The 286,948-nt window shown below is 40.0% G+C and overlaps 14 protein-coding genes, 1 long non-coding RNA gene and 1 other non-coding gene across 29 annotated transcripts in view; 9 read left to right on the top strand and 7 right to left on the bottom strand.

Annotated features, from left to right (window-relative positions):
- LOC148421057 (receptor-type tyrosine-protein phosphatase delta-like) overlaps positions 1-132,445 on the top strand; it is a 183,574-nt gene extending 51,129 nt beyond the window's left edge. The window contains exons 4-43 of one of the 3 annotated variants that reach the window (XM_088420391.1): positions 8,363-8,441; positions 11,367-11,411; positions 62,299-62,448; positions 74,878-75,023; positions 77,325-77,466; positions 84,375-84,563; positions 87,648-87,665; positions 89,154-89,264; positions 90,958-91,227; positions 92,063-92,172; positions 92,462-92,659; positions 93,583-93,708; positions 93,798-93,945; positions 94,028-94,173; positions 94,366-94,510; positions 95,975-96,277; positions 97,215-97,408; positions 97,508-97,534; positions 99,066-99,183; positions 99,300-99,887; positions 100,233-100,327; positions 101,098-101,354; positions 102,230-102,323; positions 104,411-104,635; positions 104,718-104,878; positions 105,473-105,484; positions 106,388-106,500; positions 107,719-107,816; positions 111,804-111,927; positions 115,420-115,595; positions 117,460-117,483; positions 118,952-119,071; positions 120,391-120,545; positions 122,763-123,048; positions 126,471-126,649; positions 126,722-126,848; positions 127,744-127,869; positions 127,957-128,111; positions 128,928-129,063; positions 129,143-132,445. In XM_088420391.1, coding sequence (XP_088276517.1) covers positions 62,364-62,448; positions 74,878-75,023; positions 77,325-77,466; positions 84,375-84,563; positions 87,648-87,665; positions 89,154-89,264; positions 90,958-91,227; positions 92,063-92,172; positions 92,462-92,659; positions 93,583-93,708; positions 93,798-93,945; positions 94,028-94,173; positions 94,366-94,510; positions 95,975-96,277; positions 97,215-97,408; positions 97,508-97,534; positions 99,066-99,183; positions 99,300-99,887; positions 100,233-100,327; positions 101,098-101,354; positions 102,230-102,323; positions 104,411-104,635; positions 104,718-104,878; positions 105,473-105,484; positions 106,388-106,500; positions 107,719-107,816; positions 111,804-111,927; positions 115,420-115,595; positions 117,460-117,483; positions 118,952-119,071; positions 120,391-120,545; positions 122,763-123,048; positions 126,471-126,649; positions 126,722-126,848; positions 127,744-127,869; positions 127,957-128,111; positions 128,928-129,063; positions 129,143-129,211 — 5,796 coding nt within the window. In that variant the 5' untranslated portion in view covers positions 8,363-8,441; positions 11,367-11,411; positions 62,299-62,363 and the 3' untranslated portion in view covers positions 129,212-132,445. The remainder of the gene's footprint in view (positions 1-8,362; positions 8,442-11,366; positions 11,412-62,298; positions 62,449-74,877; positions 75,024-77,324; positions 77,467-84,374; positions 84,564-87,647; positions 87,666-89,153; positions 89,265-90,957; positions 91,228-92,062; positions 92,173-92,461; positions 92,660-93,582; positions 93,709-93,797; positions 93,946-94,027; positions 94,174-94,365; positions 94,511-95,974; positions 96,278-97,214; positions 97,409-97,507; positions 97,535-99,065; positions 99,184-99,299; positions 99,888-100,232; positions 100,328-101,097; positions 101,355-102,229; positions 102,324-104,410; positions 104,636-104,717; positions 104,879-105,472; positions 105,485-106,387; positions 106,501-107,718; positions 107,817-111,803; positions 111,928-115,419; positions 115,596-117,459; positions 117,484-118,951; positions 119,072-120,390; positions 120,546-122,762; positions 123,049-126,470; positions 126,650-126,721; positions 126,849-127,743; positions 127,870-127,956; positions 128,112-128,927; positions 129,064-129,142) is intronic. The other 2 variants (XM_088420392.1, XM_088420393.1) reach the window with 2 other exon arrangements.
- Positions 42,442-42,560, top strand: LOC148421058 (5S ribosomal RNA). The gene has a single exon (XR_015866290.1). It is a non-coding gene; the product is annotated as a 5S ribosomal RNA (ribosomal RNA).
- A 3,300-nt stretch (positions 132,446-135,745) lies between the features above and the next one.
- On the bottom strand, positions 135,746-162,205 carry kdm4c (lysine (K)-specific demethylase 4C). Of its 3 annotated transcripts, none has more exons than XM_088419478.1 (22): positions 162,108-162,205; positions 159,242-159,408; positions 158,966-159,141; positions 157,739-157,853; positions 156,892-157,085; positions 155,836-155,885; positions 155,431-155,534; positions 155,063-155,200; positions 154,715-154,908; positions 154,367-154,593; positions 152,214-154,189; positions 152,015-152,126; positions 150,929-151,119; positions 149,279-149,522; positions 145,768-145,844; positions 145,391-145,446; positions 145,157-145,265; positions 141,061-141,255; positions 140,432-140,602; positions 139,421-139,540; positions 138,676-138,768; positions 135,746-136,639 (listed from the first exon to the last, which is right to left on the bottom strand). In XM_088419478.1, exons 2-22 carry the CDS (start codon positions 159,383-159,385, stop codon positions 136,472-136,474), a joined length of 4,854 nt encoding a protein of 1,617 aa, XP_088275604.1. In that variant the 5' UTR covers positions 159,386-159,408; positions 162,108-162,205; the 3' UTR covers positions 135,746-136,471. The 3 variants fall into 3 exon arrangements, with proteins under 3 accessions (XP_088275604.1, XP_088275607.1, XP_088275606.1); XM_088419481.1 differs by having other exon boundaries at positions 138,691-138,768; XM_088419480.1 differs by having other exon boundaries at positions 152,223-154,189.
- A 2,584-nt stretch (positions 162,206-164,789) lies between these two features.
- On the top strand, positions 164,790-181,478 carry ecpas (Ecm29 proteasome adaptor and scaffold). Its single transcript, XM_088419230.1, has 49 exons — positions 164,790-164,816; positions 165,869-165,999; positions 166,558-166,674; positions 166,756-166,874; positions 169,015-169,164; positions 169,465-169,645; positions 169,728-169,867; positions 169,991-170,069; positions 170,143-170,262; positions 170,365-170,450; positions 170,529-170,604; positions 170,691-170,740; positions 170,808-170,874; positions 170,958-171,080; positions 171,475-171,578; positions 171,675-171,798; positions 171,887-171,967; positions 172,052-172,268; positions 172,569-172,660; positions 172,734-172,868; positions 172,946-173,102; positions 173,170-173,342; positions 173,438-173,539; positions 173,681-173,804; positions 174,037-174,182; positions 174,320-174,374; positions 174,488-174,602; positions 174,696-174,764; positions 174,874-174,991; positions 175,214-175,381; positions 175,466-175,545; positions 175,782-175,887; positions 176,020-176,067; positions 176,151-176,269; positions 176,345-176,495; positions 176,603-176,668; positions 176,964-177,053; positions 177,672-177,738; positions 177,813-177,904; positions 177,988-178,054; positions 178,117-178,314; positions 178,709-178,920; positions 179,013-179,056; positions 179,238-179,430; positions 179,515-179,662; positions 179,769-179,874; positions 180,475-180,563; positions 180,647-180,718; positions 180,832-181,478. Exons 1-49 carry the CDS (start codon positions 164,795-164,797, stop codon positions 180,969-180,971), a joined length of 5,529 nt encoding a protein of 1,842 aa, XP_088275356.1. The 5' UTR covers positions 164,790-164,794; the 3' UTR covers positions 180,972-181,478.
- Positions 181,479-182,436: 958 nt separating this feature from the next.
- Positions 182,437-190,885, bottom strand: smc2 (structural maintenance of chromosomes 2). Of its 2 annotated transcripts, XM_088419231.1 has the most exons (25): positions 190,613-190,885; positions 190,376-190,525; positions 189,850-189,972; positions 189,718-189,756; positions 189,538-189,648; positions 189,410-189,454; positions 188,838-189,071; positions 188,155-188,304; positions 187,803-188,036; positions 187,524-187,683; positions 187,333-187,450; positions 186,730-186,868; positions 186,530-186,649; positions 186,243-186,447; positions 185,508-185,643; positions 185,302-185,426; positions 185,027-185,220; positions 184,793-184,936; positions 184,572-184,646; positions 184,276-184,395; positions 183,998-184,198; positions 183,677-183,793; positions 183,117-183,277; positions 182,898-183,045; positions 182,437-182,810 (listed from the first exon to the last, which is right to left on the bottom strand). In XM_088419231.1, the coding sequence occupies exons 1-25, from the start codon at positions 190,778-190,780 to the stop codon at positions 182,625-182,627; spliced, it is 3,603 nt and encodes a 1,200-aa protein (XP_088275357.1). In that variant the 5' UTR covers positions 190,781-190,885; the 3' UTR covers positions 182,437-182,624. The 2 variants fall into 2 exon arrangements, with proteins under 2 accessions (XP_088275357.1, XP_088275358.1); XM_088419232.1 differs by lacking the exons at positions 190,376-190,525; positions 190,613-190,885 and adding an exon at positions 190,138-190,212.
- A 999-nt stretch (positions 190,886-191,884) lies between these two features.
- Positions 191,885-197,392, bottom strand: exoc1l (exocyst complex component 1 like). The gene is made up of 3 exons (XM_088419234.1): positions 193,745-197,392; positions 193,175-193,356; positions 191,885-192,481 (listed from the first exon to the last, which is right to left on the bottom strand). Exons 1-3 carry the CDS (start codon positions 194,052-194,054, stop codon positions 192,212-192,214), a joined length of 762 nt encoding a protein of 253 aa, XP_088275360.1. The 5' UTR covers positions 194,055-197,392; the 3' UTR covers positions 191,885-192,211.
- Positions 197,393-200,498: 3,106 nt separating this feature from the next.
- clockb (clock circadian regulator b) lies at positions 200,499-220,552 on the top strand. 5 transcript variants are annotated; one of them, XM_088418610.1, is made up of 24 exons: positions 200,499-200,638; positions 202,451-202,545; positions 202,941-203,074; positions 204,691-204,779; positions 207,794-207,853; positions 207,958-208,106; positions 209,060-209,151; positions 209,274-209,363; positions 209,573-209,693; positions 210,401-210,514; positions 210,625-210,743; positions 210,848-210,930; positions 211,055-211,161; positions 211,263-211,410; positions 211,551-211,626; positions 211,779-211,917; positions 212,243-212,340; positions 212,452-212,667; positions 212,816-212,974; positions 214,901-215,092; positions 215,828-216,021; positions 216,112-216,241; positions 216,335-216,472; positions 216,683-220,552. In XM_088418610.1, exons 4-24 carry the CDS (start codon positions 204,763-204,765, stop codon positions 216,956-216,958), a joined length of 2,718 nt encoding a protein of 905 aa, XP_088274736.1. In that variant the 5' UTR covers positions 200,499-200,638; positions 202,451-202,545; positions 202,941-203,074; positions 204,691-204,762; the 3' UTR covers positions 216,959-220,552. The 5 variants fall into 5 exon arrangements, with proteins under 5 accessions (XP_088274736.1, XP_088274737.1, XP_088274739.1 ...); XM_088418611.1 differs by lacking the exon at positions 200,499-200,638 and adding an exon at positions 200,768-200,822; XM_088418613.1 differs by lacking the exon at positions 200,499-200,638 and adding an exon at positions 200,893-201,764 and having other exon boundaries at positions 214,916-215,092.
- A 71-nt stretch (positions 220,553-220,623) lies between these two features.
- On the bottom strand, positions 220,624-239,050 carry kitb (KIT proto-oncogene, receptor tyrosine kinase b). The gene is made up of 21 exons (XM_088418608.1): positions 238,862-239,050; positions 235,100-235,375; positions 234,734-235,018; positions 232,913-233,052; positions 232,190-232,358; positions 230,455-230,644; positions 230,259-230,374; positions 230,068-230,182; positions 228,832-229,019; positions 228,380-228,486; positions 226,851-226,977; positions 226,668-226,772; positions 226,482-226,592; positions 225,805-225,943; positions 225,656-225,723; positions 225,479-225,570; positions 225,222-225,344; positions 224,039-224,150; positions 223,861-223,960; positions 223,523-223,628; positions 220,624-223,349 (listed from the first exon to the last, which is right to left on the bottom strand). Exons 1-21 carry the CDS (start codon positions 238,929-238,931, stop codon positions 223,206-223,208), a joined length of 2,883 nt encoding a protein of 960 aa, XP_088274734.1. The 5' UTR covers positions 238,932-239,050; the 3' UTR covers positions 220,624-223,205.
- Positions 236,065-237,851, top strand: LOC148421051 (uncharacterized). Its single transcript, XR_015866058.1, has 3 exons — positions 236,065-236,677; positions 236,788-236,948; positions 237,385-237,851. It is a non-coding gene; the product is annotated as an uncharacterized LOC148421051 (long non-coding RNA).
- Positions 239,051-245,011: 5,961 nt separating the features above from the next.
- On the top strand, positions 245,012-250,791 carry fip1l1b (FIP1 like 1b (S. cerevisiae)). Of its 2 annotated transcripts, none has more exons than XM_088418474.1 (15): positions 245,012-245,260; positions 245,615-245,666; positions 245,985-246,051; positions 246,130-246,248; positions 246,365-246,429; positions 246,542-246,652; positions 246,959-247,089; positions 247,186-247,316; positions 247,751-247,850; positions 247,949-248,105; positions 248,220-248,301; positions 248,484-248,536; positions 248,623-248,824; positions 249,939-250,085; positions 250,270-250,791. In XM_088418474.1, the coding sequence occupies exons 1-15, from the start codon at positions 245,182-245,184 to the stop codon at positions 250,409-250,411; spliced, it is 1,638 nt and encodes a 545-aa protein (XP_088274600.1). In that variant the 5' UTR covers positions 245,012-245,181; the 3' UTR covers positions 250,412-250,791. The 2 variants fall into 2 exon arrangements, with proteins under 2 accessions (XP_088274600.1, XP_088274599.1); XM_088418473.1 differs by having other exon boundaries at positions 250,267-250,791.
- Positions 250,792-252,299: 1,508 nt separating this feature from the next.
- On the top strand, positions 252,300-255,223 carry LOC148421048 (uncharacterized). The gene is made up of 6 exons (XM_088419760.1): positions 252,300-252,497; positions 253,345-253,487; positions 253,569-253,630; positions 253,715-253,828; positions 254,788-254,886; positions 254,969-255,223. Exons 1-6 carry the CDS (start codon positions 252,384-252,386, stop codon positions 255,091-255,093), a joined length of 657 nt encoding a protein of 218 aa, XP_088275886.1. The 5' UTR covers positions 252,300-252,383; the 3' UTR covers positions 255,094-255,223.
- Positions 255,224-258,484: 3,261 nt separating this feature from the next.
- On the bottom strand, positions 258,485-265,425 carry LOC148421047 (cysteine-rich hydrophobic domain-containing protein 2). The gene is made up of 6 exons (XM_088420090.1): positions 265,066-265,425; positions 263,211-263,265; positions 262,989-263,144; positions 262,846-262,902; positions 261,814-261,873; positions 258,485-261,298 (listed from the first exon to the last, which is right to left on the bottom strand). Exons 1-6 carry the CDS (start codon positions 265,197-265,199, stop codon positions 261,248-261,250), a joined length of 513 nt encoding a protein of 170 aa, XP_088276216.1. The 5' UTR covers positions 265,200-265,425; the 3' UTR covers positions 258,485-261,247.
- Positions 265,426-266,274: 849 nt separating this feature from the next.
- rhbdd2 (rhomboid domain containing 2) lies at positions 266,275-267,706 on the top strand. The gene has a single exon (XM_088419550.1). The coding sequence runs from the start codon at positions 266,498-266,500 to the stop codon at positions 267,446-267,448; it is 951 nt and encodes a 316-aa protein (XP_088275676.1). The 5' UTR covers positions 266,275-266,497; the 3' UTR covers positions 267,449-267,706.
- Positions 267,707-268,021: 315 nt separating this feature from the next.
- On the bottom strand, positions 268,022-270,286 carry LOC148421045 (OCIA domain-containing protein 1-like). Of its 3 annotated transcripts, none has more exons than XM_088419551.1 (8): positions 270,119-270,286; positions 269,876-269,954; positions 269,332-269,385; positions 269,187-269,234; positions 268,925-269,054; positions 268,676-268,830; positions 268,198-268,359; positions 268,022-268,137 (listed from the first exon to the last, which is right to left on the bottom strand). In XM_088419551.1, the coding sequence occupies exons 1-8, from the start codon at positions 270,170-270,172 to the stop codon at positions 268,100-268,102; spliced, it is 720 nt and encodes a 239-aa protein (XP_088275677.1). In that variant the 5' UTR covers positions 270,173-270,286; the 3' UTR covers positions 268,022-268,099. The 3 variants fall into 3 exon arrangements, with proteins under 3 accessions (XP_088275677.1, XP_088275679.1, XP_088275680.1); XM_088419553.1 differs by having other exon boundaries at positions 268,201-268,359; XM_088419554.1 differs by having other exon boundaries at positions 268,928-269,054.
- A 1,399-nt stretch (positions 270,287-271,685) lies between these two features.
- LOC148421044 (sodium-dependent phosphate transport protein 2B-like) lies at positions 271,686-278,862 on the top strand. Its single transcript, XM_088419391.1, has 13 exons — positions 271,686-271,880; positions 272,708-272,744; positions 272,827-272,937; positions 273,522-273,650; positions 273,727-273,870; positions 273,956-274,067; positions 274,924-275,116; positions 276,408-276,503; positions 276,851-276,971; positions 277,049-277,216; positions 277,312-277,428; positions 277,831-277,955; positions 278,042-278,862. The coding sequence occupies exons 1-13, from the start codon at positions 271,857-271,859 to the stop codon at positions 278,573-278,575; spliced, it is 1,911 nt and encodes a 636-aa protein (XP_088275517.1). The 5' UTR covers positions 271,686-271,856; the 3' UTR covers positions 278,576-278,862.
- A 2,244-nt stretch (positions 278,863-281,106) lies between these two features.
- Positions 281,107-286,657, bottom strand: bglapl (bone gamma-carboxyglutamate (gla) protein, like). Of its 2 annotated transcripts, none has more exons than XM_088419714.1 (5): positions 286,545-286,657; positions 283,323-283,505; positions 282,988-283,245; positions 281,767-281,869; positions 281,107-281,656 (listed from the first exon to the last, which is right to left on the bottom strand). In XM_088419714.1, the coding sequence occupies exons 2-5, from the start codon at positions 283,438-283,440 to the stop codon at positions 281,554-281,556; spliced, it is 582 nt and encodes a 193-aa protein (XP_088275840.1). In that variant the 5' UTR covers positions 283,441-283,505; positions 286,545-286,657; the 3' UTR covers positions 281,107-281,553. The 2 variants fall into 2 exon arrangements, with proteins under 2 accessions (XP_088275840.1, XP_088275842.1); XM_088419716.1 differs by having other exon boundaries at positions 283,323-283,444; positions 286,545-286,638.
- Between the last annotated feature and the right edge of the window lie 291 nt (positions 286,658-286,948).

Below are 286,948 nucleotides of genomic sequence, written 5' to 3'. Positions count from 1 at the left end.
CACTATTGGCGGAGTGTATGTATGCATGTACAGTATGTTTACATGTATGCACGCATGTTTGTATAGTTTGGATAGATAGATGATTTCTTGTTAGGGGCAATTTAAAAGAAAAAAGTAATTGCCTGTATGAATTTTAGATCTTATTCTTTTTTTTTTTTTTTTTTAATTTAAACATTTCTCTCCGAGTTTTGACCCGAAATGTTTTGTGTGTCCAAGTCATGTAATGTAAACTTGAATATCTGCCCCAACAGTTGGATTTTCTCAATCCTGTCTTCTTGCAATTTTTGCTCCAGTTCGCTTTTAATGTGTACTGTATGCATTTAGATTTTGTGTATAGTTTTTTTAAAGTAAGGTTTTCTATTTAAATAAGGGAGCTCATCATAAATGCCTCTAATCTAGTCCAGTCTGTGTGTGACACTTTAAAAATAAGTATGACTCCTTTGGCGTGGAAATACACGGATACTACAGTATACTGAGAAGAGAATTTCAACTAGTTAAAAGTTAAATCCTCCTCAAAAGGTGTTGGTGTTTAAGAGGCGGCAATTTGTCAAAAGTCATTCTTGATTAACCTGTCGACCACGTTGGCTTGTCATCTAAACATAGCCCTTCGCCAAATCCTTCAAACTGGCAATTTTATTTTTTTTCAGAGACCAACAGGCGCTGATAAAAATATAACCTTCTTCTAGTTGGTAATTATCCTGCATCAAAAGTGATCGGTTGCATTATTCATCAGCATTTCTCAGAGTGATCAAAGGTGCTTTTAAACCACATCAAAGTCTCCGTATTTACTTGGAGCATCTTTTGTGTTGTGTCCATTAAAAAATTTAATAAGGCGACGACAACATTAACCGTAGTGATTACAAACACCAAAATATGTGCCCCCATTTCTGTTTAATCTAGCCCAAATCTTACCAAATCGTATCAAAACAGGATGATAGACATCTCAATTACTTGAGTGGCCGCAGCTCAGTACACACATGCAACATATCGTTGTATTGGAATATGGATATTACAATCCAAGCCTTGAATTTTTTTGTTTGTGGATCAGTTGTGCTCATTAGTGATTTCATTTGAGGAGCAATTTTTTTGCAGGTTAATCCCAGGGTCATGAAGCAAGGGTTTTATTCAATATAAAAATATGCCAGTATAACAATGAAAACATTTGTTGTCTTTTTTTTTGTTCTTTTTTTTTACATATAATCAACAGTGTTTGTGTATTTAATTCAAATTGTGAGAATTTTATTTCATTGATTCTAGAAACACAATGAAGAAAAAACAGTGTTGCCATCATCGGACCTGAGCAACAAAACTCACAAAATCAGAACTCAAATTAAAAAAATAGCCAATTTGTTACTAGATATGTGCCAGATTGTGAATAAAAATGTGGATTGTGGATTGTGTTCACCCATTTAATGTGATTTAGTTTTTTTTCGTCATCACTAGACAGTTTCTCAACATTGGGCATGTAAGATGTGTTTGTCATTTGACAACTTCACATGACACAGCAAACATGCAGGCAATCCTTCCTTTGCTTTTTTGTAATGTGTCATGTGACCATTGTGGTCTGTCAGTCTGTGATACAGTATTCAAAATAAAGGATCTAAACGTAAATACAAACTAAAATTAATTAAATTAGTTAGGTTTTTATATGAATTGAAAGAAATAGTCAAATCGCAAACAATACTTTGTTTGTTGTGTTTGCCTTCAAACACAGTGACCACCAATTTTTCTTGTTCTTACCTCAAATTTTAGAAATGTATGAATAAATTTGCCATTGCAATTTTCAGTTATTATTTTTGCAACAAATTTGAAATGGGCCTTTTTCATAAAATACACACTAACCCGACACGTGTCCGCCCTTCAATAATAAATGCTTTTGTACACTACTCCAAAAACAAAAGTGAAAATTATTTTTTTTAACGACACCGTGTGAAATTATCATGGCTGGCAGTGATATACAGTATCATCATCCCTATCAAAAACATCATCATGTACAGCTCCACCGAGGCACAATCGCCTCCCCTCAAATAAAAGCCATACTTTTGATAAACCCCTGGTTCTCTCCGCAGTTGATTAAATGAGAAAAGGGAAATTTAATTATTCCTTCCGCAATGGCAGCATGAAATGATTCGAGTTAAAAAGTAGAAGGACATTGACGGTTATGTCATCAACTCAATCTAATTTTTCGGCCTTTGAAATGAAAGTTCATTTGCGCTGTTGTAATTTCCATGATGACATTTGCTGCCACCATTGCAGACTGACCCCCGCCAGACTCCTCACCCACTTGAGTCCAAGTAATCCTAAGGACTAATAGTTTGGGAGAAATTGAATATAAAAATCTTGACCAGTCATTTTTGCCCGTTTTAATTAAATTTATGTATTTTCTCAACTGGCGGAGAATTTAGGGCATCTGCATCAACGATAGGGGAAAGGAAGAAGAGAGAGGAAATGGGTCACTTTGGCGCAGGGACTGCGAGCCTTCATTAGGAAACCATTTGCAGTCATTCAGGGCTTCTTCTGATTCTGCTTAGTATTCCTGCGCCGGTGGAATTCCAATATCAGTCTTACATTTGCAACATCATCTTAAGTAAAGAAAAAAAGGGTGGAGAAGTGCAGATCTCACACAATAACACCTGGGTGACATTTTTGCTACTTTTTTCTATTAATTCTGCTCAAATTAAACCTCCCCTGGCATGGTGTGAGAAATGTCAGGTTTCTGATCAAGCCAACTCTCTGCAAATTAGCCGGACAATGAGAGAACAGTGGTGGTGGTAAAATTTGATGCAACGTTTACAAAAGAAATCAATTTGCCATACTGTAATTTTGCAATAAAGCAACAGTGACAAAGCGAAGCTCTGGCACTTTCCTCCCTATTTTGTTTGCACTCTTTATCTGTCCTCCACAGTGTCATTCCATTACACTTGTTCATTATTCTTACAACGCGTCTGGATTCTAGACACTTGCTTTAATGTAGCTCTTTCGTTTCTTTGGCCTCGAGTGTCGAATACGTCCTAAAAAGTAGGACACCGCCAAGTAATATGTTGCCATACCAAATGATGATTCACAATTGTCACCATATATCTATGACTCCAGGGCCACCCTAAGCCTGTCTGCTCAGTCATTGTCATCTCATTGGAATTCAAAAATATTATGCAAAGGAATAACATGATTTCCCTCAATGGATTTTTGTGCATTTTATGTAAGCTATCATTAAGATGCCAATATTAAATGGGCATAATTTGTGATGTCACTTTTTGTACAATATCTGACTAAGGCTGAATGAAGAAGTTGAATGAAAGGTTCATTTTAAAAACATCTGAGTGTATTACCAATCTTTTAGTTCATTATGTTATATCTTGGGTATTTTACTTTTAGGTTTAGAAAATTCCAAAAAATGAATTTGTTGGCACATGCAAACAGACATACATTCACAATCACATTTACATTTTGGACATTTAGTCTTTAATGCACCCAACAAGGCTATAGGTCTCCTTTGAACACCTACCTGATAAATTATGTTGTTAACCAGTCAACCATGCCGCAACGTTAAATGTTTGATTATTTATAAATAAAAATGTTTATTTTGTTTTCTTTTTTTTCTGTTTTTTTTTCTTTAATGCTCATATCGTTAATCCTGTGATTTGTAGGTCTGCAATTTTTAGAAGGTTTATCAGATTAACATTCTGTTAAAGTGTCTTTTTTTTTGTCTTTCCGGTAATCTCATGTTAAATCTGTAAATGTGTGCATTCTCAAAGTTTTTGTCCATCAGGCTTCTTGTGCTTGAGTTGTTGTGCGTTGCAAAACAAAATTCAATCACACCCTGGAGATAGTATATGTAACTATTGGAAAAGACAAAAAAGGAAAAAAAAATACCCTGGCAGCACCTTTGATAAAAATAGAGTGAAATGCATTTTTTTGTAAAGCAGGAGCTTGCTTACCAAAGAAGCAGCTCAAGTTTACCTTACCACATAAATGCAAAGCACCAAGCTGTGACTGAAGGCACAGCTATTGATAGCAACAAAGACGATAATTTAGGGAATCATAGCTACGCTCTCTGCCAAACTAAATTTGAGGTCAACCCACATTTGAGCAAATCTACAATGGACAGGACAGATAATGGTTTCTTTTGTTAATAATGTTTTCTATTTACTTGGCAATTGACAAAAGAAAAGAGCACCATTCCTCCTGATGGTTGAAAGTACAGATTGCAGCCAGCACTTGGGACTAGTTCAAACTAAAGCAGAAGGTAAATGGTCACAGCAGCATCTGTGGAAGTCTGTTAAAGCAGATAAATAACTGAAACAGCTTTTCTGTTGTTGTATATCAATGATTTGATTCAACACAATAACAGGATGTATCTAAAAAGAAAAAAAAAATCTCTTTTTCAATTTCAGTGAAAAAGTATTGCTTTAAGACTACAATGCCAATGAGGTTTTTGCAACCTCTGCATAGGGTCCTCTTGGTAGATTTTTCTTCTTGGTAGGCTATACCTCCGACATGCTAATATTGCTTCCATATCAAAGGCGCAACTCTAAACGTGCCGCTGGAAGGCAGAGAGCACTCAATGGGGCCCCTACCAGCAGGCTTGTTGTTAGTACATTGGCAGCGCAACAAAATAAAGCCAATTAATCAGTTTCCCTTTTGTAGGTCTACAGGGGTCTACAAACTCCATTGTGTGTGAAACTACACAAAAATATATTGACATACACTTCTTCAAACCTTTAATTAGTAAACATTTTGTCTTTAATAAAGAATGATTTGCAATGTCACAATTTTTTGAATGTAATTTTTACTGAAAAGCACATGGCAGACATGTTTCCTTTCAATATCATCAAAAAATCATCTGTGGTATTGACATTTGGTCAAGTGGTGATTCGCAGTTATGTAGCCATGAAATAACTGAAATGTCTATTAAATGTGTTGAGCTGTATAAAGGCTGACTGCGACACAATATCTTGAAGGTAATAGACCCTCCAAGATTTTATAATCCCTTTCAGGACATTAATCATCCTCCAGTTATGATTTCAACATATGTTTGTTGACCAATGTTTTTAACTCTTGTAAGGCATTTTGAGTTGCATTTGTTTGTATACATTGTAAATTATTGACTGAAGAGATGACAAATGAGAGAAAAAATGTCCTCTTGCAGCTGTACCTTCTAAAATGGTCTCCTTTTCAAAATGATCAACTACACATTTCAATTGTAAAAAGAAAGTATTAACACTAAAATGTTAAATTAACAAACGTAGTGATGCATATGTTCAGCTCCTAGTCATCCTTGCTCCAATTTCTAAGTGGTCTCAGCTTTGTCCTTGTGTTTTATGCCATTACAGCATTTTGACTTCCAACCAACAAATTGCTCCTGAGACAACATATAGCTAGCATGAGCAGCTAGCAGTGACTCTGAAATACCTTACAGTCATAACTCTTGGACAACTGACAACTCAGATATATGACCGAAGTTTCTCATTGCTATGTTATGAAGTCATCCATCCATCCATGTTGTATACCGCTGATCTGTTCAGCGCCATGGGAAGCTGAAGCATATCCCAGTTGACACTCTTTCGATTGCTTGCCAGTCAATCACAGGACACATATAGCAAGAAACGCATTCACACTTAGTCACTGAGTGAAAACCAAACCCATGCCACCTGCATGAGAATGAAGCCATTGAATCATTTCGCAACTTGGAGGCCAAGTAATTCAGACCCGATTAATAAAATAATCTGTCATCGGTTAACATTATGGACCTAATAATCTAAGGGCCTATACCATTCAAAAAAAAAAAAAAAACAATCTGTTGACCCCTCGTAATTGCACAATTTGTCCTGTACATAAAGGAATGGTCCCTTCTAGAATAGTGCCACCCACCAAAAATTCAGTTTACTAAGCCTGCTTGAAAAGACAGCACATCTGCTGCCCTGTTTACCCACTTTCCTTGATGTTGGGGCCAGTTGACTGAACCCTAAGAAGAATGTTTCACACATGCTGAGTGACTGAAGATCTGCTGATTTGACCTGATTAAGGTTACATCTCAAAACTGTTTTCTAGGACAGCAAAATTGGCTAATCAAATGAAATGTTTTATATATTTTAATATAATAATATTTCATGAGGGAATTCCAGCAGCAAATCAAAGCTAAAGCAAACATAATAAATAATTATTTTGGCACACAAAACCAATTTAAACACTTTTTTTTTTTGCATTTAAAAACTAAACCATCATGCTAAACCATCATGTTTTTTTTTTTTTTTTTACCCAAAAAATAACTTATTTGAAGTCACCATGGTCATGACAAAGATGCCGTTCTTGGTTCTTGGTATTACAAGCGGGTGCACCAAGTATTAAATTATTTTGAACAGTTATTTTAAGGTCAATTCACAGCATATTCCTGCTTTAAAGTATTTCACCTCATATCACTGGTAAATCCAGCAATTCAAAGGGGAGTCACAGGTTCTTTTGATGGGGATTGGGCAGGCTGAGCAAGGGCTTAAATGACTACATATTATATTGCTTTAAACTGATATTAGGCTTCCACCGTGAGAGAAACGGGAAACTACAAAAACACAACTTATTTCACAGCTTGTGTAAACTATAAATGGCTGCTTGGACACAAGCTTCTTAAATGATCTCGTTTCTTTTCTTCCTAACAAGGCTGCTGATGTCTTAATTACCACTGCTGGTGCAGCACAGGTCTGACTAACAAGGTAGTTTTCTACCCAGGGACTGGTAAAAGCACATGGGGACAAAAAATAAAACAATGTACCATTTCCAAAGTCGAACTTATCTGTCATGTGTTAGTCATATTAAAGTTGTTATTGTAGCTGGTAGAACAAAACTTCATGAGTATATAAAATAAAGTAATATGCATAAACCATTCATAATTTCTATCTATCTATCTATCTATCTATCTATCTATCTATCTATCTATCTATCTATCTATCTATCTATCTATCTATCTATCTATCTATCTATCTATCTATCTTGTATGTCCTATACCATATATACAGTATGTACTGCTTAAGTTAATAAATGTAATGCACTGTTTAAGTTAATAAATGTAAAAAATGGCATCATATTGGTATTCTAAAATAATCTTCATCTTTTTGACCCCTGAACATAGGGAGTTTTTATGTCAGAAATGCTGTGTACCGATGGCAAATGCCTTAGCACTCATTTGTGGAGCAGTCACTGGGGATCTTTACATCATGTAGTTATATATGCTGCCATCATCATTTGCCCTTATTTAGTAAGTCGGTCACAACCAGAAGTGCAGCGATGGTGTAACAGCACAGACTAGTGGTAGATATGTGTGATGGTACCTTGCTCTTAGTTGAAACATGATTTGTGCTGACTGAAGTTGCTTGGCTTTATAATGTCATGACTGAAAGTGAAGCTGAAGGTATATGTCACATGACAACGTGCTTGTTTGGGAAAACGTGCAGAACAGCACAGTTCTGGGCTTCTGGGTACAAATCTCATTTCCAGCCTTTTTGTGTTGAGGCTGAATGTTCAACCTCGTCTTGTGTGGGTTTCCTTCAGGTCCTTCGGTTTTCTCTCGGGCACTTTACCAAAAAGCTGACATCTTAGAATTTCAGTGGGAATAGTTGATCTACACGTGGCCTCCAAGGTGAACGCGGCTTCCTTCCAAACTCCAGCACACTGTGCCCTTAATGAGGCCAGGCATAGATTATGTATGATTTTTAGGCATTTAAGACATTTAAGACCACTGAACAACAAAAATGTTCCTCGGCTTGATTCCCTGACAGCTTCAGCCTTGTGTGTTTTAAGAGACAAATGACACCAGGAGGGCCATTTTAATTGCAAACTACCAGAGGGTTCTCATTCGAGTGTGCAATCGCACAGAGCTTCTCGCTGCTTACGTCGCACACACTTCCGTGTCAGTATTCACATGTGTGTCCTAATGCTACCCCTTTGATCTGTCAGAATGTGCGCTTATCATACAGAGGTGCTGAATGCTTTTCCCACACTGATTTTCCTGGCCACACACACGCACACACACATATGCACAGCACATTTGGCTGCCAAGAAGAGGCTAGCCTTTTAAAAGCCTTAAAAGCCCCCCAGTGTGGATGTGGGAGCCAAAGCTGGACTGGCCGTTTGACCCATGTGCTTTCAGAAGCCGGCTGCAGCAGTTTAACTCAGGATTCCACGATCCAAACGCTGTGCAAAAACACACCACGCACGTGCACGGGCACACATAAACAAACACACATGCTATGTGCGCCCCAAAGGGAACTTAGCCCAAAGCCAGGGTTGATTTTAGGAGCGCTGAATTTTGAAGGGCGAAGGCTCTTTCCTAATCTCCTCATCCCTTTCCCACTCTCCCTCTGTGTTGCAGGAGAATTCTGGGGAGATTTCTGACTCTTTCAATCCTCAAAGATGAAGCAGCAGCACTGGGGACCTGCTCACTGAGGCGGGTAAGAGCTCACTGCTTCGATGACCTCCAAATGCAAACGTTTTCACATGAAGCCCTCGAAAGAATCATTGGTTGCTAGAAGTTTTGTATGTTTTCCTTTTTGCAATTTATACCTAAAGAGAGGATCTTGGTCATGGGAATGCGAATTGTGGTGCGCAATTACAGAATTTTAACATCTTAAACAATTTTAAAGTATGAGAGTACGCTAGTATTTATCTTATTATAATATTATCATATTACGATACCTGCCAACCATGCAAGCGAAAACAAGATGTCTGCCGTAGTACTAAGAATCACCTGTGAGAGGTAGTATGGTACCACAGGGAAGATTTTCAGAAAATATAATGCATCAAGAGAAGGAGAGGAAGAAGTCGAAGCTCGGCTTACTTTTAGCTCATAGGTCATTTCTCAGCTACATTGGCGTCACTATCCCAATGCATGCAGGTATCAGTCCTGATTTTTTTAACATGTAAGCCATACATCCATTATCCCAGCCGTCTCCAGGCAGTAGGCGGGGGACACCCTGGATTGGTTTCTAGCCAATCGCAGGGCACACAGAGAAAAACAACCATTCACACTCACACGAAGGACAATTTGGCGTATCCAATTCACCTATCATTCATGTTTTTAAAATCTGGGAAATTGGTGTAAGGACGGCCCAGTGAAATCACACTTCCTGTGTGAAGTTTGCATGTTCTCCTCGAGCCTTCGTGGGTTCTCTCCCCAGGCATTCCGGCTTCCTCCCATACTCCAAAAGCATGCATAGCAGGTGTATCGGACACTCTAAACCCTCCTTAGCTGTGATTGGGTGCATGTATGGTTGTTCGTCTCTGTGTGCCCTGTGATTGGCTGGCAACCAGTTTAAGGTGTACCCTCTCTACTGCCCATAGACAGCTGGGATAGGCAGCAGCAAGCCTGCAACCCCAGTGAGGAAAAGCGGCTCTAGAAAATGGATGTAAAATGTGTGTGATCTGCAGAGATTCATGTTTACTATCTTGTTCATTGTTGTGAGCCGTCACTAATGTGATCACTTAGATAAATATAATAACAAGGGGTGTCAAATTAACAAAATGCTATCAGTTCATTGCAGTCACATTTAAAGCGTTTTTATCACGTTGATCTAATTTTTAGTCTTTATGCTTTCTGGGTGATGATAGTTAGATCCATTTTTATGCATCAGGGTTCTTGTGCTTGAGTTGTTAGGGAGTGGAAAACAAAAGTCCACGGTCTGATTGACTTTTGTCTTTGGGGGACACCGACAAGAAGTACAAGAAGAGATGGATGGGTTTTTGATTGTCTGCCCCATCTGTTTTCCACACCATGGAGTAAATAAAAAAAAAAAATCACAATCATTCAGGGACATTCTTTAATTGGGCCTTTTCATATTGACATTGTGGGGGATGGGGGTTCATAAATACAGCCATCTTGCTGGTAAGTGTGTAACCTGCCTATGTGACTCCTGAGGGACAACGATATAAAAGTTTAACCAACATCCTCCACATAGTGGACAGACTTGCAAAAGAAGCAGACAAGACAGCGCGGTGATCCTTGTCTCTTTTTAAAAGGCCGCCTCTTATACATTATTGACTCTCGAGCTCCCGAACGCATCGCTGAGCTTTTTCACTCATGTCGACATTTGCATGGCGTCACCATTCTAAATATAAAGCATGTGCTCACCCCTTTCTGCCCTGTTAAAAGATGCAGCAGAGACTTTTCAGTGCCATTTTCATCTTACGTTTGAGCCTGAAAACTGCCCTTATCTCAGTCTTTGAGAAAAGCCTTCTCTGGGACCTCCATAAAATACAAACGGGATGGGGATGAAGACACGTTATTTCCAGGATAGCTTTGAAATCACACTGTAGCTTCATGTATTGAATCATATAGGAACGAAGTCAGGTTAATCACAGGTGTACTATTCAATCTGGTCTACAGGTGGCAGCGCAGCAGCATACCCAAAGGGGATCTTTCTCTTTTTGAGCTTTTCCCCAAGCGTGGAGCCAGTTTTTAGTCACCGGAAGCTTGTTTTCATTATTATTATTATTATTATTATTATTATTATTATTATTATTATTATTATTATTATTATTATTATTATTATTATCATTATTATTATTATTATTATTATTATTATTATTATTATTATTATCATTATTATTATTATTATTATTATTATTACAAAACGTGCATATTAAGTCTTTCCACAGCCTTATCTCTGCTTTGGCAACAAGCAACAAACTGATCATTAGAACATTTGTATAATCACTGTTAGCGTTTATTCATATTAAAATGAAGTCAGGTTAATGCAGTATATTTTCCATATCTTAAAATTGTCGCTACATCATTTAGGTTATATTGATAGAAAACATTCTATGTTTATACAGTACTCTTCTTCATTCAAAGCCTAAAAAATATTTTTAAAAGGTATTACTTTAAAGAGGGAATCAATCCAAAAGTTATACAGTATTTACATTATGTTCTCTCTGACTTCACTACTCTATTCAGCTTGTGAATGAATGTCACATGACGAAAGTCAGAAAACAGGTACTGTAAGTCATGATTGCCATTACTGTACTTGAGAAACTGTGTCATTTTTAATCGTCTGCAAGTGGCACAATGCCCACCTCATGAACTGAATGCTGAAGTTGATACAATGAACATTTAAATATTGTTTGAAGAACCAACTATCTAATTTGGGTCTTTTGCCGAAAAATTTGCAATAGCCCTTCTGTTGAGAAATTGATTGGCCCAATTTGGCATCCAGAGCATCTGCAAGCCTCACTTCATTTGTCTTCATCAAATAGACATGTTTATCAGGCAAGTGCCTCCTCCTGGGCGAGAAGAGAAACTATTGGCTCCAAAGTGAAAGCTTCTGTTTGATTGATCAAGTTTGTAGAAAGTTTATACTCTTCTCTTGTACTTGTTTCAGCTCCCACTTCAAAACATCCTGATCAATGATGAACCATGACTAAAGGTAATTTAATGCATCATTCTGGTAACGTGTGCATGCATGAGTGTGCTTGTGTGTGTTTGGGGGTGTGCGTGTTTATGCTGCCAGGTAGAGTATACAGTAGATGTTGGTGCGCTTTCTGCTGTTGATTTTATTACTAAGTTGTAAATGGCAGTCAGGATCAGTGTGTGAGGTTGCTATAGTAACAGTGCATATTAGTGCTGCTGGGAGGAGGTCTGAGTGGGAAATGAGGGATGCACAAGGTGAGGAGAGGGGGTGGAATTGGAAATTAAATGCCTCCAGCCATCGTGTGCATGTGTGTGTGAACTGGTGCATATATGTGATTGCGAAATTTCATACACACATACATACCTACATACATATGTTGAGGCTGCAAAAAAGCAACACAGTGTAGGTTGTGAATAACCTGCAAGTCTGCCTCACAGACCAACAAGTGACATCAGGAGTGGGTTGTGTTTGCAATCATTTCCATTGCCACATTAAAGGAGATGTTAGGCACATAAGATGAGACGTTGAACGTTCGAGTAAGGCCATTTTATTGCCAGTGGTAGTCATTGCAGTTATTGTGAAATACTACATCGACGATTGTTGATGAAAACTGTTTTTGAGGAGCAATAAAAACACATCGGTTTTGGTTGTTCGGTTAATAGATGGGGGTTCGTTGGTTTACATGTGTGCCTCACAGTTGAAGGACTCGAACTGTACCTTGCTTCGAACTTCCTGTGTGGAGTTTGCATGTTCTCCCCAAGCCCGCGTGAGACTTCTCTGGGCACTCAGTCTTCATCCCACACTCCAAAACCATGTGTGCCAGGTGTATTGGACACACTAAATTGCCCTTAGGTGTGATTGGGTGCATGAATAGCATGTGTGCCGTTGCAAATGGCTGGCAATCAGTTCAGGGTGTCCCCCGCCTACTGCCCAAAATCAGCTGAATTAGACACCACCAGGCCTGTCATCCTTGTTGAGATAAACGGCTGCAGAAAATGGATGGATGAATGGACGTTTAATAGATAGCAGGACTGTATAAAAACTAGCAACACAATGTGGGCAGAAGACAAGACTGCGTTGGAAGGCAATTTTAATAACGTCGTTTTCCTTGTTTAACCCTCTAGTTTTGTTAGGGGTGAAACTGAACCATTGGCAGGTTAAAGTCAATGTTGAATATAGATTTAAGTACTGCTGCTTGGCTTTTTGTATTTATTTTATTTGTATGCATTTTGTTACGATGCTTTTTGCTTCTTTTTTTTCAACTTTTGTGCTAGCTTTTGTGCTATTTGTATGAATACTGTTGATGTTCTTTTGGAGGAAAACAGGAATCATAAGGTCTGTCATCAGAATTGGACACACACACAACCTCAAAAAAGTATAAGTAGGAGCTCTTGGATAATTACAAAATGCCCGCCTCATGAGCTGATTGTCGATACATTCAATATTGTTTGTAAGAACCACATTTCATAATTACAAATGACCCTGGGTCAAACTAACCCAGAATGTCATTACAATTCCAGGGGGAAAAAAACCCCAAAACATAATACACAAGTAGAAAATAAAGTTTTCTTTTCTTTTCTTACTTCGCGAAAGTGTTTCCTATCAAAGGTTTCTTTGACACTTTTGGAAAAAAAGGTAATATTTACCGAGACATTATTGATGTATTGTGAAATTAACATAAATCACTGCTTAAAACAAAACACGATATTTTGGATTATACACATTTCGGACACTTTCGAGTGACCAGGAGGTTTTTTCTGTTGTTTTTTTTTTAAATGAATAATGAACCTATCCTAATTAAAAAATAGTTGCAGTTATTGGGTATCACTGAATATGTGCGTTTTGGTGTGGTTCAGTAATATTATATGAATACGAATACAGTACTGTACGGGGCAAAGATTTGCAGACACCATCTCATATAATTTCTTAAAGTAAAATGAGCTCGTGCTTTTCTTTAGTTGGTTGATTGGTTTTTGCCATATTGATGTTAACAGTTGTCCATAATATGTATTTTTACAGTTGTTTAATGTCGCTGTCAGCTGTGTAAACCTGATTTCTGCAAAACACAACCGATAGTCCCAACCCCATTGATAAAACAAGAAATTAGACTAAATGACCCCAATGAGGCAAAGAGCACCGTGATAACAAACATCAAGAGAACACCATGAGTGTGCAAAACAGCAATAGGAGCAAAGGGTGGCTAGTTTGAAGAAACTAGAATTTAAAATATTTCAGTCGTTCCACCTTTTTTCACCTTGAGTGAGAATCATATTATAAATATAAATAGAATAGAATAGAATAGAATATCTTTTTTGTCATTGTAAAGCGTGTATAAAACAAAATTGGGAGTGTTGCTCTGATTGTTGGATATTAAATAATTATGAACAAAATACAAAATCAATATTGTAGAATAAAAATCATAGCTTCACAGTCATAGTCAAGAAAATGAAGAAAACACATTGAATGAAAACACACTGAGTGTGTCCAAACTTTTGGCCTGCACTGTATATATGAATACTTAATGCGTTTAAGGTCAGCAGATTCAAAAGGGACAAAATTGTCTCTAGCCTATGTGGCCTTAGCTAAACCACCCCATTAGCACAAAAGCACAGGTCATGATTGCTAAAGGAAACATTTCTAGGAAACACAAATAGGAAATGTTCACTTTCCAAGTTCTCCAGAAGAAGTTATGTAACACACCAACTGCGGTGAAACTAAAGTCCCACTGTTCACTACACTAGTTCAACTAAATGAAGGCAATGTTGAAATCCTTTCAGTGCTATTTGTACAGTGCTGAAGTTATCTTAAAGGCATTTTTTGCTATCGCTTCCTCTTTTTAATAATACACAATGCTGAGGGGGAAGATGCTGATCACGTTTTTGCTATGACATTTTGCATTTCCATCAGAGAAAATGGCGTTTTCATTTTCAGTGTTTGAGATTCTTGTGACGATTTGGGTGACCATAACACAATGCCGTCAAGGCACAGCAATGTGACACATTTTGGGTTTTTTTTATTGTGCACATGATGTTTGCACATGATGCTGAACAATTATCAAATCCTCAATCAAATATAAAGGAGTTAACTTGTCACGACATAATCTGCTTGGAAGTTACCACTGTTACCACGACCGCATATTTGTCCATTCTTTTTTCAAATTAAAACGTATGTATTTTGTATGCGTTGTATCATTAGCATAAAATTCAAAGTGAGTTCTTCCTTTGCTAATTGGAAAATTAGATGACAAAAGAAGCATTGGATTTTCCATGTTTATTTGTATGTGAAAAGTTAAAAGGTTGGTGGCATTTCAACTTCCTCAGCATGTCAGTGTGCACCAAATAAACATGAATTCGGACTAGGACTCGTTTCACATCACATTTTCGAAAGCGAACAATGATGATTGTTCCATCACCAAATAACTGTAATGAAAGCCGGTATTCTTGAACACAAATGAACTGTCATTCAAAAACCAATTGGGACGCCCAGCTGGCCCTTGATTCTGAGTTTAGCAATTTCATGTGTTTACATGAGAGCCAAAATTTTCAGAACAAACAGTGCAGCGACACAGCTTATTCTGATCCTTGTAATGTAAAGCACAAAAGCGACATTTGAACGAGTTTGAATCATTTTCAGGGCTTTAGGCCATCTTAGCTGTGCCAAACACTCAAATAATATTTATTTGGTTGCTTCGGGCTCAGGGTGACCGAGCTTCTTTTAGTTTTATTTATTTATTTATTTTTGATTACTGTGTGTATGGATTTGTATGGATTTTGCTGGACACGGCATCAGTTTGCATGACGCCTGATTTGAGCCTGAAAAACTGCATGTGCACACACTGGGCACTTGCTCAATCTAGTCATTAAACAAATGGCCAAAATGATGTAATTTTTTGATCATGTTCAATTTAGACATGCCTTCATTGCCTTTATGCAGACCAAGGCATGAAATTTTATCACTCATGCTGATGCTGAGGTATTCAATAAAGCAAATCTGAATTATTTATTCAGATGTCAAAACCAGGAGATGTGCTTTTTAAATCTTTAATTCCTCAAACACAGAAGTTAAAAACAACAACAACCTGCCAGGACTATTTTTGGAGGGGAGGGCGATAAAGCGGCCTGACATGAACTTTTCATTTTAGATGACATTTTAAAGAAGCCTTGAGTCTTTGCAGCATATGCCCAGCCAGGCAACCAAACTCACTTACACACGATTTGTCTCCCGTGTTTGCACAATTTGAAGCCTACTGCACATTGCGGGACTTGGCTTCACACAGGGATTACACCGAGACGATTCTTCAAAAGAGAATTTAGCGTTGGCCAGTCGTGCTTAATCTGGCCGTGTGGAATGGGACCTCTGTATTGTGGAGCCTTGGGCCAGATATGACAGAGAACAAAGAGTAGGCAGATTAGTGGGCACGAGGAAGAGGTCGGCGCCTGACAGGCCGTCTCTTGGCAGCTCCTCCCAAATCTCTCCACTCTCCCTAATGAAGGCTGAGTGAGACATTATCCCCCTAGTGTCTTTTTGACTTTCTCTTTGGCGCGATCTGTCCGTTTGCCTTCCTGTGAGGTGAGCGTGTGGCCGAGAGGAGAGGAAGTGTGTGTGTGTGTGTGTGTGTGTGCGGGTCTTATTGCTTCATTAGCCCGCAGATTTCTGGGTCACTCGCAGCCTTTTTTCCCACTGTCTCTCATGCGGTAATTACCCTCACTTGAGTCACACCATATAATTAGGATGGCCCCACACCCGCTCGGTAGGGCCCACACACACAGAAACACACAAACGCACAAATGTTGGTTTTAGTAAGCTGCACAATTCTAATGAGATTATGTTGGATGAGGGTCCTGCTCACAATTAATCATGAATCATCACTTGCATTACTTCAATTTTTCTTCGAATTAATTATATTTTTCAGTCAGGGTTTGTGCTAGGCCTCTCAGTTTTTTGTTTTTTTTTTCAAACCAATTCTTACATGTTCCAGCGTGTATATGGCCCAATGCACAAGCAAGATCCATAAATGCATGCTTGGATGGTTTTCGTGTGAAAGAACCTGAGAGCCCTGACCTTAACCCAGCAAACACCTCTGAACACTGTGAGCTAACAACAGTGATTGGTGACACAGTCTTTTGAGTGAATAAACTAAATGCCCTGGTGTGGTCCATGCAGCACCCATGTTTTAGATTGAAAAGTATATTGTAGTATATTGTGTCTCATTTTTATCTTGGGCCACATTGTAGTTATAGTTTCTGTCAGAGGGCTGGTATGACTGTGAAGTCAAATACATTCTAAAGGTCTTCGTTAACACACTCACCTAGAATTTTTTTTTTCTACCCAAATTTTTAAAAGGTGAGGATAACTTGCAAGTTTGGTATTTTAGAAACTGAAACTTGAAGTCAAATCCCGGATGTGGCCCCCAGGCCTTAAGTTTGTAGATGGTAGCCAACAGCTGTAGGCTATTTGAGTGTGTCCTAGCCTACGTTATATTGAGCCAGATGTTAATCCATCAAATGAAAGAAATTCAATTCAATTCAAAATCAAATAACTTTGAAATATATCAACCTACATATTAGATCTAGGGCTGGTAAAAAAAAAAAAAAAAAGTCAACCAAGTCCAGTCATTCCACTGACTGATAGTCAAGCCATATGCTCCAAGAACCCAAATGGTTGAGGTCATTTGTGTGCTTAAGACACTTACAGAAGTTGGACAAGTAGTTAGGAATTTATTAATCTCATAGCTACTAACAGGCAACTCCACTATAAGTTTACTCATAGAATATTATTGAATCATTGCAAGTGACTATGAGGGCATACCTGTGTAATGTATATATGTATCACAATATACTGTATATGTATGAACTAAGTTAGTGTTTGTTGACCTTAAATGCAATCACTAGTGTGCTAATGGTAATTGTGATTGCTAACCGATTGGCATTGACATTTTTTTAAAATACTAATTAATTAGTTGTAATATGCACTCACAAAAACAGACAAATAATGAATAATGAGTTAAAGTCCACTCACTTCAAACTAAACCTCAGTTTTATATATATATATATATATATATATATATATATATATATATATATATATATATAGAAAAAAAAAAATATATATATATATATATATATATATATATATATATATATATATATATATATATATATATATATATATATATATATATATATATATTGTAGCGAGGCGAAGAAACCACACGTTGCTGTGCTAGTGGAGATCTTTACTCTTCAGTGGCAGTGCTGACCCGCATGCTGGCAGGCACAGTGGCTTCCGAGGGACGGCCGGTCACGGCTGCGTCCCAGTCTGTGCCTGGGCATGAACCTGCTGCGGCACCAACACCAGCTGACCCGCTCCGATGTATACTCGGACCATACCTGCGGGCATGGTGAATCGGAGGGGCGGCTGAATGATGGTGGCTGGAGGCCTACTGCTGAGGCCGGACGGACATCGGTAGTAGATGAGGCCGCCCGGCTGGAAGATCCCGGTCGACGGCCAGGGACTCCGAAGTTGGACTGCACAGCCGTTCTCACCAGCGCCCGTACCAGCCTGTTGCTGGCTGGCTCGATCCCTGGTGCGCCAAGGGACTGGGCGACGGGTGAGAGGACCCTCGTCGGGGTGTTGGCTGGCTGACGTGGTACCAGCTTGCTGCATTACCTGACGTATAGTAGGCTGGTGGAGGAATGTCACAATGTGGGACGTCTGCGGTGATTCCTCGCTGAAACATTCTGACGTCCGGGGTCACCCATGTGGCGAGACTACATCTCCAACAGCCTGACGAAACTTTCTAACGTCTGGGATAATAATATGGCAAGATGACCCATCCGGGGTCACCCATTCTAACGTCCGGGGTCACCAATGTAGCGAAGCGAAGAAACCACACGTTGCTGTGCTAGTGGAGATCTTTACTCTTCGCATGCCATCACAAAACTGATACAACAAAGTCCAAAACAGCAAAGACAAAGCCAACAGGTTCAAAGCATCAAAGGATCATAGCGACATGCCTACTGGGTGAGAGACATGGTCCTAGTGTCCGCCACAATATATATATATATATATTTTTTTTTTTTTTTTTGGGGGGGGGGGTGGCTCGATTACTTGATTATCTGATATAATCGACAGGTCAGTGGGCTTTAAAAAAAATCGAATGTGACACCTCTAATCAAACCATCAGGACTGAATAACAGTACTGAGATTCCACTTCATAGTGACCGAATTTAGATCTCACTGATAACCAAAATTTTACGTGCACCAATCATCTCCATGGACTCCAGCGAGTGTGTTATGCTTCTGCCATTTAGAGTGCACACCATTGGTTTGGAAACAAGTCGGCTGTGTTCACTCCCACGGCAATGCAAATGCCCCGTTCTAATGACGCTTATTCACAAATGCACCAAAAAAGAAAAGAAAAATACACTCATGGTTTGAGCTGGACTTGTGCTAAGGCTGAAAATAGATAGGTAAACAAGGACACAAGAAATGAATAAAAATCATTGGACAAAAATCATGGGACCGAATGAATAAAACACAGTAATGGACCACAGCAAATCTTATGATCTCTCAATGCAAGTGGGTGAGGGTCATAATATTCCCCAGTATCCATTTTTTTCCATCCATCCATTTTTTTAGCACATGTCCTCGTTAGGGTCATGAGTGAGCTGGAACCTATCCCAGCTGAGTTTGACCATGAAGCTTGGGTATACCTTGTGGTTGCCAAAAAGTCACAGAGAAAGGTTGGTGGGGTTCGGTGGGATCCTCTTTCTATCGGTCTTCTCTTTTATTGTTCTTCCGCGCACAGACAGAGGGCTGAAATCGCTTGCCAGGTTTTTACAGGTGTTCCACTGCTAGTTACTGCCAAAATAGGCACACTACCTCACTAATAAAATGAACAAAGTGGGTTTTGACTTAGGCTGTCCTATAAGACACTACATAAATCTACAGTTGGCCATAAAAAAAAGCCAGTGTACAAATTCTCACTTGTCATCCATTCTCCAGATGATAAATAATAAATTATTTCCCACAGTGGTACATAAAAACAGATTTGTTTTGTTTTTTTTTTGCTTCATCATTTATCCGTCCAAAACCTTTCAATTTCTTCTGGAATTCTCCTTCTTCCTCTGACTGAGCATTTAATATCTACTATTATGTGTCTACTAACTATTGATAGCACCAGGCCATTGTGTTGAAGGGTATCTATGGTATTACATGTATGTAGAAGGGACGTTGTGGGAAAGAGGCCCACTGGAAGCTTAAATAGCCCCCCCTCCACATACACACACACACACACGCTACACACATACACACACACACAAACAGGGGCGATGGATTAGGGTGAGGATTACGGAAGCATCCCATAGCTGTAAATCAGGCCGAGACAGATCAGTGTCATTCTTCATAAACATAAAAACTGGACAAGTATTATGAATGTACATAAGTCAGGATGGATTTGCATGTCTTGATGACATAATGACATTTAAAATGGAAAGAGGAAAGAAAAATGTTTCTTGTAAATATGGTATAAGAAAAATCTATTACTGTGTTAAATGTGTTCACCAATTTAATTGCTGAACATTTGATGACCTGCCTCTTGTTGAGGCTGATGTTATAGTGCATTACCAGTCAAAGGTTTCTCCACACTATGGCAAGCTATTGAATGAGAAATAGTGTGGAAACCGCAGAGCATATATAATGTCAGTACTGTATATAAATCCACACTGTACTTGGATGCGTCAGTGTTTGGCTTGTAGTTGCATTTTTACACCTGTGGACATCCATAGTGTTAGTCCGGGATGGCCAAACATTTTACATTGAGGGCCAGATTTAGGAATGGTGAAAATGTGAGGGCCTATCATTTCTTTACATTCACACTTGTTAATCTAAACTTTTTTTGAGCAAACCAGTGTTTACATATTTGTCCTTGTTATGTTAAGTAAAAGATTCCTAAACTTGTCGTTGAGTTCTGATATGTGACATATAACAAGCAACGTAACATCCACTGAAATGTTACATTCACAAAACATTTACAAACAGGTATTAGGTATATTGATCACCGGTGAGATCACCAGTTCAGAAATGAACGATCACCGCCATAATATGTTCTCTGAGGTTTACAATTCAATAACGGGGAAATATGTCAACTGGGCTTTAGCGTAAGCTAAAATTTCACTCTAACTTTACAATGTTCGGTCATGTGGATAAAAACTGACGGATATCGAACAAGAAGTTATGTCAAAAATCAACATTTTTTGCCAAGCGGTATAGTATAAAGAATTGTTTGCGTGCTCAGTCTTGTTCTGTGTTCTGGACGTTTTTCGTTAGATCTCTGCTGAAATGTTAATAAGGATGTTTCAGCCTTGCTGCGGTTTGTTGTCATAGACTTGTGTTGTTATTCACAATGTGGCGCTTTCAATCAGGCTGACATTTTGCAGTATATGAGATCCTTTGTGTGCTTTTGACCACCGTGGTGCGTTGCAGTCTCTTTGATATGGTGTTTGAGAATCCAGCCGCATAGCACTCAGTCATATCCTGCTCATCCATGATGGAACACCAGTCATTCGCTGACTGAGTTCCTCAGTCTGTGGTGAGCTCCGCTTCGGCTTGGCTGCATCTCGCATGTCTCGGGCCACCAGACATCTGTCATCAGCACGCAACTCACTGGAGGTCTGCGGCTCCCCATGAGGTCGTCTTTTCTACCACTGTCAAATACAATCAGTCTCTTCATGTCCTTTTTATTTTTATTTTTTTAAATTCACCCTACGCGTTTCTTCCTGGACTCCTACAACTCATCGACATATTTCCTCCTCTTCTTTCAGCGCGTTGTAATACATAGCCAGCAATTTGCCAATCACGGCCACAAAATCACCCACGTATACACATATACACACATACACGAGGCATACAGGCCACAAGAGTTGCTGTGGTGTATAATAACACATAATTGGCTATTGTGGGTTGGCAGCGGAAACCAATCACAGTCGCTGCCACTTTGCGGGGACTTGTGTGAATATGTCTGCACGCATGCAAAATACCCATTTTGAAGAATTAGCCGATCCGAAGTGCACTTGGCTTTTCGGTTTACATCCCCGTCATGGTTCCTTTTAAGTCAAAATAAGATACGCATGCGCTGTAAGCATTAGAATGGAGGTTTGTATCATGCGGCGTGACCAAATGCAGCTGTGCACTTCTTCACTAATATGGTCACTGCTCAGCTTGTCACTCATCACCGTTTTGGAGGGAGTCAGCAGCCCTGGGTAATGGGCTGTCGTTTTGCCAGGGAACTTGATGACACCAATTCCTCCCAACTTTCAATTGAACGCTGTCCTTTTAGAGGGATGGAGGCTTCATGCAAAACTTAAGCCGCGGTGTCTGAATTTAGAGAAAAAATACAGTTCAACCTTGAAGATTTAGCAACAATTTTTCCACATGCTGGTACAATTTCTTTGGATTTTGGAAACAATTTTGTCCTATAAAGATCATTGGGGCAACATTCATGAATAAAAGAACGACTCTTTTCGGTGGGATCTGCAGTAACGTATCTCACCCTAACGATTTGCAGTCATTCGAAATGACTTGCGATTTTCCTTCTACATATTAGCAGCACTAGAAATGCTAAGCTAACTTTAGCAAGGTAAACACGGGTCCCTCTCAGCTGCCTCAGGTTGGTCCCTTCACGTTCCTTGTGTTTGCTCATCTGCAAAAAAGAGATGGTCTTATTTCCAGAGGTGGATACTCAACTATAGTTTCCGGCTTCAGCAATCATTCTGAAGCCCCAGGAGCACGTCTGCACAAGGCGACGGGAGCCAGGGCCAAAATTGCCTGCTGACATTGGCCCATAGAAATGACAAAACATTGGCACTGCTTTAGATGCTGCAACAATGAAACAGTAAAGCAGACTGTATAGTGCCCTCATACTGTAGCTGTTGCTGGTTAATGGCTATTAGTGGACCCATGGGAGACTGATACTTGTCTAAATGATATCTATAAAACAACTTGCAACCCATATTGAAAATGCAATGGCAGAATCAGTGATCTTCCTAGTGTGGCCGCAATTTGCAGGCTTGTTAATAGTTATTTTTCATTTAACTGTATATCTATTATTTGATAGAAGGTATACATGTTTATACATCCTGATTTTTGTTTTTGTTAGTTTTGAATAAAGGATCTACGCACACTTGCTTCAGTTGTACAATGTATTCTATTCTTAGAAATCGTCTGGTTCTTTGTTTTGTTACCACAGAAAGGAAAATGTAGAACATGTGTTGAGCTCAGTCAACACATGTTCTAAACTGACATCTTGTCCCAAGCCTCTGATGATTGCCGGTCAAATTCTGAGGTTTTGTTCTTTTCTCCAAACTATTTGAATTCCAAATTGAATAGCATCACTTTCCTCACACTGTTATTAGCTGAGTTTTTGGGGCAGGGACCATAAATGAAACCCCTCTTGTGGAAATAATGTGCCCAAAAGTGTGGAAATCGTTATAGCAGTAGCATGTTGAGTGTGGTCATCATCCAAGGATCACTGCAGGTGTAACTGGAGTAAAGTTCAGTTCTGCTCTAAGCTAATGTTTTATTTGTTCTATAAATTCCTGTGAAATGCCAGCTACAGTCATGTATCAAATGAGGAATGATTCATTTTCTACTCATGCTTGTTGTTTTTATACTTTTCTTCATCTTTTGCCAACTTTGACATGGCAGGTCCCTCACTTCTTTTTCGTCACATTTTCCTCCTTCTGACTCTGCATTTTCATTCTTCTCCAACACACACATGGACAGACTTGCCTTTGTTCATACAGTGTGAGTGTGAGTGTGTGCGTGCCTACAGTCTGCAAATGTGGTCTTTTTTCAATAGCGAATAGGTGCTACTGTGAATATGCAAACATCAGCATGCATATATTTCTACTTTGTAACAAGCTCAATCTGCCCGAATGTAATTTTCTCCATCTGAAAAAAAAAAAAAAAAAAAACAGGCTGGATTCTCATAATTCTGTGGTCCCCTCATGGTTTTTAATAAAAGCCTATTCCCTCTTTTCCCCCCTCTCCGTCTCTCTCATTTTCAGTCCTTTGTCACAAATAAATACAAATGCATACATATACACAAACAAACATACACACACACCTGGGCCATACCTTCCTGCCTTGTGTAGCTCTGACACAATGGATCTATCTCTTGGACATGATTAAAGTGCGTATCACAGCTCATCCCTGACAGTTGCTTTGCAGTGCTGCTTTACATTCTGCGGTGGTTACAACACCATCCAGCCCAGCCGAGCGCGTTTCATATTGTGTTTACAAAAAGAAAATCACTCAAACAATGAAGATTACAACACTTTTATAAGATAAAATGACAGGCTTGAGTGCCGGCTTTGGTGAATTGATCAATTTGTGTTTTCAAAGGATCACAATTATACTTTTTCTCTGCAGCTAATCCAGTGCAAGTTTGAGTGTGGTACGCAGATGTTTACAACCAGAGTCAAAAGTGGTCTCTATTAATGGCACAATAGGGACGTCACATAAGGAAGGCTTTGTGTGCTGCAAAGCAGAACCTTAACAAATACGTAATTGTGTTGTTGTCTCGTTTATTTTGGTTTTATGAGCCATATTGTTAGGACAAATATGTCTGAGGGCCTTACTAAGAAGAAAACAACATGAGTAAATTTGTATTTTGTATTTAAAAAAAAAGTAATATGCAAAGCTATCCCTATTTTAAGATGAGAAATGATGAAGATTATGACAAGTGACATCAAGGAAATTGCATTTTTTATGGGGTTTGTTCAATCATCAACCTGAAGTCCATTCAAGTAATATATACTGTACGTAACTATATTTCCTGACAAAAATTTGAATGCGGAAGGTCTCTGCTGAGAGACAGCTGCTGCTGCACTTGTCAAGATTTGCGGTGGAAGTTTGGCATTCACTTGTCAAAGCTTCAATTTACTCATATAATAGAATGACTTCTCCAATAATTTGAATTTATTCTTGTAAATGTAGAACTTCATTTCCCTAACGTCACATCTTCATGAATTTACAACTTTGGTTACATAACTTCCCCACTTTGTTGCCCTTAGTTACAAATGCTTCTTCCGTCACAGATGCGTTACTGTTTTCAATTATGACTTCAACAGAAATCTTGCAGGTTTAAAGTGTACAAGAAAGTGTACAGTGAATGGATGTTCTTGGACGTAGTTCTGAAGTTTTTTATGGAGGGTGGAGCGTCCAGATTTTGGCAGCGCTATTACTCATTAACCGTCAGCGGTCCAGACGAGTTGTGACTCTGCAAATGGAAGGCGCTGCGGCTGTAGCTATGATACTGACATTAATTCAAATGGCAGGGCTTTAATGGCCATTCCACTCTGCGCCTTCCTCGTAAGTCACAAGCTGAACTTTCAAGGTGACACAACAAACCAGGCCTTCCTGTCTTTTATAAACATTTTGTTAATCTTCTTGTCGTTGTTTGAGTGCCCTTGCAGTTTGTGCTTATTAAAACAATCCAGGATTTTATTTTGTGTTGCCACAAAGTAGCATAGGTGCGGACATGCACTGTAGGAAATATGACTACTAGAGAAGCTCTCAAGGTACGGTGACAATACGTCGAGGTTTAACCGGGATAATCTTGGTTTTGAGCTGTTTTTTTTGTCCAATCATCAAGCCAATTATTAGGGCCACGTGTCAAGTTGAAGCTCATTGTGTGATAGCAAGTGTGTGATTCAGTCTTTAACAGACGTTGATTAAGTGAGCTAGCTTAGTGTGTTGACTAGAAATGTCAGGAAAATGCAGTTCATGCATGACTGCAACCGCTGACAGCTGATAAATGAGTTGGTTGATGGTATGTGTGGTGTGCCTTGAGGGAGTGTGTAAAGCTAGTTTGTGTGTGTATGTGTGTGTCTTTGAGGTTCCATTTGTTACAAGCAGCTGCAGAGCGGGCAAAACCTTTGAATACTGAACCAGTACGTTGATAAATATTCATCAGGAATATCCTTGATTATGTGATGGAGAGCTGCTCAGAAGAGTAGATTTGTGTTTTCACAGTCAGGTGTGTGAATTGACTGACGTGATGTCTGATGAAAAGGCACAGTTAGTATTTAGTAGAGGTCTATATGATAAACATGGCAATGCCTCACCGTGCCTGTGGTGCATTGTGGGGGCTCTTGCAAGGAGGCCCATCAAATATAGTGCCATGCCCTATTTCATCCACTGAAGTTATCTTGATAGCCAGACCCTTATCTCTAATGTGCTGAGTTATTATCTTTTCACTGCGGCTAAGTGTGTGCATGCTTGTGCGTGATTGAAATTGTGCACATCTCTGTGTATCTTTGAACATTTTACAGTTGTATTATGCATTATAAGTAAAAAAAAAATACTCATTTTGAGTTTGAAATATAATTAAGGATTACCAATATATTCATGTGTGCGGTCCTTGAGTGGCCCTTGTGAACCGCTGTGAAAATTCCTAGTTGTCCACCAGGGGGCACTGTAGAGTTGCAAAGGTCTAGTATCCTTAGATTCCATATCTTCATGATTCGTTGATAGGGTTATTCGTTGCCTTCCAGGAGGTGGGCCCAAATTGTTATAGCCCTGCCGGAATCAGTAATGGTCCTGCATATCGCTAATGTTGAGCCAATACCTCCTATCTCACAATGTTGTCAATTGAACATGTTTTCAAAAATCTATACTATTATTTATTATTAGGTTTCGTCATCATTTCAGTAAAGAGTTTTGTTTTGTTTTTCCCATTCAGGTCCCTAGTATTTTTGGATTCCAATTCTTAAAAAAAAAAAAAAAAAAAAAAAACATGTTTGCCAGACAATTGCAGCGCACACAAGGACAAACAACCATTCAAAAACCCAGTCACACCTAAGGACAACTTATAGTGTCCAATACACCATCCATGAATGTTTTTGGAAAGTGGGAGTAATCCATAGAGAACCCACACAGGCATGGGGAGAACATGCAGACTCCACACGGGAGGGCCGGAACCAGCTGGAATTGAAATCGGCACCCTCAACTGTAAGGCGGACGTGATAACCACAGTTCCACCGTCCCGCCTGCCGCATTAGACATACTGGACGAATTCCAAGTTGGGACCCAGATCTGCACCAATTCTTATAGCTAGTCGAGGCGTCTCACAAAGTGACATCGTTCCTGGAGAGCAGGCAGCGGGGCTGACTGAGAAAAGCGGATGGAAGACATGATGAGTCACCATGCGACTGTTTCGTAGCTTCAGTAGCACACACTCTTCACTTTCACGTGGCAATCTACATTTTAAAACCTTGAAGAAGCGGACAAATTGAATCAACAATACTTCTGATTCATGAGGTCCTCCTTGCCAGTAGATGCTGCTAGAGTACAGCATTACTGGTGAATCATCTGGGTCAGAAAGAAAGGTTTTCTGTGACAATTTTAGTCAAAAAGGTCAATTCAGTTTGATACATCTAAAGTACAAGAGGTATCAGTACTTTGTATTGGTGATTACTCAAAGGCGAATTATTGTGCTGGTACCCTAACCTTGGTCTAAAAAAAAAAATCCCAAAGCTGAGTTTACTTTTTAGAAAAGGTTACAACTTAATTGTTACTTTCTTCAAAGTGTTTTCTTTTTACGCTGCTCCAATGCATTGTCCTTCTGCACAAACTGCTGCGTCTGCACCCCAGCTAAACTTGTTAGAGGGCAGCCCAAAATGTGTTAAAATATATAATCAACTCTTTGCTCATCACACTTTGTGTTTAGATGATATAAGCTAATGTAAGCCTCTTTTTAGATGACATGATGGACAGCTACAGTTGGGATGCATAAATGGACACCCAGCATTCCCCATGTCATGCCTGAGTTAGTCTCTGCATGTCAGCCACTTTAGGGAGGCATATGCGTTATAATCACAAATTCAGTCAAATGTATTTGATGTGCTTTGGTCAAAAATACCAAGGATCATGAATTTGCTAACTCTTTCAGTTCTCTATTTAGAGCTATCGAACTTTTGCTAATTGGACCCTTATTGAACCTTCAAACACCCCCAATGAAATGCTGTAACAGCCTTCTTAAAGTCAACCAAAGCATCAATGGTCTTTTCACTCATTTAGATGTCCATATGGCGATTTGGGGCGCATTTTAGCATAATAAAGCATAATAAAGCAGCTCACAAAAAAATTACTTGGTTGTGTGATGTCACATCTGATCATGAGGCAGTCATATCAAAAAGCCAGATAGTTCTAATCGAGCAAATTAGTCACTTTTTCATTATATGTCCCCTTTAAGGATAACATATGCCTCCCTCAAACATATGCCTCCATTTTTCCACCACGTTAGGGAATAAAAGGTTTGGAAGTGTATCTGTATCTCAGTTAATAGATATAATTCATTCTGAGACATTAATAGGGTTGAGCCCTTGAACTCTTAATAACCAAAACAGCGCATAAACAGTCTGAGATTAATTAAAGCACAGAGATTTACCATGTGTAGTTTGTCGAGACTTGCAAAGAAAAAAAACTGAGTTCAAAAACATAAAGGCATTTGCAGTTCAGTGCTCGCTATTTACAGAAATGCAGTGATATGAAATATGGTTTTCTTAGTCGCCATGGATGCAATGACTTTGTGATAATTTTTCATTTTCCAACCTTAAATGTTTACCAACATTGTAACCCACTTTGTGGACTTTTTGCATGCACAGTACTGTATTTTGTCTTTTTTTTGCCCACGGTTATTGTAATTTCCATTGCAGCTTATTGCTTCTATTCAAAAAGTGCTGATAACACCTTCACTTACAGTGGGTTTACTGTCTTTTTTCTCCATTGTGTGAGGACTTGCAAGACTGACCATGAGTGTGCGTGTGTGTTTGTGCGTGTGTGAGCCTGTGTGTGCGGTCCAGCCCGAGGTTGCGTTATCTTGTATCCACTGAGCTGAAGAGTTTCTGCAACAAAAGCGCATTTATGCTCCTCCATCTCATTTACATCGCTCTAATGGGAATCTGCTGCACCACTGATTATATTTGGTGTTCAAGGTCAGCACACCCAGATTAGTCAGTGTGTGTATGTGTGTTAGTGTGTGCATGGCATTCATGTGTGTCACTTTAGATGTCGTCTTGTGCAGAAACATTGTTTTGTTTAAAATTCCAGCTCCCATTTATCCCTTATGCAAACAGTCCTGTTCAGGCGCTCACAAAATGTGGTGGCTTCAGAAGTTTGTGGTCTCAATGTTGCTCACCCCAACTGTTGTTAGTTATCCTCAATGCCCTGAAAATGATGTGCTGTCATTCCCTGTATCACTCATTTGATAAAACTACCCACAAAGCTGCACTGCCAGGATAACAGATCTTTGAAGTGAGCTCTTTGGCATACAGATGAATACTGTACATACAAGTGACTGATGCATCAGATTTCAACACGCGTTTCTTGTTTGACTAATCAACGCATATATGCAAAGCCAAGTCATGACATCAAATTACAAATTCTCTTTTAAATGCTCAGAGCAGCTAAGAGGGTCTGATGGGGTGAACTTCGCATTAGTGGTTTTGCAACATGGCCATAAAAATGAACGTTTTTCAGTGGATTGCCGGGTCGAGTTATGTGTTTGTGTTTTTAGCCACACAATAGGCTGCGAATGCTCCAAAAAGAAGAATACTAGGAAAGAATACTAGGAAAGCATAGGGCAGTTGTTGCAAAACTCACCAAAAAAAAAAAAAAAAGAACTAGAGGGGTAGAAACATGGTGATCAGCTCTGAGCTATTTTTTCCAAACTCAAGTGCAGGCGCACAAACATGCACAGAGCTGCTTGAGAGAATTGCTACTTGTAACCAAGGATTTTTGCATACCTCCAATCTTAATATTGTGGTTTATAAATATATTGAACAGAGCGACCCTGGCAGAACGTTAGAGAGCGGGACACTGCAATCGACCTAACCTGGATGAAAGAATATGTCTATGTTATACGTTTTAGTTTTAGCTTCGTTATGTGTATTTTTGTTTTTGTGCACCACTTTTTTTTTTTGCCTTTTTTAAGCTCACGATGGCACCTATAGCCACGTGCTTTTTATTCATGACATGCGATCGACATTCATTGTGACTGACAATGGCCAAGTAATTTGACGAATTATCAATTTGTTCCCCCCTGTTAACAAAACACACAACGTTTCGATACTATTTTTTTAACCACTACATGGGCCAATATTTAGCTATGTGGCCCAATACATTGCATCGAATTTAGTTACGATATCTACGTCTATGCTCAGTGCTCTTGAACAAGTTTGAGTCAGTTTGCGCACTTAGAGAATCACTTGTCACTAAACAAAAGAAGCACTAATAAGCGCGTGTCGTGACTTCCTTACTGACTATTTACACCCTGAGGAGAAGAAAAATAAACAATTAGGGCTAAAAATTCTCTTTTACAAACAATGAAATTAGTTCCAAGACTGGCCTAGAAACAAAATCATTTGTGGGTCCCATGAAGCAATCTGGAAAATAACAGAGCAAAATCATCAATGATTGATTTTGTCTCTGGCTGTATTTATGTAAATACAACAGATAGGGCAGCTCCCACTTTCCACTCTGTTGTACCCTGTATACCAGGGTCATGACATCACAGATGGGCTCAGTAATCCATTCCTTGATCATTAAAAATAGTGTCTATTGCATACAACCTACCTGATCATATCTTCAAGGAATTGAAGTGTTATAGTGTCCTAAATAATTGCTTAATAATTTATTCTCAACTAGTTTGCATGCTAAAGAAAGATAAGACTTCAGGAACTACCTACATTCACATAGAATATCTCCTCGCAATATTCATTGCAACTGATGTGGAAACATGAGTTCAGAACATTCTGAAAGAAGAAGATCCTTGCATCCTATTAAAATAAATAACATTTCAAATAATTGTTGATTGACAAATTTCAGATGTTTTATTTTAATATTATTTTCTAATTATTTGGCAATTGACAAATGAAAACAGCACCATTACCCCTGATGTTGAAAACTAAACATTGTACTTGGTACTAGTTTCAAATACAACAGAACGTAATTGGTTATTACTCCATCTAACAAAGTCTGTTTGAAAAAAAAGGCTATATTTCAAGGTTAAGGAGTTTTCTCTGATATTCTTTGGTTAGATTGAAAAGAGATGACGAATTTTGATAAATTAATCAATGCTTTAAATCTTTTGACAGCATTAAATTTGATATCCTATTTTCTGGGTTTAGTCCTGGGACATTCACAAGCTGAGTTTAATTGGTCGTAAATTGAGCCCTAAGCACATATTTTCAGTCAACAAGTGACATTTTTAAGGTATTCATTGTATATAAAAGTTAATTGTCTAATCAATTAATCAAAAAAAAAAACTATTAACTTTTAACTGCTGAAAATGGCTAAATAAGTTTAGAATCCCTTTACTAGCTTATTACCTTTCCTCATTGTTGGAACCTTTTTGTGTTGTCAAACAAATTGGAACAAATTGGAACTTATACAAATAAACATTAGCATATGCTATATATATATATATATATATATATATATATATATATATATATATATATATATATATATATATATATATATATATATATATATATATATATATATATATATATATATATATATATATATATATATATATATATACAGTATATAGCAAGGGTTTGGAAATGAATAAATTCATAGGACCCGCTATGTTGAGAAAGTAACAGTGACAAAGGAAGGCTGGTGGAGAGTCTCTGTGGCTTCCGACAGAACACACACATACACACACACACACACACACACACACACACACACACACAAAGAAGTGGACGGTACACAACATCTACATGCAGCATCTTCACTTCAGCAAACCGTCAATACGGCATCTGCCTTTCCTGAGTTGTGTTCACACTGGGCAGGAAATTATTGGAGCGAGAGAGAGCATGATTGAGCGCGAGACTGAGGAAGAGAGAGAGAGGGAGTGAGTGGGAGGAGAGAGTCAGCTTGGGAGGGAGGGAAAAGACGCGCGGGCTGGATCATTCGGGCAGAGCGGCTGCAGCCACGGTGGATGTTAACACAAGACCGGAGACGGACGGAGAGCTTCAGTCTGCTCAACGCTGACTTTTCCATTGACACATATCCACAGGCAAGATGCTGCTATGGTGAGTCCCTTTTTATGCGTAGAATTGTTTCGTATCAACTTCTGCCAAAAACCGGCTCAACGTAACGGCACGCATCCAATCAGTGGCGCGTCCCAGTCCTCTGATGACTGACACCTCAGCTTTTCTCTTCAGGTTGTTTTGCAACAGTCAGAATCCTTGTGACTGATGTGTTAATTCCTCTCACGGGAATTGGCGTTCGGCCGTGTAGGATCGCTCTTCCACCATCAGTAGTTGCGTGTTGAAGGATGAAGATGTTGACATCAACAGTAGCGCACAGTCAAAATGTTATTTTGCACTCGTGTCCAATTGACTGTCATGCTGCATGTCCTGTTGTTCCAGTACGACTCTACAAATAGGCTTTTACAGCCTAATGGTTCTGATGACTGATGAATGCTTGTTTTTTGGTTGGTGCCCGTCTTCTTACTCAGGGGGCTTTTCCGAGATCTCCTAGCTCTTGATCTTCAGACTATTTTGGAGTTATGCGAATTCAATAACAACGTAAACGAATGTGTGCAAATTTGCATGAACAATTTAGGCTCAGGAAGATACAGTGGATTACTGGGGAGTATTTTCCTCCACCGACCTCTTTCCAATCAAATTATAACACCATGATTACAGTTGATGAGGCACATCGTGCACATATTATCTGATTTCATGATTCGGTCTCACCTAGCAGGTGGAGTTTGCTCTCAAGGCAATTCATGGCGTCTACATTTGTATTATTTACATTATATGGCCGCCCTTGCCAACATCATCACTGAGTGGCTGTAATGTGCTATAGTGGGTTGTGTGGATGTGTATTCAACGGTCGTCAGCAGTCTCGCTTCAACATTATGGCGGCATTACAGGCCTCGCTCGCTGGCAATCAGTCATGCAAGTACTTTTGCAGCAATTAGGCTCAAGTATGTGAGGCAGATGTGAGTGAGAGCTTACATTACACAGCGCATATACTATACAGGTGTATACTGTTCGTAATGTATGTATATACAGCAGAAAGAGAGTGATGAATGTTCTAGCGTGTTTATGCAAATGATTTTACAACTAATGGATTTCCTGTATAATGAAACACACATTTGGGTGGTGTCGTACGGAATCCTAAATCGCATTAAGTGTAACCCTACAGTACATTCAGGCATGTTGGTTATTTGGCATTTCCATGGCAAACCTGAACTAGTCATATCCTTCTAAACAGGGTTTCCAAATATTGGATGTACAGTTTCAGCAGACACAAACATTGTAAAACGACTATTCACAATAATGCACAAATTATTTCTTCTTGTGCTTTGGTTTATGTTTGTTGTCATACATTCGTGTATCTGGTTTGTTAGTTAAGTTGGGACAATTTTACGGCGACTCACAATAATGTAAGGTTCAAGAATGTGTCTTCGGATTATATAAAAGGGGTTTTAAATAGAGATGGACCCACCAGACAAAGATGCCTCTCAGACAAAGGAATCTGAGCAGTGATTTACAAACTTCAAAAATGAATGTAAGGGTCCCTTGGGGCAAAAACACAAATTAATGTATGCAGTTTCTCTAATAGCATCAGAGTTATCCTCATGCAGCTTCAATTTGTGGAACAATAAATTGTCATTTGAAGTGCTCCTTGGTTTGGCAAACCAGATAGTTTGTAAAAGTGTTACTCTCCCTTAGATGGACATGTCTCTTTAAGCAAGGAGACTACAACTTGTTTTACGAGGCCTGCTAGCGACTCCCAGGTCAAGAGGTGCTTTGTCATATGTCGATCTGGGACAAGTTCTTGCTTTACCCCAGCTGATCTTTCGCTGAGCTACTGCCCCGCGCATGTGTGTGTATGCGCGTGCACACATGTGCGTGCCAATGCAGCTGTTCCTCCTTTCGGAGAGATTAGGTTTCACAAGATGTGATGGATGCCAGTGTCTACAGACCCAGCTGTGTGTGTGTGTAGGTGTGTGTATATAAGTGTGTCAGCGCTTTTTTACATATTTTAGTGCAGGGATGCATGATGCGATGCTTCCACATGTGTGCGTATATGTATCGTAAGTGTTGTGTCATTTCACCAAGTTCTGTGTCAATTTAGGGGAGGTGACATTGAGGTCACTTGTGTTATGAGTCGCCATGGTAATTATAGTGACAGTCACTTCGGTTCTCACAAGCCAGACCAGCAGTCTAAACTAGGGAACACACAAAGCGGGCCAGCAAGCTGTTGCCTGAAACAAACAAAGATGTGCGCCAAGAAAGGATATGATAAACTTTGAGGTAGAGTGGGACTCAATTAAGCATTGCACAGAAACATAATGTTATTTATAAAGCCTTCTAATATTATATTGAGTTAATTAACATTACATCATACAACAAACAATCAACAAACAATGAAATACCAAAGGCGTTGCGTTTAAATTAGGGACAGTTGCAATAGCTAATCCGGTCACAAGGTGGCCATCTAGAAGCCTCATGTTGAAATGTGATTGGATTGGATACTCAATTTATTTTTATTTTTCATTTTTAATATGTTTTTGATTCATATTCAATAAATGGTAAAGATATAAAATGATGTTCTTATATCAAACTGCAATTCATAATTTAGCATACAATTTTGTTAAAACTTGCCAGCTCTTGGTGGACATCATAAAAGTTCATGGACAAATAATTTTAAATTATTATGACTTATTCTAAGTTTTGGCACATTAAATGATAAGTTTTAATTGCTGATGCGGATTTATTGACTTTCAAATGCTCCGGAAATATCCTGTGTAGCCCAGTAATGCCTATGTGTGCTTCTGAGGGGTATTTATTCGAGTCGGACATCATTGAAGGCGTAAGTTTGATACGCATGGCCCGCCATGTTGCCCAAGGGCACCCACTTGGTATTTTGTCGTTGCCGGCATCAAATGAGCACTTTTTAAAGGCTCTCCTGGACTATAAGTAAGTTCATGTTTGGCAAGATTATACCAACTTTTAAAAATGTCAGGTCCACAGAATAAAAAAAGACAAGCACAAAGGAGACAAGGAAATGGAAGAGATTGCTTTTAGCCTCTGGCAACTTGGTTGTCGCTACAACACTAGTCAGAAAGCAGACGTCCCTCCAATAACTATTTACTTGGATTTGCTACTGTGATATTTACAAACTTTCAAATAAAGGGTTCCACTGGACCATAGAAAAACTCAAGTAAGTCTTCAAAGAACAATAAAATGCACATTTATTTTGGGACTGCTCGGTGCCAAAGGCCATCATAAGAGGATTAAATCACAAAGACGTTGATGGCCGCCAAGTCAAGTGAACAGCATTAAATATTCTGTCTGTTCAAACATTGCGCTCAATGCTGCATGACAGTCTTATCAGTGGATCTATAGGCTAAAGCAGACTGTGTCAGCAATTTTCCAGACATCATAGACGTTGTACCCTGAAGGGAGAGCGATGATTAAGAATTAAATTAATAATATTCAATAGCAGGGCCTGTCTTCACAAGTCATTTAGTAGGATTTTATACAAGAGTGCATATTGTCAGTAACTTGAATAAGCTTTCTTTTGTTTGTTTTTAAATGACATTTTTCCATTGTCTAGCGCAGTACTTGATTGCTCGACTTACCAGATTTTTCATCGAGGCACTTCCGAGCAAACTTGGCAATTTACGGCCTGGGGGCCAGATCTGGCCCACCGCATAATTTCTTGTGGCCCGTGAACGGGAAAAATATTGGATCCAGAACACCCCTAACAAACATTTTTGCTATTATGCTATTGTATTCCTCTGGTGCCTAGCAGAAGCTTCCTTTTTTCAGCAGACTCTAAAAATGGCAAGTTCGTTCAAACATCAGCATTGCTTTGTGAAAGGGAGCAAACGATTTTCAACACTTTACATTGGTCAATAATTGGCAAAATTACCTCACTTATAGTGCAGCACTTTGAAGATGCAATTCACCAAAATGTGACTTATGAGGGTTTGGCCTGAGGGGTTTATACATTGATTTGTTTAAAGTCATAATGGCCATCCGAGAGAAACCATGACTACAATGTGAGTTTGACACACCTGGTTTATGGTAAGGGAACATGAGAATTGAGCTGAAGCAGACCAGTAATTCTACATTTCCGTTTGAGTGATGCTATTGTTTTTTTTTTTAATATAAGTTTCTACCTTACAAATGTATCACCTGTACAAACATCGATTTTAAGGCATGTAGTTTCATTGTTGTAATTTGCAGTGCAGCCTACTGGGTGTTTTTAAAAATAGTTTCTCCGCTGCATATTGCCTAACAAGCTTATCAAAAATGGGTCAGAATTTCATGCTTCCAATCTCCTTATGTTGAGCAGTCATACCTAAAGAGTTGTCCGGTGAGCGTTGTCGAAAGGGAGCAAGAAGTGATGTAGAAGTCCTGCAGCTGTGCCACCACTAAGCCCCCCTCCGGAGCAGATTACAGCATACAGTGGCAAAGGATGGATGAGAAGCAGAAGAAAAAGAAGTTGGAGCGGAGGGAAAATAAGACTTTGTGGTCTGGCGGCGAGTTTGCTATGTAAAACCATGATGCGTGCCGGAGGGATTGAGGCTGGAGCAGTGCAGCGTGGATGAGCAGGAGACAGCGCAGTGATGATAATTAAGGCCGCGGACGAACGTTAAAGTGGACTCAAAAGGCATATCGAGGTGGGAAAGTGTTAATCTTTGCAGAAAGGCACAACGTGTTTGGCTCAGATTATGTGTGCCAGAGTGAGTTTAAGCAGTAGGCTTGGAAAATGGAATTGTTGTGGCTGTGCCTGGATTGCTCTGATTGGGCTGGCTCGTAAGAGAATCCGCCATTAAAGAAAAAAAAAAAAAACACTGAATCTCTCCTTCCATAATTTCTGTCTGATCTTCATACCGTTTCCATTCATTTTCTGGGAGAGAGCCAGCTATGCAGAGCAGCCACATGAAGCACATGTAATAATAATAATGAATATAAAAATGTGGTGGCAGCATGTCTTTACTGTGCAACAGTCATTTAAAGTCAAACAGCTGAAAATACCTGCCTGCCTCAAAACAATATTTGTGCATCTGGAAGCAGCATTTTCAAAAAGTAAATAGTCAACCAGAACAGTGCCATGTATTTTAATACTAAAATAATGATTCTAGGTCAAAGCTATTAAGTAATCTGTTGAATCTTTTCACCAAAAATGCTGAATCAGATTGTTAAAAAATATATTGCCAGACACTTCTTCAACAACAAGATATTTCAAAATGAATGTAAATTGTTTATGGTTCAAATGAGACTTTTCGGGTCTATAACAGGTCATAGTAATCATTGTTTTCCAAAATAAATATTTAGAAAAACACAAAGATATTAGATCTGCTTACAGAACTAATTAAAATCCCTTGTCTGAAACTCACCGTTCACTACTGGTTAATTGTACACGAAGATTGATTATTTTTCGAGTACAATATGTTTTTTTTTCTATCTACAATAAATCCGTTAACTCAAATATAATGAAAGAAATTATGAAGCAAAAACTCACATTTTAATCAACTGTTTTTTAGGGAAACAAAACTAAATTAATGCAATCATTAATGGACAGGACTGTTAATAATGTTTAAATCTTGTGGACCATAGGTGTCCCACAGGCCATCGTTTGTTGTAGACATTAGTTACAAATATAACATGTTTCATTTGTTGCTTGCTCCTTACTATGTGTCCGTTTTCACTGCCTCAACAAAAAGAAAAACCTCTTTACCTTTAACATGGCTACAGATAGCACAGCTGGCACAAAACTACGTGCAGATTTTTCTTAACCATTCTCCATGTCAAACTGTACTTGGAGGGAAAAAAAAAGGCAACGGCTGGAGTGATATGACGGGCAGATGAAGGGGATGCCGAGACACATCGGAAGCCGCCCTCCCTTCCCTTCTGGCTGTCTGGTAAATCGATAGTATCGCTGCGCCTCCTGTGCTCCTAGCTGCTCGACTTCCTATCAAGGAGCAGCACAGCTGGATCCTGGCAACTTGCGGCCTACTTGCCTGCCAAATCCTCCTTAAGGCTGTATCTCAAAATAACCTCCTTAAAACGGAGTTAAACTTTGCTTTTTTTCACCTCCGCTCAGGAGATAACTGTTTTGGTGTGAAATTCTCAGTTTTCTTTTTTTTTTTTGTAAGTTTCCTTATTAGTTTTCTGTGATGCACCGGACAAGAGTAAAACCGCAATTTCCAATATTTGACTGGGCTCAAACGCTTTCCCATTAACAGGAGGATAAGTTTGCAGATTTACATTCTTTACGGTTCACTTAATTAAACTCATGCACGAACCAACATTACTAGGCAATATCAATCACATTGGATTAAAGTTCCACTAAAGACAAGCCCCACTCCTGACCCATCCCCCTCCCCCCGAAACAAATAATCGCCAGCAGCTATGCACATTCCCTTCACAAATCAATGAAGAGTGAATAGTAATCGCTGGATGTCAATTGTCATCCCTCTCCTTCACACCACACTCACGGAGGCAATTTTTTTCCCAGTCTGTGCCTGACCCCACGCTTAGCAAATTTTCTGGGGGAAATCCTTGAATAATATACAGCAAGCTGAATTACCTGTAGCTTGTTTTTAGAGTGCAGCGAGACTCGAATAGTGATAATATATTATCTCATTTCTATTAAGTCATTCCTTGCCATTGACGTATCCAAACGTCAAAGAACTATTTTTGCTGGGCTGGAACTTTTGGAAGTTTTTACTCCCAAATGCTGAAGATCCAACTGGGGGAAAATGGCCACATCCCAAAGCTTTTTCATATGAGTCGAATATGACAGAATTTGTCAGTGACCATTTCACCGCGGACCTCACCTCGAATTCGAAGTCAACTGGGATTGGCTTCAGTTTAACTCGCGGCCCTTGTGAGGTAGGCGCTTTTGAAGATGGAAGGATATGAAAGACTGTTATCTTGTATCAATCAGCGATGGAAAAGCAGAACTGACGTTTTTATGGAGGGTTCATGGATGGCTACTCCAGGCTACGGCCAGGAATTTTCCAGTCCATTATATGAGCGGAGAGTGTTTGCTCTGCGTCCTCAGCGGGAGCCTGCCTCCGCCGTGGCGGAGCTTCAGCCCTCGCCTCCTCTTGCACAAACTCCCCATTCACACCCGAAGGCCTCAAAATGGCTGCCACCAATCCTCCTCCTCCAAGTTTAATTAATCTGCGTGTTTAGGATTAGCGGCCCCGGTTAGAAATTTGTAATTATTGACTTTGATTGTGTATTTTATTTGTTTTTCACCAACGCAATCAGGATAAGACTGATGAGCTTCCACATTTCTTTTGTCCTGCTCTTTATCCTTCGTCCTGTTGTCATTCGCTTGCTTTCGCCCTCTCTTTGGGGGACCGAGAGTTTGGCCGCGCAAATCCCATTTCCTCTTGTTCGTGTTCAGGAATTATGTGCTGCCCCTTCATTCCCCTCAGAGTCCCTAAGGCACCTGGGATTAAATGTGTGTGTCAGTCTGTGCCCGTGTGCGCATGAGTGTGTGTATGTCTGCCATTTCCCTCATCATTCACCGTGAGTCAGGATTGTGTGAGGGCTTTTTCTGTGTAACAATCATGGTAAAGACAGACCTTAGATGAGGTTTAAAGGTTTACAGAATGCTAAGTATTGCTGTGCCATGTGGGCTGTGCAAGATTGTGTGTGTCTGCATGTGTGTGTGCACGTTTGTGCGCGCGTGTGTGGGGGGGGTGCATGTGTGCATACGTGTGTGTGTGTGTCTTTGTGTAGCCCCCATGTGGATGAATAATCTCTTTACAAGCACCAAACATTTCAAATTGCTAAACGTGCTCTGACCTCGCAAGAGAGAATGCCACAGGCTTGAATTCAAACCTGACCTGAAATGTCCTGCAGGATCTTTGGGATTTTGTGTGTTTAGTGTGGATGCTGCCAGGTTCGATGAGCGTAATAGAAGAATGTGTTGTTAGAATTTTCACTGGCTATGTTTACATGGACAGCAATTGCCCCTAAAGCAGGCTTTATGAGGTTGAACTACAAGCTACAAAGAAAGTTAAAAGCATTCCATAAGAAGTTGTGCTTAATCTTAGCGATTCTATTATGTTTTGTTGCAACACCAAACAATATCCAAGTGCAGTTAACAGACAGTTGAGACTGCTGAAAAAAATGCATTCCCCCCAACAGGATTGGGAAAAAAGTAGACCAAGTCAGGTAAATCAACTTTAAAAATAGGTCAGTGCAACGCAGTGACAGAGATAGAACTGCCCTTATATTGTATTTAAGGCATTTATTTATTTATTTATTTATTTATTTATTTATTTATTTATCTATTTAATTACTTATGTGTTTATTGTGATAACTTTACACACCATTTGCACAGCTGCAATTGTTTAGGACTACAGCAAATTATACCCCTGTAACATGTAAAGTCTTTATACTTACAGCATGTCATGTCTTTGTTTTTTCATCGTTGCGATTTACTGAATTACTAGTGTTGCTAATACAGTATGACCGTCCCAAAAACCTTGTGTCGTTTATATACTTTGAAAATTATGTTATATATGACCTAAATTATGGTCCTTACAAATGCTGATTATATGAGACGGTTTCTATGTTAGTGTCTTTTTTAGAGTAGTGCTCTAATGTTTGACTATTAAGATGAGCTGACAACCCGTCAGTAGGGAAATGTGGAATTGCAGGAAATGAAGACAAAAACTAGACACCTATTGCATTATGATACCATATCTGTTCTCTCCTCCATTCTTTGCACACTCTCTAATGTATCCCAAAGCCCTCGACTCAGCAACCACTCCATTCGTGGACAGCCCTCAGACACAGGAAGTGCCTCAGCAGGTCTCCCGATATTAAATTTGAACCGTCATTTAATACACTGCCACCCCCCTCCTTGGTCAAAGGATCAGCATCGCTTTTCAGTGCACATCCTCAGAATGTCTCCACTAAAGCGACGAGACATCTCACAAACTGCCGGCCTCCCCCGTGCCTCCCACAAGAAGCTCCTTTAATAGATTATTGAAAATAACAAGGTTGTGTCCTAGAGTTACAGACTCCGTCTCGGCTTGGACGTCAATAAACTGTGGAGGATTTTGTGTCTTCAAATAGGTAATGGTTGTGTCTTGTCAATGGTGTAAATCGTGACCCCCTTGACAACAACACACAAGTGAGTGTCGAACAAACAAAAAAGAAAAAGGCCCAAAACAAACTCCTCTACGTCAGCTCTTTTGGTGTTTCCCTAAAATTGGAAAAAGCTCAATTAAAATATTGCTTTCATGTGAAGCAGTTTGGAGCACCAAGAGAGTTTATTAAGCTGCTCCTCGTCATCAAATGGCTTCATTATATAAATATAATTGGCCTTGAGTTGTTGCTTCGCTGCTTCGATTCAGGTTCACAATGAACTGCTTGCGTCTAATGCTGTGCGTGTGCGCTCCCATCAACTACATCTGTAGTGTGTCTGTTTTTTTGGACAGGCACAATAAGGTATCTATCGTCAACGCCAAGTTAAGGGCACTAAAACGCAGGATTATAACCTAATCTGACATTTCTTGGCTGATATGATGATTCGCCGATTAGAAACCAGTCTGCCACGCCAGCAGCATATGTGTGTGTCTCTGTGACAACAAGTGACACGATGTACGATAATGCGTTTGTTTGTGTAATTGTGTGTGTGTTAGCGGCGGTGGTGGGGATTTATTTTGCAGGCGAGCTTAACGTATGCTGCCTGCTCGACTACATAAAAGAGAACAATCATCCGAATGAGAATTGCAAAGCCGCATATTTCAAACTGTCAACCGCTGTATTGGCATCCACACACACACACACACACACACACACACACACACACCATCACTCACGCACGCATAGGCACAGCATGGCAGTTTGTGATAAGCCCGCTCACTCCAGACGGGCCGCGCATGTCCACAGAAGCCACCACACAAGCAGCGCGTGTTCGCTTCACAAATTTCTGCGCATGTTCTGGAGTGTGCTGATACGTTCGCTTTGGTGTTGGTTTGCGTTGTGTTGTGTTGTCGCTCACTGCAGGCAGTGTGCATGCGCTCTTTAGCCTTTTCTCTTTGGCGCTGGGCAGCAGCCAGCAAAATGGTGGCACTCATTGTGGCCGCCATTGATTTGCTCCAGCAGGTCTCTGGGATGGAGTCTGCATGTGTGTGCGAGGCTTCGTGAATGCTCCCTTGTTTAAATCCTTGCAGAAACATGACTTGTTCATATGAAAAACTAAAACTAAAATACCATCATCCACTGATGAATATAACAATATAACAGTGAACAACAATAGTCGTCCAGTCTTACGAAACTTTTTTTTTGCAGCAGCAGCAGTAACAATTCTAGTGCTGTCAAGAGGTCAAAACTTAAGATGAATTACTTAATCTAATGAATCTCTTTTATCTCACCTAATCATTTCTGAGAAAACAAAAACTCTCAACCATTTTTTTTTTTTTTTTACCAGATCAAAAGATTGCTTTACACTAACAAAGTAAATTCAGTCATTTATTTTCTTTAACAGATTAACATATGCAGTAATAACAATTTACCTTCAAATTTTATGTTGGAATGAAACATTTTCCAACCTGCCCATCGCAGACTTGCTCAACCGTTCGAGTTTAGTTTGGCAGAGAGCGTTGTTATGATTCGCTACATTCGCGTTTCTGTTGCTTTTGTTAGCTGTGGAGGTATTTGCAGTTGGGTGCTTTGCAGTTATGTGGTTGGCTAAATTTGAGCTGCTCTACCTTGATCAGAGGTGCCTTTCTTTAAAGTTGAAGTTATCCTTCATCGTACAGGTCTTTTACATGCTCCTCCCCCGCAAGTAAAAATGAATAGGAACATTTACATAGGAACATTAGAAACGTGTGCTAATTCCCTCAAGTAAAAATGAAAAGCAAAATTAAAAACGTTGGTTCAAAATGTACGCCGTTGAAATTTCTTCCCCCTTCAAGCTTGGTGAAGCAGTTATAAAAAATTACGTACGGATTTTCGCCGTCGCTTACGGCCATACTACCCTGAGAACGCCCGATCTCGTCCGATCTCGGAAGCTAAGCAGGGTCGGGCCTGGTTAGTACTTGGATGGGAGACCGCCTGGGAATACCAGGTGCTGTAAGCATTTTGCTGTTTCCCACGGGCAGGTCTTGAGTTTTGGACGCGCCTCTCAGGTAAAAATGAATAGGAAAATTAAAAAGATTGGTTCAAAATATATGTTGCTGAAATTTCTGCGCCTGTTTCAAGCCTGGCGAAGCAGGTATAAAAAGTCAGCTAAGCAGGGTCGGGCCTGGTTAGTACATCTACAGTTTCACATCTACAGTTTCACATCTTCCTTTTGCCCTGCCACCCACAACTATGACAGCCAATAACTGTGCACTTCAGGGTATGATTGCCATTTTCCATCCTCAAAGAACGCAAGCGCAAGCACAATGCAAAAAAATAAATAAATAATAGCAGTCAGCAACCCGGAAGCATAATAGATTTGAAGTTTGATTTAAAAAAAGTGACTGAAATGATTGTAATTAACTGGTGGATGTTGCTGGTTGATACAAATTCCATAAATGTGATTATTAATCAGAGTCACCTTGTTTAGACTACAGGGAGCGCATAGACAATATTATTTTAAAGAAAATGTTTGACTTAAGTTCTTCTTTCCTAGTAGAGTACCTTATAAGGTAAGCTAGTGTTTCTCTTTTCAAGTAATGCTGTTCAGGACACCATATTTGCCATTTCCTACATTCCCAAAATATCCCATGTATTTTTCAAGCACGCTTTCAACGAAAGTACCATTCACTTTTCTTCCGATGCTCCCCACCATTAATTACCTGTGGCTTCTCTTCAAGTAGATGTAGAGGAGATAGCTGCCAGGCATGTTGCGTCACAACGTGATATTTGCTTCTATTCTGTAACGGCCACTTATAAAAGTGCAGTATCACATGGGTACAAACAAATACAGGAGTACAGTATGGTGAAAAATGGGTCAATATTGTATCCCATATTTCTAAACATTCTATGAGTTTATTCAATTCGACACCCAAAAATGGAATACAGTGAATTCATCATAACGTATATGTACCTTGCATGATTCATTTTTCCATAACCGCCTTTTGTTTCCCTACTTTAATGCTTAAGACGAGCTTTGAAAAACAAACAAAAGGAGCGCTAGCATTGAACTATAAATAATGCAGAGTCGCAGATTGGGGTCAAATGCTTTGGATTCCACAACGCATACCCGACGATGGGAGAGCATGCACACATATTATCGGCTGTTTTCTTTTCCATATCAGCAATATGCGTTCCCCAGTGAGCAATCAGCAAGATGAAGCATACGCCAAGCTCTCGTGTATACAGTTTCATGTGCACGCGAGCCTTTCATCAGTGGGTGTTTCCTGCCTCCTTTTTCCTCACTGACAACGCAGTCAGAGTGTTTTTTGGAAATTATTTAGGTCCTCTGGAGAACCCATTGTGTAGGCAGCCCCTCAACCCCACAACCACCGCCCCCGCCTTTCGTAACCGAGACAAGGACAAGTCGGCCTTTTTTCCACGGCGCAGCTCCGATTCGTCTTCATGCTTTAACCTGGTGCCGCCGTGTGATAGATTAGTTTTGTTGCTGTGATGTATTGGCCTATCAGCTTTTTGAAGAAGTGACAGATTGCATCATTAGCTACGTTTATGATGTATGCTTCCCGTTGTACATGTTTACATGCAAATGTCTGCTAACTTGCGCACGCTTTGTCTTTTCTTTCCATAATTCGGCTAAGTCTGGCACAATTACACATTTGTCACACACATTTGAGGGATTTTTTTTTCTTCCACAAAAAGTCACCCACAAATGTATTGTTAGAAAGTAAATGGTCCTTTTCAGTTCCCAGAATGCATTGTGTGCTGCACTGGTTTTAATTAATGAAGTTATAAAGGACATATGTGAATGTGTTCTCAGTAGCTTCATACTAAACACATTTATGTCTGATTCATATTGCAGTATGATTTATCTTATCATTTTTTAAACAAATGGTGACTTTAGGTTGCATGTAAAATAGTGGCATCCAGGACAATGCCATTCACAACCTGCCTTGCTTACCTAAGCATCGCTTGGAACTATTGTTTTTTTTTTTAAATGGAAGATTTAACCCACAAAAAAATGTCAGACGTATATTTTACCCTCATGCAGTATTTTGACCATTTTTGACCAGTTTTATTCATCATTCTCACAGTATTTTAGCCAAGGTATGGCACACTCCTGGTTGTGTGATCTGTAATTGGCCATGCATTTTTGAACCCACCTGCGTGAAATTTCAACTCCCTGGTATCTTTTTTTTAATGCTTTCCCTTTGAGATCAAATGATTCAACAAAATACCACACAAAGGTTAAGGGTACAAGGGCTATTCTGGTATTGATTTATGTGTAATAAATAATGAGACTTGTTTGCGTACAACTGTCCGAGATGAACGTAGAAAAAATACAGGCTGATCATTTTGGCTGTTGTTTAAAGGGCCATGCTAAAGCTGTTTAAGCGTGCCAGATAACAAGATGACATCTATGCACCCATGCAAAACTGTCACCTCATTTTCAGACATTGTCTTTAATAGGTAGCCTATGCTGTAGGAGTGTGAAGTGTGGCATGGAACGTAATGCTTTCAAAGGCAAATGGCAATGCTAACACTACATGCTCTTCAAACAACCTTCTTCTACTAAAATACAAAACATTACTATGAAGGATTTCCTGCTCGCAAATTACCAGGGAATCCCTTAAATTCTTTTAATGTCTGACACTGAGACAATCTTACAAGGATATAAAAGATCTGTGCTTCCATAATACAGTTTTGTGTTAGGGGAAAAAGAAATCATGATTGAATTAAAATCACATAAGACCACAAGATGAAATAACTGGGCTACATATAGAAGAATATCATTCCCTCATATCCATTCCAAATCCACTCAAAAAAAATAAAAAATCAAAGTTGGATTGTGGTTATTTCATTACCGCATGTTGTGGTACAGAAGTGGAAGTGCATTTTGCTAATCCTGAGAGCGATCTATTTGATGCAATAGTAGTGTATGATTTTTTTTTTTCAATATATGTAATTTTTCTGTAACATATTTATCTGTCTCTGTCTGCCAGTCTACTAATCTTGTGCGTGTAATCGATCGAAATTATGGCTGGTCTTGCTTTAAGAGGCTTTGATTTTCGATGCTGGTGCCTCGATGTACTTACTATCAAGCAAAGGTATCAAATTCAGACATCCGTACATCTCTATCTGTCTCAGAGCAAATGCAATTACATAAGAAGTGTTCCAACCCTATAGGATGCGGCATCAATACACGAAGCTGTTATTGTTAACCCTAACCCTGAAATCAAATGCAAAAATGATGCAGTCACAACCTGTGCAGTGTTGTCAGCCTAAGGGCATTTTCCATGACCCCCGAGCTCTCGAAATCCCCCGCATCCCCACAGCGTTATGATTGATGATGTAATTACTGACATCAGCAACACATGAAAACGAGAGCTTGTTTTGATAGACGGCCACTCATCACTATCCATCACGCTGGTTCCTCCCTGTGCTCGGATCGAGTAGTCAAAAGCATCTCCTTCCATATGTTTGTGGGTACCTCACAACACATATTAATGTGTGTGTGTGAATGGGAGCGAAATCCCCACCGTACACGCACTCTTTGCAAAGCCTCTTTGGTATTCTCTTCACGGTCGGTGAACTTGTCTACTGTAAGACAATTTCTGCATTGCTGTCAAACGGCATTATAAAATATGGAGTCATACAAGATTCTTCTCCTCTGAGGACCACAGATCAAACCCAGGCACGTACACACAGCACCGTATTTATGCTCAGTGAGAGGTGCAGATGTACATATGGCTTATTAGTGTATGCACCAATCGTGCACTAATCTGCCTCTTTAGCTTGCCTAAAGGGAGTTTCCTTCATCTTGCAGTTTGCTGGCACACACATGATGTTTGACTTTATGTTAAGTTGTGACACACCTTTGAAAATGCGGTACAATCCCACAAATTCAAATTCAAAAGTTACACCAGCAAAAATTCTGCACACTTACAGGGGCAGTTACTCCATGCCTCACATCTTTTTTTATTTTTTGGGTGGGGTATTTTCCCTAAGGTTGAAGGTACAGTATCCCTAGAAATTTGAAAAAAAAATCCTGCATATGTTGTCAAGCACGTTCCATGTCAATGATGATGCTGTGGCTCCTAAATAACTGACTAAAGGCAATTCTGGGCAATTATACAACCGAAGAAAATCATTTCCAGGAAGCCATAGCAACAAAACACACACAAGGCAAATCAATAAAATGCATCGTACACATGAATCCGACTATCGGACCAATATAGTTTGAGTAACAAAACCAATCTTACAAAGGACAAATGTTCTGTATGTTTAAGACCAATACTGGTTCTCATCTATATACATTGAGGTCAAAATTTTTATCAAAACGTATTAAAAGAAAATACTCATTTTATCCTATCCATGGCCTTTGATATGCTTGAATCACAACATCATTGATGAATTCAATAAACATGTCACTGTTCCATTTCTATAGAACAACTTTTTAAAACGAAGTCTTTTTTGAATAATATTATGTTCTAATAATAGTACTCATTTAAACAAAGCATTCTGGTTAATTTGTAGAAAACTAATCAAGCAGAAAAATGCGTTTGTTTTTATACATCTCAGAAGGGAGCCATTTTGCCACTTGCTGTTGACTGAAAACTAGTGTGATCCTGACAGGTTAAGCTCAGTTTATATTCGTCAAAGTATGGAAACTCAAATAAATTGGTTTGTTAAAGTTCCTGGTCATTTAGCAGGAAGTACAGCCAACAGAAGCTTTTTAAACATGGTAATGTCACGCCCTCTACATAAAACACACGCACATATGCACCTTCAAGACCCACAATCTTCAGTTCCATCAAACGGATTCCTTAATGACATCACTGGTGGCCCCAGCAGAAGCAAATCGAGAAAGGGCGGAGTCTCCGGCGCGCTTGCTCCAGTGTCTGATTTGATTGACCCTGACAACCAAGGGCCATTTGGGAGCCGTGTAACCACAGCAACTCCTATCACAACATTCTGGGCGGTTTTTTCAACGGGACCGGTCAAAGCCGGTGTTCTTTGCATTCATTTTTAATAGCCAGTGTACTTAGTCCCTCTTCCTTAGGCAGTCTCCCCGCGGCCTCATCTCAAAGAAGAATAGGCAGGCGCTCTTTGTGGAAAAAGCCCCCATTACATATTTATTGTCCATAGTCTTAATTATTGAGCTAGAAGGGATGTGGGTTCTCACTCACTCTTCCTTTCTATCCCACTGTACTTAAAAGCTGTGGCATTCCATGTCCATATAAAGGAACTGCCAGCGGAAAATGTGATGTTTAGCGTGTGCTCAACTCAAGAGGCTCATGTTATGGAAAGTTTCACACGACTCAAACATTCCAGCCAAAACCAGAAGATTTTGCCGATGTAACAAGTCCTAAATACTTTTTCCTGCTGCGCACTTGCTTTACAGGTAACGTTCATTTGGAAAGGCCCGCTTGTATGATAACGTGATGTTACCATATACAAACACTTTTCCATGTTCTTGCTCAAATTGTCGCCTCTAAGCATTTTCTAACTGTACAGACAAACTTTTAAATTAGACATCTATCTACTGTATCCATTTTCTATATGGCTTATTCTTATTTGAGTTGCGGGTGCGGCTTATCCCAGCTGAGTTTGGGCAAGAGGCAGGAAGCCAATCTCCAAAACCGTTTTAGTTTAATAAAATGTCTTTGCCTTACTTAAGAGTGGCACGTTGGCAGATTGGTGTGGAATTTGGAGTTTGCATGTTTTCCCTGTGCCTAAGAGGGTTTTCTTCAGGTACGTACGAGTTTTCAAAAACATGCTTGGTAGGTATTTTAGCCACTCTCCCTTGTTCTTAGGTGTGTTCGTGAGTATAAATGGTTGCTCGTCTTTGGGTGCCCTGCAATTGGCTGAAATCCAGTTCGGGTTGTACCCCGCCTACTGCAAGGAAACAGCTGGTATAGGTTCAGGCCTGCCTGTGACCCTTGTGAGGATAAGTGGCGATGGATGGATGGATGGATGGATGGATGGATGGATGGATGGATAATGGATCGCGAAGGTCAAGGATTACAGCCCTGTTAACCGGCACATTTTTTTAGTGTAAACAAATTACAATCATCTACTTTTGTACATGCCTGAAACTTGGACTCAGAGCATTCGTGTTTCAGGTATAATAACAGAGTGCGAAACCTTTTGAAATCTGTTAGCAGATCTCCACTGCGTTTCCCTGCATATTATTTTGAATCTTTCTTGTGTACTCTGGTCGTGGGGCTGGCCAAAATCAATGGTGGGGAAAAAGGTTATGTAACCCCATCCTTCTCTTTCAGTCGTTATAACATGTCATTGGAGAAGATTGATCAAGAAGCGTATTTTTGGACTGAATTGTCCATCGCCTCTCCGATGACCTTCATGTGGATGGGTGAGTGTTACTAATACGTTGTATTGGTTAGCTCACATTCTTTATTTTTCAATGGACTTGTCGGATCCACTGCGCCTGTATGTCGGGGTGTTTGGAGTGAGTCTTGTTTTTCATCCAGATGTGTAAACATTCCTCTGGCTTTTCTGAGTTTGCATCAGAGAAAAGCTGCATTGCGTTTGGCTCACACCACATGAAACGCCTTTAAAGTGGGCGCGGAGCGAGTGCGGCTCCGTTTTCTGACACAGTCGAACTTCATGGAGTCGCCTTTGACAATAGCGGCGCTTTCTTAACTTGTGGTGTGGCTTGGAATTCAATGAATGCAGGAAGGAAAATAGGGGATGGTGGGGGGTCTCACATCTTCCTCTGGTGAGGCTCCTTCAGTCACTGGGATGTGGATGATGTCATTTGGGGTATTTTCGATGAATGAGCGGAAGGGGCCAAGTGAGTCAGTTTCTGTAGGAAGGTATAGACTCGATGGGTTATAAAGGAAGCGGCATGTGGATAAAAGGTTCAGTTATTGAAGGGTTAGTCCGCTTCTGGACACCGGCAAATCCATATTTTATTTGATGCAGGAGCCGCTCAAGGCCTGTAAATTATTACTGCTGTATTCCACCTGCTTGTGGAGGTCAGCCAGCCATCTTGATCGCGGGGCCTGTGTGTGTGCGTGATCGCACGTTTGTGGACGTGCCGCTGGCCCATAGAGCCAGGCCGGAGCAGTGGCACATGCTCATCCATCCATGCTGTAGCTCCATCCGACCCTCCATCCATCCATGTAATAAAACACATTACATAGGTGACTGCTTCAGATGGGCCATTTTCCTCCCAGCACGAAATGCTCGCCACTGTATGCAGCTGCGGGCCAGAGGGAACGTGTCGCACCGCCATGAGACGCACACATGCATGCACTCGGAACTCACGTGTGCAAAATTTGATTACATTTGTCTTGTGTGTACGTAGCCCTACGTATGCAATTACAAGTATTAATTTCATTCTCATATTACACTTATGGATTATGCCCTGTCTAATACCTTGACCCGCCAACAAAATCAATATGTTAGACAATGATCTGTTTCATGTGATTATTTTCACAACAATGGTCACAATGCCCCATCTAGTTTTGATTAATGTAACCAGTTGCATCATTTTTGCATGATTTCGCATTACTGAAATACTGTGCAATAATCAATCATTTTGGTATCCTGGCTCATAAAATAATGCACCTATAGAACAACGTTCCAAGACACACACAAGGGACCTTAGACTCTCATTCTTCTGCTGGAAAATTGCATCACTAATGACAATTAAATGTGTAAATTAAAAATAACAAAATAAAGCCATAAAATGTTGTGCAAATGAGTCACTGTAAAGCAATTTAGCAATAAGTTGCTTCATGTTCCAATTATTTATTTATTTATTTTTAATGTACTGTTACAGTCACAGCATTGCATAACATAAAATTGCATTTTATCATACCTGCAGATAACCTGTTAAAATTTTAAGTACCCCCTAAGGTGCTGTCACATACCCTAGCGGTACTCATACGCCAAATTAAGAACCGCTGAACAAGGGCATTGGGTGAGCATCTTAAAATGCGGGCCACGCCACAGTTTTTCATCAATGCGACCAGGGGGGCCACATAGGACCATACACTTCCTAACCGGATGTATGAAAACTATGCATTTTAAATATAGAAAAGTACCTGCAAGGAAATAAGTATTGCTTAAGATTTATTTTACATAATATAGTTCACAATGTTTTGATATAACATAAACCATCCTAATACAGCAACAAATTTGCCAAATAGTAATAGTGGTTTTTATTATTATTAAGCCTACTAATGTTATAGTAATGGACAGAGAAAGATGTGGTGAAGGCACCTTACAAAGCTATGCCTGCCTTCCAGTGGTTATATTACAAGGTAAAACTACACTTGACACTGGCTTGCTAGCATTTTGCCAGCTGAACACCTATTCGTTTAGATTATACATTAAACATTGTCTGTCACGGATATGTTCAGTCTCTGGGTGTACTTTGGCAGAGAGCTTTGCTACAGTATGGCTCTTTGTTGTTATCGTGAGATGTAGACAAAGGTGCAGCTGGGTGCTTTGCATTTAAGCGGTAGGGTAAACCTAAGCTCCTTCGGTGGTAAGCAAGCTCCTTGTAAAGAAAGCATATTAGGCTACCTTTATCAAAGGGCCATGTTTTAAAGTAAATGTACCAATTCTTTCTACCGACCACGCTCACATACTTTTCCGTTTTTACGTCTTCCTTCTGCCTCTGAGCTTGCCCTCCCACCTACAACAGTAGCCTATCATAATACAGAATGACAGCCAATCAATCCACTTCAGGTTGGGATCGACCTTTGTTTCCCAACACCCAACGACTCAAGCACAAGAAGCCTGATGCGTGGAAACCGATCTAATCAGCATACAGAAAGTATAAAGTTGGATTTTATAAATTAACTGTAATTATTTAATTGAATCTTAATCTGACACCCCTATTTTTTTTTTGTCCCATGTTTTTTTTTCACCCCATATTTCTTCAACGTTTTTTGTGGAAAACATTTCATGAATCTGTATCAGCATTAAAAAAATGGTTTGTAAAAAGGAATCAACAAAAAACTTGTTTTGTTTTGCTTTTTGTTTTAATATATCAAAGGGCCATTCAGTGTGGTTGCAGGCCACCTGTTGCTTATCCCTGACCTAGGCAAGCTGACACTTCCTCCCATAAAAAAAAAGTTCATTTAATAGGCCCACTTTCCATGGAACTTGTCGTTTCTCCAATAATAACCACTCACTTTAATGCCACAGATTAAAATCCAATTAAAACGTAATAAAAAATGAAGTAGCTAAGAGCATTTAACATGCAGTCCTTCTCATGTGCTTTGTTTTGCCTACATTGCTCTAAAATATAAAAACATCAAATTGCCAGACACAATGTGCTAATGCAAACAGTACAGTAGGTAACTGGTGTTGACATAAATCCTAGTTGCAGGCTGTAATGATTGACAAGTAGGGAGAACGATGACGACGCATTGGCATAAACAAATGACTAGTAATGTGAAATGACTGACAACACGTTCAAAAGATCTGCTAATGACTGTAGAGTCTTTACTGTCAAGAAACATGAGGAATTTCAAGCTGAAAAAAAACATATAAAGACAGTGTGCAGCACATCACTTAGCATATTACAGCTGTGCTGCTAATGTTTCAAAGGATAACATGTCTTAAGTTTAGCTCCCTGCAAGTCAACTGTTATCATTCGTCCTTGGAAAAGTACTTACTTCTGTTGCCTTTGCAGTTTTGAGCTATTTGCATTAAATAGCATACAGCTGTGCCAAAGTTTGACATAAGCAAATACTTTTCCACAACGCCTCCCTTCTTTGTCTTATGTCTCTGTCATTTCCTCTCACTGCACCCTTCATCACATTTTTTTTCTGTTTTAGCCTCTTTGCCCCTGCGCCGGTGCTCGTCCATCATCGCTCCCTCACTTCCTCTGTCCGTGTTTCGCTCTGTCATTTATGAGGCTCACACTAATGCTCAATTAGCCTTCAATGAGGTCTCCACTGAAAGCTGGGTAAATAGGTAATTACATGTTGTCGTCTCCCCACCTCCTGCTAATCCACTCAACTTTACCTCCCTCGGCCACTCTTTCTCTCTCTCTCTCTCTCTCTCTCTCTCTCCCTCCCCCCCCCCACATCGCGTTCCTTTCTACCAGAGATGACCCAGTGGAGACCCAGCGTGGGCCTGTTAGTCACAGCTGGCTTAAATCTTCGATTGGCCACTTTCGCCATTCTGCTTAGTGGGCACTTCTGCCTTTCTTCGCTCGCTGCACTTGAGACGCAACAGTGGGGACACTTTATCATTAGAATGGGAAAATTGGAGGCTCCAGCGGGCTAAATGCTGATGTAATGCACAGCCGCTAATAGAGATGGATCAATTGCGTTCTAAACGCCTGGGATACTTTGTCACAACACACCAGACATTTGTCAATCGACAATCGTCCAAAGGCGGCATTTCCTATTGTATCGTTTAGTGTAACTCCTTTTCCTCTTGGTTTGTCTACTTCATCATCAGGGACAACCCAATCAACATCACCCATCTGTTATGGAAGCCACCAGTGACAGGCACTAATATGCAAATGGTGGAAGGCAGCGCACAGAATGACAGTCATTTCACTGTTTGTGTGCGCCTTTAGTGATGGAAATGTATCAAGCGCAAGGGGGAAAGGAGGAAGGCTGGAAATGGTTGAAAAGAACAAGGAGAGGGGAAGACGGATGCAGAGGAAGTGATAAGTTGAGTAATACCAGACAGCCTGAATCCTCCTCTCAATCAATCACATTTTCCCTTCCTCTCCTCTCATTTTGTCCTATTGATTTCTTGTTTTCGCCACTGTGCTGAAAGCAAGGCTCAAATGACTTCTGTAAGTTTTCAAGGCCTTCGTCTCCCAGGGAAAACTGCCATTTGCTCCTTTCAGAAAAATAGCTGCAGCATGTTGCATTTTCTATTTCAATTCAATCTTGCGAGGAGAGAACTTGAGGCAAAGGGGAAGGTTTATGAGTCAGAGCTCTGTCATGATAATGTACTTGATTTTCATTATAGTGGCATGGTGGAAAAAGTTTTCCTTAATTTCGCACCAACCAACCTTCTTGGGGCTTAACGTTTCCTTTTCAAATTGTGTACTGCATTGATTTAGATTTCATATGAAGTAAAAAAAAATAAAAATTGAGTAAAATGTCGAGTTAAATTTTAAAAGTGGTGAAGACCTAAAAGGAATTTGTGCATGAGGCAGATTCATATTTTGAGCATGGAAAATATGGAAGAGCACACTATGCACAAATTGAAGTTAAAAGTTGTGATGCGTAACCCTGGCTCTGGGTTGCGTTGTACCACCTTTTGTCCCGACTACGGGCTATTCTAATAAGTCCACATTATCATTGTTATATTAAGAAGCAAAGAAGAGTGAAAGATATAACAGAAGTAATGGAAATGGAACTCTTAGTGAAAAACAGTTTCAAAGTTAAAGAAAACACTGTGTGTGCTATATTAATCAGTTTGTATACACTCCTACCTTAACACGCGAAATGATGCAATTTCTCGTTTTTAGCAGGCGAAATAACATGCTGTGCCCAGTTCAACTTCCACATCTGCTTTCATGTGCAATCAAATTTGTGCTCTTTTTTGCACACGCAAACCCAGAATAAATCAAATCCTAAGTGAGGTAATGACGCTCTCCTACGGCACTATTACAAGCTAACTAAAGTTCATTTTTTGAAGGTCACAGTGCTATTTAGTACTGCTTTAAAGTGGTTTTGTACACCTCAGATGTCAAGTGAACCCGGCAAAATCAGAATGTAATCACTACTGTTGTTTTTTTTTTTTTTTTTTTGCTGGGACTGGCTGTGATGAGAGAGAATGCATTATCATACATTATGGATTGGGTGTTCGATGCCGTGGCAGTCAAAACAAACACTTTCCTGACAACCCCTTTATAAACCCGTTGAATCATGATATATATACATGAATATACTGCACGCAGTAACTAGAAATGGCAGTTCAATTCTCATCAGTAACTAAGTAACGTTTGAAATGATGATGATTTAATGATGATCTACTAACTGTACACTTCCAGGAGACCTACGTATTGGTCTGACCATACTCTTGAGACAGCGATTTTATAAAGAAAGCCCATTTGACCAACCGGTTAGGCATTCTATTTCTATTTGCCATTTCAACTCACCTGAGGGTACGAGAGCAATGCAGTGGTGCTTGCTGCGGGTGCAAAGCGAAGGTAAGTCGCCCCTGCATGGAGGCAATTAAAAGCTGTCACAGGGTGATGTAATCAGCTGACATCCCCACTGACTTTGACATTGGCTTGTGTGCTTCCAAAGATCAATGCCTTGCTCTTGACTCGCTCACGGACCGCTCCAAGTCTATTTGCGTGTCAGAAGAGATGACAGGTTATCAGCAATCAGCATGCACCGTGAGTACACGCATATGTACCATCTGTCGGTGGCATCTTCTTGTGGAGCTTGTACTATATTGAATGATCATATGTAATTCCAAATTTGACACACTCGAGCAGTGGTTCTCAAATGGGGGTTCTAGTACCCCTGGGGGTACTTGGCGGAACATCACGGGGTCCTCGAGATTTTAAATAAGACAAACAAAAAACATGCAAAAATCCTTTAAAAATAATAACTGAATTCATTCATTTTTTCAGGAAAATATAAGTTCATAAAATAATTTTTATGTTCAGTCGGTTATTCGATTTCATTATTGTAAAATCTCAGATTCGGCCCCATACTAGAATGGTTTGACCCAACTTGTCATGTGCCACCTCTTGTTACCTGTCAAATTCATGATTTATATTTGTGAACACATCTTTCCTATTGTCCTAAAGAGGACACTTTAAGTCAAATAGTTGTCTGTGGACATGTATTTATTTATGGTTATTACTTTTTGAGAACAGTTCTGATACTTTATATTATTGATTTTTTTGTGGAAATAGATTTCTTATGATTATTTTTTTGCTGACCAACACAAAGTTTGAGAGGGTCTCAACTGTGGCATGTATTAAGTTTTTTGTGTGTTTGTTTTTTAACCCAGAAATGCTTTGCACTGGTTCAGGGGTACTTGACTGAAAGGATATTTGACAAGGTACGCTCTGTGAAATACTGAAAAAAGGTTGAGAACCACTGCACTATAGCACCGTTTTTATTAATCAGCATTTTTGCTTGTTAGGTTGTAAATTGAGATGTGAAATGTATCAGTGGATTGAATAAAATAGTAACTTTTATTACTCACAAAATATCAATTCCTTAAGATGTTAGTATTTTATTTAAAACTCAATCTCAAATAAAGTGAATGAAATGCATGCAAATAGTAATATGACACAGGACCTTGGTGAAATTTTCAAAAGTCATCCTGTTTTACTCTAATTTGAACGAGCTTTTCTGACAGGATTTAAAATAACACAAAATCATTCCTCCGTTTCTTTGCAATCCTTCATCCAATTTTCTAAATTCTTGCTGCTTTGTCTTAGGGTTTCCAACCAGTCTTTGAATGTTGACATACTCTATTTTCATTTTCAAGAAATTCTGTCACATTATCCCCCATTTCCTTTGTGATGAGCCACGTCGCTCCTGACTGAAAAGCCACAAAACAAAGCCAAAATTTCCAAAAGTATTCCCAACACATCACAACCTGACACTATATACAGATTGACTTGATCACATAAGACAAGCCTAAGGAGGTTGCTCGTATTTGTGGGCAGAAATGTATTTCCATGCCCTATCTTGACTAACGAGGCAAACAATGAGGAGTAAATGTCAAAAGGATTCGAAAAAAAAAAAAAAAGACTCTCCAGGACATCAATCACAATGCACGTTTCATTTCAATGGAAGATCGGCCCCAAATACTTCCTGTTTCCTGTTGTGATGCAACAAATCCAAATTGTCACCACATTGACATTTCTGTCAGTGAGCCACTGTTCCAACATCGTGAATAGCATAAGTTAATAAGTGTGTCTAATTGCATTCGCTGTCTCAGCTTAGCAATAGCAAATCAAATTATGATGCTGAGTGTTGTTTTTCCATGCCGCGCGCTTTGCTTTAAGCTATGCTTTTCAGGATCAGCCTTTTGTCTGCGTCTCTATCTTTGTCAGTCTCCGTTGCAGCTGCACGGTGCCGTCGCTTCCCGAGCCGAGTCCCTCCCTATTTCCAATTATCCACCAACGCGGTCTTTTTCTTCATCCTACTCTTTTAGGTTTCTTTTAAATTTGCTTTTAATTGCACTTACGTCATTGTAATCTTACACCTACAGTCTAAACGGAAAACGGAACGTCATGTGCCCCGGTTTGGTGCATATGAAGTTTATCTCGTTTGTTCTTTCCGGGTGAACACGACAAGCAATTTTCTTTTAATATTTATTAATTGAGCAATAAAATCACTGTCAGGAGGTCAACGTGAACATTACATACAGTACGTAGCACAGTTGTACAATCTTGGTAGAATTTGGTGCTTTACAATACTATAGATTTATCGCTAATGGGAATATCCCAAAAAGGGCCATCAGAGATTGAAACCAAGGTTCGATTTGCAAATGACAACACATTAATACAGTCAGCTATAATAGTATAGTTGAAGGGGTCGACAGAGGTAGATCAGCAGGGACACCATTGCTACACATGCACATGCTTCAAATCTACTGCGGCGTAATAGGCTGCCGCAGACTCGATTTATCAAACAATGCCATTGTTTTTCATATTTTTAAGGACTGGGTGATACACAACTGATCGCTAGCATTGTATAACAAAAAATAAATAGTATGATAATACAAAATGCAAATGTATTTTTAAAAAAATAGGTCTGTTCCGATAGTGGTGGGACACAGCCCCAATGGCCCTCCTGTGATAACTGGACTGGAGTTTGATATATGGCAAACTTAGGAACACTTAGGAAACAAAAGCACATTTTTAACAAAGTGTTTTCAATCACGTTTCCATTGGTTGCTTATCTGCACATTCTACAGCGCCATCAGAACAGACAAGGCTGACGATCTCATCATCGGACAGCTGTGATAATTAGCCATCAGCGTCACATGCAAGAATCAAAGGAATTTCATTTTACATTTTCCCAAACTTTTTCCATGAAATGTACGTCACTTGTTTTACTTTATAAACTGTATTCGCTCATCTATTCTCCCATTTCTCCTCTCAGCATGTGTTTAGCTGTCATTGAGCCAGTCTTTGTTCTGTCACAAGTCATCGCACGGATAAGTGTGACTGATGGCTGCAGGCTGGGCCAGACAGACAGTGTACTATATAATTGAGCGATAGAGACTAATGTAAGCCAGTGGCTGAGCATGACTGCGATCCACAAGCTCAGAAGCAGCGGGAGGCTTTCTGTTCGGCCCTCAATAATGAACAACAACCACACACGCTACCATCTGGCCGCTACCTGGGCTGATTTTCTGATTTTTCCTCTTTTTTTCTGACTTCTTTCAATCTCGCATTGCCTTTTTGCGTGCCCGTTTGCCTTTTCATGTCGACTCTGCTCGCTTTGTGTCACTCCCTCTCTTTCCATTTGTCTCTCGCTCTCTGTTATCTCAAGCTCTTTAATTAACGTGACACGCTGTGAAGTGAGATACTAAATAATGCAGACTTTTCCAGTGACATTAAATCAGCCGGCATGATTAGTGGCCACACACACACAAACACGAAGATGCTGGTCTTTTGTAATGCCTGCTTTCATTTTGTAGAAGATAATGGGAGCTGTAATTAGACGAAAATATACATCGAAAAGATAGTGTCTAATCAAAATAAATAAAAATAATAAATCAAAGAACCCTTTCGTTTAGTCCGCGGAATTGATTTTGAAACTTCTGAGGTAGTTTTGGAAACTTGTGAACAACACATTTTCAACTAACTTGTTCTCAATAGTAGCATTATTCGATTATTCGATTGAATTATAGATTTATCACCGCCACAGATGGTTTACCCTTTACCCTGCAACAAAATTTGCCTATGCAAATAAATTAACAATAAGTTAACAAAATTAGCATTAGCGCACTAGCCACTACCATTAAAGTGAACAAACATTTTCTAGTTTACTCACAGTTTTAGATGATGCTTCAACAATATTCAATGAAAAAACTTGAGGGTGGGGCTGCCTTTTAGGCCATTAACTTCCAGTTCGTCTTCTTCTGCATCGTCTTCTTTTTCTTTTCATATTGGCCATGTTTCATGCTTTTGACTTCCCTCTAATGTTGAAAATCCAAACAACTAAAATTGCAACTGAGCCTTAGACATTGTTTGTCGTGACAGGTTATATTATCAGATAATGCAGCCAATAATAATAGTTCTTTTTGGGAAGGTTTTTACTTTATTTTTGGGAAGCTCCATGTGCTTTTTTTTTTTTTTTTTTTTTTAAGAAAGCCTGCTAACTACTAAATCAGTGTTTTTAAGCACCAAAACAGCATCATCCATTCTGCCTCTAGTTGGTGCACCAAGACAAGTAATGTATGTCGTATGCCGATGGTCTTAGTGTACAGCTGTGCCTTTTCCACTTGGCAACAATCTGGCAATATTCTTGTCACTCTTTTTTCTTGAATTCGAAATCAAACAACAACAAATTTGATTCGAATAAATTCGTCACAGTCCTCTTTGTTGAAGATCCAGCCTTGTATTTTAGAAACAAAACACAGTATATATTCACAATGCCTCTATATAGTGTTATTATTTGGAAGGTTCACCTTGCATGGATGTTCTGGAATAGTGAAGTTATCAATCCATCGGCAGACAAGCCAAGGGCTTGCTCTGTTACGGCTAAGAATGAAACATGCATGTCTGTGACTGCGCACTATCACAAATCTGCTGTAGTAGTGTAGTAGTAGTACAATCCAGGATGACTCAATCTGTGTAGGTGGGGATCTAGGTTATCCCAAAGCAATTGTTTCAGAGCAAACCTAATGGAAAATCCAGTGTGGGTTTAGTAGTTTGTTGTTTAGGCTTGCAGGGGGAGCTTGAGAGATTTAGACTCCTGCTCTGATCTCTTCCCTGCCCACTTGTCTCGCTCTTTTTTTTTTTTTTTAATCAGAAAGCTTGTAGAGGAGGGATGAGAGAATTCAGAGCGCTGTTGCTGTTTCTGTGGCTAAAGATGATGCCCTGTTTTGGAGACATATTCCTACAAGTATGAGAAACTCAAGTGAGTTCAGATTGTGATGCATTTAGGTGAGCCATAAGAGGCAATACAAATGACACTCATCTGCCTACGAACATATTTACACTGTTACAGTTCAGGGAAAACAACGACTGGGAATAAAAAGAAAAAAAAACTCATGCATACAGAAGTACTATCTTATACATTGCTGAGGGGAGAAATGCACAAACATGCATATATCAAAAAAAAAATTCCTCACTCACTCTGACTCTCACTTCTAGGCTGTCGTGTTTTGGAAAGGAACACTCATCCATCATGTCGTATTGTGTCATGTGATTTGAGCCGTGAGTTTTGTGACACTCAATACGTCGCCCGTCTTGACTGATGCCAGACAGTCGCGGGCGTCTTTGCTGATAGCGGGCAGACAGACGCTCAGGCTGACTGACTGAGGGATGATGAGTTTGGAAGCATCGCATGGATGCCTTTGGAGGGGAAGTCACGTCAACAATTTTCTTGACAGTACTATGCACTGCCCCGCTCGTCTGAACACAGCATTCTGATTAATATTGCTGTTTTGAAATATGATTTAAGCAGCAAAATTCACCTGTTTTAATCCTTCTCAGTCGATAAGTTGACTTATTCAGTGATATTGGCAGCTATTTATGTCCAGCTCTGTCAAAATTTATATTTGACTTATATAGCTGCCGATGAATGAATTCATGTTGCATTTGTGGAGATTCAATGTAGCAGTGAAATCCGCCCATTTTTGTCCATCTCTCTTGTTCATCTTTTTGCCATTTGCCGTTGACTGAAAAATGGCATTGCAGTTGCAGAGGGCTCAGGTAACAACCAATCATGGCTCAGCTGGTGAACATCACATGACCAAAATCAGAAAACAGCTGAGCAGTGTCAAGGGGTGGCTTGGGTGTGGAGATTTTTAATCCAATTGCAGGGAAGCTTAGGGGCAGGAAGTAAGTGCAGGAATCCATATTCAATTAACAAAACGGAAGGCAAAAACAGGACGTTGTAAAAACAGCACAACAGAACCACAGAGACAAAAGACAAGCAGGAAGGTACACGACAATGATCCGACAGACTCAAAGTAGGGAACTAAATATATGACAAACTAATTAGACAACAAGGAACACCTGAACAAGAGACACTTGGTAAAGAGATCTGATTAGATACACTAGGGCTGTCATAACCTATATTATTCAATGCCAGCCCGGGAAAAATTGATCTTTGACAATTGTAACCCTCAATGGCAGTGAATGATTAAGTCCCAAAGCCGTGTAGGCAACTACTGTAAAGCAATTCGGTGAATTGAAATAAGCGCACTACCGAGCTCCTACTGCTTTCCTGGGACTATGGGTGAGCCAAAAAAAAAAAAAAATAAAAAACTTTACCTAGGAAGACAAATGACATCCTGTCACACGGTGATGTTGTTTTGCCAAGGCCGACTTATTATGTATGACGTTCATGGTGCATTCAAACACAGTCACGCATTTCAATCTCTTGCAGAAAAAAAACCCAATGCATTCCACACTAATGACTGCTTTATATATATATATATATATATATATATATATATATATATATATATATATATATATATATATATATATATATATATATATATATATATATATATAATATATATATATATATAATATAATATATAAATATAATATAAATCCATAAAAGCCCATAAAATATTTAGAAAAAATGATGGGGGTGAATTGCAAATTCATACCTTTACCTTATCAAATAAATAGGCTCCTGACTTCAATTTTAGTGATTGTTATATCAATGAATAAATTCAAGAATAAACGTCTTTTTTACATATAATATTTATCACCAAAAAAATGGAGCATATTAAAACTAGCCCTCTTTGAACATGTTAAAACAATGACTAATATTCAGACCCATAATACAGTATGTGGTTTTATTTCATTTTCGTCAATCTTTTACCGACCTGTGCAGGACGCTGCTTGTGACGATACAGTCCATTCCACAAGTCGATTGGCTGCTGTCAGGCGATGCGCAAAAACAATTTTTTAAATTCTTTTCTTTATTTTCATATATTTTATTGATTGCCCCATTTTTGGTTTTCGATTACAGCTAAACATTTTCATCCGAGACATCTCTTAAATTGTCAAGAAAATTTTGTTTGTGATGTAGAAAATGAAGTCACAGGAACATGGAATAAGGACTCGTGTGATGAAAAGGATGATTGATTACAAAATGGGTCCTGCCTAGAATACAAGGAACAATGTGTGCAGCGTAATCTGTCTCCTTGTCATCATGCCTTCCCACTCCGTATCCTCTGTTCCCTTCTGATCAGTCACATTATTTTGACGAAAATGTGGTTTGTTGCGCTGCTTGTGAATCTGGTAAACCTGCCACAGACAAACTATTTACTAGCAGGCAAGCTGGATGAAGCAGAATCCTGGCTGTTGGTTAAAGTTCAGCGGCCGGTTTGCAAACACACTCGCACACACTGGATTGCACACACCTCAGGCAAAGTAAGGTCCTGATAAAGTGAGAAGAGGAAGGCATCTGCCTGACTGGAGTGTGAGGCCTAGGGGGAAATCACACATTCAAAAGTGTGTGCATGTGCGTGTGTGCGTTGCCTGTCAAAATTTGGGCTTTGGAAAACAATCCTAATGAGTGCGTTCTCTCCATTGTGTCTCTTCCATGCAGGTTGTGAGGACTTGTCTCCATCGTCCTGTTGTACAGTGAGGCAGTGAGCTCACGGAGGATACAGCATGCATGTGTCGACCTATCCCGCAATGCACTCTGCCAGTCCGGGTCTGCTCCTCCTCAGTTTCCTCTTCCTCGCCGATGCTGACTGTGAGTGCTCCTCTCACATTCGTTACACATCCCTAGCCTGTCACATTCAGATGTATGAATCTGGCTTGAATGAACACATTTTCTTTTGAAATTGCATCTGCGCTGCTCAAGTCTGTGTTTATCTGTATGTGTTGGCAAGCAGGCTTGATGCGAGGCCAGCTGTTTTTGTCCATCCCGGTATTACTTGGCATAGACAGTCAGACCGCATATGTCAGATCAGCTCGTTTTGCCACTGCTTGTGTGATTGCGTTGATACTGTGCGTCTGTGAGAGATCCGTGACTGTGGCAAACACGCCTGCTCGTGTACAACTAACATGTTGTTTTTTTAACTCAAGCAACACAGTTATTAGTTCCATGCATGTTTCCATGTACAAGTATTAAGATGTCATGTTGAAAAACAACCTCACATAACCAGGTTTTCATTTCTGAGTATAAAGATTATCCTCAGGTTTGAAGAATCTACAAAAATAGTTGTAATTTTTCATACATTACTGAGCATGGAGCTGAGCATTTTAATATACCCAAAAAGCATTTCATCAAACACCTTCTCTAAAAGATCGATTTGTTTTTCTCAAATCCTTACGAAAATGAGCCAATAAAATTGTTCAGATACTTTCAAAATAGAAAAACTGTTTTGGACAAACATGGACAATATACATAATGTTAAACTACATAGTGCAAGGTTGAAAATCACCCAATTCAGTAGAAAAATCCAATTACTTTTTCAGTCTTTCATGAGCGTTTCTGATTAAATTTCAGTTAAACAGCTGCATAGCTTAGATGTTTCTCTTCCCCCCATTCCGTACATATTTTTTTCAAATGATTGACTGCGTTTTAAAGTTCCCTGAAATTAGAGCTCCTATATTCTGTGAAGAACAAATGCTTCAAAAGGAAAGCAACTGGAATAGGAGATGCACTGCTTGAAAACATGTATTGCCTACAAGCGACACTTTGATAGACACGATGTCAGCATGTCAGGCTGAAGATTAGCTGTGAGGATTTCGTAACATTAGCGATGAAATGGATTGACTGATTTGGGTTGAGACCTCGAACGAAGGATATGAAAGGAAGCGGTAAGGGGGGCTTGTAATAAAAAAAAGAAGTGAGGTGGGCTTTGGAAATATGTAGAAGACAGTGAAGGAACAGAGAAATGGACCAGTGAACATCTGGTAGCCATCCTGACATCAGAAATAATGGTGCCTATAGTAAAGCTACAGCTTCTGTTGGTGTAATTATCCCTTGGGATAATAGTTATTGCTAAGTACATGCATGTTCTGTTATGTTACAAGGAAATACTGCCTCACTCAAAGCTTTGGATCCAGCAAATCATCAACAGGCACTGATACACTAGCACAAAGAGTAGAGCTGCAATTAATAATTGAATAATGACAAATAATTGCTATCAAATTATGTAATCAGTAAGCATTTTTGAGAATTGATTCATTATTTTGGGACCTGAATTCCTTTAAAATACTCCAAATCTTTAAGGTTTCAACCTTTTACCAGGAAATATTCTCAATTTTCTATAGTCCTCTATGTATGCTGACTTGTGTTGAATCAAAATAATAGTAGTTTGAAATATTGTCCTGTTTTGGAATAAAGGGATGGAAATAAAAACGTTTTTTTCTTCGATTGATTAATTAATAGACAGAATATCATTATGCTAAATAGTTATTAATATAATCATATTTGAGGCCCTGAATACCTTGTAATTGTTAGAGTAGTTGTATTTTGAAGGAAGTAGAACAGGGCCCCACCAGATGAACAGGAGGTGTGGTAGTGGAAACATTTATTTTATTTTTCAAAGTCAAAGTCAATTTTAAATTTTTGTAGACCTGGACGATTTCCTCAATTATTTTCAGTTTTTTTGGTACAGACAATTTAAAATAATAAAATCAAAAAATAATGATGCCATTATTTTTTAAACCGTCCGTCTTTGTTTGGCCCTCATGAGTTACCGTAACCTCTGCATTCTTCTTGTTTACTTCACACTTATGCCAAACACAAAGCTAGGCAAACATGACTACGGCAAAATAAAGCGAACCGTTGTTTTAAATCATCAGTGGTATGGATGTCATTTTGGGTTTTTGCTGACAGACGTGGAACAATTACCTCTGCAACATTCGTTCACGTCAAACTCATTTCTGCAACTACTTGGGGTCCTTATTTCTCTTCACAGTAACCCCCCGTCCTCCTCCTCCTCTCTCATTCGCCATGACATTCTTTACTGACTTCTTGTCACATCCTCATAATGTGGTGAGATAGGAAGGACAGAGGGTTGGTAGTTCCTCCCATCTCTTTAATCTCGCTGTATGCGACGTGCGATGCCTCCTTCAATATCAACAGTGGGGGCTCCGAGTCTGTGTTGAAAGTTGAGGCATCGTCTGTCACTGCCGGGATACTTGTGTAGACAGGTTTTTGAAATGTTAAACGTTCCCTGACAAAATCGCCAAAGTCATGTGAAATGAATGGAAAACAATATGTAGCTCGCGTTTGCAAGTGTCTTCTCATGCTGGGTACACATGCTGCACGAATACACGCTCATGGACTAAGGGTATTAAGATGCAATCAGATGGAAGTGCATCCCGTGGAAACGTAGCATGACACTGCACCATATGTACCAATACGTGGCTTTTTTTTTTTTTTTCATCTTTAGACATTTCCTGATTTTACTTTCAGTCTTCCACTTCCCACCATTTTGGATTTCTCAGCATTTGCCGGCGCGTGTATGCAAATGTCATCTATCTGGTGGATTAAGAGTAATGCCCTGATCCTGTCGCAAACTAGGCCACTGCACCATGTATGCGGCGAGATGCCCTTTGTGAGAAACGCCATTGCTCCGTCTGTCATTCAGGCAAATGGATACAATGGACGCACATTGTTATTTCTTCTTTTCCTATTTTGCGTCAGAAACAATTTGTGACACTTTCAATACCTTTGCTGGAACCATGACAGAAAAAAGCATCAAACAATGTTCCCTTTCGAGTAATTGCAAAATATTGCTTTAGTAAGCGCTGTCAAACACGAATGCACGAATGAGGGTGTAAAGCGGTTCCCAAGTGCCCATCTACAGCGGATACGTTGTTCAAGTTCCTTTTCATCTCTTACTTTTCTCTCCTACATCTACATGCTATGTAGATTGTATGTCTCTTGCTGCACTGAATTTAAATAGTCACTATAGTTGGCTTAGCGTGGACTGTGTTCCCTCCCACAATGGCGCGAACGCTCACTCCCATCTGCGCTACTCTAGGAAAATATCAAAAGAGAGACCTATGGCCACGTTTTGCCCTAGACTTTTGCTAGCCAACAAAATAGTGACTGTAGTGGATTGATTGACCGGTGGACATTCAAATAGACTGCCAGAACTCAATGACTTGGTGTTTGACCGGGAGCTGAAAGGTTTCGCGGTCAGTTGTCCACAGTGACTGAACCATTACCTGCCAAAGCTGAGGAGCCCTGGAGCGAAGCAGCAAATAATAGCTGCTTTGACAGGAGCCTTCTGAGGTGGCCTGTGACTTTGTGACACTGTTATCCCTAGAGCATTTTGTTCAGTGGGCTGATTTATAACACAAAATGTCTTTGTATTTTTGAGATGTAGAAGTCCGTAGGTAGAATTTGGGCTTGTCGTGACTGTAATAACATTTATGAACTACAGTGGAGCTTCTAAATTTGAATACAGTACACACAAACAGTTTTTTCCACTATGGAGGCTCAAACTGTTGTCATCATTTTTTTAGACAACATAACACATCATAGTCTTCTGTTTGATTGGAAGGGGCTACATTGACATGTCAGTCAGTCACATTGCTCTCTGTGCATGTTGTCTTGTTTAATGACTTACTATACAGTATGACTGAGTTTCTTCAAGTATTTTTGGAGTACGTACGTGGACACGTCTAGTTCTTCCAGTAGAAAAGAGAGAGAGAGAGAGATTAAATCGCAATAAGTATCTTGTTACGCGTGAGCGTCCTTGTTGGCTGATAGATGAAGACGATCAGGGTCACAAAGATCATAGGGTCCCGCCATCAGGGATTAGATGAAGGGTGTCAAACACATGCCCGTGTTTGAGTCAGGTTTCTGTGATTGATGTATATTTCACGTGTCACACAAATGCTTGTCGTATTTCATATACATAGATAATACCATATAATGTAATGAATATTGTATATGTAATGAATACTATGCCAAACCAAGTTTGGAGTTTTCAACATTTTAATCACAATATGGATGCCTTCTATTGCAGTATTTCGAGTAGAAAATACACACAAAGAACTTCTGAACCTAAATGTAGCCTTTATTATTAGCAGAGAGAAAATTGGCAGTCTGAGCAAAGACAAAACCAGCCCACGTTGAAAATATAAATTTTTCAAACAGGTTTCAGCAAGATTGCTGTGTCTGCTAGCAGCTAGCATGAGTGTGCGTCGGGGCATGAGTAACAGGAACTGACTGATGCTACTTTACGTTTGTCTTAGCAGGTGCACCATTCTGTGAAGAGTCCTGCTTAGCGTTAGCCTAGCTTAGTCGGGAGCCTGTGTGTGAGTAATGCGCTCTGACCACATACCGCTCTCTTTTCTCTTTATGGGAAAGCAATAGTGACCCAGTAAAGTTGTGTACCCAGCAGGGCACCCCATGTGTTTTTAATGAAAACCCATTTGATTAATTCCTCCCCTTGCGCATCTAAGAAATTAACCCTGATTAATTTAGCGCTAGCCAGACCCAGGGACAATTACAGTGGACAAATAGCGTGCTAATTGGATGCACATTGCTACCAGCAACAGCAGGATTGTGTCATTTCCAGTATTGTTAGAGTGATTATTGTTATATCAACTGGAAGTTGTACAAACTTGCATGGAAAGACACAAGTCCACAGGGAATTGATACTACTAATGTTTAAATTAAGTATTCTAGACACAGCTGAAATTCGCTGTCCGACAATCTTTTTAATCTGAAACATATTCAAGTTTATTGCAATTTTCTTAGCAGTTACTTGTATATAAACTCATTTTTACTGCGTAAACAGCCTATTTTGGCAAACGTTATTAAACGCATTTGAGCAGTGCTCAGGGATAATAGTTGTTCATTCCGTGTTTAATGGCTCCAGCCATCCAATTACATTTCTAGGACGAACGCGAGCAGCTGATAATTTGCTCTTAATGTGTCGACTTGATGTTAATATGTTATGCTTCTGGCTAGCCTCCCGCCCACTCTTGAGGCCCACTATCATGGTCATGGCTGGAGCTCCACATTTGGCCTCGTTCCTCAACTTGTCTGACAAGCCTGACTCACTTTTCATTTGCGGAGTCATCCGCAAACCGCCCACCACCACATGCAGCATAGTGCAGCGGGATCTTCCCTGGCAAGGCTTGTAAATGACTCATTACATGCTTAACGTTCAACGAGAACCCACACACATACAAACATGGGGTGCAGGCACAGATGCTTGGCAAGTTTCACTTGCATCTAAAGCAGCCTTTTCAGATGGAATCAAAACATCCAATCCTGAGGCGTAGCAAGTCCCAAATGCTATTTAAATTCCACTTAAAGGGGAAACAACAAGGATCTTGTCCAAAAGCCTGATATCGACCTGATCAGGAACTTCAATAACCAATTACCCTCCTCATCCTCTAAAGAAGGATCCAGTATACCACCTGTGAGCACTAACACAGAGCACACATTCTGGATTTTTTATAAACAGCAATTACAATTTTAACCGACTGTCTTCTGGGAAACGAAATTCGAGACCTTAAGGTGGTTGTTTTTTTTAGAAATTCCAAAACGGGTATCTACGTCTAAAATATGTATACAATTATTTTTGTCAATAACTCAAAACTAATCTTCCCAGCATAAGTTCATCAGGCAGCTTGGGTTGATTTAACGTTTCTGGGGTCATTGACCACCAGGTTGCCCCCAAAGGTTACATGAGTAGCCCACAGGCCTGTTCTGCAAATAGCTTACAAGTGATAGAACATTGGTGATTTTCTATGAATTTTACAAACAATTATTCATGTATTATATATACTGTACATTACATATTACACTTGATTTACACATTTACTACAGCTGTTTCTTGCTTATTATGGACAAGCAACCACACCGCTCTGGGAGCAAATGAATATTCCCTAGTGAGGGTAGCCTAGGCTAGGCTAGCTTAGCATTTAGCAGACCTTTCATAAAGATTCTAGGCAAGCCAATTAGGAGGAAATATCAAGATAGGCAGTGCGAGTAGACTCAGTCTTGTAATTTATTATAATGTCTGATTGATAGGTCTTTAGTTGTGTTGTGGGTTACATGGATGGCTATTTGTATCTGGTGTGGGATTTATTCCCTCTGACCGAAAATCAGACCAGTATGCCCTTCGACCTAGGTCAGTTGGAGTCGGTTAGAATTCTAATTACCAAGCGGTAGCCCTGGCCCTTCATCTATCAGAGTTCTTTATCCATCTGTCAGTTGATCCATGTTGCGCTTCTTATCCATGTCTGGGTCATGGGTGCAGCAATCTATTGAGGGATTCTCCAAGGGAACTGCGGCCACCTTCTCCAGTTCCTCAGAGAGGACACTGCGACATTTTCAAGTCATCCAAAGCAGATAGTCCTACCAAGGGACCACAAGGGTCAATTAAGCATAAGTGGCAAACACCTTCAACAAACTCCTGTAGAGCCTGCTATAGTTGCCTCATAAGTGTGTATGAATGTATAAGTGTGTATGAATGTATTCTATTCTACGGCAACAATTAAATCCACTTTGTACCAAACCCCACTAACAGACGTGTTCCGAGCATCAACAAACCCTGTAGTTTGAACATTTCCATGCGAGGCTGAGAAATAATACATTTCCTCTGATCCTGTTCCTTCTACTTACAGTTATCATCATTTCCATCCTTACCTTTGGTTTTGTTTTTAACACTATGTTAAATCCCTGTTGTTGTATATCATCCACTGCAGGGTTTTTTCCCCTCCATCTGCAACTCTCAACTCACGACCCTTTAGGTCAAGAAAGTGTTTTCCAGCACAGTATCTTTGCACACATTGCTCTTAGCTTAAATGAATCTTGTTCTTGGTATTTTTGGAATCCCTATGCTGCGGAACCTTTATCGTCCTCACGCAGTGTGCAGGTTATCTCAGGAAGAGTTTATCCAAATGTTATATTTGTCACAGTTTACTGAATTAAACAAGAGAAAAATAGCTACAAGGGAGACACAACCACACCAGATAGTACTCAGCTTTAAAGCAGTAGCTTGCTACTTATTATGAGGGAGAAATTGAATATATATCCTCCTTGTTAATTGGCAATTAAGCATCGTTACCACCCTGTAGGTGATACTCCCATCAGAGATTTACATTTGTTTTAATTTGAGTTGTTTTTTTTTAACATATAGCACTTTAGAACTCAATCTTTTATTAAAAGTTGAACAAAAAGTCTAGTTTACTTCTGTATTCAATTTTTGCAGATATAGATAAATCTTTATATCCATCTATCCATTCATTCCAGCTACTTCTCCTCGCTCTCATTAGCACAGCACCTGTGAAACACAGTCTCTCCAGCGTGCGCTGGGTTCCCAGCAGCCTCTATAAAGGAAAATGTTTTTTTTTTTTTCCCAACAATCTAGTTTAACAATTAAATGTTAAGTGCCTGGTTGTAATCAATGGACTACGGTGCTTCAGTATTACACCAGGTAGTGCAAAATGGTCCCAGACCTTTATATAAAACAACTACTAACATCCATGAATGAATTCTTTCCCTGGCTACGCTATCAAAAAACAGACATCATAACCTTCTTACTGCACACTCTCAATCAAATAAATTCCCCTATCCATCCATGCATCACTTATCTTGGCCTCCTATTCTCATGAGGGTTTGCTAGAGCCTATCCCAGCTGTATTCGGGCAGTAGGAAGGGTACACTCTGAACTGGTTGCTAGCCAATCGTATGGCACACATACACCAACAACCAACTCACCAACACACCTAAGAACCATTTAAAGTCTCAAATATACCTAGCCTGCATGTTTTTGGAATGTGGAAGGAAAAGAGAGTACCGAGAGGAAATTTACACAGGCACAGGGAAAACACACACTCCACATAGGAGGGGCGGAGCCAGAAGCGAGCCCAAAACGTCCACATGTGAGTCGGACGTACTGTCACAGTAAATTCACCCAGATCTACACGAGTTTTTTCTTCCTCACATATTGATAATTGATTATCCCTATCCACATTTCTAATATCTTCAACCTATTATCCCTCCATTGTTTTTCAAAGGGGAGCAGACCAAGGCAAGAAACTAGATACAGTAAAACACTATTGTTTTTGAAAAATATAAATCTTATCAAACAAAATTACAAGGCTGCGTCAGTCATTTCTGGAGTGATCTAAACTTATTCAGTACACAATAAACCTTTTGAAAATAATGCCTCTTCAAGTGTCTTACCAATGCAGTTTAATGGTTTGCTACAATAATGCAGAGAATTTCTGCGCTCATTGTAATCATTGGATGATTGTTAGGATGGAAAAATAGATTCAACACTTGACTGTTCTCTATGCTTGAGCTAACATGGCACAGGTGCCTTTCAATGTGACCTTCAACTAAATACCTCAAACATCTTGCCTTGGATTTTAAGTCAAAATCAGCGGGGTTCATCATTGGTCAGGGATTGTGGTTAATGTCCACACATCGCCCAATACGCAGGGATGTGTGCTCAACTTTTTTGCCACTTTTTTGTCCAAGTTGGATTCTGAAACATCACGCTCTTCGTGGTGAGCCTTTGCACTCACCGAGTGTCACACTATGAAGTGCGTCAAGCAACACCTGCGTGACCAAATTGGTACAGAACACATGTTGAGGCAATTAGCACACACACAAAGGCACACACACAAACACTTTTGTCGTAACATAAATTTATTTGACATTAAAGCACAGTATCAGTGCAAGTTGAATTAATTTTTTTCATTTATTGCTGAGATTATTAGTGTCAAGAAAAATGTACTTCTTTTGCTCATTCTTAGCAAAAAAAAAAAAGTTCCGGTTTTACTAAATCTAGAGTAAAATTGTTTTTGTGTAATCGAGATATCCGCCATGGATATTGCGATATGAACGTTTTGCCCGATTGCCCATCCCTAACCCCTAGGTACTAGTAAACAACATTTTCATTTCCTCAAACACTGTAAAAAGTTTCATCATTATACTAAATTCTTGTATTTGGCTGCAAACTCAGTATTAAGAGTAAAAGACAAATTTCTACCTTGGGATCAAGCTTTATAACACTTCTTTACTTTAAAAAAAAGTTGTGCAGGGAGCTGACTTTGTAATCCTCGCCATCTGCTGTGTAGATCAGACCCCACTATATGCCGACCTCTATGTAGGCCATCCTCCCTCCAGCCAACCATTGGGCACACACAACTACGCACATGTGCTAACACACACACATACACACATACACACATGAAGTGGGGAAGATTGGCACCGTCTAATTCCATCTAAATCTCTGACTGCGGTACCACTCAGTAATTTCCCCCACATTTCCATCTTGGGTCATACCGAAGATAGATTCTCACTGCGAAACTTCAAACTGCTTCTTTCAAGTTTTGACTTGTCAGGCCAACTACTCTTTTGACATCAATGAAATATTAAAGCTTCGGTCCTTCCACGTAAACTGTAAATTCCATCACTTGCAAGGAGACATGATTGCGATAGAATGATTGAAAAAGATAGTAACCGAATGTACCGGGACATTAACATTGGAGTTAACAAAAAGTGCGGTTAAGGGAAGTAAAAGTGGAAGGGTGAATTGAGACAACAGAAGAGCATACGGTTACACATCCCCTCCCCTCATTAAGTCAGTCAGTGTGACAGGAGGACTTACATAACACCCCAGAGATGGAGGGAGGAGATGAAGAAAGAGAAACGAGGAGGAGGATGAAAGAGGTAGCAGCTGCAGAATAGGGAAGACATGATAGAGTGACGAAGACTCGGGTGTGCTCTCTTCGAAAAGCAACCTTTGAGGGGAGAGCTAGAGTATTTGAATAAAGAGGAGTGGAATCTGGGGGTCAAAAAAAAAACACGAAAGATCTGTCGTTCCTTTTAGTGTGCCGCGACTGGCTTTACACTTTTCATTTGTTTTGTGGGGGAGAGATTAGCAAGAGGATTAAGAGGGCGACTCTAGCGCTCCTCATCCTTTCTCTTCTCTCTCGTTGGCATCCTCTCAGATGGGAGCATGCACATTTGCTCACTCGCTCATGCATCCCGAGAAATTAATGCACAGTTGCGCGCAGGCAGCTCGGGGCTGCTGCTGAACATTTTTTTTCGCCACACAGTCAATCTGTTGTATCAATTCAGATGAGTAGGTAAATTTTGAATCAGAAATGGATTTGGCAGTTTCCTCAAGCCCAGCGTGATGTCCTCATGGCGCTTGTATAATGACAGACAAATTATCAGGAATTATTTTATACTGAAATAAGCAAACACACACACACACACACACACACACACACATATATATATATATATATATATATATATATATATATATATATGTGTGTGTGTGTGTGTGTGTGTGTGTGCTTTTTTACAAAGTTCTCCTTTAGCAAACTCTTTTTTGCGTGTTCACTTTAACAGAACTAAAAAGCTGCTGGTGGGTGTGTTGCAGGTGCTGTACAAAGACAACAATTGTGGTGGAAAATTTGTAACTACTTTGCCCTTTGTGTAAAGAGCTCTGATGGTTTTCACGATGGAGCATCACAAGGAAATGAAATAGGCTTCACTCTTGCCCGTGTGCCTTATCAGCCTTAATTAGAGGAATTTATTGCTTTATAAATCAAGCAATTCTTGTTTTGCCGAAGACAATTGATATGTAGCATCTATTGGACAACTGTTAAAATTCATATCATGGCATGAACCAATCAGCTATTTAAAGAAAAATGAGTAGCTATCATTAATTTAAGAAATATAAATGAGAATTATTATTATAATTATTAATGGGTGTCCAAAAGTTTGGCCTGTACTCTATGTGATTGGCATGACACCTTCTTGTGACTAGTCATAGTCAACCTTTACATCATTTAGAATTTTTAAGATTAAATGTAGCCATAGTTTTTGTTAGTGTTTTTTGAAAGTTCCCACTACTTCCTCTCATTCTAATGTCTTTTAGACTCACTCAAAGTCCCCAAATCAGAGAAAACATTTCATCTCAGGTTTGATCAGCTATGCTAAATTCATCAATTAGTTTGCACAATGACGAACATCACCTTTGCAGCAAAGTTGCAAGTTTGGCAAACACATCATTGTTACACCCAGTGACCAGATCATCTTCAACATCTGTTGGCATAAGCATGTAACTTGCAGTGAATGTTTCCCATTGAGAAAATCAAGCCTATAGCGTTCCATAAATGTTTTGCCTTCTGGAAGAACCTGTTTACCATATTTGAGTAAATTCAGAAATGAAAAATAGCACAATAGATAAAAGTTCAACGGTTGACTCGGAACCAGGTGATGTGCCCTTTTCCCACTCGCTTCCCATGTAGTATCTAGAACCTCTCAACCTTGATTCGCCTCTCCATCTGTCTCACCCATCTTGGCCTTCATCTCGGCCATTCTCCCGTCCTGTCCTCCCCACACTTCCCAACACTTTCCGCCAAGCTTAGCCACTCTGCCTCCTTCTTTTTAAACAGCAAAAAGCAATTCCTCTCCCTTTGTCAGGGCAGTTGGCACTAAGCCCTTAAGTAGGGATTTTCTGGTTTGGCGGGAATGCCATTAGGCAAGCGGCCGATGACGTGCCGTGACTGACGTGCCGAATCTTTTTGATGTCGTGATGTCACAATCCCGCCGAGGCAGTGGTTATGATATTGTTGGCGTCCCTAGAATGAGGGGGCTTTAGTGGTCATGTCAGAAGTAAGTCTTTATAAATCCTTTATGGCACAGAAATATTAAGCTTCTTTGGTGGTTCAGGGGCAGAGAGAGAAACATGGCGGAACGTGAACACGGAAAAATAAATAAGATACTGACACACAGCCACCCGCTAATACTATACACACACCTTTCCTTAGCAAGAAACACTTTTTAAGAATAGCCAATTTGCAACTGCTTATTTCATTTTTCAAACTCATAAGATCTTTGAAATCTGAAGGAGTGGAAGTGACTGAATCATTGCATGCTCTGATTTAAAAGACCTTTGCTTCTTTTTATTAGCCCAGTCACTCAAACATAAGTGGCATAACTGCAGGACATTGGAGTATCCGTATTTCTGGTGCCTAAGTATATTTTAAAAATACAATAATCCAATCAATGATGTACAATATGCAGAAATGCGTAATATGAGCGTAGAAATGCATATGTGATCTGCTTGTCCTTTAATAGGCACATAAATGTCCATTAAAATTGCCCGTTAATTCTCACAGAACACACACTCATCTTGACTTTTTAATGTTTCTTTTCACACAGCCCCTCCACGGTTTACTCGAACTCCAGAAGACCAAACAGGCATCCAAGGCGGAGTGGCATCGTTTGTTTGCCAGGCTGCTGGCGAACCACAGCCCAAAATTGTGTGGAACAAGAAAGGCAAAAAAGTCAGCAACCAGAGATTTGAGGTATGAGCCCACTGCCCTAATTATCGATAATTTACTTATTTCTGTCATTGCATCCGATGAGAACAAAGCTTTTCAGGTTTTTCATGAGAAACAGATCAAAAACAAGTCTCTCGATGAACATGGTTGATTTTTTTTTTTTTTTAAATGCATGTTTCATTCAAAAAAAATGCATGTACAATAAATCTTGTCAGTTCAGGAAGTTTTCCCTTATTAGAAGAAATTTACATAGGCCATGATACACCAACAAGCCTCATAAAATATAAGTACAGTATATGTGTTTGTCTCCCCCCGAAATTAATACTGTTGTGTTTAGCAGCAACCCATACAATTGAATTTTACAATAGGCCCCTTGGAAGAGTTTTGAAATTCAGTCGTTAACACTTATTCATCTTAATGAGAAAGCCTTACTGATGGCCTTACACTGTGTCCTTATACAGTATGTACCCTCTTTGGACACGTCGTTTAAAGTAACCTGCGCTATAATATTGAGATTCTGAGCTATGACAAGCACTGAATCAAATTCCTAAGTGGTCCCTTGCTACTTTGTGCCTCATCTTTGGTGCTTTGTGGGTTTTTTTTTTTTCCCCCAAAAAAAACCTATTGTGGAGAGACACGTGGTTTCCTGCATGCCAAACAGACGAGTTGACTGAAATGTAACACATGCCATAGGCACTTCTCCGACATCTACCTTGAGTGGAGCCTTTAGCTGGCCAAACATGCCACAGAAGCAGAGTTTACACTCAAAATTCCAATGTATTCCAAAAGCAGTTTATTTCTTTTGTCCTTTTACTCCTCCCTCTCCTTCTGCCGAGCATTCGAGTTCTGACTCGCTCGTGTGAGCATCATGAACAAGACTGTTCAGGCAATCTGTAAATCAGCTCATGGGCATTCCTACAAGAGACATGATTGGCTCCCAGTGCAAAATTGACCAATGAAGGCAGGAGTCAATCACATGTCTTGTAGGAGTAGCCGTGAGATAATTGACTGCCCAGTCTTGTTTATGAAGTTCACACGAGTGAGTAAGAAACCAAACGTGCGACAGAAGGAGAGGAAGGAGAAGGAGGATGAAAGAAAGAGTTGGAAAGATATTACTTAGTGTTCTTTTGTAATAAATAGGAATTTATAGTATAAACGCTGCTTCCTTGTTATTATGTTTTGTCAGCTATGGAGTACACTCTAGGTCGACGTCCAAGGTCCTTCAACCCTTCGTGTTCCCCATTACGGCCAAGGGATGGAAACGGGAAGGGATAACAGTACATTTACTGTATACATATATATATATATACATATATATATATATATATATATATATATATATATATATATATATATATATATATATATATATATATATATATATATATATATATATATATATTAACATGTGCAACCAACAATTTTGTATACTTTAATTTGAAAAAAAAAAAAATCTCAGCCTTGTGGCCAGCTTGTATAAAAATACTGTTCTATTTTTTGTGCTTGGTAAAATATGCTACATACAGTATGTGGGATTTTTCAGAGGATAGATTAAGGATTTATTTCCTCTAAAATGCCTCTACAAGTCAATCTCAGAAGGAGACACTGAACCTTCCCCTCTGAGTGTCACTCAGAGGTCAAGGCGCTTTTGAACCATGATACGTTTATTTTCCTCCCTAGTGTCTTCTTATTTTTGATTAAACCACAGAGGTTGTCTTTTTAATCCAGAATAGCTAACAGCCCTGTCCTTTGAGGGTTGCTATGGGAATTTTTGATTCATTGGATTTCAGTCTGCAGAAGCCTTATGAGAATTCAAAATCTTGATCCCTTAAATTGCATGTACCATGGTCAAGGGCATTTTAATCCAAGAAGTCGAGTCCACCAAATGGTTTTACAGATCCCTTACACATTGCATGAAAATGACATCAGTGATTTCTGATCACTTTTCATCATAACGAGCGGGTTAGGGTTAAGTTTAAGTTTATTTTAGGGGACTCATCGGTGGAAGCCATCCGGGATATAACCCTGAATAGAGTAGTGATGACTCCTTTACTTATTGGCTTATTCATTGGCTTTATCCTTTTCATATTGGATTCTAATGAAAAACAGGCATAAAACTATATCAAGGTAATGACTAGCAACTCTTTCTGAAATAGAATATCTTATCAAATATCAACAAATGGGGCTGCATAGAACCTATTACTGTAAAGAACATTTTTGGGTTGACTTTCCCTTTAAATAACTTGTTTATTTAAATTCGTATTACTTTGATAACAAATTATTCTTTTTGGTGAAACCCTAAAGAGTATTTCTTCTTTTACACAGGTAATTGAATTTGACGACGGGTCTGGCTCTGTCCTGAGAATCCAACCTCTGAGAACTCCCAGAGATGAGGCTATTTACGAATGCCACGCCTCCAACTCGGCAGGCGAGCTCACTGCCTCCACCAGACTGAGTGTGCTACGAGGTCAGTGGCGTCACATGCACAAATAAGATTGTTTTGCATCCATTTGCTTAGCATAATTTTCCAAATCTGAAGGCTCAAATCTGAGTCAGAAAGCTCACATGAAATCACAACGTTACATTTTATTTTCTATTTTACCTTTGTGTCTGATCAAGTATTACTGGATATTGGATATGATTTAACATACTGTCACCACTGATTATTTCTTAGAATCAATTATTCCATCGATTAAACAAACGATAACCAAAAAATAACCGATAATTGAGCCGATCACAGGTCGGAGACAATATGCTTTCATATTGCACTGTATATAGAGTATTAACAAAAACATTTACAGTACATCATTCTTATAAAATAAATCATATTTGCCATGATTTAACAATCTTTGTCATGCCCAAAACTAGCAGAAATGCATAGGTAAAAACATTAATGACCTCTTCAAGACAATTACCAATTTTCTTGTTTATTTAGTATTGTTTGGGGTTAGGATTACCCATGTTTTGGGGAATGTGAGAGGTAACCCGAGTACCAGGGAAAACCCACGCAGGCACGAGGAGAACATGCAAACTCCGCACAGGAAGGCTGAAGACTGTGAAGCTGAAGTACTAACAACTCTGGCGTCATGCCGCGTGACAACTACACAACAAACAAGCATTCGCATCTTACAGTCCATAAATTACGCTAAAAGACAATCGGTCAGTTTACATGAAGAAATACAGTATCGTTAAAATCATTAAATTGTTAAATATGGTTGAGAGGCTGAGCATAGACTTCGTTTTTTTCATTCGTCAACATACTGGTTCTCAAGAAAATTCTCACAAAAATCTACCCATACAGGCCATTTGTGGTTCTGAATGATTTCTCCATAGGCATAATGCTACCATTGTCTGGACCTTACTCACAGTCCCAAGTATAGTGAGTTATACTTTTCATTTCCATTCTTATAGACTGTAAATTAGAAATATTAATGCTGACAAAGCTGAAAGGTCGGAAGCGGGGTCTCTTTAGAAGTCAATAAGTGTAAAGGCTGTGTCCGCTGCACAACATGCTTTTGTTAGTGTTAGCAGCAGTCCATTAATGCAGATGGTGATGTTAGTGTTAGTGGAGTCCATTAGGAGAACATTATGCACCGGTAGTCGGAGGCTCAAGAGTGTCTTAGCGAGTGAAGCCGCTCAAGTGTGGATAATCACACCGGCTGCCTTTATAGTCCACGCTCGTGGAGGAAAGGACAAGCGGCCTATTGTTTTGATCCTCTCATTTCACTCTTGTCTTTCTGAAGCACTGTACACAGAGTCTACGTGTCATTTTTTCTTATCAGAAATGCTCTTACCTTTCCTCTTTCTCACACTCAACTCTCGCGCCACATGCTCTTCCGCACAACGTCTAAATTATTCACATCAGATGGCTCTTTGCACATTCTGCGCTCTTCATCCTCATTGCATGTTGTGTGTGTGTATGTGTGTGTGTGTGTGTGTGACCTTGGTTTTTGCTACGTGGTGGGGACCAAATCCCGGATTTTACTGTGGGGACCTCTTGCACTTGTTGAGACCATTTAGGTTGACCCCAAAGGTTCAGGCCTCTTTTGGTGAGGCTTTCAGAATATAGGTTTGAATAGGATATTGATTGGAGTTAGAGTAAGAGTTAGGGTTAGGTAATCTGTTCTGATGGGAAGGTTAAGGGTGAGGAAATGCATCATCTCAATGGGATGACCCCACTATGATAGCAAATAAATATGTGTGTGTGGGTGTGTGCATGTTCAATGGCGCTTACACATCTGTCTCTCTTGACGGGAACTTATCCCATCCTCTTCTACAGTCTACATCAAGAGCATGTCGTCCCTGCAAATGAACATATAGAGACGGTCCCAAACACACGTTCATCCCGAGTGTGAGATTGTTATTCTCCATTTTAAGATTAGTTTCTTTTGTCTCTACTGAGGTGTCACTGTTTTGTTTCTGTTGTTGATTTGGAAACACAGTTTCTGCTAATAAAACTCGATAGGCTGTTAGTTCAAAACTTTAGTTAAAAGCACTCTCACACACAAGTACACGCACACATGTATAAACACGCGTGTCAGTCGTATGTCCCCACCCTGCCTCCGTCCAGCGACGGAGTGCCTGACAGGAGGGATGTGATGCTAAGGTCAGCCGGTTTAATTACTGAGGATTACAACCAGTCCAATTGAAATCTTGGAATTCTGGAAAAGCTGTGATTGGCAAAGGTTGAATTAATGTTGGACAGAATTCACTCACTTTAGACGGAATAGAATAGAATAGAATAGAATAGAATAGAATAGAATAGAATGCCCAACTTATAATATGTTATGTTATGTAATGTTACAAAAAAACAAAATCATAAAAAAATCGTACATCTATTTTAATGTTTGCTCTTATTTATATTACTGAAATTCCATTTAAAAGGCATTCCTTAACACCTAAGTGCTCACCAGCCAAGTGCATTATGTAAGAATTTAATGAATAAGGAACTCATAAAAAAGCTTCACAATTATGTATATCCTCATAACTGAGGCGGACGTATTAACCACTCTTCCATTCTGCCATAACAAACAAAAAAGAGGGTCACTTCAGGCAAGTCAAGGCTGTGGTCAAACTATATAACTGCCAAGTATAATTGGGATTTATTTATTCATCATCCAAGGTTTCTATTCACAGAAGTGTTCCATCTCTGAAATATGATATCGTACTCTAATGAAAACATTTGAAGACTCTCACTCCGACTCGACTGTCATCGATATGATGGTATGGAGAGGCTAGTCAAAATGAAAGAAATACAATTGCAGGTTTAATGTAACAGATATGTCCTAAGGTCTGAGGTTGTAAAGTGTTTTTATTTTTTTTCCTGTCTAGTAAATTATCATATTGACCTTAGTTTAATGTATTAAATATTCAGTAGTCTTGCACTCTCTCCTAAGCTCTTTCAATCCTCTGGGTAGACTAAAATGTCAGGCAAATTCAACATTGTGAAGAATTTGCAGCTGTAAGTTGTCAAACCAATTGCGATGCAATATGATAATCACACTTTTATTTTATTGTGTCAACCCCCCTGCTGGTAAGCGTGTCATGAGTAGTTGAGGCAGTCAGAAGAACGTATTGCACTTGGGCCTTCTGATGCTTTTGTTCCCAGAAAGGCAGTCCTTCACTTTTACAGATGAGAAATCTAGTGAGCAAATGCGCGCACATTTCATTTTGGATCTCCCATAAAGCAGATGCAGCAGTTTGCGAGGCACTTCCCATGACTGTGAGACTGCCTTTGTCTATGAGCTGTGAAATTATCTGGACTGAGCTCAGTGGAAACACTCAAGTGGGAGCACATCCAAATGAAACAGTGGGAGGCTCCGTCAACACGGGAGCGTTGGGTTACTCGTCTGTTCTGACCTCAAGAAGCTGCAGCGTTACCCCGAAAACACTTTGGTGTTGCTTTACACTTGTCCTGATGGTGGATGACAAATAGCTTGTGTTATACATGTGCTAATGTCCTCACTCTTCCTTTTCTAGGGCTTTTTTTTTTCAAGCAAAACAAAAACGACCGTTTCTAGGAGACACCGTGTTTATCGAGAAGCGAAATCTTTGCTTTTTGGTGTGCTGGGTAAATAGTGGTGAGGAGTGCCTGGAAATGACGACTCTCTGCCTAAATAGGGATAGCCAGATGAGAGAGTGTTTCAAATTGTAACCTTTATTTGCAGTGACATTTCACAAGACATTGTGAAAGGATTTACCGGATGAATTATTACCACAAAAAAATCTTTGACTCCCAGGCTGTCAGGCAAACTACTTATGCTTTATATCTTAAAGCAACAGTGGTGTCAAAGTCCTGTGTTCTGACAAATTTCGCCAGACTCATTGTTTTGTTCCATTTTCCAGCAGGCCGTGTCCTGATGTGCCATTTGTCTTCTTTTTTTTTTTTTTTTTTACCCCAGTCAGCATATATTACAAACATTTCTTACCCATCGCCCCCTGTAACATAAATGTAATAAAATTTGAACCAACATCTTTTACTGGCCTCTGATATTAAAACTGTTGCGTGTGTGTAATATTAGACAATCATACATTAATGTGCATCCACTATCTTAACAGCCCTCCAAAGCAAAGCAAAACTTCAATGAGTTTTAGTGTCACACCCCTGTTGGTATAATTTCTATAGGTTTTGAATGGAATGTCTAATATAAAAACAAAGTACATTATTCATTCTGAAGAATGTACTTTATATTCTTCGTACATTCAATTGTAACACCTGTCTATCTGTCATTACCAGAAAAGACAGAAATTTACTGCCATTACTGCCTACTGTTGAGAAATAAAACTGTAATGGGTGTAACATTTTTAAAACCTGGTATTTTTCTGTTTAAAATGAGGTCAAGCATTGAAAACACTTTATAATGTCACGCCTGTTGACAATCAAATTAATGAAGCATTTTTTTTGTCCAAACAAGTGTGTCTTTAAACACCTCTAGCTGTGTGCGACAACGCATAATTGTGACAGGGAGCAGCTTTTTTTTAATCATGCATCCACACCATTCAGCACAATGTCCCACCCCAGGTAGATGAAATAGAATGCATTATCGCTGCCGATGAGAGGCTTTCTTTGAAGTAAGTGTTTGCATAATGAAAGCGGGGTGAATCACGATTGTAATGCCGCATTCACTCCCTTGTGCGCTTGCTTCATGTCTGTCTGTTTTATCCTACAAAGTACTTTTTTTTTGGTCCTGTGTTCCTTCCCTGGCCGCGCTATTCAATTTCTTCTTCTTTTTTTTTTGTGTAAATGCAGCTGTTTTCTATCCACCCGCCCACTGGCACGTGCTGGCCATCATCCGAACACCTCATCTTGTTGGGTTTATGATGTCCATGTTTCCATTTGTTGGTGTTATGATTGATTGAAACTGGAGCTGTTAAAAGGCCACACACATATGCGCCTTCAAAGCTACTGTCTCACGACACGCTGGCTACAGTTCGATGGTTTAGTACCAAAATTAGCATCTCCTTGGCGAGGTTCAGTGCTAGGATTTCCCGTTAATGAGGCTCGGTGTGGTTGAAAGGGAGCACAAGGGATACAGTTTTTTTTTTCTTTTTAAATGGTGCAGGGGGCGGGGGGGGGGGGGGGGGGGGGGTAAAAGATCAAACAAATGCACAGAACAGCAGTCTCTTTCCTCGTGTTTTTTTTTTTTTTTCGTGAATGACTCATCAGTCTGTTGATTTATTGTAACCCACCAGGGAATATATTAGACACATGATGATCCAGACACATTTTTGTGGAACATAGGTAATTGGGGGTTTTTTGTTTGTTTTTTTTAATCGTGGTAAAATTGTGTAAGTAATCATACATGAGATGTCATTATGGGCCAAAAATATATCCCTTTTGTCAATTTTTGAAGTTGTTTTTTTTTCGACGGATAGATTAAAAGTTAATTTTATTAAAATTAATAAATTTAACAAATTAAATTAATTTGAAATTTGAAATTAAAAAATAACAAATTAAATTAATTTGTTAAGATTAAAAGTTAAGTTTATTTAAGATAACCTTATTTTCGCAATCTGATGTATTTTCTAGCAACTTTAATGATACGTCTAAAGCATCACAAACAATCAAAGATGGCGAGTAAATTGTTTTCATCTACAACTATTTCTAGTTTTTAAAAGGCACCCTAAAAAAAGTATACAATAGTTGGCTCAAAATTAAGCCTTAACTATACTCAATAAGTATACTCTGTATGTTTTTGATAAATCTAACCTATTTTTTTAAAAAGATTTATGATCATGACTAATAATTACTCAGAAAAGTTGATTCATCATTCATGAATGATGTATGAACAGTTGACTCAAAAGTCTGAGGAGTCAGTCAAGCATCATAAAAAAAAATAATAATAAAACACACACAAAATCCAAAGGCAAAAAAATAAAAAGTTAATGCAATAATCAATGGGATGATTTTTGCTCAACCGTGCATTATGTGGCGTGCTTGAGGTGGCACTGAATTACTCTGATTTGCTTGCTATAAAACATTTTTCACAATTACCGGTAGGTGTGCATCTGTGCAAATGTGTTTGTTTGATGGAAATACTATCCAAAAGTAATGTAATCTCTGTATGCAACATCATACGCTATTGTGTGTTTACATAAGGAATGATGCAACAGGCAAAAACTCTCCCCATCTCCGTTATGGAGGTTTTTTTATTTGTGTAACAAAGTTGTTTTAAGATGTTACGTCTGTTGTACTATTATAAAACACTACTATATACTATGAACACAAAACCCATCTTAGCTTTACCGCCACACAGTTTGAATGCCATTTATGTGTGTTGTCACTTACAAAAGACATTGTGGTCAATGTTCGCAAATTAGCATCAAACCAAATCCATTAAATAGCTTGAAAAGGACTTGTTATGTGCGCTCTGCCTCCGCATGTTAGACACAAGTTAGCGGACCAAGAATTGTTGCATAGCACAAATCGATCTTAACACTCCAATAAGGGATGTAATGTCCCATCCAAGCAGAAACCAGAGAAACTACTGCTCGCCAAAGCTTTCTTGGTAGGTAGCTTATGTGATGGTGATTTTTCAACAGGCAGTGGAGGAATACTATTTTTGTCTGTTTAGAGTGGAAGCGGTTTGGTTCAAATTCACGACAAAAGGATTTAAGAGAATACCTCATTGAGTTTCGGTAATTGCAAGCGCAATCATGACAATGTGATGTCATCATATAAGAACAGTCCCCACACAAGACTGAAATTTCCCAGAGGATGAAACCATAATATCGCCATCCACATTTGATCCTGCTTTATCCTACGTGTGATGCAATGCTTTTTAATCCTAATACATGATGGTGCTCCGCGGGTTTATATAAACAGGTAAAAACAAGGCGCACCTCCGTTGTGACACTTGTCTGTAATCCTTGCAGAGGACCAGCTGCCTTCGGGGTTCCCCACCATCGATATGGGTCCCCAGCTGAAAGTGGTGGAACGCTCTCGGACCGCCACCATGCTCTGCGCGGCCAGCGGGAACCCCGACCCTGAAATTACTTGGTTCAAGGATTTCCTGCCAGTCAACACATCCAATAACAATGGACGAATCAAGCAGCTGCGCTCAGGTAAACAAGTACTTCGCCCTGTAGCTCTTTAAATCCCTCATTTAGTTCCACCTGAAGAGCTTCGATATTCCCCAGTCCTTTTTATATTTCTGTTTGCCTTTTGTGAACCTTGCCTCGATTGCTGTTCCACACACTTCCTGGCGTTGTTCCTGGCCGTGTTCTTCTGTTGTCCCTCTCTGCTGCTGCTGCTGCTGCTGCTTTGAGTTGCCTTGGATGGTTGCCAACCCCTGTGAACTATTCTTGGACTTTGAAAGTGAAAACTCCCAATTTTTTCTGCTTTGCTCCAAACACTCTGAGGCCTTCCTGTGCAAATCACCATCACAGCAGGGTTTAAGACTAAAGTAACAGTAAGTTTGTCAGGACAATTTTTTTCTTTTGACAAACTTCAAAATATAAACCCCAGGTGATGGTGGCGTGTTTTAAGGGAATTGCCTCTTCAAAGCAATCTCACTGCTGTGACTAATCAATTGGATAAAATGATGTTCTTTGTCCTTTCTTTCTTAGAAAATTAGAGTGAAATCATTGTGACAATCTGTGGAATACAAAAGCAAAACTGGACTCACAATTTCGTCTCATTGTATGTTTTTTTTTTGTATAGCCACAGTAGTGTGTAAATCCCCAATAGGTCTTCTCAATCCCTTCTTGCTTACGTACTTCCAGGAATCAACTCTGGACACGAAACCCCCTCTTGTAACTGGTCTCCCAATCGTTTGCTTTTTTGTGGATTAAATAGCCCCTCTTGCTTCTATACCTGCTTGTTTAACTCGCTGGCTCAACCCAAAGTCCTTGCTTATCGTCCCCCGATACCACTTATTTTTAAAAATGGAAACATTTAAAACGTAAGTAATTGTAACGCTACATCTGGAATGTAAAAATTCTGACTGATATCTTCTGTAATTCGTTCATAAATAAGGGTAATGTTTCATGTCATAGATACACAATATACTTTTCTATTTGACATTTTGGGGGTGGAGATTCCTGTGTTTGTCAAGGTGTGTCATCAATGGACCAATTGTAATGCCATGTCTATGCTGTTTCTTTTCTCTTTGTATCTTTTTAACCACAGAGTCCTTTGGTAAGTGCTTTTGTGCCGAGGTCCACACCCTCACTGTCCACTCTTCTTTATACCTTTCACTAATGTTGCTGCTCTTCCTACTGCTGCTCACCTTTACAACACTGAGGAGTTATTAAAACGCATGGCATGCACTTTACTAACTGCTACAATGGACACAGTTAACCATACAGACGCTATCCTGCGATATTTTGATTTCAAATGAAAAGCAGAATACATGTAGTGATACACATAGATACACATAAATGCAAATTCATCGTTATGACATTCCACATAATTCAGTCACTTGGGCTAGACCTACACCATCACCTGTGCACCTGCAGCCTTTCCACACCTAGGGAATTATACAAACTCTCTCCTCACACTTTGCCAATTTACTTTTTCCACTCCTTCACTTATTTAATTATTCCTTCCCTCACTCACTCTGTCATTCACTCACCTACTTACTTTCTCCCTGCTCCACCTTATAGAGTTACCGGTCAATAAGCCATCAACTCTAGATGTCTGTTAGGTAGGCCTTGAGCGGAGCCACTGTAAGAAAATCAATGAGTACTCGATTTCAGACTTCTAGACAGTGACTGTACAGTGTAGCCTCTATAAAGCTAAACTTGTTACCACCGGTTTTCAATACCCAACAAAAAATCCTGTACTGACATCTTTTTCACAGAATTCCTTATGTTTAAACTGCCCAGGCATACTGCACATATGATCCTTACTTCTCTTGTGGCTTTTATAGCTGCCATTGCTTTTAGAATTCGCTGCTTGAAGAGCTCCGAACCACGTTTCCGACATTAAGCGAATGGTCGTATTCGCTAGTTTTTGAAATAATGCCGTCATCCTATTCTCTCAAATTAGTGCACTGCGCTGAAAAACTGCAACTAGTAGACTTGATGAGATGAAAATGCCGTCTTGCCATAGGTAACCAAATTTTCTAAATTAAAAACTGACCCATTATTTTTGATAAAAATCAAAAATGAAATACTTTCATACAAGGAACATGTTGTCGATCTGGTGACCAGCGAATGTGTTATCACCTTAGTCAAATTTGTATCTGACGAAAACTTGAGTTTTGTCATGAGGCTGTTCTGATTTTGTTTTGGGGTTTGTTCCCACTTATTCCCTACAATGTGCTCACAGACTAGTCATTGCACTTTGGTGCCTCGGAAGAGTATTTCGAGATATATTTGAGATTTCCTACTGTGTGACTGGTCATTCAAAGCACCACGGGATGCCCACCACACGCGAAGCAGTACAGTTCTGCTTATCCATGCGGCTATCAATCGTTGAATGCAAGCGTGTTTGTTTTGCAAAACCTTTATAAAGCTGAAAATCAATTTGCACAATATGAAAGGGTATAGTCATAGCTACTAGCAGCAACCGACTTGGTGTTGTTATATGGTGTTAAGTGATTCGTTTTCTAACTTAATTTAACACAAAATATCAATCAAGTGACAAATTTAATCGGTTATTATGAAATCATTAATTAATTGATATCCAAAATTTTCCCCAAAGTCCTTACACTTGTGGCAAAGTCCTTACAAAGTGGCATTCTGGTCGACACGGTCGCATTCTGATCCCATGGAGCTTCAGCTTGTAACGACAGCTGAAGTTTCAGCTTTTTATAAAATTCTTCAATGTCAGAACCTCTTATGGTCACTCCAGATAAATACTAGCTCCATGGTATATCGCCTGCCTAATAGTGTTAAGGTTTCGGCGGTTGGAACGCAAACGGGCAGATCTTCTCAGATTCGGATCCACATGGGGGACACTCAGTAACCCATCTCCTTATAGCGCTGCCACTCTGTCTTTCTACAAGCTGTCTCTTTAAGCTTATTCTGTCCGGTTGAAATTTTCCGGCTCTTTCTTTGTTTTTGGCTCTAATTTGGTTCTTCTTTCCAAGTTACTCCCTCAGTTCTGTCAGTATCCCTCCCTTGCCCCTTTCCCCTTTCTGTGGCACTAACATTTTCTTCTTCTTCTCCCTCTCTAATCTCGTGCATTCATTGCCCACTCAGGTGGCACGCCCATACGAGGTAAGACTGCTGGGAGGAGCAACGTGACACAGTGGCCTGATTCCATTCCAATCCTCTGCCGCCCCTTGCCCCAATGTAGGAAGCAGCTCAGGATGAGTGAATCTGCGTTGCCGTCGTGGCAACCAACCACTCATCCGGCTGCTTCGCATCTGCAGTGGGAAGAGGAGCAAGAGGGGGGGGGGGGGATTGGAATTGAGCGAACAATTCATTACACTATGACTTTTAATCAACTTCCCGCTTCTCGTCTTTTCATTATCTGCTCATCTGTTCATTTTACCATGTCAGCACCACACTCGTTTACATAATTCCATTGCTTCCTTCATCATCATATCGTGATCCCTCTATTGTGCCCATCACTTTAATATCACTTAGCTTCTAACATTGACCTTACCTTCAATTGAAAGCATGGTGTGTTTTTATGTTCCGTAGTTTAGGGTGACAATATCACATTTTCGTATTTTTTTTTTTGATGACCTGATTTCTTTCTCCTTTTTGGGGGGAGTGGTTTTGACCTAAACTTGAACCAACCCCCTTTCTCTCTACCTGGTCTATATTTACCCAGTCAACGGTCCCAGTTTTGTTTTCCCTCCCAGCTGTTATTCGCTCAACTCAAAATGTCCAGATGGTGAAGACACACTTTTCGACATTAGTGTGCTTGCGTATACACACACACGCATCCATACATACATGCGAATACACATTTGTTTCATCATGAGATTTTGTCCTCCCCCAACCATTGCTTTCTCTCTTCTCTCTCATTACTGATAAAAAGCCCCAAACAACCACTTTTTTGATAAAGTTTTTATGGGCGCTTTTTTGCCTTCCAACACCATCTAAAAAACCTTCTGGTTGACTTTTTTGACAGTTTTTCTATTTTCAGGGAGTGAGAAAGCATCGGCCCCCTTCCAAAGGCTTTGCGTATGTCGTTTAATTTTTATTTTAATCTGTTGGCCTTGACAAAGGTCACTTGATTCATTTACCACTTTTATTGGGTGTGCATTTAATGACATCACACTCCTGATCCCAATGGTGGATCTGATAAAGTCAGGGTTGTATAATTTGCCATGGCAATGGTTTTGACCAGTGATGTAACTGCAACTCATTTTTCAGACAATTTTCAAAAGGCTATTTGTGACTGGATTTCTCAACATGTTGACTGCTTGGTTTATTTATTTCTCTCTTGCATGAAGAACCATATTCCCTTTTAAGGACCTTTTGTTTTCCTTTGGTTTCTAAATCAGGATGCTGACCTTTGTTTTGAGGAGATTTTTGCTGACAATGACAGAAATGTGTCCCCATTGAACGGGCTCTTTTTTAGCCCTCTTCTTCACCGAGTTCACTTTTTGCTGATATTCAAACTCATTTGTCCTTTATGCTAATAATTTTTTTGTGTCTGATTACAATGCTTTTGCGACCGTTCATTCAGTGTTTTTTTCTTTTTGTCCTCCTCTCTGTATATATTTTTTATCTCCTCATTCCTGCATCCAGGTGCACTGCAGATTGAAATGAGCGAAGAGTCTGACCAGGGCAAGTATGAGTGTGTTGCCACCAATAGCGATGGAACTCGCTATTCCACACCGGCCAACCTCTATGTCCGAGGTAAGAGGAGAACTTGAAGGCCACTGCGACCAAACCATAAATCACATATGCAAATGTGTGTAAAATTGTAATCAAGCGCCAAAAATGTCATTGCTCTTTCGAGTTTACAAATGATGATTGAAGCAATGCTTGCTTGAAGCAGAGTTACTGACACATCCAGAACTTTACTGTTTCTGGTCTTGATTTTTGTAAATATCCTGAATGAGTTATATGCAATACATAGGCTTTTTTCTACTTCATGAACAGTTTTTGAACAGTTTTGCCAATCGATTGTCTGCACCAGAGGTGCCCAATCTCTTTTTTTTGTTTTTTTTTTCTGCATGCTGGGGGTGGGGGGTGGTCTTCGGCCTGCGAACGGGTTGGAAGCACAGAGCGTTATCGGCATTAGCAATACTAATGGATGGATGTAATCCATGTAATGGATTCTTCAACCCGACTACTGTAACTGTGTTTAATTGCTTTGAGCATTAAAAATATTAATGTAAAAATCTACTCAAATGATACATTTCTCTGTATATTTTTATACCCAATGGCATATCATTTAAGGTATTTCCGTTTCAAGCCATAAAAGCAAGGGTTCCAAAACAAGAGACGTCTTTCCATAGTTAACGCAGGGCTGAGTGTTTGTACTGACGCTGTTAATCTCTCTGCCATCCCTTCTTAGCCTTTAGACCTCCAAGAGAAAACAAATCATCGTCTGGTTAGGACTTTTTCTGTCTCAAGCCAAAATCTGACAGGCGCCTTACCTCTCCGGGCACTTTAAGAGCACGCGTTCTCACACATGCCCGACCGATGTTATGAATTTTGAAGACGATTTTAATCCGGAGGCTTTTTTGCTCTGTTGCTACCCCAACCAACACAGAAAAAAAGGGCAACCTTTAAACAGCCTGATTGTTGTTCGCCCCGGGGAACTAGAACACACACAACTGGATGTACAGTTTTTAAACACATGAATGTCATAGACTAACAGATGTATACATTTACACAAACAATGCAGTGGTGTGTGTCAATACTTGCAGCGTTCAAAAATATTCAAAGGAGTCTTTGACAGGCTTTTTTTTCCTGCTTTTTCTTTGGAGCTTCCCCTCTTGTCTGTTGCCACGCTCCTCTGTCTAACGTGTTTTCTCTTCCTGTCTCTTCTCTGATATCGGCCATTTTCCTCTCTTTACCCGCCTGCTCCTCTTCCTTTCGCCGCCCCCGTTCTGCCCTAACTCCCTCGACAGAGCTCCGAGAAGGTTGGTACTGTGAAGGCATAGTGTGACTCTATTGAATCTCCGTATTGAGTGTTTCTTTTGGTCGATTAAGAAACCATCTGTGTTGGTGTTTTCTGCCTGGTTCATGTGCTGTGCAGTTTTGTTTTATTTTTTCTGAGTGCATGTGCGTTTCGTTCTACTTTGTTTTGTGGGTATCATTTATATTTTCATGCATAAAATATTTATTTCCTGGTGCGAACACCATAAATAAAACATTTCCATCTCACATGCGCCCATGTGGTGACTTACCTTCCTGTTGGAATGTTTGCTGTCTTTTCTGATTGCCGCGAAACTTCATTTGAAAGCACGTGGCACCCTGAAAACGCATGCACGGGTCCCTATTGTGATCTGCGGTGCTGCACTTTACTCAACAACACACTCATAAATGTCTAATGGTGCTTCCTTTTCTGCCTTTCTGCTTCTATCGCTCCACGGTCCAGTGCGCCGCGTCCCCCCTCGATTCTCTATTCCTCCAGCGGACAGCGAGATCATGCCAGGGGGCAACGTCAACATCACCTGCGTGGCAGTGGGCTCACCCATGCCCTATGTAAAGTGGATGTTGGGAGCGGAAGACCTGACTCCAGAGGATGATATGCCCATCGGCCGTAATGTCTTGGAGTTGACGGATGTGCGTCAATCTAATAATTACACTTGTGTTGCCATGTCAACACTCGGTGTTATCGAGGCCGTGGCACAGATTATTGTGAAAGGTGAGTATCACGCGGGGAAAGAGAGAAAACTACTGGGCGGAGAGACTTGAAGCAAGTAAGAATTGAGGAAAGGGCTTGACCTTGTACCCTATAAGTCTTTCATTCCTTTTGTAATATACTGGGCACTCTGAACCTTTCCATCGAAAACACAACAAAAATAGTCAAAGCCTTAAGTAAAGTAAATTCTTCATAAGAAATAAAGGAATGGCATTTAAAAAGAGATTGTGCAATTAGTCATAAAAGTGTCTAAACTTGTTTTGGTGAGCATTTTATAGGGCTTCAGCCCAGTTAGGTAAATTTAGCTAGAGCCGATCACTCTCAACGGAAGAGCTGTGTGATTCCCCCTAGCCCGCTGGTTTTTAAACTTTTTACAAGTACCCCCTCAAAAATACTTGGCTCGTCAACTACTGCCGTCAAGAATCCAAATCTATAATCCAATAGCAAAGTATGCCGAAATGTTGTGCAGCGTGAACAATAATTTAATCTAATGAAATGGAAAACTGCACCTAAAGATTCAAATGATATGTAGCACACATAGAAATTAAGTATGATGATAACATCGTGCACAGTGTGTACAATAATCTAAGTATGAAATGAAAAACTGACCCTAAAGATTCAAATGATATGTAGCACACATGGGAATTAGGTTAGCTGTGAATCTTCTGTGTTCAAAAGTACATGAATAAATACAATACAATAGAACTGTCTTTAACAATGGTAGTCAACTAGATTTTAAAAACAGTTTAGTCTTGTTTTGGAATGAAGTATTATATTTCAATGAAGTTTGTAAAAGTGTTATAAGTTCTTAAAATGGAACAAACTGCCATGCCTTCAGCTCTCCCAAAGGCCCCTGGTACCCCCGTGGTGACTGAAAGGACTGCAACAAGCATCACTCTCACCTGGGATTCTGGCAACCCTGAACCTGTCTCTTATTATATCATACAAGTAAGTGACAGTTATACAAACACACCGACGTGTGCAAGTTGTTACTGCATCGATTGACTCTAGCAATGTCAAATATGTAGCTGCGTGAAAATGAAACAGAATAACATTAGTTGACGCTATAAAAAAGGCTTCCAGTTTCCCCTGCCGGCATTTATTTGTGTAATGTTGTGTGACCAAACGCTCCGTCCGCAGATCATCCTTCATCTTGTGTCATAAATCATGGAGTGTGTTGGTTTAATGCCGGCGTGTTATTGTGTCTTATATCTTGATGCACTCTCTCTTGCTGCAGCATCGTTCTAAAGGCTCTGAGGACCCCTATAAAGAGATTGATGGCATCGCCACCACTCGCTACAGTGTGGGTGGCCTGAGCCCTTACTCCCATTATGACTTCCGTGTGGCAGCTGTTAACACCATAGGCCAGGGTCCCTCCAGCGACGCGGTCGAGGCTCGCACAGCAGAGCAGGCGCCCTCCTCACCTCCCCGACAAGTAAGGGAAACGCCTCCAACTTTCAAAGTGACTTGTCAGGCATCATAAATCGAATGTAACTGAGTATCAATGTTATATTTTCAATCTTGGCCTTAACGTCGGAATGTGGTATTTAAATCTGTGGTAGTCAAAAGTATGATTTTCTGACAAAGGATACTTTGTATTCATAGTAATCTATTTGCTTCTGAGATGTTATTGTGAACAGATCTTTTTTCTCCTATATCTTTTCTGTGTGTATGGCAGTCCTTCAGATCTTGACACGGGCCAAAAATTCTGCTCCTTATTTCGATTATGGTAAAAGAATAGCTGTCATGGTTGTCATTTATGTTTAAAATAAGATGAACTTTTTGCTGAAATCTGGTTGTGATTCTTTTGTTTTACTACCAACAACTGGTGGAACCCCAGTGGGATAGTTTTTCATGTTCTTCAACCATAGTCGTTGAAGGCCCGATGGCACTACTTTTTTTTCTTTTTAAGCCTTTGATTTTCAACATGATTGCTCCATTGTTTTTTCGTCACTGCAGCTGTGGCGATTAATTGAAGTCATTGCTCACATGACAAAGCAAAAACTCACTCCCAAAATAAGAAACTTTCTCCAGTCAGGGCTCTCCTAATCATTGTATTTAAAGGGATAATTTACTCATTGAGCCATTTTAAGTAATAAACAGTTCATTTTTCATCTGCATTTAATTTGATAACTTGTTTCATGTACAATTGATAGCTTTAATCACACATTTTGCCATTTGCTGTCGACTGAAACTGTAACCACCAATCACGGCTCAGCGTGAACACATCACAAAATATTCACTTTTGACCTCTGAAAATAACTAATTAAGTAATGTATCCTCTTGAACTTAGACAACCTTTAATTTGTGGTCATATAGTCTACTCTCGCTCTTAAGTGATGGCTATTCGGCTGACAGGTCAGAGGTCGCATGCTGAGCACCACAACGGCCATCATCCACTGGGACGAACCAGAGGAACCAAATGGGCAGGTAGTGGGCTACAGGGTGTACTACACCTCGGACAGCACGCTGCCAGTCAACCAGGTATTTATTAATAGCCTGTGAGCGGAGAGTTGTCCTTTCTGTGTCAATGTTTGTGCTCATCCATCGCCTTGTGCTTGGACTCTACGCAGTGGGAGAAGCAGATGGTGCGGAGTGCCAACTTTATCACCATTCAGAGCTTGACTCCCAATAAGACTTATTATATCCGCGTGTTGGCTTTCACCTCTGTTGGAGACGGTCCTCTTTCCCAGGATCTGCAAATTATTGCCAAGACTGGCGGTAAGGCATCAGAATATAGCACATACTGACTTACAAATACTAGGAAATGCGTTTATAATGACCTTGTTTTCCAACGCCTCAGTCCCATCCCAGCCTTCCGAGTTCAAAGGAGAGGCCAAATCTGAGACGAGTATCCTGTTGTCTTGGATAGCGCCACCGCAGGGCGGCCCTGACAACCAGATCACAGGATATGAACTGGTTTATAGGCGGGCGGACGACACAGAGGAGGTGAGCATTGTAGAGGACAAGCTTTGCTCTTTGTTTGTTGACCAGACAATAACTGGACACAATCAAACATCCATTCATTTTCACACAGTGTTTTATCTGTGCCTATTAAAAGAATTTGTATCATAGCTATTACCATTTAGAAAGTCTTGAGCGATGAGTCTCAGTGTTCCTATGTTTTCATGTTCACTTTAGAAGAAAGTGAGCTTTGAGCCAACAACCTCCTACCTGTTGAAAAACCTCAAGCCTTTCTCAGCCTACACTTTCCAACTGGCTGCCCGTAGCAAACATGGCATTGGTGCATATACCAACGAGATTTCCATTGATACACCTCAGACGCGTAAGTGAACTGCATTTTCTAGTGTGTGAATGGAGTGTGTGAAAAGGCTTTATTTGGACAATGCAAAAATAGTGGATATTTGATGGCACTCACTTGAGTGCAACCACCAAGGTCAAACAATGTCTCATTGTGAATACCTATCTCCTATCTGTACCTAAATTCTGTCATTGAAATAAATTAATAGGTCATGAAACTGCTCAAACATTTTATTGTTCCATGCCCCTAAACCAGTGGTGTCCAAACTATGGCTTTCTGGGTGTCCATAAAGTTTTTAAGTGGTCCGTGGCATATGTCAGTTAAAAAAGGCATTTGCTGCTAGTGAAATTGTTTTATATATTGTACAGCTTTTTTCTAAATATGCAAAGCTGCAAATGAACTATTTACAAGCAAACATTTTTCTACGTAACATTGTAGTATTTTTTTCTTTTTTACATGCAAAAATCTCTCTGCTCCAAGACATGATCATATCATCATAATCATGTTAAGATAGACCACTCGTCTATTGGTTCTGAGATTGGTGTAGAGGCAGATAATTTCCTGTGGTTTAAGGGTCTTTGACTACCCCAAAATCTTGTAAAATACTAAACTATTTGACCTTAAGAACATTGTTCAATCAGTACTTAAAAAACAGTAATTCATGAACAATATGAATAACACTGATTTGAATTCGATTTTGTGCTTGATACATTCAAGTGAGAACTTGTCTATTTGGACCTTGCAGCTTGAGCTTTGTGATGCCGATGTGGCTCTTGGAGGAAAAATTTTGGACACACCTGCACTGAACATAACGTTTAAGGGAGGCATGCGTGTTGATTACGTTGTCTCAACTTGTGCATAAGCATTTTTAGTTTGCATTGTTACAAGTAGGCCAACCTAAATTCGGACTTACATTGACCTCAGTTTTGATATTTTCACTAATGTCAATTGTGAATTCCAAAACCTGGCATTGATTCCTTATTGGCTTAAGTTGGTAAAAGTCCTTCCTATTGCTGGATATCAACGCGAGGTCTGTAAGAGTAAAAGTATGGGTGTACAAGGTGAGTGTTTGTAGCTGGAGATGTGATCTCCATCATGGATCAAGGGCTCAGACTTGAGTAAGACAAGTAAGTTCCAGGCAGGTATGTGTGTGTGTTCTAAGCTCTAGTCAGTCTAGTTTGTGTTCCGTCTCTTTGAAGTCATTCACTCTCTATTCATCAGTCAAACAGAAGTCGACACCCATCATTCAGTATCTTTGTTCAGTCATTTTGCTTTCTAGTCAGAGGGCCATTTTTCTTGATAGCTTCTGTTCTCCAGTTTTTTGTTTTCATTTTATGTTTCTTTGTCTTCTGTTCTCTGTCTTGTGTCCGCTCCATTCCATCCCCATTCCTCCACCTCACCCCGATAACAACTTACACACCACCACCACCACCAACTCACACTTACCCAATACAATTCCAACTCTGCCTCCTCAAACTGGCCAACCAGTTCCTTCAGCACCTCCCCAGGACATAACATGCACCAGCCCCACTTCTACCAGCATCCTGGTAAGTTGGGCACCACCACCTGTGGAGTTTCAGAATGGCGTCATTACGGGATACGCCATCCAGTATGCCACTACCGGGGTCAACAAAACATCTAAAAGGATCGATGGAATTCCTACGGAAGGTTCTCCGTATCTCTTGGAAAACCTAGAGAAATGGACCGAGTATGGAATAACCGTGCGGGCGCTGACGGAAGCCGGAGACGGACCTGAGAGTTTACAGCTGATTATTCGCACCGATGAAGATGGTATGTTTTCTTTGGATGTTCTGCCCTGCCGCAATGGCTACCGCTACCCCACTAATACGACTAATGGCCTCCACGCACTTGTGACTAACTCATTGGACAATGCGTTTAATTGTGAACATGATTGAAAACCTTCCCCTTTAACCAACCACCCAAACTGGAAAAACCCTCTTCCCTTGCGAACTGCTTTCCCTCCATCTGCAGCAACCTGTTTTTCCATGCTGATTTTTTTTTTTTAATCAACTTTTCCACTGCTCTCATTTTTACTGCTTTTTGCCCTTTTCCTCTCAAATCCTAGTGTTGGGATTTCCCTTTCTTGGAATAACAAATACTCCTCAATAACTTTGGCTGAACCTTAGCCTTTCCTCACTCCTAATTGCCCTGCCAAATCCCGAACACTTCGGCAGCTGTTTCGAATGTGTTTTAACCACGTTTCATCAGTGTTTTCCTCATTTTGTCATATTTGCAGCAATATTTTGACTATTCCTACTTAATGGGTGATACTCCCAGCGTTCCTACAATAACACTGACTCCAGTTTTATGGGGGGAGAAGTGTAGTTCTTGGCAGCACAAGAGAGGTTTTTTTTTCTTGATAACAGTATTTTCTCTTTGACTGTCTGCCACTGTTTATCTGCCCATGGCGACAAATCCCTTTCTATCTGCCATTCTTATCTTTCTCTACATTTGCTTCTTATCCGCCACTGCTTTTTCCTCCATGTTTTTCCTCGAGCACCCACATGTTTTTCTTTTTTTTTTTTAAACTATTCCAACCTTTTTTCCTACTGAAAATGTAGACTTTTTGGATGGCTGCATTTTTACATCAGTTTTTGTGTATTTTTCTGCCCCCAATCTATTTTTAATGAAAAAAAATACTTCCGCGCTGACGTTTAAGTGCCCATCATCAGTGACCCTTGACCTCTATCCCAAAATGCATTTATAGTTCCAAGTGGTCCTCCTCGAGGGGTGGACGCAGAGACAGTGAACGCCTCAGCCATTAGGGTGAAATGGCGAGCGCCAGCTCCTGAGCTGCAGCACGGTCAAATCCGGGGCTACCAAGTCCACTACGTGAGGATGAATTACGGCGAACCTCAGGGTCAGCCCTCCATCAAGGACATCCTTATAGAGGACTCACAGGTAACACCGCCAGTTGAAATTCTATGAAATTCCATTCACAATGTTATTCACCTTGAAATAATATTTACATTTTTCTGTCCTTTTTTTGTCCATGCTTAGTGGGAACATGACCAGTCAGCTCAATATGTGAGTAAATATTGTTTTAACATTGTTAAATAATCAGAGGAATAAAAAATGAGCTGTAAATCTGTCATGAGAATGTAGTTTTAAATGTCCTCCAATTATTGCAGGGCATTATGTGTTATAGTTCTTGGAGGTGTCTTTGGATGGATGAATGCAGAGATGACCAAAAACAATATACACTCCCCTAAAAAAGTATTGGAACAATGAATCTCATTATGAGACATAAGTGTAACATGTTAATTTCCTCTGGGGTCAGACTCACACAAAATCTTATGCTTGCTGACATGTTGAAGGGCATTCAAATTGATTTCTACCTTTTGCTTTTCCATAAAACACATCAGAGTGCAACAAATTAAACATTCATTTTTAGCAAAATGGTAAATAGAGATTCTGCAGTGTGGAATGTCTTTTTACTAATTCGGGTAATTGGAGTGTAAAATCTACACTATAGGGCATCCAAAGAGCTTCATGGAGCCTCATATTCACTTATTTGAAGAAATTATTTATTGAAACAGTGTATACATCTGAAAAAATGTTTGCTGGTTTTGTTTAAAATGGCTTACTCTTAACCACTGGGAACCAGGCCAACGGTAAAAAACAGACTGGGGGGTGTTATATTCTTTTGGTCCTGTATTAAATCCATCCATATTGTGTCAAACCAGCCTCTTATAGCTAACGCTAAACCAGCTGGGAGGTTTGTCTTTCTGGTCCAACATCCAAGTTGGCAAACTCTCTGTTCTTCCCTATAACTTTGTGTGAGGCGAACAGCAAAGTAACAAAAAAGGTGGTGCTATACTGCCGAGATTCAATAACGTACTGCTTACCAATCAGTCTGATGCTCATTTGTTGGTTAACACACACCTCTGAGCTCTCGCTTGGTTGTCCTGCTTGCCTTTAAACAATGCATGTGCAATTCCCACATACTGAGTCGCCATTCAGTGTGTGCAACAATATGTCATTATTTTTTCTTATTCCAATTAGAAAACTTGTCAATTTCATTTTTTACAGCCACCTCATATCTCAATTCTAACCGTGCACTGCTCTAATTTCCATGAAAGGAATAGTTATACTTATTTTTGAACAGAAGATCGCAAGCTTTTGTTTGGACCCACCAATTTTCATCCAATCAAAAAATATTTCAACATATGACTATGTCCTGATATAGCCTACTACGTTGCTTACCCAAACAGTAAATAGTCAAGTCAAATTTATTTATATAGCCTTTAATCACAAAAGCATCTCTAAGGGATTCACAAATACGACTGTCTTATTGATGTGTATCAGATCCAGATGTGCTATAAATATCTGGAACTTAAAGCTGAACTGTTAATCACTCGGACTGGTAATCTTTTAATGCCCAAGTCCAAATGAGTAGCGAGATGAACAATCAAAGCGCAAAGTATACACTTGGAAAATTTAACAGTATGAAGAGTTCACCCACTGTATGATCTTTAGTTTTGGACATTGTAGCATTTATTTGAAGTAGCCAACATTGCAAAACGTTGGCGCTGACAGAGCACTTACTGTCTTGTAGGAGGCACTTCTTGGAGACTTGACTGCAGACACTTCCTACTCCATTTCAGTAGGAGCTTACACTGCCAAGGGAGATGGCGCCCGCAGCAAACCTGTTGGCGTCTGCACTGCTCTGCCGCGTAAGTTATGGAAATACAATAATTCATTAATGCCATATGCATGCTCAACTACGATTGCTGAATTGTGGGAGGGGACTAGACGGCTCACCCTCTTTTCTCCTCGTTCCTTTTTGTAGTGCCTGAAAAGCCCAAGTTAATGGTTAGCGCGACTGACTCTGGCACCGCTCTGCTTCAGTGGTACCCACCGCCAAATCCCCCAACACCTCTCCTGGGATACCGCCTCACCTTCGGACGTGTTGATGTCCTTCCCTTCACCGTGGTGGAGTTCCCCACCAAGGAGAACCGCTACACAGCTCAGGACATCCACAAAGGGGCCAACTATGTGTTCAGACTGTCTGCTCGTAACAAAATGGGTTATGGAGAAGAGGCAGTTAAAGAAGTGACCACGCCTGAAGGCACCCCAACCGGATATCCCGAAAATATCATCTCAGAGGAGATTTCTGCCAACTCTCTACGCTTGACGTGGAAATCAGTTCCACTCATCGAGCAAAATGGAAAAATTGTCAAGTACTCAGTGCTGTACAAGGATATAAACAGTCGGGGCAATTCCTCCGAAGTTGTGGTGCCCACTCCAGGCTCGAGTGTTTTGTTGGAGGGTCTGAGTGCCGATACTGTGTATGATGTCAGGGTGTGCGCGTTCACAACTGTTGGGCCTGGTCCATACAGCCCCAGTGCCCAGTTTAGGACGCAGCGGCTAGACGAAGGTAGGATTCACACTCAGTCCCTTATAACTCACCTTCATCCTTCAGAAGGGCAGACAAAATTTCCCACTTAGCACCCCAACATGTACATAATCACACATACATCTGATTACATTCTAAGTGTCCTTTTTCATTGTCTTGTCACTGTACTCTTAGACAAAACATCCTTTTCCCAAAGCAAGGTAAGATTCTTGGGTCTGTCCAGTCAATCTGATTGAATGCTGACTCAAGCAAATATGAGAAGATGGCTTGTACTAAAGACTAATACACAGGTTCACCTTTCATCCGGGGCTGAAGCAAAAAAAGAGTTGTTCAAGTTAATATCTTTTTATGTGTCTTTTCCCTTAGTTTTTGCCACCAACTTCAGAGTGAAGGCCGCCATGAAGAATTCTGTTCTGTTGTCCTGGGAGGTCCGTGACAAGAATCCTACCCAGCCTTTCACTGTAAGTTTTAAGGGTGTGTCCAGTAATGATTATTCGATCTTGACACATGAGGTGTGACATAAATTCAAGGATGGTTCATTTTTTTACACACACAGATACATCTTCCATTCTAGTGATTGATGTGTCCATGAATCAAAGCAAGCAAAATATTAATCAAAATAAATAAGAGAGTAGCAGTTGTTGTCAACATGCTGTTTTGTAGAAAAAAGGCACTTTTCTTACAATCAAAACTTAATAAATGTATAAGAAATGACACTTTAAGGTCGCCATTTGCCATTGTGTCCTGTATATTTCTGCGCATTCCTTGCACGGCTATAGGTAGCAGCAGAAATCACTGTTAATAAAATAATTTGAACCGATAATTGTTTTGAATTGGAAATCGATTCTGAATTGGATTTTAGGCCGATAAATCAGAAACCAAACAAATCGTGGCAGATTTTCACCACTAGTAACCAGAGCGAGCATCGGAACCTAGACCAGACTCAGTCTCAATCTGACTGACCCGGAAAGAAACCAGAGGACATCTTGAGAACTGAGAGTCCTGACAAGGTCTCACTTAGAACCTAGATCTAAAACAGATACATCAAAGAACAAACCAGTCACAGCCAGTTACAACAGTAAATACAGGATTCAAACGACAAAGCCGATAAATACCTAAAATGTTCAAAGGTAGCAAATACATGAACTGTAGCAACTAATATCATAACAATGCTATGTTGTCAGTTCGGCCTGCTGTTTAAGCATAAATCAAACGCCTGCTTCATTTTCAGATCCTGTATGGAAAGGGCCAGTCGGTGGAGGTGGACGGGAAGCAGACTCAGAAGCTGATCACTGGTTTGCAGCCCGACACCTTGTACTCCTTCTTGCTTACCAACCGGGCCAACAGCGCCGGGGGCCTGCAGCACCGCGTCACCGCCACAACTGCTCCCGACATCCTGAAAAGCAAGCCCATCGTGCTGGGAAAGACCAACGCTGATGGCATGGTGACTGTACAACTGCCATCTGTGCAGACGACGGCTAAAGTCAAGTAAGGATGACCCACTCAAGAGGCATGAACGTGCTATAATACAACAGAGATACTCCAGTTACGTTATAATAGATTCAACGTCTCCATTGGCCCTTTGAGCTAATTCCGTCATTCCCCTTTGCATCCTGTCTTACATTTATTAGCCAAACAGGAGGGATTTCTCTCTTCGAGCTGGCGGCCTTGCAATTCTTCCAACTCCCACAGCAGACAGGGCAAAAGCACAAAGCTCGTAATCTCTTTCAAACCCAGAATAAATACAGAGAACCAGTGCACTCCTTAGAACTCCGCTGTAAATCTCTGCATGAGTCATTCCAATGCAACACACACTGGTTGTAGTTTCTCTCCACCATGTCACTATTTTGCTCTCATTACACACATTCTGTTTCGATCAAAGATGTAGACCCAACCCGTAATCAGCTGCATGTTTCATTTCATTTCTAAAATACATCATCAGCAATTCCACTCTGAGAGCATATCTTGCTCGTCTTACTGCTGCAAATTCAACATTTCACCACATTTGATGTAATGCCAGTTAGGTTATTAAGTGGGAGCAGCAAGCGGCGAAGTGAGTCATGCACTGGGGACACATTTATCATTTTAGTGTGAGTGCCCTCATGGCTTGGCAGAAGCTATCGGTGCTCCAACTGGAAAAAAAAAAAAATGCACTTTTAGTTTCGTTCCCTACATGGCTCTTATCACATGGACACTCCTTTGGCTACACCTGCATAGCAAATCCATTACAAGGGCAAGATGGTACTTATACATAAAATAAATAAATAAGGGTCCTTTTTCACTCACACTGTTTCTAACTAAACAATTTTTTTAGAAACACCACATCTAATTCAGAGTCTGTTCATTTTAACTCTGTTTTTCAGGGGTTATTACTTGGTGGTGGTGCCACTGAAAAAACAACGAGGGGGGAAGTTCTTGAATCCTTGGGAGGATCCAGACCAGATGAACTTAGATGAGGTAGAATCACTCTAAGGTTTATACCAAATTACAAGTCATTGGGAATTGAAAAAGGTTGGATGTCAACTTTTCGCTTCTATTTAGCTTTTCAAAGATGCTGCCTTTTTCATTTGGAATGATATCTCAACTCAAGGGCAACACATCTAAAGTATTTTGCTCAAAATCATCTTTACAATTAATTCCTGTGGTAACACAGTAGCTACAACATCCTTCCAAAAACACTCACTATGCTTCAAACTTTCCAAGAGCTTTGAGTCACAGGGTTAAGGTTATTTACTGTACAGTTGATAGAGAGAGCACATGCTCGTTCTGTCAACTAAAATAAAATAGACCTCAAAATAGCAGTGTCTTTAGTAACGTTATATCAAATTTCACCACAATTAACGTAAAATTTGAAAAAAAAAAAAAATTAAAAAGAAAAAAAAGAATGAAGCCTAAACCTGACACAAATTAAAGTTATTGACAAGGCCCTGGCCGAAATCCAATTTAGAAAGATGGCTGTGTACAAGAGATGCCCTTTTCATCCCTGCAGCACTAGTGCAAGGAAGAGTCGCCAAGTAATTGCAAAAACAAAATGTCACATCAGGAAGGTTCATCCCCAAAAGAGTGAATATTTCAATTAAAGAACTCATTTAATAAAGTTTAGTTTAGACGTATACAAACCAGTGCGTCGTTACTAACAATTTTCTAGTTTGCCTGATGATGATTTATTTACCTTATTTACGATGTGCTCTGAAGAGACCATTGATAGTTTGCTGATGATTTGTGGGCTGCTAAACCGTTTGTATTGAGAAAATAATGGTTTACAAGGGGCAGCGCGGTTCGCTATTGGGTCCTGGTGATACTCCTTAAAGAGACCATTGATACTTAGATAATGGTTTGTAGGATCCTGGAGAGTTTATATTTAAGAAATTATGGTTTACATGGTGCATTGCAGTAGTCAGAGCACATTGTAGTTGTCAGAGTAGTCAGCCTTAGTGTGTGGAGCTATATTGCTTTCCCTGTGGGTGTTATCCAACTTCACCGTTAGTGTATAATTAAAGACTCTAAGACTGTATTTTCAATAGGGTGAATGTGAATGTGTGCCCTAATTAAATAACCCCATGGTTATATCTGTATAAATACAGGGGTGTACATATCTTTTCAAAAAGTATTCTTTCAAAAGTTTCAGAAGTTACGGCTATAGTTTACACAGTTTGCTCAGGACTCAGTTTCATCAGTTAAAGGAATTTATAGGTAAATTCTCCTTTACTGTAAAGTGGCAACATATACGATCGCCTTCATACATTCACAAGTATGAGACGCAGCCTCGACGGCCAGTCCAAGCCGCCTCAGTAAACAAATAGGAAGACATGAGACGTGCATGTTTAGGTGCATGAAGGGAGACAAGGAAACTATTACAGCGAGATTGCGTTGTTCCTGCAAATTGCGTCACCACCTAGCAAGAGGGCAATTGGCTATTTCTCCTCGACTAGCTTGTTTGTTAGCAATAAGTTGCGCTACGTTCACATGCTCTTTTCATGCGTACCTGCATACCAGTTATGTGTACCTGTATATATATTATACAGTATATTGTGTGTGTGTGTGTGTATGTGTGTATATATATATATATATATATATATATATATATATATATATATATATATATATATATATATATATATATATATATATACACATAGTGCATTTTCACAAAGAAAGTAGTCGAAAGTTAATGAATTTGGAATTTTTATAAAATATAATCTCCTTGAGTATGCCACTTTTGTTTCCCAGCAGCAAAAGGTTCAAAGTGTAATTGAAAATTGAAACATTCAAAAAGCTGAAATGTGTTAATATTTGAGCTACCTCTATTTATTATACATCATTTTTAAAGGGAATTAAATAAGCCGGGTTTTGTGAAAACACATTTATATACAGTGTTTCTCTGCAGCACCTCAAATGCTAATGTCTCATCTCAATTTACTCACAAATACGTATTCTGTTCACACTTTGTAAATGATTGTTTGTCATCAGTTCTGTATATACAGCTTTAAATGTTTCAACATGTCAAAACGTACACATTGTTCTGTGTTGTTCTTCCACATCAGTTGCTGAGAGAGATTAATCGAACCAGCGTGAGCCGGGCCCTCCGTATTCGCAGACAAGCAGGGCAATCAGATCCCAGAGCATACGTCAGCGCAAACTTTAAAAGCCTCCCCCCGGAGTTCACGCTCGGTGACGGGCAAAACTACGGCGACTTCCGCAACCGTCCACTGCAGAATGGCCAGGAATATGTGTTCTTCGTGCTCGCCTTGCTTGACCTTTCAGAGAATGTACGTTCTAAGCGCGACCCTCAACGTTCATTCACAGATTTTAGATTTTTACAATCATATACAATCACACGCTCTTCCACAGACCATGTTCTCCACTAGCCCGTATTCTGATCCCGTGACATCATCTGGTGTGGACCCACAACCCATCGTTGATGAGGAAGAGGGACTCTTATGGGTTGTCGGTCCCGTGTTGGCCGTTATCTTCATCGTGTGCATTGTCATCGCCATCCTTCTCTTCAAAAGGTAAGCACAGCATGCTATGTACTTCATCTGAAAAAGTGATAGACTGAGTCGATCCATTCTAAGGTAGATTTGACATCTGCACAGCTTTCAATAACTTTGTTCCATGTCAGAGTTAGTTCTGAAATCAAATCTGATCTTTCAATCTGCTTCTGGGTTTACTAACAGTGAGGGAGACTTTGTCTCGCCAATTAAACGGGAGCTCGATATGTTTATCCAACATTATCACTGTTTATGATCATTATCAGGCCTCCCGGCTCAAGCTTCGCTAATGCACATGAATAATTGCTGCAGCAGATGTGGTACAGGAAAATGAATATCCGTGATGCTGATGAGCTAAAGTTCAGGACGATCACCGGACATTAGCGAGCACCTTGAGGCTGAGCTGCGCCGTGTCAAGTGATGTTTTGAATATACATGCAACCATCTGAGATGCTTTTATAATGCAATGATAGGATGATGGATTCAGATTGCAGCCTCTTGTTATTTTAATAATAAATAATTAGAAAGAGGAAGTACAGTAATCGAAACCAATGATAACGTTGTCCATCTTTATCTATTCCTTTTATGTGTGCCGCTTCTCCCGTCGGGGTTCAGCAAACCTGACAGGTAACGCAACCTCAAAGATTTTGTGTATTTGTCTTTTAAATCCATTAAACACTCATTTCTATTAAACACCATTCTATACAGAGTCAATCAAATTTGAATATGTCAATCGAGTAAATCAAAATTGCAGTTCAGTTGAAAGTGTAGCCTGCCTGCAGCTATCATTTTGACAGTCCAGTCTTTCCAAAATAATAGTTTACCTCATTTTTTTTATTTGAGTGAATGAATATGAAACTTCTAATATAAATGTTTGATAACAAGTTGACAAGTAATGCAAGTAATTGTTTTTTGTATTTTTTGACACACTGCTAGTCTCTCAGCATTCACACAACAGCCGTTCGAACAACACCAAATGCTGGGCGATAATATTGATATATCATATATATCGCGATATGAAATGACGCAATACGCGTTTTGCAATATGACCTTCACTTCCAATATATCGGTTTTCAAACGCCTTATTTTCGTAACATTTTGGGGTTTTTTTTTAAACCGTCCTCTCTGGAGTGGCTTTCGTATCACGATTTTTGTCATATTATGAATCGTGTTTTACATGTAAATTATTCCAAGCGCTTCAAAAACATCACATTAAATGTTACAATACATTACCTTTCGAGTGAGGCGATGTGGCGGCAGAGGAGGACAAACAACACAGAAACACACAGGTTTGTTAATATGTATGCCAGAGATTTTTTTTTGTTTTTTTTTTTATAAACATTGCCCAATATATCGGTATACGTATCGCAATACACTTTTAAGACCCAATAATCAGCACTAAACAACACTATGACAGTTGAGTTCAGTATTGACATGCATTATACTACTTTAAATGATACTTTTTTTGTTTTTATCCAGTGCAAAAGTGACTCAAGGTCGCGTGTAAAACTTGTCTGATGTTATTCCCAGGAAACGAGCCGAGGCCGAGGGCAGGAAGGGCAGTTTCCCCTGCAGCAAAGCCATGTCGTCTCACCATCCCACTGACCCGGTGGAGCTGCGTAGAATTAATTTCCAGACTCCAGGTAGGCATTTCTGTGCAGACTCTTCTTTCAGTGGAGTTTTTGTCACCATATTTTGGTTTTCTGTAACTATGCTATTGTTTCCTTTTCAGCCTACCGTGTTTCAGTGTACCGTGGTTATCAGCGTTTGTCAAGTTAGTTGGTTTCATAGTCCACCATAGATTTGCTGTCATCGTTTTCCTCCTCACCAGTTCATTTCTGTCATTCTTTTGAGCTTTCTGTGCTCCTTATAGAGGTCATGCTAACTAACGTTCATCCCACATAGGATGAAGCAGCTTGAATTGACAACTTATCATCAATAAGCTTTTTTTGTACAGTGGCACTTCTAAATTTGAATGCACTTTTTTTCAAGCACACTGGTTGGCCGTTGTATTGTTTATTTTTAGAAACAATAAACAAAACAAAAAATCTAGGATCTAGAATGAACTCTAGACTGTACGTAGTCAAAACTTTGGACATGATCATTAAGAAGGACCAATTGTAATGCTATTTAAACTATTTGTCAACCTTCTCTGTTTGCAGCCATTCCAGCTCGCAATTAGCCAGCTATTGTGTAAAATAGACCCCGATTAAAATGTAATACAGAAAAATATTAACAATTGAATCCCCCAAATCCTGAAAACACTAAAAGCAAAGAGGATAGGGCACGACCCCTCCCCCCTTCAACGAAATGCTGTACATACAAAATAAATAAATAACATACAAAGTATTGGAAATGAAGTGAAAGGGGTTCTATGTTGAATGGACAACCACAATCAGACAGTTTCAATCAAAACTGATGGCGATTACATGTACATGAAACATACTTGCTTGGTGCTCTTCCTGAAAGAAGCAATTATAGTGTTCGACATAAGGGGCAATCAAATTTAGAGGTTCTACTGTATTTTCTTAAAAATGTTTTTTTTTCCCCCCACATTGTTAAATTTTTAACTGTCTGCGCCAGAGCCTTTTTTTAATCTCCACCAGCCGTGTTGCATCGACTTAAAGGACATGTTTTTGTGCCTCAGTAACTTTCCAAACACGCACATTGTTCTTTCTTTCTGCTTTGGAGAGAGAATGGTCACTTAACAAAGAAACTTTCATTCGCTTTCCCCGTCGTGACTGTGGTCACACAAAAAAAAAGCGAGGATCTTAACTCTCAACATTTTCCTTTCCAAAAACAAGTGGAGTTGTACATGTTCCAAAACGGCTTTTTTTTTTTTCTGTCCTTGTACTCGGCAGGCATGGCAAGTCACCCACCCATCCCCATCTCTGAGCTGGCAGATAACATTGAGCGCCTCAAAGCAAACGACAATCTCAAGTTCTCACAAGAGTACGAGGTAGGAATGTCAATCGTTTACCCCTGTGAAGCAATAAGTTGACAAGCGTGTCTGGTCCACATTCATGTTAAATTGGGACCAAGAGTTCTTGCCCACTTTTAACTTTGGATGCAATCCTCTCAGACCTTTCTCACTTTCTTGTATGTACTATGCGGACAAATTGAGCAGTGCGGGAGCAGCATTAGCCCAGGCTGTAGGCAATTTATTTTCTCTGTCATGTCAAGTGTCGATGTATCAATGTAAACATAGCTACCAGCTGTGAAAAATAAAAAAGTACAAAACGACATAGAAGTTACTACATTATGCCCATGAGGTTCAGTAGAAAAGCTAGATCTGATCCTCTTTATTCCTATGCCTCAACTGTGAGACAGTGCGCAAACAAGTGGACGTGTAGCTGGAAAGATGAGTTCATTCAAACCCAGCACTCCTTACGACAGTCTTACTACAGCTAATCTGTGGAGTTTTGCTCATCTGAGCTGGAGGGTAAGATGTAGTGGAAAAAAGTTGATGTGCCAGAAAAAAGAAAAAAAACTGACTGCAATTTTGGAACCTGCCTGCCAATTTTTGTTTAATTCAGCACAAAAATCTATCTTGGAACAAAATGTGTGTGTGTGTGTGTGTGTGCGTGTTTTTATTATTAGTAGTATTATACTGTTACCCAATTATAGTAGTTATCAGCCCTAAATCTCACCTTACCATTACGTAACGTTCCATTTAGGGAGGATCCCTTCTATGTTGTCAACGCGTAAAGCAAGTATAATAGAGGATGCTTGACTGAGTTTTCTGTGAATGACCTCTGACCTCACTTGTCTTCTTCTGGTTGAACGCACATGGAGCAAAATACTGTAGCAAGTATTCCCAGAAGAGTGGGAAATGTAAGTGGGGAAAGCAGGTTTTGTAATGGCTAGATGTCCCTTTACTTTTGTCCCTGTAGCATACAGTATATTGATCAAAGCGATGCAAGATTAAGCACATTTCCCATTCTGCTGCCGTGCTCTTATCCACGCTGCCCAAAGATGGAAATTGAAAATGCAAGGCTCAAGGAAAGTTTGCTTACAGCCAGATTGTTATCCGGTCCACTGGTGCAGAAACAAGAGCGGCAGATAGAAATATAAAGGCACTGCAGCCTCACCCCTAGACGCATCGAGCCAGTCAGTATGTGCTCGGCTGAAGTTTTTCATGCGCCGCAGTCGATGTCCGTCACTAAGAGGCCTCCCCGAAAAACTGGCAGTTTAGCAAATAGAGCTAGCCTCACAATTAGCTCCGCGGAGAGATATTAGCCCAGGTTTTTGGATCAAGGCTGGATTGAGTGATGGAGCCATGAGCCTCTAATTGGCTCCCGCACGAGAGCGGGCAATGGTGTGTGGCGGTCGTATAGAGGGAAGACAAGAGCACATTGTAGAAAAAAGCAGCTTGAGGATGTTGAAAACGCTTTGGGAGAGGGCACGGAGAAGGATGGACGGGCCGGCGGAGGAAGCAGCCGTGCGGTTTGAACCTCCTGGCTTTCTCCGCATGACTGTGCGCTTTGTTCGCCAGCGAGCCCCTAACGAGCGAGCGGGAGAGATGGATGGCCGCGGCATTGAGGGGGAGAACAGAAATGATTGCGGTCAAATAATCAGACACACATGATATTGGGCAGAGCAACGGGATCAGTCTGAAACACACATGCACCAGCGCACAGTACCACCCCTGTCCATTTTCCCCCAACCGAACCATAATTATGTGTCGTATAATATTCACAATTGCTAAATTGCGCTGGCTCTCTCGTCCTCATTTTTCTCCATTGACAGCTCCATAATGACCTCATGTCTGCCTCTCCCTGCTTGCAGAAGATGCTTCCACTGTAATTACCCTCCAGGAACTTAATGTGTTGGTCTAACACAACTATCCTCTCATTTTTTTGGAGCGTGTATCACGTTTCTTTCCTCCTTCTTTTTTCTGTTGACAGTGGAAAGTCCCTGCATCGTTTCTGTTCTTTTCCTTGAAATTCAAGAACCCGTTTGGCCGGCGTTTCTTTTAGCGTTGGCTTTGATGGCCAGTTGTGGATTGCAATTGGACAAAATGAAACTGTACTGAGTTCTGTGATTGAATATGCAGGCTCCCCACCTGTCGCTTAAAGTCAGCCGGGATAAGCTCTTCTTCACCTATAACTCTCAGAACAACGAGAGCAGTAAACGGATGGATAAAAAGTGTGATGCACTATGTTAATTAAACCATCATAAAACACAAACTCACCAGCCATTGAGGTATTCCCATTCTGTCATGCTCCTCATTATTTGTGTTTTTATTCATTGACTTGATTTTTAATTAGCTTTATCAGAGAGGCGGGATATAAAAGTTATCATCTTGATTTATTTTAATTGTTATTGGTGGTGGTGTTGTGCTTATTTTATTATGTCAGTAAATATGCAATGCAGGCATACCAATGTTTTTAAATCATTGCATTTCTGTTCATCGCATCATTAAAGAAACCATTAATTAATTCAATCCCAAACACATAAATGAAGTTTTTTTAAAAGTCCGGATGTTCAATCCAAGACACTTACTTGCATTTTGAAAATGAGGTAAATGAGGGGCTAAAATGGCTGGTATAAATGAATTCATAACTGAAGTAATCAATTGACTCTTTTGGGATTGAATGAGTTATTCTCAACACGTTCTCACAATTTTGAAAATTGGTCAAAAAATTGTCAAAATACCACTCATGTGTGGACTGATTAAAACATTTTTCAAGGACTTTGAAATTTACTCAACATATTCTTTAGCAAATTGTGAAAGGAAGTTTCAGCCCAATGGCAGCGACATGCTAATGAATTGCAAAAAATATTAAAGAAATACTTCAGAAAGTATCAAAAATATACTGTGCCTGGCACTGGTGAAATTGTGTCTCATAAGCAACGTGACAAGATTTTCCAAATATGTCAGTCTGTCAAATTGTTGAGTCTGGTTAGACTGGCCTCTTCAAATCAAGTACGTACATATAACAGGAATTTTCTAATTCTAATTATTTGTCTGGAGTAATTGATGTAGAGTTTATGTTTTTGTGTTTAAAAAAATGCCATTTTGTAGTGTATTTTTATGTTTATAAAAAAATCTGGTCAAAAACTTGAAATTATATAACGGTTTAACTTGTTGAGTTTCAGTTAAAAATATTCGTCAAGGGTTTCTCCAAGTGGAAGCGTCAAACTTACAATATTTTGAATGCCTCATGCACTAAATGCTTGACTTAAATAGTACCAAGGCAACTTTTTTTATGATAAGAGCAGTGTGGGTCATAAAAGCAGTATGTCAAGTCATCAATTGTTTGTTTTCTTGAATTTATGTGTTCTGGATAGTTTTAGAAGTACTAGTTCTGTTATTAAAAAAAAAAAAAATCCACAAAGATGTAAGGAACGTCATGTTGCTAACTTAATAATATATGTTTGTATTATTCTGTTTCTTGCTATGGTGTATGATTGCATTGAATCCTATAGGTAATCCTAAGATACTATTCAGCTATATACGGTAACCATTTACAACAATTTTCTTGACTTTGTAAAGCTATATATTATTTTTTAATAAAACTTCTATCAAATTGTGACTGGTGAGTGTGTGAAGCATAGTGAGCAGAAGGTCCACTTTAAACCAACAGTTTGTTAGCCATGATCAATCTGGTGCTAATGGACAAGCAATACATTTCATTTAAGAACATCTTTAAGGCAGAAGCATGAAACGTTCCCATTCTTACTTCTCTACATGCTGTTCCAGATGTCATTTCAACGTTTTCCTTCAAATCACAGCACCCAAACATCCATGCTGCGGTGATTTGTCAGACTAGTGCAGCTGCCAAACCATATGCAGGAAGAACCATTTCAAAACAATCTTTCATTTTGAGTCAAAACACTGCCAAGTGCCAACGCGCCTGTGAACATCATCCAACCCAAGCACGAGTCCCCGTGTTTATTCCCTGACTCTTGACGGTAACTTTTGTCTTCTTGTGCCTTGCAGTCCATTGACCCCGGTCAGCAGTTCACGTGGGAAAACTCCAACTTGGAGGTCAACAAACCAAAGAACCGCTATGCTAACGTCATTGCCTACGACCACTCCAGAGTGATACTTTCTGGCATTGAGGGTAAGACATGTTGCCAGCGTGTTTGTGTGTGGGTGTTTGCTTGCACGGGTTTGCTCTTGTTTAAGTAGAAAGGAGGAAAAAAATGTCATGTTTAGTTTAGGTTCAGACCTCAAACAGAACTAATATTGTCATTTATTTACACCCTCTTTATGATGTAATTTCACGGTGTTGCGGGGTGGGGGAATAAATCCTCTCCTTAATGTGTCAAGAGACTCATTCAGCCACCTCAGGTGTAATAGACCTTAGGCAGAGAAACTGGCATCACCAATATTGAGAGAGGGAAGTAGTGGGAAGCCGGGCCCAAACAGATGAGCCTTATCTGGGCAAAGCATGCGTGAGGAGCCCCCCCCCCCCCACCCCAACCATCACTGTCTCTACCTATGTTTGTGTGTATTTCTGTGCACATTACTATATGCACAGTACTAGGGCTGCAACATTCGTTGATTTACCGCCATGATGTTGATGATCAAAATCATCAATAGTTACTGCAGTAGTTGAACAGGAATGTATGTATTTATATATGTCTTTATTGGCGGTTATTCCCACTTCTCCCGTGGCATCTGCCTTGTCCGTGATGCACATGTGCAGGAGTAGTAATCCAGGTCATTTATGATGATAAAAGAGGCATTGTGGATTATGCAGCCTTATGGCTAAATGTGTTAGCGACAAATATGATACAATGATGCAAAAAGGAAGCATGCTGTGACTTATATATGTATATATGTTGTGTCACAAGACCAGGCTTATGTCATGAAGGAGTTGTCATCAAAATATGAATTTTCAACATGTGTCCATTTTGGGATTTCTCATTTTTAAACTCACTATAAAATTCAATATCATGCAAATAAATGTATTCAGGGGGACACCCGACCCAATTGCAGGGCACACAGGGGCAAACAACCTTTCACGTACCAAATCACACCTGCATGCCTGTTTTTGGAGTCTGTGAGGAAGCCAGAGTGCCCGGAGAGAACCCACATGGGCTCGGGGAGAACATGCACACTCCACACAGGAAGGCCCGAGCCCTTAACTCTGAGGCAAACCTGCTAACCATTCAACCACCAAGCCGCCCTGTTATATATCATTTTAAAGCAAATTAAGCAAGGAGTTCTAATATATGAATATCTCAATAACATATCATTATGGTAGGTTAGATGGGTTTGGATAGGTAGTGATAGTCACAAACCCAAACACGCACACAGATTTATCTTCTGTCTTTGTGTGAGGGCTATCCCATTGGCATAATATTATTCCTAGCCCCCAATCTAAACCTTAAGCATCTCAACTGATTGCCAAACCTTACCCTTACCCTAACCCCAACCAAAATCGATTTCAAACCTAAACTTTAAAACTGAGTCTTGACCCTCAAAAATATGTCTGTTCAAGTGGGGCCCAACAAAATTCCCCTACAAGGACAAGTGGTTCACACAAAGAAGTAAACATACGGAATATGTAGTAAAGCAAACACATACTGTACATAGACACGTCCTTGTGATTTAAATATTATTTTACCGAAGTTGTGCACACCAGTATGTGTCTGTGTGAGAGGGTGCGTGTTTTAAATTGGGTGTGTATGTGTATGCGAGCAACACAACGCATCCGTTCTCAGGGCGAGCTCTTGTTGTAGCAAGCAAAGCTGATATTTAAGCTGCGTTTTACAGACTTTTGGTAAATATTGACTAGCATTTCCGCTATTTGAAGCATCCTCATTCTAAAGAAGCAAATAGTGCTCAATCTTCTGCTATTATGGTCATCAAATGCTGCGTGGGCCTAATTGGTAGCTTTGCATGTGAAATCACAACAGCACATTCTTCCTCTCAAGATCCTTATTACCGTCGACAAATCAATTGGGGCAACAAGAGGGAGCCTCAGGGGACGTCAACGACGAGGAATTGCATGAAAAACGAGTCAACGTTTTGAGTGACACAACACTACCAATACACTTCCACATAACGCAAAAACTCAGTACCAGTATGTTTTGAAGATTCCTGTCATATTTGTTGCATCACATTTTGCTGGGACCATCCTAATTTGTTTAATTAAAATGTGTTTGAGGTTTTTTTTTTCAAATTCATTTATCTCATTAAATAATTGGTTAAAGGGATACATTATTCAGCCAGTTTCATCTGTAAAAAGTTCAGTTTGAAAACTCCATATTTCATGTACAAGTAATGCCTTTAAAAACATATTTTGCCATTTGCTGTCAATTGAAAACTGCACCGCTCAGCTAACAAACAATCATGGCTCACCTGTTTGGTCGTGTGATGTTTGCAAGCTGGGTTGTGACTGGTCGCTACGGAAGCCTTGATCAAGGAATGTCATTTTCAATCAAAGCAAGGGGCAAACTTATTTTTATAGGTATTAATTTCCATGAAAATAAATTTGCTATCAAATTAATTATCGACACAATATTAACTTTTTTACTCCTGAAAATGTATAAATTAATGTATTAATTAAATTAGTTAAGTATCCTTTCAAATGACCTTATGTAAATAAAATGAAAAGGTTTAATTGAAATGCTAAATTTTATAATTATTGATTTGATTTGACAATTATTCAAATGATTATGTGTCAATTCAAAGTCATTATGATTAATCCATGATTAAAACAATCATTGTTGCATACTTAAAGAAAGTACCGTACATACATATTTTTTATAAACCTAACCTGGTTTATAACCTGGGGCATGACTCCTCAATAGTAATGTACCAATAATCCACATCAAGGGAATGTGCCATGGAGGAATGCTGATCATTCATTTTACGGATTTTCAGAGAAGTCAAAAACTGTGCTAAAATACACCGGCTAAACTTGATTTACCTTCATTAATCAGTCGTCTGCATGTTGCCAGTTAATGTAAATGCCATCAAAAGGCATAAAAAAGGAGTTTTACATGCCCCACTTTGGCATAATCAGGTCACCGCTAACTGCGTGTTTGTGTGTTTTTTTGTGTGTGTATTTTTGTGTACGTTTGTTTGTGTGAGTTGTGACTCAGTGATTTTAGGGATTATGGTATTAGGCCCCAGATGAGCAGGACTGATCCGAAATCAAACACACACAGATGGCCCCTCACACCACATACACACACCCGTGTACACACATTCGCACTGGTGCACAGGCACACACACATAAACAATCCCTTCCAGGACACAAGCAGTGTCAGCCTCGTCTTACACACCAACGGCCTCGCGGTCATATTGCCATTCAAAGCCACACACCAGTGTATTCTCAGATTAGACGCGTGATCGTCTTAGCATGTACACTACTGTATTATAAAACAAGACGACTAAACAATCCAACATTATCCATGCCCTTCATTTTTGGAACATGAACTATGTTTTCATGCTGTTTTGACCGGATAAAAATATATATACAGTAGATTGATTTGCAGGAAATGGGAATAACAAACAAATTCATCTGTAAAGAAAATTGCTTTCAAATTGTCACCGCGGTCACAATGTCCCTCTGTTGTCACGCACCCTTTATGCACAGGTGTCCCAGGGAGCGACTACATCAACGCTAACTATATCGATGGGTACCGGCGTCAAAACGCCTACATTGCCACTCAGGGTTCCCTTCCGGAGACCTTCGGGGACTTCTGGAGGATGGTGTGGGAGCAGCATACAGCCAACATTATCATGATGACCAAGCTGGAGGAGAAGTCAAGGGTAAGACATGGCGGATGCAATTGCAAAGACAGACCAGGCTGGCCGACGGGAGGGATAGAATTGAAAAGCATGAAAGATTTCGGCCGCAAGGGGAAACTATTACGTATTGCCAAAGATAATATTATACCAGCGGAAGAAAACTTTGACTGGCTTCGGTTGCCTTAATATGACTTTACCAGTGAACCTCTCAATAGGGCTTTTTTTATTTTTTTATTATATTGCTGTAGGATTTGCACGAATAAATAGATTTCCTTTAATTCAATAACAAAAATCTCATTTAAAACTATAGTGCAGTACAAGGTTAAAACAATACAAATCAACATTATCAAATAAGGATTTGATTGGTAACTATATGAAAGATTATTCTTTATTTTAATTTCCACTTTATTTTTTTCTCAAATCGTGGTATATGAGCTAAAGAGGGCGTGCCCAAATTTTTCTGCTCCCAGCAGCCCGCCTCCCGCAACCTCCAGAGGTGGCGAGTGTGAACAAAAATAAAAATCCCAGAATTTTCTTTTAGTAATATAACAGTTTATTAAACGTCATGAATGAAAATACACATTTGGACTGTGTCACTCACATGTTCGGATTTGTCCAACTGCAGTAAGACTTGCAGTACACATGGGTAAAGTAAAATGTAAAATGACCCAGGCAGGATAGACACATTTACTGGGTAGTAACTATTTTTAGCATGCCGGTCCACAAGTGCAATGAGACTTGCGGAGAATGTGCTTCCTGTCAAGCCACTGTATTTTCGCCAAAGAGCCAAACGTTGTGAGAAAGCCAGCAACAACGTGAAATCAAGTAATCATTGAAACAAATGGCCTTGGAACACCTTTATTTGAAGTTCCTCCCGGAAGCAAGGTCGTGACAGCAGCCCACTACTTGATCATCTTTACCTCTCAGTAGTGAGCAGCATTCGATGTAAATTCGGACAGACAGGAAGATGTGTCCATTCATTCGCTGACATGAGGCATTCAGTGGTATTATTTTTTGCTTATTATTGATCCATCGCAAGTGTTGTAAATGACTTGCTCTCTTCGTCGATGTGATGCTAAGAGTTGAACAAACTAGCCAATTTTGGATCTGCAGTAAAGCGATGGTTACGGAGAGACAAGAATCCCACCCAACGCCAGCAATATATGCATGAACTTGGATTCTCATTGCACGACCTCTTTTGGATAGCAATGTTGGCAAGCCATCCGCTTGTATCAGCAACCAAAGCTTTTCGTGGTTTTATCTCCTTCGTTTGGCAGCAATTTGTAAGGAAATATCACGGAACATTTAAATGTTTACATGTTTAAAATTAGAACCAGATTCTTCAGTAACAATGCCTAAAAACATATTATTCCAGTCAAATTCACAACGGGCTGTTGGAACAATTCTACATACATTCATTCTTAAATGGACGTAATGAGGAGGTAGGTTCGTAAATCAGCATACTGGGGATTGTTAAAATCAGACTGAAGAGCCAGGATGTTTTACTGTGAGAAGTAAGGAAATTCCATTAAGGACAAAATAGAAAGACTCTCTGTGATGCTCTTGCTTACCAAAGAATGAAAGTCTAATAGTAATGGTGCGAGGTTACAGGCATATCAAATTGGGTAATGAATTAGAAAATGTTCGGCTTCAAGGCATTCATGTTGGTCATGTGAGTGTTGTGAAGGAATAAAAATGAACAAGATGCATTAAGAGTAAAAGAAATTAAAAGAAAAAAAATGGTCCTACTATATGTGTTTTGTAGCAAAATAATCCTCTCCTCTCATCCGTGCTTCTTGTCCTATTATTAACCTGTGCATTGTGTTCAAGCTGTTTCCTTTCCAACCTTCTCCAACTGTCTCTGTTGTATCTCTTTGACCCTCAGATGCCCTCTTATTTCTTCTCTAAGGCAAGATCTTGCTTTCTCTCCTTTGCTAATCCCTTTTTCAAATGCACCCTCTGCTCACATGCTTTTCTCCTTACCCTGCCCTCTCTATTCGCTGCCTTTTTTGCCGTTTTGCCTTGTGCAATAGCCAAATGTGATGAGTTGAACTATTTTCAAAGCACCACAAGGCACCCGCAGTCAAAGAGGTCCGACTTGGGTTTCTTGTTACTGCTGAAGTTCACAAACAGTGCATATTAGTGTCTACACTTGCATGATCACACCTACAAATGTGCTTCCTGTCTAGCTGCGGTTCACTAAAGTGTGTAGCATTAAATTTCATACCGCCAGGCCTTAAAAGGACAAGTTTATAGCATGGTTAAGAAAGAACGTCTGTGGCATATTTTCTGTAAAGAACATCAGCTGTCTCATAAAGATGATGAATTTGCGTCTTCTGAATATTTGCTTGGCACTTTAGTGTTTCCAATGTTTACTATAAACCTGCCTTTCTCCAGTGGGCTTGGAGACATGCCGAGGGTAATGATTTAACCACATTTAACAGCCATCTACATTACACCATTGTGTGTTTATGCATTACAAAGACCGATTATCACAGATGGGATCCGTGGGATTCTTCCGCACGGTTTTGTTGGTGGCCTACACAGCAGAGTATGGGATTCACATGAGACATGTGCTACTCTGCATGTATGTTGAGTGCTTAAGTGTGGTTTTCAACTCCCCCACGCACTTCCGACCATTCTTGTCCTGATAATGTCTGAAGGTCTGGTGGGAACACGGTGGAAAAGCTGTAATTACAGTCCGAACGTCCGCGGCCAAAATGCTTAATCCCGAGTCTGGAGCAGAGGAATGCAGTGCGAGCTGAGCCGAGCTCCGTTCAGTCTTTGATGTGAGGACCGGAGGGATCAGCGAGCAGCGTTTGCTTTGGCCTGATTCTGCCAAGGCTCTCGTAGGCCCCTCCCGCCCCATCGGGATGCCTCCCTCTCTTGTGGTCTCTGAGGCTGAGCTGAAGAACTACAAAAGTATGGCGGTGTGACGCGGGGGTATTTCAAGGTGTTTTGGGTGGCAAGGCATGCCATGTTCTCTGGCGCGTTAGGGCCGCTTCCACTCAAGTAATACTCACTCAACTTTTCCAGCTCCGTGGTGGATCCCTGTGAGCGCTTGCCAGATATATGGAAGCTTCCCGGTGCACAGTTTTAGGGTATCAAACGCCACTTGCGCAGGATCACACACATTCTTAAAAGCTATCACTTTTCACACACACTAAAACCTCTTTCACACATTGGGTTGCCTCAGTAAGCACGGTTTTGTTCCAACACTTATATTTGAATTTTGCAAAGTCTCACTGATCTGTTTTAATCCCCCAATCCTTTTCTTTTTTTCTTTTTTTTAACCCTGTACACACTATACTCATGCACTTCTTTCTCATAGAACAAGCACTTGGTATCTTATGACATTTTTTTGTCTTGGTTTTTAGGTGAAGTGCGACCAATATTGGCCAACCAGAGGTACAGAGACCTACGGCCTCATCCAGGTCACTCTACTGGACACAGTAGAGTTAGCAACCTACTCTGTCAGGACTTTCGCGCTTTACAAGGTAATGTGACAAGTGCATTCAACCGCGATGCGGTTTACCAGTGCGTATTGATCCCTTCAAATATTTATGCAGCTTGTGTATTGATGCGCACTTGCTGCCATGGACGGTACCTACAAGTGCACACATGTGTTGTTGATTACATCAATCACTCAACAAGAGCATTTTTTTTTCTTGTCTGTCAGAAAATCAGGCAACTGTGGCTTTTTCTGTTTTTTAAATGATCCTCATGATCAACACCGTAAACTCCACCTAACAGATTCTCAGCCATTGATGGCTATAGACATCAGAGGCCCATTATGACAGGGCCGCCAGTGAATGAGTTATTTTAGGTACTGTAGTAGGCCATTGATTTTTACAGGAGATGGAGACAAAGGCCTGCCACGAATAGCAAACGCAAATTCAACTTTGCAGCGCTTTTAACAATGTTATAATACTTTCTCGCAAAAAACACCCCCTAAGTGGCGTTTTCTTCCACTGATGCATCTCTGAGTGTTCCTGCTCATTTCTGCGTGCTCAGTACCAGCCCCTCCCAATCAGAGAAATCGACAGGGTCCTCATTTTGTTACGTCACTCATTGGGTACGGCCCCCTTGCCGCTCATGCAGACTAAACACATGCCCGCATCCTTGGAGCTGTCTACAATGCACGGGGACATGGTCATGAAAAGTGCATGGCAGGCACATGGTGAGAGATGGGGTTTGAGGGAGCCGGGCACCTTTATTCAGGGTTCATGGTCTAAAATGAATGACCAGTACAATAGTGGACTTTATTGGGACATGGCTTTACATTGGCTCACGAGTTGAACTTGATTTTAAGGGTGGTCCACATTGCAAACATGCCAAGATATGTGTTTAATTCATCACCATAAATACCACCACCAGCATCAATGTCGTAGTTTAATTTGAGTCAATCCCAAATACAGCCTCCAGCTGCTGTTAGTACACACTGTGCCATCAAGCATGTATTAATCACCCAATGCTTCATTTACTTAAAAACGGAATGACAAAATATGGGACTGCTGACCCACTTAAGACAGGTCACTCAACAGTTGCACACTGTGTACCTTCTGATGGAGTCAGAGGACCATTCATTTTTTGTAGTTTTTCAGTTTTTCATGTTAAACCATATAAATGTTATATGTATTTGAATGAATGTTATTCAAACACAGATTTGTGGAAAAAATTGGTCTATTTTGAGTTATGCAGTTATGAAGACACACCCCTAAAGTAGGGGTTACAAATGAAGGGAAAAAAAACTCATAGGAATACTGTACTTTTATTGCCTAACCTATCCAAACCTTTTGGATTTGTATGTTTCCAGAGTGGTTCCAATGAGAAGCGTGAGGTTCGTCACTTCCAATTCACAGCCTGGCCAGACCACGGGGTACCAGAGCACCCCACTCCGTTCTTGGCCTTCCTACGAAGGGTCAAAGCCTGCAACCCTGCAGATGCGGGGCCCATGATCGTTCACTGCAGGCGAGTGATACTACGAGCCGTTTTCAGTTCTACTTGAACGTATTTCACACTGTAATTCGCAACATCTAACAAGGCTCTATGACCAAAATTACACGGGGGTGTTTGTCTGGATTCATCTAAAAACGGAACACAAAGGAGACTCATTAAATTGGCAGTCAGAGTGTATAATTAACCATGGTGGGGGTGGTTTTTCATTCCACAGCCTCGTTTTATAAATTCAGTCAAATCCAACTGTGAGCACTAATGGTTCTTGAACCAAACCACAATTGGATCTGCTGTTGCGTAAAACCTTTGCGTTCCTCCCTCTGTAACCTCCTCCTTCTCAAAACTGCCCGTATGCTGACCTTATTTTGCATAAGTAGCATTTACTGCTGACCACTAGAGCTGGTATGGGTTCATAAGTTTATATTCAAATACTGTCAGTTCAGGAGGAGGAAGAATTCTTGGAAGACTTGTCATTACCGAGAGCTGAAAGGAGGCTGTTATTTGCAATAACCAGAAAGGGAAGACGATAGAAGGTTGCTGAGGGAATATGGGCCAGAGGCTCCCGAGAGGAAGAATTAGTGCGGTGAGATGCAGAAAGGAAAAAGGGGGGGATTGAGACAATGATTGAGACGAAGAGTTAGCGAGGGACTGGGAGTTAAATGATGAGATATGAGCAGAAGGAGAGTAGGGAGCGAGGGGGAATGGATGAGGTCAAACTGTGGACACAGAGAATGGAAGTGGTGAATTAAAGAAAAGGAAAGGCGCAGGGAAAACGCCGGCTGATGGCTGTGTGTGTGAAAGGTAGTTAGAAGGAAAATGAAGGAGGGCGGTCAATGCGGGGGGGGGGGGGGGGGGGGGGGGGGTGAAAAGGTTGCTGGAAGAGAAGCTCCTCTTAATCTTTGCTCATAGTAAGATGGAGTATCTAAAAGGATTAGCAGGCAAATTTAATTATCTTGCCAAGCCTCCGTCATAATGTGCCTTAACGTATCAAGCAGCCTGGGAATCAAACAATGGGCCAAAATCTCATTCCACCGCAGTCAATCTCACAGCCTAATATTCATTCTGCCATTTAAAGAGGTTTTCATTCCCTGACGGGAACCTGCTTGCGAAAGATGTTTTGCCAATTTGCTACCAGCGCAGCAGAAATTAGTAGCAATTTAAAGTGGTTCTGGTTTAGGCTGAGTGTAGATAAAAAAAAAAAAAAACTATGTCCAGTATTCTTAATGCCAGTGCTGACTCATCGCTGATGCCACTTTTTCTGCACAAATGTTGATAGTTTGCATGGTTTGACACTTCATCTATGAACCTTTGCTGTGCAATATATTATTATATACAGTCCTGCTATTTTCACACCGTAAGTTATTTCAGGCTCCTTTAACTATGAGCAGGTGTAGAATCACTCTCCTTGTGCAGATTTCCCCAGATGCAGGCAAGCATGCAACAATCCAGACATTTTAAAGGGAACCTTTACTGCAAGACTATAACTGACTACAGTGCACATTTAGCAATAGGGGACCGTTAGCCAAAGTTGTATTTGTGGAATTAGGAGCGAGGATCTTCCGTCTTCCAATCAGATTGTGAGTTTTGGTCCTATGATTTAATTTAGAATTTTAGATTGAAAACAATGTTTGATTCAAAATGGTTTGATTAAGAACAACTTATAATTACGTGGTAGCTGACAGGAAGTGGATGTTTGATTTTTTTTTTTTTTATTAAATCAAATATGGGACATTTTGAATTTATTGTAAAACATAGTAAAAAGAGAATTTTGATTCTTCTTTTGAACTGATTTTTTGCACTCCTCATACCTCTTAGCAATAATAATACTCTGCAACATATTTACTCGGGATACTATTAGCCCTGGGCAGGCCCAGTTGTAGGCATTGTTGTGAATTGCCACTGAGCTGTTACAATATACGATACGTGGGACAACTACTCCAGCCTGCGCATTAGTTTCTCCCAGTGGATTCATTTTGAAATCAGCAAATATAGTGCTATTACTTCAGCCTGCAGTTCCGGCATGAAATCAGCAAGTATAGTGCATCTGCAACACTTAAATCTGACTCCTACCATGCCAAATAAATGTTTGCAAGCAATATACGTCAAGTCATGTCATGTAGTTCAAAGTGCAATTCAAGTTGAGTCTCATAAATGCAAAAGGTCATATCCTGGTAGAATTTAGAGTTTAAAATGAAAGCTATATGGTATTAATGTCACCATTTACCCATTCAGTGCTGGCGTGGGCCGCACCGGATGCTTCATTGTGATCGACGCCATGGCAGAACGGATCAAGCACGAGAAGACCGTAGACATATACGGCCACGTCACGCTAATGCGCTCCCAGAGGAACTACATGGTCCAGACAGAGGACCAGTATATCTTCATCTACGACGCGTTGCTGGAGGCCGTGACCTGTGGGAACACGGAAGTCCCCGCCCGGAACCTGTATTCATACATTCAGAGGCTAACGCAGATTGAACCTGGCGACAATGTTACTGGCATGGAGCTGGAGTTCAAGGTGAGCAATGCCAACAATACAGTCAGTTTATTTTGTTTATTTTCACACTCAAGGCATTTGAAAAGATGCAGGGTGTTCTCTGGTTTAGTTTGGCAAAGAGCTTTGCTATGGCTTGCTACAGTAGCGTCTTTATTGCTATTGTGGGCTGCGGCTGCAAGTCGCATCTAAAATTTATGTGGTAGGCTAAACTTCAGTTGCTTCTCTGGTAAACAAACTCTTACAAAGAATGCATATCGCGCTTAAAGGTGTGACAGCCAATCAACGTCCACTTCAAGGTGTTTTCGACCAATGCATAGAAGGTATGCAGGAAGTATTAGATTCGACATTAAAAATGAACGTGATTAAAAATAACAAAGCTTTACACGTGATCACAATTAATCCGTTAATATGACACCCCTAAAATCATCACATTTGTTGTATGCAGAGTAAAATTGATGGACCATTATACAACTTTGCTTGCTCCCTGTGGGCACAGTTTCATATTCTATGATTTCAAGTTGAACTTACGTTTAATAGATCATAACTCAATAGGCGCTTAAACAATTAAAGAAGACACACACAGACAGGAGGTTAATGATCCCTGAACTTTACATCCAAGCCTAATTGAGAAATTGCAACATGAAATAAATGATGAAAGACATCAATTGACTTCAACGAAAAGAACGAGTCCTTTGTCCTTGGAATTGTTTGTCACCAAATTAGCCACTGCTCATACTGGGGCTGGAAAATCTTAAGTGGGGAAACCTCTTCGCAAGGACAATCTGTCTGCACAAGCATGGATTTTCTGATTTTGACGGTCTCTGACAACATCTTTTCCGAGGCAGTTTCAGGGTCTTTTAGTTCAGCCAGCACCCCCTCATAGAGTTTTCATATAGTTCAGATGGTTAAAAATTGAAGAGAAATGTGGGATTTCGTCTTTTGATTCAAAGAAAAAGACCATTTTCACCGACTTTTAGGAGGCGAGTATGAATGGCCAACATGAAAAAAGTTAATGTTGTCCCAGAAGTTGAGTTCTGAGTAAAAGGTCACATTTTCATACACTCAAATAAAGCCTGTTTCAACGCTCTCCTCTGCTGATGCCCCAGAATTCCTTTCCTGGCGGCAGCAGTCTCCAAAGAATGACAATGAACTCTGCGCCCCCCGAGCTGTCTTTCCAGTCTTGTATTGATGGAAAACACGTGGCTGGGTTGCTTCATTCATCAGATTCCGTCTCGGTGTTACTGGGCACCGTGGAATAACACATGGAAATACACTTTCGCTCACCAAAGTTGTAAATCTGACATGAGCCGCGTGAATCTCTACGTTCGCAATCTGTTCCAGCAGTTAACACGGCTGATATAAGGCAACTGAAATAAATTACCTAATTAAGATCTTGTTATCACTAAAAAATGATCATTACACAAGTTAGTTTGAGTTACGGTTGAGCTTCAAATGATCAAGTGATTATTCTCTAACTTAGAGTTCCTAACTACATTTTACTTTCATTGAGTGTTTTGGGGAAAGTATTTTCACAAAAACACACAATACCTTCTAACCTTTCATTTACTTACCATAATTTCTCAAGAATAACACACCCTTTCTTATTATACCCCAGCAAAATTGCCCTTCAAAAGCTAATTATCCTGTGTACTCAAGCATTATCTGCTCAAGTCTCGGATAGGCTCCAAGTGTCTCCAAGGTAGACGGGGTGTTGTACTCAAAAAGACCAGCTTTGGAAAAACACGCTTTTACACAAAACCTGACATTGAACAAGACACGTTTGTTTTCATTTACGCCGTTTCATTGATCCTGGACCTTACCTGCAAATCCATTCACGAGTCCGTCATGACACTTGATAAGCAGTGAAAATGATGTAATTTTTTTGTCTCACAGTTTGATGTTTACATCAAAGACATATCAGATCAAAGGGAAAGCATTGAAAGAAGACATTGAGAGCTGAAATTTCACTCAGATGCTCAGCAGTTCTACATGGCATGACCACATGTCTAACTACCAGGATGGTGCCATCTCTTGACTGAAATTCTGTCCTATCATTCTGGAGAAATTACAACCAAAATATTCCATGCATGACCTTAGTTTTGTGTGATTTTAGAGATTTTTCCAAAAGTACAAAGCAAAGGCCTCATAGATTCAATTTTAGTAGTGTTCCACTAAAGTATTAAGCAGCCTCATTTCACATGAAGATTATTTTTCCTTCTGGTTGCCAAGCGGGCATGATTTTATCCGGACATGCTCAAAATAATTACATGTTTTAAAGACGTACAATGGTCCGTTTGTCCCGGATTGTCTTGATAAGACCATCTTGATTGTTGACGATCAAAACCAGACGAAAGAATACCAAAATAAACGGCATCTAAACTTGTGGTTTTTTTCAAGGGGATTTTCCTGCTTTGTTCAGTTTTAAAGAAAATAAAGTACGTTTGTTTCTCCCACAGCATTCCCGTAGCTACCAATATTGGAAGCTTATTTTGTGAGACCATATTGTTACCAAGCGAGGGGTATTGTTTCATTCCCCTTGGAGTCTGTGGTTTCCCGCCGCCCGGTCGCTGTTGTTCTCTCTCGTTTCGAGATGTCGTGTATTGGTCAAGTGTGAGAAAGTACGATTGTGTGTTTGTGTGTCTGTATTCTGGCGCTACGGGATCAGTTGAGGATCACGCATGTACAGTGAGACAACATGGGGCCTTGTGGTTTCCTGCCCCTAACTTTGCTGTTTCTCTCATTTGTCTTTCATATGCGCCTCCTCCCATTCCCTTTCAATGCCCTCATCCCATAATATTCTCTTGTTTATTCACTTGTTTGACTGTATACCCTGAGGCTGGCCAGTAAATAGGATTTTTCTCATTTCACTTGTGCACTGCACCATAAAACTTGCATGGAAAGACATTTCGCTGAGGCTCTGTCTGGGCTGCTTTTCTGTCTTTCATTGTTTTCCTTCCAGTCTTATCATGTTTTGTTTGCACTGGGACTAATGATCACATTTTGTTGGAACGCCGTAATATCAGGCTTTACTAATAGCATTCCCGCAAGATGTGCCTCGTAGCGATCACAGTACTTCGAGTTACAATGCATTGTAACCTTGTGGGGACCGTGTGTTGCTGTTCCACTTTGCGCAAGCTATTAAGTGCTCCTTTGATTTCCCTGTCAAGTCAGCGCAAAAGCTGTGTTCGGATGGTCAGCATATATGATTCCGATCCGATCCCTCCTCAAATCCAATTTTTAGGGCTGCCCTTCACGTGGGCAGCTCGCTTTAGTAACAACGTTGAAAAGGGGGCATCGTCTTGCAAATGTAGCGTTTGATGTCATATGATTGCGACCATGGTAACAACAACTCGGGGAGCGTTTGAAAAAAATTCACTCCGACTGCCAAAGTGCATTACGCTCCCATCCTGCATCTCATCTATGCCCTCTCTTTTGTGCGAAAGCGTCTGGCCAGTGCTAAGGCCCACACGTCTCGCTTCGTCAGTGCCAACCTGCCATGCAACAAGTTCAAGAACAGGCTCGTCAACATCATGCCCTACGAGACCACGCGTGTGCCGCTGCAGCCAATCAGAGGAGTGGAGGGCTCCGACTACATCAACGCCAGCTTTATTGATGGGTACAGGTCAGTCACACCTCCACTTGTTCCTGGGTGCCTTAGGCCTGTCCTTGTTTGTAAAGCCAGGTGTGATTTCAGGCAGCAGAAGGCCTACATAGCCACACAAGGCCCGTTGGCGGAGACCACGGAGGACTACTGGAGGATGCTATGGGAGCACAACTCCACCATCGTTGTCATGCTCACCAAACTGAGGGAGATGGGACGGGTAAGGATGCTGCCGTGTTTTTTTTAATCATTTTATTAAATACTTGTTTGTTTTTTTTGTTTTTTTTTTCAATAATAATCGAGAAAATGTTTTCTGTTGAATTTCTTTTCTATTTAATCATTAATTTGCATGTATTTTTGCAATGACTGCTAAATACATTACAAATTAGTACATTGTAATTAATTTCACCTTTTTTTTTAATTGTTTAAATATTATTTTACATACAAGCTCTGTCGGGTACAACTCCAAATGTCCGAATTTGGGGGGGGGGGGTTAAGAAATTTGATAAATGTCACTGACTAAAAGTATTGAACTGTGGAAACACAGGTACAGGTACTTTTGGTCAGTGAGTGCCCATGCCAGTTGTTGATTTTTAAACTTAATGTAGCGTGTAGTTTCATTGTTTTTTTTCTGGTAATGTTCCTTCAACAGTAACATGTGCAGAAGTTGCAATTAATCAATATACAATCCAACATGTTTCTTTTGGTGTAGACTTCTTTTTTTTAACATTTCAGACATCAGCTGCTAGTATTCATTTTTTAATCAAATACTGTTCTAAAATAGATCTTTAAAGATTCAAGAGTTTTATTGTCAGTAATACCACACAATGAAATTCGTATTCTGTTAATTTCCTTAAATGTTTCCGTCAAGTGAGATGCATACACTCGCTTTGAGCGGAGATGGTGTGCAATGTGAGGACACAAATCCGTAGGTAACTTTTGTTTGTGATTCTTCAAAAAGTGGGCCCAGCTGACTATTTGATTTGTTATCAAGAAGTTTAATACAGAGTGGAACTGGAACTGTCGATCAAACAGCAAGCAAAAAAGTAGATCCCTCCAGGGGCATAGCGAATCAAGAATAAGTGATGCAGCATTTTGTCTTTTGTTCCATGTAGGAAAAATGTCACCAGTATTGGCCCGCGGAGCGCTCAGCTCGGTACCAGTACTTTGTGGTGGATCCCATGGCCGAGTACAACATGCCTCAATATATCCTCAGAGAATTCAAAGTCACAGACGCCAGAGTAAGTCATGCAGTCTCAAGCACATGTGTGTGATGGAGTGTTTAAAGGTCTGAAAGAAATAAGAGAAAGACGCTTTCTTTCCACCAGGATGGCCAATCACGGACGGTTCGGCAATTCCAGTTCACTGATTGGCCAGAACAAGGAGTGCCAAAGTCGGGAGAGGGATTCATTGATTTCATTGGCCAAGTGCATAAAACTAAAGAACAGTTTGGCCAGGATGGACCAATTACTGTGCACTGCAGGTAAAATAAAATAAAAAAAAGTCTGGTTGGGTACCTCTACATTGGTGTACAGGTGGTGCCTGCTAATATTTCCTACTTAGAGCATTTTGTTGAGAATATTGAGTTGTCTAAGTTATCTTTCCATTAGTTGGTAGTTGCCTACTATAACAGTCACATAAAAAGACATCCAAGGACGTTTTTTTTTTTTATTATTGAAACACCTCATGACATTGTATTCATACATTCCATATAGATTAAATAAAACTTAAAGATTTGAAATTTGAAATTAAAATGAAGAAAACTATAACATTTGCAGCAGAGTTTATAAGATTCTCCAGAATGTTCTCAACTCTCACCAAAGCAAACATATGGCTGGATGCTATACAATTGCTGTAAAATCACCAAAACGTCCAACCATTCCACATTTTAACTGTCAAGCTGTCTCTGCTACACAACACAGTTTTGAACTATGAACTGTCCCATTTCCTTATAATTTCAGTACATTTACTTTGTACATTAACATTAAAAAGACCTTCTAATTAATTGGTCAAGAATTTCACACTATTATGTAATTCTTTATAGTGCTCACCTGTGAACTCAAAAGTCATTCAAGCATATTCCACATCATAAAGCTGACTCAGAAAACATGTACGCAAAGCTATTTTGCCTACTTCCAAGAGTCCAAATTATAAAACATTCTGTTTTGATTCGTTTGTTAGTGTTTACCGAATAATTCCAACCTCAGACTTGAGTGTTTGTGTAAAATTCAGGAAATATTTACATTGAAATAAAAAAAAAAAAACTGCATTACTGGAGCGCATACGGGTCTCTCATCAGTGCTGGAGTGGGGCGGACAGGCGTGTTTATCACGCTGAGCATCGTGCTGGAGAGGATGCGGTACGAGGGCGTGGTGGACATTTTCCAGACAGTCAAGATGCTGCGCACGCAGAGGCCTGCCACCGTTCAAACCGAGGTCAGCCCTCAACCACATCGCCTTTTCTTTTCCTCTACCTTTTTTAGCACTTCTCACCAGCGTATTCTGCCTCCTTCAGGACCAGTACCAGTTCTGCTACCGCGCCAGTCTGGAGTACCTCGGAAGCTTTGATCACTATGCAACATAAATGTGTCGCAGCACGTCCCACCTGATCCACTCGGATGTGGATGAACGCGCTAGGCGGTGACGTGTCTGTGAAGTGAGCGCCACCAACATGCAGAGTGAAAGGGGGGGAGGGGGGGAGTCCTGCGTACCCACAAAGAGCACCTCAAACTGAGCCATAGCAACCTGCTTGACAAGGGGGTCTCCACCCGCCCTTTGACCCAAACACGCCCATTGGTCAGTCTGAGGGAGCAACTGGCTCCAATACTTGATCAGAATATACGTTGTCTTTGTTTCATTTCAGTCCGCGCGATTTTTGGAGCACCTAGGTTGCTTTACATTGTTGGAGTGTGGAACTGTTCACCTCATCCACCGCCAGTGTAGCATCACCAATCTTGATTGATAGAGTGTCACAGGACGTTTGATTTTTCTATCTATAGACAAAACTCGAAGGCATCCATCATATGGATGTCTCGTGGACGGACACAAAGTGGGACTTTGGCGCACCGGAGAATTGCCAACAGGAGACTGGAAACTCACCAAGCGCACAGTATTAAGGATACACAGACCCGCCATGGACACCAGGAAGTATTTATCCTCTTTTTTTGTTGTTGTTATTTTTAAGGAAACAGACTTCTTGTTTCCGATAAATGAAGAAGACATTTCAGTCGCATAGTAATACAAAAAAGCACCAGTTCCACTTGATTTGTCACCGTTTGAGACAAAAGAATTGTGAGAGGTGTAAAAAGCACCGCCGCCACAAACAAAATATCAACTTGGCTCATTTTGAAAAACAAGCGGGCTCTCTTATACAGTCACAGTCAGCCATTTTTTCTTAAACTTTGTTTCTTGTGCTTTTTTTATGTTATCGAATATTTCTATTGAAAGAAATGCAATCAGAAGTAGCTGGGGTTTGCAGTTTCTCATAAAAGTTCCAATAACTGTTCTATAATCACTTTTATTTGCATGAGCAAATCAATGAAGTCTTTGCCTGCCAATTGCTTGATGAATTAGGGTCCGGGGTAAAGGTTACATTTCAGGAGCACAGCATCCGGTTCGGTTCGGGTTTGGAGCTCTGGATATTTGATGGTCAGGGATAGGATTCTCGATTCGGCTTTAGTAGTCAGGTTAGGTTTAGGGAACGAGGTTGAGGATAGGCTGCTAGTAGCTGGCGACCAGTCCACAGTCAAGTGGACTGGATAAACTCCAGCTCACCCGCAAGCCTGACGAGGATAAAAGGCAGTGGAAAATGGGTGGGTGCTTTGGTTCCGGTTTGGGTTGGGTGGGCAAAGTGTGCAGTCCCGTGAAGATTCTCCAAATCAAGATACAATGTGGACTGAAAATTGAAAGTGTGTGCACTGTGTGTTTTTTATGGGTGGGTTGGGGTGGGGGGTGGTATGAATATCTATTTAAAATTTCACCTAGATTTTAGAACGAGAATTGTGGAAATGTGTCCAGACGACATTCTCACCGGAATGCTCACCACTGACTCGCGTGTCTGTCTGATTCCGTGTGCAATAAGTAGATGTATTATATATATTTTTATGTCCACTTATTTACTGCAGTCACATGCCATGATGATGATGATGATAATGAAGATAAATCCTAACGATGGTGCATCTTGTCCCAGACACCGGGATATCGAACGTTAAATCCCTCGTATCACGCCGCCACTCCTAGTAGACAAAGTTGTCGTCACGGTAACCAGGAAACTAACAAATGATTGCAACTCCCAATGAATAGTTTATCTTTAGATTTCTAGTGCCTTATATTACACGCCTATTTTGATAAAGTTAAGTTTAAGGGTTCTTGTGTATTTTTCGTATGCGCACTTATGGATGTTTGTGTTTGTGTGTGTGTACTGTATGTGTGTTGGGGTGCATGTGTGTGTGTGAGAGAGAACGTGTATAATTTTATGTTCCACTATGTAAAATTTGCTGGTGTATTCCGTTGTTTTTCTATGGTAGGCTGCCTCATCATAGTCCTCACTTTAAAAGGAATGCAGTCATATCGCTTTGAAGGAGAACAAATGAGCACAACCAAGACTTAACAAATGTTTATTTCAAAAGTATGAGCTACCATTTCAGTGATTCCTTTGGTGAGAAAAATCTCTGCAGCGATCCAAAAGAAGACTTTCTATTACTATATTTCCTCAAATAGTGGCCTTCGCTCTCATTCATTGCAGGCTGCGCCACACCCCAAATAGACCGCTTCGTATTTGTCCTTGAGTCAGGTCGTTTGTATCTCAAGGCACTCCTGGAGAAAATTGGCATAATTGACGTTCATCTGTGGGAAAATATTTGAAATGAACAATGTTGCTTGAAAAGCGTCATGCACCTGCAAGTGAGTAAATAAACATTTGGCCGCTATATGAGAAAATTAAAGTAGAAGAGGTGTTTTTTATTGTCAAATTAAAAAGGAAAAAAAAGCTAGATGATGACATTAGTGCATACAAGAGTAAATGCCACAGCCAACAGCGTTCCTTCCCTTTCCCATGATGGCATCGTTTCGGTGCCCCCGGTGTTGTTTTTGTATGCATGGTACCACTTTGGAGATGCCCCGTTGGTCGCACCTGTAATGGGAAGACTTGCACTTTCTTGTACTATGCACTAATTCCTCTTATCTCTGTTAGCCCCCCCCCCCCCGCCCCGCCCCTAAAAAATAGAGTTTTACTTGAACTAGCTCAACATGGACCCTTGTAATGCTCACTAAGTTGTGTATATGTAAATAACACCAAACACAGAGATTAATTGAAATTCTTAAATAATTCAGATGGAGAGTAAGTGAACTATATCAGATATACAGAGTGATATGAACAAAAGATTGCACCAGAAATCACTGTTTATGGCACAGAAATTTGTGCAATACATCACCTTGTGGCTTTGTTGCACCACAAACGAGTTTCACGATAAAAATGTTCTATTTTAACCCCCCCAATGTATCATGTAGATGGATAAAACTGGAGTTTATAAATTGTGTAAAAATGAAAACAATGGCGTGTTGCTTGGATCAGTCCTATCAAACTGGTCGGTCGGTATATGTAAATGTTTGTTTGTCTTGTTTTGCATTTTATGCTCCGGGTCAATAAGTGCTTTTTATTTTCTTACATTGGTTCTCGGAGTGTCGGAGTGTGTGCAAACCTGGGAACGAAAAAAAAAAAAAAGAAATACTCACAGGTCTGTATGGATTTCTGTTCTTTGTCGACACAAGTTTCATTTGTTACAAATAAACTCAAGTGAAATAAAAGACACCAAACCTGTTTTCTGGCTCTGTTCCTGTGTTTGGGGGTGGGGGGGGGGGGGCACATATAAGGGTGTCTTTCTCATGTATGTAACCCAATTCCAATGAAATTGGGATGTTGTGTTAAATATGAAAAATAAACCAAATGCAAGGATTTGGATTTGGAAATAACATTCAATAAATATTTGATTGAATTCACTAAATAGACAACATATTTTATGTTTTCAGCAAATGTCATGGCTGCAACATGTTTAAAAAAAAAAGTGGGGATGGGGTTGCATGTACCACTGTGTTACATCACTGTTCCTTTTAGCAACATTCAATAAAAATGTGGGAACTGATGACTATTTGCTAAAGTTTTATAGGTGGAATTCTTTACCGCTTCAACAGTCTGTTGTATCTGTTGTTGTATTTTGTGCTTTATATCGTCATACGCTACACATTTTCAATGGGTGACAGTTCTGGGCTGCTAGTATGCCAATGTAGTACTTGTTTGCTTTTACTACGAAGCCATGCACTTGTAACATGTGCCATTGCCTTGCTGCAGTGGTGGGCCCTTAGGGCCAGCAAGGGCTTCTCTGCTGGCCTAATATAAGGTGATATCATTATCCTAATTATAATAAAAGTCAATTTAATTTGAAGTGTATTATTCCAAAATATATATATAATTCTCCATATTCTGTTCTTTTTGTGTCATATCGCTCATATATCGCCGTTTCGCTCATTCCAGTGTAGTAGTTTTGGTTAGAGTTTTTAGCCAATCAGAATTCAGCTGACTTGTGTCACCAAGCTGTATGAAATCTGCCTGAGGACTTCACAATCAACAGTGCGGGCATCCGTGCACTAAAAGTGAACGGGCACATAGAGTTAATAGACATTTGCCAATAAGATCACGAGTCGGAGACAGTAAGGCCAGCTAGAAAGCCTCACGTTGAACATGACATGAACACGCCCAGTGATTGGATGGATTGGATGGGAGGCAGTGTTATGCAAAATAACCAAGATTCATGGTGTATCTTGGTTGATCTGGATTAATGGTGTAGCCTACTGTACACCAGAGCTAGACCAAGGAACCTTTAGCAGATAAATCAAATATATCTACTCGCTTTTTTAACCCACATTGGCTGAAGGAGGAAAAAACGTCAACCAAGTCATTGAAGTATTCTTGAAGAAAGAAAGAAAGAAAGAAGAATGGATGTTGTGTTGAAATAAGTGTTTTGATGAGTACAAGCATTTTTTTTTCATTTTTATTATGTTTTTGTGATTTTATTTCATTCATATTAATTTAAAGGATATCACGCATCACGTGTAGCGTTAAGTTTTAATTGCTGATTCTGCTTTATTGATATTTAAATGCTCTGGAAAATAGCCTGTTTTGTACACAATTAAGTTGATGCAATGCCCCATAATGCATACGTGTGCTTCTGTACTGTATATGATTTCTCGGGCCGTGGTGTCATAAATGATGGTATCATGAGATTATGAGGAGTATTTATTTGAGTAGGACATCACTGAAGGCCTAAGTGTGAAATGCATGGACGGCCACTGTCTTGCTGAAATAAGCAGAGTCATCCATGAAAAAGACATAGCTTGGATGGTGCCATTTGTTACTCCAAAACCTGTTAGTATGTTTCAGCATGAATGTTACCTTCACAGATGTGTAAATGAGCCATATCATTAGCATTAAAACAGCTCTATTCCAGTTCAAATGCTGAGGATTTTCAGCCTTGCATCCATAACAGTTCAAGATGATTTTTATCTTCTTTTTTGGGCAAAAGGACACAACGTCCAAAGTGAAATGTGGACTTGTCAGACCAGAGAACACTTTTCCACTTTGCATTTGTCCACCAGATGAGCTCAGGCTCAAAAGGTCAGCAATGTTTCTGGGTGTTCTTGACGAATGGCTCAGATGATGGTCATTTGCTACAAAAAATTGTCTATCATTTCCAACATTAAGTACCTTTATTGTCTTCAATTGAATATTGATTGAATATGATTTGCAAATTGCTCTAGTCTGTTTTTCCCCTTTAAGTCTTCATGGCAACCGAATCTCATCTACAGTAAAAACCCATGTAAAATAAAGGAAGAACCTGACCCAATTGATATTGGAACACAAGTTGCACATTTAGACATCTACTATAGTGGTACTCGCACTTAAAAAAATTTATGAGAGAAGTGAACTGCCGCCACGTGCACCTAATTAAGGCGAGTGTATCACTGCTCCATCGTTGATTACTCAATGTTCAGTCTCATTTAGGATGAGAACTTTTGTAAAAATCCTGGAACAAAATGAGGTGCCTTAACGGGAGTCTTTTGTGAGCTTTTTAACTGATCCCAGGGAAGAACCAAGAACTAACAGTTTGTCAGGAGTGCCTTGTTGGGGCCTTTCATTGCATGCAATTGAACACCTGGGGGTTTGCTTATCCTGTCTTAAGACTTTTCAGTTGATTGCAATTCCTAGAGAATGGAGGGAAACTACCCTTAGGATAGGAGCATTATTATCAGACTTCGTAGAGCTGATAATTGAATACGGGATTCCTGACAACTATCTCCATTGTGATTCCCCTAAGCTTTAACATAAGTTCTTTGACGGCTCACTGCTGCCTTGACTACTCAGTCTTTATCTAGAACAGTTTCCCAACCTTAATTGAGATGTCTTTTTTCGTGAGAAATCCCACACCACACCACCAATCAAAAATGTCACAAAAACATAGTATGTACTAGAAGAATCATTCTCAACCTACTCAGAGATGCTTCTAGAATCCTGCAGCATTTCGGATTCTAACACAAGTCAGCTTTTCAAGATTTTAGGTGTCTATCTATGCAACAAAAGTAAATATTGTGACCGTTGATATTGCTGGTGGCAATAATGAATGCTTAAAGAGTCTTCTGTGGCAATTGTGATGCCCAAGTGACCCAATAACGTTCCTATTTTTTTTTCTCAGCACATTCGTATTTTCTCTGCAAATGTGCAAGGCAGTGTTCTGCTTCACTGGCTTCTGTGTAAAAGAGGTGGACAAATGCCGATCCTCTGTTATGGCACCAGTAAGATTATCTTGAGGAATGTCAGCATTAAAAAAGTGGACGCATTGTGATTAGCCTGCTATTCAGTAACTTTGTGCAGCTATGTGTGTCCGTCACTGCAGCAGCATACAATCAGTGAAAGCAAATTACTGTGGTAGCCTGATTTGCATATCTACCGAGTCATATTGTTGCTTAATGTGTGGCTTTAGATAATTCAATCTTGTTATGGTACACTTTTAAGGGTGAATTTGCTGTATGGTCCAGTCCAAGTTAAAAAAAAAAAATTAAAGGCATATTCTTTGGCAATTAAAAAAACATTTTATTTTGCTTTCCTTACAGCAGTTAGCAATAATTCAACTATAGCAAGCACAAAAATAAATACAAATTTAAATAATTTCAACAGAGTTTCATTCAACAGAGTAGCATTTCACGTTTAATCGGGCGCACACAGGCATTGCTTCCTGTCTGATGAAAACAGTCACCATTTTCCTAATTCATATTCTCAATGTGCATGTATTTTTGTCAAGATTAAATTGGAACTGAAACATTAAGTGACTAGAATGAGGAGAGAGGAAGCCATGGTGGTGCAGCTAAGCGACAGTGTTCAACATGCGGGAGGGAGACGGTGACAAAGAAAATACTACGAGCAAGGTGCAGAAATGCTCAAAATCAAAATCCAGAAATATTAGACCTACCATGGGCAAGCTGTTTAGCAAAATCACTTTACATTTCTAATGTAAAAAGAAAAACTTTTGACAAATGTAAAGTCACAGTTTGCTTTTTTTCTCCCTGACGGATGTGAAAGCACAAAAAAGTGACATCCTCTCGTCACAATGCTCCTCCAACAATCGTCGATGTAGAATTTACAAATGCATTTAAAACGCTTTCTGTTCCCCTTCGTTGATCAGAGGGAAATGTGGGAAATATTTAACAGTCCAAAAATATAGAATCTCAAGCACACGCGCACACCTATGCAATGACTGCGACCTTAGTGCATTCCTGTGTCTCTGTCAGACCTCCATCACTTCTCTTTCCCTTTATGATGCTCCCATGTGCTTTTGGCAGTGGCGCGGAGGTCTGGCAGGGCCACGAAGTCCTTCTGGAAGCGAGAATTGGGAGTTCGCTGACGTTTCCTCTCCCCTTGCGTGGTGAAGAAGGCGTCCTGGAAACGCATGCTGGAGGCTGTGGACTGGCAGTGGAAGATAAGGAAGGGACGCTTTAATTAACCTGTCATGTCTTCAGACAAAAAAAGAAAAAAAAATACAGTGGAACCTCTGAGGTCAAACACATTCCTCAACTGCGAGAAACCATTTTCCCAATGGGAATAACATAAATGAAACATACGATTCATTTTTATGAACGGGCACTAGGTGTCTTAACATGGCTGTCTCATGCAAGCGAGCTCTTATCTTGCCTCATCAACAATCGTATGCCGGCTGTTGTTACTATGACGACCGGTGGCGGAGCTATGGGATGACACGAAGCAAAACCCGTATTCATAGTAGTCCTTGTTTTGAAACAAGGGTTGTATTAGGAACACAAACTGTATTGTAAGTCCAAAGAAAATAAAATCCAGAAATAATCGGATTGTGTTATGCGATATTGTGATTTTGATTTGAAGCAAAAGCAAACAAGACATTAGCCTGCATTTGAATAAACACCCAGATTTATTATACACAAAAATGTTTTTTTTATGTTTGGCTTACGCTACAATAATGGCAAATGCAACTAATATGAAAGTAGGGCTGAGAAAAAGACGACCGAGTCAAATAAGTCAACTTCAAAAATAAGTCTCGATTATTGGATGGAATGACTAAAAACATTTGATAGCAATAGCCCTATATGAAAAATAGTTTACTTATATTAGGAGGGTTAACTTCTAAACACTTAAAGATAATGACGACTTCACAAAATTCAACCAAACAAGTGTGTCATAAAAATAATTTTGTGCCTAACCTGATGACTAGAACTCAAACAAATCTTTGCCACTTCAATTGTTCGTATTTCGCGAAACAATGATATGTAAACATGAGGACCCCAAGCACTTCTTAACTCTTTTAGTCCTAAGCATTATCTGAAAAAGCAACCCCCTAGAGTACCAGCCCATTTTGAGCAGTTTGACGCATCTTTCAAAGCCGACAGAATATTTTATTGTAAGATTTTGTAGACATTGGTGGTACCATATGAAAGGTTGGATTCCATTCTTTAGCTAGGAAAAAAAAAAAAAAGATTCTACCTTATTCCGTACTTTAGTAATCACTGTTTGAAAGGTCATTGGAGTGACACCAAATTATTTTGGACAAAAGGAGAAAAATCCTTGCACATATACACTTTGACACAAATATTTTTTTGGGTGCATCTGAAACATCTCAACTAGGCACGGGTCGATAACCGTGATGGAAAATATATCGCGAAATATATCGAAAGTCATGGTGATTTTAACAGTCTAAATCTGACAAAACCGTTGTGTTTGGGTTTTTTGTTTTTTTCCGAGCCCTTCCGCATCATCTACCTTAACGGGCAATTTGCAGCATGCAGTGGGAGCCTCCTCTCGATGTGACTGTTAGAATAATTGTATATGGGTTATCCCATATTTATTATGCAATCACTTAGTATGTTTGTTATGCAATCACTTAGTATGTTTGTTATGTGATCAGTATGTTGGTAGAAAAAAAAAACTACTGACCAACAAAAATGAAGCACAGGTGTTTTTTCCCTTTAAATTACTGCTTTGAACACTGCAGTCAACTACATAGCAGTGTTGATTTGAATTGATTAATTTTTCAGCTCTAGTCTCAATTGTTACTTCAAGGTGCCGCAACATGATATTTAAATAATTTTCACGGTGTAGTATGTGCCTATAAATGATATTTGGCACATCGGGAATTGAATTTCTTATTTTACATGAGTTTTATGGAACCAATATTTCTAACCAGGAAATATAACGGCTCTTTTACAGAGACCACATCCCAAAACATGCATCCATCCATTTGCACGGGTGGGGCCAGTGTGAGAGTCCAGAATAAGCAAGGAATGCTTAGAAATGCATCAATATAGTAAAATAATACTTTGGGAGTGTTTAGGGTGAAAAATCAACATTGGAACGTGGTTAAGTTCCAAATAGTTGACTTTTCAGAAAAAGGCCTCTTTAAGAAGTTTACCCCCAATAACGACTTCTAATGACAGCATTCTGAGTCCATAGTCCCACAGTAGAAATATACTTACAAGTCGACGCTTCACCTTTTTAGGCAGGTCTTCGTTTAAGGTATACACGTCGTCCCTTTTTGCCAGCACCTGAGAACCATCCTCGAACTCCACCTGACACGCGCGCATGCACACACACACACACACACACACACACACACACACACACACACACACACACACACACACACACACACGCACACACACACACACACACACACACACACACACAGATAAAAGCAGTGGTCTCAGTGATGAATAAGTGAGAGGCAATAAAGAAAAATGAGAAACTACATGGCATGGAAAAGATGTCCTTAAACTAACTTCTTTAAACGAATCTCAACTTATGCGAGCGAGTGCGTCACGGATGCATTAGTGCATAACTAACATTTGACGCCCAGCTGGACTAAATAAAGCTTTAAGTGGGGGGCCGCATGACTCGGAGCCTGGTTAATATTTCAGCAAGTTTGAATAATGCACGTCGTCACATCCTTCTCATCCTCGGCTCTCTCCGCAATCAGCGCTCACTAGCGCCGCGGCTTTAGCGCTTTCATTTCTAGCTGTGATGTCTGCTGTCTTTGCTCTCCCACCAGCTATTCTCTCACACGGACCTGAACATGTCGGCGGAGTCACGATGGCTCCGGTGTCGAGGGAGTTCAACTACTTCGCGGCCACTCCCTCGACTCCATTCGAGACACAAGTTTCGCATTTGCAGGGAAAGTAAGGGAAGGTAAGTGTGTTAGTGGGTCACTTGTTTGCATCATACCTGGCACATGTAGGACACGTTGGATCCCAAATATTTGGCACTGTAGAAGAGTCCGTCAGGCCATTTCACTTGAACGACTTCTCCGACATCAGGAGGGCCCAAGTTGACACAATCTCTGCTCTAAAAATATAAAAGCAAGAGAGTCGGTCTCCACAAATACACGCTATAATTTGCAGGAATAGTTTTCACTTTATGTTTGACTGAAAATGGCTCATCAGTGAAATACTGTCTTAGATGGCGTAAGAGAGTTCCAACCATGACTGTCTGAGGCCTCAGAATCTTAAAGGTTGGATTCATAGTGCAGTTCCAATTTAATGACAAATTTTGTCTATGTTCATGTACAATTCAGTTTCTCAGTTTATGTGCTGATGCTTTAATTGCACCTAACTTGACATGCATCAACACCAACACATCAGCAAAGAGAACAAACTGAGCGTGTTGGTGAAGAGAAGCATGGTGAGCAGACACTTGTGCTAATTTAAAACGTTTAAAAATAAAAAGTTTAGGTCAGAAAATGGCTGGCAGTGAATGCGTTAACGGCGTTAATTGTATTTTTACATTTATTTAACTGAGAATGTTCACAAGTTTTTTGAGAAATTGTTCTCAGAGTTACAATATGGCTTTATATCAGTGACTGCTTTACCCTGGAACAGATTTATTGTATTTGACCATTCCCTAATTATGAACAAATTGGGCATCAACCTGCATCCAAAATAAGATTCAAACTCAGAAGTTCCCCTGTATGTGTAGAAAGCAATTTTGGGTTAGCCCCTGGTTACATGCCCTAAACAAGCTAAATGTGACTTGATATATTTTGGCAATTGTCCCACTACTTCATTTATGTAGTAATCATAGTTCTGAGGTCCCGGGTTCACTTTCTGCTCTGGCATTCTTGTGTGGAGTGAGGATAAGCGGCTAAGAAAATGGATGGATTGATGGATATTATCTGATGTACTTTCTAGTATGAGAAGGCAATCCTTCCACTGTGGACTTAATTAAACACATTCTTACCACTATGTCCTCAGGGTAGGTATCATTGGAAAAGGAGCCATCATCAAACATGACCTCATAGAACATCTGGGAGGTGATCTGTGTGACCTTGGAGCTGTAGTAGCGCAGGTTTTTGTGCTTGGAGATCACCGTTTGGCCCAGTGAGATGGACGCTTGGGACGCCCGCTGTTTCTATTTAAAAAAAACAAAGACAAAAAAGAAAGCAGAAAGAAACAAATAGTGAATAAACTTGACAATTATAGTATCTTGAAAAGTTATGTACATCGGCTACTCTGCAACTCATTTGCATTCAAGCAGTCAATACTGGTTTCATTCACATTTTCGGAAACCAAAAAGGTGCGAGAAAACAAAATGACTGCATCATTGTAAATATTCTTCCGAACTTTAAAGCTGACCAATTCCGAATGTTCTTACTTTTTATTCTCTTTAAATGGATGAGTGTCCCAATACTTTAATCTATTTAATGCTAATGTAGCACATCTGACTACTGTGGACAAAGGACAAATGGACAAGTGTTCTAATACTTTAGTCCATTTATGTTAATGCAAGCTCATCAGACCACTGTATTAGGCTTGCGTTGCTACACCCGAACTAAATAAGGGTCAGGAAACAGCTGTTCTTTAACTTACAGCCGAGGAGCTCCGCGACTGGTGTCTATGGCAGGTGATTGACACCACATAAGGCCAATCGTCAGGCTCCATGACGACCCCGGCGGCATGGCCACAGGTCACATGAAAAGATGTGGGACACCGGCCACATGAGCACTGGATGCACGCACCTGCCTGCCGCTTCCCCGCGCAGCGCTTTCGACAATAGATGCACTTCTGTGAACACACACACATCACAGCATGCTTTTAACACCAGACAGACACAGACTAGCTCATTCTGTCTTGAAAAGAAAGCATTAGGCCAGCCAATTAGAAAATTCCTACCTCAGTATTAAACTTACAGTAATGTGCTCATCTAAGGGCACCTGAGAATTTTTAACTTAATTCAGTCAGATTCATTTTTACTGAGCTGGTAGTGAATGAATAAATGACATTCTTGATTGCAGAAGTAGCAATGATGCAGGCTGCAAAACGGCAAAATTTATATATTTTTTTTAAATCTCCTGTTGGTCTACAACCTCTGTAAGAGGTTACATTTAATTGATTAATTGGACAGTGGTTTCGGCAAAAGAATGTTTGTGATTTACAAAAACACTAAAGCAAAGCATCTTCTCAGTGTTATCTTGAACTCTGTCATTGTGTCCTTGTGCTGCACCTAAGCATCATCAATAGTGTGGTTTTTGGATTGGGCCAAATGCCCAATGCATTTCATTTGAGAGTGCTTGAGAATGAGTAAAAGAAAAAACAAATCAAAAGACAATAAAGTGAGTCAGCTTGTGGTCGTGCCTTGACTTACTAACGTCATTTTCAAACCACAGTGTACATAAACAAATGGATGAGAGGAGTCAAACGTCAATGGTGTCCACACAAATGTCTTGTTCCAGCGTTACAATTGAAGGAAAGCCCCAAATAAGAGCAATCAGATGACATCATCTGAGCTTACCACAACCATCCGGCAGAGCAGTGTTTATGCACACAACCACTACTACCGTGCATACGTGCACAAGCACACTTGCGCATATTGGTCATTTTTAAACAGTCCATCAAGTTCAAATCTGTCACAATGGTAGTTTCCCCTATCCTCATGTCATCTGCCCTCCCACTAAGGGGGAAAAAATGACGACATTCTGCCATTATAGCCCAGATGGCTGCCTCGGTTAGCATGCATCCCTTCTCAGTATATTTCCTTCACAACCAACCACACGTTAAGCTGTAGTTGCTGTGTTTCGAGGTGCAGTTTGACATGTCTAGCAATGTTATTTACTTGTTAATTCATTTCTAAGAAACCCTTATATAAATAGCCATTAAAGCTACCCTATATAGGTTACGATGAAGTCAGTGGAGTTGATAAGCCAAATGGGAATTAGCTGGCTCGCAGATATGTAAATGTGGCTTCTGTAATGATGCATCACATCACTTTATCAAATTTGTGTGGCTATGTGACGAGTATGTATGTTCTGCAAGCCAGTAGTAAGGACATTGAAACACGAGGGCCTCCTTTCAGTACAACAGCTCCCTACCACATTTCAAAAACATTAATTGAATATGAGAGTGGAAGCCTGTGCGTAGGGTCTAGGTAATAGCTGAGCTGATTTTTGCCTCTTTTTTTTCTCCAAAGTGAGCATTCATTACCCCCCCCAATTGAGAAAATTATCAGAATTTGCCATAAAAAGTATCTGCATTGTTGGGCCCTAATGTCAGCATCTCCTCTGCAATTGGCTCAAACCCCACCTTATGCTCAAAGTCAGCTGAGAGAGTCTCCAGCTTCCTTGCAAACAGCACTAAATAATTGCATGGATAAAAGGATTCATTTGTTACAGGGTCACACCATCACTACAACAACAACCTGAATCAACTGCAGGGCCAATGTTTAAATAGCTTACACTATAACTTAAAAGCAATAAATCAATTCTGACTTTTTTACCCCCAAAAGTTCCTAAGATGCTAAAGTGTGTGTTCACTCCAACAATTGTACATGCACTGTTAACAATTTAGATAAAAGTGGTGATGACCGCTATGTTTAAAAGAGGTGTTTATGCTAAAGTTACTCAGATGATTCAATCTTAGAATATTTGGAGAGCACGGCAAGCACAAAATAAAGTTTGAAGTGATGGAACTGTTAGTGGACAAGCGAAATAATATTAAGTTGCACAAAAGAAATCCTGATTGAATTGCTGATTTACATTAACCAATCTCAAGTGTGTCCATTTAAAGTAATCTCTCCTTTTTGTAAAGGTTGCCCAAAAGATTATGTGAATTCTTTAAGTAAAAAGTTCACCTTTATGTGTTTTTCTAATAAATGTGGTCTCCTTTGCTTTGCGCATCTATTTCTGAACAGAAGGATGTCCGCTGCGTGCTTGCTTGATGACTAACTTGGCCTACATTTCCCGAGGCCTTTTCCCACACCTCCTCCATTATGGACGGCTGTGTGCTGATGTGCTGAAGTGCTGGCCAGAACGTCTTGTCTACCTATTGAAGCCAGCATGACAAGATCGCGATTGGCAGAAAAGCAATGACGTGTCTGTCACAGGCCTGATTTGTCTACGTGTAGATGCGTATCGGTGTGAAGTTATTGTTGGAAAACAATGTGCATGAGACCTCAAAGTGGTGTGAGAACATTAACATTGTCTTTTGTTTGAGCATTCACATAGGAGCCTAACCCACTTTGCGCAATCCCTGTGCCATCTCTGGGGTGTATTCGGGTGGTTGTGTTGAGCCATGCGTTAAGAACATTCCCACAGTAAATTATGGATGTGTGCGAGTGCGCTCCTGTTAGTGTGTGTTGTGTTACAGTAAATTATGAATGTGGTGGGGCGCTACAGGGGCAACGGGTCCAGTGCTGGCCTCAAAACACATGGCTTATGGAGGATTTAGAATGGACAAACTGAACAAAGGTTTAACATCGTTTCATTAAATTTAGAGAAATTGTGGATATGCGGTGACAGGGCTTTAAAAGAAGACCTTTGTGCTGATGTTACACAAGCTTCTAGTGGCATTTGTGGTAAAAACAGGACACTAGCATTTCCAAAGTGTACCCATGGTGCCAATGCTGTTTTGCAAATTCAGATAATTACAGAAAAAGCCGGCTTAGTCACTTATTAGCTGTCATTGCCCAGGGTGATGCAAGACCACCAACGAGTTTGTCTTTACACAAGTATTGGCTCTAACATTAGAGTTCCTTTGTTGTTGTTGCTGTTTTCATTGTATCACGGTCTAACCGCTGTACTGTACAGTATTAGAGGAAATTAAGAAGATTTTTTTTCTTCTCGCATGAATTATGTTGTTGCGTTGTTACTGTTCTCTGTGTCTGCATTAGTGATACTAGTTTCTTGTACTGTGAATGGTGTTTTGGGCACACATTTCCTAGAAAGATCAGAAAATGGTTAATTTGCTAATTTCCTTCAAAAAAAGGTCTGATCAAGAAAATGTGTTAGTATATTTACAGAATAAAAACAGTCCTAATTTGTGAGCAATGCTATATTTTCAGGTCTTTTACCCAAAAACGAAAGAACTGTCATGTACAGTAATACACTCTACTTGTGCGCAGAACAGGCCTAATTGATTGTTACCTTATGTGAGCCAATTATATGTTGCGCACTAAATTAACGCATGTGTTTTTATGTGAACAAAAGTGCAGCCTACCCTTCTTTTTGTTTCTTTTTTGATATACAATTGTCTTTAAAACCTTAAACCAATCTTTATATTTGATAATACTTTCTTTTGAGACTCTAATCTAATCTAAAATGGGTAGGCAGGGTTCACCTTGGTTATCTATTTGAACTGAGGAAGGACCTCACCGCTACTTTTCTCTGTGTTGAGCTATCATGCCGCCTGGAGCACAGGGCTAACTATGGTGGCAACATGTCAAGTCTGCTGAGACACACTGCGGCTCTCTCATTAAGCAAACACACACACGCACACACACACTTACGGACATTTGCACTAACTCAACCTCTGCTCGCACCCACCAGTGGTTAATTATCTCGCTTTGATTGCGGGCATGTTCGTCTCACGTCGTTAATTGGAGCTGTGAACACTTCATTAATTAGACCGAGCCTGTCCTTAAGGACCTGGGGAATTCCAGCGCTTGGTCTGTGTATGCAAGTGAGCTTCTCACCAGTTTGTAGCGCTGCACGGGGATCCTACTCATGTCAATGGGACCCCGCTTGGCTTCGTTGCTGAACCTCGCCTCTGGCAGTGCCACTGCACACATAATGTGGGCCCATCTACACACAACACACACAAATTAATACACCAGAGTGATTAAGACACCTGAGCACTTATTGTGTCCATGCTGTGGGAATCACAGACGGGTTTTCTGAGCTAATCGCTGAACCAAAGCTCGTCTCACTTGTCATTTTGGGTTCGCTTCAGTGCCCCGCCTCGGAGGTTACACAAACAGCATTCCTGAGGAAACATTAAGAGGAAGGAGAAAGCAAAAGAAGGTTTTAACTAGGCTGCTTTCATGTGTGGCTCTGAGTCTGGTTCATGGAAAATCATTTCATACTGAAAAGGATTCACTTTAAAAAGGTTTTAAGGAGCTTCTTCAGCTCCTATCAGAAAGGTGCAGTCGCAGTGATTTAAGGCTTACTTTGTCAGGTATCACGCAGAGTAAACAACTTCCAACATTTTGGTGAAAAGAAAGGTGAGCAATATGACAAAGGGTTTAGAAATCTCTATTAAAACACAGAAAAAAACATAAGTAGTAAAAGGGTTAAATACACTTACTGCTGTGAAGATGCCCTCCACACAGCGATCGCAGCACCACTGGTCGCTGGCATCATCTGCTGTAACACCATAGCAACCTAAACGAAGTTGGAATTATTAAAACCTAATTTCCAAAATACACAAACCATGTGATATTTGCAGAGTCAATATTCCTCTGAAAGGTTTTTCAGCTATTAATATGTAATTTCAGGGGCTTTTCCGTAAGGCTCCCCTCAATTTGCTGTTAAGGACAAACAATGTCATACCCCAAAAAAATGAATATACAGTAACTCTCACAGATGCCTAAATTCACACAAATGCTTTTAAAACATCCGCAGGAATAACTCCAGATAATCTGCCTTTGTAATTCTCTTATGGCCCTTTTCTTTAGTCAACATTTGCACCTTCTTATGCTCAAGACTGTCTTTTCAGTTGTTAGGTAGAAAGTGAGTGTGTGTGTGCCCGTGACTTACAGTAATTCCCAGACATTGACAGAATAAAACATGACTGTGTTTCCTGTGAATGATGGTATTGCTGAATGTAAAAAAACAAAAAAACAAAAAAAAACACATTTCTCATTAATTTGTTGATAAATTGTGACATTAAAATGAGAAATTTAGCATGTGAAAAAATTTAGATAACTTTTTTTTCTGGTGTGGAAGCAATACATTTCCAACTTTTTTTTGGTCTCTTATCTGCCTATTGTACTAACACGGAGCTCATCATGTTAGGACTGTATTGTCCTGTCTTTTTCTGTATTTGGTACATGCAGCATCCACTTCAACCTGTTGAGCCTGGAAGGGGGCTCCTCCCACCTGTGGTTCCTTCTAATGGTTTCTGATTTTCCCCAAATTGGGGTTTTTGCGTTTTTACTTCCCCTTCTGGGAGCTTTGAGCAGGGGATGCTGTTGTGCATCTAGAACTAAAAAATGTCTCTGTATGACTTCTTTTTTGCAAAAGAAGTCTCAGTATGACCTCTTTTCACCTGTGAAGCTCTTTAAGACTTCGGTGATTCAGGGCTATACAATTTGATTTGAGAATAATTGCATATAGGTTATCCCATATTTGTGATGCATGTATGATGCAATTAGTTAGTATGCAATGTGATCAGTATGTTGGTAGATTGGGATGAATGTTATTCTGTTACTGTTTGTTGTGAAGAAGAGGAATTGACGCATCTCAATCAGCTGCAAGGAAGAGACAGGCCCGTGACCAACATTGGTCTCGTGACCCGACCAGTCCTGCATCCTGTTCCTGACGAAGAAGATAACAGCATGGACTCTGAACTGCATTTCTCATCATAATAAACCAATTGTTTACATTGTAGCCAAATGTCTCCCCCAATCCTTCAAGGCAGCAATGACTTTCTTACCTAGGGACCTCTTGAACGAATAAAAAGAGAGGGTGCGGAGAGGCTGTTTCAGAGCCAAGTAGAAGTGATATATTGTGCGGTCCTTCTCCATTCTCCTCACGCATAAGATAGAAAAAAATGCCTTTTCTCCTTTTTCTGTGTATAGTTTCTCACAAATGTCTCATGGGTGAACCTGCCAGACTGAGACAGCAAGGCCTTTTGGAACAGGTAAAACTCTCTTGTTAAAACTCAGCCTCTAAAACGGTTCATTTATAAGCACAATTACTGGTTAAATGGTAGGCAAGGCATACTTGAAAGTTACTAGAAACACTGTTTTGTACTTTGAAAGACCTGTATCACAGTATTTTAATGTTTTCACAGTTAAATCTATGCATTAAATTATTAAATCTTATCTTCGCCACGATCACTATTGAATTCCTTATGAAATTTTTTGGACACGACATTTCTAAGCATATTTTATAAAGAAATGGAGGAAAAAATATGAAAATGTTGCCACTCATACCATGTAATTTTATGGAAAAATATTGTACACAGATTTATATATATTTTTTAGGTTATTATAAAAATGTGTCCATATTGAACAGCACTATGGAGAGGAATGGATTCACAGAATTTCATTTGTTTCTTTTAGGCACATTTGTTTAAAACTAATTGAGAGTTAACTTGTGTCCCAGAGTGGATAGTGTTGTAAAACACGAAATAAAGAGGTTCGATTGTGACAGAATCTTTGTGGCTAGACACAGAAAAACCTCAAATGTATGCAAACAGCAAAAATAGGAGGGGAAAAAAACCCCTGAACCACGTGGCACCCTTGTTCATTATCTAATATATTTGTGACTAAATATCAAAGCTATTTGCGTGACAAGACCATACACCCCTATGTATCCCTCCAAACCCAAAACTCCTCGCCGCAAGAGCATGTGGGACAATATGCTTCCATTCAACAACAGTTTGGCCTTTGTAACACATACGGCATGGCTGACTGACACAGCAAAAACAAACAAAATGAAAGCAGCCACTTAGTGTGAATGTTGTTTTCTTTACTTTTGATCTATGTTCTTGGTTAGACATAGTAGAACAAATGTGTCATGAAACTAAATAAGTGTTGGTGGTTTAGCTGAAAAAAATATTTTGAATAAAAAGTTTAAAAAGTGATTCAATTCAAAGAAAGTAGCTTCTTAAAATTCAACCACCAGAGAGGGTTTGGACATTCAAACTATGGGGGAGGCTTTTTATTTGTTATAAACAATGTTTGTCTATGACTGTACGCCTCTGTTCTTTTGATTGGCTATCCATCAACAAACCACGAATAACGTGTATTCTCACCTCTCTTTCCTTAACAGAGCTCAAATAACATGAGAGAGCGGAAGATGCTTCAACCCCTTCCTACCGATGGTCTTGGAACCAAACTTGTGGTTTTGTCATCAGTATCAAATGATACGGTAGGTAGTCCCACACTCCAACTATCCGCATGTGGAGCAACTTAACATGTGTAGAATACACAGTGTGTTAGTGGTTAGCTGCACACATGCACACAACATACTGTAAGTAACACCTACACCGTGTAAGATAAAACAAGAAGGGATCAACACTGGTGGCACGGCAGGGATTGAAAGAGACTTAAGGATGAGATATGTCATTTTTGAGGTAAGGGGGATTCGAGGCCGAGGACGAACATTTAGGGGTCTTAAAGGTATGTGTGTGTGAGTGCGCTGACCGGTTTAAGATTTGGGAAGAATGTGTGTGGATTTGTGCAAGAATTGGATGGCAGTTAAAGTGCGTGAATGAAGGATTTGAATAATGTACCGTGCCTTCAGTCTATGTTTTCGGGTATAGAGAGACTCTCCCACAGTGCTTGTGAAGGCTTCTGAATCTGACTTGGAGCTTTGGGCAGCAAGAATGGGAGGTGCAGAAAGAGGATGCGCCCTCGTTCCGTAGACTAGGGAAATAATATACTTTTAATCCTCAGAGCGGGGGTGGAATTTTGAGAAGAAATGATTCAGAGCTTAAACCCACTGACCCTCTAAGAAGCACATGATGGAGAAAACAAATAACAATGTATCGTGGGGAGTAGGTGGCGAACACACAAAGAAATCACAACTGTACTTGGAGCAACTATGTCTACTTGTGACTTTACTTTGCTGAATAGGAGGATACATACTTGCATGTACTTGAAGACTGCATCCTTGGCAGGAGAGCAGAGGGGAGGTGCCATCATCCTGCAGGAGAGGATTGGTGGGTGTTGGGGGGCAGTTTTGCTCACGGAAAGAAAAGCAGATTTCTGGAATCAGGGGCTTGGATTTCTTCGGACCCCGGTAAAATTGCTCATAACCCTCCTTAGAAGACAAAGACTCTGATGTGTCCTCTGCTGTTTTGGGGATACTATCCTCTGCTTTGTCTTCCCCCTAGGAGATTAAATCATTTTGTGACATTTTTCAGAGCAGTGGCTAATACAATAGTTCCACTCAATCATTACAATAGAATATTATTTTAGCAGGTGGCAAATAATGGGAATTATTTTTCAATGAGACAATTATAACCTCACAGCAATGTGATTTTCGTCACTGGTGTGATGATGCAAAATATGATTCAAGCAGTTGTGGCTTGTTATTTGGAAACATCATATAGCGTTCATTCTACACCATAAGAATGACAACAACAACAAAAAAAACACATTTGATAGGCATGAATGATCTTGACAAGTGATCTAATTAAGGCCCGTGTTTGTGCCCCAGTGAGGTAGCTATAATTTCATTGATGACATCTATTGCCATTAAAATTCCAAGACAGACCATTCATCCTTATCCATTTATACAATTTTAAAATTCATAATTCACAATTTTATCCATCCATACAATTATGTAATAATACTGGTAAAAAATGTAACATTGAAGTAATATAAAATTCACAATAAAACATTAAATTCATAAAGCACTATCCATTTAGCTAAAATATCAAAGTGTTGCAAAGCATATGAAAAATCTGGTCAAACACCAATATTGGGAGGGTTCCCTTTCAGCTCCGGCCTTCCAATGTGTATTCATGTTCTCCCTGTGCCCGTGTGGGTTTTCTCCGGGCACTCCCGTTTCCTCCCACATTCCAAAAGCATACAGGGTAGGAAAACTTGGACATTCTAAATTGTCCTTGGGTGTGTCTGTGCGTGCGAATGGTTGTCTTTGGGTGCTCTCCGATTGGCTAGGATCCACACCCGCCTGCTGCCCAGAAACAGCTGAGATAGACTCCAGCTCACCTGGCTTGGATAATAGATGTATATTTAAATGCACTTGTACAACTTATTACCTGCCTTTTCTCCAATAAATGCCTGGTAGTCTATGAGGTAATAAACCCCTCAGAGTCATTGAGAAACACTTTACTCGAGTACGTGGTATGACAATTCATGCTGAATTTTTTGATATGTTTGAGTCAATGAGCAAACTTTTTATTTTGGCCTTTGAAGTAGTATTAAAACAGTTTTATATGGCTACAATTAGCTGTGGGTTGATAATCACTGCGTAAGCCATTATCGAAAAAATATTTAAAAAGGTTTCAAATCAATTGAATCTATTGAATCCAACTTTTTTGGAATAAATCCCCTCTGAGTAGGGTTTTGGGGGGCAAACCATTAAGTCTGACACAAAGTGATCTAGGCATATTGATTTCTCCATTATCAGCTAAGTGACTAGAGGTCAGAGAACAGCTCTATTTAATGTGAGTTCATGCATAAGTGACCATCTTGCAATCAATGCAAAGGATAACAGAAAAACACATGTATCAAGAGAACATACGTATTTTAGGAGCAGCACCAGCTCACCTGATAGTAGGGCATAAAGAGTGTGCATACAGCACAATATGGCTCCATAGTGGCAGCATGAGCATTGTACTCCCTCTCGGCTGTGAAGCAGCTTTTCCTGTTTTGCCAAAGGTGTGTCAGCGGCCTCGCCCATGTTTCAATCTCTGGCCCATCCTCCTCATCAGCAAGGCTTGCTTCGGGGGGCTCTAGGTCTGAGCATATAGACATTGATCACTGCATGAGTATTTATTCAGTTTCAACCAGTGACTTTTGATTAAAAAAAAAAAGACCACACAGTTTGTTTGCTAAATCATATCTTGTCCATCACTTGTGCTGATAAATCTTTACAGACATGATGACCCTGTATGAGAAAGAATGACAAAAAGCTCCCATTCTCATCATAAAACTGGGTTGTCAGTTGTGGTAATTTTATGGTAAAAATGTCACGTAGGGATAAACAGTGAAGATGGTGGCTAAATGATTGATCCTTCACCATTAACATGGAGATGAAGGATGTGATTGTGTGTGCATATGTGCATCCACAGTTGATCATCTAAGGCCCTTTGGCATCCAAACCATGAAAACAAATGGAGTATATATCACAAGGGTATTGTATTACAATGTGACATGGAGCTAAATCTTTTTTGCTTAATGCACATATTGACGTCAGAGGGATCATTTGGGGAGACATAAAACGTGAAAAATGGGGAAACGCGAGCAGGGAAATTGTTCAGCGGCTGTAAAAAAGCAACACAAATGCTACCTGGCATTACTTTGATTTCTTGTTCACCGCATTAAGACAAAGTCTGTTCACAAGTGAGGTAATTTGCTTGATAGCCTCACTACCTAAACAAAGGAAATGGTGTGCGCTATTATGTTGTTGATGTTGAATAATGATTTTTGGGAGTCAAATCCAACTTGTCTTCCGGCTCAATGCAATGAACTAAAGATGTAAAATGATTACTGTTTCTGGTTTGGCACGACCTGCTATTCAACACAAACCACACATAGAGAATGAGACTAGCAATTGGCTTCCATGTTCTGTCTCTTTTGAAAGCAAAACCTCAACAGTAACTCTCAATGAACTTGAAGTTTGTATGTACTGACCATCATCACTGGCAGCCTGATGTTTGACCGCAGTGGGCACAGCTCTGGCAGTGGGTTTCCTGAGTGGGTGGCGCCAGCTCTTAGTGGTTCGTTTTACTGACAAAGCAGGGTACTGGCATGAGAAAGAAAGTTGAATGGGAATCAGCAATCACATTTTGTGTAAGAGGGCTTAAAGAGGACAGTTTGAAAAAGTACTCACAGCACAAACCTCGCCTGGTTCCAAGCCTGATTCATCACACTCGTAGTTACTTGGATCACTTTCCTCCTCAACAGATGAGTCACTGCTGCCCTCCCCGCTGTCACTGCTTTGCTGGTCTTCATCCTCATCCGTCTCATCTTCCTCCGTATCAGACATCCCACCCTGCTCACCTTCTCCTATTACCAAAGGTGAAACAGCACATAAAGAGGACTGCATTCGTCTTTCCAGCTCTCTGCTTGGTGAGAGGGTATCATCAGTTGCCCCTTCATCGCCACAGAACTCCACATCCTCAGCAGCATTGACTGAATGTAGTGATGTGGGCTCAAGTTGAGCCCAAGTAAGAGGTCCCGCGTCCCTATCTTGTCCCTCACATAATTCTTCTTCAGGGTCCTCCAGATGTGTGACCTCTTTGCACTGTGGTTCGGTCCACACAGTGTATGGTATGGGGTCATGGGTGAAATCACAGGAAGGTTCCGATTGGAGGCTTTGGATCAGCACAGCAGGGCTCTGGGAATTGAAATTCCTCCAAAGACAGCTGGAGTCATATTTAGGCTCTAAGTGTGGGCCCTGTGATGTACAGTGTGAATGTGAGTGGACTTCTAATTCTGAGTAATGGTGATTTGGGATAGAAGGAGATGGGAGATCATTGGTTGAGGTATCAGGTTTGAGAGGGTCAACATTGCTTTGACTCAGTGCAACATCTGTTTGATCTTGGTTTCTGGAGATATCGCTAGTTGCTAACTCCGCTTCGCTCGAATGTTGTTCTAATAGGGGTGCGACGCTCTGAGCTAGCTGGTAGTGGGCCTCATTCTCACTAGTATTTTCAACCAGCGAATGCTTTTCTGCATGTTGTTCAGACATTGGAACATCTTCATCAATGCAATCGGATGTTTTGTGAATGCCACTGCTAGATTGATGAGCCACATCGGTTTCTAAGCTAGGAATCACTGTGCTTTGCAGATTACCTGAAGAATGTGAATGCCAATCACAGGTTTGTTCAGTATGGGAGGATTCATTGGGAATCCTTGAATCGGCTTCTTCCTGTGTGATTTCATGAGAAGATTGAGAAACTCTTGGCATTTCTCTCTGGAGCACAGGTGCAAACTCTTGCTGGGAGTATGTGCAAGATTTTGAGGTGGCAGGTAGCACATCGTCAGCTGGGGTAAGGGAGGGCATCTCTTGGGTCAGTACAGGTGGGAGAGAAGAGATTCCAAATGCATCTGCTGGCTCTGGAGTGAGGTGTGGCATATCCACTGCGCTCCTTTGGAGCAAAGGGGGGGAATTACTTTGCTCACAACTGCTGTTTTGTAACACACAGTCCTGGGCTGAAGAGGCATGAGGGACACATGATGTGCAACTACCTCCCTCTACTGGTTGAGGTTCTGTATCATAATCTATTTCTGCAATGCGTTGTGAGTGGATATGTTTTTGGTCAAAAGTGATTGATAGCTCTGAGTTAACAATTGTGTTGGGACAAATTTCAGATGCTTTGTCCGAGTTGCTGTTACTGTTTGGTTCTGGGCTTGAAGGATGTCCTATGCTCAATAGGTTTGTTGTCTCAGCATCAGAATCAAGAGGACACAAGTCCATCTCTGTCTCAATGGAGGTGCTTGTTGTGTGGGAAGAAGAGGTGAGAGTGCTGGTCTCCATAGGAGGCTCCTTGTTAGAACAGTCCTGAGAATTTAAGAGGTCTTGAGGTTCCGAAAGACAACAATCTGACGTGTTCTTTCCCAGCTGCATTTGAGATGGCTCAGACGAATCTCTGAGTCTTTCAGAAGTTCTGTTATTGCCCTCAGGCCTTGAGGGGTCTTGAGGGTCACTATGAGTGTCAGGCTCCACCTTCAAGACATGCTTCGCTGAGGGGGCTGGGGACGGACTGGAACTGGAGTGAGCGTTTGCGAGATCCATGTTAGAGAAACCCAAAGCGTTGCCTTCCACTCGATTTACTTTGACAACACACATCTGCCTGCATCGACCTGTAGGTAGATAGTAGTTTGCACAAAATTAATCTGCAATTATGTCAACAAACATCTTCACCAACGTAAAGTAAAAGAACCATAGTACCACCTTGAAATCCTAGGACTGTGATGCTCAAAATAAATTGAAAAAATAAATACATATAATAAATAAATAACTACTTGAAAAAGTCTTACCAGAAAGCTGAAGTGAGGTCTGGCTTTGTCCCATCTCCTTTTTTTCATGTTCCTCCTCCTCTGCCTTTTCTGATGCACAGGGCATTTCTTCAACCGATCGTCGCACTTTGGGCCCAGGAGGACTACACAGGCCTTTTCTCTTGCTGCTGCACACAGAACTGTCATTGAGGGCAACAGGCTCCTCTGTGGTTCTGAGACGTTTTAAACGCATTCGAGGGTGGCTGCCACTGTACGAGCAATGAAAAAAATATTAAAGAAAAACAGGGGAAAAAACATGTCACAAATAAGGATCATCAAAATATATCATCACACCAAAACAAAAAATAACAATGAAAATAAGAACGATACCTTTTATTGGAGGATTTTGTTCTGTTGCGCCTCTGCAACCAGCTTTGCAACTCAGGTGTTGTACTAGGGGTGGCCAGCGTGTGGTCAATGGGAGCAGAATCTTTGCCCAGCATCCAGTTGGCATAGCGGTCGGGCTGAAACCTTTTTACAAAAGGCTCCATGGATATTTTGACCATATCCTTACTGCAAGTGCACTGCAGGTGGGAAAAAAAGTCAGTTGGAGATATTACTTCTTGCATGGTTTCTGTGTCATTTTGTGAAATCTTTAATCATTAAAAAAACCAGCAGAAAAAATTAACTGTTAATCAATAGTTACAACCACAGCAGTTATCGCCGCTGGTCTGATACCTGTGTGGCATTTTTGCCATACTCTATCCACCGAATGGTTGCAAAGTTGGTTGACTCTGCACAATTGAAACCATGATTGAAGCCAGCGTGATAGCCATAAGGAAAAGTGATCATGAATTCTCCAGCCTCCTGTGTAATCTGAAAGTTTTGAGTTTGGGAGTGGGTAAAAGGGGTGCGGAAAAAAAAACACAGTTTTATGTCTTTTGAAAGATAAATGAAAATAAATAATGAACACAGGAATGAAAATAAGCTGCTGCCATTTTCTGCACTCTGTCAAAATAGGCACTGTTCATTTCAAAAGCAGAAAAATACTTTTTCTAAAGTTCCTCAATAAAATGAATTGTAATGGCACAGAAAGTCATTTTCACCTTATCAAAAGGAATGCCATACTTCTTTAGCACAAAGGGTGAGATTAGAGTCATTTTGTGACGGAGAAATGCTTCACATCCCTTGAAGCTATTTGGAAAGAAACCTGATAACACACAAACATGCAGAAAATTAAACCACTTGATTTCATTCGGATTTTTATTTGGAAAAAAAATGCTTAACCAGTTTTAAACATACAAATTAAGGTGACATTTGGATCGCAGAGCAGTTCTACCTTTTGGGGGTAGTTTTTAAAATGAGAATACATTTCTTTCCAATCCAAAACAATAACTAATTCAAACAAGAGCTTTTTTTGTTGTTCTTTTAACATAGTGAAACTTTTATTCAATCTGCAACTAATGACGATAGACACCTAATCGAAAAGAAGAATCCAAAATAAAATTTACCAGTAGCCAAACGTTCCAGTCTCTTCCCATGCTCTGGGGGGATAGCATACCTATTAGGCGAAAGACAGATAGAGAATCATTTGAGACATTCAAAATAACACTTAATATTGATTGATTGTTATAGCCAGGGTGTATTGCGAACAGGAGAAAAGGGCCATACAAATTCAAGGCTGCTATCTAGTGGAAAGTAACTAAGAAAATGCAGGAGAATGTAGGTCCTTTGCCACCAATTTTTGGGTAGCCTCACCCAAAAAGGAAATAAATGCGGTATTGAGGATTAGTTCAAAGTGTGCCACTGTTAAAATCTGCTTCACTTCATTTAAAAATACATTTATGCACAGTGCTGATTCTAAACTTTATAAATAACTTACGTTTGATTATTACCATTATTATCACCATTATTCAAGAATGATTGTCAAAGGTGTTATATTTTGCATTAGGTGAGCAAACCCCCTTAAACAGCATGATGAGTAAACATGGTATAAAAGTTCATACCAAAAACAACAGGGAAAGGCTAAATTCAAACAATGAAGTGGATACATTCAGATAATGAACGAGCCTTCTTGAACTTCTTAAGTACACAACAACAAATGTCCAATGTGAGTTTAGGATCTAGTCGAGATTCTTACAGGCTTTATGTAACCCTTCTGACACACATTGACCCAATGTTTCTGCCTGAGCAAAGAGCAGCCTGATCAATAGTTATTTAAAACATTGTAGCTAATTGATCTTAGCGGCATTGGCCTTTTTATTGTGATTAGTGGCTACATTTGAATGTAATAGCCTACATTTATTTACTTGACAGAATTAAACAAGCCTTTGCTGTGTTCAGAAATAATTGCTTTGAAAGATCAATAATAAAAAATGAGCATTGTGACTACCCCTGGGCCAAGTAAGTGGTTGGGAAACTGAAGCGCTGTACACTTTGTTGGAAGGTTAGAATTGTGTCCACTTGGTTGTAAAATTTGTTGTATTCTTAAAGTAGATGGCATTCTGTTGTACCAAAGTGTCTTTTCATTTGCCCACTCACTCACTGTACTTAAAGCACACACTAACCAAGACTTGGGCTCGCCAAAGTGAAGGTAGTTGATGCTGTATAGGTCCATATCTTCTGTGTGCCAGGAAAAAGTTGTTTTCCACATGCCAAAATAGAGATATGGAGTGTTGACTCCTTGGATTGACACACCACAGTCCTCCTCGATGACGTCCAAGATTGAGTTAAGGTGCCCAATGTTCCATTCCTCCACATCCTAAAAGATTAAACACATTCAGACTGATTTTTCAAAGTTAAAGAAGTTAAAGACTTAAGATGGTTAAGTGTCGCCTTTAGGCCATGGGATCTCATTTGTAATGTGTGCTGATTCTGTTTTACAATATTACAGTGGAGCCTTTTGGATTTCCTTGTGGTTGTACAGTTACCTGTACATAAATAATATAAATATACATAAATAAAATGTGATTCTTAAGTCTTAAACTGAAAACTTGACTGCATATGATCACAGGCCATTAAAGGGACAATGTATAAGATTTAGAACATATTTCATTCGGACAGCAGGAAGTGCTGCATTTACTATTGTTCGTAGCTATAATAGACATGGCAGACTCCAGAGGAGTGCCACCCCGCATGGAATAACATTTAAAGGTAAATAGACCTATGATTATATTTAAAACACACTGTTGGTCATTAAGAACACTTTTATTTGCAAGTTTTTTACATTTGTAATAATTTAAATTATTCCTTTTCAATGAAAAACGGTCTAAATGTTACACATTGTCCCTTTAAAGGGGAACTTAAAAAAAAAAAAAAAAACACTCACACACAAATAGCCAGGGATATGTTTCAGAGAAAATCCACAAAATCACAGGGATTACTGCATTTCTTTTTCCAAATAATTCAACCTACCTCGTCATATAGGCTGCCGCCAACATCTGCGCCATATATGGGTGAAACGAACGTGAGGTTCTTCCAGTACTTGCGTTCTAGATCTTCATAGTTCAGGTAACGAGGTGTACAGTACCTGGAGAAAAGAGAACATAATTATGATAGAATAAAACGTTGGCAGCTCTTATCTATTTGCTTATGTGATTGATGAAATGACAACAACTGAGCTTCCGTATAATCTTGTGGAACAATGGACCAATGACTATGCCTAGGCAGGGTACACACATAAAGACAATCAGACTGTTATGTCCCAATTTTGTGCCTTCCCAACTAACCATGACAATGCATAAGAATCTTTCATCACATTAGATTGTCTTTTGTTTATCCTTATGTGTGATGTATATAAAGAGTGACTTTGTCCCAATATTAATGGTCCAAAGCTAGTCAGGTGGACAATCTTAAATAATGAACTTGTTCAATTACGACATTTACGAAAAAGAAATCTTCATGTGTATGGGGGCAGCTAAGGTCTCCTAAAGTGAGTTGACTTTGTGATTATGATTTGACATAATGTAGCCAATCAAAAACATTCTCTGACAAACAAGAAAGTGCTGGTAATTATAACAATGATGTAGTTTTTTGTTTTGTTTGGTTTTTTTTTTTTATTTCAAAGTACAAAACTTATCAGCAAAGTATGGTAAATAAAACAAAGTAATGTAATATCCTTCCCGATGCTTTCCCGTGTTTAGATCATGGGAGGGCTGGAGGCTACCGCAAACGATTTTGTGTGGTAGGTGGCCTATTGAGTGTCTTTTTTAGTTTTTTTTTAATTAAAAAAAAAAAAAATGGCTGCTGCCCAGACAGCAGGAACTTATTTCCAAAGCATGTATTTTCATGCCAACATTGACAACTTACAATGGTGCCACATCTGGTCCTCTTCTGAAACATTCGGCAATGATCGGCCGAACCCGGAAGAGCCTGGTCATCTTTGTGTTTGTGAGATCACGTATGATAATGCGGATAATGAGGATTAGACAGAGAAGATGGTCTTTATATGTGTGGGGAGCTTTCTTGAGATTATCTCAGCACACCACACAAATACGACCAAAACTGTTTGCCAATTTTTTTTATTTTTATTTTTTTTTATCTTTATGTGTGGGGTCTTCCAAAGATATAAAGTCTTTTAGGATTGAAAAATATCATTATGTGTGCCAAGACTAAAGATGATAATACTGTCAGTATACCTACATGTCACTGTTGGCTAGTCGTCTGAACTCCTGCACACTGAGTGGCTTTTTCTGGATGTTGTACTGTGTGAACAAGCCTGACTGGCCGGCTACCATCTGTTGAATGGGAGCGTCAATCATCAAATCGTCTATGTCGTCATAGGTACGACGAGGTTTCCAGCCTTTAGGAGGAATCACCTGTAAAATATAAAAAAATAATAATAATAAAGGGGGGGGTGGAGCCTTGACAGACTGTTGCTTTCCAGAATAGCGAAAGGAAACAGGCTAGTCTTCCTACCTTGGCTAAGCCAGCACGCTGTGCACCCTGAGACTCCATATAAACTAAATACTTGTTGAAGTCCTTGAATTCCTCCATTGTGGGCCTGAATGTCATAATCTTGCAGGTGGGGTTTGCAGGGGTGCACACCTCTGCTCCCGCCATCCTGTCGCCTCATCAGATGGACCCTAGGACAAAATATATAATGAAGATGTTAAAGGAGAAATGTTCCAAAACTCATCTATGGCTGTTTTAAAGTGCTATATTAATAAAGTTGAGTGCGAAGTCAGTATAAAGGATTAAACCCACAAAATTTTTGCTTTTAAACGTTTGTTTTACTGTCCAGTGGTTAGCTAAAATATTTACATTGACTGTACAATACCTTAAATTGTTGAATGCTTACATCTCTGAACATAGAATAGAATAGAATAGAATAGAATAGAATAGAATAGAATAGAATAGAATAGAATAGAATAGAATAGAATGCCTTGATTGTTATTGCACAGCAGGTATACAATAAAATTGGAAGCACGGCTGCAACTGGTGCATTTTTAATAAATATAAACAGTAAATAGAATAAATAAAACTGAATAAAAATAATGGTCCTGCTTTAAAAAGTGTTTTTTCCTGAATGTGTTCTTAATTACATTGGTTAGGCAATCTGTTCTTTCAGTAGCTTTCATTATAATTGTTACTGTTTTGTCTTATTAATTTTTTTGTCGAGGGAGACTAGGGAAGTAAAATGTTCATGGTTTATGTTTATTGTTGTGTTTTTCTGTGCATATGACAAAAGAAAATCTTGAATCTACTCCTTGGTAAGGATTTTAAAACTGGCTGTACAGTTGATAAATGTGTAATTGTGTAATTGACACTCTGAAGAAGGTGAAAGATAACGCCGAAACAGTTCAGGTAAAACCTCTTAGAAATGTTAAGATTGTAAAGTTTTTACTTTCGAATTTTAAAGTTTTTAAGTCTTGTCACTGTCTGATAAAGAAGAAAACAACAGCATAGTGTAATTATGTTGGTAAGAATTTGAGTCTGGAAAAAAAAATCTATTTTTAACTGCTTCCTAAGGTGAAAAGGTCCAAAAAGATTTTAAATTGAAGAACTTAATTATTAGTAATTAGTAATAAAGTAAATATCGCTTGTTTTAATATGACAACAAAGTTTTCCAGTCAGTTTTAAATAATAACAGCAGAGTAAACAGACACTAATACAAAGATTAGGAGAAAATCTCCACCGTTGGCAAAAGGAAAAATTATTTTGGGTGGTAACTACATTGAAATAAAATATTTGATGAATAAGCTATTGGGCTTCCTTGAGAGGTACACTGAAAATGGCTTTTTATTTTTTTAGTCCGGTCTCGAACTGAACATTTGTTTTGTTTTAAACTTTCAGGGTCAATCGGACTGCCTTTAATTATAAACACTGTATATTTTAAAACATTTATTAAAGTCAACACATTGGTTTAAGTGTATATGCAAAATATGTTATTTGAATTATTCTTTAATTATATTCTTCTGAACTAAATTCAATTGCATAATTTTACATTAGCATACAATTACCTTTCTCGAAGTAAACCCCTGGTTTGCAATTGACACCTAGACTTAACTACATTACTAAATTTTCATCTTAGTCACATAGGTCGTACTAGGAGAGCTGTGTGTGTGTGTGTGTGTGTGTGTGTGTGTGTGTGTGTGTGTGTGTGTGTGTGTGTGTGTGTGTGTGTGTGTGTGTGTGTGTTTTTTTTTAATTAAAAACATCTCGGATGCGGATGTCAGATAGAAATAGGTCAAAAGATAGACATGTGCTATTTGCGTTTTCACCACTGGGTGTAGGTAGAGCTCCCTATAAAGTGGATTGGTGCCTCAAATCACGATGCCAATCAGGACTCTCTCGGGTTTGTCCCATCTGCCCACTCGAGCAACCCACTCCCATGTGAACTCAAATCCACCACAAACAAAGAAACACGATGTGCTCATTTGCAACTTCTGTATTTTTTCAACGTACGTGCATTTGCGCGTTACACTGTAATGGCTTGAAACGTGCTTATGTCACACATATTTAAACTGAAACGAAGGAAGGATCTGCCTTGAATACGATTAACTGTTGCTACATTTTGTTTACATTGCTCGCCATTGTCCTGCTTATAACGTGTTATCCTTCATCCATAAGATCGCGTCAATAGACACATCAGTCCCTTAAATGCTCTTAAATATCTAGTAGATAACATCGCGGCACATAACAACGATACACTTGTTATTACACTTTTATTATTTACCACGAACCAAATGTAACTAACGCGGCTCATCATTGTCTGTTTGGCTAACTGACTAGCTTACGAATTGTTTTGATTCCTAGCAAGGTTTGAGCTAAATAGCCCAGCTCGCTAGGTCATAAAATAAGGTTTTTTACTTCATTATAAAATTAATCATTACTGACAGACACATCGGGACTCACATTGCTCTGAAGAAAAATAAATAAAAGATCCAAATACGAGCCAGCCACTCGTTTTGCTAACTTGTGAGTGCACAACCGAGCAGGGGTTTAAATGTCCCACCACGCAAGATGGCTATACAAACAGGCCCACCACTTCTACTCTTGTTATTGGGTCTTGTGGATTCATTTGGAATCCTCGTAACATAACGAATATTGCAATCCTTGTCAAAGTTGCCTGGTGCATGAGTAAACAATTGAGGACTCACAATACGAGAAGCACAGTGGCATGAGCGCATGCCAACTTATCAAGCTAGCAAGGTTGCTAACTATTAGCTGGTGAGAGCAAAGAAGTCGCGAAACGCACAAAGCAAGCGATAATCGCAAGTCTTAACCCGCCGGGCAATATCATCTGCGAGTGTTATCAAGAGATGTTAAGAAAATGCATTACCTTAAAATCGAAAAAGTGAGACGCGATGTTGTTATTGAATCTCCTTCCTAGTTTGGCCCAGCTGATTCACATAACAACTGCTCCAAACTGCACTGTGCTTGCGCGTGCACTGTATTCCGGTGTTACGTCGACGGAGACTGTCGACAAAAGTCGAAGGCTCTTGGGAGCGCCCTCGCAAATTAATAGCCCTCGTAATAATTTCATACCATTGAATTTTTATTTATTTTATTTTATTTGCTAGGGATGTGTTGGGATTTTTAACTATATTTTTCATTTAGAAATGCTCATTAAACGCAAATTGGCTTCGGCTTTTCACTTCAGGAGTTGCCACAACGAATCAACAGTCTGCATCTAAACCTGTGTGCCGCTTCCTCTTCTCTCACTCCAACTACGTTCATGTCCTTTCACTAAACCTCCTCTTTGGTCTTCCTCTAGGCCTCCTGCCAGGCAATTCAAAACTCAGCATCCTTCTACCTATATAGTCACCATCGCTCCCCTGGATACCTCTGAACCATCTCAATCTGGCTTCTCCGAGTTTATCTCCCAAATCTTGAACATACATTGTCCCTTTGATGTCTTCATTCCTTATCCTATTTAACTTGGTCACTCTCAGAGAAAACCTCAGCAAGTTCATCTCTGCTACCCCCGCCTCTAATTCTTGTCTTCTCCTCAGTGACACTGTCTCCAGGACAAACAACATCACTGGTCACAACACAGTCTTGTACATCTTTGCTTTAATTTTAGCTGAAACTCTTCTATCACACATCACACTTGACACCCATTACAGCCTGCCTGAACATACTTCTTTGCCTCTTTTCCACACTCTCCATTGCTCTGGACTGTTGACCCTAAATACCTAAAATCCTCCACCTTCTTTATCTCTTCTCCCTGTATCTTCACTTCCACTTGGGTCCCTCTCATTCAAACACATATGCTCGATCGTGCATCGGCTAACCTTCATTCCTTTCTTTTCCAGGGGAAACCTTCAAGATTCCAGCTTCTCCTCCACCCGTTCACTCCTCTCACTACAGATCACAATGTCATCTGCAAACATCATAAGTCCATGGCTGTTCCTGTCCTACCTCATATGCCATGCTCTCCATCACCATAATAAACAAAAATTGGCTCAGAGATGATCCCCAATGCCATCCGTCACCTACCTTGAACTCATCTGTCACACCTACAGCACATCTCACCATTATCCTACTTTCCTCAAACATTTCTTCCTCATACAATATCTCAGTTCCTCCCTGAAGACCATGTCATAAGCTTTCTCTAGATCTACAAAGACTCTATGAAGCGCCCCCTGGCTTTCTCTGTATTTTTTAATCTACATTCTCAAAACAAATACTGCGTCTGCAGTGCTCTTTTTTGGCATGAAACCACCCTGCTGCTCAAAAACGTTCATTTCTGTCAGTAATCTAGCTTCATCTACTCTTTCACATAGCTTCACTGTATGGCTTCCCAACTTCATTTACTGTATCTATACTTACCAAAAATCTGCACATCCCTGTTGTTCTCCAAAATGGGAACCAGTACACATCTCTTCCATTCCTCAGGCATCTTGTCAGTATTTAAGATCCTGTTAAACTACTTGGTCAGAAACTCTACTGCTACCTCTCCAAGACACTTACACGCTTCCACGGGGCCGAGTGCCTCTTCACTCTTCATCCAAGACCGAGTCATCCTACATACCACCATCCTATGCTCCCTGGCTACACTTTCACCTAGAACTACTTTGCAGTCACTGATCTCCTTAAGATTACTGTACATCGTCTACACAAGGTGTCGTCTACCTGTGCACTCCTATTTCCACTCTTATGGGTTACCCTACGTAATAAAGGTTAAATGGAAAACGTAGCAACAGTAACGCGTAAAGCAACAGTAAAGTATACTGGACTCACGATTATAAAGACATATTGAACGACAACGCATTTGTTCATTATTGTGCTTTACAGTGTTTTATAACGCTACTGCATTACAACAAGGGGTGTTTTTTTTTATTACATTTACGTAACTGTACTTTTAGACTACTGCACGCAATCTGATTTAGTGCAGACGATACAGTTACACTCCAACAAAGTAGAGCCACACTAATACACACAATGATGATGGGATATCTAATTTGAAGTCGTAAATAAGTACACTCATGGTGGGAGAGCAGATGACTTGGGCATACTGTACTATCAATAGTTCTGTGATCTGTTTGAGCATATACCAGTACTTCTCAAATAATGGGGCGGGCCCCCCTGGGGGGGTGCGAAGTGATGCCAAGGGGGGCGCGGATGATCCCGGGAAAAAGGCTTTGTTTTTGTCATGTGGAATGTAATTGCAATAAAGTAATCATTTTCATCATTTTCCTTTAGTTTCAAGCACTTTGGTGCAACTTGCTTCTTTTTTTCCCCTTTTAGACTAAGCTATAACCCGTATAAACGCGATAAAAATAATTAACAGTTGTTGAAAGTTGATTTATATTGCGTTTTTCTGTTGTTAATGTTAAAAATGATACATGTGTAGGTATACTTTGACCATTTTCATCAATAATAATCTTATTTATATTCAATGCATCGACTGAGAGGGGGGACTCGAAAAGTTTTCAATATAGTCGAGAAACACTGGCGTATACGCAGTTGTGTGTGCAGTGACAGTCGGTGATTTCTGGGGGTCGCTATTGAACCTCTACAAACATGGCTGCCCAGGATGAACTCAGTAAGTTTCTGTGTGCGTTAACAGTGACTCGCCTTTCATTTCATTGACTTCTATGGTTGTCTTGGGTGTACCAATGCGTCAACTCGATTCACTTTAGCCTCCGCTGTAATTTAGACGGTTTATGGAACGACGCTATTTGAGATCATTGCAAAAGTGTTAGCATGCTAAGTAGCAAGTGCTAGCTAACTGTCGTCACAAGGCCGTTTGCCCAGTCATGGTCAAATTGAATGTGCCTCAAATGTTTTTAATGCAGATTGTTCAAGTGAGGCAGTGGGTTGATGCTTTAACAAATTACATTGTGTGACATTTAAGTGTACTCGTTCACGGTGTCGTGAGTCCATAAGGTTCATTTTATGTGAGAGAAATGGGAAAATGCGTGGTTAGTGTGAGCTGTCGCTATTCGAGGAACCTTGGCAAGGAACAGCAGGCAAGGCTAGGAAATAGTCTCTCATGCACAGCATCTGATAGGACCAGATTATCAAACAACCTTGAAAAGCATGCATTTTATTCTTCTGTACAGGTGGTTTGGTTGTTACATTTTCGTCGACAAGGAACATTGACGTGTAAGCCGGATGGCTGGTTACACCCAAACTCTTCTTCAGCATTAAAGTGCTGTGCTGATGTGAATGATTACTATCAGGGGTCAGCAACCTTTCTGAAATTGACAACTACTTTTTGGGTACAGATGAATGCCAAGGCCTACCTCCACTACCTACCATCACTTCTAAAATAACACATTTGCCCGAACTACCTTTAATCATAGCGATATCGGGTTTATTAAATTCATGCTATTAATGAATGTGAAGACACTAATCAATGTTAATAATTTCACAATACTTGAGAAACTGATAAACAGGCAACACTTCTTTTCTGTAATTCTCCTAAGTAAAAAAAATATATATTTCAGACCAATAAAGGGAACATGGGTTTTCTTTTTTGCCATACACCTGAGCGTCAGTGAAACAATAGTTGTGAATCACATCTATAGATAGCTCGGCTTTTTCTCTGCTGTGCACATCAACAAAGGCAATGAATTAAATTGTTTTTGACAGATCAACTGGAGCGAGTGTTCCTGCGCTTGGGCCATGCAGAGACAGATGATCAGCTTCAGGACATTATCTCAAAATTTCTGCCCCCTGTTCTCCTCAAACTCTCCAGTGTACAAGAGGGTGTTCGGAAAAAAGTAAGAAGGCTGGTTTTTCCCTGATAAATGCAATCTAGCTTTGTTGCTTCTTCAGATTCAAAGTGGTTGAATTCAGATAGATTCTGAAAAGGCAAATTATTTCCAAAATCTTGGGTACAAATACTGCCTCATCAAATAAGATTCATCACCAAAGCTGCATCAAAATCCCTCTTATAAAGATGACAAGGAGGGTTTTGGTCAAATTGGACAGTTCTTACTTGGATTAACACCCATGCACCATTTATGTCCACTTTCATAAATATGCCTTCCCAAAAGGGCATAAAAAATCATAGAAAGCCATGTATTCTCTGCATTTCAAAGTTCTTCCTTTTTTGAAAATATTAGTTATATTTGTTTAAAGGCATAGCGTTTATAGTTATGGTTGACTTACAATTGAACAATGATTCCAATTTCTCCAGTTGCAAACAATTCTTGATTCCACTTGTTTTAATTGCCAGTGTCATGTATTTTTGCGAAGTTTAGCCACACTCTCCATTGCTTTTGCATAAGCTGATGAATGTCATAAAAGAAACCACATTTTGGGCGATATCTTTCCAGGTGATGGAGCTGCTTGTCCACTTGAACAAGAGGATAAAAAGCAGGCCTAAGATTCAGCTACCAGTAGAAACTTTACTGGTTCAATACCAAGACCCTGCAGCAGCCTCCTTTGTTACGGTAAGGTGTCTCATGTTGAAATGAAGGCATTGTAGTAGAGTTTGATCGTTGTGGTTTGTTGCCATCCTCCCATCCCTTTAGAATTTCACAATCATCTACATAAAAATGGGCTACCCTCGTCTGGAATTGGGAAAGCAGTGTGAGTTGGCCCCCACTCTTCTAACCGCCATGGAAGGAAAACCACAACCTCAACAGGACAGGTAAGCCCATGCCCTTTTTTATTTGCTTTAACTATACAAGTGGAATTTCTGAAGTCAAATGCAATTTGTTCTAGGATGCTGGTTGAGGGCTTTTTGGTATTAGCATTTTAATTTTGCCACAGACCACTTAACCACTGTTGGAAAACTGCTCGTTTGAAACCTTCATCTGCTAGCAACATGCGATCACAAGATTGCGATGAATTAACATCCCAATTAGTGTGACTTATGGTTGTCACAAACACTTTTTTTTAAATGGATTGTTGTATTGATTATTTCATTGGAGAATGATTTTATTTATTTATTTTATTTTATAATATGCTAAGTTCGGATGTGAGTAGAATGGATATAACTACTACTACTATTAATTGTTATTGTGAGTGGATATGTCTGCTCATTATTTATTATTGATCAAAATCTGCCTAATTTAGCCGGTTAGCAATCCCAATTACCATTGAAGCACTATCAATTAGATTTAAGGTCAAGAAACACTAACTATCATTCAGTTCACACATCCATATTGTTCCATGTATGTTACACATGAAATAGGGTCCTGAAAGTACCGTGATTCCCCAAATATGGGACATGCCTGTGTATAGGATGCACCCTTAATTTTAGGTTAAATTTCTGGTGTTTTCATTTTTTTATACTATGTTTAGGACGCACCTACAGTTTGGCGACAATGTAAAAACTATAGCAAAACAGAATACATTGCATCTTTGTAAATTTTCCATATTTTTTTGTTGATCATATTTGTAAGTTATAAATTTGTTGCGGGTTAAGTGTTTCAGATTTCCCACATCGTGATATTCCATAAGTAAACCTGCAAGTGGAGCTAATGGTTAGCTACCATGAGGTCAATAACTTCCTGTTTCATGGTCTTCTTTTTCTTGACCGGGCACATTTTGTGGTTGATTGCTCCCTAATGGTTAAAACTTAAAACTGGTTAACACCTAAAACAAAGTTACAATAAAGTAGACTGTAGTGATAGGTTCAAGTCTCAGATAATACATCCCTTTTGCTTTTTGGTTTGTTCACAACTTTCTTTCCTTTATTTTGGGAAGCTCCATTTGCCTATATTTTTGTCTTTGATGGAAGACCACTAACTAGAAATGTCCCAATCACATTTTTTCACATCCAAATCTGAGTTTGAATCAGTCGATTTTGAGGATCTGCAGATACCATTTCCTGATTGGATATCTCGGGAATATTTTAAGGACAGAAAAAAAAAAAACATTTTTTTTTGTCTGCAAAAAAAAACATTTTTGACATGGCTAGTGATGCAGTGGTTTAAACCAAGTACTAAAACATTTAAATGTTTTCCTGCTAGTTGTTTTACTTCTGTTGTTTCCTGCTTTGTTGACATGTTGCATATAGTGTCCATGAATATATATTTTTATTGGCTATATCTTATGACAATATCTGTGTATTTTTTAGACTTTCAGTCTAAAAAGATTTTTTTTAGTCTTTAGACAATAAGACAATCAAATGAATTGATTCCGATTTCGATCCGCTTAAAATATTATGATCGGACTTATTTCCAAACATGTGATCGGAATCCGGACACCACTATTTTTTTTTTTTTTTTTTATAAGCATTTAACGTCAACCATTCAGCCATTAGTTCACCAACAGCAAGAAATGGAGATATCTGTCAAGACAATATTTGCATTCGAATAGGCGCTACAGCACTGTTGAAGTACTTTTCCACTTTTTAAAAATGGACTATTACTTTATTTTTGTCAGTTTTTTCAGTTGGGAATAATCCCAAACCTAATAGCTTCAGTTTTTTTCAGGGAGCCTTTCTCACATGCAGTCATTGCAACACTGCATGTGTCTGCAAGAAAGATCCTTGTACAAAATAATGACACAAGCATGGTTCCAACAGAGCTTAAAAACAGATACTGTATTTCTTTAGTGGACCTATTTTTAACACTGACTTATTTCACTTAGTTGACTTTTTTTTCCCCCGCTTTATAGTATGGGGCATTCTAACCTGAAGCATCCACTGTCAAAGCATGACATTTTTCACCATCACAAAGCCCACCGCTTGTATCAATCTTTTTTATTTGACCTGACCTTTTTCCCCCTCCCCCTCTCTTGACTGAATTATTATTTTGCATCTTTTCTCCACCCTCTCCTAGCCTTATGCACCTGCTGATTCCTACTCTTTACCATATGAAATATCCAGCAGACGCCTCCAAGAACTCTTCTCCTTTTAACTTAAGTGAGCGGCCAAAGACAGTACACCTCTTGCTGGAGTTCATGTTGGATGTTTTGCTGATGCCTTATGGGTGAGTTGGTGTCTCAGTGGACTGACTTTTAAAATATATGATACAATATTTCCGCTTGGGCTAGGTTCACACTGCAGCCTGAAGTTTTGGGCGATTTAGTTTTCTCACACAGGTCACATTCAGGTGGCATTTATTTGGAAATGTGAACGACCTCACTAAAAAATCTGATTTCACAAAAAAATAAAAAACAAACAAATCGGAATTGAGCATCAAGCCCGACAGTGTGAACCTAGCCTTAAATAGTAGTGTGAAGGCAATAGTTGGTAATGTATCAAAGCTATTGACTTGCTGTCTGTTTAGCTTTGTGCTGAATGAATCTCCCACTCGCCCTTCACCGTCCTCCTCCCAAGGAGGTTCTGCTGATGGGGCATCCACGGCTGCATCCGGGCAGAGTTTCCCCCAGGCTCCCCCAGGGATGAATATCTATACTGCCAAGAGGGTCATTGGGGAAGCCCAGTGGACCTCTGAGCAGCTAGAGCAGGTATCATTTATGCTTTTCACACCATGCGTTCTATCTGGCTTGTGTATTATTGTGGGCTTCATTGTGTGTTTGGTTTCTACAGTGTAAGCTGGGTATTGTGAAGTTCATTGAGGCAAAGCAAGTGCCAGAAGTGGAGACAGTGGTGCACCTTGTGGTGGCATCCAGCGACACCCGACACAGTGTGGCCACTGCAGCTGATCTGGAGCTCAAGAGCAAACAGAGGTAGTTTGAGTTATGACTCAAAAAAGTCAGACGTGAAGGTTCACTTCCAAAATGTCACCTTTTTAAACCGATGTGTTGCAAGTCAAAATTTGTATCCACATAATTGTTTTGTTTTTCTTCCAGCATTATTGATTGGAATAATCCATTAATAATTAACAAAATGTACAAAGTGTACCTTGGAGATGTTCCTCTCAAAACAAAGGTTTGTGAACTAGCTTAAATGATCATAAGAATCTTGCGCATTTTTTGAAACTGGTGGAGCATGTGTTTTTCAGGGTGGCACAATGAAGCATGAGCTAAAACATGAACCAGTGAGCACGAGAGTGAAGTTAAAGATCCTACCACATCTTTTACGCTCACGTTTTGCTGCTGACTGCTTCCCAGCTAATATCCAGGTGGGTTTGATTACCACCTTACTCTATAAAATTAATCTTTTGCTAAATTTGATTTGTTTGCATGCAGTTTTCTTCAGTGATCTTTACCTCCGCTTTTCATAGGTTGTTTACGATGGTTTGTTTGGAGCCAACACCAACAACAAATTGCTGTCCCTCACCTTGCAGTTTGTTCATCACATCTGTATGGTGTAAGAAATAAAGACCCTTCCTTTCAATCGACTCTGCATATAGTAATGACAAAACTAAAAAGGTTTTCCGTGTTTCAGATGCCCTGACACGAATAAGCCTTTAGGCCTAATGTTGCTGAATGGCCTTACTAAGCTTATTAATGAATACAAAGAGGTACATTTGACAGTTTTAACATTTCGTTACATTTTTTGTGCACTACTTTTTTTTTCTACTACTAAAAGTTGAAACTTTGTTGGCAGGATCCAAAGTTACTATGTGTTGCATACTCTGCTGTTGGAAAGCTCTCAAGGTAGTGATAATGCACTTTTCGTAAACGCAGCTATCAAGATTTTTAACTTAAAATTTTCCCCCCTTAGCCGTATGCCACAGCTCTTCAGCAAGGATATTGCACTGGTGCAGCAATTTTTTGAGTCTATGTGCAAGGTGAGTGTAGCATACTTCTTAATGATACTTGTGGCAGTACTTTGGCCAATGAGATTCTTAAAGTCTTGCATGTATGTTTTCAGGAGGAGCCTGATGTTCGCCTTGCCATCCAGGAGGCCCTGTCTTTGATGGTTGGAGCCTATGCCAACCTACAGGGGGCACTGCTAAACCTGATGGAGGCATTGGTGGCTGCATACATTGTGAAGGTGAAGCGCATCTTTTTGCTCGCTAAAAAAGATTGTGTTTGCACCTAGGGATCAGCTATGTTATATTACTGTTATATTTATATGCAAAGTCATTCTTTAATTTTTGGGATTAAGGGCCATATAAATGAATGTAACTTGATTCGAATCATTTCTGATACACATACCACATAGATTTCACATAGCTACACCAACTTATTAAAATGTCCAACTCACACCATCTTTTCTTACTGTGGAGGAAAAATGAGATGCAATTTTAAGTGTAGCATTTATTTATTGAAATGTGAATCATTAACTCATCATTTAAATTGTACATAGCGCTCTGTCAAACAGAGACCTTTGTTTGAGGAAACACTGTTGTGATTTGGCAAACAATGTTATAATTCTTTTTTTATAGCCTGAGGTCCAAGTTCGTCAAGTTGCCATGAAGTTTGCCAGTACTGTCTTTCAGCCTGATCACGTGCCATCAAGATACTTGCTGCTGCTTGCTGCTGGAGATCCGTAAGTACCAACTAGCCACTTTCATTGCATCTTCTGTATGTATTTATTGTATAAGTCATTTTTCTATCAGGATGTGGTTCTCCTCTGTGTTTATAGGCGCGAGGAGGTGTGTGGGGAGGCTCAGAAGGCGTTGAGGACATTTCCAACTAAAAGTCCTGAGAAGGAGGGACCCAAACCAATTCCTTCCTTTCCAGACATGGTGGCCTACATTCAAGAAAAGGTGAGACTCTTTTCTCTTTAGTTAAAGCTTCCTATTGTACTATAGTTTTAAATTTTTTTACTTTTTCTTTTTGGAAAATAATCATCAGGCTTCTCAAAGAATCAAGACTCCAGCTAAATACATTGTTGGAACCTCAGCCATTCCTTTTAACCCAGCTGCGTATGGAGAGGTAAAACTTGAATAATCTTGACCTAAAGTTCTTCCCCCAGTGCAGCGTCCACATATTTTGACGCCCGCCCCCTTTTTTTTTCAGATTGTGCGCTACTTGAGAATGTGTCTGGCGTGCAGCGCAGGCGCCACACCACAGTCCATGCGACTTACAGACATGCAGGATGACGCGCCAGCCATTGGGCGCTATGTGCAGACACTTCTGTCTTCTGAGCCTCCATCTTCAGGGTCAAAGGGAGCTGAAACCAATCCTGTTTACATCTACTTAGAGTTGCTGCAGCAGCTGCTGTCTGCTGTTGGAGGTAACCACCCTATAGTTCAGGGGTGGGCAATTCCAGGCCTCGGGGGCCGGTGTCCTGCATGTTTTCCTGTTTTCTCTCTCAAACACACCTGATTCAAATGATTAGGATTATTCTCAAGCTCCAGCAGAGCTTGTTGATGAGCTAATGGTTTAAATCAGGTGTGTTAGGAGAGAAAACTGGAAAACATGCAGGACACCGGCCCTCGAGGGCTGGAGTTGCCCACCCCTGCTATAGTTAGTCATCAAAATAAGGTCTTTGTATTTGTAAATATATTACCATATTTTGTTTTTCTGTAAACAGGAATTCCCGTAATGTACTGTCTCTTGGAGGTGGTGTCAGTTTGCCCTGAGAAACTGGCTCCCAAATTTGTTGATAAAATTGACTGGATTAAGGTCAGTGTCATTCATATGTCTTAATAGGCAATCTGTACGCGAATAAATTCATAGATCATGTTTTCTTCTCCAGAGTCTGATGAACACAAATAAGGAGGACATGAGGGAACTTGCAGCCCAGCTGTACGCAGTGGTGGTCTCCACCATGACGGGCAATGATCTGCAGGCTGCTGTGCACAACCTGGTCAAGATCACCAAAGACAACCGCGTAAGCTACAATAACTGTTTCACATTTTGAAGTCTCTCCTTGCCTAACTACAAATTTGTTTGGTTTAAAATTCCAAGAGTCCCGAGACCCAGCATGGTGCTATCTTGGCGCTTGGTTACATGGTGGGAAGGTACTTGAGCAAAAAGAAAGCTGCTGCATGCAGTGAGCCAGCCCAGCAAAGCATCCTCTCTCAGGAAGAGGATGAAATTGTTGCCATGGCAACAAAAACAGTTGGTGCGTGCACAATTTTGGATTTGCATTCTGGCTCTTTATCTTGAAGTGTTTGTATGTTACATTCCAGGTTCTTTCCTGGAGAGCAACAGTGCACTATTGCCAATCGCAGCATGCACAGCTCTCGGAGAAATTGGTCGCAATGGAGCTCTAATGATTCCAGCAGAAGGTGAAGGTCTCACCAAACTCTTCATTGTTGAAAACCTGCTTGCTCGCATCCCTTCTGGCAAGGAGAGTGCAAAGGTAACATTTCTGAACTTGCCAAAAGAACTCATCTTTACATAATCAACACTTGCTTACCCTTTTTTGTGCATTTCCTTGTTTTCCACTTAATCTAGATAAAGGAGCGATCAATCCAGACTTTGGGCTACCTACCAGTCGGAGATGGAGACTTCCCTCATCAGAAGAAGCTACTACAGGGACTTATGGACTCAGTAGAGGTGTGCAACTATTACCTGTGAATTTACCATTTCCATATACCGTGCATCAGCTGATGGTGAATTGTTCCAAACTGCCCCCCTTTACAGCGATTGTATACAGTTATTGCTTTGTGTTTGTTTTCCCCATTTTTGCTTATTAAGGCCAAGCAAGTGGAGTTGCAGTTCACAGTAGGAGAAGCCGTTACCACCGCTGCTTTAGGTACCAGTTCTGGAGCTGTAAGAGATCCATGGACGTGCACTGAAGACCAGTACAGCCCACCATCAAGTAAGAAGTATATCATGCTTATACTGACATTGAGAAAAGGGTTTTTCATCATTTTGGATCAAAAAAAAAAAAAAAAAACTTGACAAATTATAAATTTGTAATTTTATGTACTGATAGTAGTAGTGAATAAAATATTCAAGCACACACCCAATGTGTGTCAATCAGTGGACAGTGCAGACACTTAAAAAGAAATATTATAAATATTAACTGACAGCTTTGCTTTCATTGTTAGATGTCAAAAACAATGATGTGGTTCCTTGGGTCCTCAACTCTGTGTTGTCAAAGTACATTCCCAGCCAGAATCCTCATGTGCGGCAAGCGGCCTGCATCTGGCTTCTCTCCCTGGTTAAGAAACTCAGCCAACACAAAGAAATCAAGGTATGTGGCCCCCACCTCCTCCCTTAAAGAAAAACAGGATATAGAAAATGAATGACAATTTTTTCACCTATGCCATGTTTTTGTATGGAACAAACAATTCCATGGGATTTTTTTTGTTTGTTTGTTTTCTCCTCCAGTCACATTTGAAGGAGATCCAGGTGGCATTCATCTCAGTTCTTTCAGACCCAGATGGTGAGAGACATTTAACCCGAACTCATGTTTATGACATTGTTTCATCATGATATGCGTCTGACCAACAAAATGAAATAAAAAAAAAAAATCTCTCTTAATAAATCTTGATTCAGAGTTGAGTCAGGATGTGGCATCTAAAGGCCTCGGCCTGGTGTACGAGATGGGGGGAGAGGCAGACCAGCGGGAACTGGTGTCCACCCTGGTGGACACACTCATGACTGGCAAAAGGTGAGAGGAGTCACATCAAAATAGCTATTCCTTCTGCTGTAGTAAGAACTAACGTTCACTCGACAGTAACATTAAAATTGTCTTTCCAAACAGAATCAAGCATGCCGTTTCAGAAGACACACAGGTGTTTCAAGGAGAGGATCTCGGCAAAACACCTGATGGGTAAATATTCCACTGTGCGGTTGGATCTACTTTCCATCATACTGTATTGTATGTCGTTTAATCCACGAGTGTATGTATCATGTGATGAGTTTCATTTTTTGCTCGACAGCCACAACTTGTCTACATACAAGGAGCTCTGCTCCTTGGCAAGTGATCTGAACCAGCCTGATCTTGTGTACAAATTCATGAACCTGGCCAACCATCATGCCATGTGGAACTCCCGAAAGGTAACGGGCTCCTTCCCTCTCTTAAGACTGTCAGAGCTAACAATTGAAAATGGTAATTTTAGTTTCACGCCATTCTAAACAATAGTGACGGTCTTAGTAAAAATTAAGTCATTACTACTTGGTGACACAAAAAAAAATTACTATCAATAAATATTTTTTTTTTTTACAAAACTGGCTTAATTTGGCACGCCTTCTTCCAACTTCAGCTCTCTTCTTTTTCAGGGTGCAGCATTTGGCTTTCACATGATTGCCACAAAAGCCGGGGAGCAACTGGCTCCATATCTCCCGCAGCTGGTCCCACGACTGTACCGCTACCAGTTTGACCCCAATCTGAGCATTCGCCAGGCCATGACCAGCATCTGGGATGCCTTAGTTACTGATAAGACCTTGGTAATGGAAGCCTTGTGTGAAACATCCTCAGCTAATTCTGTATCGTCATTCAAGTGTATTCTTGTTCACCCTGTTCGGTTTCAGGTGGACAAATACCTGAAGGAGATTCTGCATGATGTCCTCTCTAACCTCACCAGCAACACCTGGAGAGTGCGAGAATCCAGGTCAGTTCTTTGTATGGCTACTTGATTGTTATACTTACAGTGACCCTTGCCTCCTTAAACGCAGTATTGATCGTAATCCCACGTTTAGATTTGTGTGAACATTTAGATTATATTGCTATGAAATTGTTGGAAATCGATCAATCTCTTTTGAGTGAGTGAACTGGCGGTTACGTGCCCAATGTTGAGGGTTTTAGTAAATCAGACCCCGTATCTTCATGAGTGAAATTTCCTCACAGTTGTTTGGCCCTCAACGACTTGGTGCGAGGCCGCCAAGCTGATGACCTCATCGATCATTTGGCTGAAATGTGGGAGATTCTGTTCAGAGTTCTTGATGATATCAAGGTGAGCAAAATGGCACCGAAATATGTCAGTTACTTTACAGCAGTAATTACCAAACGCTGTGCAATGAGAGACATTTGTGTTGAATTGTGATTATTATGTGAGTAAGCACTTTTTTTTTGCATTATCTTTCAGGAATCTGTGAGGAAAGCAGCAGATCTAACACTGAAAACGCTCAGTAAGGTAAAGCTTTCAATCACTCTCTTCTAGAATTAATGGATGGAAAATGAACCTATTATTATGATATGACTTGACTCTCTGTGCAGGTTTGCACCCGTATGTGTGAGTCTACCGGTTCCACTGCCCAGAAAACTGTGGCAGCACTTCTGCCCACCTTGCTGGAGAAGGGTATAGTCAGCAATGTATCTGAGGTTCGATCGCTGAGGTAATACTATAGATTGTGTTTCGATCTCTCAAGTGCAGCTTTCACTTCTAAATGTTTTCTCTTTCTTTGTATCAGCATCCAGACCCTGGTAAAGATCAGTAAGACAGCCGGTGCCCGACTCAAGCCCCACGCTTCTAAGCTCATCCCAGCACTACTGGAGGCCCTGAGCACCATGGAACCTCAGGTCCTCAACTACCTCAGCCTCAGAGCCACAGAGCAGGAGAAGGTAACTGCAGCCCTCCTTAAGAATCCAACTACAGATGTTGCAGCTCAAGAACTTTTTAACAACTTTCTCTTCAGCTTGTCACTAGATGTTTTTGTCCATTTTGATAGAGTGCCATGGATGCTGCCAGACTCAGCGCTGCCAAGTCCTCTCCGATGATGGAAACCGTTAATATGGTAGTAAAATATAGATATGTGTTTGTCATAAAAGTTTTCCAGTCGGTGTCATCCAGATGAGCAACCAGTATGCGTATGTGTATATATGTGTGTGTGTGTGTGTGTGTGTGTGTATAATATATATATATATATATATATATATATATATATATATATATATATATATATATAATATAAATACAAATGTAAAAGTTGTTGCAGGACAACTGCTGACTTTGAATACACTGCTTATTGGCGTCACGAGTTGCTACATGGTATAACCTGTTTGTGTGTGTGTGTGTGTTTTTGTGAGCAGTGTTTGCAGCACCTTGATGTCACAGTGCTGGGGGAGTTGGTTCCCAGACTGTGTGAGCTATTGAAGAGTGGAGTTGGGCTTGGCACCAAGGTACCCTTCAAACGCAGCCTTCATAGATAAAAGTCAAATGGATTACTACTCAGTCTCACAGAGAAAAGAGTTAAATCATCAATTAATAAACCCAACCCGCTAAAAAACATACACTTAGCTCAGTCCTCCTCAAATAGTGGGACGCGAGGTAATGCCAGGGGGACAAGAATTGCCATATGAAGTGTAATTGCAATAAAATCTTTTTTTTTATAAATTTCAGACATTTTGATGCACTAGATTATTTTTTTCTGTTTTCAACGAACCTGGAACCTGATATAAATGCTGAAAAGTAGTTAACAGTTATTGAAATTTAACTCATATTTCATTTTTGTTAAGGTTAGGTGTTATGTATACTTTATAGATGATAATACCAAAATAATAAAGATAATAAATAATATAAAAATCGTAGTTATAGTCGGCGGGGAAAGTTGCCAGGGGGCATGAAAAGTTTTGTCTTTTACTTGGGGGTCTTTGCAAAATATAACTGAAGCACTGAGTTAGCTGTACAGTACTGTACTTCCTTGTTGCACATTACTACTTTGGCGACATCTTGTGGCATTCCTGAAAAAAAAAACATGCAACATAACACTCTTACATCCTCTTCATCTGTTTTCCCAGGGAGGTTGTGCCAGTGTGATTGTTTCCCTCACAGTGCAGTGTCCACAGGACCTCACGCCATACTCAGGTTCCTCACTAGCCGCTACATGACTCACATGTTTAGAAGCAAGATACTACTGTAATGGTTTGTGGTGTTCTCAGGTAAACTGATGAGCGCTCTGCTCAGCGGCATCCACGACCGAAGCACCGTGGTTCAGAAATCCTTTGCCTTCGCTCTGGGCCATCTCGTCAGGGTAAGAATCTTGAATTCTGCAAAGCTGTGTATAGCTGTGTGAAATGAAATTGATCTGCCCGGCACCTATGTATTTACCATCAGACCGCCAAAGACAGCAGCGTGGAGAAGCTACTATTGAAGCTCAACACCTGGTATCTTGAGAAAGAAGGTGAGGCCACAGCAAAACCAGCTTTTGTTCAAAAATTCCCAATCCTTGTGGTTTATTTCCAGAGCCCGTGTGCAAGTCCTCTTGCGCCCTGACTGTGCACGCCATCAGCCACTATAGCCCCGATGTGCTGAAGGCCCACGCGGGAGTGGCTCTGCCGCTGGCTTTCCTGGGCATGCACCAGGCACCCGGCGCAGACGAGGATAAAGGAGAGAGTCAGGACGCCGCCTTGTGGGCTGAAGTTTGGCAGGAGAATGTCCCTGGTAAGAAGAATGAATGATTTTTACACAACCCATTTCACTGTATTTGTTTGTGATGCAAAATTGGTCTCATGAACTCATGAACTACCACTCATTTTATACTTGAAAATGTCTACATTGATAAATGATGTCTTCATCCCGTGAGTAAATTTAAACTGCCGCTGGCACGTGCAGGTTTCACACACACTCGTAATGATAATACCAAGAAGTATAAAGAGAAAAATGTGTATATGTAAATCTAATCTACTCAATAAAATGCTGAAAATTCATTTGTGTCCACTGTACTGGACTTTGCTGTCTTGCTGAGAGGAAATGGACACAACAGTGGACACAAATAAATCCCTCGGGTACCTGGCAGATGTAGTCTAGTTGAAACCACGGTCATGATGGCTTCCAGGAAGTTTTGGAGGCATCCGACTGTACATGACGGAGCTCATCGCCATTACCCAGAAGGCACTGCAGTCCCAGTCATGGAAAATGAAGGCTCAGGGTGCAGCTGCCATGGCAACCGTTGCCAAGGAACAAACCGGCTCGCTGGTGGCGCCACACCTGGGCTTGGTGCTGACTGCCTTAATACAGGGCCTGGCGGGACGCACGTGGGCGGGCAAGGTAACGAACGGCCTCCGACACAGCTTTAGAGTCATGAAAAGAAAGTGAAATGTGCTGCTTTGCTTTTTGTTTTTTTTGTTTTTCCCACCTAGGAGGAACTACTGAAGGCCATTGGATCAGTTGTCTCCAAATGCAGGTTTTTGCTTTTGCAATTGTTGCAGTTTTTTTTTCTTTCTTTTAAGAAAGCTGCTGAATGAAATATTGCACTTTTGGTAGTTTGGTCAAGTTAATGGTTGTGTAAGATTTTAAAATGATTAGTCTTGGTTTGTTTGTATCAAGAAAACTGACATTTGTTATCCTGTACGCATTGTCTGTAGCACAGAGTTACAGAAGCCTTGTGCCGGCCAGCCCACCATCTCGGAGGTGCTGGAGGTGGTCCTCAAGGAATGTCGCAAGGAGAGTCTGGTGTACAAAATGGCCGCCCTGTGCTGCGCTGGCGACGTGCTTCAAAGCAGCCAGGAGGACCGCTTCAGCGACATGACTGACATCCTCTTCCCTCTGATAAAAAAGGTAATGTTGACATCTTGGATTTAATTTTTTTTTAAAGCAGAAGGCCCTCTGTGTGACCTGTCAAGTGTTTGAATTTGTTTCCAGAGCTGTCCAGAAAGCGGCGCAGCATCGCCAAGGTCACGAGAGGATGAGCTCGACCTCACCCCCAAGGAGAAAGAACTGCAGACTGAAGTTCTGCTCTGTGCTTTTGACACCTTGGGAAAGACATGGCCCAAGAACCCCCAGACTCAATGTGAGTTCTTTAAACAAGATGCAACCGCCTGAAATGCGAAATCGTTTTGTCCTAGCTCCTGGGCGACCATATATCACATTGGCCATGTGTTTGTTTGATCTAACAGCTCGTTTCCAGGTGGAGGTATGTAGCCTAATGTGCGAGAAGCTGCAGTTGAGCACATGGAAAGTGCAGCTCTCTGTTCTCCGCTGCATGAAGGCCTTCTTCCAGGGGTAAAACTAAACCCGAACCACCACCATTTACCCTCATAATTTTACATTAGCGCAGTCCTCCTCAAATACTGTGCGTGCGCGCTGAGTGTGTGTGAGTGTGTGTGGTGGGGCGGGGGGGCACAGCAATGTGATGGCAGGGAGGGCTTTCGGAAAGAGGCTTTAGTTTAGCGCTGTCGGATGTAATTGCACATCTATCGCACCAGGTGGTGCTGTGGCGCTCACTGTAAAAGTACACAGGGGTTACTAGAATGATAGTTTCAGATCCAGATTTATTATTTAGTCCTTTATTTTTTTTTCTTTCAGCATCAACCCGTTCAGTTGATCAAAAATGTTTATAGTTTGAACAAGGATAGAGGTCTTTTTTTATTTTAGCCACTGTGATGTACTTCGTTTTTTCAGATTCAGGTAAACATTTGCTGAAAATGGATTTAAATGGCGTCTTTGTTAATATTAAAGGAAATACAATTTTAGGTGAACGATTATCATTCACAATGATCTCATTTAGTCATCGCAGCGAGCGGGGTGGGGCACAAAATATTTTCTCATATACTTGAGAAGCACTGCATTAACAGAATATTCCTTGTGCCCCAAACACAACAGATTATTGTTGCTGGAGAAGAACAATAGCGAAGTGAGCACGCTGTCTCGCATTTTAACCGACGCCTGTGCAGCTCTTACTCATCCTTTAGGTATACTTCGCCTCTGGCGTCATTGTCATAGTCGGGAGCGTGCTTCCGTGTCACCTCCTCATGTCGTTTTCATATTTTGCCAGAAAACAAAAGCTATTCATCTGTGAGGACGGAGGCCTTGTCCGTAGTGGAGCTGATTGTGAAGAGAACTGGAGGTAAGACAACCACATTTCAGATGATGCCATGAAAGAACGATGTCCTCTTGCCATCCAGTTGATGATTGTTGATATTGTTTATATTACTGATATTTTGCCTGCGCGCGCATTAGAGAGCGAACAGTGGGAGTGTGTGTCGGCGAAGAGTCGGGAGCAGCTGCAGCGTTCCCTGTCGACGCTTCAGTCAGACAGCAGACCGGATTTAAGGGACAAAGCCCAAGAGCTGCGCAGACACATCCAGAGCCAGCCTTGAAAAAAAACAAACAAACAAATGCGCACGCGCGCACACACACACACACAAACACCCACGCAAGCCAGCCACACAAACTCCTGTGGTGAAAGTAATAAGAAATCACACAACTTGTTCCCCAGTGTAAAAGTTGTCTTTTGTATTGTCCTTTCTATTTGGCGCTTTGGACAGTTATTCTAGTACATTTAAATGTGATGACGCAGAGTGGTTGACACTGTCTAACTATGGCCCCCAACAAGGGCTTTTACTACTGTTGTATGTTTGTCTACTTATTAAATATCGATAACTTTTACCTTGGCAGACTGTTGCAAAAATTTTGAAAGATGACAATACTTCTATGACTCTACTACCTTGTGGGGGTGAAAACTTTGGACGACACCTGTTTTGCAAGATGAATGAGGTGACGTTTTGCGTCAGGTCTTGAAACTAAATGACGGCCCTGTTTGTGATTTGCTTTAGTTGTTTCAATTTGACACGAGTGAAATAAAAACCTTGTCCCAACAGTGTTAATATGACTACGTAATTTAAAATGTCTACAAATTCTCCAATTGCATTGATCCTGTGTTTTAATGTATCGTGTAGAAAGTTATTACTAACTGTAGACAATGCACGAATTTGGTGACCATTTTAAACATTAACAAGGATGTGTGCAGTAATGGTGGGGTATTAATTGTGCTAGGCTAGGGCCTTTCCCATAAAATTGATTTTTTTTTTTATGTTTATAAAGCAAGTGGTTTACTTGGTGCAAATATAAAGTGAAATGCATTTCAGAATGTAGTTTTGAGTAATTGTTTTTAAATCAATCATTATTTTAATTGTGTTGAACTTGAAACAATTTAGCGTCTGTACGTCCGGTGCTCTTGCAGCAACGGATACTTTCAAAGGAGACTCATGTCTCTTTAAGGTCTTCATTCATATATTTAGGCAAGTACAAACAACATAGGTATTGTATTAACATCTGAGATCTTTTAGTATTAACCATACAAGGTTTGCATTTTCCTTTATAGTTGAAAATGATTGAGAATTGGTTCATTTATAAAACAGCTGGTTTATTAGTTGCAAATTCATAAAACAGAAAAGTTTACTTTTATAGGATAATAATCCATTTTAAACAATTGTGCATTTTCTACTTAAAAAAATAAACATGAGAATATATGATGTTTAATACCAAAGCACATTTTATTTTTCTCATCCAAAAAGGATGCGAGGCAGCGCAGTGGATGAATGGTTAGCACATCCGCCTCACAGTTGAGAGGTCTAGGCTTCAATTTCAACTGCGGCCTTCCTGTGTGGAGTTTTCCTGGGTACTCAGGTTTCCTCCCACAACCCCAAAAATACATGAAAGGTATTTGAATAGGACAGTCCAAATTACCCTTAGATGTCTGCCATCTTTCCATTTTAACAATATAATTGGACCTCGGAACACATAGCAAGTCAAATAGTTCACAAAAGAAATAAGTACAGTATGTAAAAGATTTTGCATTTTATTTACTAAACTACAGAATGCATTTCCATATAGAAATATGTGAAGCAGAGCAGCAAAGTACAGAAAAATGAAAGTTTAAACATATTCACAAGTATTTTTAAGTGTCAAATGCCACATAGACCTTATAAGAATGAATAAACGTCAAAAATGCTAGCAAAGGGGATGATGATCTAACAGGCGCTTTGAGCTACTGGTCTTTTACCCGCGCCTTTTCGTGCATGACCTTTTAGGGGCAGGTTTATTTCACTCTGGCTGAGGGCAGTGCGCGACACCGTGGACATGCCGTCCATAAACTTGGTCTTGAAGAGGACGTTGGCGTTGGTGAACATGCCGTCTTTGAGCGACACCACCACAAACTGTTGGAAGAGTGTTCACATGCTTAGAAAATGAACTTCTGACCACCGAGGCAAAATTCTTGGGAGGCGTTTGAGCGCCTTGCTAACCTGCGAGTGTGTAAAATGCCTTCGCAGCATCTGCCCGATGTTTTGCGTGTGCGAGAGGTCCAGTGCGGCGTCCACCTCATCTAAGATGTAGATGGGCGCGGGCTTGAAAAGCAGCATGGCTAAGATGAGCGACAAAGCCACCAGAGACCTGTAGGAAACGTGTTTGAGGTTGAAAATAAATAAATAAATTGTTTGTCCTATTTGAGTTTCTGGTCTTACCTTTGCCCACCACTCAGCTCAGACAGGTTCTCTTTCCAAATGCTGCCGAGGGCTACTTTGAACTCCAGACCGTCCAAAACGCCGCAGCCCTGCGGGGGAGCAAGCTTAGCTGAGGCTCCGGGCAGCAGGGTGGAGAAAATGGAACCAAAGTCCTTGTTGACCTAGGAAAGCAAAAGGTATATGTGATTCTCACACCTGTTGTATCTAAAAAGCAAAGTGCTTCCGGGCGTGTCTTGTCCGTTTACCTGGGCTGCTGCATTGCTTGTGTTCAAATGTTAAAAGCTTTTAACATCGCAACAGAGATGCTAATTCAGCCTAGCATTAGCACACCTTATGGCGTTTCCTAATATTGATCACATTAACAATGATATTGATCATTTTGATCGCTCATTAACAATGAGGGAACTAAAGGTCAAACAGCATGGTCTGTCTGTCAAATGGCTAATCGTTGTTAAGTTGATTCGAGGTTTTGAGAAACAAAAACAGCTTGTACCTCAAAAGTCTCTTAAGTCACTCGTAGATAAAGCGACCACTGGTGTAACTACGGCAAATTTACAAACCTTCTGCCAGGCCACATTGAGGGACATGTTCTTCTTTTGGTCCAGCTCCTTAATGGTCTGCAGGATCTTTGCCTTGTCATTCTCCACGATTCTCTTCTTCTTCATCAGGTCATTGTACTGCACACATGGGGGAGACGACAAACAAAATACTGATTCTCTCAGTGTGGGAGGAGTACCAGAAGTGACGGACAGGCTTTCTCTTAGCGGTGCAAAAAAAGAAAGATTCAAATCAATGTTTAGAGCGTTGACACACAATTTCTGGAGGTTGACTGTACTGTACTGTAATGTTATACAGTGCATTTCCCCTCGTGAGCATCTCACCCGTTCCTCTGCCTCATTGAGCATGTTCATGGCTCGCTTGTTGACGTTCCTCTCCAGCTTGCTCGTGGTCTCCTGCAGCTTCTTGAGGCGCTGTCCGGCCTCACGGGGGTTGTTGGTCTTGAAGTCATAAGAGGAGTTGGGCTTCCCAAACTGCTGACGCTCCGACTGAATCCAGTCGTGCTCCTCCAGCATCCGAGCAACCTGTTGAAAGTCGAGGCGAGACCATGAGTGTGCGCGTGTGTTCGCAAAGCTAATTCCACACATGAATGCTTGTTTACCGCCCCAGCTGCATCTTGGCTCTCTTTGAGGTGTTTACTGATGTTGTGCTCTAATTCCTTAATCTTCAACTGGGCATCATTATTCTGCTCTCGTATCTTGTCAGCTTCTGTGGTTTTCCCCTGAAGCATTCATGAGACAAAAATGTACACCTCATGAAACACATTTGAGAAGAAAGCTTCCAATTTTCACCAATGCATCATTGAGACAGTCATTCTCAACGAGCGGTTTGAGAACATCCCGTTCTGATTATTTAACAGAATGCTTCGCGATTACAGGTCCCAATCCAAATGTTCACCTTGATTTCTTCAAACTGAGCCATGACAGCATCCTTCTTCTTGGAAAGTTCCTCCTGGGCCTTTCGAACAGCCTCCTGCACAACGACATACTTTGTATGACCACATGCTGTGCGGTGTATCAACTGCACTATAACGGGTAGAGCATGATCAATTCAACTCCCTTGTTTCTAAATTGCACATAAGCCAACCGTGTAATTACTGTCGTAGAATCGGAACACACCTTGTTCTGTGACACTGTGCAGGCCATGCTGTCAATCTGCTCCTTGATGGCCTTAGCAGCCTCATCTACAGCTTGAATCTGCTGCTCATAACCCGCTTGCTCTCGCTGAAGCTCCTCCAGTTCTAATGTCACTGCGTCAGACTCCTATCGACACACAAACAACAATCGGTTGCTGAGAAATGGATTTTGTACTTTCAAAACAAAACAAAACCAGAGAGCGGTGTGTTGGCCCACCTGCTGTTTCTGCTTGAGCTTCTCGCTGAAGGCATCTGCTTTGGCCTTGGCTGCTTTGAGATTCTGCTGTGCAGCTTTCAGCTCCTTCTCCCGCTCTGCTTCTGCGTTCTTCATCTTGTTCTCCAACACCTTGTACTTCTCCTCTGCTCGCTTCTGCACCTCCTTGGTGACGCGCAAAGTTTCTTCACTCTCCTCTGTGCGTGTAAACATTTACGCAGTAAGAAAACAAGTCGGGTCGAGATTCGAGACGGTCCGTCCGTTGAAATGTTTCTGACCAATGGCTTTGCGCAGCCTCTCAAGCTCTTCTTGCTGCTGGTGGAAGGAGCTCTGCTGCAGCTTAGCCTGCAAAATCTGCTCCTCCTCCACCGTCAGCTCATGCTGCTGTTTCAGCTGACGGTATCTGGAGGATGCAGGCGTAAGGCCGAACATTTAGACAGTTGAACCAATTTCCAAAGATCACCGTATCATTTAGTGTCATTACTTCTCAGCGATTCCCTTCAAGCTGGCCAGTTGTTGCTCAGTATCCCTCAACTGAGCCTCCTTTCTATTCAAGTTGCCCTGAACCTCCTTCACCTCCTGCAGGCTGTTCAAGACTGAAGCAGACTGCGAACGAGCTCCTGAAAGAGAAATAAACAAATCGTTCAGAAGGCCTGCATAAGCCAGTCAGATTCAAAATAAGGATTGGATCAAAATGTCTGCCCTAACAAACGGTACTTGTAAGAGACGGACCTCCAAATTGTTCCAAATGAACTATCAAGCCAAATTCATTTTATTCATAGAATACCTATTCACAGCAGAAGTTACTGTAACTCAAACAGCATGAACATTGACCAAGGCAAAAATCAACTCATCATATATTGCATAAAATCCATAACCAACTGAAAAATAATCCAGCAAAGGTAGAAACCTTAAACCACAACTCAAAGCTCTGTGAGTGCACCTCATTGTGTTGGGTTCAACCCTGCTTGTACATCCCATATAAGTCCTTATGAAAAATCTGATTATCAGCTTCCTAAATGCTCTATGTGTTAAACCATACACGCTTGTGTTACATACTATAGTACTGTACGATAATAACTACCACAAATCAATTACTGAAGTATAAATACGTGTCTTCAAAGGATAATCAGGACCCTATTTTTTAAGGATCCAGACAGAAGTGGTTTGAAAATGTTTATGAACAACACACACGCACGCTCTTCCTTCTTGCTCTCACCTCCACTTAGAGTTCCTTGCGGGTCAAAGATGTCTCCTCCGAGGGTGACGGTCTTGGTCATTACTTGTTTATCAAAAGCCACTTTCTTGGCATTGTCCAGAGTGTCGCACACCAGCGTGGAGCCAAACACGTACTCCATGGCTTTGCGAAGGTCAGGCTCATAACCCACCAGGGACAAAGCAGTGTGGACATTGTCTTCTCCCACCTGAGAGAAGAGACGGACTGTCTCTCAGAACAGACTAGTTGATGATATTTTAAGACACGCAACAAATCTTATGTTTGCTCACCAGGCTCTTTGCAGCACTGACCACTCTGTCGCTCAGCGTCTTGGCAGAAATCTTGTTCAGGGGAATGATGGTGTACCTCCGCTGCAGCTCTCCCTTCTCCAGCAGCTTCTTACCCGTGACCTACACACGCAAGCATCCCTCAAAATGAGTTTGATAAGAGAAGCGACGCAAGCTGAAGTCAAGCCACACATTGCACTCACCTCTGTGTCAACGACAATGTTATAAAGTCGACCGCCGGCGACCACCTCCAGGGCAGTGGCATAGGAGACATCGCGCACTGTAATCAAGTTGGCCAGCAGTCCCTTAACTTTACTGCGATCCCATCCGCGTTCAGGGTCCCTGAAATACATTTTTCTATTATAAAACAGAGATATTCATTCTCATTCTTTGAGGAAAATAATCTTTCAAGGAGGCCCTGGTTCAAATATTATACATTCCAGCACTAGGCAAGGAAGATAAATGTCTGTCTTTTGCCACTCAATTATTTTGCTACTCATAAAGAATAAACCCCAAAGTAAATTTCCTCAAATGTATTCACTCAGTTTACAATGGTTGTATGAAGAGCAATGGGTGTGCACATGCAGGTAAGTTGTCCCTGCTGCCATCTAGTGAACGCTTATTTAAAGTCTGCCTGTACACATCTGCCAACGAGATGAACGCAAAAATACCGGTGTTATTTGTGGCAAATACCGGCATTATGTGAAGTAAATAACTTTTGAAATATTCGTTTTGGGGATGACTAGCGACATGTTGCTGATCCCTTGCACTATTTTCACAGCTAAAATGATCTTCATGTGACTTACTTGTAGTCAAAGCGGAGGTTTGGGAACCTGGATACAAGCTGTTCGTATTTCTCTTTCAGACTTGTTACCTCTCTGGACAGCTGTCTTTTTTTCTCCAGAAGACTCTCCTCCTTTCCATCTGTATACAGTACGTAATGCTGAAGGATGTCAGATGCCAAGGTCATAAGATGCTTTGGCAAAACATGCAGTACCTTCATATTTCAGTTTAGCGAGCTCGACCTCTAATTTCTCCTTCCTGCTTTTGATAGCCTGCAAACTATCCTGATCCTTTTTGTAGCCGCTGTCCATCTTTTTCACCTCTGCCTGCTTGCTCTTCAGTTCAGCCTGGGCGTGCTTCAATGTCATTTGGGCCTGACAAATAAAGACACAGCCCGATCAAGTTACCCTTGAACAAGCAATAATAGATGGATCTCTAAAAATCAGCTAAAAAACAAAACAATGCACCCTGAATAAGGTTGGAGGTCTCTCACCTGCTTGGCTTCAGTGTCAGCCTTGCTCATGTCATTCTTACAGGCCATCATCTGACCAGCCAGCGTGGCCTCCTCTCCATCCTCATTGGTGGACAGGCCAGCAGAAACAGCCTTAAAATGCTGCTCGGCAGCTTCAAGGGCTGCACCATCCTTTTGGCCTTCTTCCTTTAGAGTCCTGAGCTGCTCCGTCAACTTGGACACCTCTTTTTCTTTCACTACCAGCATCTTTTTGTCCTAAAAAAGAAAAAAAAAATAGTAACAACAGCTTTGATTAGGAGAGATTCAACACTTGTTCCGTTGTCATTAGCATAATGTGGCTACGGAAAATTCCAAATGGTGTCTTGATCTTTACCTCCTGCATGTTCTTGACAAGCTCCTCCCGCTTCTTTGTTTCATCCTTTAAGTTCTGTTTTTTCAGATCAAGAGCACTCTGAGCTTTGGCGTCCACACGCTGCACGTCAGCCAGCGTTTCCTCCAGAGATTTTAAGACCTTGTTTACTTCCTGAAAATTTGCAAAATGGAAATGTCATTTACGGAGATATTTTGAGGCGTTTGTTTAAGATCTTACACCACAAATAACTAAAAACTAAAATGTGGGAGCTATAGTTTTAATTTTCTCCCCCCAGACTACAAAATATCAAATGTAACGGAACCTCTAGGGTTGAACAAAAGCCATTACCGAATGTGGCGCTAGTTCAACGTGTCATTCCTTAATCAACCTATCTCGAGGGGAAAGAAAACCAAAACAAAACATGAAAACCTGATCATCGTCCAGAACATTTAAATGGACATTTTTAATGGAAACAACTTGAGTGAAGAGTTCGAGCAGAATACAATTTTCCTGGTTTGGAATAAATGGCTCCCAAAAAGTTTTTGTTTTGAAATGCTTGCTGAAGCAATGTCTCAGAAGGTACATTGCGGTCTCATGTGATTAGGCTTCTTGTGTTGGCATATAAAAGCAACAAAAAGCTAAAAAGAGATTTTCTTTTTTTTCCAGAGACATATTTCTCAGACTGTCTAACTCCTTGTGCATACCTGGTCTCTTTTGCCCTTCAGTTCCTGAATCTGCATCGAAAGTTCACGGACTTTACTCTCGTTCTCAGCCAGGGCTGCCTGCATTTTCGCAATGTTGTCCTGCATCACTTTGAGATTCTCAGCTGACTTCACTTTGGTCTCCTCGGCACACAAAAACTGCCACGCCACATACAGACGCGACAAGTGCTCGATCTCACGGATCAGCTTTTGGTACTCGAGGTATGACGATCGCTCCTGCAGGGTTCATAAATCTTAGTTTAGTCAGATCGACGCAATACAGGCTTTTAGCACAAAAAATCTGGGTAAATAAATTGACATGAATAGTTTGCGAGAAAGAAGAAATTATAAAGAATAATCATACAAGCAACAGGTAAATTCATCAGTCAAACAATGAGATAAATAATTTTAGCATTAAGAGTGGGTGGGTGGATGGATGGATGGATGGATGGATGGATGGATGGATGGATGGATGGATGGATGGATGGATGGATCTTAAATGCACAATAAAAATTGAGATGTTAAAAAACAAACATTTATCATCCAATTTGTGAGAGTATTGTGTGTCAACATACCTCAAGTAGTTTCTGCATGGTTGGAGTAATTTCTTCATCTAAAATCTGAAAAATTAAAAGTAGAAATGATAACACACCTTTATTTGTATTTTATGAACATTGACGTAAGGTTTTAAAAGCTGACATACAGTCTGGATCTCCCTTAGCTTTGCCTCCTTCTTCTCAATAGTCTTCTGGGCACTAATCTTCTTGCACTCATACATTCTGGTTCCTGCGGCTTCCTCAATCATGGCAAGGATCTACAAGCGCACAGCATTGTCACTTCTTTATGCCCTAAGGGCAAAACAGCAAATATTTGAACACATTACCTCTGGTGGCTTCATATTAAGAACCTTGGTGATCCTTCCCTAAAGATTTCAGTTAAACAAAAGATGATATATTACGACCAATATTATCTCAAAATAAAACGAATGACGAAAGAAAGTGTGCAGAAGGCTGACCTGCATGATGAGAAAATGGGGGTTGTTGACGTTGAGGCCAACAGAACAGAACAAGTCCTGCACTCTGGTATTGTTAGCATTGACTCCATTGATGAGGTACTTGTTTCGGCCACCAATTACAACCTTAAATTAAAAAAAAAAAAAAAAAAAACGGTTATACTGTACATTGATATTTTTCGATACCGTTAACTAATTGTTTTCATGACCTTGTGGTGTTAAATTTGAACAGCATGATTAGAGGGACTGTTTGATTTTAATTGAACCAATCGGTCCATTTTAGATACAAACCCCTGTTGTTAACTTTGGTGCTCAGTCCTTGTTTGGATGAGCAGCATCTTAGTGCAAAATAGATACAGAAAATTCTGAAGTTTATAAAACAGACAGATTAAATTAATCTGTAAAAGTTGTAGTGTATTAAGGGTTTACTCTGAAAGTTCCCCGACAAACTGAATATCTCTGTCTTTTTGTCGTTTACCGTATAATCCACTTCGACCAAAACATTTCAAAGTGTACTCGTTACACCCACCTGTCTGGTGACTGTGATCTCATCATGTGTTTCAAAACCCAAAGGACTCTGGCTCTTATTGGCGTTGTCAAACGTGATGGACACGGTGGCCTTGGTGATACCTCCTTGTCCGTTTTTATAGACCAGATCCTGAAGGTTGGAGGCTCGAACCTTTCCAGTAAAACCATGTACTTATTAGGAGAAACATAATATAATAGCACATGGGTGACTGAAAGAAGCAACCCAAATGCCACTTACGTGAGTAAGGTTGGTGATACCCAGGAGAAAACATATGGAGTCCAAAATGTTTGACTTGCCACTACCGTTCAGTCCGGTAATGGCGTTGAAGAGCGGGTCGAAGCCGTTTATCTCAGTCCGGTGTGCGTAGGATTTGAACCCTTCGAGGATGATTGACTTGATGTGCATTGCGAAGCTGCCCCCCTCTGTTGCGCCCAGAGAGAATTATTCACCGTATTCGAAATAGACGATATAGCGGTTTTGAATGAGTATCAACAACAACGCCGTTCTGCCTGCGTTCTCGTAGCTTGAATTTTGGCGGCAGGAATCGAGCAACTAACCACCCTCCCCTCGCCGGTAACAAAAACAATACCATTAAATCGTTTACGCCACCAAAAGCTAGCAAAAAAAAATCGTGAATCTTTTGATATTAATAATTGATGGATTGCCTGGAAAGAGTTGGACTCATTTAATTGTGTGTGTTTTTTTAATTGCTGACTTTTTTTTCAGGCACATTTTAGGGCAGCTAATAATGTATTTGTGGTTGACGGATCATCAGGCAGCGGGAGGAATCGCCAGAGCCAAAACGTGCCTACGCGGCGGCCATATTAGGTGGGACAATGTTTTCATCAACGGCGAATAGTTGACGTTGAAGTTGAGTCGTAACTTGTTAAAACTCATCCAGTTTTCACTAGGTTTACTTGTCTTCTCAACGCCAAAAAAGGGTGCTACGACCATATTACATTTGACCCCCCCCCCCCCCATCGTGTGCTATAGATTTCTTAGTTCCCTGGCCGTAATTAAACAATGTCCAACTGTATGTGACACATTGTAAATACCACCGGCGTCTTTTGTTTTGAATTGTCATGGTGTACACGGATGAAAGGAGCTGATGACTTTCATATTCAATTTAGGTGTGAGGGTCTCTGTAGGCACTGTAGCGCAGAGTGGGACATCTGCTTCATAGTTCTGAGGTGTTCCAGTCCAGGCCTTCCTGTGTTGACTGTGCTCATTCTCTAGGTGCATAGCTATGCTGGTTCCCTCCCACGATACAAAAACATGCATGTAGGGTTAATTCAAGATTCTAAATTCCAGGTAGATTTGAATGTTTGTTTTCCAAAATGTGCCCAGTGATTGGTTGTTAACCAGATCAACACCGCTTGGGATAGGGTCTGTCCCATAAGCCATGAGGATACGTGGTACAGAAAATGGATGAGTATACAGTAAAAATACACACGCTATGCCGATGAACTGAAACAATACATACAGTATAATAAATGCAGCCCATACATGATCATTTTAAAGTTTTATAGTTTGAAAACATAGCCATGAACATCACATTTTTAAGTATTATATAGTTCATAAAAAATAGGTAGTTACAAACTGCATTCACCATGAACATGCATTCAGTCCGAATGCAAACCTTATCATATCACCCTACCCAAACCTCAATAATACAACATAGGCTCCTTTCAATGAATTATTCTTTCTCAATGCATGTTATGAATGTGCAGTGAACATGTTAAAGCATTATGACTTTAACACACACAGAAACACACAATGACCACAGACACAATGACAACACATACACCCAAACACACACATCATTGTGAATCTCTGTTATGCTTCCAGGGGCACAGGACACATGGACAGACATACAAGGTTGAATGCATAGAAGCATATCTGTGATAGTACCACACAGTCTCCTCTGTTGGAGTAGAAGGATGTGGGCTTAATGTAGGCCCAGTCAAAGTTGTCCAGGTTCAGTGACCTCTGATAATACTGCTCACTGAGAGCAACCATTGCACGCACAATAGCGTATTTGGCTGAGCAGCTGACGGCGCACACTGTACGCACCTTGTCAAAGTGGAGCAAGAAACATGCGTCATCCTGAGGGAGAGACAGATCGAGATTAAGACCCAAGTGTGATGTGACATTTGAAAGAATTTGAGCAGATTTCTAATTAATTGGTGGCACTTTCTTGTTTCATCGTTATGTTGTGTAGGTGTGGAAGATTTCATCATAACGAGGAGAAATATAATAATGCCAATTTGCGCAATACCTTCTATAATATTCTGATATGGCCCCCTTGTCTTGATTGATCGCATACGTTATAAAAATATATTGTGAATTTTAACATGATGATCATATTTACTGTTTGCCACAGGGAGTAGAAGAAATGATAAAAAACATAACAACCATATACGATGCCTCTAACAATACAATATCGTTGTAGGAAAATGTAGTACAGTATATATAGCATAGTACAAAAATGTATTCATAAATTATGTTTTTTTTGTTTGTTATGCAGTACTTTTTAGAATCCTGCTTTTTAATGTGCTCTATCTATTTTTTTTCCATTTAAACATCGGCCAAAAGTTACAATAATTTTCTGGAAATTCAACAAATTTGGTCAAATTATCAGACAAGAATTAGTATTTAACAGTTTATGCCTAAAAATGTCAAGTTTTATTCAAATAATCAAGCCAACCTTGTCATTTCGACAGAAAATGTCCTCAGCTACTATGCTATACTGTACTACTCATCGTTGACTAAAACGCTACAAATCATTATAAAGATTACCACATCAGGATCTCGTCCATCAACCAGAGTAAGGTCTTGCAGGGACCAGATTTCTGTCCTCCTGTAGCACTCCTGGATGCTGGAGCGTTTGGTGTGGCCCCTCTTTGATCCAGATTTAATAGGAGTCTGTGTCATTTGGCACCGCACTATGCATAACTGCACATGTCGTTTTCTGTTTGCAACTACAAAAACATGACAATACCTTTTGACTGACACAAGTGTATCGAAGAATTAGTCAAGATGCAATACAGTGCGGTACCACACTGATGAAAAGTGTAACCACAACAATCAACCTTTTCTTAAATACTTAAAATACCTCCCCGACAGACAAATCTGAACACTAATACCGTTCTTAAGTATTAAAAATTTAGATTTAGCATATTAGATTATGCCTGTTGTAGCTGTTTGGTACATAGAGCACAGTTATGAGAGTCCTGAAAATGTTTAATGGCTGGGGGGGAAATAAAAATACATGCACATTTTGTAATAAATGAAATGGTTTTTGAGACAGGAACGTATGATGTAAAAATGTTGTTACAATTGCAAGCAGCGGAAAATAAAGTTGCTTACCTGAGACGCACAGGAAATGTCTTCCAATCTCCGGTTCCTCTATCTCAATAAATTCCATCAGTCTCTGTTTTGCAGGTCGGAATAAAACCCTTTGCATCTCCTCCCTCAGAAGAGACGACATCGCCACAGTGGGGCACGGACCACCGTCAAAGCTCAATGAATCACTGTGGCCAATGAATGTATAACAATGAAATGACAACACCAGATAGCAGATGATGGGGATGGCAGGATGTTTTTTTTCCTCTCTGGTTGGTGTGTGAAAAGAATACTTCCTCGAGACCACACACACACACCTACACACACTGTCCATGCATGCTCCACTCTGTACTAATCAGGTGCGATCGTTCATGTCTTGCTACTTTATCATTCTACCGCCTTCATAAAAAGTGGGGAGGGACGGAACAAAAAGAGGAGCAACAAAGGCCAAACCCTTTATCTTTTTACTGTCTCACTTAGGCCCCATTGGAATGATCCTCATAATCGTTACAGTATATAGTTTCCCTACAAATATCAGCAGTTAATTCTGGAGTGCACATTTAGAAACAGTGGAAAGTCTTATTGTTCTAAAGTAATACAAAAATATTCTCAATAAGTAATAAATACGTGATCAAATAAAAATGTTGAAAATATAACACTCCAGTATATAAAACATTTAGTGAAACACAGATTAAAACCCTTATAAATCACGAGAACATGGATAATTACCATCAGTACAGTTTATCAGTGAGTGAGAAAATTGTTTTATTTTTTTGTCTCACATTTCATAAAACATGGAGATATCGGCACCTCGGGAATCCCAAGTTTGTTTCCCAAACTCAGGGTTCCACATTATTGGTGTCCTAAGGCTTTTGATACCACCTACTTTCAGTTGCTGGCTTGAATAGGCCTGTACAAATTTCAAGTCATCAAAAATCAGCCACTGAAAATGTGCAACTCTGGTTTGTGACTGAAAGACATTACCTCAGAAATGAGTCAAAACATGACACCAAGATGACGCATGAAAAAAACATTATTGTGTGAGCTTGATCGATTGAGAGGCATAGATTGGGAATAGCCCCATGGCACTAGCTTTGGCTAGCTCACGTGCTGCTTGCCTTATGTGTTGAAATATGTGATGTTTTACCACCAGATTATTATGTTCAGTAATGCATGGACAACAATGTGCTAGCAATAACAATACTATATACGAACGGTGTCGGTGAAGCGGCGCAAATGATGACGACTATTTTAATCAGTTTGTTTACATTTGTTTATATGCCAGGCCTTTAAAGTATGTCTTAACGTGAAAATGTTTTTATCTAGCCTATATTTCGGACTATAAGGTGCAAACCACTACAGGTCTAAATTGGGAAATTTCCATATCCTGGGTTATGAGGTATACTGGGTTGTAAGGTGCGTGATTGCACATTAAAAGGAACTCCGTAAAGTCTGGACTTTCATTTCCAAGTAGCCAAAAGATTACATATTTTTCATCAAAGTTTATGAAACTAAGAGAGTGGTAGTTGATGCTCACCATTGAAAGATGAATGCGCCAAAACATTAACCTTGTTTTTCGGATATCTTGGGAATATATGTACTCTTCACATCAGTGTTTTTCAACCTTTTTTGAGCCACGGCACATTTTTTACATTGGCAAAATTTTGTGGCACACCACTAACCAAAAATGTTACAAAATGACACTCTGTATAGTATATTTAATTACAGTATAATTTCTCAATTTATTTATATTCAGTCAGTGTGAAACCTGGGCCTGTTTAGATGAACACAAAGCCGATATCCTGGCAGGAATAGAAGAAAGACACACACGAAGCTCTTCTTCAACAGCTCTCAGTCTCTTTCTGGCTTTAGTTTTTAAAGCAGTTAGGCTTGAAAAGCTCAGCTCACACAGATATGTTGTGGAAAATGGGAGCAATGTCAGAACAGCTTTGTTGGCCAGAATGGGGAACTCCTTGGCAGCAGTCAACCAAAAACGGTCCAAAGGAAGATCAGCAAATCTTAGTTTTAAACCACGATCCTGTTTCAGTTCAGTTAGTTCCTCCTGCTCTTGTAAAGTCATGTCCTTTCCAACAACTGATGCCGAGCTGTATGGGTCCCTAACCCAGTCAAAGCATTCGGTGGAGGCTGAAGAGAAATAAAATGACAACTTCTCCTCAAGACTTTTCAAATGTTTACCTATTACCTCAGACAGTGTAGCAGTGTCGCTTTGCCGTTTGTCTGTGAGTGGGAACATCTCCAGGTTGGCACGTTGCACATGTTGTTGCCAGAGGTGCACCTTTAAACGGAATCCATTTATTTTATCTGTGCTTGTAAGCAGGTTTTCATTTCGGCCCTGCATCCTTGTGTTCAGTTCATTAAGATGATGAAATATATCAGCCAGGTATGCCAGCTTTGCGCACCACTCATCACTTGCAAACAGATTTGAATAATCAGACCTCTCATTTGTCAGAAACATTTTAAGTTCCTCTCGCAGCTCATACACACGGGTCAGCACCTTACCGCGCGACAACCATCGGACCTCCGTATGGAGCAATAAGGCTTTATGCTCCGCTCCCATTTCCTCACACAGAGATGTGAATATACAGCTTTTCAGAGGTCGTGTCTTTACAAAGTTCACTATGCGCACCACATCGTCCAACACAGGAACCAGTTCTGCTGGTAAAGTCTTAGCAACGAGGGCCTCACGGTGCAAAAAACAGTGTGTAACAATCAGATCTGGGTTTCTTTCCTTCACTCTACTCACGAAGCCTTTGGTGCGCCCGACCATGGCTGCAGCTCCATCAGTGCACACGCTTGTGCAGTTTTCCCACGTAAGTCCTCCCTGGTCAAGATATTCCGATGTGACCCGAAAAATGTCCTCTCCAGTTGGGTTTTCTGGCAGTGCCTTGCAAAATAGGAAGTTTTCTCTAATGGCATCTCCATCCACAAAACGCACATTGGCCAAGAGCTGAGAATGTCCACTAATATCCGTAGACTCGTCAACTTGCAACGCAAATTTCCTACTGATGCGTATCTTTTCCAAAACATGGATTTCGATGTCTGTAGACATGTCATCAATACGCCTGGCAATTGTGTTATCAGAGAGCGGGACTTTAGCTATGTCTTTAACCGCATCAGGGCCGAGCATCTCGTTGAAAATGGCTTTACAGGCAGGTAGTATTAATGTCTCTGCCACAGTGTGCGGCTTTTTTGATTTAGCAACAAGTTCCGCGACTAGGTAACTAGCTTTGAGCGCTTTCTCATTTTCGTTTGTGGTTTTTCTCATAAACGTTGGCCGTTTCTCTGTTTTTACACACAGGCGAACAAAATAGTCCATCGGCTTGTTTTGAAGCGACGGGTGTTTCGTTCGGAGATGGCGTTTAAGCTTGCTTGGCACCATGGCGCTGTTGGATAGCTTCTCGCCACACACCAGGCATAACGGAATAGGTGTCGTCTCATCCCCGGTGAACGTAAATCCAAACGAAAGATAGCTTTCACTATATCGCCTTGAGCTCACCGTCTTTGCTTTCTTTTTCCCACCACTCATACTAGGGCCTTCATCCGGGTCAGAATATTGTCCAGGGCCCAGTTCGGAGTTTGCAGTTGTCCTTTTTAAAAACCTCTCCATGACTGTCACCACGACCTCTCATGTGCATCACTAATTCTCTTGGAGGAACGAGGCAATCAACTACGTGTTGCCACACGGACAAATACTACATTACTCCGCTAGCCTTTACAGCACGGACACTGGACAATGACATAATATTTGCAGAAAATTATTAATAAATGTTAATTAAAAAAAAAAAAGAAGTGATATTGTATAATTTCTCACGGCACACCCGACGATCTCTCACGGCACACTATAATATGATATACACTATATGTATTATATTATATATATGCTTTATATTCACATTTTTATATTATTTTACTATACATTATTATTTGATTTGATCTTATTATTTGAAGCATTCATATTAATTTGTGCAATTGTACTGTAATGGTTTGATTTTAGTGAGGTTAGTACACAGTCATGGACATCAACGGAAGTGTGCAGTATAAAGACACAAACTACAGGGCCCTCACCAGGTCCAATAGTAGCCTTAAAAAGGCTTATTCTCGGACCCTGGCCACATTTATTGGAATTCTACACAGCATCAGACAATACTGTACGCCCCATGCTTTTCATGCAAACACTCATTGTGATTTTGCTCCCCTGGTCTTTCTGTCTCCCCTTCGCTCACTCCCATATCGACGTTGCTGCATGATGTGGCACATTGCCCAGTGTTTCTCTGTGATTAAACGCTTGTTGTGTGGGAAATGGATGTCCCACAGCACTCTGCATGCTTCCCATTAACCTTACGAGTCACTGGCTCTCTCCTTGCGCACATATGCGATATGAAGCACTCTCTCTGCAAGCATTTGAAGGCGCTTATGCTTAACGACAAGGGTGAGAGATGTTGCTCGATAATCACAAAACAACAACAGTACAGTGATCATTTCTTTAGTTCCACTTTCTGAGAAATATGATCCAAGATTGGAGTAGAGCGAATCCCAGAGGAATGAACCAGACCAAAGGACTGATTTGATTTGCGGTCTTAAAGCAATGTGGCTCCATTGGATTTGTCACATTTGTGAAAACAAAGACGGGTCGCTCCACCGCTAAGTGCTTTTATTATTGTTGTTGGTCCTGATGGTTCTTGTTTGAAAGCCTTTTTGCGTCTGAGATGGAAAGATGAGCGGCTACATGCAGGAAGTAGCCAGGGAAGGAAACATGTGTTGAATCTCATGAATAACACATGAGGTTTAGTGTACTTACTTATGAGAAGATTTAACCCTATCAATTCATCCTGTCATTAATATTTGCATAGTGGTATGGCGATATTCAGTCCACAATACAAGCGGTAGCAGTGACGCTTGTTAAATTGAACCATTTGCTGTGCAGTAGTTATTATGGTCCTACCAAACAATTGTTAAAAATTATGTGAATGGTGGCAAACATAAATTACATGTTGTAGATTTAACCTAATGGAGCAATACTCCACTGGGAAGGCTGCTTGATATGGCACAAGCATGAATTTGGAAAATTTAGGAATGCTATCACTTTAATGATTATGTTTGAATATAATGTAATTGATGTATTAATGCTTTCATTTACGATTATGTAGTCAAATGCCCTTCCTTACTCTAAAGGTTGTTATGCAATAAGAACAATTTCAGAAAAAAAAAAACTTGCAGATGACAGCTGTATCTGTATACCGAATGTAAAAAAACAAACAAACAAATCCAGACATGACCTTTCACATGATTTAGTGCAAGATAGAAAGTGATTTGATCCCTGATCCCAGCTTTTGTGTGAATGATACTATTAAAAATAATTGGATTAATTAACTGTTAAACATTACATGAAAACTAATGTTAAAAAAATGCCATCTGGAACCTATCCCAGCTGACTGGCAAAGTGCATGTTTTTGAAATCTCATTCCAATTCGGAGTACCTTGAGAAAATTGGGAGCATGCAAATGACTTACAGGTTCAAAGGAAGGAGATTGTCATACACAAGGGCCGCCATGCTGTTTAGCATGTGTCATAGCATTCATTTACTGTATTGTTGTATTGTTTATGACTCAGTAATTGCAAAAAATGAAAAGGTACAGTGAATGTTGGATCTGAAGGGTGAAATGTCTGTTATAGTTACGGACAATGGTAAATACAGCACCTCCTGCTGCCCGTAATGAAAAACTGTCTAAATCTTACACGTTGTCCCTTTCAACGCACACAACATAGTAATAGGAGCGAACATTTTTCTTTGCCTACTAATGTCTAGGGTGATGTCAATGAAATCAGTCAAACAGCATATTGATTGAAAGGGGCATATACTGTAGACAGCCAAACAGATTATTGTGAATCTTATTCATTTGATGTGCCTTGAGATTATTGATATATGAGATTTTTTTTTTTTAGATTTAGACAGCATTCAATTTCAGTAAAACAATAAGCCCAAAGTACGCTACATCATGTGAGATGTGTTTTTAATTGTTTAACTTTATTGTATTTGAAATGCTCAAACAGTTGGAGAGGGTGTGACGCAGTGCTCTTTTAAACCCCTGAAAACGGCAATCATAACAATAAAGTAATACAAGCAGTGCCAAACAATGGAATCAAAATAGAAAGTATAATTCCTTACACCACTCTGGCATGGCCCCTATTTATAGTTGGCTCTTACTATAATGTTCTTAGTGATGTGTCAAGAGTGTGTTTATAAATGTTGTGTTTATAAATGTTGTCTACGGGGGGGGGGGGGGGGGGGGGGGGACCTCAATCAATAATAAGAAGGGAACCTCGATACAGGAAAGGGTGCAACGTCACAGCCTATAGAGCTTTTGATTGGGTGTCGATTAAAAGGGGAAACCCCTCTCTCCTTGGCAGGGCCACCCCAACCCCGCTTTGCGTGGCATACTGAAAACGTAACATCACCTTGAATAGGTTATATATGTATAAAACCCGTATAATCTATTTATTTTACTGTTGTCATAGTAGGTATTTCCAGTGAAGATTCCACTTTATTTTATATTTGATATACGTATTCCTGAAGTACATGTAATAAATATTAGGTTATTGGCGTCACTGTAATTATATAGATATTTTCAAATAGAATGGAGCAGAAAAACACGCCGTCATTCCTCGCTCGGAAGATCCTTCAGCGGTCTCAGCCTGCCTGCTTGTGTACTGTATTTGCCAAATAGTGCGCCCTACTGTCTCTATTGCGCATGACTGTACGGCGTAGTATGAAGTAGGCCTCCTGTTTTTCTCCCCAAGCCGGAGTCCTCTTGGCCCCCGCCGCCTCCTCTCGATGCAAGGCTCCAAGCGCGAGCGAGCCGCACAAGCCAAGACTACGCTTCTCGAACGCTCGGCGAGGTGAGGCTCTTTCGGCGCATTGGATAAAGGTTGTTTTATTCGGCGTTCGTATGCGTGTGTGTGAGAGTGTGTGTATGTGAGAGAGAGAGGCGCGGAAGCGGAGGGACTGCAGCGGAGGCTCGGGGACTGTTTCCGCACGCTGGAGGGCGAGCAAGGCCCAGTGACCCACATTCTCAGCAGCCTGGTGAATGTGTGTCTATGCGCGTGTCCGTCGCTGTGTGTGTGTACGTGCGTGGCCGCTCGCTGGCGCGTGCGCGTGTTTGTATGTAATGTATGTATATGTGTGTGTACATACATTTGCCGCGTAAATGTTCACAGCATTGCCATATTAGCATTTAAACGGGTGTATATGTTCATTTGGCTTTTTTTTTCTAATAGCGGCGAGCTTGGCGCGCGGCAATGTTTGACGAGGCGCAGCGGTATTTTACGGAATCATTTGGTGCTCAGTTGTTGCGTGACAGCTCGGAGCTCATAGCGCGTTTTGCTGTGATATACCGCCAATATTGCTTTTTTTAACATTGAAACCAATGCGTCATGTGTCGCGTTCGTGCCGTCCGGTGGACGCGAGTGTAACGGGGGGAAGAATCGAGTTAGCTAAATTGGCAGGTTTCGGTAGCGAAGCTTAGTTAGCATGTTAGCTAGCTACAGTATGGGGGTTGCTCTCCCGGTTGTATAACGAACACCTGTGGCACGTTTTGCGTTTAAATCATTTGATTTGGAGCAGTTCGATGCGGTATAAATGCGGTATTCCATTGTGTCGTACTCTTTTTATTTTATTGGGCGCGTGTTGATTGTAAAGAATGGCTCAATGAAATAAAAGCTTAGCCATGAGGATTACTGTACAGTAGGTCATGGTAGCGCTTCCCAAAGTGGAGTCTCTACACTACTGGCTCAAGATGGTTGCTGCAAAACTTCCAATATTTCACCCGTGGGCTTAAAATTGCTGCTTGAAAGATTTCTTGTTGCTGTATGCTCATTTTTACCTTTTAAAGTTTGTTTTTTCAAAGCCGTGGTCTTGCGCGATAACGGAGTCGACATGGTTTGATTGACTGCAAAACGATTGATAGTAATCGTGAAGGAAATGTATGTCTACCGGAAACGTTTCACCATCATCAACATTTAAAATGTAAGAATTGTATTTTTCTCATCACATTTATTACCATTGTATGAGTACTGTAATTGCCCAAGTCAGTTTTAATTTTGGCAAACGCTATTAAAAAAACAGCAACACGATTGCAAAAAAATGTGTTTAGCCTTTAGGTCAGTGTAGATTCTCATTCATCTCGGTTATGGTGATTGCAAAAGGTTATTCCAGGCAAACAGGCTCATGTTTGTTGAAATTGTTCTTGTATTTTTTGGTTTACAAAAATGTTTTAAAAATGACCTTGGTGATGATTATGCCATTAGGTTTACATTATAGTACAATTAATATTTCTGAAGAGGCTGGGATTTTTTTCACCTTATTAGGTAATTTCAGATTTTAGTAAACCTACTAACTACATTAAAAAAAGTATGATACATGATTACAATTGCTCTGGCGGCCAATGAATATAAGCAAGCATTTTCATTTATTTATGTACCACAATTTATTATTTCCAATAATATTACTTCTTGGATCATATTTTTATGTCAGATTACCAAAAATGTGTGACTCTATTTTTGCAATACCTGAGCTTTTTGTGTGTGTGTATGTGTATGCTTGATTGAGCCCAATGTTGGCCTTTTCCATTTGCATGCATATCAAAGAGTGAGCACGGGTCTCATGGTTTGTTTATTTGACAGGGTTTGTTGGTCTTTGCGTGTGTGTTGCAGGCGAGGTGTGGCTCACACAAAAAGATCTTTAAGCTCTCATGAGGATAGACTCTAAAACAACAGGCTCTCCCTCAAAGGGGCATTCCAGTGACTGAGTAAGTTGACAGTTTTGAATCATCCTTTTTTTCTCCATAACTAGGTCAGTGCACTCCAAAACATTTTTTAAAGATCACTGTATAGAAACATTAATTTTTTAATTCCCAGCACCGATGTACTGTAAACAGAATATACGTAAAGGCATTTGAGAATTTTTTTTCTTAGTTAAGGTCTATTCATTTTGTTTTTATACTTAAAAAAATATAAAACACATACATAAAATTAGAACAAATACATTTTCTTGTCACTTTTTTCCAGTTTATACGGTATGTTTACCATAATGTTTACATGGTGTATAAATGTTTTTTGCACTATCTGTAGCCTGACATTTGAACAATCAGGTGAAAGCTGACCTCAGATTGACCTTCAGTGTCTCGCTCTATTTTTCCTGCAGGTTTGGATGACCACCATGGCTTTTCCGTGGTCGGGTGACCCCTGATGACCCTCTGGCACTGACCCTTAACCCTATCCTTCTTAAACTCCAGGAAAAAAAGACATTAACTCACACAGTGCATGAGCTGAAGTGGGGTGAGTGAACATAGAAATACTTAGGCTCTAACCCTACACAGATTAAGAATCAGACTGTTTTTGTCCCAGTTTTGCCCCATCCTGACCAGGCATGACACCCAGTAATCTCACGTTTTAGTGTATGTTAATAGTGGTATTGTCCTGATAATTGGGTTCAAAACTAGTCCCGGGCAATAATCTTAATTAAATAATGAACAAGTTCAAGATTTACATTTAAAAAAAAAAAATCTTTGTGGAGGGGAAGCCAAGGTTTTCCAAGATCGCTGACTCCACACACTGTGATGTGATGGAATGAAGTCAATAAGTGAAACTGTCTAATGAATTAGGAATAATAAATGAATGAATAAATGAAAAAAAAAGTGATTTTATTTTTATTTCAAATGTACTGTACTATTAGCATTGCATGGTAAATAAAACTACAGTAATATCCTATGTTATGATGACCCACCCATTTTGTTTTTTGTTTTTTTTAAACGTTTTATCTTTCTACACTTGGGTCGTAGGAGTGCTGAAGGCTACTCCAGCTGTCTTTGGGCGTTAGGTGGCCTAACTGTTGTCTTTTATTTTTTTTAAAATGTGGGTTCCCCAGACAGAACGTAGTATTTTCCAAAGCAAGTATTTACTTACCAATATTGCCACCTTTCAACGCTCTGCATCCAGTCCTCTTCTGAAACACTTGACAACCATCAGCATAGAGTTTGTTCAACTAGGTTCACACTGCAGCCTGGTGCCACAATTCTGACTTTTTTTTTCCCTGATCAGTATTTTTTTTTATGGCAGTGCAAACAACACATGACTTTTTTTTGTTTTTTTTCTCAAATGCAACCCAGAACACTTCCATATGTGGCATTAAATCCGATACGTAGCTGATCTTTTCACAAGCTCCTTTCAGTTTAAACGGCCAGGTCACATTCATCGAACTCGCATGTAACGCACAAGCAGAAAATGTCACAATTCTGCACTCACAAAAGTGGACGCAGCTTGTGAAAAAACAAAACAACAGTAGTGGATTAGGTAAAGAAGTTTGAAAATATTCTGACATGGCCAAATATCGCACCTTTTCCCCCCTCATGTCCTCACGAAAAAAATCTGATTTCAATTCGGAATTGCGCATTAGGCCCTGCATAGTGAACCTAGCTTTAGCTCATGTAAGATCTGCGAAAGCTCTCACCCATTGAACTAGATGTATTACTGGCCGTGGAAACGTGTGCGAAACTTAACTGAGGTATTGTGAGCATCTCGCATACATTTAAAAAAAAAATCTTCAAGAGTAGGGTCTGTAACGATGAAAAATAAAACGTTGATTGCAAAAATCCTTATGTGAGTACCTGGTCTTATAGCCAAAATACTCTAGTCATGCATTTAGAGTAGATAATAATTAGTTTGCAATTCAAACAGATCACATAAAGCAAGGTAATTGTAATTACATTATATTTTTGGTCAAAATTTCCATACTCTTACTGTGTGTTAGTATTTCTGTGTAAACAAGTAAAAGCTCTGTATTGGTCCTGTATATAGATGAGTACAACTGTACTCAGTTTTTTTAGTCATCACAATCACACACTAAATGTTAAGTCATAGTAGATTAATCCATGTTTCCCTCTATTCCCTTCAAGGTGGACTTCCAAATGCCTACCTCACGCTTAAAGAGCAAGCCACTACAACCACAGCCCTGAGCAGCAGCCACCATGACATCAAGCATAGGGTATGTTGCTGTATACATATAGTGATTGAATTTTCAATGATGCAAAACACTACAATGCACAGTGCCTGACAAACATGTCTTGTTGCTAATCCATTTTGTAAAAACAACATCCTATAATCTGACTTTTATTGAATCCACTGGTTTTAGAAATGGCACACATGAAAGCTGAAATAATTAATATTGTAATAATGTCCAATGTGAAAATTGAACAATTAATTTATCACAAATACAAGAATATGTTGCATAAGATCAATGAATTAATTTTGCTGCTGTGAGAAGCATATTTAAAATCCTGTAACACTTTCACTACGTCTGAGATATATATATATATATATATATATATATATATGTATATGTATGTGTGTGTGTGTGTGTGTGTATATCAGACATATTCTTAATTATGTTAATGGGACGAGTAGGAGGGTGTAAGCGGATGCAATCTGTTGGGTATTAGCAGTAGTGCTGGATGATATCGATATATTGTGATACGAAGTGACGCAAAACGCGTCTTGCAATACGCCGTTCAGTTTCCAATATGTTGCGTATTGGTTTTGAAATGCCTTATTTTCTTGATATTACGTTTTATACATCAGTCCGCTCCAGCGTGGCTTTCACATCATGATTTTTGACATATTATGAATCATGTTTTAAATGTAAATCATTCCAAGTACTTCAAAAATACCACATTAAATGTTACAATTCATTACCGTTCGAGTGAGGCGATTTCCCAAAGCAAAAGTCGCTGTAGAGGAGGCGGGCAAAGCGCAGAAAACGAAATTTTATGATATATAAGATAGCATTTCCTTCACTTTTGCTGCTGTAGTCATATCTCGGGCTTCGTTCTCTGAACCTGCAGAGTGTTCAGGTCATCTGTAGTAAGCTCCCGTATGTGTTCCACAGAAGCACAATAATATCCGAGCAGCCATATTAACAAGCAGTAGAATCTCATGATGTGTTTAATACAATTGGGAATTTTGAGATTTCAAGTTTTGTTTTGTTTTATTTGCTGTTGTTTCTTTTATATGCTGAGTAATTTTTGTAATATTAAGAAAAAAAAAAGTACAGAAGCGACCGTTTCTCGAAGTTTCCCTGTATTTGATAAATTATAACAATAGATTTCTCCTTGGTTTTTGTTGTATTCATTCTGTGTGAAAAATTCTTTTGAGTCTTACTGACATCCATCTTCCCACGAGTGTAAAAACCTAGCTTCTCTCCTTTATGCAAATGTGGAAAAAGCTTAGAAAACAGTTTTGTACGCACAAACATGCTTTTGTATTGCAGTATTACAGATTACGTGTAAAACATACTAATCAGTCTTTAGTTCTCTAGGAGAATTATGTCGAAACCACCACATGGTTATAAACTTGTAACACCTTTTTCATGACACCTGGATACCAGGTAGACATCTACAGCATACAGAGTGATAATTTTTTGTTTTTTTTTATCCCAAACCTAGTGCTCATTTTACCTCTGAAAACTGTTGCGTAGACCGGACTCGCAATGCTTGAAAACTATAAACATAAAGCATTTCAAGTTTTTCATTTCTTAAGAAAAATGTCATTTCTTAAAAATTTCAAGTCATTTTTATACTTTACAAAATCAAATTAAACCTATTTGCTAGACAGTACCGTATGATTGACACTCCTGATCCAGAGGCTATATCTGTCAACTAACACAAGCTTACTCAACATTATCATCGGACGCAGTCAGATTATAAGAACCAATATTTTGCATGCTGGTGAAACTCACTGCAGATTCTCCCGACAGCTCATACAGCAGGTTTATATGGTTTTCTTGAAACAAGGAATAACGTTAGCTAATTTAGCATGAACTAGCTAGCTAGGACTTCATTTACCTCCCTCAATCTTCACTGCTCTATCCCTGCTGTGGGCAATTAGCTTTCTGATATCCATTTCAGAGTTACACTTTAAATAAATTCAAAATAATATTTTTAACATGTTGCTTTCAACAAAACTTCTTGCAGTGATTCTCATCAACTGCTTCTTCCTAGCCTGCTCATGGAAGTAATATCAGCTACATGTGAATAAATTACCTCATTAATTAGCCATGTGTGCATTATATATATGGAGTGAATACAGTAGTAATGAATTACTATCCTAAGTAGCATGTGGGATGTGCGTTCCGAAGTGAATTTGTTTTTATTGGTGAAATTGTAGCACTTGCCCCAGTAAAATGTGTCTGGTGAAGTGATTGGTTGTAAGGAAGCCAGACAATGTTTCAAAATAAAATGTGAGGTATCAAGTAATGTATGACATGAACACCATTATGAAGATTTTATTTTGAATTTAGTCCTGGAAGTATGGTCGTGACAATGATCTAGTTGTAATCTACTTGATCAATATTACCTTCCTCCTCCGTGAGGCTCAAGGCATGAGCAGCATTTACTGTATGTCAACAAAGCTGTGTTCTTTTTTTCTCAATTGACTTTCAGGGACGCAGGCAAACGAGAGCACTGCAAACCCTATGTATAATACCGCTCCTCTCGGTTTGTGATGATTAAATAAAGAGCGTCTCATACTCAATAAATTACAGTAGGTCCTGACATCTGTGTTCAATTCTTCTTGCGGTTTTTGAAAACCTTTCCTCTTTTGAATGCAAGTTTCTTGAGAAACTAGACCTCCAATGTGTCAAAGTATGATGAGAGCTAAACATGAGCAGAAACTAAAAGATTCAAATTGATTTTGGTTGTAAGAGAAAGCCAGAAAGCCCAATACGTCACATTGGTTTTACAAATGCTCTGGTAACCTTCTTGGCAAGCACAACACATTCCTTCGATCTTTCGCTGTCTGCCTCGCTTTCTGTGTGACCCAAAAATAAACCAGCAGCTGGCATGTAGGAATTCTCATTAGCCAACATCCTCCATTAGCTATTATTACCAATGCATATCTGCTTTCAAGCCACCCATAAGTGTTCGAACGTTGCATCAAAACAAATATGCACAAGTACATCACAATTACTCATAAGAATAGTAAACATGTTTTCTCCTCACACAGGGATGATTGTAGCATCTTTGATGGGTTGATGGAAGAAGATGAAAAGGACAAGGCAAAACGGTAAATTGACACAAAGAACAAGGTCACATACTAGATAAGATTCCCACAATATCACACTATAGTAGGAGTTCACTTTTATAACCCACACTGCCTTTGAAATGTAGCGTGTCCAGAAACAAGTCTGAGAAGAAAAGGAGAGACCAATTCAATGTCCTCATTAAGGAACTTGGCACCATGTTGCCTGGCAACACCAGGAAGATGGACAAGTCCACTATCCTACAGAAAAGTATCGACTTCCTGTGTAAACACAAAGGTCAGGTCACCTCACTTCCTGTTTCTTTGAAGCAAATCAACGGGCAAAATGTTCCTGCTTCTTTATTAATAATACCTCTGTTTACTTTCATTGTAAGAACTTGAGTGAAACCTGTTGTTATTGCATTAGAACCTCCGTAATCAAACACTCCATTTTGTGACGCCAGATGTTCCAATTAAAAAGAAAAAGAAAAAAAAACTCATATAGACAATTTATCCATTACCTTATCCGCTTATCCTGACGAGGGTCGCAGTACACCCTAAACCAGCCAATCAAGGGACGCATTATATGCAATTCATATGCATATGTTATATCCTCTTAAAACACTTATGGACAGTTTGGCCATGTTTTAATCATGATTCTAATGTTAAATTAAGTCCAAGTCCAAGTTAAGATAAAGTAAAACCGTATCACCTTTGGAATACGCCTTAGAGACAGTAATTAGAGTATGTTCAACACGGCTCTCGTTGAAATTAATTTGTGTATGTACTGCATTTGGTGGTTGGTTGATGAAGTGGTATGTTCATATTGTACTGAGTGACACTTTTCCACTCATATTGTTTACATTATAAAAAATAAAACAGAAGAAAAAGCAAAACATAACATAAAACAGATTATAGTTGGTCATTTAATCCTTTTGGCGCTTACATACAGTAGATTTGGAAATTGCAAGCTTTAGTTTGACTTTAGAAGCATATTTTTGAGGGAATGATCATTTTTTGGTGTTTGATTTGAATGTTCCACCTTTGAAGGAAATATGTACATTTCTAGTTTAGCCGCAATCACTTTTTCATCCTTTTGTGTTATCATTAATAGCGCTAGCTGTCATTCTAATTTGCGTTTATTCTGTGCTTTGCACTATCAATACATTTTCAGATGCAGATTTTTTTTTTTTTTTTTTGCTTTATCTTAATGGGGATTCCTATTTCTAAATATATTCTTCTCCTGATTAGAAATCGCTGCCCAGTCTGAGTCCAGTGAAATCAGACAGGACTGGAAGCCACCATTTCTTAGCAATGAGGAGTTTACCCAGCTCATGTTGGAGGTCAGATATTTAACTCTTTAGTTTAAGTCATTTTTAAATGTACTTACCAAGTTAACAGGACAAAATTTACCTACTCCCACACCTGAATATTAATGAAGGGTGGTTTTGTCTTTCTCCTTTAGGCATTGGATGGCTTCTTTATAGCAATAATGACTGATGGGAATATCCTCTATGTGTCAGAGAGTGTCACCTCATTACTGGAACACCTTCCTGTGAGTATCCCAGACTGTATTGTTTGTTGAAGTCATTAAGTCAATACACCTTTGCACTAGTTAAAATTTACAGTCTGTTAGCAACTAGTCACTAGCGTGCAAGATTAACATTTGCATATCTGACTACAAAGCATAGAACATTTGACTTTATTATGTTGCCAGAATGCACAGTATAAAAAGATTTTAACCTTTTTGTCTTGGCTTGGCAGGCGGACCTGGTGGACCAGAACTTGTTAAACTTCCTTCCAGTTGGAGAACACTCAGAAGTATATAAAGCTTTGTCCACACACCCCAATGACCCAGAGACTGTCACGTCAGATTATTTAAAGAGTGAGTACAGCAACTTTTTAACGTGTTTGTAGCTTGATAGGTTTCAATTTTTTTTAACGATTTAACTTCAGATGAAATACAAATACTGTATTAGGAATATATTGTGAAATTTAAATTGTACCTCAACAATATTTGTAATTTTCTGTCGGTTACTGGTTAGGGCTGGATGATATGGCAAAAAAAAAAAAATCTTTATTTTATTCAATCATTCTAGACAATTATGATTGAAACAAAGTAATAAACCCAACAGACATTTATACAAAGAAGGGTTGATTATTCTTGTGCGAAACGTAAAGTTAACATTAATTGCTTTTGCAGAAAAAAATAATAAATGAAAATTGTGCATAAACTGTGTAAATGCCAGAATGGAGTTAATCACTATAGTAAAAACATCTTGTAAACCATTCATTCAGCATTCTGACACTTTTAAAAAACTTCGATTTCACACTTTGACCAATTTTCAAATTGCAATTGTTTTTCTTAATTGCAAGTTAATCAAATTGAATTTATTGCCCACCCCTATTAGTAATTTCACTAAGTATTGTATGCCAGTTTGCATAGTGACTGATTAGCATACAGCACATCCGTACAGAGAATGGATGTACATATTATATATCATATATCAAGAACTTGTCCCATAAATATTAATATTAATACATTTGTTTGAGAATTAAACTAATGTAAACAACTGTTTTTTTCCCTGCCAGGTAAAAACTATATGGAATTTTGCTGTCATATGCTTCGAGGGTCAATTGACCCAAAAGAACCTCCTATCTACGAATATGTGAGCTTTATTGGAAATTTCAAGTCACTCAACAATGGTATGTTTTAAATTAGTAGTGTTAAATTGAAAGAGCAGCAGTTTATCTGAATGAACTTAAAGCAGTTTTCAGAAGACTTGACATGCTCAGAGCTTTCTTTTCTTTTGTAGTTCCTAACGTGACAAGGAATGGTCTGGCAGGGGTGTTACAACGCTCTCTCCAGCCAGCCTTTGATGACCAAGTGTGCTTCGTAGCTACAGTACGGCTCACTAAACCTCAATTCATCAAGGTAGTCTCAGACATGTTCACCTTAAAATCTCAATAACACCGATAATAAAAAATACAGCACACCTGATAATGCTTCAATTTATGTATACATTTTTATTCTCATAGGAGATGTGTACAGTAGAAGAGCCCAATGAAGAATTCACCTCTAGGCACAGTTTGGAATGGAAGTTTCTCTTTTTAGACCACAGGTAAACAAACATCGACTGTATACTGTATATGTGTGATGCTTCACTCATCAGATATTTCAATATGTATCTTTAACACAGCACTGCTCTTACAATGTAATTCATATATTTCATTTCTTTTTCTCAGAGCTCCGCCAATTATAGGCTACTTACCATTTGAGGTTCTGGGAACATCAGGGTACGACTATTATCATGTGGACGACCTGGAGACACTTGCTAAGTGCCATGAACACTGTGAGGGCTCACTTCTATCTTCACTTTGACCGCATCACTAAAAATCTTTCTATGTACCTCTTCTCACAGTTCTGTTGCCCTTTTTTCTTTCCTTTACTTAGTGATGCAGTACGGCAAAGGGAAGTCTTGTTACTACCGTTTCCTGACTAAAGGTCAACAGTGGATATGGCTACAAACACACTACTACATCACCTATCATCAGTGGAACTCTCGGCCTGAGTTTATTGTGTGCACACACACTGTAGTAAGGTATTTTCCCTCTCTACAACTTCACTAAAATTCCCTCTCATGAGGTGTCCCTGACAATTATAAATGTCTGCATATGGACTCAGAAACGTCTTGTTTCCTCCTCCCCCCCCAAAAAAAAAAAAAAAAAAAAAAAACTGTAGCTATGCAGAAGTAAGGGCAGAACAACGAAGAGAGCTGGGCATTGAAGAGTCCAAACCAGAAGTCACTATGGATAAGGTGATATAATGATTTCCAATCAGTTTTCCTAATAGCTTTAACGGCATCTCGTTCGAGAATCTGAATACTATAGTGAATTAAGTAACTTAAACAAAACTTGCTTGTTTCTGTTGGTTGATTGCATATCATTAACCCTTTTGTCCTTGACACAGAGCCAGGACTCTGGTTCAGAGCTGAACACATCTAGTCTAAAGGAGGCATTGGAAAGGTTTGATCACAGCCGAACACCCTCAACGTCCTCACGAAGTTCCCGTAAATCTTCATCACATGTATCGGACAACACTTGCACTTGTAAGTGAAACACAATTTATTTGCACACTACGTGAAAAACCCGTTAACTTAAATGGACGAGAATCAATATCTTTCCTTTGTCAAGGTAACATTTGTCGGTTTAGAAATTTATATCCTAGCATATGAGACATTTTTAACAAGGTCTTTCTACTTTCGGAATTTATTTTGCACGCCCCTATCCATAATAACAGCCAGTTCCATAGTCCTGGTCCTAATACTGTAACCAGTAGCCTAGATCACCTTAATTTGGTTTTATTCATTTATTTATGCATTTATTTATTTATATATTAGGTAAATTACATGATTGTGTTTGTGCAACCAACAGCCTCCAAGCTACATATGGACACAGCCACGCCACCGCGACAGTCTCTAGCTTCAACCATGGAAGTGACGTCGCAGCGTCGCTCATCCATTAGCAGCCAGGTGAGACCAAATGAACTGAGACAATAACTGTAATATCACATTACTAATCTTATTAGTTAATCTTATCAAGGCATGAATTGAATTTCTCTTGTCGTTTGTCCATATTTCTAGTCCATGAGCTCTCAGACTACTGGGCAGAGTGTCACTCCAAGCCTGATCACTCAGCAGCAACAACAACAACAGCAGCAGCAGCAGCAGCAGCAGCAACAACAGCAACAACAACAGCAACAACAACAACAACAACAACAACAACAACAACAGCAGCAGCAGCAACAACAACAACAACAGCAGCAGCAGCAACAACAGCAACTGCCGTCAAATGTACAGGTACAATAATGTGACTCCTGCTTTCTGTGCTCTTTTTTTTTTCCAGTCATTTTTGCAGTCAAATGCATTAATGGATCTTGTACATGCACTTCATGGTATCATCCAAACTCTTGTTTTTCGGACCTCTTTCTTTACCCTTCCCCTGCAGCCTGTGATGGAGTTCTCAGCACAGGTGAATGCTATGCAGCATCTGAAAGAGCAGTTGGAGCAAAGGACCAGAATGATTCAGGCCAACATTCAGCGACAGCAGGAGGAGCTGAGAAATATCCAGGAACAGCTGCAGAGGGTCCAGGGCCAGGGTATCCAGGTACAGTAAAACCGTTACAATATACAGTGGGCCCCCGTGTTACGACATTAATCCGTTCCGCGGTTGGGGTCGTAAGGCGAATTGGCCGGATGACGGGCAATCTAAACTTATGTTAAATAGCTAATGCCTTTAGGACCCCAGGCAAAATCATCAAAATTGTTCATCCCTATTAAAAATTGGTACCAAAATAGTATAGTAAGTGCTACATATATATAATTTAAATTTAAATGTATACAATCAGAGAACACCATAAATAAGAAACACACACACACACACACACACACACACATATATATATATATATATATATATATATATATATATATATATATATATATATATATATATATATATATATATATATATATATATATATATATATATATATATATCTACGACGTCCCTGCCTTACGTTTTTTTTTCACACATGGCGGTTAGTGTGCATCCGTGTCATGTTGGACGTGTGCATCCGTGTCATGTTGGACGTGTCACTGTTTACATCACTACAATGCTGGTGTGCTATTGGTCGCCATCACGGTCAAAATGGTCGCGTGCTAAAGATTGGATCTCGTCTTGAGTGCTAAAAAAAACATATATATTGTGCATTTTACTGTTTGATTCAAACCGGAATGGGTTAACCATGGGTCCCCAAATTGTTAGTGATGTTAAAGAGAGAAGTAAGAAGATGATTTATATGGAAATGAAGCAGGAGATAAACAGGAAATACACAGAAGGGTAAGCTAGCTAGGCTAGGCTAGCCTCACTAGAGTTAAATAGAAGGATTATCACATGAAGGGTACAGAAACTGACATACAAGCCAGCGTGTGTTTTGGTACTAGATAATGACACGGCCTGGCCTTTCCTGTCCCGTTGAAAACGCCTCCCACTCCGTCTTGCTCCCGTTCTGAATGACTCCCACTGCTGTACTGCTGCCAGTGTTCTTTATTTAAGTGTACAAACTGTGTACTCATATGGAAAGAAAACTACAAGCTTTGTCAAAGTTTTTTTTTCATACAACTGCATAATTCTGCTCCCTTCTGTTCCCGCCAATTTTATTTTATTTTTTTTAAATCCTGTGCCGTGCCAATCCCATGATTGAGGGTAAAGACGATTCTTGTCCGTCTCTAGTTTGTAAATGCACTCAGACACAACCAGACAATGGCCATGTATAATTTAGACCTGTTTATTTACTCCTGGAACTAGTTTTAATCTGTGATACCTGGGCTGCTGCCAGCGAGTAATTAACCATTACTGGCAATCGTGATTCCATCTAAATTTATGCAGCCACAACCTGAATGTCTTCTTCGCCTCAGTTTCTCTATTGACAAATTTTCCCATATTTGAGAGTAGCTGCATCTGAGAGGCTGATATGGCAAAACTCGTCCCAAAACTGGCTGAACTTCATCCAGAACCACCCCTTTGAAATAGTGTGTTCAACATTTTACCTTTTCCATCCTGAGCACAACAAATTCAGCAGTTGTGCCCTCTTCCCTATGAATTAAACTACTATTCATCCATCCATCCATTTTCTAGAGCCGCTTATCCTCACAGAGGTCGCAGGCTTGCTGGTGCCTATCTCACCTGGCTTCGGGCAATAGGCGGGGGACACACTAAACTGGTTTCCAGCCAACCTCAGTAAACTACGATTCACATTGCATAAAAGTCACACAAACTTAAAATGTAACCAGAAGATCTTTCTGTCCAATTTTCCCAAATTTGAAAAATTACTTGAACAAAGCCAGAAAATAATTTTGCATTTGCAACTGTTTTGTTTGACTCATAAGCAAAATCATCCAATTATTGTCTTAGTTCTATTGGAAACCATCCTCACAGACAAGTTGGGCATTCTCACTAAATCTTCTCGTTGGCGTTGTTTTTCTTCATTCATTAATGTGCCTACACAAAATAAATATTTGCTCATTGCAGATGTTGTTGCAGCAGCAGCAGCAGCAGGGTGGAGCGATGAACATGCAGCTCCCCCAAGTAGCGCCGGTCCAGCAGGCAACCGCTTTGAGCAGTCAGGTCCCACAAACGCCAATCAACCCCTTACATTCGGGAACGCAGCAGCTCACCATTCAGCAGCAGGCCCCTCCTCCTCAACAGAGCATTCAGCAGCAGGTGAGACACACAAGTACAACAACTATGTATAATGTAGAGTGGAGGCTCCATAGGAAAACACAAATGACACTTGATGACTTCCAAGTTGTTGTAATTTCATACTGCGTTTCCCATTGGAAATGATGTTTACGGAATTAATTACTTTCAGACACAAACTGTCACCATCATAAAAAAGCAGGCATTTTTTTTTAAGTGACAATACGATTTTGTAACATTTTAACATTTATACAAGAGTTAAGAGACGTTATAAAAGTTCAACAAAACTTGGCCAAGTCGCTCACACTTCAGATGCAATCTTTTTCAGCTGATATCGGTACGCTAAAAAACATGATCAGTCCACATTTGCGATCACGTTGTCAGATTGGGACCTTGTTTCTAAAACACTGTCTCTTTGTTCTCTGCATTTGTAGCATTTTGAGTACGCAGCTTGTGTTTGAGTTGCAAAAATAAAACCAAGGTCATGTTTTCCCTAAAATAGAACTATATAGATTTGATTTCAGTTTTAAATTCAATGCAAGCTCTGGACCCGCATAAAAGCATGCAAATTATGCAGCTGTAAGTCATTTTCTCATTCTGTGGTTTTGAGCTGTCGGATATAATTTGTGGACTGTCTGCTTGTCTGCATGTTGCATTGGAAGGAAGATAAAGAAGACATTCCAAAATTGAGAAATTATTTTCAACACTCCAAAATAGATTTGAATGACTGTTTTCCTGTTGGCTTTTTCCCCACTCCAGACCCAACGACAGTCTCAGCAGCCCCCTCAGGGTCAGCCACAGACCCAGAACTCTGTGCCAACCCAACTGTACAACACCATGATGATCTCCCAGCCGGGGCAGCACAATGTGCTGCAGATCAGCACCAGTATGCCCCAGAACAACACGCCTCAAGGCACAACCGTGGCCACCTTCACGCAGGACCGTCAGATACGGTACATTTGTCAATTCAATCATGATCTTAGAGGGGATTTGAGTGCTAATTGAAGTGTTCTTACTTTGTTTTCTAATTGTCTTCTTACCAGGTTTCCTGCAGGGCAGCAGCTGGTGACCAAACTTGTAACAGCTCCAATGGCATGTGGTGCAGTCATGGTGCCTACCTCCATGTTCATGGGCCAGGTTGTCACTGCATACAACCCCTTTGGCGGGCAACAGGTAAGGACAAAGTTGCCGTGTGATTCACATTTTGTCGTCTGCCGTTGCTCTTTTCGTTAGTTTGACTATGGTCCTCTACTTTCCCTTTTTCAGCAGGGAGGGCAAACGCAGACGCTGACTCTCCAACCAGCGCAACCTCCCCAGGGTCAGACTGACGCCACTAACCCGACGGCTGTGGTGGCGCAAAGTGGCCAACAGGGGCAGCAACAGCAACAGCAGCAATTCCTACAGGTACCATGAGATGGCAGCAAAGTGTAGTAGTCTGCATATGCATATGGTCAAATGTTTTCGTTTTGCGTTCTAGCATGTATGTTTGCTGTATTTTAAGGTTTAGCTCTTACATTTTTAATATATAGTGAGTACGAATTGGCCTTCTGAGTGTAAACTTTTTGCATCGCACAAAATTTCTACTAATAATCATATCCACTTTTTTTCTGATAGGGCACTCGTCTTCTCCATAGTAACCCATCCACCCAGTTGATTCTGCAGGCAGCTTTCCCACTTCAGCAGCAGGGTACCTTTACCCAGACAACTCATCAACAGCAACAGCAGCAACAGCAACAACAGCAGCAGCAACAATCACAGCAAAGGCAACAACAGCAACAGCAACAATCCCACCACCCGAGGCATCCGCAGCAACTCAAACCTCAACCCCAGAAACAGCAGAAAGCGTCTTCGTCACACAGGACTGACAGTGTCAGCAGCCAACCGCAGTGAGGTCTACTGGGCAACACAGCACTTAGTTGGAAAAGTCAAGTCCAAGGCCTGCCACATACATTTGTTTAAGTTGTGGGATTGGCAAATCTTTCCAGCTGAAAGGCGCGATCGTGGAGATGAGGAAACCTGCAACTCCGGGAGGATTTCATAAAAGAGCATCACCAGTGACAGCTGGACAAATGAACCCCCAGGAAGTCCCATGTTTTCCCTTTGGAAGGGGACTAGCGTGTCTGTGGAATAGGACAGAAAAAAACACCTCAGCGCCACGGTAACAGATGACTGTTGGAGGTGTGTCAAAGTGGACTAACCTTGTACAAATTTCCTGTATGATATTAAGAAAAAAGTGTAAATATCAAATATAGCCTAACAGGAAATGGAAACGTAGTATTTTATATGATTGCATGGAAAGAATAACTGTAAGCTTTTATTAGTCGCTTTTAAAAATTTTTACTTTGTTCAAAGTGTTTTCTGGCGTGTTGACAAAACCTCCTCAAATGAATCCTCCCCTCGCCCTCACAAAAGACCACAATTATTTTATGGTAATCGGTTTGGGGGACAAAACGTGAAGTGAGGCTTTTATTTTTGTTTGTAACCCAAGTGTTTTTAAGCACTGTAACACTAGCCCTTTTACACTGCCTGCTAAAGCCACTTTTTCCCGCCCGAGTCACTTTTCTGTATAAAAGGCAAGGCACAAATTGGCGGGGAGCAGGACAAAGTCGACCCCGCAAGATTTCTGCCTTTGGAAGGAGTATCAGAGCTGTAACTGAGGCTTGATGCCACATGTATGTAAGGGAATTCGGCAATGCCATGTTGTTGTGTTGAAAGCAACTGTTGCTGATTGACCAAGTAGAGCATATGTCACATTAGGCGCTGATGTGACACATCTATTTATCATAACGCCGGTTGCAGTCGCGGTGTGAAAGCACACACAGTAAATGGCCGACCTTCAGTTACAACGTTGATTTGACAGTTTTGCAGGATTCCTGTGTAAAAGAGGCTATTGACACGAACATGTCTTTTTGTCTTTGTTTTTTGTTTTTTAAACTCTTTGACTCAAAAAATAATGATTACAGTCCAACTGAATTGTTTGCTGGATGATCGCTGCGCGTACAAGATGTTTAGTGATTCCAAGTGCCAATTACGTAGTTCCGTTTGTTTTAATTCCCAACAGCAAAGGCATACATACACAAATCTATATTTTCCAACAAGAGCTAATCCCTAACAATGCTCACGTGTGTGTGTGTGTGTGTGTGTGTGTGTATAAATATATATATATATATATATATGTGTAGAAGGGATACATTTTTAACAGTCAGAGAGCCCTATACTTAACAAACATTATATCCTCATGAAACTTTAGCACTTGATGTGGTTGTGTACAGTAAATCACTGTCTGAGACCTAGTCGCTTGTCAACTGTGGCATATGAATCTTTGTGTGAGAACTCTGTCATGTGTATTTGAATGTGTGTTTGTGTGTGTGAGAGAGCTAGATCGCTTGTGTGTGTGCGTGCGCGTGCGTGTGTATCTGTGTGTTTCTTACAGTAATTGACTTAGTAAGGGTTTGAAGTTGCCGGATGGTACTTGTACTCTCAGGAATGTGGACAGTTTTGCTTCTGCCTCAGTCTGGCACCAGACCAGGAAAGGTTAAACTGTGCTGCTATAAAGACCAGAGGCTTAATTTAAAAAGTCACAAGCAGTGTGGTGACTGGTTAGGATCATTATATGACCCACGTTTTTCAACAGAAAAAAAAAAGGCAGAGGTCCTCATTTGGACCCGTAAACGTCAACATAGGACAGTGTGTCCTGGTCTCCTGGTTCATCACAGTTTAACCCCTCTCTTCCTTGTCGGGCCTCAGAAAACAATCATGCAGTTCACTACAACTATTCCTCAGTTCTCAAGCAGCAGTAAAAAAGCAGGACCAGGTCGATGGGGACCGCCTCACTACACTAGTAAGCCATATCAAACGCAAAAGCCTCGGTTTAGAGGAAGTGTTGACAATTGGTGAAGGAGTGTTTTATTTTTTCTTCCAGAAAGTGTTTCAGGGTAACCTTCAAAGTCAAACTCCATTTCCAAGTTGTCCTAATTTCAAAACCTTTTTCATCAACATAAGAAAAAATAGAAACTATTAGAACATTCCTTATTAACCGCTGCAGAATAAAGACGAGCCGTCATTACAACATTCTCCTGCCAGGTCTTCCACCTTAAAATGGAACGAGAAGAGGAAGTAGTTTGTTTGCACTTTTCTCCTGTTATTCTCATGCTATTCATTTTCTATTTCGCTTCGAGATGTTAACTGCATTAGTTAACATCTAAGCAATTGTTATTACATTTGTCCATCGGCTCTTCTGTTGCCGTTACACAGTTGCTCGTTGTTGTCACCAGTGATGTTTTAACACCAAAAAAAAACCCACACAAAAAATGATTGTGACTTTTTAACATTTATTTTGGAACTTCTGTTTGTACTCTTCCTGGTGTTCTTGACTTTGAAGGTTCCACTGTTCACCCTTGAGTGTGTTTGCTTGTATTTGCATGTGTGCGTGATGAATATAGTGTCTCCTCTTCCTGAGTTGTTCTTGTATTTCTCAGGGGGAACAGTATTGGTTGCCCCTGGCGATTGCCAATCAGTTCTTGCGTTGCAGTATAAAAAAAATTGTAATATTCAAGAAACTTTCCTCGCCGGTTGGGCTCAGTATCCTGGAAGCCCGTGTGTGGGACTGCTCAACTTGAATAAGTTTGCGTGAGAGAGCGAATGCGTGTGGTTGTTCAAGCATGCTGAACATGTCACTGTCAAACCATGTTTTTATATATGGAGTTAGTCGTGTGAGTGGAAAAATAATGTAGACAATGCAGCACATGTATGCCCTTCCCCATCCACCTTGTTAAACAACTGATAGCACTTACCACAGTCTCACGTCAAACTGATCTCAGAACAGAATTTACTTGCAACACTGACCACCCACCACATAGTAGAAATACTGCTAGATCATCGTTGTTGCGTGTGCGCGTGTGTGTGTGTGAGGCATCGCTTTGAAGCGTGGTGCTGATCTGTTCCTTGAGCGTGTCACTGATAAGCCAGCCCAAAGAATGTACAGTAGGCCTATAGGTGGGTTTTTTTTTTTCGTATTATTTTTAAAAGAGACTAATGGATGTTGTTGATTCTACGAAAGAAGGAAAACACGATAAGACAAAGTAAAGTTTGTTTCTTGCAAAAAAAACTAGATTATAACAATGGACAGGTTTAACATTATAAAAGAAGCTCTGAATATTTTTTTTTACTACCCCCAATCAAATTGAGGTGTATGATATTTAATATTTGACAGATAACGGGCTCCCCTCCTCACAGATGACCTACCCACAACACAAATTGGTTGAAATGCTAGTGTAATACTGTACACAAAAGACAACCGTATTCTGTGTAAAACGGTGCTATGCTTTTCTTGTACTGTATTAACCCTGTATGTATATCCCTGTGCTCCTTTTATCTTCCCCAAAGTCAAATGTAATAATAATATTTTGAAGCAAAAATGCTATTGTTATTATAACCCCCTCTCTCCTCTTGGTCAATTGAAAATAAACACAGCTGCAAATATGATATGAAACAATGTGAATGACCTCTCCTTGAAAGAAAACAAAAATCAACACACACGTTGGAAAAATCCAATATGCTTTAAAAAAAGAAACATTTTTATCGTCATTTTAAATGGCACATAAAATGGACACATTAGTTGCCTCTACCATTACTGGTACATTCTTTATTATTACAAGTCAACGGTATCAAAACTGCAAGGACCTCCAAACCACATCGTGTGCCCTCATGACAACCAGACAAAAGCCAGTCAAAATCTAAAGGCACATCTCTATTGTATTTACAATGAATACACATGACACATCAAATAAACGACACGCACAACTCATCACCCATTCACTCCTGAACTCTAAATTAAGATTAGAGCTACTCCACAAATACTGTACATTCGTCTTCCCTCCCACTTGGCCAGTTAACACTCATCAAACATAGAACCCACGTAAAAGAGCTGGTAACTTTTTTTTTAAGTCATTTTAAGGAGCTAGTGCTTGCATGCCACTTAGACAAAATAAAGACAACTCACAAATAGTGTCATACCTCAAGGCCAATTTGATCATTGTTATTCCAATGAAGTGATGATTTGTAAGGGAAAGGTTGCACATTAACCACCAAGGTGCATCTAGCGGAACATTTAGTGCCCAAAAAGCAGTTATTTGAAGGATTTACACGACATTAAGCATTTCAATTTAATTCTTTTCTTGATTCTGAACAAACAGAGCTGCAGCAGTGAGGGACATGTATTTTATGCAAAGGCAGCATACAAGCGACTCTAGTTGAAAACAATTTAGTTTGAGAGCTCTGTGTTTCATAATTGTTTGCTAAGATAATGTAGTTTTACAGTTTTGAAGCTATGCTAAAGTAGCGCACAAGACATGTTGAGGTTGAAACCAGAACTAAGCAGCTTTTTAAATCACAGTAGTCACACAAACAGTGTTTTGCAAGTTACTAACAACAATTGGTGAGCTTTCTGTTTTTTAAATCCATTGTTATATCAATTAAGGCTACTATACTACATATTGGATTAAGGAGTTCATTTGGGAGCTCTCCATGTTTCAAGATTGGATACTAAGATAATGTAGCTAGGGATTGAAGTGCCTTTAGTGATTAAAGACAATAGAATGAGAAACTTTTCTTGTCAATCCGCTCAGCCAAGATAGCTATCAAACTGCCATTTGGTCAAAGATAGCCTAGTTTGATAGAAATAAAGCTGTGGTCATCAAAAATTGGCTCCTGAATCTTATGTTACATAAGGCCAGTGGTTTATGTTTATTTGTCAGTAAGATTTGGTTTTTGGCTCTCTGGGAATGATATCCATCAGAATATTAACTCTTTCAGTGCCATGGATTTAGGTTGTGTGCCAGTGACAAAAATTTTCATCAACGATGTAGTTGTTTTTTTTTAATTGATTGTATTGATGACACTTGTATCTCTTAATATTAAGCCAGTGCTTCTCAAATTGTGTGTGTGTGTGTGTGTGGGGGGGGGGGGGGGGGGGGGGTGAAGTGTAGTTGCAATAAAACAAGAAATTTTCATCATTTTTTTTCAGGCACTTTGATGCACTTGCTTGTTTTTGTCTGTTTTAAACTAAGCTGTAAACCATATAAACACTGTAAAAATCATGAGCAGTTGTTGAAAGTTGATTTATATTGTTTTTTTTCGTTTGTTAATACTAAAAAGGATACAGGTTTAGGTCTACTTATACAATTTTTATAGAAGGACTGTTGAGATGTTTCAGATGTTACTAAAAATATTTGTTTCAAAGTGTGTGAGGAGTTTTCTCCTTTTGTCCAAAATAGCTTGGTGTCACTCTATTTAGCCATCTTCAAACAGTGATTACTAAAGAACAGATTAAGGTAAAATCTAACTTTCAAAATCTAGGTCAGGTTAGGAATCAAATCTTTCGTATGATACCACCAATGTTTAAATAGACAAACAATAACATATTCTGTCAGATTTGAAAGAGTGGTCAAAATATTTGAAATCGGCTGGCGTTCAAGGTGTTGCCTTTACAGGTAATGCTTGGCGCTGAAAGAGTTAAGGTTGGTCAAACAAATGTTTTCCATGTTGTAGTTTTCTTTCTCTCTCAGGCTATGAAAGCCATTTGTTTATACATAAATTTAGTCACCTTATTATTTCATCATTGTTTCACCATTTGATTATTCTTAACAAACCGATTTTGAAATTACAAGTCAAATTGTGAAAACAGTGGCATGTTAATATTTAGTTAAATGACCATTGTTCCTATTTACCATGCATGACACACTTTATTTGCTCTTGTGGGCCCCATGAAGAGATTGAGGAGGCTTGATGTGACACCCTGGCCTTGAGTTTCACACCTGATTTCAATAATGGAGTTAATATATGCATTTGTGCAGCCCATTCTTATGGGAAATTAGTGGGCTTCAGTTCAAAAGTACTGTAACAAGTATAAAACACATATTTTTTTCTGGAATTTCTTCATGGAAAAGCCTCAAATATTTTTAAATGATGGCAAAATCTAGAATTTGTGTGGCAAAATATAGCAGTTTCAGCACAGCATGTCGGCCATGTTTGTGGAATGTGTTTCTGCAGGGCTCGCTGCGCACATGCAGCTGAAGATTACTCCAGATCAAAGTAATGTGCAACCTTTTTGTATGACTTTGTTCTTGTCAGCAGTGTTTCAGACATAGTCCAGGAAGACGTCTGTGGTACTCTGCAGTAAAGGTTGGTTGGGGGCCGTGGTGCTGCACACGGAGCTCAGCCTTCGTGATGGTGCTCTCTGATGGTCCGAGGGGCCTGCGGTGTTGCTCAGCCTCAGGTAAATCTGAGAAATACCAGACTCATAAGTTGGATTTTTTTCCCCCCTTCCCCCACCGAGAAAACACTGCCATTCCACAACATTTTGAATAAGTTGAAATATAATGAACAAAGCGTCACGCGGCAGAGGCATGCGGTATTACAAGACAATCCAAATCATTCATGCTTTGCTCTACTTACATTGCGGGTATTTTCCGACAGAAGAAGCTCAGTCCTCTCGACCAGTTTTCGGAAAGAGGGTCTTTTCAAAGGGTCCTGATTCCAGCATGAGAGCATCATGTCATACCTGCAGGGTCATGCAGTCCCATATGTATTAGAGTTCGAGGTCAAACCAATCCTCTAAACACAGATCATATTTTACCTCTGCTAATCTGAGTCCTAATGATTTTTGTAATGCGAGCGCAACACAAAATGATGCAAAACAAGACAAGAACTATTGTGTGTTTGATTTAGTGAGCGGTATTTGGCTTGGCATTGATGCGCTCCATCAATGCAGCGTTCGGAACGCACATACTTACATCTCAACGGGAGCAAACTCAGGTTTGCTCATCCTGTGGCCTTCTTGAATCAGTCGATAAAACGCAGAGCCCACTTGCATCCCGGGATACGGACTATTGCCTGCATCACACACATTTGGTGTTTTATACGCTATGTATTCTTTTCAGGCGTTCTACAACTGAGGTCTAAATTGTTTACCTAGTGAGAAGATTTCCCACAGCAAGATGCCGTAGGACCACACATCACTCTCATATGTGTAGACACAATCAAAGATGCTCTCAGGAGACATCCACTTCACTGGAAGACGTGCCTGTATGGATGAAAGGCCACATTAGTTTTCCAATACAAAGTCATCTTTTCTGTGGCAATTTTCCACTGTAATCATTTAAAAAAAAAATCACTGAAAATCATACTTTCTGAAGATAAACAAGATTTCAATATCTAGTGATAGAGCCCCATAGCTAGTGAAAAAAACACAACATACAATGCTTCCAGGAAGTAGTCACAGCGCTTCATTTTTTTCCACACGTCATCTTTTGCCCTCCTCAAACTTCCACACGCAATAACTTATTATGACGATGCTATAAAAAAAAATTTGGGGGGGGGGGTGAATTTATTAAAAACAAATATCTAAGAAATGGTATTTACATGATTATTCACAGCCTTTGCCATAAGGCTCAAAATTGAGCTCAACTGCATCCTTTGTCCACTGATCATCCTTGAATAGCAACAAAGACACAAGTGTCGTTGAATGAAAGACAAGGATCAATGTTTCATTTGAATGTTAACCCTTTAAACATCAATGCAGCAATGTTGCACCAAGCAACTTTTACACTATACCTTTACCACTAACCATGTTCAAGCTACAACCTTTTCAAATAGTGATACACAAGCTGAATATTTTATTGAAAAAAAAAACAAAACCCTCTGTTGCCTTTTTTGATTATTTGGCGATTGACAATAGAAAACAGTCTCATTCCTTCTGAGGGCCAAAACTAACTAAATAATTACAACTGCATCTGTTAAAATCAAAGATTAATTAACAACTTTTTGTTGTTATACAGTAATCGTTTAATCTGCCACAATAATACAATGTATTTAAATTAAAATGAAAAAATCTGGTTGGGGCTTTTTCTTAGAAATTTTTGGGTCAGGGGCTAAGCCGCTGGGGTTTTTTAGTGGTTCAGGTTTAGAGAATAAAAAGAGATTAATTAAATACATTAATTACAGATCTTAACTAATTAATTTCACAATTACTTTTACTATTGCTTTTTATCGTATGCTAGTACTTTTTTTTTTTTACTTCAACCAAAGACAGCGATGCAACAAATAAATAGCAGGAGGGAAATTTTTATGAGAGTACAAATCGCTGAAAACTCACATTGCCTCGGAGCACATAGCTGGAATCGGTGGTGATGTCCCGTGCTAAGCCAAAGTCACAGATCTTGGCCACCCTGCCGTGAGTCAGTAAAACATTTCTGGCAGCGAGGTCCCTGTGGATGCACTACACCAGCACAACAAAAACACGGATGTGTGCATATTGACTTAGGAACTGGTTCAGGTAGTGATGGATGATTACCTTGTGTAAGTGTACCGAATGTTGTTGCTGGTGATGAAATTGTTTGTGAAGGGACTTACATTTTTAGATGTGATATACTCCATTCCTTTGGCTGCCTGGTAGGAGAAGCTCAAAAGATCTTCAGCCCCCAGAGAAAGCTCGTCTGTATCTTCTAAAAGAGACCAGACACCATCCGAACTTTTTTTTTTTTTTATATGCAAGTAATGGTGTGCAGTGCATGTTGGAGGAAGCTTTACCTGACTGTGAGGACCTTTCATTGTCTGAGGAACGCATGGGCATATATTCTGTACCAGTCAGTCCTCTGCTTCACACATATACACATGCTATGTTATGAACTATAACATGTATGTTTCAAACACACATTTTATGGTGAGAGGAAAATTACCTTGTGGTCTCACTTTGCTTGGAGACGTTGCGATAGTAACCGTCGCCCGTTTGGGAATTTCGGAAAGACTCTCTTTTTCTGCGCAGGAAGTTGAGGAGATCACCATAGCAACAGTATTCAGTGATCACCAAAATTGGACCTGGAAGGGTGCAGAGATTTCATCAAATCCCTCTAACTGCTGCACAACTCAAATATAAAGATGCTGTTTGTGATTATAAGTAGTTCATTATCGCGGCAGTCAACTCAATTGGTTTGTGAACAGACAAAGTGCGATAATATGAAAACCGTGTGCTAAAATACCAATGTTTTTAGTCGAGTGGGTATTCAATAGCTTTAAATGAGGAGTTTTCATGCCAAATGTCTTTCTACTAATTTGGTATCCATTAAGATCCTGCAGAGTTGTCAATACCAAGGCCCAGGCACCAGATAATGCTCTTTTACTGCACTCAATCAGCTTCTTGTCAGGACTGGCTGCCAATGACTTCACTGTCCAATATCTGATTTCTATTAAAAGTATCACGTCTGCCTTACATTGCAGTCAGTGCATTTTACGCCACCTCACGCAACCTTAAAGAAACCAATAATTTAGTCAAGCAAAAGCATTGGAAAGATGATTAAAGTCCAGCAAGACAAAGACAGCTTTCTTCAACTCTCTCCTGTTTTGAGCTTTCACTTACCTCCGACCGTGCAGGCTCCCAGAAGGTTGACAATGTTCATATGGTTGCCAAGGTAACTGAGCACTTTCAGCTCTGACATCAGCGCCTCCTTCTCCGTGGCGTGAGCGTTGGCTGCGGTGACATCATCACGGGGAATATTGAGGTCACCTCACGTCGCATGTCGCGGTGGGTAAAAACGACACTTACGTTTAAGCATCTTGACGGCAACAGTCGTAACGGTGTCAACTGAGCACAGGCCATATGCCGTGGCCCTCACCACCTTCCCAAAAGCTCCAGAACCCAGAGTTTTACCTGCGTGTTTGCACAGGTAAACTTTTCACATTGTCTGGCGTGCTTTGAGAAAGCATAAGTACAAGTTAATCGTCATACCAAAGCGAAGCTTCTGCCGAGGAAACTCCCATTTAGAGTCGTAGGGAAGTTGGGTTGGGTCAAAGTAAATGTAGTTGTTGCCGTGGATGCTCTCGATGACTTTCCACTGGATTTGGAATTTAGGTTTCTGTCCGGAAGGGGAGGCGAAGAAGGGGGGGGATTAATATAGGTAAATCAGACATGAGGTTACTTTCTGGGGATGTTTGGACCCAATACAATTTATTACAATACCAGTGTGAGTATTCAGTCGAGTACGGAAACCCCACATACTTTTGATATATAAAATTTCATTTAACCACAAATGACAACAATGTGAGAACAAAGATATTTCTCACTGAAGCAAATGATGATTGATTGATGTGTCAATGTGCCATAGAAATTACCTACATTCCATGTATTTTTTTTTTTTTGCCTTAAAGGTACAACGTATAGGATTTAGACCGCTTTTTTATTAAAAAGGAATAAATTAAATGATGATGAATATCAAAAACTTGCACATAAATGTGTTTTTAATGATCAACAGTGTGTTTTAAATATATTTGTAGGTCATTCAATTATATTACATAGGGGGTGGCACTTCTCCAGAGGCAGCCATGTTTGTTATACAGTAGCTACAGACAATGGTAAATGCAACACGTCCTGCTGTCTGAAATGAAACACAGTCTAAAGCTTACATTGTCCCTTCAAGTATTTTGTTTCAAATCAAGCCACCTCTATGATTAACCAGTGCCTTAAAATAATGGGAAAGTCAATGCAGATGTTTTCTTTATAATAATATGTTCTCTATCCCTTCATTGGTTTTTATACAGCACTCTGATTAATAATGGGTGTGTGCAATATGAATTTATAATTACTTTATAATACAGTAGTGAGATTTTTCATTATGGTCATATTTGCTATATTATGTAAATAATATTATTAATGTATTACAGTATACCGTATGCTAGTTTTATTGTAGGAGAAGATTGTTGATAAAAGCCTACAGTATGGTGCTGATCCAAAATCCATGGTCAAGGTCTGCATGTTGATGCCATTATAGTCGATATTTTTTGTTACAAATCATGTACTGTGATTTCTTATATTGTGTACCTACAGTAATGTTGAAGCCAGTAATTGTGTGTTTGTTTGGTCCCCCCCTATTCCTACTCCATCTGCACCATGTACAATTATTTGCTTTCCATGCACTTTATACGCTGACGTAAACCAGTTAATCTTGGAGCCTGAGTCACTGCACCGGACTAAAAGCAAGATGTCATGCTGTTTCAGACATGTGTCAATTCAATCTCTCTCTGAGTCATTTCAACTTCATTAAAACACATTAAAATTCTGCAAAAAGATGTTAAAAAAGGCAGGAAATTGTTTGCAGATACTGACTTGAAAAAATGAGGCATGACTCATCAGGGGATGAGTGCAGTTCCTTTTCAAGTCGTTTTAAAGAAAGTTTATATTTTGTAACGCAACATGACTGATCAAAATCATTGAAATTTGAAGTCGCGGTTTGGCATTTTGGGGTGCATCAGTTCTCTTACCTGCATGTACTTATAGAGCAGCACCACCAGTATGAGGCAGAGGAAGGCGCCAGTGGCCACCATGCCAGTCAGAAGTGGGGTGAACAGTTTATGCGGGACAAGACGCTCTGTTCGAGGAACCACAATCATGAGTTACACTTCTTTACACACAACACAGGGCCTCAACCGACCCCGGCTATAGGATGACAGGAAGACAGGCAGCTGCCGCAGTCGCGTTTGTTTGTGTCCGGGATTAGCGTACCGACACCATCTAATCCCAGCCTGCTTTGTCAGCATATGTTAATCTCACTCAATCTGCAACCAGTAACCAAACACCTGGCCTGCACAAGCACGCGGGGTCAAAGGATTCTTATGTGGATCCTTGTGGTGGGCTTTATGAGATAATGCCCACGCAGCCATCTACGTGTGTGTGTGTGTGTGTGTTTTTGAGATATTAACGATGGATGTGGTACCGCTGATAGAGAAGAGCGTATAAGCTTCCTCCCGCTCTGTAGACGCCACACACTCCAGTGTATGATAGTTGCCATGCTCCTTGCTGATGTTCAGTCTGCTCTCCACCTTACTCCTACTAAAGGTGGACTCTGTCACCATGGCAACATCCGCAGTCTCCCATTGGGTGGCATTGGGTAGGTGTGAACACCTGAGAAGAGGTAATGTGTCATTCCTGTAGATCCTCCCCGCTTACACAGCTATTGGACAAATCATGACCATTTGCACAATTGACAGGTTGTAGTGAGATTTATAATGTATTTAATTCCAGAATTTGTCATGGCATCTCTAAAATACTCTACCCAACCTAACCTAACCTAAACTAACCTAACCTAAACTAACCTAACCTAACCTAACCTAACCTAACCTAACCTAATCTACTTACTTTTTATCATTTACAATTTTCTCTCAATATCACAGGCTATAAAAAAAATTTTCGATCGATGAAAATATATTAGAATGGGTTCATTGTCAGTTGCATTATTTATACTTACGTCGAGCTATTAAAAAAAAACATTAACAAGGAAAAAAAAGCATGTATAAAAAAATTAACTCAATCAGTTATCTAATGAGATACATTACTAAAAACTAAACGAATAATGAATGAAGAGATTTTATTTAACCCAATTTGCATGGAACTTAACTAGTAGGTACATGACAACCAATGCTAGCCTCAGAAAAACAACTTAACTAGCCTTTGTCAACTGGTTAAAATTAGACATAACAACTTCATTGTTACCTTTTGGGATAAAACGATACATTTTACGTAACCATTAGTTAGACGTCACCAACTTTCACTTTTGTTACATTCTTCAGGGGGAAAACATGAAAGAGTATAAATAAGTAGGTTAAGATAGTTGTGGGCAGAATATGACATTTACTGTATATACAGATAAAATTGGTGGGGTGTGGTGTGGCTCACTCGAAAAACAGTTGGGTTAAAAGTAGTCTGATTAAGAGTCCAAAAAGAATCAACCCACTATTTGGATCAATTTGACCCAACTTTCTGGGTTGTTTTATATAAAGCAACGCAATTTTTGAGAGTGTCTTATACAAAATTTTACAAAACAACCCAGAAAGTTGGGTCAAATTGACCCAAGTATTGCATCAGTCCTTTTTTTTGACACATAATTTAGTTATTTATTTCAGCCAATTGTTTTTCGAGTGCTGGTTAGTGGTGAACGCAAGTAATACAATACCTTGTGTGAGGAATGTCACACATGTACCAGGTGATTTTTGGAACTGGGTGACCAGCGGCGACACATCGCACCTGACCATCAACTGGCCCTTCCTGGGCGATGATGACTGGTTTACCTTATAAATTGAGAAGAGATTATGCTCGGATCCTTAACCCTGTAGCGCCTCCATTTATGTAAAACAATTGACTTACTATTGACATATACGTGAAAAAAATGGTCGACAGATGCGTCTTCATGACTGGCTGAGAATTTATAGATGCCACCCTCTGAGCCAAGAACCCTCACAAGTTTCAGCTCACTAATGAACCTAAATGAGAAGTCACATGATATTTATAATTCCTTGCGTGTCCTCACTCTATCAAATCAGACCACATGCAACAATCATACCTGTATTTATGTTGGTGTATGGTAATAACATGCTCTGTAGTGTTGAGCAGTCGTTTGTCGTTGTAAAACCAAGACAGAACGCTGGGTGATGGATAGGCCTCCAACTCCACTCTGAGATTCAGACTCTCCCCCTCACGGACATCGGCTTGGATGGGACTTGGCCGGCTTAACATGGTAATGAATCCCCTATCTGTACAACATATGTACAATTGTTCATTTGTATAACATATGTACAGTTGTTCATTTAGCAACAGCCCATCATATTACTACAGGCAGTTAATGTCATGTTGTCTTTACTTTTTGCGGCATTTCGAAGGTATCTCGAAATCTCAGTACAAGTGACCTCGGTTGCCATTTCTCTGCGCCAGGTACTAATAAGACTCATTCTAGTAGAAAAGTAGGTTCTATATTGTATTTTGAAAATGTGAGTGGGGTTGTGTAGGCATACATATCATGCTGGTTAAAAGAGTCTAATCAATTGACTCTGACTTCAATGCTGTTCTGCTTGTGACCCCAGGCCAGCGATCATCAGTCTTTAGTACTCAATGACGCATTTTGGCTGTCTCCCACAGATAAGAACAACACTTGGAGCCACAAAAGAACTTTCTGACATCTAATGTGAGGATATCAATGTTTACTGCTACAAGAGCTCTGTAGTCTTAAACATACAATTGCATTTGGAAAATTAGCAAATTACTGTATTTTAATGTAGATGAAGTAATTATTATTTTTCAAAGTCACCGAGCGCTGTAGCAGAGGGATGGCAGAGCCACATATAGTTTGGGAACCCGCGTTGCAGACCCCTGTCCTTAATATGCAGTCTATAATTGGGAAGAGGTCGAGTTATGTAAAAATTCTGGTATCTGAAATTTTCTTAATATATGTGTTGAATTATGTTAACCGTGTTGACCGAGATCGAGACCGTCACGTACGGATAACAGTACGGATAAAGTAATCGGTTTCCTCCTAACTCCCAAAGTGAGGCACTTTTTATAGATCTGAGTTTGGCCTTGTTAGTTTACGCCACAAAGAAACATATACGTATATTTACAAAATATTTTGTTATATTATTATAGTGTTATTACAGCATTGAAATTCATATTTAAGTACCTACTAATGTATTGAAAAGATCCAGATTCTTTGCGGTTAGAGCAGTCGAATGAGTCCGGTTATTGATGTACTACAAAACCTACTGCTGCTGTATTAGGAGACAGTTTTTCTAGTGTTTGTTCTGTCATGTTATTTGCTTCGAGGCCATGGCACCACCTCGCCATGGTCTTGTCAACATGTCATGTCCGAGCAAGTTCATAGGCTCAAACGTTGTTATGGGTGCACCTTGAGGAACTGAATTGTTAGGTTGGATGTTCTTTTAGGGCTTTTGATTTGCATCACATGCAAATGAAGGAGAACCTTGAGGGCATTAGGTTTAGTTTATTTTTTGTCAGTAGGAAGTCTGCAGTCAACAAATATCAAGCCCATGGTATTATTGCTGGAGCACAATTCAGGAAAGCTCAAATAGATGACATCATATCGTTTCAACAGCTTCTTACCTCTCTGATATAAAGCTTTCTATAGAGTTGCTACAGAGGCAATTTGCTTCAGAGTGTTTCCATACTGTACGGCATGGTATATGGTATCAGCCGTGATTTTATTGCAGATTCATTAGCTAGTTTCAGTGATGCAATGCCATCCCAGGACATATACTGTCATTGACAGTATGTGCTTTAATGCTCACCGCAGACATCCAGGTGCAGTGCTGTGGAGCTCCTGCCTCTCTCATTGTGGGCCGAGCAGCGATACGTCCCTGAGTCTGTTTGTGTTACGGACTCTATCGAGAGCCGGGAGGCTCGGTGATAACCTCGTGAGCCGGACAGGATGTGTGAGGTGTATACTTCTTCTGGATGCTGCCAGCGGCAAATGAAAGCAAAGTTAAGAGAGGTTTTGTTTTGTCACCATAATGCACATTTTACTGGAAACCGAGGAACAAGTAGTCGTAGGAACGACACATTTTTTTTTTCTAAAAAATCATCTCTCCTCTCTCTAATTAGATTAACAAATATCAAGAAAGAAACTTTTTTTTTATAACTTTGATGGAAACTGACCTTTGGGTAATCACCGTAATCCATTGAATTTGCTGAAGTATTAGTGTCTGATCTAATGAAATTCCCTATGGGGGTTCCTGACTTGTCACATTATATGAGAATGCGATGGATGTGACCTTTGATCAACATGATTGAATTACTCTTGATGCTGAATAATGCCCTAAGTCCATTTGAAGAAACCTAAAGCATTCTTTGGGTCCCAGAACATGAATGTGGACATAGGGCCATAGAAAACAGGCCTTTTTTTTTCATCCATCACATTGTTTGTTGACCTCCTCAACCAAAATCTTTTGTTATACATCACACGTGGCTATAGAGTAATACATGAAACTGCTCACAGTTGGTATAAAACTCACCGCCTTTGAGGGATAGTTCCACTTGACAGTAAAGTCTGGGTTGACATTGGAGGAGCTACAAGTAAGCTCAAACTTCTCTCCTTTCCGCAAGATAAGCTTGTCACTTTGAGACAATGTTATGACTGGAAGTACATTTGGAACTGCATACAAAAGAGCAAAAGGACATAACATAAAAAAGGCATTAAAAAGGTCATTAAGTGTCTTTGGGACTTACTTTTTCGACACAGATTATTGGATTGGTTGAATTGACAAGCAAAACTCAAATGAATAACAATGAAGAAAATTTTGCAATCAACTAAAAGATCCGCATGAGTGTTATTCCTCTTTGCTCAATGGAAATAAATGAACACACACACACACACACACACACACACACACACACATTTGTATTTGCATATCCATATCCTTAGGCACACAAACTGAATGATTTAATGCTTTCAATAAATGTCACTGACGTCAGGAGTGGCCGTGTTTGACAAAGGCTGTCATAAGTCTACTTCGCACAAATGCCACCTTCATGCAAAGTTACAAAGCTTTGTTCAGCATGGTGTTCTGTTAATCCCTGTGTCCTTCACCACAACAACGTTTAACTCCCCCCTCGCCATAACTCAAAAAGAGACTGATAACTCTGCAGGGCAGCTTCTTGTTAGGACATTGTGATGCTGTGCAGGAATAAACACAAAGATGAAAGTCAACCTTTCATTTTACAGCGATGGAGCTTTCTCCTCATTCATTGCTGTTAAGGGTGTCTGTTAAGGATACACCAACTGACTTCCCACCTCTGTTAACTCAAATGGTTGGGTAATTTCTTCGTATTTTGTTTATTTATATCTGTAAGTTATTTATTTGTTGCGGGCATAGTGGTATCAGACTGAGCTGTGTGTGGCGTTCTGAGAGGGGGGGGGGACCAAGCAGATGACTGTGCAAAGCGAGCCTGACAGAGTTACAGCAAGAGTAAGCTCCACTCTAGGCTCCACTTTAGGTTGACATGCAAGGGCCGTTGTCCCATTTGGCCAAACTTTGTAGGTTTACAATCTGCTCTGCTACGAAAACATTTTCTGTAATATTGTATTTAATATTTTACTGTAATATTGCTATGTGTGAACAAGGATGGACTCGAATGTTGGTTCAGTCTTCTCGCTTCTTTTACTGAAACTAATGCCGGAACAACCTTAGCCAACACAAGTTGCTGTTAGCTGGCTGCTTACAGCCAACTGACTTCCGCCCTCTGGTGTGTCTCATTACCTTAATTGCCTCAACAGAATATAGTTGATATAAACATGTGTATCTGTACGCAAAACTCAGCTTATGTGGATGATGAATGCAATATTCCTTAAATATAGACGAATAAAGAAAAACTCTAATATTGAAGTTACCGTTTATATGCATCCATACTTTTGGCCTTTATTTTTGGGAAGAAAAGTGCATCTGATATTTCGGAAAATACAGTATTATTTATTTCACCTGACTGTGCATTGCATGATAAATAATGATGCCCGCACACATGTATGCACATGCTGTTTCACCATGGCTACCCCACAGAAAAATGTCTGACTATGCCCTTGACTGCATTCACTCCCACAATGGCGCAAACTCCCCTTTCTACCTGTGCTCATCTAAGAAAGTACCAAAATAAAGAAAATTCCACACTGTGCTTTCCACTGGGCAGCAAAAAATAGTGCCATTCACAGTTCAATTCACATAGAATGTGAGTGAAATCTGGAGTAGTAATCGGGGTCAGCCACCGTGCTCATTCACACCCAAATGTCAATCTAGTGCAGCCAGCTTGACAAGTCCTAATGGAATCGAAAACATATTTACCTAGCCGCACATCCACGGTGTATTGGCTCGATGTCACTTTATCTGCTCCAAGCTGTCCCACACACACGTAGCAGCCTTCAAACTCCCTGCTCGCATTGCTGATGATGACACCTTGCTCGTAGTGTGTCCAGTAACTCATGGCAGAGGGCAAAGGTCGCCCGTCACACGTTTGCAAAGCCAGCAGGGTGACCTCCGGGGTGGTCACAAGGCATGGAATGGTGCAATTCTCGCCCGCGCGCACCAGAATGACGTTGACCATGGTTCGTTGGAAGGCGTTAACAGGATCTGTGCGGATAAAACATGGAGAGTTCTCATCCATTTGTCTGTGAAGTCAACTTCTTCCTCTGCCTCACCTCCAACACCCACCTTTTACATATACGTAAATGGACGTGCTCTCCAGTGTACTGTTATTGATGCACACATAGCGGCCCATGTGGTAGGCTTGCGCTGCGGGCACCTTGACAACAGCCACGCCGCCTTCCTTTGCCTCCCCCTCCAGTCTGCGAGCATTCTCCCTCTGCCACCTCAACATGGATGCGGCGCCAGATGTGCTGACATTGTCATGGCAATAGAGCTCCAGCCTCCCCTGCTTGGGAACAACTACGTGTGGTCCGCTGGGGGAAATAACCGGCTTGCCCCACCCTGGAAAATGACAAAGGATGAGTCACAACATGCGCATTTGGCATTTGCGACACCTGGCCATTACCTGGCACAAAGGCAAAATGGAAGAAAGTAGGGAGTTGGCCCCATTCTGAGCTGCCGCTCTACAAGGAATAATTTCTAAAAACTTTGTCTCTGGGGATTTTGCGTTTATTCATCTAGAATAATCGGGTGAAGGTGATGATTCGAAATTTTACCGTGGCAAGCTCTATAGAAGTGTTTCCGACTTTTGTAGAGCAAAGGCACGTTTGTGCGGCATGCTACTCTCAAAAACAACGGAATATTTAGCTTTTGATGAAATGTTAAGAAGCACCGAAAATACACTAAAACCTTGACTTTCAGTAAATCGTGTTTCAAAAATAGTTTGAAAGTACAAGTTAAACTTCTGAAAGTTTTTGTACTTTTTGCTAAACTTTCTGTTCTCTAACAAGGAGTTGAACTGAAAAAATAGTGGCGAATGTTTGATGCATGAATACAGTATAGTCATTTTCAAGTTCTGTTAGAATTGGTATTTAAGCAGATTTTAACATCATGGAATCAAGACAACACAAAAAAAAGAGGAATGATAAACAAAAAGTTGCCAACGTGATGCTTCTAACAGGATGTTCTCATACCAAAGGAGCCAGTATGCTTGGAATGCCACTGAAAGCAATCACAAGACAGAGAGGACATCCATAGAGACTGGAAAAGTCACCAAATGGCACAGATGTAAAGTCCCTGTAAATATATTGGTAGTTCAAACACCTTGTGAATTTTTCAGCTTTTTGTTAGAGAAACAGCAATTTGTGCAAAAATTACTGTTGCATTGAACTTTTGGATGTGTATCGCAACATTTAGAGGTCAAGATAAATTTACCTGCAAAGATTTCAGAGCATGTTGTATTTAACTTGGAAGCTGAATATTTCTAACTTTTTGTGAAGTGTACCGCCAAAAATGATGACATGACCTTTTCTCAGCGTACTTACATATATTTTGTATGAAATATGATTTTGAACTTGAAGCTGATGTAAATGCAGTAAGCCATGAAGTACTACCCCTTCATACATTTGTCAATACATGATACTGTGGCTATTTGGAGTTATTTTTGAATTGTTTTAGTCTAGTGTACCTTGTAACACATTTTTTAACAGCCATTTTGGGATCAATTCCCATTCAATGCGGCACTGACATTCCTCCTGTGATTGACTACCATTCAGTGCAGTCCGAGGCATATTCTGCCATTGACACTAAATCAGATGATCTGGGCTCCAGTCCCTGCCAGGATGCTGAACCAGATACTGTATTGTAAGTATTTTGAGAAAACAGATGCAGTGTTGTTCATTATGAATCGAGCTAAAGTTGCACCTTAAAGACCAACGCTGGTTTAAAGTAATGACCAACATATTTCGGTACAGGAAAAAAGACATATTCATCAAGAAATGAGGATTTTGCAAGGAAGGGAAGTGAAGCAGTGCCAGATTTTTCTGTTTGTGGGAGAAATGTCTTTAAACTTCTCTCTACCTTGTTCTTTCCCATGCTGCATTTTTCTGCTCTAGGTGGTTCAAGAAGTGACTAAGTAAGTGGAGCTTTATGGGTCATTTTCCCAGCAGCAAGGAGCCATGTGATGTGGTCAGGAAAAACAAACTGTGATGTTGTTTGTGTGATGTTTTATTTTGCCATTAGATAAGAAAATTGGAAAGAAAAAAAGCACATCAGGGATTTACTGTAGTTTTCCTGTTATGTAGCTCAAGCAAATGCTGACATGTTGCTAATATTAACAAAAACTGGGTGAACAAAGCAGAGTACGATAAATACGGGGCTTAATGTGATGATTAAATACGGTATGTTTTGATTGGCGCGCAGCCATTGAGGGAATTACGCGATATAACCAGCACAGCTAAGTGGAATAATCGATAAGTGTGAGTTGTCTTTAGCTGAGTAATCATGACCTCAGGCCACTAAAATGATCATTCACTTAGGATGAATACTTGAATCTAATTTTTCCATCTCAGTTTACCGCCAGTGAGAGGATTTCTGTCTGTCCTTCTCCTGCATGTTGGGCAATTATTCAAGAACAGGATCTTCATGTGACTGTTGTACCTTCAGGCTGAACCGAATCAAGATCCGGAGGACCGCAAACTGGCACCTCTCTCAAAGTCAACATTCACTTTTCTTTCTGGTCTCTTTGGAAAGACTAGTGAAATGTTGACTTTGTTTGCACTGAGAAACATGCTGACTGTTGAGACTTTTGTTTGCTGTACTCTGTACAAGTATCATTATGGGTTCGATGAATAATTGATTGTTTTCTAACTGACAACACATGCACACCTGTTGCCAGGCGGGAAAAGACGCGATCCCTTTAGCCCCCCTTCCTTCTCCTACTATTCCTTCACGGTGGTTATGCAAATATGCACTGATATGATCTGGAAACTTGAGCTCACGGGTTGAGTTAAACTGCACCATTAAACTCCAGCACATACCAAGGAATAGTGTCTAATCTGTTCTTGACGTTTGCAAAGGATGAGCCAAACCCACGGCTGACTATTTTACATTCAGAATTTTCCCACTATAAGTCAAAAGGGTTAAAATGTGTCTATACAAGAGTACATGCTTTATGACCAACCTTGATTATGCTTTGTTTAATAATTCTATATTGCTGCAATTTTACCACTATATTTCCCCAGCTCGAGGTCCGTATGCAATTTATATGGCCCCAAAAAGCTTGCAAACAAGTATCACATTAAATGCATAAAATTAACGCACTGAGTTACCAAGCCAATATCCATCCATTTTCTAGAGCTGCTTATCCTCACAAGGGTCACAGGCTAACTGGTGCCTATCCCAGCTGACTTTGGGTCAGTAGGCGCTGGACATCCTAAACTGGTTGCCAGCCAATTGCGGGCGAACGAGCCAGTAATCATTATGATTTCTCATTTTTTCATTAACCTGCATTTTTTTTTCTTGTTAGCTTGCAGGAGTGGGCAAAAACTACTCAGTTGATTTCCATTGAGTCCAAAGATAACTTTATACCGATGAGGTAATTTTGGTGAGGTTCCAGATCAACGTAAAACATTATTCTATCCTCTTGCACAACAACAACCACAACAACAATAATAATAACATTCTATATTTCCTTAATTTCTTAAGGAATAATGGGTCAACCTATATTACTACATTAATTTCCATTTGATCTTGATATATATATATATATATATATATATATATATATATATATATATATATATATATATATATATATATAGAGTTCTCATCCATTTGGGGGATGGACTTGATATATATATATATATATATATATATATATATATATATATATATATATATATATATATATATATATATATATATATATATATATATATATATATATATATATAAATATATATATATATATATATATATCAAGTCCAAGTAATCCTCTAAAATGTAATCCCTAAACAAGAGCTTTATGGCAGCAAGGATGTTTCCTACCTGTCAGTGGCAGAAAAATCAAATGTGATGTAAAAACAATCCACATGAATGTCATGCTGAAGTTTTCCATCTTGGCTCTTATGCCATGTGCCTCATGACATCCTGCAGAGCCACAAAAATGCTCCAAACTGGACAAGAACAGACCTACTCTAATGTGATGCGTTCATGTGGGAGAGCTCTCTGTGATGTACAGAGTGCGTATTAAAGACAGTTGTGAGCATCTCCTCCTCACCGACTCTCTTCCCTCGCTTGGGCACCTCCTCCCTGTCCCGCATTGGCTGGAGGCATGCCAAAAGTGAAGACAGGCGCATTACTGGGAATTTAGTTGACAATTTCCAGCCTGTACGCATTATTATGGAAAGAATAAGCAAGAGCTGATCTAACGGTTTTGTGTTGTGCTAATTTGTTTTGATGAGTTAAATGTACTCAAGTGTGATAGTCTCTTCTCACACTTGAGTGCTGCCTACTGAGATCTGCTGAGAGCTCATTCTGTTGTTGATGGGGCCATTTTCTGCCTTCACAAAGGGAATAATGTTCAGTTTTGGCGTGCATTTAATATAATGTTTATTATGGTGGATGGGACTGCATCATTCTGAAGGCTAGAGATAGTACTTTCCAACTTTGAAATGGATAAAAATGATAGCCAAAATATTAGAAGTTAAAAACAAGCAGTGGTTCATCAGATTTTAAGTCAGAATTTTATTTTCGACGCAGAGAACTGATAAATGTTTGGAAATGTCTTTTTGTAATGGCAAGTTGATTTCCCTTTGAAAGTTGGTGTTTGTTACATTTGGGGTTGTGTTAATACCTGTTTGGCACTCTTGCCAATGTTGTGCTGTATGATACACTGCTATTATGAAGATAAGAGGAACAATACTCCATTTTTATGGTTTGAGAAGTGTTAACAATAACAAATGAGCAGCAATACTAGAATGGATATTTAATATATTTTTGTGTGTGTGTGCGTGTGTGTAAGTAAAAGAAGTGTGCCTAAAATCGATTCAAAATGGAATCAAGATTTTCATTTACTACCATTCAGAATCAATTTAAATGGCCCCAAAATCGATCTTATAAAGGAGAAAAAATAAAATAAAACAAATTCCCTTCCTGTCAACTTCCGCGGAACCACATCAGATGTGCACTGCCAAGGATGAGACAACAATATCATGTTGCACACCAAGAAAATGCTGCAAAGGCCAACTTCAAAATAAATAAATAAACACTAAATTATACATGGTTGTCAATGCAATGGCCATACTACACTTTTATTTTAAGTTGTCCTTCGCGTCAGTGGTTGCTTGTATGTGTGTGTTTGCGTGTGTGTTTGTATTTATTTGCAAAAAAACATAACTGAACTGAAACTATATGTTTTCTTAATTTCAGCTCATAGGGTTTTCAGTGATTCATCTGGCTGGAACGAAAACACACACTAGTTTTGGCGTGTAGGAAGCTGCCCTACTCTTTTGTCTCCCATACTGTTCACTGCAAGAGGTGAAATGGTAATTATGGACGCAAGACGCCAAAAGCAGGTTGTTTTCATCACAAAGCAAACATGACTTTTATACTGAATGAGGTTTTATCAATAGGGTAAGCCTCCAGGCGGCGGTATGAAACAAGCACTTTATCCTGAGATTGCTCCTGAGAAACATGTGAGCGGACACTGGGACTGTTGTGTGTGTATTTTTTTTCTTTCTTTTTTTTTTTTTTTACACACATGATGGATTTCTCAATGCATTGCCCTATGGCTGTTAGTGCCATTCTGAGCTCATGACATGATTCTAAAAATGATACAAACAAACAAAAATAAATACCAACCAATTTTTGTGTCGCTGTTTGGTCTATATGTTGACAAATTTCATGTTCTGTGGCCACTAACTATTCTCAAAAGGGCGTGTCTTATTTTCTGTGAAATGACTCAACCCGGTTTAATCAAGTGGTTCAACTGAATTCTCTTAATGTATTCTGTGAAAACAAACGTTTTTTTCCACAGCAGTAATTCTGCCAAATTGACAATTTTATGTGGGCAGGGGAACAATAAGATTATAGTCATATTAGCCTGCTTAAGAAAAGTTGAGTTGGCATGAAGGGTCAACAAGGTGGACACTTTTGCTGATGATGTGAATACTTATAATTCAGTACTTATAATTCAGTTTTTGGGATAACCTAGCTGAGACACTTGTCATATGTTAGCGTTAGTCTCTGTGGGCAAGCCATTCTGCACTCCTAAACACTGGGATTGAACAGTGGGGCTAACTTACATGGAAACATCTTTCCGCACTGAGTTTCTACACATGTGCTTGGACAGACTTTGTACAATATAACTTGACCAAAAGATTATGCCACTCCACCTCAATATTATCAATTAAAATGAATTACAACATTAACATAAGAACTTATCGACATCCAATGGTTTGCTGCTTGTCCATCTGGAAGACACCTGCAGAGTAATGTACATCCAAACAAAGGAAAGGTGTCAAAGTACACACCTGAGCTGAGCATATGTCTTTTGTGAGCATGACATTGTTTGTTGTTGTTCAGGACTGTCCACAAGCGTCCATTTCCACTGAGTTCACGTGTCACTCGAGCGGTTTATTTGCCTCCGCCTATTTCATTATTCATAAGTGAGGTGAACGTCAAAAGCAGATCTGGGCTGACTCACTCTGACTTAGCGTGCACATTCGTGTGTGTGTATGAGTCACTCAGTGCTTTTAGACGGATGAGGACAGCACCCTCGTGGAGGACAGCAGAGGTTTTATACAAGAAAAATAGCCACTTCGATTAGATTACATCATGGCGAGCATTCCTCTCCAGATGCCCAACCCCTCTCTCTCCGTTTCACCTTCCTCTCTCCTCTATGTCTCTCATTTCTTCTCCCCATGTTACACACATACACACACACACACGCATGCACACACACACACACACACACGCTAACCCAATCACCTACAAATGGAGTTCACACCCTCGGGCAGCTATGCGGAGTGTGCCAGAAAAAAACACACTTATTTAAAAAAAAAACAAAAAAAAAACGACAAATCATACCTCATGGTTTTGTGTTTCACTGACTGGCCAAGCTTTTATTACGATGCAATACAATGCTCTCCCATCTCAACTTGATCTCCCCGTCTCCCTCTGCTTGGATACAGTAAGATGTTGTTGTCTTTTTTTTTTCCTTTGTTCTCTTCAGTGCGGTTGTTAAGAGTCACTTTATGGTTGAATTGTGGTGTTTTACAACTGTTATGACCCACTTAATAGACTGGACAAAGAGGAGCAACAAATAAAAAAAAGTGGACTAAATTGTTGCTTTACCCTAGTCAATAAAATGGAATCTCAAATCGCCGGAGGTCATGTAACAAGCATTTCTAATTTGCCAAAACGTTTTGGCACAAAAAGTTATGCAATTCAGCTGCTGTCATGCATGAAGGCACACATTATTTTTATCATGTCAAAAGTTTGACCAGGAATAAATAATTTCTATTTCCAGTAGTCGGGGGGTTTATTTACTCATTTACAAACAAAGACACTTCTCTGTCTGCCTGTCTGCTTGCCTGTCCAAAAATGGTATTGCATTGTCAGAGAGGCAAATACTGTATATTAGAAGTTATACCCAGTATTAAAAGTAATCTAATGAATTACAAATTAAATTGTATTTCAAGTTGAATTGTTCATTTTTCTAAGTATACTTCCAGCAGAGAACAAGCAGACCTGTAAGCTCCACAACAGATGGATCTTTTATACGCAACACAAAAAAGACAATCTGTCATGTTCAAACCGCAACACTGAGATAACCCCTTGTGTAATCCAGGGATATGATGTGGATTGACAACAGGCCCGCACGTATCTGAGTAAGCTATTACCAGCGTGTATAATTATACTGATAGCCCTGTGATCGTCCTCGGTCGGGATAAACATGATTAGCATCGACTTGGCTGTAAACCACCCTAATCCAACGTACAGTGAGCGAGAGGGATGCGGGCAGGCGGGGACTGAGAGGAGGGCGCGTGTTGTACACCAAGGAGGAGTAAAGGAAGACAAAGATTGAGAAAGAGGATGTGAGGTGTAGGAAAAGGATGGAATCAAGAGAGGAAAAAAGTGAGGAATCGAGTTTTGTTGAATTATGATCATGACAGTTGTTTTCTTTCAAACCAGGGGGTTATTTCTCTTACCTGTTAGGCCTAAATTATTCTTGCCTTTACGTGCCTAATAAGTCAGTTAGATTCTTGCTGTACACTACACAAAAGAAGCTACAGGATCTGCCTTAAAAAAAACATCTGAAAATTAAATTTCATATCCCAAAGTTTCATTTTCTTTTCTACAGATTTGCTGCTGACTGATTGACTTGAGTTATTGTTTGCATTAACCAACATTTAGGTAAAACAATTAGTGTTACATGCTTTTTGTGTTGAACCAATTGAATTATGTCAAATGAAACTTAAAATATTGTAAAAAGCTTTATTTTTTTTATTGATATTATACATAGCAGTACTCTCATAGGTGTGCCTATGATGTGGTGTCAGGTGAGCCTATCATATTCTCACATCTTCTGTTTCCACTTCAGTATAATGTTTCGTTGCGAATCATTAGATTGGGGAGTGTCGTAATCATGTTTTCTGTGTATTCCACCCTTCTAAATGACTACATATCTAATCATAATCCTTGCATTCGCTTCATTTGTTTATGGTTTTAAATGCAGCAAGACAGTATGCTAAATTGACCATGACATGAGAGTGAAGTAGAGACAAATGGGAGAGGACAAAGAGATGAACATGAATAAAAAAGGAAGGGCAAATGAGAAGAAAATGACTGAAAAGATTGATGGATGAGAATGGAGAGACAAAGAGAATGAAATAAATGTAATTTGAGCACTGATCAGTTTAACGGGCTGACCTTCCTTGCCCCTCCCTTTCCTTTATCGCATGTATGCTCAGGCACACAGTCGGACTTTTAAGTTAATTCAGATGTGGCAGACTATAACCAATGTATGATAACGTTCCCTTTATGTTTATCATTTCAGCACCACATGTGCAAACATGTGGGAATGGTAATTGTGTGCAGAAAATCACCACGTTAAGGAGGTGCTAATTACTAAAGTGGTGGGGAGAAATGAGAGAGTGAGAGAATCCACAGATTTCCCATGTCAATAAATTACATGCTAAAGTGGCCCCTCTTAACTGGTCACAAGCCATAAGTGCATTTACAATGCATGCTGCATTACTGTGACAACTACTTCTGGTGTGCAACACAACCACAACAGCGAACACGTGACACCACTTTATTGTTGACAAGAATCAAGGTTGCGCTGTAAGATCACAAAAGACTGAATAAAACAGAGTATTAAAACACATAAAATGTTATTTGTTAAAATGTTAAATTACAAGTGTTTATGTAATGGCTCACTAGCCTGACTACTGAGTAAACGCGGTCCCTTTAAAATGCCTGAGAAAAAATGGGCTGAAATGTGGAGAATGAGGTGAGAGTGCCACATATAAAAAAAAAAACCCTTTAATATTACATTACCTTAATTGCATATTTAATCTGTGCAGGTAAAATTCAGTTTGTGACATTTCCAGGTAGGATAATATTTGCACATCTGCCTTGTAGAATTGAGGGTTTGGATATCAGTTCGGGCCTTCCTGTACAGTTTATTTCTAGCGTATGTTTTCCTCTAAAACCACTATAATTAGTCTCAGTCCAAATTGTAAAATGTACACTAAGATTTTCTTTTTTTAAGCAGTTTACAAAAATTACTGTGAGAGGAATTTGCATATTGTGCTCCTTGAGAATGCATTTCCAAATAATGCTTCTTTGGTATAATTGAAGATTTTAAAAACATTAATAGCAACACGCAAAGTGCTGTACATAAGGCTGAGGAGAAACATTTAAAAACAAATTCGTTGAAACTGCAAATTAACAACATAAATACTGTAAAAACAATAATAAAACACATATAATTAAAAAGTGCTCTGGGACGACTTTTAAAATTTGACAGAGAAAACGAATGTAAGTCCAGGCATAAAAATGAGCCTATTTCAAGTTCATCAAACCGAACATCGTAATGTAGCTCAATTCGTATTGACCGCTAGAGGCGCTGTCATTTCTGACCTACACTAAGGCACCAACAAGTCGTTGACCGTTAGAAAGGAGGTCTTTCAATCGCTTCCGGTTTTCACCTGGCTCAACAACGTTAGAGATGAATCTATGAAATCTTAAAATATTCTCTCAGACTTGCGTTCCCAATAAAAGGAATAATCTTATGCGTGCACCACGTAGAAGAATTATTAAGTCTTGCGCCAGTACAGCAGCTGTAAAGTTTGGCAAACATGTCTGTCGCCGAAGAAGCGGACAAAACGGCTACCACGGATGCTAGCGCCGGAGACGAGGAAGTATGGCTGTATGGAGGTAAGGACTCTTTGGCCCTGTAACAGGAGCCCCCGTGTCAAGCGTCCGCGTATATTCAAGTGATAGCTAATTGAGTAATACCGGCTAGTAAAATTATTATTATAGCGGTAATATCCAAATAGAATGGTGTGGCCAGGAGTTAGCTTTGCGCGGCTAGCCAGCTTGCGTTTTCAATGGCTAGCGTAGCCGCGTGAGGCGCGGAATTCCAATACAACTTTTTTTTCTTTTTTTTACCACAACTTGATAAAATCGTCCCTTGTGTAGCTACGTTTACACGAGGAGAATTCACTGTGGTGTTAAATGGGCATAAGCCGCTTCGAGGTTGACTTAATCACACTGTTGTCCCGTTTACAGATGAGGGCAAAGAAGAGGAAGAAGAAGAAGCCAAACCCATTGATGCTGACAGGTAACTGATAAGCACTTCCGACGAACTTGTCAAGCCATCGTGGACCAAAAGTATTTTCTCTGTTTTTTGGAAAAAGTGACCTTACCTAAAATGACACAAATAGTTACAAGCTACACTTATTTTGGCATTACTTTACTAATTTTGGCTTTCTATCAATTCAACTTGACTATTTTTCAACTTAAACACCCAGCATATGTCAGGATGTCATAAATCAAGAACCCCCTGTGCTAGTAATTGCAGTATGCAAGGCGTCTTCCAGGTGATTTCCAAAGCAGACGGTTTCCTTTTCAAAACTTGAACCTTTCGTTTGCTCCACAGTGCTCCTGCTGAGGCTCCTACTGAGGAAGCTGTAGAACATGCCACAGGAAATGGCATGGTATCCGAGGTTAGCCCACTTGCACATAGGCAACAGTGACTATAATGAGTCAAGTATCATTCTATTCATCGTAATAAATGTTGTCAGTCCCAGGCCACTGAGGATGCTACAGGCAATGATGCGGAGAGTGACAGCGACAGTGATGATGATGACGACGATGTCCGTGTCACCATTGGAGACATTAAAACCGGGGCTCCACAATATACGTATGATTTGAAATACTGCTGACATGCAAAAATGGTTGTTGAAATGGACGGTCCAGATAATACTGGCCCTGCCTATTTGATCTATTTCATTTATTTGTTTTTTTTTCCTCCTACAGATCATATGGTGCTCCACCTGTAAATCTCAACATTAAAACACCTGGGTCTAGATCTTATGGGCAAGGTAGTCCTCCATCTTTGGAGCATATTAACAACATAAGCATTGTTCACAGAGCGCCATACACAACCCAGAAACTTTAAAAATTAAACAAAAAACTTTTAAAATGTATTTCCAGTTACCACAAAACTGAAAGGTGTTGATCTTGATGCTCCTGGCAACATTAATGGTATCCCAGTCCTGGAAACGGATATGGATTTGTTCGAGGAGAAGCCCTGGAGGAAACCGGGTATGTTTGCATTTACTCAACGATCATTCGTAGTCAGTATTGAATGTTTGGGTTTCACAAGGGTTTGTCAATGACCATCTGCATTGACATTGGACATCTCATCCAAAGATGATTTTTTTTTTTTTTTGACATTTTGTTTGTATGTCTGCTTTACAGTTATATATATATATATATATATATATATATATATATATATATATATATATATATATATATATATATATATATATATATATATATATATATATATATATGTGTGTGTGTGTGCGACTAATTTAAAGAATGATGATCTCTGTATATTTACAGGGGCGGATTTGTCTGACTATTTCAACTATGGCTTTAATGAAGACACATGGAAAGCTTATTGTGAGAAGCAAAAGCGATTGCGAATGGGCCTGGAAGTCTCAACCGTAGGATCGGTAACAAGTAAAATTACTGTGAGTGAGCCTTCAAGTACCATCCTATTAAAGTCCTTGTATTCGCCTTGTGAAAAAAGTGAGAATCTTGTTTTTGTTTACGTAATTCCTTCCAAGGTCCAACAAGGCAGGACAGGCAACGAGAAGGAGATCTCCAGTCTTGCTCTTCACAGTCTTCAATCTTCCAAATCTGACTTCTCGTCCCAGCCTCTCAGCCTCTACAAGCCTACCAGCAGTCAACTCCCCAGGTAATTTGTTCGCTTTTAATTCTCAATACATTCCAGTCTTCATGGTAAGAGGCAACCCCAACCCCAAAAAATGTAATACCTCTTTTCTGTGTGTGTATTCCGTACACTAAAAAAGTGCTATGTTCAACTTACTCAATTTTAGTTTGTTCAAGTGGCTGTATGAAATAAAAGTATCTAAATCCAGATATACAGGCCCGATCAAAGTCAGCTGGGTAAGCCTCCAGCTTAGTTGCAACCCTAAGTAGGATATGCTATAGAAAATAGATGAATGTTTTGGAGATGGCCAAAGTATCATGAGGTTCACATTTTGGTCTTTTGACAGCGCTATGTTAATAAAAAAAAAAAAAAATAGCACAGAAAAAATAAATACAGCATGTTTAGTTGAACCACAGTCTCATCTTAATGAGTGGTTGTGTGTTTTTGTCTGATCCCAGAAAAACAACTGGCACGATTGATGTGATTGGCGGTGGGACAGCCACCATCAGTAGGGTTGAAGGGCGACGCAGGCACAACCTTGATGGCAATAACATCCAGGTTCTCCAGGCACATCCTGTCACAGGAGCATCAATTTGTCATTTTGTAATTCTTAAATTCAAAGCAAACTTTTGTGTTTTGTTTTCCTTATTGGCCAGGTGATCTCGGAACACTCAACATCAGACAATGATCCCGGCGCCACAAAGATGCCCACCTTCTTCCCCCCTGGACCACTGCCTCCAAACATCCCTCCGCCTCCTTTCCTGCCCCCACCACCCAACGTCAGCTCAGCACCGCCACTCATCCCGCCACCCCGTGAGTTGAAATCTGCTTTGTATTGCCAGATAACGTCATTTACACGCATGCCTCTTGTATGGCTTGGAACGTTAGCGAGTTTATTCTTTTTTACTTATTTTTTGTCCCTCTTAGGGTTACCCATTACTGTTCCCCCTCCTGGCTTTCCCCCTCCACCAAGTGGTCCACCACCTTCAATCATTCCTACTATGGACAGGTACCATATGACAACACATGATATTGTTGATGGAAAGTGTAACAAAAACTTCGGACAATTTTTACTGGCAGACACAGAAATGCATTACATTTCAGCAACTTTTGTATGTTCCTGCACTATTAAGTGATGTGTAAGCACAAAATCTTACACACACGTTGACTTTTCCTGCATTTTCTCTGCAGCCATGCCGGAGCTTACGATGGACGCTCTATCCCCCCATATCCCTTCCCTCAAGGTAGTACGCCTTGAAATGTCATTTTTCATTTCATTGTCTCATAATCAGAATGCAATTAAAGCCTGCCTCTGTTACTTTGTCTCCAGGTGCCTATCCTCCCCCCTTGTCTGGTGGTGTGCCTACTTCCTGGCCCCCATTGATGGACAACTCCAAGCAGTGGGACTACTATTCTCGTCGTGATGACAAGCGAGAGAAGGACAGAGAGCGTCCCAGAGAGAGGACGCATGAGCGGGAGAGAGAGAGGGAGCGAGAGCGAGATCACAGCCCCGCAGTGATTGGCTACACAAGGTGAGATGAAAATTCTTTTCTTCTCATTGGTTTTCATAAGAGGTTGCCTTTCAATTTTGCAAACTCATTTTCACGACATGAAATATTTGTTTTAAACAAAGGGCACGCCATAAAGTTTGGACTTGACATTGCAAGGTTTTTCCTCTAGCTTTCAGTCTTGTTAGTCATTAGTCCATGTATTAGTCGAGTATTGCCCTTATTTCATTTTTATATAAATTATTGTTTATTTAATTTACGTTCATTTTGTATTTGCAAGACAAGTTATTTTGTATGTAAAAAAAAATAATGTTAACACTAGTATTAGGTATAATTTTGTGCCACCCATATGTAATATATTTTAATGATAGTTAGACCTACGATTATATTTAAAACATACTGTTGGTCATTAAGAACACATTTCTTTGCGAGTTTTTGAAATTTAAAATAACTTAATTTATTCATTTTTAATGGAAAAACGTCTAGTTCTTACACAGCGTCCCTTTAACTTGTCTGCAGTCTTGTTTTCCTAAATTTATGTCAAACTGTTGAATTTGCGCCACTCATCATTAAAAATGTGTCAACAACTAAGGTTTCTTTTCAAATGAGTTATCCACTCCTGGTTTAAGCTCTGCAGGAGCTAGAAAATGATCTGAATCATTTGAATCAGCAGTGTTTGAGAGAGAATGTTCGAAAACATGCAGGATACCGGCCCTCAAGGACTGGAGTTGGACACCTATGAATTCACGTGGTTTCGCCGTTGTAACCCTGAAGGCAACCATGACTGGACAAACAACAAAAACAAAATGGACAACCTTGCCTACCTTTTTATTTTCCTTTTTTTTTCCCCCGTAATTTCCCGTGACAGTTTGTCCTCAATCAACTGATTCAAGTCAAGGCAGCTTTATTGTCAAATATGCTATATGCACATCATACAACACAGATGACAAACATGCAATAATTGAAACAAGAATGCAAAAAAACTAGGTGGCAACAAATATACAAAGAATGCAAAGTATAAAAATTGTAGTTAATAAGAGTTATATGATCAAAGTTATATACAAAAGTGTAAATTGAAAATGGCACTTTGTGGTAAATACTGAGTCCCTTCTGAGTAAATGCCTGTGACTTTGCACAGCGACGAGGAGCGGTATCGTTACCGTGAGTACCAGGAACGTGGTTACGGAGACCGCCATCGCGAGCGGGCCAGCCGTGAGAAGGAAGACCGACACCGGGAGAGGCGGCATCGTGAGAAAGACGAAGGACGCCACAAGTCGTCCCGCAGGTACGGCCCCGCCGTCTCGTCTTTCAGCCTTGCCGTCACGGCGCCCATCCTTTCTCAAGTTCTCTTTATTGATCCACCCCCCTGTCTCTTCTCTCTCTTCCGTTCACCTTTTGTACCCTTCAACTGCGCTGCTAACTTTGCATTTCCTTGGGCTTTCGCCTTGTCTATCCCTCGGCATTAGCAGCAGCAGCAGGCGGAGGCATGACAGCGAAGAGGCCGACAGCCACCGGAGGCACAAACATAAGAAAAGCAAGAGGAGCAAGGAGGGCAAAGAGGCCAGCGAGGACATGGGCGCGGACCAAGAGAACCAGGAGGCCATGGAGTGAAAGCCACCTGTTTCTATCGGTTCCCCGTTCTTGCCCCCGCCCCCCATCTGTCTAAAGACGAGGCCCGGTGACGGCTGCATCCTGACCCTGTCGCTTTTCTTAAACCGATCTCTTTCAACCCTCAATCTGCCGTTTCCCGTTCTTGCAAAGAATACCTGCCGCCCGCAGCAGAGGAAGGAGGGAGTGAAGGGGTAGCCGTTTTGCTGCTTTCCATCACCGGGTGGGTGACTCCAATTGCCTCAGCCTCCTCTTTTCATTTGACCTCCCAACATGTTCCTTGTTTTGTTTCTCTTGCGTTTGTCATGGTAATTCATGTTGTTTGAAAACAGCCTTTAGTTCCAGAATTTGTCAACTTCAATTAAAGAACATGTTTTTGATAACTTGTCTCCTTGGATTACATATCCTTTATATTTGGATTTAGTAGTGGGTATGTTTCTCAGTTGGAGGTTAGGATTGCAGATTTTTTTTGAACATGAATATGATTTTGTTAATTGGCATTTCATGGCTGTATTTGTTCTTGTTAACCCATATAGGCAGTAAGAACATGACCATAAAACATTTGGAGTACAAACATGACTGTTAATAAAAATAGATAAGTGGACAAAAAACACTTTTCTGTCTTTTTACATTGAATCCAAACAGAAAGTAAAAAGCCCAGGCACATTCTTGTTTTTTTTTTGTTTTTTTTTGCATTCGTGTGGCATCAAGGAAGGTGTGGACCCAAATGCAGCCTGTATGCATTTGGGTTGCGCTCGAAAAAAAATACAAAAACACTCAAATCTAATAAGGCAACAAGGAGCACCTGGACAAGAAACAATTGGAAGATGGAGCTGATAGGCCAACACAAGAGAAGCAGGTTAACAATGACAAATGGACACAAACACACTGGTGAGGACAGAGACAAGGGGGAACAAAAACATGAAACATGAACATCCAGCTGCAGCCACAGCTAACGATAGCAACAAAGACGCTAATGTAGTGAGCCATAGCAAAGCTCTTAGCCAAAATGAACTCAGGAACATGCATGTTTGATTGGGTAGTGACAGGATGGACAAAGATTCATATTCGTGTTATTTAACAAATAACAAAAGAAAACAGCCACCATTCCACCTTTTGTTCAAAACTCAAGATCGCAGCCAGCCTTGGGACTAGTTTCAAATAAAGTAGGTGAATGCATGTTACACTATGTCTTCCGTTGCACATCCATTTTTCGATCTACCACACAACACATCATATATAATTTAAAAACTGAGTTTTCCTTAGAAATTTTTTGGGCGCTATTTAAAAAAAATCATCCGATCAATTAATTACAGATCCTAATCAATCTCAATTATTAAACCCGACAACAGAAATACCTACACACATATGTAATGTAGTCATTTTACCTTTATATAAAGGTACTTGCTGAAGTTAGTACTACCTGAATCATGATTATGAGAAAATACAAACACATTTTTTAAGTAAGGTATTGTGAGAACTTGAGCATTCATTGTAATGGGCTGGTCTGAACTTTAATTTGTTTTCGAAAATGTGCAGCGGGCCATAGCATCTTCAGCCGTGCTATGGTGCAACCGAGAAGAGCGGATAAAACACGAAGCCACAAAGACCTCTTGTCTTGAATTGGTGATTGAATAAATCAATCTTCGCCTTGTTATCACAAATTACCTCGCGGTCTTACACAAAGAGTTTTGAGCAGTGATGCAAGGCGCATACACATATCAAACTACTCTGTTACATGATCCACACTTCTTCATTTAGGTACTTTGGGGTTTGTAGAACTAATCGCTAAAACAAAGCTGCTCTGTGAAACTCCGATCAGATTGAGATTCCTTCCATTCCTTAGTCATACGGGTCAAAGTTCATCTCCCCACGCCCCCAAACACAAAAACGGATCTCCCCGGTTCTCCTTGCTTCACTGACGTCCTGCAGCTGGAAGCATACAAACATTTTCAAAGAGCCGCCAGACTTGAAGATGAAGGGCGGAGGTGTTGTGGTTGTTCTTCTAGGTTTTCTCTCCGTGGGCTGTGCTGCTCTGCCAGTCGACTGCGACGCCCTGCTGAAGCCTATCAGCATCAGCAATGAGCAGGTAAGCGCAAATGTGCCATTTCATCCCTTCAAATTTACTATTCAATTGATTCAAACCCAGTTGACATAAAGCAGGGACGTTAGACTTCTTGTAAGTAATCAATTACTTTAGTAGTTAATTACCTCAAGTAATGCTAGTACCTAGCATTTTTAGACCCTTCTTTAGACAATCACTGGAATCATTTTGAAATAAATAAATAAAGCATCTGGAATTGAATGTGTTAAAAGCGAAGGCAGGCGAAGGCAATTTGAGTTTGACCCTGTCAGAATAATTGTAAAAATAGTCATTATACATTTGCTATAATAAGTAAATATAACTGCTTGCAATGTAGAAATGCTTTGCTAAAACAAATATAATTCCTTGCAATGAAAGAAATGCCTTGATATATAAGAAATATAACTGCTGGCTTTGCTATGAGAATGGATGCACTGCTTGAAATGAAACAACGTGTGCTATGAGAAGGTTGCTGTCTCGAGCTTCGCCGTGGGAAAGACGAACAGCCCGATCAAGCTTGGCCGCAGTCACGTTGCTTGTTATCTACAAAATATCTTGCCACATCATCACATCTTACACACACATGGAAAAACATGTGAACAGGGTTCCAGCCATGTTGTTTTTAGGGTGTGAACCTGTAAATTATGGACTTCTAAAATCAAATAAAAAAAGAGGGTTCGGAGGGGCTGCTTCAGAGCGCAGTAGTATTGACCTTGTGCAGTCCTTCTCCGTTCTCCTCATGCATGAAAAAGAAAAAAATTGCCTTCCCTCCTTCTTTGTGTACAGTTTCTCACAAATGTCCAACAGGTGAACCTGAAAGACCCCTAGAAATAATGCTGTGGACTTGACACAGATGTTGGGGCGCTGGCTGTACATTGGCGGGAGCTCCGACCTCCCAGGAAGTAGATCCTTGGCGCATTTGCTCAACAACATCTGGCTGGACATCCGCGCCACTTCTCTAAGCAACGTGCTCACCATTTTCCAGACGCAGAGAATGTAAACATCTTCCGGCCGTGGTACAATTACAACTACGGTACAATAATAGCAAACATTGTTAACTGAGGACCCTCTCTCCAGCTACGGCGAGTGTTCTGGCATGATATACAACGTGACCATGGAAAACAGCACAATGTTGATAGGTGAGGAAACACCAGTCAAGTCAAGATTTGTGTTGTTGTTGCTTTTTGAGGATGCGCTGTAATGACGTGCATCTTTTTTGGCAGAGCACCCGTTCTACCTGAAGGAAGTGTACCTGCCGACTGACTGCACGGACTGTCTGGTGGTCTATGAAGAAGTCAAATCCAGCCAAGATTCCTTTAGGAGTCTTATGCTTTTCAGTAAGACACACGTAACACTCACTCATCAGGTTAAGCATTTTTAAAAACTGAATTTGCAAGTGTTTTGATTTGCTTGGTTGATTCTTGGGTTGAATGCTTTGTTTGTGGGAGTGATTTTTTTAATGATCATTCCTTGCTTTGCTAAAAAAAATAAAAAAAGCCTAGTAAGTTGTTTCTTGGCTGGAAATTGTTTTAGTCAACTACAGGATGGCTGTTGATACTTGTTGGAGGATTTTGAGTTGTATCTTGATTTGATTTGTTGGTTGAGTGGCTTTTTTAATGTTAGTCTCATTAGAGAGTGCTTGGTTAAGTGCTTAAATAAAAAGGACACCTGGTTTTGCCTCTTAGTTGGAAATGTGTTTTCAACAGTGGAGTTTTCTTCTATTAAAAATAAAATAGACATCATTCTTTTTGAGCCTGAGGTCTTACACTATGGCTACATTGTACTACTTCCTGTATTGACAAGTTGCTATGTTTTAAAGCTGATACATGTACAAAAGTGACCTACCTGTCGCAAAAAGCACACATCTAGGATTAAAATTGAGCTAAGCCATGATTAGCTGCGACCTTAGCTCCGAGTACATGTGATGCGATTGTCAGTCAGCAGCAAGTGGCAAAATGTGACTTTAAAGCTTTTAATGGTGCATGAAAAATTATTAAGTTATTTATATTAATTATAGACAAAATATCACCAACTAAATATTACTTTCAATTTCCCTTAGCCAAGAGGCATTGTTTCTTTCACTGAGGGCTTATTCTACTCAAGAAAGCGTTTGGCTATGCTTTTCAAAAGCACTGGTGGTGATTGCCTCATAATAATCCTACTCGGGAATACTTGCTAGGGAATTGTATGAGGTTCTTCTGTGTCCAATGCATTAAAAAAAAAAAAAAAAAAAAAAAACATCAGTAAATGAGTTAGCTGGGAGGGAATGAGTTAATGGTTCTTGCGTGATCTCCAGGCAAGCAACGGAGCGCCTCAACTGCTGACGTGGAGACGCTCAAGATGCAAGCAAAGTGTCTTCAGATGCCATCCCCACTCATGATGGACCCAAACTATGGTGAGAAACCTGAGTTCACGTAACTGCACAATGTTTTATGTTGTTTCAGACAATGTATTGGCTCTTATGTTTATGTACGCAGAACCCTGCCCAGACAACATTGCAACCTCAGATGGACTTGCTGCCTTCAATTCCTTGTTGGAGGCCAAGATGGGACAACGGGTTGCAAGGCTCCTGGACAAACTTTTCGACTTCTTCATCAACTGATCAAATCTGTTGGGAAACACGTTCACAATGTTCTTCTGTCCACGTATCTTCAAACATACGCATATGATTCAAATCTATTGCAAGTAGTGCAATGCTCTGATTTGCTACTAAAGATGATCACAAAACGTCATTTGTGTGTGCGCCTTTGAGAAAATGTGAATGAGAGAGTAATGCTTGGATCAGGGATTGGGAAACTTGTGCTTTGATCTTCACCCCTCATCTTCACAAGGTAGTCATGCGACTTTGGGCTATTTAACCCTTTTACTCCCAAAGGGACATTGCTTCCGGCAGCCTTCAAAAAATGGCAGTGGGTATAAGAAACATAGCAATAACATGAAATAGCATCCTGGCGCTTTATTACACACAAATCTACAGACTCTAGTGGCATTCAGCAACTTTTCCAGACACAATAAACCAGTGCTGGGCCGACTGTCAACAAAATAGGTTGCGTTGTATAATTTCTCGTATATTAACTAGCATCTAGTATCCCCGCATCTAGAACTGCGGAAAAATATTGATATGTGCTGTGTAGTTGTCTTACTACACTGTACTGTACCATATAATGCCTTCTTAAACAGTATATACTGATTAGTATGTACTGTCGGCGTTTGGTGATAATTTTCACTCCTCTAGCACTCTATACAGTACAATACAAAGGTATTTCTTGGTGGAAATGGAGGTGGGGGTTTTTAAATATATTTTACAAGTATCCTAGACTTATAAAGAAGTAATATATGCCATAGTTTAAAAAAAAAAAAAAAGAAAACGAATCAGTAGGGCAGTACAGTATTGATTCATGAAGCATTCACTCAAAAGAGCCATTCAAAAGACTTACTACTTTATATTTTTTGTGTATATTAAAATAGTAATGTTTTAGTCTTTAAACACTTGGATCAGGGATACATTGCAATACTTGGGATACTTTAAGTGATGGGACATTTAAATATTGTCTTTCCCAAACATAATAAGTAGTAAGCAGAGACGTGAAATCCAGGTCCAGAAAGTAAAAAGCCTGCCACAGTTTGGCTTTAGCCACAGGTGCTTCTAATCTACTTGCAGTCAAATGAACTCACCTGTCACCGAAAGCACAAGTGGTTAAAGGCAAACTGTGGCAGGCTTTATACTTTTGGGACCTGATTCGACCATCTCTGTTAGTAAGCATATTAGGCTTATTGGGAATTGTGCCAAACATGACTTCATTTAAACATATGGAAAATAAATAAAATAAGTAAAAATAACAGTAACAGTTAAAAAAAAGTGTAAAAATGCATTCAAAACCCTCCTATTCTCTTTAGAACATAAGTAAATATAAACATGCAAAGCACTTTTCACACATTGGCTAGCATACGTGTATGCACTGCATCTGAACCTGTGTATCTCCATCTTATGTGCCATATGGTGTTTTTTCCAAGATGAAAAATATTCCTGTCAATCATAGTACAAACTGTTCTAGTCAACTTGAACCAGCAAAACATATCTATACCGATCTGACCACAGGGTAGTACAGTACATTTTTCTCTATGGAAATGAACATCGAGTTGACCCAGTCAGTTCGGTTCGAAAAATTTGATTCTGGTCACATGGTGTCATCTAAAGAAGTATCCCCTCCTAAAAAACTACAACTAGAGGTTTTAGTGATTCTGGCCCAGCTGAATTTCTGGAATCTGCCACCAGGCATTGCTGGCTGGTGATGAAAATGAAAACCTCTTGGTTATTCTATAGTTTCATACTGCTGATGTTAAGACAGCTCGCTCATAAAGGTCAAGATGGCGAATGCCCACGTGGCTTTTTAGAACCCTCTATTTTCTGCTTTACTACTCAAATTACACGTCTTAGTTAATGTTCACTGGTCAAGAGGTCAGATGGTCAGGGGTCCGGTAACTCCCAGTCCCCAAGGCAGGCCCAAAAGGAACACCTTTGTCTCCGACAAAAACTACTACAATAAGATTTGAGCAAAATACTAAAGAAATGAATACAAGTAAATGAACATCCCAAAATACACTTCACAAGCAGTCTGCACTCTCTTGGGTCAGCCTTCTTACAGAAAGATTTGCCTGCATTCTGATTACATAGATATGTGGTTACTCAAATGACTACTCCCTTTGTTCCGTGAAAGGCAGGTCCAGCCTCCAGATGTCCATAACACAGGGCAATAATAAACATGATTCTCTGTTTCACACCAAGAGAATCCACACAAGTTTTAAATGACATCTTCCACTGAACGGTCCCAAAAGTCCCAAAGTTCGGTTTGACCCTGCCTAAACTTTCCTGTCCGTTTCAAAACAATTGTGCGCAAACAACAGTTTAAACGTTGATAATTCCATTAAACTGGGAGCTGATGGATTCATCCTTCTGGCTCGGGCCGCACCGAGCTCTGCGCGTAGGGCGACGAGTGCTGAGATGGATGAGTGTCAGAAGCAGGTAGCCTGTCTGAACTTGCCTTCGCCCACCATCTTGGACTCAAAGAAAGGTGAGAAGGTTTGATATTTTTACCACCAAGAGGATTTCCGTATGTTGTTTCTTAGTTGGTTTACGTCATGTAAAAATGACACAAACGAAAGCTTGTATATTTAAACACCACAACGTTTAACTGAGTGATATAGAGTATTTTTTAGCAAAATTACACTAGCTTGATGCTGACATATGATGTGAATTGGCGTAGTTGGGCTAACTGACATTAGCGTCACTAACACAGAGAGCTGCAAAACATCCATCCATCCAAACAGTGATTACCTCTAGCCACTTATCCTCACAAGGGTCGCAAGCTTGCTGGTGCTTAACCCAGCAGACTTCCGGCTGTAGGCGGGGGACGCCCTGACCTGGTCGCCAGCCAATCGGAAGAACAAGCATTCAACGCCCCCAATCAAACCTAAGGACAATACGGACTGACCGATACACCTGCCATGCATGTTTATGGAATGTGGGAGGAAGATGGAGTGCCCAAGCAAATGTTTGAAATGATTAATGATTGAGATTTGTTGTTGTTGTTTTTTGTTCTGGTTTGGACTTTTTTCCTCGTTTTTCTCGTCTTTAACTTTCATTTTCTTAATCAAAACTTCCAAGTGTTTTTGCCACACTCCCCTTTCTCCTTCAATGAGAGTGACTTCTTCTCTCTGTATCAAGTCCAAAAAATGTACCGGTATGTCTGCTGCGTGGATTTACATTTTGAAAAACCTACGTTGACTCTTACAAAACGTGTTTTTAAAAAGGTTGCAGTGTCACTTCTGAGTTGACCTTGGCCAACAACGCTCTCCGTACGGGTGAGCGGTAAACATTCAAATCGATCACTGGACTTTGCGCCAAGTAAAAGTGCAAGCAAACGTTGTCCCTTTGTCTGTCTGACGTATTAGTTGTGCATGTTTGGCGTACCATCTCAGAGAGGACATCAGTAGCCTGTTTTCTTGATAGTTTATTACCATACACATACAGTATCTGCAGATGGGTCATATTTACATATCTTCCCAAAACACACACGCGCACACGCACACACTCACGTAAAATTAAAAGGAAAATCTGTGCGGGTTTTAAAATCACAGTCTGGGATTACCAGAGAACATTTGCATACTACACCATTATGTTCACGGTGCCCAAATATCTGCATATCATGGCCTCATAAACACTCTAGTCTGATACAGTTATTAGTTACTGTATGTAGGTCATGACCCCGTAATTACATACAGCTGACCCCAAAATGGTTTTGCATTTGAAGCTGGGGGGGAATTTTATGTTGTGCTGGAAATTGGTACTTTTTGTGCATTTTTATCCGGCCCACATCATCACGTTTCTCGATATAACGTGCCAAAATTCCAAGTGGCATTTACTTTTAATAGTGTTGGAATATTGCAAGCCTTTTTCAACATGAATGGAATAATTGAAAGTACTATTTTCATTGACTTCAAAATTCCAAGTGGGTTTTCGTGTATAAATTATACGGGCAATTGATTTGGATTCCATCATAACTGTCCTTGTTGGGAAACTAATTGCAATGCAAAAATTGTAACTGTCTAGATTCTGATGCAATTAACAAGTTACTATAGAATTGTGGAAAAATATTGCTAGCTTTATGAACTACCCCGAGTGATGAAAAAAACAACCCAAAACAATTCATTAATGTAATACAGATTGTTTTGCCGCCTGTTTCATTTCCAGCTAAACATAAAAGTCACGTTAATTCAACATATGACCAGCAAGCAACAAAGAGTGAATGTGCGGTAGATAGAAAAGAACACACAGTGGTTGTATGTGTTTACTTCTTTCATTGAAGTGGAATATCTGGAAGGGTGGGGGTTATACACTATAAAACAAATATTCAAGTACTGTGGTATAACCATAGAGAATACCCTGACTGTGCTACATTTTAGTTAAAGATCGATGATAATCCCCTGAGTGTGACCCACATCCACACGCTGCTTAGTTCCAGGTAGGGATGGACATCATTGGAAAATGAACTCAACCCTGTCTACTCTGTGGAAATATAGTTGACCAATACAATGCCATTAAATGATTTTTTTTTTACACATTGATGGTTAATTTCAGAACATGTAGTCGAATGCCCATCCCTACGTACAAATCTTATAAATTCTGTTAGCAGTACCTCATTAGAGTGGGCTGAAGCAGGAAGTCTGATTAAAGATTTGAACGGTACCAGCGATGGTCATTAATATGGGACATTTTCAAAATGTAATGAAACATAATGACAGCTATAGGAATCGCCACTTACTGAGTTGTAAACTACAAATGAAAACCAGTCACTTATTACCGAGTTAAGCCACATTTACTAATGGACTACTCGGTGGGGGGAAAAAAAAAAAAAAAAAAAAAAAAAGACTATTTTCCCATCTGGGCCACACTCTCAGCTGTAAACCTCCCTCAGGGTTAAGAAGTAACAAGAAGGCCATATGAAGGACCACATCCATAATGTGCTTTTACAGTTGACACATGACTATATACTAAAAGCAGCTGAAAGCTCCAAAGTCGAAAAAAAAAAGAATCAAAATATACAACTGGGAGTTATAATGGTATTTTTTTTTCTTTTTGCTAGAAAATAAAACAATCCTTTTTGATGCCATATACTGTATTTGCTAATCTTCACAATTGTTTTATTTGAAGAACATATATATATATATATATATATATATATATATATATATATATATATATATATATGCAAAATGGCACTGACTGCATTCATCTGACTTGATTTACTATTGTAAACTCACATTAGGTGGCGTAATGTACATTCCCATCACTTCAGAAATTAGAACATAAAGAAAATTGAGTGATATTTTCTTACGCCTTTCAGGTAATATGCAAAACTTTATTTGCATTCCTTTTACCGTTAATTTGACAACAAAAACTCCACAGTTGTTCGACTTTGGAGTTTGCACTCAAATTGCAAAAAAATGTCTCACAAACTTACAAACAAAATGCATAAAGACGTGTTTGGCAAAAAAAAAAAGGCTGCCTTGGGGGGGAGGGGGCGCCTTGATGTGTGATTTGACGTCACAAAGGCTTGCCACATCGTTGCTTTTGACCAAAATGGTAAAAAGGAAAAAAGCAACCCTTTTCATCACTAGCGGCCTCCCCCTTTGTTGCCATAGCATCTGAGGGCAGGGCGTATGTTGTCCCAGAGTGTGGAGTGCCGTCACTACTGTGCGATTGTCTCCGGGTTCAGGCAAAGCACAGTGAAATGTGCTCAAGTGATGAAAAAAAGACAAGAAGGGTGTCTGCTGCTGTCCGCTACACACTCGAAGCTTCCCGTCCTCTTTTCCTCTCCCAAAAGCACTGGGGTGTATTTGGTGGGTCGCCGCGAGCCGACCTTCCGACGGCGGGCGTTCCCGTCCGTCACCGCGCCGGAGTCCGGAAACGCGCGGGACGCCGAGTGTTCGGAGAGCCCCGTTCCGACGCCAGTTGCGAAATCCACACCGCTGCCAGATCCGAATCAAACGGGGGCCGGCCCCCTCGGCCGAATTCACTCGTAAAGATGCTGGGCTTGTTGACCGAAACGCAATGAGATGGCAACGCTGTGCCAGAAGTCGTCCGAAAAGAAAAGAAAAGGGCCGATGTCGCCCCGTAAACAGAAATTCCGAGCGATTCTGGAGAAAGGTTCCTCGGCAGCTCGGACGGTGACGGTTGTCAGGATCTGATTGGCTGGCTAGTCGGGTCTGAAGATGGGGATCTTCGGTAGGAATTCTATTAAGATTACCTGATAATGAGAGAAATGGTCATTCTTAAGTGGATGGTTGCACACTTCAAAATCTCAGTTTGGGTGAGTGAATTGTCTCCAAAAATCACTTCAAACATTCCATGGCTGACCAATGACAAGCATACTCAGTGGCTAGCTGCATTCAAGTGCTACACTGTGGATATTACACCCAATGCTGCCTCTGAGGTCACACAAAACAAGGTAGGAGCAAAAAGAAGAAGAACTTACACCTAGCGAAGTACGCAATTTTTCTGACGGATCGATTTCTTCCAAATCAAGTTTCTATTAAAAATTAAAAAAAATATATAGACAAACTTAAAAAAAAAAAAAAAACGTACTAAAACATCTTTATTTGCACTGTTCCATGATGGGTATTTTCCTACACAAAACAACTTGGAAGTAGATGAATGTGTGCACTTCAATGTTCCACACCTACATCATAAAATGAAAAAAAGTCTTTTCATTGGTAGATGGTAGCATGTTTTTGGACAGTAGTAACAACACACGTCACTTACATATTCCATCATGTTGTTGGATTCACACTTTCTTTTGTTCAGTCTCCAATGCAAACAAAGCTGCAAACAGATGAACAATTAAAATATATTCAATACACAGCAGTAGAGAGCAGATGACGACTCGTAACTTGTATATTGGGGCACTTGGAAATCAAGGCACTGTTTGGCAACGCTTGAGTTAAAAGAAACTTGGGCGGTGGTTGTCACGTGCCTCTTCAGGTTTGTCGTGTTTTTCCCTGGTTCCTCCCTTGGACTAAATCAAGCTAAACTTCAAATATGCCAATATAGTTTGTCTTCTTTTGTTCAACAAGATTCAAAAGGCCGTGTGAATGATCTTTGGGGCAGGATGGGCGGATTTAAACAAAATCATACTATTTTCATCTCAACTTTGTGAACTAAACATGATCATTTCCGTTTTTATTCTATTAGAATATTTTACTTTGTTGCTAATTTATTTTCTCCTTTGAAATTTTGTGTTATGGTAGATTGAGTTTTGAAATCAATGAAAATTTGTGTTTTTTAATCGTGATGTCAATGCCAATTAAAATAAGCATTATTTTTTTGTTCACAAAATACAAATGTTCTTAACATTGTACAGCAAAAGCAATGTTGAACTGGGTTGCCGCAACAAGTAGGAGTCAGTTAAATCATGCCTCTAACGTCACGATATTCTATGAAAAAAAGAAGTGAATTTAAACTCTTCAAACTCAAATCTGTACATAAGCGTTTCAAACCATAAAAAAGACAGCGTCTACTGTGGCAAATCCGATTTTGATCCTCCAGGGCCGGTATCTGCATGTTTTCCAGGTTCCTTTCCCTGACACAGCGGATTGAAGTGATCAGCTCATCGGTAAGCTCATCAGATTCAATTCCGATCATTTGAACCAGGCGTCTTAGGGAACGAAGCCCGGAAAACATGCGGGATAAACTTTGGACACCCCTGGTTTACCGCAACCGTTTATGCGGGGCCTCAATTAAACACATGCTAAATATGTAAAAAACAAACATCGGAGGACTATCAACTTAACGCACCTTGTGGTAGAGTCTGCTGTTCTCCCACTCTAGAAGTTTCTCTATAGATCTTCTTGTCTGGAAGACGACAGTGAAAAGAAGGCCCCGGTGAGACGGCGGTGATATTTGGGCGCCATTTATGTGCGTGCGTGAGCATATATTACCCGCTTGCTGAGACAAATCACAGGCCACAAACTGAAGCCGAGTGTGCAGCAGCAGCACAGGCAGCCGCAAAGCAGCCAGCGCACGTTCACTGGCAGCGTCTTTTTCAGACAGCTGTTCACACGGTTGATGCTCGCTTTAAACTCCTCGGGCGCAACCTGACGCCGCACAACATGTTTATATTGAACCCATAGAAATACGAATACTTTAACATCGATACTCACCTTCCCTGTAAGCGCTGAAGGAAATTCGGATTCAAATTTGTTGCTAAGTCCAAACCTGCGGAATTAAGAGGACACAAGAATGTGACAGTAAATACTAATAGCTATTATTATCATCATATATTATCATTATTGCACTATTATTATTGAATCTCTACAAAAACAAATGCATTTTGGATTCTGAACCATCAGGCAATATGTTGCGCAACAGTACAAAAAATACTTTTAGAAGTATGTGTACATTTGGGGGGGGGGGGGGGGGGTCTTTTTTGGACAACACTTTGTTCAAAAGATTCAACTTCAACAACATATATAGAAACCAGCATGTTTTTTTTTTTAATAGAGCCTTGCAGTTCACTATTTGCATTTGTACCATGGTTTTCGCTGAACTCGTTTCTTTGCATCATATGTGCTTGTTTAACAACTACGATACAACAGGAACATGGCAAAATGAATCTTATCTGAGAGACCAGCAAATGCCACGGTGTTTACATAGACTGTCAAAAAGCAGAATCCCATTAACCGGAGATATCCTTCCTGTATGATTTAAAGGTTTCTTTCCCTAAGACACCTGACTCAAATGATAAGAATCATTATCAAGCTTCTGCTGAGCTTGCTGATGAGCTGATCATTTGAGTTAGATGTGTCAGGCAAAGAAAGTTGAAAAATATGCAGGATAAGGGCCTTTAGGAGTGTGTTAGGACAGCCTTGTATAAACATACATCTATTTTCTTGTTTCTACATTTTATGATTAAATGTACTGTATATTGCAGCTAAAAAAAATTAAATACTGTAGATGCTCGTACAGTTAGTCAAGATTTTATGACTGTTATGATTTCATTAGGCAAAAACAATTGTAAAATATAATTATATTATAAAAAAAATCTTTAATACTTCTCCCTATGTGTGTAATGCATGTTAAGTAGACTTGAACTATGTCTTGTCTTTCCATTACCTCTTTTTGTGCTTGTTCTGTAACACCCTAAGATACCACAGAATCGTACTAAAATGAAACTCACCAACGCCATATCCTTAATGGTGGTTTACAGAGACATACATACATCAGAATCCCAAAAAACATTAACCGGATATTGTTTCCAAATTTTTGATTAGGTGTACTAGGTATGAGTGTGTGCAATTATCTATTTTACTGTGTCACCCTGCATGAGTAATAACATACAGTATGTTAAGTAGACTTGATCAGAGCCCTGTCTTTGCATCACCTTGTGGAGGATTTTTTTTTTTAATAAAACTTTTTTTAACCGGCCATGTCACGTTTAGGTTGGTTTGAACTGAGGCACTTGACCAACCCTAAAATAAAGATTTAACCACAAGCGTGACTGCATATTTTCGATGTTTCTCTTTCAAACACACCCAATGCAAATGATTAAGCTCATTTTCCTAGCATCTGTAGAGCTTGCTGATGAGCTAATCATTTGACTCAGGTGTGTTGGGGGGACAACCCTGGAAAACCTGCAGGATACCGGCCCTCGAGGACTGGAGTTTGACACCTATGGATTAAATGAATAGTAAGCGTATAACCTGAGGGCTGCATGAAAAGGCACTCTTACTATGCTTATCTGGTCACAAAGTGAAAGTCAAGACATTTTACCCCATGACATTAGTACAAAAAAACAGGAAACAGACATGAAAAAGAATTCGTGTGCCTGAAAACAATACAAATATGTAAACGCAGGTTTTAGTCTCATTGTTAGCTGGCGGCTAACAGAGGAGCTAACAAGCTAAGCTCATCTACAGGCGGATGCTAATCAGTTAGCATTCGCTCAGCTGCCCCTCCGTGCCAGTTCATTGTCACGCGACAACTGAACTGTGTCAACCGGCCTCGTTGGCCACTTACACCGTGACGTGTCCGGAGCCTCGCACCACCACGGGATCCGGAGCGTACTTGAGGAGCTGCTCCTCCGCGGCCCTGTCCTCGTCCTCCTCTTCCTCCTCCTCTTCCTCGTAGATTTCGTCAAAGTCCTCCATCATCGCACGCACAGCCCCGAGGCGAGGCGTCGCGCTTCCCGGTCGAGACGCCACTGGGCTCCCTGAAAAGCGGATCCTCTCCGATTGCGAATTGGACGAGAAAAAGCGACCGAAATCAAACGCGAGCCGTCCCGAAGACGATATTTCACATCGCTCAGCTGCAGGCTCGCAAACAAAATATCAACATCCGCTGCCGTCGCCATACGACACCGGAAGAGCGAGAGAGGCGAGCTGCAACTTTTCCACACACAACAGCTGACAAAAGGAGCAGTCTCGTCTGGCCCTTTTCGTCCCCACGACCAGATTTTCAACGTTTTACACAAATGAAAATGTGTTTGAAAACATGATAGGTTGTAATCTCCCAACACGAATACGAAATAAAAAACAAATGTGAAACGTTTTAATGTCCTTTAAAATTATGTATTGAACGCTAATCTTGGCCATAGAAAATGTATTTTTTTAATTTAAGAAATGCATATTAAACAATAACACATGTACAATACAATTACGTTTTTTTTTAATCCAAGAAACGTACCTAAATTATATTTTAGGATGTTTCTGGTACACGTTCAAAAGATTTGTATGCTCATGTCCATTGTTTAAAATATATTTTTGTAGACTCAAGAAAAAAAAATCAATGTTGACTATCCACCTGAAGTGACTTTCCGTGCAGGTTCCACTCTCTTGAACATTCGCAGCCATTGCGGGAAATTTCCAAAATAAAACCCAGTCAAGACTTTTGGTGGTAATGTTTTCAAATAAAACCAAATAGACACTTGCAGTGCTAGTGAGTTTTGTCAATCTAAATACGTATATTATTTTGTGGTAGCAGCACTGAACAATAATAAAAAAAAAAAATACCATTGGCACACTACAGATTAATGGTAGCGGATCTAGTGGCGTTTAATCACCGCACTTTCTGATTTTAAACAAACGTGAGGGTGGCGCCTGTTCCAGAAACAATGATATTGGAAAGATCCCCGTCTAATTCGTCCGTAAAAACACTCAAAATGAACCAAAATAGTAATTTATACCTTATTTTGAAAAGCGTAACCGGAAGTTTCAGACAAGGGCTGTTTAGTCCACTGTAACAAAAAAAATGTAACATTTTCGCCTTTTTGTTATACTGTACTTGTTGGTATTTGCAATCGAACAGTAATGCGCAATGCTGCACTACTTAACAGACTACAACGGCCTGTACAGTCCGTAACGTTAATAACGCTACTTCCGGGATTCGGCGATTGTTGACCGGCCAAATTAGTTTTTATTGTGGTCTAGAATCCCACGACCAAAAGAAGAACATGGTTCCTTTTAGAACAATCGTCCAAGTTTTCGGAGGTGTGCTTCCGGTCATTACGAGCGGGATGTTCCTGATCGGCTTCACCTCTTGCGCAGTATTTGGACTCCAAACCTTCTTGGATTTCTCTGAGGGGAGCCTCAGTGTTGGAGCGAGTGTTTTTGTCAAAGGTCACGTGCACACACTCTTGGCGTACCCTTTCTACCACAGAACCCTCGGTCAGCTGCTCCTAAGCATCTGCACCATGGTGTTTCTCACTGGTAGTTTGGAGAAAGGCTATGGCACCGTTCGCTTTCTGTCGGTGTGCCTTTTGATGTCCACCCTGACAGGCTTGTCATACGCCTTCCTGGATCTAATTCAGGACAGCAATGTGCCCACGGAGGGGTTAGTTCCAATGGCCCTCGCGTGTGTGGCCCTCACCACCACGCACACAAAAACGACCAAAGCGTTTCTCTGCGGTGTCAGTTTCCCCAGCATGGCTCTCCCATGGGTGTTTGTCCTCATCACCAGCGTAGTAATTCCTCACACGGTGCTACCCTGCAGCATCATTTCCACTCTCATCGGCTGGATGCACGGAAGAGGATGGTTCTCCATCATGGACATCTCTGAGGCCAGGGCAGGTCTTGTGGAGAAGATGTTACCTTTCCGCTTGCTTAGGAGCATCGGCGTGGTGGCGTTTGTTCCAGCTTCCACAGAAGAGAGGAGAAAAACACTCCTCCCTCAGATCAACCCAACACCTGGATCTTACCCGGTGCAGGCCTATGCGCCGTCGTCAAGCGCCAGCATGGCAGTTAGTGGCTCCAACAAGATGTATGAAGGTTGGGTGAACCCTGTCACTGCACTGTCTGGAGCTGCACCCTTCTCAAATAATCCTCATGCCTTTGCACCAAACCTCGGTGGGACAAGTCATGGACACAGCTGCGCGCACAGCCATCACAGTCATGGCCAGCTATAGTTTTTCTTTTAAACACCATACCCATTCAAATAAATGATCATGGAAATAATACCATTTTATTTAACTGTGACAAATTTGTGAGTTTAAGTGTGTTACTAGTAAAGATGAAGGATGTGCAAAAAATCTTGCACATCTGTTTATTGGTGCATTGCACGCAATTTGTAAAGATGTTACGGGCACTCTGTAAAATGCACAATGCCAACTAAACTTTAAAGATGTTTATAAATAAAAAAAAAAAAGTTTAACAGTGACTTTTACATTTGGACTATAAGACACAACTTGGTCTCTCGGCGTTAATCACCTGTGGAAATAATGTTGAGGCTTTTCTCAATTTTAAAGTCTCAAGCACAAGTGTGTCACACTTTCCTTTGTGCGGAACCTATTCACCAATATTCAGTCGCTTGCATATGATTTTGTTTCCACCGGCTTCATGTTTAAAAGTGAGCTAAATTAAATCTGCACACAGTAAAGCATTTAGATTTATACTTTGCTCTGCTCAAGCACCCTCAAAATACATCAGGGTACATTAGTGAAAGTGTAATATGTGTATTATGTGTAATATTCAGTCATATACACAGAGAACTTGAAGGTTTAATTGACTTAGGCAAAGATGTCATAAAATCAGTGAGGTACATTTTTACACACAAATGCTCATTCTTCCCAGCTGTCTCCATAGATATTCTTCTTCACTGTAACGAAAAGAAACATTATTAATTCTACATTTTCATGAATTTTTTTTTTTTTTTTACCACTTTTTGATGGTCTTTGTGGCTCTTTTTCAGGGGACGGTTTGAGCAGTGACTCTGCCTTCTGTGTGAGTGTGACCTCGTAGTTCTCTCGGTTTTTCAGCCGCAGGTCTTCATAGAGGATGGACTTCCTCTTGGGTTCGTTCTCTTCTTCATAGGACTGAGCTGGAGATGACAGTTCGAAATAGATTGTGGTTATCTAATCTTATAAAAATATGTGTCCCTAATTATATAAAACTCTATTTGAAGAGGATGTTGTACTTCAAACAATGAACTCAAGGCATTGTGTGCTTTACTTTCTTACTTGGATTTAGAGGATGACTAAACAAATAGATAAAATTGTTAAGTCTGCCTCAGATAAAAGTATCAAACAACAACAAAAATAGACACAAATAGTTGCTTTTGAACTGCCCTGCTGAAATATGGAAAAAAAAACTTGCACCCACAACTGATTATTGCTTGGCAAGTATTCATAGGTTACCTGGTACATTAAAGTCATCAGCTCTTTGCGTGTGGACAGGTGCTTCTGGGTTAAATCCATATCCATGTTCTGTGATTGACATCCCTTCTGGTTGGAACATAGTGTCATAGTTCTGACTGTTAGGGTCATTCTCTCCCGACTGTGCATCTAAAGGACTATACAGGAGAACCACAAAATGAAATTAGTGGTCTGCTTTTACGTGTGTTTTTTTTTTTTTTTTTTAAGTGTGGTGGTGACGATAAAACACACAACTGTGGAGACAGTCCCGTCCTTTGTCTGATCGCCTCTCCCAAAGGCGAATTGTCCAGTCTCTTGAACTTCTCCTGACACGTTTTCATATAAGACAGCTTTCCTGTCAGGTAGCCACAGAAGCCAGCAACTGGAATATAAATCAGACAGACACAAAGACACATAAAAATTATGGTTGCTAGTTTCTAGACTGAATATTTAAAATATCCTTTTGAACTGTGTGTGTGTGGGGGGACTTCAGAAGTCCCATCTTGAAACTTACAGGCTACTTTGGGAAGAGATCCAAACCTTGGAGATGCAGAAAGAGACCCTAAATGGAAATTGTGCAGGTGATAATACGTTTTCCCATTATCTTTTACATCAATGTATGATTAGTATGATAGGACATATATTGGTTATGGTCTTACCTTTAGCAACCAGGGCTTGAGTGATTGCCATGCTTATCAATGAGAATGGCACCGCTGCGAGGGAAGCACATATTGTGGTTATTTTTATTCATTTTTGGTTTATTTGAACTTGCAGACCATAACTTTGAACACACCAGCCCCAAAAGGATTGACATGAACCACCTGAATCTTTGTTAATATTTAAAACACCCTTAAGAATATTGTATTAAACGGTGCAGGTTTACGTCCTAACCTGGTTAAGTGGAGTAATACTCTTAATACTCCTTAGTCAAAAAGGCTCGTTACACTTTTTAACCTTGCGACACAACGTGCAAAAGACAGGGACATATTGTTGCGATGCTACAGATTCGATTTCATGACAGTAAACTTTTTTTCTTTAACACTGTACAGGTGTTAGCGTTGACTTGTCTCGCTATGTTTAGACAACATATTGCTTCAACAGAAGTACAGAGCTTCACCAGATTTGAACACGTGTATTTATACTGCTTCTTAAGCGAAGAGAGTAACCAATTTGATTTTCGCAATGGTTGTTAAGAAAACTTACATCGATACCAGAAGCTTTCGTTGTTGCATTCCCTGAAAACCCTCTTCTCCTCCTCCGTGGGGATATATTCCACGGGAACCTGCAGAGGTGCAACCACAGACACTTTTAATCGCGTTATTCCTGACTCAAAGACAGCTATGGACAAAATCCCGACGTAAATAGTTGAGTCCTAAATCGAAGCTAGCTGGCTAAACGTGCTAGCACACTGGAGGATCGGAGAATACTTGGCGGCGTGCGGCTGACCTGCGCTCGTTGGCGCTGCCGAGCCTCATCAAAACCTGCAGTCGTGGATGACATGTTGAGAAAATAAAAACTGAACGTTTGTTGGCCTTCAATGCAAGTGAAACAGTAGAAAAAAGCAGCTGCAAGAAGACTGGCGTGTGTACAATGTCATCGCTGACTGTGACGTAACCCGGAAATGAAAAGATGTCATTTAAAGGATTTCCGGACAGTGAATAAACAGTCACAAAAATTAAACGTATTTATGTTTGTCACACAATTAGTTGACAATACTGGTTGACATTGAATTTCGGAAGATACGGTATAATAATTAGATACAGTATACGGTTTGTAGCTCTTGTTTCAAGAACAGTTCACGACTGCCCTCTAGGGGTTGAATTGGTCACTGTAGATTCTTGACATACATTTCTAAAATACAGTACCGTACCTTATTTAACGCAACACGTGAATAATTTAGAAGTGTAAAACATTTCAAGGTTAGAAGATTTCTGTAGTTTTAATAGGATTTCTCAGGACAAGAAAAAAAAAGAAAATGGATCCTGAATTAATTTCCTAGCCTATTGGTTTGCATGTCCACTTCACAGTCGAGAAATTCTTTTTTTAAATTTCAGCTCTGACCTTCTTTGTGGTGTTTGGATGCTAATTCTGCGATGCTTAGATTTTCTCTGCTTATTCTAAGTTCATCCCACATTTAAAAACATCAAGCAACAAACAGTGAAGAGTGAAGACGTCAAATTTGTCACAAGTGTAAATTTGCCTCTATATGTGTCCTCATTCCCTGGGACTGAATATTAACCAGTCCAAAGTGTATGGGTTTTCAACTAAATTTAACTGGACTATGCTCCAGTTTACCAACAAAATGCAAGAGAACAATTATAGTATAAGATTAATGGGCAAGTAATGTAACACTTTGCACATGCACAGTTGCACACACGAAATTTGAAATGTTTTTATCGCATACAGTACGTATTTATATTTATCAGCTGACATGAAATGAAATGAAGTTTTGCAATACCTTATTATGCTACCTAGAGGCTGCTGTTACACTGTGTTGGAAATGACTGAAAATCACAACTGCATCCACACAGGTTTGAACAAATGTAACTCAAAAGTCCAAAGGCCCCTCCACACCCCCCACAACAAAAATAAAAACAAACGATAGTTAAAACAAATAGGTGTGCGTTTCATACAATGCACGTGGTATAAAATAACAATAATATACAGATAAGAACAAAATAAAATAATTTCTACTTCAAGCATGTTCGACTCAAATTTTCACGCAATAAAAGATACAAAGCTATGACAGTAATAATTCTCTCATTGTAATCTAAATAGAAGCCTTGAAACGTTAACATTTTTTCATTTAAAATAGTCTAAATTTAGCACACTGTGATGTGTTGACCAATGGGTAGCTCTATTAAGAAGATCAATAGTGTGCTACAATGATCCACAGTCTCCCCATGACACACACACACACACACACACACACACACACACACACACACACACACACACACACACACACACACACACACACACACACACACACACACACCTACACACACACAGTTGCAACACATAGCCGAGATTACAAGAAAATTGTCAGTGGCCAAGCAAGGTGTGTTCCTCTTATCTGTGAAAGCTCTCAACAATGTAGAGGCATCCATCCATCATCCTTCACCTTCAAACTCCACCTGTGTGGACGCAGCATTTGACTTAAGGCACAGCACAGACAGGCAGCATGGATGCACTCAAGCCACCTGAGGTGAGGATTTTGAGATTCATTTTTTCATTCTTTCATTCTAGTTTTTACATGAAAGCCATCTCTATACTCATTTACATAAATGTTTATTCATAGAAGATCCTCAAACTATAAAAATAATTCAAATGCATTTCTATGTTTTTGTTCTAATTTAGGTTGCTAGAAATCCCTACGAAATACGTATCCAAGTAACTCTTAATATAAAGAATTTATGGATAGAGGTGTTTTTTTGATCACCTACCAAACAAATATTAATATAAAGAATTTATGGAGAGAGGTGTTTTTTTCTGATCACCTACCAAACAAATATTAATGATGGTGTAAAATAAATATGAGCTTACAAGTAACAGACGACAAGATTCAAGTATTAACACTGATCTGTATTACATTCAAATGTGTTTTTTACACATGAGATCAGAACACGACTTTATTGATGAATACAAAAATTGCAAATATTCAAAGAGCAGACCGACAAGAGAATAGTTGTTACTACTTTATTAGAACGATTGTAAATCTTTAAACACAAAAACCAAAAAAATCAATTCAGCTTCATTTCCGTGTCATAGTGTTGCACATGGAATTTTGCTGTGGCCGTGTGACTGTATAATCAATACCTTGTGGCATGCATGTGAGTGGGCAAATGTGCGTGATCGTCATTGAACAGATAATGCTTTTGAAACTATTCAAAAGTAAAATGTGGGAGGGTTAGAATTAAAATTAAAATGAAATAAAATGGCGGTAAAACTCTTAATGAAACATCCCAAACTTTTATAACTTGTTTGAATGATTCCAAATGATGACTGACGTTTATTTTGACCTTACATTTCCAGCTTGTGGATGATCACAATGAAAGAAATGACAGCAAAAGTAAGTTTTCGAATGAAAGAATTGTTGTGCAAACAAAGAATGATGTGTCATAGTTGTGCTCTTGCTATAAACGTGCGAATAGATCAAAGAGGAAGTCCTGCACACTCGACTCTGGCGCTGGTGGACGAGCAGCCAGAAGAGGAAGACCCTTGGGATCTGCCTGAGCTGCAAGACACCGGGGTGCCATGGTCAGGTGAGGTGCGGTGTTCATGCATATTTCGCATCAATGACATTGAAATGGAAAATGCCAAAGTGAGTTGTCGGCCAATGCCGATTGAGTCCAACAAGCATTATAGCACCGTTATACTAATGGCACTATACAGTTTATCATGTCATAAATAAAAATGCAGCGTAAGTTGGAGTACATTGGGTGTGTTTCCCTAATAGGTTTGGTATCATATGATGATGACTAATAAATGATAAGGACAATATAATTGTTATAGTTCTTTTTTGTCATGCAAGTTTTAAGTGCTAACAAGCAATTGCAACTTGGGTTGCAAATAAGCCTCAGTTTTAACTGACGTCACCCTGATCCACACAATTAAATGTGGACGTAAAAAAAAAACACAAATGTGTCAATGTTGGAGCAACCAAAGACAATTTCAAGGGTTTCTTTCTTCATTATCATTGAGAACCATTTGCCTTTTGATAAATAAGCTTACCAGGTAAAATTTGTATAAATGGTAAGTGGATAGACCATTTCTATATATGTATGATGAATCATAAAGGGATTCAAATGACTGATGTTTCCTTTTTTTATTTTCGATATTATATCAGCTCTGGATACCAAAGGGAAGGTGTTGCGGGTGTTGGTGTCTGTGCTGAAACTGGTTGTGCTACTGGGTCTCCTCTACATGTTCATCTGCTCTTTGGACATCCTCAGCTCAGCATTCCAGCTTGTTGGAGGTAAGCGTCTGAAGGTCTGACATGTCACTACATTTGGACAACAAGAATAAAAATGTTATCCGCCTTGTCCATGCAGGCAAAGCAGCTGGCGACATTTTCCAGGACAACGTGGTCTTGTCCAACCCTCTGGCCGGTCTGGTCATTGGCGTCCTGGTCACTTTGCTGGTTCAGAGCTCCTCCACTTCGTCTTCCATTGTTGTCAGCATGGTCTCCTCGGGATGTGAGTGCCAGCACATGTGATGTGACACATTCAGGCATGAGGAGAAGACTGAAGAAGTGTTTTTTTTGTTTTGTTTTTGTGGCAGTGCTAACAGTCCAGCTGGCTGTTCCAATCATCATGGGGACCAACATCGGCACCTCGGTCACCAACACACTGGTTGCCATGACGCAGGCTGGGGATCGTAGTGTTTTTCGCAGGTAACATCTGATGCACGGGAGTGGGGAACCTTGGGCTAGAGGGACCTTTACGACCAGTCAGAATCTCAGATTTGGCCCACAAACAGTTCTACAATACCTCGGATTAACTTTTAGAGTCTAACTTTCAAATGTATATTCATTCTTTCTGGGGAAAACACTATGATCCCTAGTTCCTTTCTGATAGTGGCAACATAATAACAAATTTTACCGTAGCGTATGTAAACACAATACTATATTTTCTTTCAGCCAACACCTGGAGTAAAGTTTCAGTGGGGAAAAAGTGCAAACATTTGTGAACTGTGAATGGCCAAAACGTATTGTAAATATTTTTACCAGACGTTGCTCTTGTCACAAAGAACTATTGAACATTTTCAAAGCTCCTTACAACAGGTGCAAGTGACCTCTGGCGACCTTGAATGAACCCTGGAGGAGATCAAAAGAGCTGCAACCTTAACAGACACTCGTCAGCATTCCCCCCTTAGTGGGATACCAGCTGTAGGATAGAGAAAATCTGATGACCCCCTCTAAATTGGAAATCTGGTTTAGACAGGCATAATTGAAATAGCCACTATTACCACTAATTGTAAAGGAGAGTGTTCATTTTCCTTCCTTTCTCAAAAGATTGTAATGAATATCATGTTTTGGTCACAACTGAATAGTATCAGCTAAAGACGTATGATAATGCGTCCATTATTGCAGCGGTAGGTCAATAAATCATCCGGCGTGTCATAAAACAGCACAGTATTCATAGCTTGACTGATACACTAATAACACAGTAATGAATGTTGCTACCAATAGAAGCGAGCAAAGTCCATTCTGCTCAACGTTAATCAAAATCGTCTTTACGACTTCTCAGGGCGTTTGCAGGGGCCACGGTGCACGATTTCTTCAACTGGCTGTCGGTTCTGGTGTTGCTGCCTCTAGAGGTCGCCACTGGCTACTTATACGTGGTCACCAGGCTCATCATCGACTCGTTCCAGATTCAGAGCGGGGAGGCGCCTGACCTGTTAAACGTCATCACTGATGTCCTCACGGATTCAATTATAAAGGTAGACGGAGATGTGCATCGGTCTTTTTTTTTCCATCATACATTTTGTATGTGTTTAAAAGATGAGACAGTTCAAATGAGTAGACAACAAAACATATTATGAGCATGTTTTTTTTTTTTTTTTAAAGTGTACATCCAGAGCTCAGAAGGAACACAACATAGGTTCATCTGGAATAATGGCATACAATTGTATTTTGGTTACACCGTTAAAGAAAGCTTACAAAAACTCACAAAAACTTTATGTAGGAGACACTATGGAGGCCGCCAGGCGCATTTAGCACCATAATAAGCCCAAAAAAAAGAAAAGGAAAAAAAAAGGCCTGGGTGATCGAGTTTAACACAAGTCTGTCTGGAACCAACTTAAAGCAGACAATATTCAGATTTGAACAGCTAAATAGCAGGGCACTTAATTGTCTGGATTACATTTCTTTTGTATTGTAGGAATACTCACCAGTTAGATGGCTGATCGGGAGCGGGGGTGCACACACGCTTCTTGATTAAGCCATTGATTTACATGAGTTTGAGTGGTACTTTGTGGGCGACACATGAAAGTAAATCAACCCTTCAGTTAAGAATTTTAGATCATTTTGTTTGATTTTATCCTCTGCAAGTTTGTATTCATGCAAAAAAAGCACTTGATGTCTGGCATGTAATTAAAGTAGCATCCTCCATCTTTGCCTTGGCTTCCCTCCTGGCGTCTTGCCAACATAGCATTTTCTTCATCTTCGTCTGATGAATCTGAGGCAGTCTTGCCATTTTCTTTGCCTGATTCCATATGAGAGGCTCATTCTGGCTCAAATAAATAACTCTGTTGGCCCACTCCTTCTTTCAACAGAATACTCCATCTTAGCAATGACTGCAAAGATCTGGATGTAAAATCCAAAGACAAACAAATTCCTTTGCTTGTCACCATGGTCTTGTGAAGTTTGTGCGGGTCTTGTGCAATGAGCTGACCTTGACATTTTGCTTGGTTTCAAGGCAACAATCTCCTTGGTTCATAGATTTTTTTCTTTTGAAAAAACAATGTTTATTTTGCCATCTTCTCAATCATGTGGAAGAATGATCATTTACGATCAGTTATCAGCTGTCATTTACTTGCATATACAACAGAAGATGTTTGGTGGGATTAAAATGATTCTGCCAGGACCATGCATTACATTGTTTTCAAACCACTTTTGTCTTATGTTCATTAAGAAAATGTCCTTTAGACTTGATCAATTGGTCTATTAGACTGGACAAGATTAATTCTGATTACACATTTGTGCATGTTCTCCTGTTTCCTTCTGACACAGCTGGACAAGTCTGTCCTGAGCGAAATAGCCACTGGAGACCCAGCTGCCCGCAACAAAAGTCTCATCAAGAAGTGGTGTAAAACTTACACTAACATGGTAGGTGCAGTTATCACTGGTACAAAATCTTAGGCTGAGCAGTTTAATATTGATTGATCGCATAAGATTTTCAAATTATAATACCAGGAGTAAATAAACAAATCACAAGTGCTTCATGAGGGAGTCAGGGATGGATAAACGTTTTGCCAAGCTGCAATTTTGCAACACTTCCAGTCAATTAGTGTATCAGTGGACGATATGCTTATCAATACAGCAAAGCCTAAGGTGTCAATTGCTACCAACCTCAAACCTCTCTGAATAATCAAATGAAATATAATAACGGATGTGCATGACACCCTGGTGAAATTGTTTGATTTATTTTTTTTTAAACTGTGGCTGACTTACAGACCACAGTAAATGTCACCGTTCCTGGTCCAGAGAATTGCACAACTCAGTCAATGTGCTGGGTGGATGGCAACTATACATTCACACTCAAGAACATTTCACAGACGTTCAACATCAAGAAATGTGAGCATGAAGGGACATAAAATAATTCATCTGTGTACGTACTTGCCTACATGCTGCCTGGGTGTGTGTGTTGTCAGGTGATCACCTTTTTGTAGACGTGAACCTCTCCGACCTGGCTGTGGGTCTTATTCTTCTGGCTCTTTCTCTGCTGGTTTTGTGCACCTGCCTGTTGCTTATAGTCAAGCTGCTCAACTCCATGCTCAAGGGTCAAGTGGCCATGATCATCAAGAAAATACTTAACACTGGTGAGTGGTGACGCAAGTTTGGCTCATACAGCACAATCCTTTCCATGTGACTGGTGAAAATGTCTTACGCTAACACTGTGCGTTCATGTGTGCAGATTTCCCATTCCCCTTTGGTTGGGTCACAGGATACATTGCTATTTTAGTCGGAGCCGGGATGACATTCATTGTGCAGAGCAGCTCTGTTTTTACCTCGGCGATCACTCCACTTGTTGGTGAGGCCACGCATCTGTTTATTCATTTTTCATCCATCTGTCCTTCCCTCCAGTCATCCACTGTCGTGTACACCGTATATTTTCAAATACCAACGTAACTGCAATGAATTCACCTACCAGCGATGTGTGCATCTTTTTAACCACCCATTTAACCAAAACCACCCATCATACAGTACATCTACTCATCCAACAACCTCTACATGTACTGCTGATCCATGCATACAAAGTGCTACACTTAAAAAAAAAAAAATCTTTGTATTGTTTGTACAACACATTGGTCTTATTAATCAGAAACAAACCCTAAACAATCAAGCTTATAATACAGTGGGAGAATGTTCATCTTGGGGGAATGATTAGAGCAAAAAAAATTCTCATAGGCCTGCTTTGTGCACATACCTGCAGGTATTGGTGTCATCAGCATACAGAGAGCCTATCCATTGTCCCTTGGTTCCAACATTGGCACCACCACAACGGCCATCTTGGCAGCCATGGCCAGTCCAGGAGATACGTTGGCTAACGCTCTGCAGGTCAGTAATATGACACAAACATTCATGACGAATCCATTTTTGTGGTTTACCTGCATGCTAATGTAGCGCATTTATGGGTTCTCCAGATCGCCTTGGTTCACTTCCTGTTCAACATCTCCGGCATTATTTTGTGGTATCCGATTCCATTCATGCGCTTCCCCATCCGACTGGCCAAAGCCTTGGGGAACATCACGGCCTCCTACCGCTGGTTTGCTGCAGTCTACATCATCCTTTGCTTCTTCCTTCTGCCGCTCCTCGTCTTCAGTCTGTCGCTGGCTGGATGGCAGGTCCTAGTGGGCGTGGCGTGCCCTCTCGCGGCTCTTCTCATTGTCATCATTGTCATCAACGTGCTGCAGAAAAGGAAGCCCGAGTGCCTGCCAGCCGCGTTGCGGTCTTGGGACTTCCTCCCTCTTTGGGCTCACTCGCTGGAGCCCTGGGACAAAGTAGTGGGTGTGTTCACTGCCAAATGCTGCTGCTGCTGCAAATGCTGCAACACTGACGAGAAAGGACAAGGCAACAAGAAGGGGCAGGTAAAAGCTTATGACAACCCTGCAATGTGTGTAGAGGAAGAGGTGGAAAATGAGATCAAGCCAGTGAGTCTGAAAATGACCAGACTTTGAGTTTCCCATCATGCTGAATGCAACCAAGCACATTATGCTACAAAATTAACTTTATTTATGTCGTAACTGGATTATTTAATGTAATGTAAAGGGGACGATGGAGTAACCGTGAGCTGGCAGCAAATGTCTGACAATAATGTAACACTACAATACAAATGGGATCATATCTGTAACTTCAAATCCTACATTCTTTCAGTTCCAACAATGCTCAGTGTAACTCTATTTTCATCAGCCTCCATTGTTTGTATCGCCTAGATTTTTTTCATGTAAAAAAACAACACAATGCAGTGACCTTTTTCACACGTCCTTTGAGGTGTGAAATTATTTTGTAATTATAAAGAGTGATTATATTCAAAGAATATGTGTTTGAAATTAGATGAATGTCCATCTAAATAAACTTTTTCAACTTTAGTCATGTGTGTTCTGTTCCTACAACATCTATTCTTACCTATTGATCGTTTGGCTGCTTCTAATAATAGAAACAAATCCATTTGCTCTCACATGTTTTGGAACAATGTGCATGAGCAATATAGGGCAGCTGTGAGTCATAGAGTACACTGTAAACTGCTGTAATTTATCCAGGTTTTAAGTCCCCAACTTCAGTGTGGTGAGTCTATCATTAAACAAATTAGTGACATAATTGCCTTTAATAATGCGGACATAGTCAGTAGCACACACGATGTACCCAAAAGACACCCTCTCTGGACTTTGCATGGTGGTCACGTGCAACGTCTGTCAGTGTGTAACAAATGCACACAGGTTGTTCAGACCAGCATGTGGATCTAAAGAACATGCTATTCGTATCATAATGCATCTTGCTTGAGTGTGTCAAATCCTTATGATGTACACGGCCATATTTAATCTTCAATTAGCCTGATTTTATCTTCAATTCAAAGAGGCAAAAGAAACTGATAAAAAAAAGAAAAAAACAAAGACATAGACAAACAAGCAGTTGGTAATTGACGTCATGATTTGGGACTACTGTAAAAGAGTACCTGTATAACCGTTATTGTGTAGTTCAGCCGCTCCCAACCTTTTTATCACTTGCCTCCTCAGCGCTCTCAAAACCACATGATCCTTCTCACTATGTAATATCAACAGCGGCCAGAAGTAGCGCCAAAACGCAAAGATCAAACCAAACCAAAGCAGCCCGGTACCAGTTGATCCACGGACCGGTACTGGGCTACGGAGCGGTGGTTGGGGCCCTCTGCTGTAGTTCTCTCCAAAGTAGGAGCCTGCATGATGAACTGGATTATTATTGTGGTGTGTTGAATGTCCAGTAGAAGGCACCCTTAACTGATGTCGGTATTTGTCAAAATTGTTATTTTGCTCCTGTGGGACAAACTAAAGTTTGAAAATTCTTTTATCTAGTATTCATTACCATTTAATCTTACAATCTCGTACTATATCTGTGTACAATGGCAGTAAAGGCCTATTCTATTCTATTCTATTCTATTCTATTCTATTCTATTCTATTCTATTCTATTCTATTTATTATTTTATTTATGACACAGCTGGAATTGTATTAATAAAATGAAACCATCTTCAGATATATACGATGAGTTATCCTAATTTGTTTTAAGAATGATTTAAAGAAGAAAGAAAGAAAGAAAGAAAAAAAGCAAGAAAGCAAGAAAGAAAGATAGAAAGCAAGAAAGAAAGAAAGAAAGAAAGAAAGAAAGAAAGAAACATTAGAAGCTTTTCAAATAAATCATCATGCTGCATGGGTGTGTTTTTTATTTTATCTATGTGAATGTAACTTTTCTCAGCAACTCATAAGACACTATCTTATCTGGAAAACAGTTTGCCTGTAAAAGTTATTAATTTCTTAGTTAAATTGGACAGTACTTGATGCCTCCAAACTCTATTTGATCTTGTTTTTTACAAGACAATACAACCTAAAGTACAACAAATTCATCCGCTCCATTGAAGTCAATAGACAAACTGAATTTAACATATGACCCTGCTGAACTTGATAGTTTTAAAGTAATTACTACAGGGTCTTTATCTAATATTGATTGCAAAGTTAATTATTTGTGCCATATCAGAACTTCGTGTGGGTGACACATAGACTATACAGCACAGTATTGGAAAAACCTAATTCAATCAGCCTGCTCAACACTGACATCTAGTGCCTGCGGAAGCTAGCTCTATCATCCGACGAAACTATTGGGGGAAAAAAGTTCAATTCCAGCTAGCTAGGCCTTCCTGCGACGAGTTTGCATGTTCTTCCTGTGGCTGCGTAGGTTCTCACTTCAGCTTCCTCCCACATTCCAAATTGATGCATGGCAGCTGTAGCGGACACTGTAAATTGTCCTTACGTGTGATTGAGTGCATGAATGGTTGCCCGCCCCTTTGTGCCCTGCGATTGGCTGGTAAACAGTCCATGGTGTCTCCCGTTTACTGCCTGAAGACAGCTGGGATAGGCACCAGCAAGCCTGCGACTCTAGTGAGGATAAGCGGCTATAAAAAAATGGATGGACGGAAAGGATTTCCACCAAGGAAAAAACAAAACAAAAGATTTGAAGACATTGTTGGCCAAAAAATAATTTATTTATTTGAAATCCAAAGGCAATGTGTGGTTACAGCCATGGGAGATTGTTCACATACGTTTCACACACTCTGTACACAGCCACTAACACTACTGTACATCTAGGAGCTCATTAATATAACCGCTGCTGAAGCATGGCATAAATATATCAATACAATCATTCAAATACACTTTTAGCACCATTCATCATGTTGTACGAAAAGGGAGGGGCTGAGGAATCATTTCAACAAATGTGGGCAACTCTGTACTTTATGTGCACCTCTTTGGACGTCACTTGTGCAAAGGTTTGTGACCTCTGTGTGAATAATCACAAGGTGGTCCAAACCGTAATGTGTTTGTCTCCTACTTGTTGAGGAGATATGATGCGCCTGTTTGCTATGGCACAATAAAAGAGAGGCAAACCAATCGAAGTTGTGAGCGACAGCGCTTAGAATGGAGGGGGGCCGTAGTAAGCCGTGTAGGCCGCCACGATGCCCTGTGTCTCGGCCATCTCGTCGCAGCCGGCGTTCAGCTCACACACCTCTCTCAGGCTGCACCACAATCAAGACATTGCATTGTTGACAAGCGTTGAGGTGTAATGAACTGAAGTGAAATCATTTGAAAACAAAAAACAAACAAAAAAAAAAAAAACAACTCTTACCGCTCCATCTGGTAAAGGGAGAGGGGGGCTTGGCGTCTCGTCCTCAGCAAAACGGAGGCCACGTCTCGCTTCATGACCACGTGAGCGTCTTGAGAGTCGTTGCCTAGAAGGGGGAAAAGTTGAATGTACATTTCACATGCAAAACATCATTTATGTAAAATCCCCCAAAAGTAGGAGGGCCTTACATTGCTGCCTTTAACTTTTTATTTTTAATTCATAGACCCCTTGATACGTTGCCACAATTGTTTAAAATGGATTACAGATTTAAAGGACAAATGCATAATTCATCTGAATGCAAACTTTAAAATAATCTGTTTTGCTGTGAATGGCATGATAAAGAAAGACGGATGCATGCACGGCCACTGCTCACTAAGTTGTTATCAACCCTGATGGCTACTAGAAACAAGTAAAAAAACACCATGTCTTAAACTAGAGGTGCAATGTTTCATGCATAGCTGAAGTGTTGTCATGAGTTTAGGATCTTCTTGGGAGGCTTTGTCGCCGTATTGTAGGCATGTATGAATCATTTTTAGGAAGGTGTCAATTAGATGTGGCTATTTAATTGGCAGTAGGAGAATTGAGTACTCACTGATAACAAGTACACTCCAGTAGTATTGATGTGTAAATTTTAATTAAACATAATGACACATTTTGTGGCTCAATTTCTTTCTGAAGCCGATGATTATTCACCAATATGTCAAACTACCATAATAGAGCACTAATTACATCTTGGTGGCTGGTATCAGCAGCTTCAACAAGTGCCGGTCCCTTAAAATTAGGAGGGTATTGGCAATGACACCTGATTTCAGAAACCACTCATTCCTAATTTTTACTAATCATTGCAATGCTTGGTCCCTATCCATTCACCATACTCTGTTATTTGTAGGAAAAACTCACCCAATCATTGTTTTGTTTTGTTTTTGTGCTTTCTGGAACCAATAGATGGTGCCAAAGTCCTGTCTAATAAAAAAATAGTACTACAAGCAACTTCTCATATATCTTAAGTATTGTAATACTTGATGCCAGGTGAAGAAGTTACAAGACAGCCTTCACTGCCTTACATCTCATATTGTGCATTTTGTTGAAAATATATCATCTGTAAGCTACTCATTTTTAAGGGCTTAATTTTTGAAAAGTTTAAGCAAAGACTGTTTGGCTATTCATTTTTTGGGGCGTCAATCACACACGTTATTTTGCTTTGTGTTGGTATCAAAGGCTTACCTTCAGTGCTGTCTGACTCAGACGAAGAAGAAGATGAAGAGGAGGACGAGTCGGAGGCAGAGTCGGAGTCAGAGTCAGATGCTGAGTCGGAATCAGAGTTGGAGTCTGAGTCAGAATCGGATGAGTCCGATGAGTCGGAGGCCGAGGAATCGGCGTTGTCTCCGGCGTCGCCGTTGTCCCCGGCATCGGCGTGGTCTCCGGCCTCGGCGAGGTTGCCGGCATCTGAGTGATCAGAGTCGCCATCGTGAGACTCAACGACTGTTGAAAGGAAGAGAGAAAATGATCAGCAAAGGTTCCTTGGAGCACGGGCGGTGATGTTCCGGAACGCTCCTTACCTCCTGTGGCCCAGCAAGCTGAGAGGAGTGCGCAGATGGCGAGGAGGCACAGAGTCTTCATCGTGTCTTGAAGTGGAAGTTTGAGTTCTTCGGATGAGCTTCTTGCTTCTGCTTCCATCCCTCTGTAGCCAGCTTCATTATATACTCTTGTCCCCGACCAGATTCAGACAGTCAAGAGACCCTCTGATTGGTTGGAGAATCGCATGTCACAATGTCAAAGGAGGCTGCCACAAAAACTCCCACTCTAGCCCGGGACCCTTTCCAAGATTTCAGTCACCCCAACGCACGCGCTCATTCAACCTGAAAAGTTCTTGGACTTTTTTTAGGCTGAAATTCTTCAAGTGTTAGGGTTAGGGTTACATAATCATTTCCATATACTCCTTGAGCATTAACACATTTTGTTGCAACAAAAAAGGCAAAAATCTATATCAACTAATTGAACAAGTTTACGGTTATAATATTTTTGGATATTTCATTGCAGTCATCTTTTATCTCACATTTGTAAACTTTGATTTGTGTTTAGATTTTTTTTTTTTTAACTACAGTACAGTACATGGAATATTTATCTATATTTTAAAAAGGCAACAAAGTATTGTGTAACAAAGCCAGTTAAAACACAATTCTCTACTACACAACTACACTTAGGCCAATAATGATAGGCTTGATCCTCATCTGCTGATTTGAGCCATTTTATGCAACATTTGTGATCGGCTTTAATATCAGTATTTGTCAAGTGATTACTGATGTCATTTTTATTTCACACACACAAAAAATCATGATTGTGTAAAGTATAATCAAAATAAATACATTGAAAATTAACCTTGAAAGCGTAATAGTGTAAAGTATAACAAAATAATACATTTAAAATGAACCCAGAAAGCTTATGTATGCAATTGATTGTCAGACAAAAACAAAGGATACTTTAATCATTATTTTAGTTAGGTTTAGTTCCGTTTATACATGTAAGATGCGGTTTGTGAGGTTTTCTTCAAGCAATTTTGTTATTTTATTTCCTTAACATAAATGTGTTTGTCAGTTTTAGGTTTGAGTTATTTCATGTTTTACATTAACTACAATAACCTTAGTCACTGAAACATGTAAATGTGAACAAGTGCTAAAATATAGGGGAATAAAAAAAAAAAAAACTACAATAAAAACGTACTGTATATAACTAAAGAGTTGTACTTAACTACTGTACTGCGCTATACTGGATTTAAAAATAATTTGAAGCTATTTTTGTGTGCAGGTACAGTGAGGTAGCATATAGCTAGTTTTTGCTAAATCTTAACAGGGATCTTCAAAATGATGCAAATGTTTGCATGCAAAAAACAAAAACTATGTAAATTATGAGTATACTATCATACCAAACTGACAAACAGTCATGACAAACAGCCTTCTACCACCCATTCTACGCCCATTCAACACTGTGTAAGACAGATAAAAGTGAAATATGACAAACCACTTTACAGAAGATACATATGTTTTTACAACTGTACTGTTTTCAGTTTACAAAGATATTATACATGGACTCATACAGTTTAAAACTGCCCACTTTTGAAAGTGGTAGTTCAAATCTTTTGAGGCCTCAACTTCATTGCGCTCTAAAGATTACATTTCAAACAGGTGTTTTGCTTTTGATTTGGCTTTTTGTGTGTGTTTTTTCTGTGTTATATTATGTTATATGAAGTCTTTTCAATGATAACCAGAGAACAGAAAAATAACAAATAGCAATATGTGGGGTCATGACGTTCACACGTGAACATTCGATTTGTTTTCCACTTGAACCCCTCTCCCCCACAACCGCAACTCTGCCGTCAAATTTAATGTTCATTATTAACAGATGTTTTCTTTTACATTACTTACAGTATTTCCACATTTTCGTACATGACTTGAGAATGCATTTCAAGATGCCTGTAGAGTTTGACCCTGGAGCGGGTTCATTTTATTTCCTACGGGAACTTGTATCATCTATCTTATCTGTGCATGTCATTTGAACAGATGGAAGACCAAGCAATGTTCCAGAACAGTTTGTACTGAGTACAGTGAGTGCATGGGTTCAAGCGTATATGTTCATTATAGCCCACTCCATCGATCAACGGTAAAATGAATTTTCATAGTTTCAATCATATGTCTTGGGCACAGCGTTCAAATATGATATGAAAGTTTTAGATGAGCATCATGTATGCAGTGTGATTGGATTTTAATAGAGTGTTTCTTCTGCAGAGTCAAGCGATGCCACTTGTGCCATTGCTATCATTTTACTACGCTCCTTTGCCCCACATGCTTTATCCCACCCCCACAAACCCCAAACTACAGTGCGAGGGCACCGCAAGCTTCTAATCGAGTGACACGGAGTAGCGGTCAGGCTCATTATGCGACAGACTTAATTAGAGTGCTCCAGCGTCCCGCCACAGCCGCGGGCAAGCACTATTTAGAGATGGGAGAATCTGGCACGGGCAATGGCGCTTGGCAACACTAAGCGGTGGCCCGATAGACACATGCCTCGTGCTTGCGCGTAGCTAAATATAAGGAAGGCCTATGTGTTGCTATATGGTGATACGCAAGCGGTTTTAGGATGTGAGATATGGTTCAAGTGCGGATGCAGCTGTGGGTCACTTCGTAGAAAAACAACTAATCTCAACTATACTGCAGCAGCTATAAAATGTCGGTTATACTGTATGCATACATTTTATGGAGACCTTCATGCCCCAAAGACTGCCAAGCGGCCAACAAAGTGTCGTCCATACGATGTTACTGCTAGTGCCATCTGAGCTTGATGCTTTTGTATTCTATAGTCTGGTGTTATTCCCAGTGTTAGGGGTTTGTCTTGGAAAATGAGCCATGTAATTTCAATGTCTAGCTCTATGGTTTTTTTTTTATTGTGTGGATGAAGTTCACAAAACACTTGCCGCAACCTTCCTAAAAAGGCTTAAATCACATTGTCTACACTGGATAGCGACTCCCTTTGAGGATAAAATCAGACAGATAATAAGACATGACACTTTTTTGGGGGGTGGGGGCGGTATTGATTATGATTATTATCTGTAGACGTTTATCCTGACTAGAGTCACTGGCTTGCTGGTGCCTAACCCAGCCATCTTTGGGCAGTAGGTGGGGGACACCCTGGACTTGTTGTTAGCCAATCGCAGAGCACACAGAGAATAACAACCACTTAACTCACAATCACACCTAAGGGCAGTTTGGAAAGCCCAATACACTTACCATGCATGCTTTTGGGACATGGGAAGAGACCAGAGTGCCTGGAGAAGACCCACGAGCATGGGGAGAACATGGAAACTCCACAAAGTAAGGCAAAGGATGAGCTGGGATTGAACCTGGGACCTCTGGATTGTGAGACAAATGGGCTAACCAGTCTTCTTCTGTGTCGCCATTCTAATAAAAGAAAACACTAAAATTAGTTAAGCGAAATTGAGCAAATTTGTTAAATTACAAGAGTGTATCAACCTGATAGCCCTTCGTATGAATCGGTACACAAGAAGTAGCTATAGGTATCAAAAAGGTTGGTGCTCCCCCGTATACATTTGAGAATCTGTCCATGCATTTAATGCGCCATTATATACCATGATGTACATTTATGAATGGATGAACTGATGTCTCATGTAAAA

Source organism: Hippichthys cyanospilos, chromosome 7, assembly GCF_059441005.1.
Source record: "Hippichthys cyanospilos isolate Australia breed blue-spotted pipefish chromosome 7, RoL_Hcya_1.0, whole genome shotgun sequence".
NCBI classification, from domain to species: domain Eukaryota; kingdom Metazoa; phylum Chordata; class Actinopteri; order Syngnathiformes; family Syngnathidae; genus Hippichthys; species Hippichthys cyanospilos.
This window is presented reverse-complemented; position numbering and strand designations above follow the sequence as displayed.

What these genes read in the sequence shown, in the direction of transcription:
- ecpas (XM_088419230.1), top strand. Translation starts at nt 164,795, where the DNA reads ATGGCTGCCCAGGATGAACTCA. An exon ending in CAAGAACCCCCAGACTCAAT is followed by an intron (nt 179,663 to 179,768) that starts GTGAGTTCTTTA and finishes TTGATCTAACAG; the next exon opens with CTCGTTTCCAGGTGGAGGTA. An exon ending in ATGAAGGCCTTCTTCCAGGG is followed by an intron (nt 179,875 to 180,474) that starts GTAAAACTAAAC and finishes CAAACACAACAG; the next exon opens with ATTATTGTTGCTGGAGAAGA.
- fip1l1b (XM_088418473.1), top strand. Translation starts at nt 245,182, where the DNA reads ATGTCTGTCGCCGAAGAAGCGGACAAAACGGCTACCACGGATGCTAGC. An exon ending in AAACCCATTGATGCTGACAG is followed by an intron (nt 245,667 to 245,984) that starts GTAACTGATAAG and finishes TTTGCTCCACAG; the next exon opens with TGCTCCTGCTGAGGCTCCTA. An exon ending in ACCGGGGCTCCACAATATAC is followed by an intron (nt 246,249 to 246,364) that starts GTATGATTTGAA and finishes TTCCTCCTACAG; the next exon opens with ATCATATGGTGCTCCACCTG.
- kitb (XM_088418608.1), bottom strand. Translation starts at nt 238,931, where the DNA reads ATGGAAAACTTCAGCATGACATTCATGTGGATTGTTTTTACATCACAT. An exon ending in GATTTTTCTGCCACTGACAG is followed by an intron (nt 235,376 to 238,861) that starts GTAGGAAACATC and finishes GTCATTTTCCAG; the next exon opens with GGTGGGGCAAGCCGGTTATT. An exon ending in TGTGACATTCCTCACACAAG is followed by an intron (nt 229,020 to 230,067) that starts GTATTGTATTAC and finishes ACCTCTTCTCAG; the next exon opens with GTGTTCACACCTACCCAATG.
- kdm4c (XM_088419478.1), bottom strand. Translation starts at nt 159,385, where the DNA reads ATGGCGGGAGCAGAGGTGTGCACCCCTGCAAACCCCACCTGCAAGATT. An exon ending in ACTGGAACGTTTGGCTACTG is followed by an intron (nt 155,535 to 155,835) that starts GTAAATTTTATT and finishes GTGTGTTATCAG; the next exon opens with GTTTCTTTCCAAATAGCTTC. An exon ending in ATGGCAAAAATGCCACACAG is followed by an intron (nt 154,909 to 155,062) that starts GTATCAGACCAG and finishes TCCCACCTGCAG; the next exon opens with TGCACTTGCAGTAAGGATAT.
- LOC148421048 (XM_088419760.1), top strand. Translation starts at nt 252,384, where the DNA reads ATGAAGGGCGGAGGTGTTGTGGTTGTTCTTCTAGGTTTTCTCTCCGTG. An exon ending in AAACAGCACAATGTTGATAG is followed by an intron (nt 253,631 to 253,714) that starts GTGAGGAAACAC and finishes CTTTTTTGGCAG; the next exon opens with AGCACCCGTTCTACCTGAAG. An exon ending in CATGATGGACCCAAACTATG is followed by an intron (nt 254,887 to 254,968) that starts GTGAGAAACCTG and finishes TTATGTACGCAG; the next exon opens with AACCCTGCCCAGACAACATT.
- LOC148421047 (XM_088420090.1), bottom strand. Translation starts at nt 265,199, where the DNA reads ATGATGGAGGACTTTGACGAAATCTACGAGGAAGAGGAGGAGGAAGAG. An exon ending in GGCTCCGGACACGTCACGGT is followed by an intron (nt 263,266 to 265,065) that starts GTAAGTGGCCAA and finishes TTAATTCCGCAG; the next exon opens with GTTTGGACTTAGCAACAAAT. An exon ending in CCAACAACATGATGGAATAT is followed by an intron (nt 261,299 to 261,813) that starts GTAAGTGACGTG and finishes TCTCATTATCAG; the next exon opens with GTAATCTTAATAGAATTCCT.
- rhbdd2 (XM_088419550.1), top strand. Translation starts at nt 266,498, where the DNA reads ATGGTTCCTTTTAGAACAATCGTCCAAGTTTTCGGAGGTGTGCTTCCG.
- LOC148421044 (XM_088419391.1), top strand. Translation starts at nt 271,857, where the DNA reads ATGGATGCACTCAAGCCACCTGAG. An exon ending in AGCATTCCAGCTTGTTGGAG is followed by an intron (nt 273,651 to 273,726) that starts GTAAGCGTCTGA and finishes TTGTCCATGCAG; the next exon opens with GCAAAGCAGCTGGCGACATT. An exon ending in CAGCATGGTCTCCTCGGGAT is followed by an intron (nt 273,871 to 273,955) that starts GTGAGTGCCAGC and finishes TTTTTGTGGCAG; the next exon opens with TGCTAACAGTCCAGCTGGCT.
- smc2 (XM_088419231.1), bottom strand. Translation starts at nt 190,780, where the DNA reads ATGCACATCAAGTCAATCATCCTCGAAGGGTTCAAATCCTACGCACAC. An exon ending in TCAGTGCTGCAAAGAGCCTG is followed by an intron (nt 186,448 to 186,529) that starts GTGAGCAAACAT and finishes CTCTTCTCTCAG; the next exon opens with GTGGGAGAAGACAATGTCCA. An exon ending in TCAATGAGGCAGAGGAACGG is followed by an intron (nt 183,794 to 183,997) that starts GTGAGATGCTCA and finishes CCATGTGTGCAG; the next exon opens with TACAATGACCTGATGAAGAA.
- exoc1l (XM_088419234.1), bottom strand. Translation starts at nt 194,054, where the DNA reads ATGGACAGTGTGTGTAGGTGTGTGTGTGTGGTCTCGAGGAAGTATTCT. An exon ending in ACATTTCCTGTGCGTCTCAG is followed by an intron (nt 193,357 to 193,744) that starts GTAAGCAACTTT and finishes ATGTTTTTGTAG; the next exon opens with TTGCAAACAGAAAACGACAT. An exon ending in ATGGACGAGATCCTGATGTG is followed by an intron (nt 192,482 to 193,174) that starts GTAATCTTTATA and finishes TCTCTCCCTCAG; the next exon opens with GATGACGCATGTTTCTTGCT.
- LOC148421045 (XM_088419551.1), bottom strand. Translation starts at nt 270,172, where the DNA reads ATGTCATCCACGACTGCAGGTTTTGATGAGGCTCGGCAGCGCCAACGA. An exon ending in GGCAGCGCCAACGAGCGCAG is followed by an intron (nt 269,955 to 270,118) that starts GTCAGCCGCACG and finishes GCACCTCTGCAG; the next exon opens with GTTCCCGTGGAATATATCCC. An exon ending in TGATGACTTTAATGTACCAG is followed by an intron (nt 268,360 to 268,675) that starts GTAACCTATGAA and finishes TGTCATCTCCAG; the next exon opens with CTCAGTCCTATGAAGAAGAG.
- clockb (XM_088418610.1), top strand. An exon ending in CTTCCTGTGTAAACACAAAG is followed by an intron (nt 208,107 to 209,059) that starts GTCAGGTCACCT and finishes TCTCCTGATTAG; the next exon opens with AAATCGCTGCCCAGTCTGAG. An exon ending in ACCCCTTTGGCGGGCAACAG is followed by an intron (nt 216,242 to 216,334) that starts GTAAGGACAAAG and finishes TCCCTTTTTCAG; the next exon opens with CAGGGAGGGCAAACGCAGAC.
- bglapl (XM_088419714.1), bottom strand. Translation starts at nt 283,440, where the DNA reads ATGGAAGCAGAAGCAAGAAGCTCATCCGAAGAACTCAAACTTCCACTT. An exon ending in AGCTTGCTGGGCCACAGGAG is followed by an intron (nt 283,246 to 283,322) that starts GTAAGGAGCGTT and finishes TCCTTTCAACAG; the next exon opens with TCGTTGAGTCTCACGATGGC. An exon ending in TCCCTTTACCAGATGGAGCG is followed by an intron (nt 281,657 to 281,766) that starts GTAAGAGTTGTT and finishes ATTGTGGTGCAG; the next exon opens with CCTGAGAGAGGTGTGTGAGC.